A 262,622-nucleotide genomic window follows, 5' to 3' on the forward strand; every position below is an offset into this window, starting at 1 on the left:
CATCACCCTGAACACCGGCATACTACAGGGATGTGTGCTGAGCCCTCTCCTTCACTCCCTCTTCACCCACGACTGCACACCTGTTCATGGCTCTAACATCATTGTCAAGTTGGCAGACGATGGCCCCAGCTGTGGCGCAACTGGCTGGGGCACCTGCACCGTACGCCGGCGACCTGGGTTTGATTCCCGCCCCGTGGTCCTTTCCGGATCCCACCCCTGTTCTGTCTCCCATTCGCTTCCTGTCACTCTCCACTGTCCTATCATTAAAGGCATAAAGCCCAAAAAAATATGCTAAAAAAAAAAAAAAAAAAAAGTTTGCAGACGACACTACAGTGATTGGTCTCATCAGCAACAACGATGAGACAGCCTACAGGGAGGAGGTCCAGCACCTAACATCGTGGTGCACTGATAACAACCTGGCTCTCAACACCAAGAAGACCAAAGAGCTAATTGTGGACGCTGGCACACACACACCCATTCTCATCAACGGGTCTGAGGTGGAGCGTGTCACCAGCTTCAAGTTTCTGGGTGTCCACATCTCTGAGGACCTCTCTTTGACCCTCAACACCTCTACCCTGATCAAAAAGGCTCACCAGCGTCTCTTGTTTCTGAGGAGACAAAAGAAGGTCCATCTGTCTCCCCAGACCCTGGTGAACTTCTACCACTGCACCATCGAGAGCATCCTCACCAACTGTGTCACAGTTTGGTATGGCAACTGCTCTGCCCACTACTGGAAAGCACTGCAGAGGGTGGTGAAAACTGCCCAACGCATCACCGGTTCCTCACTCCCCTCCATCGAGGCCATCCAGGGCAAGGGATGCTTGCATAAGGCACGCAGCATCATCAAAGACTGTTCTCACCCCAACCACTGACTGTTCACCCCACTCCCCTCCGGGAGGCGTTACAGGTCTCTCTGCACCCGAACCAGCAAGTTCAGAGGAAACTATTTATCTTGCGGCTGTCACCCTACTGAACTCTAGCTCTGCATCCCGGTGACATCCAACGAACTAGCCCCCATCACCCCCGCCTGATGCCTCCTTGCCTGTGCCCATAGTGTCTATTATTTACAAATGTACATACTGTAATTACACTTATACATAGCCATATTCTACTGCTCTTCATCCTGCACATACACTTATTTTTAATACTATTATAATGTTACTGTTTCTGCACATAGCTGTACATACTGTACATATCTGTCTATATACTAAATATCCATATTTATTCAGTTTTTCTCTAACATATTCTGTTAATACACTGTATATACAATTACTACTGTAATAGTACTGCCTCTACATTGCACATATCTGTGCATGTTGTTCATACTTTGTTCATATTACATAACCATATTTATTCTGCTCTTATAGGGTAACTGCTAATACACTGCACATATTTATATTTAATTTATACTACTCTAAACCACATTCTGCAAAACAACTGTATACTGTCTACACTGCACTATATTTCTTGTCCTGTCTATGCACCACCTGTCTATACTTTGTATATCACATTGCACTTTTCTGCTTTTTGCACTTCTGGTTAGACGCAAACTGCCTTTTCGCTGTCTCTGTACTTGTACTCTGCACAATGACAATAAAGTTGAATCTAATCTATCTAATGACAGTCTTCAGCTGAGTGTACTACTCAATGGTCACCTGGCCGTTCTCCCTGCCAAAGCCTGTTTTTTTTGTTTTTTTTTTTGGGGGGGGGGGGGGGGGGGTAATAAACATGGTAAAAGAACATCTACTCCATCTTGTGTTACGTTCAGGCAGCCAATTGCCATCTTAGATCCACAGCTTTTGTTTTGTTCCTGACATCTTGTAGCCACTGAAGGGGACCTCCACTGGCCTGACGTAGTTAGTTGTTGATTAAGGATCCACTTTAAAACAATGACTTGGGGGTACTCAGTGACAGTGGGGGACCTGAGATTTGTTGGTAAGGCCAACTGCAGTCGAGTTTGTGCCGTGGTTCGAAGAGTTTGTGTCCAGGGTGGGAGGGGTCGGCCACACTCCTACCTGGCAGCATATCAGATGGTGATGGAGGAGGTGATGATGGACTCAAAGAGGGAGGTGTAGAAGAGCACCATCATTGGTTTTGTCAGGTTGAACGTCTTCAGCTGCCGCAGGAAGTACATCCTCTGCTGTTCAGGAAGCGGAAGGGACCCACGCAGGGTGATGGGGGCGAGTGGAGCTGGGTGCCTCCGGAAGTCCACAACCATCTCGACTGTCTTCAGAGCATTTAGCTTCAAGCTGTTTTGTCCACACCTGGACACCAGGACACCAGATGGCCAATCTCCAATCTGTAGGCGGACTCATCACCATCAGAGATGAGCCCAATGAAGGTGATGTCGTCCGTAAACTTCAGTAACTTGACTAACTGGTGACTGGAGGTGCAGCTGTTTGTGTACAGGGAGAAGAGTAGAGGGGAAAGGACGCAGCCTTGAGGGGAACCGGTGCAGATGGTCCGGAAGTTAGAGATGTGTTTCCCCAGCTTCACATAGGCTACTGCTTCCTGTCTTACAGGAAGTTAGTGATTCACCTGCAGTCAGGTACATGCAGGTCATAGGCCAGGGGTCGGCAATTACGTTTGGACCCGGGCCAATTTTTTTTCAGACAATGGCATCGCGGGCCATAGCTTTTGTAATGGGGGGGGGGGGGGGGGGGGTTATAGGCCTACTATTTAAATTATTAATTATTATATTATATTAAAATAAACATCATCTAACTTTTAAAATGCATTTAATTTAATTCCATTAAAAACGTTTATTTGCTTATGTGCGCTGTTTTTATGCCGCCTGCTGCATCTCCTGTCGTCTCTCATGAAACAGGCGACTTGCCTAGCAACTTGCCGTAACTAATGTGTAGGCTACAAATATTATTCTTTTGGATGACGTGTAAATGATTAGCTGAACATTGCTATATGCTAGTTATCGATGCAAAATGTCGTTGTCAAAAGCCTTGAAAAGAAAAATTGATTCAGAATGCAGGACCTACAAAGAAGAATGGAAGCAGAGGTATGTGTTGAGCCTGCCTGCATTTCTTAATGCCAAGCCTATTAATTTAACGAAACATAGGCTATTTTTGACCTTGCCCACTGGAAGAGGGAGACAGGACACTGTTGTTTTTTTTTTGCACAAGATTACGCGCACTCGCGTGCCAATACCGTTCCGACCTGTGCGTCATGGATAACTGCAAGGATGTTCCACCTGTTTTGTCACTTTAGTAGGACTATCATCTATACCTCAATAAATGTTTTGAAATTGATGGGATTGCTGTAGGCCTTTTTTTCTTTTTAAAAACATGGGGTTAAAAAAAAAATTCATTCAACAGCAAATTAACGTCATCTCGCGGGCCAGATAGAATCAATGGCGGGCCAAAATTGGCCCGCGGGCCACTATTTGCCGACCCCTGTCATAGGCCTATGTGTCAATACACTAATCACCAAACTATCAGCTAACAATACTGATGGTAATCTATAACTTTTGTGTGAAGTGTGAGTTAATTTAGAAAAAAAAAATGGTCCTATCTCCATTTATTGATAAAAAGCCGCCATTGCGTAGGCTAACAGAGTAAGCCGTTTTTGGGAACTTTTTTAAATTATCATACAGAGTGACTGTAGGCTAAAGGCCTTGGCCACCTCAGATGGCTTGAAGGCTGAAGACATCTGTTATTTCCTGGATCTCATTCTCTTTCTCCTGGATAGTCAGAGTGATTGCCAAGTGCTCTTACAAAAATAACTGCATTATTTCAAGTGTCAAAACTGCCCTGCGTTTTCTTCAGAGTTGTATGCACATCCCACCTCACTGAGGCCAGCAGGACCAAAAAAGCCTTATCAAAGAAAGAAGAGTAGTTGTCAGCACACTGCAATCATAAATCATATCAATAAATTAACAACATAATGCAACGTTTCGACGCACCAGGGTCTTCATCAGGCATCAAGCATCGGACGACTAGGGGAGAACCGGCACAATTGTAACACATTTTTATTTTTCCAATTCAAACTCGATTTACACAAAGACGATAGACTTGAGAGTTGTGAAATTTGACCAGAACAGAGTCGTACATGTCTACTCCATGAAAGTTGAAACAGAATTTTAAAAAGATGTTATAGTTTGTCAATAATTTAACTTAACAGCCATAAAAAAGTGCGGTACAGTTGTAACAGTAGCGTCATGAATGTAACAGTGCTAAAATCGTGAATCCTATAACATATTTTAACACAAAACACTGCTGGGTTAAACAAAGAGCATCTATTTTCATATAAAATCAAGAAAAAAAGTCCAAATGTATGACTGTTAAAGCTAATTTATTGCATTATTGATTAGCCATTGCAGACCATATTACGGTGTTATGCTAGCTCACAATAACCTTTAAATATGCTTATTTTGGCCATATCCACTTGATAAAACCAGTAAATATAGTTGATAAACTGCTTATTTCTTACATGTCTGAAGCATTTGGTCCAACAGTGATATTTCAAATTGCTGTGTTAACTTTAATTGGGTGATGGCGGCACAAAAATCTTAATCCATAACTCGCAATGAGAATGTTCGCACATGCGCGATAAAATCAGTTCATTTTGCCATAGAGACTGGTGTTACAACTGACCCGCACAGGTCTTGTTTTTATTTTCATTTAATTGCATGTGCTGTGACTACATAAATCAAATGGCACTCATGTTAACTTGAAACAGAGGGACTGAAGATATGAATGACATGTGATTGAAGTCCACACGCTCAAATTTCACAAAGCAAACTTAAACAAACAGTTGTGGTTAAAAATAAATAAAAAATCGCGATGCTTGAATTTTGCACCTTTTTGCTTAATATCTCTGGTCGTATTTATAGTAGACCATTCATATTTGGATGGCTGTAAGATTATACATAATTACATGATATGTGTCTGTTTACGTTTCCGTAGCTACACCATATCTTGAGAATAAAACACTGTTACATTTGTACCGCTGTTACAATTGTACCAGTTCTCCCCTACTCTTTACTTCAAAACTGCACTGTACCTCCAAAAAAACTGAGTAGGCCTATACTGTAATTATTTTTGTATAAGAACAGTAGCCTATCATGGACATAAAAAGAAAACAAGCAAACCAGTGAGCCAAGGCTAAGCTTAGTTAGTCCATGTCCACAACTCTCAGTGCCAAATTGTGCTCACATTGACTTTAAACACATAGACAGTAAAAGAGGCATAGCCTGCTGTTTAGGCTATTCTTCGTTTTGACTGGCTGGCTGAGTCATTGCGGAAGTGGAACACGTGTCATTTTGCCGCGTTTTTTCGTCCTGATAGAATATGACAATTTGACCACATCCTATTTGTGACAGCTGTCCTATCCGCGAGAATGTGGGCTGTTTGACTAGGCTACATGGCTACCTGGTGGAAATCCAAGGAGGGTCTCATTTACCTCACTGAGCAGAATACGGTGAGTAGCCTATGAAAGATAGCTTGGACTTGAGAAAGCTATTGGGTTATGCAGGAAAACCGGCACGGACTGAATTGCGCTATTTTAGAAATGGAAGGATGCGTGGTCTAAACGCGTAGGCGTGAGCGCTGTGGAAGCCTGTTAAGTTATTCGATTTTCTGTGTCCTTTTTCTGGAATGAAATCCACTAAATACTTTTTTTCTCATTAAGTTGTGTGTCTTACTGGCATAGTTGCATATATATATATAGACCTAGTAGTTGTGTTTGTGCTAAAATCATTGCAGATAGATCAATTAACCTACAGTAAAACAATAGATGTCCGATTTTGTAGGCCTACTGAAACCTGGAAAGAAGTGGCAGAACGACGTCTACGCACACCAAACGCACAACATTGTGGACTCTCTATGCTCCCAATGCCGTCACGCTATCCGGAGAAATATTCTTCATCGGTAATTTACCAATTTGCGGCCCATTGACTTTCATGAACACATGTTAACAAAACGTCAATTATGTGCTCAAACCAACGCCGACTTATGCCAGCAACCATTTCACTTTGATAACAAACTACATTTTCGTACAGCATATACAGCAAAAATAATTTGGACCAAGCAACGTGGAGAAATCTCGGGAGGAAGAAAATTGCCACTGCGTGACGGGGAGTTCATTGCATTTCCCCTTGTCCATGAGTCACATAACACAGTCAGTAGGCTATAATCGGTGGCCGTTATCCCTCACATGTGAGAGTAGCCTAATTGCATTCAAAAACGTAGCCTACATCACAGTTTATAAAGGAACTAAGTGTAAAAAGAAAAACAAAATATATCAGATGGATTACACGAATAGTTAATAAGAAAAAAACACGATTTCTACCATAATTTCCTAAATATTTCATGGCGCTATTGCGCTTTACGGCCACCAGATGACGCCATTTCACTGCTTACTTTTACATCCAAAAAAGGCCCGAAGTGTAGTGAAATGCCGTCATCTAGTGGCCTGAAATATGTAATGTAGCCCATTATATTTATTAGAAAAGAAGCAACCGTCGAATAATCTTGTACTTCCTTGACAATTATTCGTGTAATCCATTTGATATAATGTGTTTTTATTTTTAAACGTCGTTCCTTCATAAATTGTGGAGTATCATTAAGGTACGTTTTGGAGTGTTATTACCAAAGATTCTAGAACAGAGCTCTGTTCTAGAATCTTTGGTTATTACTCTGACATTCGACATTAAACGACCACAAATTTCGGCAATGGGCACAGTCTAAGGGGCTGACACTTTGCATAAAATGTATCCTCACAGCTTAAGCCAAATTCTGTTATTTCTGCTCTATATATGTTGTACCAAAATGTAGTTTATTATCGAAGTGAAATGGTTGCTGGTGTGGCAAGTGGTAGGTTAGCTCTCTAATAGTAATGTCGACTACGCCATCTGAGGCCCTGCCCCTCAGAATATTCAAATCAAATCAGTTGGACTATAACTTGGTATATGAAGCCCAACCAGGCAACACAGGTTCGTGGTCACAGAAAACCAGAGGCGTGGTTCCAAAAATAAACTGTCTTTATTACAAATATTAAAAACATATAGGGAGTGAGTTCTCTCCAGACAGTCAGACCTTTTGCCACTAAGGCACTGACACAAACGGCCTACAAGGCCTGGACACACACATACATACACCAGAGTGAGATCATTAGAGTACTGGCTGAGGAGGGATGGGAGGAGCCAGGAACAGGGCTGGAGCTTACCCAGGGCTGGAGAGTATATCAGAGGGAGGGTCTGCAGACACACCACACGTGAACATGTCAATAGTAAAGTTCCCGAATGCACCACAGCAAGAAAGGTGAAGGGACGCCACCCCCTCGAGATAACCAGCCACCCCAGTTGGCCTGCAGCTCCGGTCCGGCAAAAGAGGAAAATCAAAGGACGAGCCAATACTCCCAATACAAACACTGCACAGTATATGCACTCACAAAGGGTGTCGTGAACATCGTATTTTATACAATAGAGCTATGGCCTAATGCTGGACGAGAGCGTCCGGTATACAGTTATTCTCCCGTGTGTAAGTTAAAACGTATACAAACATACAATGAACAAAACATGTAAAATCGACCATCACAACTTAGGTAAAAACAAAACAGCAGCGTTCGGAAACCCGGACCAAAGTAGCCTTGATGTTGCCGCTCCTTGTGTTACCACCAAGCTCTGCTACATGAAAAGATACAATTAAAACCCACGCAAACTACATATTATTTTAAAGACAGTTAAATTTACGTACCGATCAGGTTGGTTATGTGGCCCATGTTCTGCGACCGACAGCGGTCCTAAAACCCCAAAGTTTGTATTAACTTTACTAGCCTACATCATACAGGGAAAGCTACAACGAATGCAATGCCACGATAACTTACCAGGAATGTCACTGGTAGCATGCACAGCAGGCAGGAGGCCAAAAGAGCACAAGGGATCCCGCGGTGAAGGCAGGAGTCAGGTGGACAAACAGTATGCAGCTATGACGTCAGCTTTCAAATTAAAAGCTGAAGTTAATAAAGCCATTACTATATGCGGATTGGCTCACCTACGAATGCCAAGAGCCACTTGCAATGGCACTCCTGACCTAGACAAGGGGCGTGGACCTTGTCCTGTTACACTGGCATAAGTCAGCGGCGTTAGTTTAACCAGTATGTGTTAGTATGTGTTAGTCTCAAATCAAATCTGCAGCAGCCACATCTGTCGAAGACTCTTCAATCGTGAAACGTCATCAACGCAGCCAGTTAACATAGGTGCCAGTTGCCATGTAGTCCTAACACCTGTTCCTGTAGGCTAAATGTGAACTGTCGGTATTTTTAATGGTGCTGAATTATGGAATCCCCCAAAAAGCAACAAGCAAGTTCACAGACCATCACTGGCCTTTTGGTCTTCTTTTTCTATTGATAGCCTAAATATATTTGTGCAACAACCCATAATCAAGCATACTTAAAACATGTAAGCGATTCTTATAACGAAAAACAATAATTCTGAATAAATAAAACATAATTTTGATGTTACAGACGTCAAACCTCGAGTGCAAGTGATTTAACCTCAACATTGTTTTCCCGTCGTTATTTGCCCATTTAGCCTTAACAAATCACTGAAGAATCGTTGGCGAATGGGCAAAACAGCCTACTTATCACAATTCTCTCATCATATATAGGTGGCAACTTCTCGGAATATTAGCCTCTTCTAATAATTGCATGCGCCTTCAATATGGCACACAAGGAGTTTCCTTACACCAGTATCTAGGAAAGGATATAGGCCTAGAACAGAGAGGAAAAGAAGAATAAGGACTAGGCCTAGGGCTTATTTAATAAATCATTCCTTAAGGACCTTAATGTTTAAAAAAGAGATGAATTCATTGTCAAATCCACAAACAGTGAGGCTCACCTTAATGTAGGCTATTTTGACCAGATCTAGGCTACTAACGGTGTCTTTACTTGCTGCTGACTGCTCTAAAAGATTAACCAAACAGTTATCTCTGTCATTGTCCATAAGAAGTGCCTATAAATAATGTTCTTTCGTCCGACTCCGAAATTCCCCAGATGAATTTTTTTTTGATAGGCCTAGCCAGTCCCAGTTTATGTTATTCCAGCCCACAAAGGGGACGTCTTTGCTTCCGTTGCATCAGTACGTTGCATGTTAGGCGGAGCGATCGGAGGCACCGGAGGCTCGGTGCGGCGGGGATTTCGTTTTTTAGCTACTGTGTAGGATTCCTGATGACCGAGGGAACACTTAACCAGACAACGTCAGTCAATATCACTGAGGGGATCTGACATAATTTGCTGATAGACATTCTCGAACACGACATTTCGAGAATAAACTTGCGTGAGTTCGGAGAAGTTCAACTTGCCTGGTTAACAACCACTCAGTTTGCCATGTCTCTTGCCGGTAAGTGCCTTTCTTATGGATTATCTCGATTTAAAAACCGTGTCTTCGTCTACTGTGTGTGTGAACTAGCCTACTGCATGTGTGTGTGTGTGTGTGTGTGTGAATAAAGTCACCAAGTTATGCTTCCGACGGCAAATGCAGCCCTGCTTGTTCTTTTATTAGCGATTTTGTTACAGAGCATTCGTTATAGGCAAATATATGGTTATATGTAGGTTATTGCATGATTTACCTGTGTGGGCCATATCTGAGTCGTGCCATATGAGTAGTCGTCTTAAGTTGACTAAAATGCGGGCGACGACACACAGGCAATGGGGAACCATTTTGTTCAGGGGATCCTTTTCGCGGTCCTGACAAATATGGGACGAAAGACTCCCGTTCTCAGCAACGATAGACTTGTATAGGTCCTTGGGTAAAGCTATGCCATTTTTCGGTTATATCTGTGTTTAATAAGTTAACTAGTTGTCTCGGAGCGCATGAAAGTGCGCGCGCCAGGCTCTCAATGGCACAATGGCTACATAGTGGAACTCTCAGAACGACCTATCTGATCAAAATCTGCTGTATTGATAGTGCACTCATCTAATTCATTGGTGTGATTTATGGCGGGGTTGAAACTGATCCCACATCTAAACCACTATTTTGATGAATTGCATAAGCCTATCCGCCTTAAATGCGTTTGATAACGGTGTGAGTTTTGGTTCAAAGTTATTCATAGTCTCTTGGGGTTGAAGGTTGAATTGCTTTAGTCCAGGGGTGTCAAACTCGGCAGTAGGACGGATTTGTTGGAATGAGACCTTATGGGGGCCCTCGTTGACATGGCCATTATAATTTCTCTGCTTAGGTATCAGAGTGTTGTTTGATTACTCCTTTGCTGTATTAAATCGTACTGCTGTCATATAGGCTAGGCCTACTGCTCTTTCTCCCATGCAATGTGTGTAAGCTGTCGTATAATAACATTTCAGGAATAACATTTCACTCTTAATATAACACCAACTTGATAGACAAAAAGAAGATTTTTTTTTAAACTTTATCCAATGTTTCTCGACCTGATTCCCCTCAGATTATACCGACCAGCCCTTCTGGCTCAAGGATAGGCCTAGGTTATAGGTTAATAGGCTCTCTGTTCTTATCACACAGATATCTCATGGATGGAAATTAATTTCATAAATCACATTTACATAATTTACATTCTTCATACAGGTCTGCGCCCATCTCCACATCCGACCATTCCTCTTGTGCTCTCAGTCTCGCAGCAGGCGCACAAAGCGAGGTGGCCAGTGCGCACAACAACATAAAAAAGACGCCGTCTTGTTTGTTCGCGCCCAGACTATCCTACCCTGATTTTCTGTTTGTTCTTGTGTGTGTTCTTGATCTTGTAGTATTGTCTTAACAATGCTTGACATACTACCAAAATAATAACCATTGATAAATTACACTTTCGAAATTATTTAGAGCGATTTCAGATTAACAACATTTTCAGTATGTCTAATGCTCGAACGAGGGATTTTTAAGAATATCTACAGGCCTAATGTAAATTGGTGGTGCCAGTATGCTACCGTTTTGAGGTTAATGCACTGTGATGGTGAGTCGCTTTGCATAAAAGCGTCAGCAAAATAAGTAAATAGTTAGGCTATGTAGGCCTAATATGTAAAAGCCATGACATTAATAGGCTGATAATATTTATCATGAGCAAATATTTAAGTCATGTATGCTATTCAATAGAAAATTGTGCTTAATTGTAAACAGTTTAGTTTTTAAATTGATACATTGATTTCTCACAAGTCGTCATGCCGTACATTTAGGCCTTTCCTAGGGTAGGCCTATGTGTAGGCTAATTGATGACATTTGTAGTCATTCGAATTTTGGGTTTGAAACCATGCGAATTTTAGTCTCCAAGTTTAATGATGCATAACCTATATTTTAATCATGTTTGGCCTAAATGGCAATAGGCTTATTTATCAGCTGCATGCCTGAAATTCAAAGTGTTATATTTGCAGTGAACTTCGTTTAGACATTTAATGAATGATCGTGGTGTTTCAGAGCATATAGAGCCTAAGCTACATTAGTTAGCTGGTCGGTGTTTCACCCAGATTCAACCCAACAATATTCTATTTCGTGTAGCCTACTTTGAAATGGCAAAAAAAAAGTTGAAAAATTGCAACTTGAGCTGGGTTTCCATTCAGCGTGTTAATGCATCTGTTTTATCATTCGAAGAATAAGAAATCACGAGGAGAAACACTTGAAATGCACATACAATCTATTAATGTGCATACAAATTCGATTCGCTTGAGAGGGGTGTAATAGGCTACCTGTCTATTCGCATAGGCCTATAATCCATTCAATTTGATGAAAACTGTTTTGTTGCATTTCATCCTAGGTCTACATGTTTCCATAAACGTTGCCCTGACGAACTACGTTTTGATCCCACAGCTGTTCAGAAGTCTTCTCTCGATTGCGAGATTGTCCATTTTTAATTCGTATTACACAGTGGATGGAAACCCACGCAGGCGCACCTTGCTGAACTTGCATCAGCACTAGTCTATATGTGCTAGCATCTTTTATACAACAATTAGGCTAATTCCTACCATTGGCACGAAGTTGTCAAAGTCACAACTTTATAAGATGGTTGCAAATAACTTGCTAATGAATATTTCCACTTTCCAGCGAGGATAGCCGCAGTTTTCCGGGCATTCTAGACCACCCTGAGACACCGCATCAGAGGGGTCCCTCATCATGATGCAGGTAAAATAGTCTGATTCAAGCAACATATTATTGCAGTGGTTCTCAAAGTGTGGCCCCACTAGTGGGGAACAGGAGGAAATGTGTTATTTTGTGCCTCTTTAATAATGCCTTTCTTTTTTTGACAAGGAAGTAAAATAGCCACACACAAACATACAGTACCCTCCAGAATTATTGGCACCTCTGCTAAAGTTGACTAAAACCGGTATAAAAAATAATCTGTTGGTGATTCATTGTAATCTCAAAAAATCCAACCTTGAAGGAAAGCAAATTTATTTTGAGAAAAAGGAAAATCCGTTTAAAAATATTTATTTCTTCATGAGATTTTCCTTTTTGTCAAAATAAATTTGCTTCCATTCAAGGTCGAATTTTTTCCTAATTTTTGTCATTGTGAGATTACAATAAATCACCAACAGATTCTTTTTTATACCGGTCTTTAGTCAACTTTACCAGAGGTGCCAATAATTCTGGAGGGTACTGTAAGTCATAAACAGACTGACATATGAATTAAAATAACATCTGATCCAGCGGACAGGAAATGTAGGCTAATGTGGAACCAAGATTTGAAAAAACATTTTGACGGGTTGACGGGGTCAGGTGGGGCTTGAAAATTCCCATCCTTCAAAGTGGGGAATGACAGAAAAAGTTTGAGAACCTTAACATAATTGTGATTTAGTGTTGCCAGTAGTTACCTTAACAAGGGTTAATTTATGCTTTCTTGCATTGATCACCTTTATCACACTTTAACTATATGGTTAACAGAATTCTTATTCTTACCACAGAGACATTGCCACTGTCTGTTGAAGAGACTGACCCTTTTCATGGAAGCTCAGTACAGCCTTTCGTGGATGTGTAACCTGTGTGGATCAGCCCTGCACACGCCCGGACTCGAACCTGCAAAAGAGCAGCACCTTGAATTGGGAGTCGAGCGTGCTGACAATCGAACTAAAAGCCCAGGCTGCTAGCTTTCATGCCAGCAGCACTTTTAAGGCATCGGAGAGTGAGGCTTACCAAGCTACCAAGCTAAGCTAGCTGGCATCCGTTACAGATGCAGAGGCTACAACAAGTGCCTTCCCACATCCTTATAACGGAGTTCCCTCTCATTTCCATTGAGAAAATTTCAAACCTCTTTACCAACAAGAACCTACACATGGGTGTACACAAAATTGGTCCAGATTTTGAGCTCAATTGTTGAAGGAGAAAGTAAAACATAAGCTATTCCTACTAGGTTGTGTGAAATTAAGTGGAAACTGTATCACATTGCAGAAAGTTGCACAACAGAACGTTTTTGTGGAAACTACTGGCTGCATGAGAGGGGATCCTGTATGACAATTTCCAGCAGCGGTGCTAGGCATGAGCCTCATGAGCTTCACAACTCAGCTGGCTGGGCTGAACCCATGAACTTTTACTCCAGCTATGTTCCTGAAGGGCATTTCCTGCCAAGCCTTAGTGAACACGGGGTTCCACCATCTCTTTTTCGTCCCGGAACACTGCCCTAGACTGAAGAACCTTCTATATAGGCCTACTATACCATGGAACCATATATAATAATTAATATATAAAATTATTTATACACCACTAAGACTAATGGATCTGGTCCACACATTCAAATCATTGCATCCTTAATGGTCCATTCCATTGAATCAAAATGAACATTAATTAAAGGTGCAGTCAGCAATTTTGCAGGAAGTCGTGTTTGTTTATTTAAATGTATTAGCAGACACTTTTGTCCAAAATAACATACATTATATTTTAACCAAGGACCAAACCAAACACGCCAGAGAGGTACAGTAGCTCACCCATACCTTCAGTATTCCCAGAGAAATGCCATGCAACGTTTCGTTTTTGTTAGGGGCACACTGTACAGGCTGCCCCCTTTGTTTGTTTCCAGTTTTCTGAGCTTGAGACAAGAGACAGGGACAAGGTTTTTTACAGTATACTCAAGGAATTGGCAGCTAGCTGTAGTGAGGAGATGATTGCTGAATGTGACAAAACATTTTATGTGCTTGAAATCGTGTAAAATTGCTGACTGCACCTTTAGCGTGATCTCATGACTTTACTTCTCCTGTTATAAATAGTTTTACCATGTTTTTTCTGTGTGGATTCAAAAAATAAACAGGTCAAATAATTTGTGAAACAAATTGTTTTTAATTCAGTTGTGGCAAAACATTTCGCATTTCGAAGTGCAAAGTGTCTGCATTTTTTCACATCCTACCAGTAGTAAATAAGAAATGGGATTACAAAGAATCTGTGCCCCGCTGATTACAGAGATGACATACTAAAGTGGTTTTCTTTACAAAATATAAAGAATGTAAACAATTTGCTTTACTGATTTATTGAACAATTGGTGTACATAAACAAATGCTTTTTTATAGATTTCAATTCCCAATTGTAGTCATTATGAGGCACTTAATTCAACCGGACCCCTAAAACATTCTGAATGTACACTACATCAAGGCCAGGGGAAAACTGAACTGGGCATAACTGGGCACATCAGGGGGGCAGCTGTAAAAATGGACCCAAAACAGGAAATGGAGGGACTTTCTCTATTGCATCAAGGTAGTCACAGTGTCAATGGAAGGGCAGGAGACGAGTCACAGTCGGTGCAGATGATTAGAAAAGGCTATCAACATCTCCCATCTCAACAACCACAGTCTTCAGCTGAGTGTAATACTCAATGGTAACTTGGCCGTTCTCCCGGCCAAAGCCTGTTAAAACAAAAATAAACATGGTAAAAGAAAGTCCACTCCATCTTGAATTATGTTCAGACAGCCAATTGCCATTTTAGATCCACAGCTTTTGTTTTGTACTGTACCTGACATCTTGTAGCCACCAAAGGGGACCTCCACTGGGCTGACGTTGTAGTTGTTGATAAAGCAGGTTCCCGCCTGCAGGTTTTCGGCCACGCGATGAGCACGGGCCACATCCCTACAAGTAAGAGGTGATGGAGCTGAGATTAAGGGTCCACTTTAAAACAATGACTTGGGGGTACTCTAATAGTTATCAATGAGAAGGCAAGTAAGAATGTATATGTGTCAATTGGCTTTGAATAAATATGGAGGAACAAGTACATGGTCTATCCCAGTTTTTCTTTTACTGGACACTGTTACGAACCACAGGCAAACATGAACCGGAGACGAACACCAATTTAATATATTAATATCAGAAAAAGAAACATCTAGGGCAGTGGTTCTCAACCTTTTTTCAGTGATGATGAAATATGTGAAATATTTTTTCAGCCAAGTACCCCCCTAACCAGCGCACAAGAATTACCGCTACGCTTCATTGTTAAAACTCCATTGTTTGAGTTTTGACAGGTGATGGTGGGTGGCATGTGACAGGTTGGGTCGAACCATCCTGGTATGGGGGGGACTTTGGGTTTTTAGGATAATGAAATTGAATAGCCTACTGAAGCCTACTAAAATTCATTTTATAAACTTATATTTTCCTGAAATATTTATTAAATAATTGTTTTTAAAGTATTTTTGCATGGATTCTACTTTTTAAATATATGTATATTTTAAAATCTTACGTACCCCCATTTGAGAACCACTGATCTAGGGTATGTGGGCTTCTGGTTGTGAATGGAATGAAAAAAATGGAATGGTCTGTACTGTGTGTGCGGCCATTTAATTTCCATTTTGAAATGGGAAAACAACTCGTTTCCCGTTTTGAAATTGGACTGCCGAAATGCCGGCAGGAATTGGAGTATGGAGAATGATTGTTATTTAGTGAAGGGAATGTAGGAGGGAAACGATGTGTGCGTTTGTTGTAGAGGAGAGAGCATGTGAGAGTTGGGATCTCAGTGTAGGGGGGGGCGTTGTTCTGGCTTTTGACGGCTGATTTCAATCAACCACTCTGACGTCTCGCACAAGCCAAGGCCTCTCTTCTGTTAGTGGTCATGGCCTCCTGGCTCTGCACTATTCCCCAGGCCATTGTTTTGTTGTTGATGTGTTCTCCATACAAGTGAGCTGTAAGGTGGTTGGAGGCAATCAGCCCAATAGGTGCACAGGTCACCTGTTAGAGGTAAAATCACTGCCGCTCCCCCCCTCTACAGAGCAGCAGACGCTTGTCGGTCATGTTGTGTGCCTATGTTGGAAGGCCCGTACACCCGACGCTTTTTGTTGTAGAACTGATTTGGACAATATTTTATTTAATAAACTGTAAACCTTTTGAACGTACTCTGTGTTTTCCCTGTCATTGTGTTGTGCTCACAATGTGTGCATAACAGTAGCACAGACTGCCAGAGACATAGCCGTGGGAAGTGGGGGTGCGGCAGCACCCCCTGCAGAAAAGCATGCGTATTTATATGTCATACCTCTCACGATCAGAAAAAAAAGAAGCTCTCCGTCCCCCTGTCTATTATTCTATTATGCACTAAAAAATGTTACATTAGACCTGGGAGATCTAAACAAAAACTAAACAAATTAACAAAACAAACCTGAGGGAGATATCCTTTAACTCTAGCGTTATGGTACGACAATATGCCATATTAAGTAGCTGAATATTACCGTGAGTTTCCCAAGGAGCTGAACACGGGCCGCCTCAATCTTCAGCTTAAAATGATGCAGAGTGTTATCGGGGAGTCTCGGTGCACCACGGTGAAAGGTGGCATGGATATTGAGTAAGCTCCATCCACAAACAAGAGCTCTCTTCAGCGAGGTAGATTAACTTATTCATCTGTGTCTTTGCGTGCCTGTTTCAGTGGCCTCCTCAGAGCGTTCTTTCTCTTCTTTTTGAAAGTGTAGGTTAAAGGCTACACTGTGCGTTTATGATGTCAGCATTTGTTGTAGGCTATATTTGTGATATGTGGATCAATTTAATGTAGGCTAGCCTATGAATATTGCGTTGTGTAGGCCTATGTTATGCATATGTTTTGAGTCAATGTGTTCTGTCTAATATGCTGTGCGATAGGGTCTTTAGACTGTTGACACCCATGTCAGAAGCGTCAATAATTATTACGTTTTATTAATGTTGGTGTTCAACAGTTTTATATTTCACGTGTTCACCGTCGATTTCGGTGCAAGGCTACAGCAACTTTGTTACCTTACTAGTGTAGCGTCAGATAGCAGACGGTTACTTTGTTTGCGTTAGTATCAATCTGTGGTTTGCGACATTTTGTCGCATTTTTTCTGTAGTGTAGCCATAATGTTCTTGACAGTGATGTATGCCTGTGCTGTGTGTCATGCAATGCCAGTATGCTGTTGTCCATTAACAGAGAAAGGCGATACTTACAATAACTTTTTTTAACCCCCCTGGCCCTGGCCAGAGATGCAGAGGGTTGTCACGGTCATGAACAAGATTCAAGTGTGAAAGCAGTACAAAAAGGCCCTTCATTAGTGATACACTGATCTGTGGTCTGTTTATTGAATTTGTATTCATTATTTAAGCATATACTATTGACATTAACTCATGTGTAACCCATGCCCAAAATATTTTCCCAAAATGTGTAGTATATTGTTGCAGTTTATATTGTAGTAGTGTGAATAGATTGTGGGTCATTTTTATCACTCTCAGGATTTCTGTTACTGACACAAAAGATATTTGATGATGAATCATCTACAAACTGAATCATCTTACTCCACTTCACTCATTACACTAACTAATCAATGGCTTCAGACGGTTGTTATGTGGGCATTGAGTGTTTATGTGGTTTTGACATTTGGTATTATGAAACCCAGATATACAACACTTACTCAGACACACAGCTCAGAGGAAAACCGTGCGACAAGGCCTGTAGATGCAGCTGCAGGAGCAATTTTATGGGAACCTACCTAGTGAAGACGCCGGAGGCCAACCCGTAGGTGGAGTTGTTGGCTCTCTGCAGCACCTCTTCCTCCGTGTCAAAGGGCAAGACGGACATGACGGGCCCAAAGATCTCCTCCTTTACACAGGTCATGTCGTCCCTGCAGTTGTCTATAAGCACAGGATTCATTAAACCCATCGTTGCAACAGACACATTTAGACAACACTGGAGAACAACATGTTTTCTTCTCTGAAAACATTTACCACCAACTGTGTTGGCAGTTGATGACAAAGCTGTGTGTGACAAAGTTGACTAAAAATATGGCATGTCTATGTCTTGTGTCTGTTTTGTCACCCTCCTCACCATCCTTGATTTCATATATACAATCCATCAGTCATTTATTATAAAATAAAGGACGAACAGGACCCATAAATAATGCAACGGATTCAATTCAATGGAACTTTCTGCCGCATTCTAAGGAGTAATATTCTCAAAGCATATCTTGTTGACTACTATTGTTGACTGAATACAGCCAACAAGACGACACAGTGAAAATGTTACTCACCCAGCACACATGGAGACATGAAGTAGCCCTCCTTCAGTTTTGGATCACTTGGCATAAACGGCTCTCCTCCACAAAGCACCTTGGCACCCTAATATCCAATAAAAATTAATGATATGCAGAATTGAAGTGACCAAACATAATTTCAGTTTCAAATAAAACATTGTTTTACACCCCCACTTCATCAATTAAAGACCACAAACATATTTCAGCCAACATCACAGCATTTGATTGCCAAAATCACAACTCTTTGCCAAAATCTGCAGTGGCTTGAGTAGTGTTTTCCCAAGATAGCAATGGATTTAAAAAATAAATAAATAAAATACATTTTTAAAAATCACCCCAAAAACTAGGCATTGTTAGCCTGGGTTTTCCCATGCTGCCTTACGCGCGCAATTTTATTCACGCTGCTGGGCAGCCTGGATTCTATGGACTTAATTTTCACCTCAACGAATGACCCAATTACAGAACGGAGGGAGGGCATCAAGACGATTTTTTTCCGCTTTGGAGAGAGTGATTATCTGTGTGGAACTGTACCTGTTTCTTAGCCCCGTCGACATAGGCCAGCACCTTGTCCAGCTGTGGCCTGCTGATCAGGGCCCCCATGCGGGTGCCCTCCAGTTGGGGGTCTCCCAGAGGAATGGCCTTGGTCCTCTTCACCACCTCCTCCAGGAACTGCGGCATGATGTCTCTCTGGACGTACACTCGGGTACCGTTACAGCACACCTGACAGCAGCAGATAATCTCTAGTCAAAATTCCCATGCCTACATTTCTGCATTTTCATTTGTTTGTTTGACTTTCAACTCAATTACCATACTTCAACTCAACAGCATCAAAATCACATGGCATTATTGTCCATTCACGAAATTACATAAAATACTTAAATTGCAATGAATATATAGTCATTCAAAACCTCGTCAATCATGAAAAAGGAAATGTCATTGTTCAGAACTTCTCCAGTATTTCTGTTAACTTGTCTGACTTCACGTACCTGTCCCTGGGTCAGGAAGTTAGCCATCAGTGCACCCTTCACAGCGTTCTCCAGCTCACAGTCCTTAAAGATGATCAGAGGAGACTTCCCTCCCAGTTCCAAGGTCACCTGCTTTACCCCTTTAGAGGACATCTCCATGACCTAAAATAGAATGGAAACACACAGCGAGGAGTTTCTTTTTGGTGCTACCGTTGGTCCTGAGTGATGTACCAAAACATACTCCAACATTAGGCTCTGTAGTGTTCAGACAGACATGAATACTTATGTATTTCAACCCATTGCAATACAACCCATTCAGTCTTTCCAAAAATCCCAGCAAATGAATATTTATGACTTAACAAATTCAACACTTTTAGGCTTGTAAAAAAGTTTTCGAAATAAATTTGACCAAGATGTCTTTCATATAAGTGGCTGCTTTACCATCTCCATCAGATCTAATAAAAGCTGAAGTGACAACATGTCATCACACGGACCTTGAAAACCGGTCCTACTGAACTCTGCGGTTTCTAACAGAGATGATAGTCAATAGCATAAGGACCCGTCACGGCTAGCCTACAGTACTCATGCCAGAGGAGGTACAACAGGATCAGAGTGGATCTACATTAGGGCAGACACACCTCTGACTTCCTCCTGCCACTGAATCATGAACAATTGTACATAGATACAGATAGATGTATTGATCCTTTCAGAAATTCATCTTGCACCATCCAGCTCATCAGATAGACAGACAACATACCACAGAACCACTAAACACTTCCACAACCCCACACAACAACAATACACAACACCAAGTATCTCTACATTACAAAATAGTAAAGTGCAGTATCATTAGTACCAGTAGGCTATCAATAGTAAGGTGCAATATCATCAGTGACATTTTAATATTATACCAAAGTGCAGTATTATCATACAGAAAGGATCAAGTTATTTCCCCTAACTTATTCAGCAGTGTAATGCTGGTAGGAATACATGATTTGTAAGCCATTGGCAGCTCTTCTCACAGAGTAGAAGAAACATGTTTGATTATTCGCTGTGAAATGTATCACTATAACTTAACCTTCATGTTCTTCCAGAGACCACATCCCAAACATTTTGATAGGGTGTCTTGGTGTTTATCTCAAAGTTGCACAAAGCAGAAAACACAAATCTACTGTCTTTAATATAAAAACTTGCCTTTTTGATACTGTTGATTGCACATTATTCATAGTAACAAATACAGAATAGATCATTAAGCCTACAAGGTGTTAGTTACTTTTAATGCAGTTCTACTGTAGTCGTGATGCCACTCTGTATATTATATAAAAATACTCACAATTTAAATGAAAATTTAGAAATCTAAATACAATTCCCAGCTTAACTTAAGTAAACTAACACCACCACTTCATTTATACCACCACAGCCCAATGAACTTGGAAAACCCCTTTCTGTCCAAAGTAGATCATTAAAAAAAGCTTCTAGCTCCCTCTTGTGTGTGGGAGCGGTGGTGAACCACTGGTCTGGATAACACATGCAAAATTCCTCTCATAAAAAAGGACTTTACCTTTTTTCCAGTTGCGACGCTGCCTGTAAAGGACACCTTAGCCACTGTTGGATGGTGGCACAACAGGGTCCCTGTCTCTGCCCCACCCTGGACCACGTTAAAGAGCCCCTCTGGTGCCCCAGCTTCCTTATAGATCTCTGCCAGTATGACTGCTGTGACTGGTGTCATTGGGGAGGGTTTGAACACCATGGCATTACCTGAAAGCCAGATACAGAGACATACAATAACAATTAAAATTGAGCTTGTGGTACTTGCAGGCTAACTGTACCTAAAATAAATCAAACCGTGCCTTTAAAACCGAGGTACATACCGAACAGTTACAGTACACCCCTATTTTTTAATAGAACAAGCAACATGAATCCCAATAATCACATACAGATGGGCACTTGAGATGAAGTGCAGTGCCTCATACATTTCTTAGAGGAGTTTAGAAATATTATATGAAACCAAACCAAACCAATTATTTTGCAACATTGTAACAAGCAGATCGAACTATAGGTTTGAAAATGCAGTTAATTTCTATCCCTTTAACTCATTGAGTGCCAAAAACATAATATTACGTTTTTCCTTGCCATGCGTTGAGTGCCAAAAACATAATATTACGTTTTTAGCTTTTTTTTCCAGCTCAAAACCAGGCCATTTTCGTGGGTCTATCACTAGGTGGCAGACTTGCCAGGTCACTTCCCGGAAACTTTACAGACAACACTTCATATTTCATGAAAGACGTTATATCTCCATTTCTAGAAAAAAAACAGCTATTTTGATGAAAACTAGCCACTGTTTAGCTTGGGATTTCTCAGGAACAGAGGCGTGTAGAAATACACGGTTTGCACCCACTGAGAGCTTAAAGTTTCACCTTTCAAACGAGCCACTGTATGTGTTCATAGCTATAACACAGAATATGCTGTGGCTGTACAAAAATCATCAACAATGGTCTAGATTGCTGGCACTCTAGGACAAAGCTTCCGAAAACAGCTTGGCATTCAATGAGTTAATCTAATACCAGCAGGAGACTATAGTGATCTTGTGTGAAAAAAAAATATTTGTTTTAATGTGCCTTAGCATGGTATATCAATCAGACTGAAAGTGACTGAACATACCACAAGCCAATGCAGGAGCAGACTTCCAGGCTGCGATCTGGAAGGGGTAGTTCCAGGCACCAATGCCGGCACACACACCCAGAGGCTCACGGCGGGTATAGGCAAAGGAGCCGCCTGGGAGCTGGATGTGCTGGCCTGGGAAATACAATGAGGACCAATGAGAAATACAGACACACCTTTTAACATGTTAAAAAATATTTTTGAATATTTAAAAAATTACAACATTAAAATAGAAAGAAAAAGGCATCAGTACACTCTAATTTGTGCAAATATCTATTAATGTGTATAGTTTAAAGGTGCTCTAAGTGATGTCATACGTTTTTTAGGCTAAAACATTTTTTGTTAAACATCACCTCACCATCTGCTAGTTGCCTGTGTCCTGAATACACTGTAAAAAAACGCGATCTCTGAGGACAACCCAGGCTCCAAAAACGGCAATTAAACGACTTAGGCAAACCTTGCCCATAAAAACATAACAAACTGAACAAATCACTGACAAGATGCATGTATAGGAGAGCTTCAATTGCATGGGAGGGAGGGGGAAGAAGTAGCGAGCAAGTTACCCAGCATCGCTTAGAACACCTTTAAATAGAAATGCATATTGTCGAGAACCAGGCTACAGAGGCCCGTGAGTTAAAGACAGACTCCATACAAGATAGTGTAAAGGCGTACTCAAACTGGGCACGGTTCACTTGTACTGTGCCCGAGTATGGTTCTCTCCCATTCTTGGTCCGCACTCTCTACACATAATCAAACTGTACCCAGGCATGGTTGAGCTGCTGTGCTCTAGAATTTTAGCATAGGCATGATCCATGCCTGGGTACGGTACGGAGCAATCACACTGGTCAAATGAATCAGATTTTGGGGTTCAAATGTACTCGGGTATGATACGGATGGCATAGTGTGAGGACGCCCTGACACAGAGATATACAGGTCCATGAGCTAGAGAAGTTTGGCTCTTTGAAAACCTACCTGCCAAAGTTGGGGCAATGCCAGCATAGTATTCTATGGTCTGCCATGATATGTCTATATCCACCTGGGCTTCAGTGATGGATTTTCCATTGTTGACCACTTCCACTCTGGCTATTTCATCTCTGCGCTCCTGTTGAGAGCAGTGGACAATCAAAAAAACGTTAAATTACACATAACAGACTGTGACCCCACCCTCCCACATTGCACACATCCCATAAACATAAAAATAAACACCATGGAGCCAGTGCACAATGACTACAACCTCAGGCAGCCTCATTTAAAAACATTTACCCTAATGATGCGAGCTGCTTCCAGCATAATGCGGGCTCTCTCCATGCCAGCCAGCTTGCTCCATTTTAGAAAGGCAGAGTGGGCGCTCTTGATGGCCTGGTCGACCTCCTCCTCTCCACAAGGCACCAGGTCACAGAGCACACGGCCTATAACAGAGAGTGACCAGCAGAATCAATAGGCCAGTCAAGATTGTCCACTCTTGAAATCTCATGATCTGAAAGCTAAGCCTTACAAAAGACAACAAACATGCACATGGCCTGGATTCGCAGCGCAGTGAGAAACACGAGGCATTAGCACTTTCAATGCAAAGCTTTCATGTGCCTTGGAATGATCTCATGAATCAAGCTTCTGTGATTTTTTCCATGGCCCTCAAAAGCAATCATAGATGTCAACATTGAGCTTTGAAAATAAGGGAGATTTTCCAGGTTTCTCACGCAGAATACGGGAAAATGTCAACATTCGTCCCCCAACGTTGGAAGGATTGCAGTATAGTCCGTTTCGCAATTGCAAGGTCGTGCATTGGTCAGCTAAACAATACAACAAAGTAACCTACTTTATTTACGCCTAACAACAGCCTATATTAATTTGGTCAAGTTTATACAGCCCTAACAAGGCTAAAGTTCTGTAATCGATGCCCCTGTGCGCTGTCATTCTCTCCCCTGCGCAAACAAAATGTGTGAGTTCCAAGTAGCCTATAGTGTGTAATTCTTCTTCATAAAGTTGAACAAATGCATTTGGTTATTTTAAAGAAAAATATAAATAGCCTGTCATGCAGTTTATGGGCTACAGTGCAGAGTTGGGAAGTTATGGTAGGCCAACTTGGAGTTAATATACAAACAGGGGGAATTCTTTCTCTAGCCTACTCGTAGCTGAGTAGCCTGGTAGGCCGATACACACAGTGCGTGCGGCCGTACACTCAGGCCCGTTGCTAGAAGGCAAGCAAACCAAGCAATTGCTTGGGGCCCCGAGCTGGCTAGGGGCCCAAAGACAACGACTGGGATTACCGGGATCCCCCTCAAGGGGGCCCCTCTCAGTAGTCGCTGACAGCAGCCAGCCAGCCAGGTTCGTGATCTCTGCTGCCACGAAAATATAAAGCCTCGGCAGTCATAATGAAGTGCAGTTATGCGTCCGGAAGCCAGAAAAGAAAGAAGAGAAAGGAAGAGGATGACAAGAAAAAACAAGATAGTGGTAACTGATAAATTACACTGGATAAAATAGCTCTACTTGTCTTGTACAAATGGTGTAATGTTATGTCGCAGCAGGAAGGCTAGCCTAGCAAAAAATGTTTATGTTAACTACCTGCCTGACACCCATGCTGCTTGAAACAAACTAGAACAGTTAGTGCAACTTTTTTTTCCGAACGGACGGAATATGGTTACATACTTTAAAGGGACACCAGGCAAGCCTGATGCTTTTTCTCTACGAAACTCCCCCTCGCTCGGTCTGAAGCTCTTTTCCTTTTCTTTGCGGCTTCCGTCAAGGGTTTTCCATTCCTTCTTCGCCGGCTCTGCCATTATACACACGTTTGCAACAATCTCTAGCGTTTCGTTAGCCTGCCTCTGTGCTGTAAACTGATCCTGCTTCGGTCGTCGGGTAGGATACACCGAACTTGCAAGTGGGATATTCTTCCTACAGGCAGTAGGGGCGGGCGAGAGAGCCTTTATTCGCCCCGTAATGGGTCATTTAACCATATACCGACTTACGAAGATGATTAACCCATTTACTCCTAAAATGCCTGCTAAAAACGCCTATACAATCCTATGGCATTCTAGACTAAATAACCTTATTTCCTGAGGGTTTTCTGAAAACATACTAAAAATTGTCAACGTCTACCAAAATTTAATATCTAAGCCTCTGTAGCACCTAGAAACATGAAATAAAAAGCATGCTGCGCTACGCAGCATCCAGCGGGAGGGTCAATGTTGCGCTACGCAGCATCCAGCGGGAGGGTCAATGTTGCGTCATGCAGCATCCAGCACGAATGGGTTAATTAACACGAAAACGTTGCCTGGTGTCCCTTTAAAATGTGTATTGACGGGATAAGGAAGACACAGATCTGTTCCAGAATCACTGTTTATCGTATTTAATGACATAACATTGCTATAGCTTTGTAATAGGTTTTGATGAAAGTGTCATAGCTTCTCTGTTATACTATTGGACTGGAACATTCATGTCTAGCAGTATTCATGCACGCCAGCTGTTTACTGTCTTTAAAGCACCAGGTGTGTCTGTCTAATTCTCAAACAGCAGAATGCTTAAATGCTATGTTAAGCTACAAGTAGGCCTAGGTCAATGTATAACATTAGCTTGGGATGTTTTTACAGTAAGCATTGGTAGTTGTGAAAGCAGCTGCATCCCATCTAAATATCAAAATATGGAAATGCTAACATATCTTTTCTTTCTCCCTCAAGGTGCTTTGCTTAAATTTCTCAGCCCTCAGGCTCTTCCTAAGGATACCTCCACTGATGAAGGTAGAGTGAATTTCTCTCACTGAGCTGAGCTGTTAATGACCTTTTCCAATATGCTAACAGTGAAATGGTCAAACGTACTTCACAGGTAATTTCAGATTTTTGTTTCAATTATTTTCCCAGGTACACCATCAACTTCATCCTCCATTCATGAGGAATAAGCTGACATTAGATTTTATGGTACGGTGGTGGTGTTTTTGCAAATGTTCAAAATGTTCAAAACTAATGCACAGTATATATATGGGTGGTTGACATGACATGGCCATGGTCCAATGTGTCAAAAGATAGGTAAATTATAAAAAAAATATATAAAAAACTATGGTGATATTGTTCAGTTCTGTTTTATATGAACATACAGAGCATTCATGGGATTAGAAATCAGAAAAAGCTCATATGGCGTGACTGTCCCAGTCACATTTCACAAATTTTGATTTTGAATAAAAACAAGAAAATTAATTCATTTTCTGTTTATTCAATCATATATTGATAACCCAGATGCCTACTTGTGAGTCTGCTTGACTAAAAGTTCAGGCATAATATTGTGAAGCCACTCTTAACTAAAACACTTTGTCCCAGAAATGGATATTATATGGTGTGACGCCATATTACTTTTTTTAAACGGGCAATTGTTTGGAGACCTTCGGGGAGTAGGGGTCCTCCTTCTTTCAGGAGGAAGAACAACACCTCAAAAGGACACTGAAAGTTACAAGGTGAGTTTTCTCTCTTCATGTTTTCAAAAAAATCAAGTATATCCGGCACTCCTGCTTCAGTTCCCTTTTGCATTGTCTTTTGGTGTGATGCATTTTACGCAAAAATGCCCAAATAAAATTACTTTTCAGTCAATATTACCTTTAAAACTATATTGTCATATTGCAGTTAGCATGTTTTTAGGATGTTAGCATAAAAGCACATTGCTTAATGTCATGCTAAGTACATGAAACCTCATATGGTGTGACCCCATATCATATAGTGTGACCGGGTTTTCTCGTCACACCATATGATTTATTTGTCACACTGTATGATAGAAACTGCATTTTGAACATACAAATGTTTAACTCATAATTAAGTGTAATATATATTTTGACATATTTAACATGATTTAACATTTATTATTTAAGATGTGCAACTATTGCATTTATTGCGAATCACACACATAAAACACAAAAATCACCCCCACACACACTCACTCACTCACTCTACAGCCTTGGATACAAAAGATACATATTTGACATTCTAAATATTAATAGTAGTCTGAGAAAATAAATTCTGGTGTTAAAGAAAACAGTACTATTAATGTTGTCTTTAGCACTATAAGTAATTGCAACAATTTAATCTGATTATAATGCAGGAAAACTTTTTAAATTATCTGAATAAATTGTTGAATTTGTCTTTTAACAGATATAAAGAGAATAAACTCAAAGGGGAACTACAAACATTCAGATTGAAGCCCACCATTGAGAAGAGAAAAACTCAGGGAACCCAAGAGCTATACAATATTTGGTGGCATTCTGTTTTGCATAGTTGTGATTTCTGAAAGTGAACCTTTACATGATATACCTGTCTTAAACTGTCTTTTGTTGCTTGTGAAATACATATAATACACATTTTGTATTAACAGATTGTTTCGTGGTGTTATTTATCATATGGCGTGACACCATATCATTTGGTGTGACATCAAGAAATTATGAAAATAAAAAGGCTTTTGGGTTCTAAATCATACAAATCTCAATGGAACAGATAGAAAATAGGGTCAGCAAAAGTCACAAGCATTTTCTTTCTTTTATATCAAGGTATGTTAAAATGAATATGACGTTTATTGGTGGTTCCTGTAGGCTTTGCGTGCGGGGGGCCTCCATGTCCATTTTGCTTGGGCCCCCCAAATTCCTTGAAACGGCCCTGCGTACACTATGCAGGTGCCACTGAATCGTGCTCTCACGACAACCACGCCGTCATCTTAAATAGTCTCACTGTCGCCTTCAAGCAAGCAAAACGATGCTTTGAAAAAATCTGTTTCGCCAAAAGGGCAAGGGCAACAGGACAACAGTACAGAAAGTTTACGGGAAAATATTAAAACGGAGACTGCGGGAAAAAAGTTAAAATACGTGAGAAACCCGGAAAAAACGGGAGGGTTGACAGCTATGAAAGCAATTCTGCCCTCAAGTCAAACTGACAGCTCAGCTCACCCAACCACGCCCACTAGTCAAAGTCCTTTTAGGCAAGTCGGTTGTGGCTAGATGGGATACAGCTAACAACGGAAGTCACGTAACAGATAGTGAAATCTCCAGTGAAATCTCCATAGAAATAAACAGTATCAGGACAGGAAGTAACCTAACCCTAATCCTAACCCTAACCCTTAGCTGTATCCCTTCTAGACACCACCAGGCAAGTCCCTCCATTTGGCGGCCATATTGCAACGCTTTTTGGGCACTCATCGGGCATCCTATTCGGCAGAAATGCGCGTGTGCAAGGCTTCACGACACCAATCTTGCTCCAGCAGCGAGTTCACAATGATTGGCACGATGTCTTCACAACACACCATATGATTGGCTCAATGTATTCACATCACACCACATGATTGGCTCAATGTATTCACATGTCGACGTTTTGCCGAGGAAGGGGTGGGATATGTGTAGACAACGGCCATATTGGCGTTACAAACTAGCCCCATGCATTTCTATGGAGGATTTTTTGAGTGCTGTGTCTCCTTATTAGAAAGTCTCTGCTCTAGTTCTATGAAACCGAGTTAATCAATAGGCTAAATCATTTCGCAAACTAGGTTATAAATTCCACATGGTGAAAACTCCATCTCCTAGATCACCATAAATCTAGATATGAAAAGTTAATGAATAACATACTGTTGTTCTTCAATCTTTTAAAACTCGTTCTCTATTACTTTTTGAAGACTATGTGGGTGGTGGTGTATATGTTAAGCAGATCTTAGGGACCGTTCGTTATTTATAAACGGGGTCACCGGAGGGATTTTGAGTGCTTCAATTAAAAGTTGCATGACCCTCACCAGCCTGCAAGAAATGTTTCAACGACCCTCCAGCAGTCTTTTTAAAAAAGACATGACCCTTCCCGGCCAATTGTGATATCTTCCGCCCATGCTGTAAAGCACTATGAAAAGACATCGACTCACCCTCTGCTTTCTGATCTTACACATCACACTTCACAAAGATAGTAGATTTACTCACTAACATTGTTGTGGAAACACAATAAGCATGGAAACTAAATGCACACTTCCTGCAAATGCATAGCCTACCTACTTGAAATAAGTTATTCCTCACATAAAATAAAACATTGAGACCATTCAACAAAGCACATTTTGCTGCTATGTTCATAGCTGCTCTGTTCATGTTGCTATGGACTCGTCTCGAAAGCTGCCGAAGCTGAACATTGTCCAAAACTCAATTTCTCAGACGAGCGTCAATTTGGGAGCTTGACTACACTTCCTTCTCAAATGACTTGAAAAGGCCGTTTGCACAATTTCACAAATAATCACAGGGACCGAAAAATACCTAACATGCCAACTTTTTCCGGGTTTAGGCCTATCGTTTTAAAGGGACACCAGGCAACGTTTTCGTGTTAATTAATCATCTTCGTAAGTCGGTATATGGTTAAATGACTCATTACGGCCGAATGAAGGCTCTCTCGCCCGCCCCTATCCTACTGCCTGTAGGAAGAATATCCTACTTGCAAGTTCGGTATCCTACCCGCCGACCGAAGCAGGATCAGTTTACAGCACAGAGGCAGGCTAACGAAATGCTAGAGATTGTTGCAAACGTGTGTATAATGGCAGAGCCAGCGAAGAAGCAGTGAAAACCCCTTGACAGAAGACGCAAAGAAAAGGAAAAGAGCTTCAGACCAAGCGAGGGGGAGTTTCGTAGAGAAAAAGCATTAGGCTTGCCTGGTGTCCCTTTAACTTTTCCCCGCTGTCTTGCCGTTTTAATATTTTCCCCTAGAATATCCCACTATGCTACTGTAATACTCTCATATCATAGATATATACACTAGATGTCGCCTTCTGCTTCTCAGCATGCGTCAACACCGCCGCCATCTTGGTACAGGGATCTGAAGCGCTAAACTAGTTCTCCTGTATTGTCAGCGTTACCTATTTAGCGACGTTTGGCCATCCCCAGCGATAGAAAACCTTTTTAGCGATTAGCGACAAATTTGGGAACTTCTCACAACGATGGCAGATCGGCTTCTTTGTTGTTGAAACGTAAGAAAATCACCTTTCTCATGGCTTTGTCATTTATGAATTCAGCTACATCTCGTTTGCCCATGGCACTGACCCATGATTATAAAAGTAACGACTGGCGTAGCCTATGTAGTAGCAGAGGTAAATGTTCTACAGATCTACAGCAACTTCTGGTGAGATTACAACTTACATGAGTAAACGAGACGAGGGGTATGTGGCCTCAACCAGAGCATGTCTACGAAGAGCCTGTTTACTTTCATTGTATCGAACCTGGTTGCAGTTTACTCATTGTTCCTCTAGGGGCCACCGCTAGCTAGTGCAGAATGAATGGGAGTCTATGGGGCTAGACGGGTAAAATGTATCTTTATTATCGTCTTAAGCTTAGTTTACTCTAGACTCAACCATAAATACATGCCTGTCAGTTGGAACAACCCAAAAAACTAGATGATTGCTTGAGATTTTGACGATTTATGGTGGTTTTATTTTCGCTAGATCTTTGCCCAGATTGAAACTAATGCATTATAGAGGAGTGGATCACTGAAGCAAAATGGCGTCTCGATTGACGCATTCGTTCCAATGAACAGCAGTAGTCAAGGCGACATCTAGTGTATATATCTATGCTCTCATATTAGTCCTGCATTCTGGCCTGTGTGTTGTCCTGTTGTTACCCCTTGCCCTTCCAGAGAAACAGATGTATTCAAGTTATCGTTTTGCTTGCTTGAATGCGAACTCACAGTGATGTTAACCTACAGTAGGCCTATTTAAGTTAACGACGTGGTTGTCGTGAGAGCACGATTCATTGGCGCTTGCAGTGTTTGGCTGTAGGCTATGTCTACGTGCGCACCTGCCAGGCTAAGAGCCAAAGTATATTCACTCCAAGTTGGCCTACCATAACTTACCAACTCTACACTGTAGACCATAAACTGGCTATTTATATGACCAATGTATTTGTTCAACTGTATGAAGCAGAATTACGCACTACTTGGAACGTAACACATTTTTGTTGGCAGGAGAGAGAATGACAGCGATTAACAAATTGCACTTGTTGCTGGTTAATAAATAGGGCCTACTATATATTTTTTTGCAAACAACAAAAACAGAAAGGATGGAGACAGCAAAACTAGAGATGGGCAGGAACAAGGTCAATTGGTATAATGCTTGTCAAAACGTTAGGAGCTGGATGTGTGGATGAATGAAGCACAAGTAGCCTATGCTTTATAAGCGTGCACACTGTTTAAAGTTAGGCTAGGCTACACGGTAAACTACAAGTAAACCAAAGTTAAATTTAGCTTTTTTAGGGCTGAATAAAGTTGACCAAATGGATATAGGCTGTTAGGCGTGAATAGTAGGTTAGGCTACTTTGTTGCTCCAACCCTTCCAACGTTAATGGGGACGGATGTTGACATTTTCCGTATTTTGCGTGAGAAACCCGGGAAATCTCCCTTATTTTCATTGTTCAATGTTGACAGAGGAACGAAAGAGAACGTTAGGCCTATATGGCGACAGAAATCAACAATCAAACAAGCCACTTTGATTTTTTGCTGTTTTCATTAATACAAAAGATGGGTGACCCCCCCCCTCCTAGACAAAAAAAAGTTAGGTGACCCTCCCCTCAACAAAGAATAAAAAGACATGACCCTCCCCTATTTTCCTCCGGTGGCCCCGTTTATAAATAACGAACGGTCCCTTACCAGTTGCAGGTTCGTACACAGGTTCAGCATTCTTCACGTCCTTTGGTTTTACCCTGCTACCATTCCAATAATTCAGCGGCTCCTTAACCACTAGTGTACCCGTGGAGACGTTGCAGAACTCGGGGAGCTGAAGAAGAGGTTTCTGTGCCATTTTCGGTTAGACTAGACACCTATAACAAAATGTGATTCAACAGGACTTGGGTGTAATAACAGTGTCATAATATCGAAACGCACTGTTTCCACAAGATTAGAATCGAGTGAACAATTCGAACATATGAAAGCAAGGCAATAGGCTACTACATTTCACCTTGACAAGTGAGTATTTGTTTTAACTGTTCAGCTGGGTTGGTTGTATCAGAGAATGTCTAATAAGGGCTCTGGTTGTATGAAAAAGAACTGCATAAAAAGGTAGGCATGGAGACCATCATTGTTTCAATTCATCGTAGGCTAAGTAAGGGATAATGGACGACACGGTGGTCTGTTCACAGAAGTTAATGCACGGTCGAGGTTGTAAAACGGCCCCGACGCGAAGCGGAGGAGTTTAAACCTTGTAGTGCATTAACTTCTGTGAACAGACCACCGTGGAGTCCATTATCCCGCTTATTCCACTGTTGCCACTTGCGTTGTGTTCATTTCCTGTTACAATTTAAACGTTTTAATCGCTAAAACTGTCTTGTTTGTAGAACTAATTTCTTCCGACACATATCAACTAATTTCTCAACTCACAGGACAAACTGCCGTTACTAGTTCTACATGGATGGTTGCTATGGCCAAAGGCCAGTCGTTAGTTCTATCTCTCCCGTTGTCAAGCGGGCGTATCCCAAGATTCTGATGAACTTTAGCTTTGAAACATCGCTATTTTACCTAGCCTGCTGTCATCTATCTAGCTAAAAGCCACCTCCGTCATATGCTACAATGTTGCAATGTTCTGAACGTCTGCATTTTACAGCTCGGATGCAACGTGACAGTTCATTTAAACTTTCACAACGAGTTCGGCGAATTAATATACAAGTGTGATACGGCCAAAAAATGGATCTACTTCATAGGTGTGCAGATAACATACGGTTAATGGTCGTTCTAAATTACGTAGGACAATGGGAAATTCAACCAAGCAGTGGAATAAGCTGCAACAATGTTAACATGCAGGCTATCTATCGCTAGCCCGAGTTTTTCAGGAAATAACGTGTAGCCTACTTTCTGAATTCACAAAATGAGTATTTCATACCTTTCCTCGTTCGGCGTGTGGTTGGTAAGACGGTCCCTGCCCAAGAACAAATGTGCAGGAATGTGCACTCCGTTGCAGTACGCTATGAAACGCTCACTTTAGGGTACAACGTTTGTTGGGGAGGATCCCAAGTCCCAACATAGGCTACTTGCATAATTCTGGGGCGGGAGCGAGAGTTCAAACCAGATGGAAAGCATGTGATGGACAGATGGAGTAACCAGTTGAAAATTAGGTTGCTTGATAATGCCCTATTTCTTAATACTGTCATATTGGTCGGGAATATAAAGTGCATACCGGTATGTTTGTATCTGGCAAAAATCCAGGTTGAGAGAGACATTTCCCTGACCGCAGTAAAATGTTGCTCAATCCTTGTACTTGCTTCTTTTCTGCATGGTCAGCACGTGCACCCAATACACGTTGCAAACTACCAAATACAAGTAGAATAGTCTTTTACTCGAGATAAAACCAAAACTATGCACCCATGTCAGAAGTTTCAGGCCGATTTTGCAACGTACGTATTTGAACGTATCCACTAGCCTTGCATAAATTCAGGAGACTTCTAGTGGGGCTGTTAAAATAGGGACATTCTGACAGAGATCTACACAGATTTGCCCAATCATTGGATCTTTTGCCAGTGATCTTCACTGCACGTAATGATATTGACCTCTTAGAGTGCTATAGTGCTATAGATAAGTTTCTCATGCCCAGAAACATGGTAAAACATATTTAGTTTATTTCTATCACATTTAGATCCTAAGATACACCCATTTCTAATTTCGGGCCTTGAAATTTCATATCGCAGTGGTACAGGTGAATTACAGGATAATAGAAGTAGATGTCCATAAACCCCTCAGTAATTCTTTTCCCATCTCATATGACAACAAAATGAAAAATGTGAATAATTTGCATATTGAAAAATGAATAATTTGCATATTTAAACATTAAAATATAAAAAACTTTCAATACATTTTTTCTTAGTTTGACATCAGTAATCAACTGAGAAAGTTTCATGGTGATATCTATTGTTTTTTTTTTTTTTACCCCATTCACCTGTAGCGTCACAACATATTACAGAGGTCAATGACCTCTATCTGACCTCAGAGGTCAAACTGAGAATGCCTCCAGATCTAAAATTAAAGCTTAGGTCATGAAGAACAAACCCTGAAAGTTTCATACTTCTTTCATAAAAAGCAAGATCGTTGAGCTTAACAGCCCCACTATTCTGCCTGCTTGAGAACTTGCCATCCCCTTTCCCTCTTGAAAGATCAGAGAAATTATGTAGCCTACATGATGGCTACCAGCTGCCACACGCACCTTCAGGAAGTGGACACCCGAAGTGGATGAGGCTCTGAGAGACTGCTTTGAGTGTACTGACTGGAGTGTGTTGCAGAATGGAGAGGACTTGGAGGAGGTCACACAGTGCACAACTGATTACCTGAACTTCTGCATGGACATTGTTGTTCCCACCAGAACTGTACGCTGCTTTCCCAACAACAAGCCTTGGATAACTGTCGTGACTTTTATTAGTTTTCACTTACTTGCTTTCTTCACTAATGCTCTGGAGTGCATTAAAGCCATCATCTGCAGTATACATCCACAGTGTGCGGACTTCTTTTGATGTTGTATTATTTAAGTTGGATTTGACACCACATAACCAGCAATGTCAAGACCCTTCTTAACAGGAAAAAGAGGGCGTTCAGAGAGGGGGACATGGCAGAGCTGAGGCGCGTGCAAGGGGAACTCAAATTCATGCTGAAGGAAGCTAAGGAGGATTACAGGAAGAAGGTGGAACAGAAGCTGCAGGAAAACAACCTGAAGGAGACATGGGACTGCATGAAGGTTATCATTGGCCTGAAGAAGAACAGCAGCTCTGTGGAGGGGGACCTGGACTGGGCGAACCAGTTGAACCACTTCTACAACAGGTTTGACTGCCCTGCTCCAGCTCCAATGGCGGTGGTCTGTCCACCTCCCCCCAGCCCCCACCCCCACCCTCACACCCCCTCAATACCAGTGCAACACTCACCTCCATCATCACAGGCTACCGTACCCCCATCACTGGATTTTGCACCCCTCCCCCACATGGCGATCACGAACAATGAGGTGACAACGACCTCAGTCAACAGCCATCAGACACACAAATCCCAGATGCACCCCTCCCCCTCCCCTCCCCTCCCCTTACACCCCTCACCATTACAACAGGTCAAGTGACAGTCCAACTTAGGAAATTGCGCAGCAATAAAGCAGCGGGGCCTGACAGACTGTGTCCAAGGCTACTCAAGGCCTGTGCTGCTGAACTGGGGGAGCCACTGAAGCACATCTTCAACTTGAGCCTACGCCTTGGACAAGTTCCAACACTGTGGAAGACATCATGTCTTACCCCTGTGCCTAAGAAGCCACACCCTAGCAGGGCTTTGAACCGGTTCAAGGAACGAAAACGAAAACCGGGAACTTTTTGTATTTTACAGGGAACAGAAACGAAACCGGAAACGTTATTATTTTTTATTTATTATGTTCTGGAACAGGAACACTTATTTAAAATAATGGTAACCGGTTAATACCGGTTTTATTTCGTTCCTCAAAGTTTTCGTTGCCTAATTAACTAAAAAAAAAAAGTAATTATTTTCCTGCGCACGTTACCATGACGGCTGAGGTTCACTTCCTGTGTGACATCACATCAGACATTCGCTGACTGAATGGAGAGAGAGCGATGGATTACAAAGTCTCCACTCCACATCTTAAATAAGAGGTGAATTATGATCCATCGTTAATTAAAACGCTCATTCCAAACACAATATCAATAGCTATATTTGTCGACTCCACGTTAATAATGGACTAGCGAACATTAGGCCCAGGCGCGCCTGCAGGTGTACGTCCGTACGCACTGTGCGTACCATCAAGCTAACGTTACTCAACAACAGAACATTTCCCTTGTGTGCGTGTATTCACACCAAATTGGCCTACCCTACCTTCCCAAATATGCACAGTATCCCTTTAGCTGCATGCCATTGGGCTATTTACCACCTATTACGTAAAGTTAGTGAACACGTTATCAAAATTAACGTGCACGCATTTTGTTTGAGCAGGAGAGAGAATACGCACGCAGACACGCAATAGGCTACTTGTTGATTTCTTTTACTCGGCTATCTATATATGGTTATCAGCACACAATGTTGAGCTAATTCACTAACTCATGGATATCACAAGTTTAAACAACGAAAACAGAAAGGATGGAGGCAGCAAAGCTAGGAGTTATTCCAGATGGGCAAGGTAGGCAATTGGTGTGCTTGTCAGAACGTTAGACTGCGCTAAAGCCAGACGTCACGTTACGCTAGAACAAAACTAAAGGTAACTTTAGCCTGTATAGGGCTGTATCAAGTTGTCCAAATGAATAGGTCATTGTAGACATTGTCGTTGTATTATTGCATGTGGATGTTGTTATGCTATGTAGGCTACTTTTTTGCTGACCAATGCACGGACCTAAAACGGACAAATATTGTTCACGAGTGATTTTTTTTTGCAGGGGGTGGTGGGGGGTGCGATGGGTGTGTGTACCATATCATTAATTCCTGCAGGCGCCCCTGATTAGGCCTACTGGATGGCCTTTCCCCCGACGACAGTTGCAATTTGTTGTTGCCCGAGTGACATAACCATGTGTCTTAATAATGTCGTTACGTTTGTGTGGAAATTTTGTCTTTTAACAATAAACTACACATTTGAAATAATTGTAGGCCTATTTAATTATTATTATTATTAATAATATAATTATTATTATGTAATAATGGTTGTAATATTATTACATTTGGTTTAAGCTGGATGAGAAAGATGTGACATAATTCTATAGCATTAAACAGCTGACAGGAACGAAATTAACCGTTCCGGGAACAGTATTTTTTTGTTCTAACCGGTTCGGGAACGTCAATTTATTGGTGGAACTCATAACCGGAAACGTTATAATTCCGTTTCTGTTCGGAACGAACCGATTGGGGAAAAAAATCGGTTCAAAGCCCTGCACCCTATAGTGAGCTTAATGACTACAGACCTGTCACTCTTACATCTCATGTGATGAAGACAATGGAGCGATTGGTCTTAGGCATGTTCAGACCCCAGGTACGCCATGCACTAGACCCGCTACAGTTGTGGGCGTGGACGATGCCATCACTTATCTTCTACACAGGACACATTCCCACCTGGACAAGGGGAAAAGTGCTGTGAGAATCATGTTCTTTGATTTCTCAAGTGCTTTTAACACCATCCAGCCCCTCAGATTGGGAGACAAGCTCTTGCAGATGGGTGTGGACGCTCACCTGGTAACCTGGATTACAGATTACCTGACCGAGCGACCACAGTTCGTCAGACTGAAGGACTGTCTCTCTGACACTGTGATCTGCAGCACCGGAGCGCCACAGGGAACTGTGCTCTCTCCAGTCCTGTTCACCCTGTACACATCTGACTTCTGCTACAACACCGAGTCATGCCACATGCAGAAGTTTTCTGATGATACTACAATTGTGGGGTGTATCAGGAACGGGCAGGAGGAGGAGTACAGGAGCCTGGTGGAGGACTTTGTGCAATGGTGCAAACTCAATCATCTTCAACTTAACACGTCAAAGACCAAGGAGATGGTGGTGGATTTCCGCAGGTCTAAGCCCACTCTGCTACCAGTCCACATTGATGGGGTCAATGTGGAGGTGGTTAGCACCTACAAATATCTGGGTCTCCACCTGGACAATAAACTGGACTGGTCAGCCAACACTGATGCACTCTACAAGAAAGGGCAGAGCAGGCTGTACTTCCTGAGGAGGCTGCGGTCCTTCAATGTGTGCAGTAAGCTCCTCAGGATGTTCTACCAGTCTGTTGTTGCCAGTGTCCTCTTCTATGCAGTGGTGTGTTGGGGAGGAAGCACAAGGAAGAAGGATGCGGGGCGAATTGACAGGCTGGTAAGGAAAGCTGGCTCTGTAGTGGGAGCTGAACTGGAGTGCATCACTTCACTATCTGACAAAAGGACCCTGAACAAACTGATCAACATCTTGGACAATGAGTGTCACCCACTCCACAGCACCATTGTTAAGCAGAAGAGCCTGATCAGCTGGAGACTTCGGTCACTGCCTTGCACAACGGACAGACTGAGAAAGTCATTTGTCCCCAGGGCCATTGAACTGTTTAAAGGGGTGGTTCAGGATTTTGGACATAAGACCTCATTTCCAAGTAAGCAAATGTGATATTTATCAGTGGAGACCGTTTTCAACACGTTTCATCCAGTCCTTCTAATTGCAGAGTTCGCAGGTGCTAGGCTAGCGCAAGTCAACGGTATGTGCTAGCCTGCCACTAAAGACAGTCTTACCCACTCTAAACTACACCTACAAGTGCAAGTTGATACAAGTTGATGCCATAAAATCTTGTGCAAATCTACACTATTCTCAGCACTTTGCTACATGCATGCACATCATTTAATTTCAACACATTTGTTTTAGAATGAAAAGGAAATTCAATGGAATTTGGTCACATTTTTAATATATTTGGTTTTACCAGTTCCTTCCCTGCAAATAACCACAAAGATATGCAAAATATGTGTTACTTTTAATAATATATATATATATATAAAAACTAGGGCTGTCAATCGATTAAAAAATTGTATCTAATTAATTACATACTCTGTGATTAATTAATCTAAATTAATCGCATATATGATTTTTGCTGTGAAAGTATTTTAAATATTTAAATTCAAATGAATCATTGAATAATCAGCATTAGTGACATTAAAGTTCAAAAACTCTTTTATTATTATTTTAATAATGGCCATAATAATCTATGATATGACCTAATATGCTGAGGAAATAAATTCAAAAGTGCTTCGGGAAGAAGTTTTTTTTTATCACATACATTGCAGAGGACTTTATTTTAATCAACACTTTATTTTTATCAACACCATCAAGCCGTTTTTGAAAAGTAAATGTTCCAATCAATGATGTAGGCAGCACATTTTCTTCTCTCCTTCATTTTAAAGTCTAATGGTTACTGACTACAACGGCTCAGTCAAAGGTTATACAGAATCGATTAATCTGCGTTCATTTTTTTAATCAGTTATTTTTTCTCAAATTAATTAATCAAAATTAATCAGTTATTTTGACAGCCCTAATAAAAACATAGGTAACAAGGCCGGCAGAGAGTAAAAGGGTGAACAGCATGTCAAAGGGTGGTCACTGGTCATCAAGTGCATTAATGAGTTAAGATGTCCCTCACTGTACCCTTCAAATATATTTTAAGAAAGTTAAAAGAAAACACTATAAAAGATATGCTTAAATATATTTTAAGCATATCTTGATTATATATATACCGGTATATATATATAGATAGATTAGATGATAAAAAAGGAAAATCTAGTAAACTGGTCATATAGTTTAGATTCATTTTACCAGTTAATTTCCTGCAACCACAAAGATAGCAAAATAGGGGTGGACAGCATGTGACAGCAATGTAAAGACAACAGGCCTACCACCCAGTGTTGACAGTAACGGGGTACAGTAACAGGGAGGACAAATTAGGATAACGTCGGCCATTAGTAATGAACAGGACATCACATGGTGACTACACAAGAAGAGTTTTCACATATTAACCATATAGAACGTACACTTTCTGAATTCATAAAAAGAGTAGCCTATGTCATACCTTTCCTGCTTCAGAATGTGGTTTGCAGTCCCTGCCCTAGAGTGAAAGGGCAGGCCACAAGGGGTTATCTGATGGAAAGGATCCCACATTGAACTCTTGCATAATTCTGAGGTGGGAGGGTGCAAGAGTTCAAAACAGATGAATATGTGATGGAAAGTTAGAGTAACCAGTTGAAAATTAGTTGACTTGATAACGCCCTATTTCTTAATAGCCTACTGTCCGATTGGTCGGAATATACAGTGCATATCTTTGTGTCTGAGATAAATCCAGGTTGAGAGAGACATTTCCCTGACCGCAGTAAAATGTTGCTCAATCCTTGAACTTGGCTTCTTTTCTGCATCGTCAGCATGACCATGCGTGCACCCAATACACGTTGCAAACCACCAAAAAGAAGTAGAATACTCCCCACCTTTCCTAATGAGATAAAACCAAAACTATTATCTATGCACCCATTTCAGAAGTTTCAGGCTGATTGTGCAACGGGCCTACTGGTTTGATTTGCTCGCCTTTCCTGAATTCCTAAACTTATATAGATATGCGATTAGGGTTGGGTATCGTTTGGGTTTTATCCGATACCGGTGCTAAATCAATACTTTTAAAACGGTGCCGGTGCCGAAACGGTGCCTGAACCGGTACTTTGTTTTTAAAATGTTTTAAATTAAAATGGTCTAAAGCATGAATTGCTTTTTTTTTTATTGATAAGACAAATTTGAACATGAAATTGAACTGTTATGTTCAATTTACTATCAATATCTCATTGCTCCTACGAATAATACATTTAAATGTTAAAACAGCTTGACATGCATGCACACACAATGGTGAGCTCTGCTTTCAAGTTTACCTAGTGTAGGCGGTTTGCCATAATGCATGTTAAAACCGCTTGCCATAAAACTGCCAGGTCATGGACAACGGCATTTGAAAGCAAGCTAATCTAACAGGGACTCTATTTTCCAGTTAATTCAGTGTGTTCCCAAATGCTTAAAGAAATGTCTTGTCTTAACCCATAACACGCAGTAGTTTTGAACATGTTAGGCTACATGTCGGTGTTTAAGTGTTTAGATTCCCAGTGCTAGCCTAGTATTTTAACAGCATGGCTATTCGCTAACACCAGTCAGCTGAGTTTAATTAGCGATAACGTACGGAGATGGTTTCGTAGCCTCTTTGACAGCTCAGTGACATCAGGTATGTAACCTACATATTTATGTTTTTGCCAGCTAACTTTTAACATTATCTTCATATTTATTGTGATGCTATATGGGCCTCATGCACATGAAAGATTAATATCAACCCATTATGTTGTTTAACACACCGTGAAATAAAGTTTACAACTTTGCTGATAACATTTCAAATAAATGTCAGTTAGCGCATTAGCAAGGATATTATGTAATGTATAGGCTAGCCTACTGTTGACGTTGTTTCATAGCCTTTTGCTTGTGTGTAGTTAGGCCCACTGCTAGATTTTGACAGGAGCTCGCATGTCGCTGTAAAGTAAGCTACTTGGGCTCACGCAAGCTGTCAAACACTGTCCACTCGCCTATGTGGTGCACCCTTTTACACATCCAGTGTTTATCATATGTTAGCTAACTGTATCTGGATGTGTTGCTATCAGAGCAAGACGTTAGAGATAGCGCATGACATGCAGTGATGCCTCGTATAATTTTTATTTTATTTTTTAAAAACGCTATTTAAGCACCGAAATGAGGCACCGAAATCCACGTTGTTATTCGATGCAGTTACTACCGTTTGTGTCGGCACCGGTGCCATATTAGAACCGTGTTTCGGTGCCCAACCCTACATGAGATACAGTATGTGGCCTTTTCATCCAGTAGCCTTAGACAAATTCAAGAGAACCTTCAATAGTGCAAGTCATCTTATCCCAATAGACATATTTTCCCTAAAATGAGGTGAACCTGCTTGAAAACTTGCCAACCCCTATCCCTCTTGAAAGATCAGAGAAATTATGTCTTCAATGACAATATACTGCACGTTGTCAAACTGTTTTACACTGTTTCCAATACTTTCTTTTTTGAGAGGAAGATGGATCAAATATAAATAACAAAAAAAAGTATTTACATACGTTACCAAACAGCTTGTGACATTGCATTTTTTTATTATTATTTCAATTGTGACAAAACAAATACAAGTGCACTTTGAAATATAACCTGGGAAATATTAACATACATTAAAGTGTCTAATTTAGACAAAGCAAATACTTTACACCAAGTGATAACTAAGATTAGAAAGTTATTTTTGGTTAAGGCAGCACAGCAACAATCCAAATAGGTGATCGATACGGTTACAAACCTTTAAAAAAAGTGAACAACCTGTCAGTATCATGAGTCATAGTTAATGCTCAAACATTGATGCCATAAAATCTCGTGCAAATCTACACTATTCTCAGCACTTTGCTACATGCATGCACATCATGGGATGTTAAGAAGGTATAAGTCATTGTTGACATAGATAGTTAAAAAAGGCTTTCTACATCTCCCATTTCAACCACCACAGTCTTCAGCTGAGTGTAATACTCAACGGTCACCTGGCCAAGCTCCCTACCAAAGCCTGCAGTCAGAGAAAACAAAGGGGAAAAAAATCAGGAGAGACAAGATGGTCTTTTACAAATGACATGGAATATACTGTAATTGCTGTTCTGAGTTCAGCTTCAGTTGGATAAACGTAGATGTACCTGACATCTTGTAGCCACCGAAGGGCATCTCCAGGGGGTTGGTGTTGTAGTTGTTTATAAAACAGGAGCCCGCCTGCATGACCTCAGCCACACGATGAGCACGAGACACATCCCTGCAGTGAAGAAAATAATATCAAACATTCAAGTCTCTCTTTACTCCCCAAATGTTGTGATCACATGATGTGCTCAAAATTAAATAAGAATTAATTAGAACTTGTAACGGCAGTTTGTCCTGTTAACTGAGAAATGAGTCGATGTGTGGCATGTGTGTGAGAGAAGTAGTTCTACAAACAAGCTAGTTTTAACGATCAGATGGTGGAAATTATAGCAACACAACGCAAGTGTGGCAACAGTGGTATACAGAAAAATAATGCACTTTGAGGTGTAACAGCCACTTTGCTTTGCATCGTGGCCGTATTACCACCTCGAACATGCATTATTTTTCTGATACCCAAACGCTGTGGAGTCCATTATCCCTTACATAAAACACTACTGATGGGCGAGTATCTTAATGTAAACCAGATAACTGAGGAGGTACCTAGTGAAGACGCCGGAGGCCAACCCGTAGGTGGAGTTGTTGGCTCTCTGCAGGACCTCTTCCTCCGTGTCAAAGGGCAAGACAGACATGACGGGCCCAAAGATCTCCTCCTTCACACAGGTCATGTCGTCCCTGCAGTTGTCTATAAGGACACGCAGATATTTCCATTCATATGCAATGAAATGTTATTGGGGGCCAAGCAGCGACACACAAATTAGGCACAGTCCCATGATTAATTTCACCAAGTTTCAAGTCGGCACCTTGAGCGCTCTAGCGGCACCAACAGGCCAAAGTTGGACGCGCGTTCACGCACGTAACTTTTGACCTGTTGACCCGATTGTCAAAAATGACGTATTGTTGGAATCCTTGGCCCATGCCGAGTTCAACGCACTCTATGACGTCATTTTCCGCCATGATGGATTTTCCGCTATTTTGGATTTTATCAAAAGTTAAACTAAAGTTTCACGCCTCACAAAGTTTGTCCGATTTTCACGAAACTTAGTATATATGATCTTCAGACCAAGCCGCACAAAAGTTATCCCTTTTCGTCTTCGGAACTAAAACCGCTCTCCCGTAACAGCCAATCGAAATTTGTGGCGAAGCCGCCAAACAGGAAGTGAGCTCATATCTCCGCAACCATTTCATGTATCATAACCAAACCAGAGCCCGTCTACGGAGAGCCTTGCCACTCCGTATTAAGTCCCATTGTACCGAATTTTGGTTGCAGTTCCACCATATTTCCACTGGGGGCGATCGCCATGAGTGCAGAATGAATGGGAGTCATTGGAGCTAGACGGCTAAATTTGTCTCTTTCTCCTGATTGTCGTTGACAAATCTCAGATTTGATTGTAGTTTGTATAACTTCAACATGGGTTATAGGTCAAAAGTTGAATGAACGAGTACTTATGTCCTTTTGATTTCTTACAGTTTGGGTCGTTGTTGCCCATAACACGCTAGCATTGTGCTAATGAGTGACGTCATTGACACGTTTGAAAGGCTTTTTAGAACAATTAAGTGACTTTAAAAAATATAATACTCCACCAAGTGTATTTTCTTTGCCTCCCCTTTCGAATACAATATTCAAATTACTTGAAAAAAAATTATATCCCGAGAAAAGTGGATTTTGAGGGGTACAGCTCCATAGACCTCCATGCATTCTGCACTCGTGGATGAGCGCCCTCATGTGGAACCACAGAAGGAACTGCAACCAGTTCAGAAACCGGAAGTGGCAGTTCTCCCCTTATTAGACATTCTCTGACCAAACTTAGTACATAGACTCATGACTCCATCAGGAGGATGTTCAAATACTTTAGTGACCTTTGACCTCTAGAGGGCGCTGCAATTAGGAACAATGTGTTTTGGCCTGTAGCTGCTGTTGTGTTTGGAATTAAAATTTACTAGTGGGGTCTGTTAATACAGTCGGAGGTCCTTAGGCTGACCCAAGCAAAACTGTGATGTCATCCTAATTGATTCGGCCGCCATATTGGATTTAATAAAAAAACACCTAAAAGTTTTCACAGGTCACAAAGTTTGTCCGATTGACACCAAACTAGGCACACATAATCTTCAGTCCAAGCCTCAAAAAAGTTATCCCTTTTTGACTTCAAACCTAAAATCGTTCGCCCGTAACAGCCAATCAAAATTGGCGGCGAAGCCACCAAACAGGAAGTGAAGGGATATCTCAGTAATGCTTTCACGTATCAAAACCAAAATTGTTACATGGGCCCAGAACCCAATTAGGAGGAGGCTCAAGAAATGTGGTACATTTTGACCACTGTGTGGCGCTATAATCACCGGAAGTAGGCTCATATCTCAGCAATGCTTACACATATTGAAACCAAACTTGGTACATGGGCTTGAGACCCCATTCTGAAGATTCAAAATAAATTTGGAGTCTTTTGACCACTACGGGGGCGCTATAATCACAGGAAGTAGGGTCATATCTCAGCAATGCTTTTCACATATCGAAACCAAACTTGGTATATGGATTTGGTAAGGAGAAGTTACCCTTCCTGGGGCGCAAGCTAAGGTAAGCTAACTGTTTAACCTTTAACTTAACGAAACAGGTTTTTGGCAGCATGGGGCGTAAGCTAACTGGCTAATTTGTTTTGTGTTTGGGATGGGGCCTAAGCTAACGGGCTAAGCTAACTGGCTAATTTGTTTTGTGTTTGTTGATGGTTGATGGTTGGTTGGCCAAGGTTTTTTATGGTTATGGTTTAGTCCACATCAACGGGACAGACCAACCTAGCCAACTTAGACCATGCCTAGGTTGGTTAAGGGTATTTGGATGTTTGTTGTGGTAATATGGTGGCAGCATGGGGCGTAAGCTAACTGGCTAATTTGCCTGGGCTGGTTAAGAGTATTTTGGGTATTGGATATTTCAATGTGGTAATATGGTGGCAGCATGGAGGGGAGTGTCTCCAGGACGCTGGTTTCACTGTTAAGCCTTCATGAGGTGTCGTGGGCCTAACTTAACGAAACATCGGTGAATGAGGGTGCCCACTTGATAACCCCAATGACATGCCGCATACTATATAGGCTACTGCTGTTGGATGGGCCATTTGTATTGTGCTTGTGACCATTTGTTGGCGGATTTGTGGGTAGTGTGCTTTTTAAAGTTAAACTTGAGCAGGGGCTTCTGAATGTGTTTTTACCTTGGATTTTGGCACAAGGGATTTTAACATCTAATCCTGTGTATTAATGTAATTGGGATCCCATCCTGAGGACACACAATACATTTGGTGACCTTCGACCACTAGGGGGGCTATAATTAGGAAGACTTTTATGTATCGACACCAAACTTGATACGTTGATTTGTAAACACATCCTAAGGACCCACAATAAATTTGGTGACATTTGACCACTAGGGGCTCTATAATTAGCAACACTTTCACCTATCACAACCAAACTTGGTATGTGGACTTTGGACCACATCCTGAGGATGCACAATTAATTTGGTGTGCTTTCACCACTAGGGGTGCTATAATTGTCAACACTTTCACGGATTAAAACCAAACTTGGTATGTGAACTTAGGAGTACATCTTGAGGACACACAATAAATTCGGTGACCTTCAAATCCAGTCCAGTCCAATCCAATCAAATCTAACACAACACAGTCAAGTCCAGTCCAATCCAATCCAATCCAATCCAATCTAATCCCAACTCCTGCTTAACTGCTTGGCCCCCTCATTGCTGCTTGCAGCTATATTTTCTATTTAATATCTGTCATACCCTTTTAGGGACTTAAGATGCATGCTCGTATAAGTAGGGCATAGGTTCAAAGTTTACACACAACATAGGTTCAAAGTTTACACACAACATCTCCATTCCTAGGAGTCTCTAGGCGATTATAAGGGGTTGTAAGTTGCTTTGGAAAGAAGCGTCTGCTAAATGAATAAATATAAAAATGTAAATGGTTAACTATGGGTAAAAGAACATACAAAATGTTTAAACCTCCTTTGACTCAACATTTTAACTTTCATTGTCTAACCACAATATCAGCCACCTTAAGCATGTCAAACATTACAGGAAGTTACCCACCAAGGACACACGGAGACATGAAGAAGCCCCCTTTCAGTTTAGGGTCGCTGGGAGCAAACAGCTCACCCCCACAAAGCACCTTGGCACCCTAAAAATCAGGGTCACACATTACAAAACATAGAGACAAAGAATACAGAGGCCCTGAACAAGTGGTTTAGGCCACATCTTAGTATCTGAACACTAGGGCTACAACTAACGATTCTTTTCATAGTCAATTAATCTGACGATTCTTTTGGACGATTAATCGATTAGTTGTTTGATCGATAAAATGCTAGAAAATGGTGAAAAAATCTCAATAAAGCCCAAGATTATGTCTTCAAATGCCTTGTTTTGTCCACACACCAAACATATTTAGTTCACCGTCATAGAGGAGTACTGTAAGTAAAGCTGAAAATATTCAAGTTTAAGAAGCTTCAATCAGATAATTTTGATGTATTTCCCTTAAAGAATGACACAAACCAATTAATCGATTATCGGAATAGTTTGGCGATTCATTTAATAGTCAACAACTTGCAGCCCTACTGAACACAATCAACAAATACAACCACTGAAGTGTTTCAATATTAGGCAAACAATGCATGGTTGAAAGTCATACCAGCGGTTCTGACCATTTTTATTATAGCGTGTCCATTTGTAAGGGCCACACTGCTATACCACAATATACTGCCATTGAAAAGGTTTTTTAGACTGTGACACATTACATAACTGAAACACCAAGCTCTGCAACAAAAATAGTCAAACCAAAAATAAAGGTCTTGAAATGACTCAGACATTGACTCTGTCAAAGTCTTTGATGAGGTCAGTTTTTGTTTGCACTATAACACTGCAAGTTTAATCAGTGTGTTCCAGTCCGTTTTCTTTGTTTTAATGACTCTTCATACTACAGACAAACCTTTATGCCATATAATTCCATTGTCTGTGTGGAACTGTACCTGTTTCTTAGCCGCGTCAACATAGGCCAGCACCTTGTCCAGCTGTGGCCTGCTGATCAGGGCCCCCATGCGGGTGCCCTCCAGTTGGGGGTCTCCCAGAGGGATGGCATTGGTCCTCTTCACCACCTCCTCCAGGAACTGCGGCATGATGTCTCTTTGGACGTACACTCGGGTACCGTTACAGCACACCTGACAGCAGCAGCACACAAGTCAAGCATTCAATATTATTCATTCTGCTAATGTATTTACCATGTGTACATCTCAGATATTGGTTTAAAAAATAAATAAAAGAAAAACATAAAAAAAAAGAAATCACAGACACTCAAAAGCGGTGCACAGTAGCAAAGAATAAGGTAGTCTACTGGAACCTTTAAGGGGGAATTCCGGGGATTTTTCCTCTAGATCTCCGTTTCTCAAGGTCACTGAGTACTGTCAGTACGAGAAAAAAAACCTGAAAACAATCGGTTTTACCTAGCTCGAGTTGCTGCAGCCAACAGCTAAAGTAGCAGCCGGAGTTCCCCTTTAACTATAACCTAACCATGAGAGACTTCAGACCTCTGTTGTTGTACTGATTCCAATACGCATAAATCAGATTATCAAATTTATCTACCTGTCCCTGGGTCAGGAAGTTAGCCATCAGTGCACCCTTCACAGCGTTCTCCAGCTCACAGTCCTTAAAGATGATCAGAGGAGACTTCCCTCCCAGTTCCATGGTCACCTGCTTTACCCCTTTAGAAGACATCTCCATGACCTTGAAGAAAATATTACTCAACTTACACAGCACATTGTCACATAACAGCACACAACATCCTGAAGCAGGTTATGGTTAAAAATTCAAACTATACTGAAAAGCTGTCAGGTTCTGAGGACTAGATGTGGCTGAGTGTTATTATCTCCATGACGTTCAACTAGCAACATTTTGTATCTAGCTGAAGTCAGACTTTCTATTACTGAATGAGTTAGGTTAGCACACCATTTTATATGACCATTATCTTTTCTAGAGCTGGGCAGTATCTAAGATTTTTACAGTAAGTGCATGTGATTTATGACCCAAGCTGTGTTATTGTGTTATCAAATAGTATCACCCTCTTGGTAAGATGCACAGAAATGCTATACATGCAAAAAGTTGTCATACAGTACAGCTGAAAACCCACTGTATTTTACCTTCTTTCCAGTCGGGACGCTGCCTGTAAAGGACACCTTAGCCACTGTTGGATGGTGGCACAATAGGGTCCCTGTCTCTGCCCCACCCTGGACCACGTTAAAGAGCCCCTCTGGTGCCCCAGCTTCCTTAAAGACCTCTGCCAGTATGACTGCTGTGATTGGAGTCATTGGGGAGGGTTTGAACACCATGGCATTACCTGAAAAGGGAAACAATGCAGGGTGATGAGAAATTAGAAAAACATACTGTATGTCTTAACAGGGGCAGTTTAGCAGGTTCAAAATACTTTCAAACAATCAGGAAAAATAATTTGTTGAAGGGGTGGGGAGGAGTTGAACTCCAAGCCTAAAATCTTCCGGAGTTGGATCAACTGCATAACATGACAAGATGGTTTCCGGTACATGAACTAAGCATAGTCCTGGACTTAAAAGAGAACTTGGAGATTTCTATTTAAAGTCTAGGACTAGGCTTACTCCATGTATGTGAAATGTGAACTATTGTACATGAAATTATGCATCAATGTCAGAATAATGTTAATGCCATTGCCGTCTGATGGTATCATTCTAGGTCAGTGTGAAAGTTAACCTTTGAAAATGAACTGAACTGAAGAGAAAGTTGACACCAACTGCATGAATGGTAAAAGGACAAACAGAACAGTGGGAACAGACATAACAGTCATACCACACGCTAGCGCTGGAGCTGCCTTCATCACAGCGATTTGGAAGGGGAAGTTCCAGGCTCCGATGCCCACGCAGACACCCAAGGGTTCCCGACGAGTGTAGGCAAAGGAACCACCTGGGAGCTGGATGTGTTGGCCTAGGGAGCAGAAACACAGTTTGTTTGTTTAATGAGACAGACAGAGAAATACAACAAACCCGAAACAGCATGTATACAAATCTAAAAAAACAAAAACAGTTGAAGATCATTGAATCAGAAAAGTCTTTACTTCTATACTGTATGTATATCATCAACATATTAAAATCTTAACGAGAGTGCCCATCAACCATATATATATATATACATACACATACATATATTTATTAAAGAAATGTACTGAAAGCAGGAAATGCAGCCAGGAAAGTGTGATGGTAAGAAGTGGTAAAAGTGTAACGTAAATTTTAGTTATATATTTTAAAGGAAAGAAAGCCAGAAGTGACACATGCTGGGAATGAGAGAGACCGCTGAACCCTAACCAGGTAGCCTGTTTTATAACACCAGCTACAGCAATCAGGTGACAAGCAGTATCTGTGCCTTAGCTCCGCCCAGCAAGACAGAGAGAGAGACAGGCAGGGCCATAACATCACCAACCTGCCAGAGTCGGGGCAATCCCAGCGTAGTATTCTATGCACCTTGCAGCTGTGTCAATGTTCACCTTAGCCTCTGTGATGGTCTTCCCATTGTTGGCCACTTCTACTCGGGCTATTTTATCTCTATGCTCCTGTTAAGATTAAGTAAATGGGGTGATTTTAACAACATGGAGACTGTCATCACCGAGCAAGCGAGGAAGTGAGAAAGAGGGAAACAATAGAGAAAATCACATCATAATCCTAGCCTGATCAAAACTCTGCAATGCTTCTCAAGTATGCAAACTAAAATCTAAAACACTATGGTCTTAAAAATGTCTGTGACCATTTATATACATGTTTTGTGTAAAAAAAAAAAAAAAAGATATTCATGTCTTACCCTGATGATGCGAGCTGCTTCCAACATAATGCGGGCTCTCTCCATGCCAGCCAGCTTGCTCCATTGTAGAAAGGCAGAGTGGGCGCTCTTGATGGCCTGGTCGACCTCCTCCTCTCCACAAGGCACCAGGTCACAGAGCACACGGCCTATGGCCAGCAGGAAGATGAATTTGCCAGACATCAAATAACACCTCTTACTAAATGAATTGTGCCAAGTCATTTTATGAAAGAAAATGTAATAGAAGACTTCTAGGCTACCTCTAACCATGGCATCTACAACATGATAGGTTGCATGCATACACAGAAAATCAATGGTAGGCCCAAAATACCAAGAGACTGTGGAATTGATGTGGTACTCAAATGAAGCTGACGTTTATCATAGACAATGTTGATAAGTAAGCCCATGTCCAGTGACGCAGATCAGTGGTGTGTACTACGAATCTCGATCAGTGGGTTAGCGAGGTATGTTGCGCTCAAAGCCAGGCTATGCTGTGACACGAAAGTGGATCTGTTTTAGTGTCGCTATATCACCATGGTATCTTATGCTGTCAACCAAACCTGGTCGGGAGGAGGTTATGTGCTAAATTATAGCTCAAATCGTGTAATCTACCGCACACTGACCAATCAATTGTCTTAAAAACGAAGTTATCTCACGTGTAGGATTCTGTCATATATCTTACAGGTGGAGCTCCGCCTCTACTAACATTTTGGATCTTGAATGCGCTTTAATAGTGCTGTGCGTGCAAATATCCCACTATGGACGTGCATACCATACAACAAGTGATGACAATTGATTTATTTGATGTTATAGGTTAGACACAAAAAAAGACCGCAGTGTACATTAAGCTATCGCTCATGAATGCGGAAGTAATTGTTTTTAAATAGAGGCGGTCTTGTGCGTCTCCACGTTACACGATTGGCCAAAGTCATCCCAACACCGAGAACGCGCACAGATCTGAGCTGAAAGCCTACTTTGACAAATATATCACATAACTGCAATCGTAGTATCACTTAACGTATACCCCTGAGTCAAGGCTTTGTCAAGCCTCGATATGTCTACATAGGCTAGATATGTCTAACGTGCTTCGTAGTATACCCCACAGCTGAATTGAGAAGACGGGTATTTGGGGGAATTCAGGAAAATCTACATAAACACACAACTCATGCCTGCATCTCTGTGTTGGTATTAACTTATCTGAGGATCCTTTTGATCATTAATCATTTCTCTTATTAATGGTAAATCCTTAACTAAGAATTCCTTGGTCTACCAAATTAGTCTGTGAGACAGGTTACTATTACAGCCACATTACTCTCAAAGGGAAATTACCTGCATCGATACTGCAATCCAAAACACGCACCTTGGCAAAAGGCTGCAGCGAGCAAATACATCTACCGAACAGGGTGGTAATGTTTACTCACCTGTTGCAGGTTCATACACGGGCTCAGCGCTTTTAGCGTCCTTGGGCCGCACCCTTGCGCCGTTCCAAAAATTCAGCGGCTCCTTCACCACCAGAGTGCCTGTGGAGACGTTGCTGAACTCGGGAAGCTGAATAAGTGGTCGCTGAGCCATTTGGACTGAAGAAATAGAAACGTGTATGCAGGTTAAATATAGTGTGGGTAGATAGTCTACTTTTTTGGCAGCAAACATGTAACGGTAACATTTACCCGTTCAAACAAAACAGTTGTTTGAGTCGGTAAAAAAGTGACCAGACCTCATAGCCTATTATTATTAACCACATTCTTAATGCAGTCAACTAAAACACTTTTATGTGACGGCAACAGTTTTTGTAATAAATAATAGTTCTCACCTACACTGAACGTATCCTTCTTTTCAATGGATCACAAAGTGTGCATGTAGCGTTCTGAGCAATGAAGCACGAAACGCATAGTAGGCCTACTGTCTGAAACGAAGTTACGTAATCTGAATGAATATGGGCGGGATCGGTCTATAGTTCACAAGGAGGGCATGTGGGGTTTTGATAGACATTGGCGTAGCCCATTGTGAATCCATCTGGGCCGTTTACCAGTGGTTTATTGGTTCTTGTCACAAACAATAAACTTCACTAAATCCTGACACCGCACTTCAATTAACCCGTTTAATCCCAAATTTTCACCAGACTTGAATATATCAAAATCATGTGTCTTGAGTAACCCTTTGAAGTAATCAATTACAATTTTTTTAAATTTTCCTGAAAAAGTGGGTGAAAAGGAGTGTTTTATGCTTGGTCACAATTGTGACCGTTGGGAAACAAGTGCGATTTTAGGGATTTTCACACATTTCATTGTGCAATCATCTACTTTTCAATAAATTACAGTCAGAGATGATAAGGGGACATTGTCCCAGGTCTGTTCTTTACTTTTAATTTTGTATCACAATACAATACTCAACATTGCCTCTGCAATTCTCTATTATATTATAAGTGTGCCATTTTTTACCAGTGGTGGAATGTAACGAAGTACAAATACTTCGTTACTGTACTTAAGTAAATTTTCCACGTATTTGTACTTTACTTAAGTAAAATGTATAGTGCATACTTTTGACTTTTACTTCGTTACGTTTTACAGCAATTATCTGTACTTTTACTCCGCTACATTTCTACAACACCATCGTTCCTTTTTACGATACATTTTATGATCAGTTTTTTTTTCTCTCTGACAAACACGTTTGTTTTACCAGGGGGCGGGGTTGCTACCAAAGATTCTGGAGCGCTACGTGCATTCTTAGAAACATAAGCTTTTAGTCTAGACCAGGCAAAGCGTGAGCTTGTAGCCATCTGCATTCGGTAGGCTATATTCACCAGACCCATGGCTACACTGTACATGCAACGGTGTTCTGTGCCTTTCTCTGTCTGTTATCTGCAGCGTTAGGGCCTCCTCTCCGATGAGATTGCTATCCGCGGATCAGCGAAGTTACAGGCTCTGCCCATGCTTCTGTCACACGTCTGATCATTTGCGGCACAAATGAATGGTAGCCTAGACTATTAATGAATCGGTGGCCGGAAACAACGTAACATTTTCCAGATTAGGAAATATTCCTTAATTGTGTGTTATCAAATAAAGATGCATAGCCTACAATTGGGGGGTAGTAATGTGAGCGCTCATTCAATGTCTATGCGTCTGCGCAAGTGAAACTGAACCTAATTATAAAGACACCTTTCTCAGCAACTTTTCTGTTCAATCAGCATAATTAGCATTACGATCCACCCGACGTTTCCATTGTCTACCCCGTTAAACTTCAGGCAAAGATCCTTGATTACTAGCTCCGCTTTAACCCTCTCTGCTTCAGGCTCTCGTGTTTTGCTGAATGATATTACTCAGCAGATCACCCTAGTAACCAGAATTACAGTCTTGTAGGTCAGAATGTAAACTGTGCCACAGATGGCAAGCACAATTGCATTAGCTTAAAACTATTTAGTCGAGTATAACCTAAAACTAGCTTAATTAAAATACCACAGCCCATACTGATTTTTCCTTTTAGAAGATATTAAGAGAATAAATCATTATGCAAATACTTTTACTTTTAATACTTAAAGTAGCCTACATTTAAAATCAGGTACTTTTTACTTTTACTTAAGTAGGGTTGTCATTGTGGTACTTTTACTTTTACTAAAGTAAATATTTCTCTGTGTATTTGTACTTTTACTTAAGTACTGAGTTTCAGTACTTCCTCCACCACTGTTTTTTACATAGAAAAGGCGTTATATCACACTATTATGACTATAGTGTAAACAACACCCTACAATACAACAGCAACCACAAATGTTACAAAAAGTGATGTTGTTTGTTTTTTTGTTTATTGTTGTATTATTTAATTTTATAATTCCTTATTTAATTAATTGATTAATTACACAACAGATTGTCCTGCAAGTCTACTGCCATACTTCCAATGCCATTAATTGCCTTTCCATTGGACCAGCAATTGGTCTCCTTTGCTCAGTGGTATTGTTAAGGTCACTAAATGAAGTGAACCTATGTTACCTGGTCCCTATGCTCCAAAGGCCTTATATTCATAAGGCCCTATGTTCCCAGTGTATTATGTATCCTGGAACCTATGCACATTTGGGTACCTATTATGTGCTTTATAAAGCTGGAGGACCCTGGAAACATACAATGCTTGACCTGGGGAACACAGGACACCTGTCCATGATCCCATCACATATAAACCTGAGGAGCATAGGAGCCTGCTCTGACCTCAGTTATTGGCCTAATCTAGTGTCAGAGGGGTGTGATGTCCACTATATTGCTAAATTTGATTAATTTTACCACTGGAAATGCATACAACAGCATTACCATATGAGCCTGTCTGGCATCAAACACACAAGTGGAGAGGTGTGTTTTGGTGAGTGCTGTTAAACATATTTTCATCACAGCATGCAACTAAGTAACTTGCCATCTTCATAAGGCCCTATATTCCCAGTGTCCTACAGTATGTATCCTGGGACCTATGCTCATTCGGGTACCTATTATGTGCTTTTTAAAGCTGGAGGACCCAGGAAACATACAATGCTTGACCTGAGGAACACAGGACCCCTGTCCATAATCCTATTACATATAAACCTGAGGAGCATAAGAGCCTGCTCTGACCTCAGTTATTGGCCTAATCTAGTTTCAGAGGGGTGTGATATCCACTATATTGCTAAATTTGATTAATTTTACCACTAAATTAAGTAAGGTTCTAAATGCATAATAGGAAACATTCTGTAATTTGGACATACAATAGTGTGAGAGCAGATTTTTGAGACACTTGATCTTTATTTTTGATCACATGAAGCTTTGCTTCTGGTTCGTCTGACTGGTCCCTGTGGCAGAGGCCCTTTACTGTACATAAGTGGAGGGGGTATTGTTGGGAAAAGGGGTGGGGAATACATTTTCTGTTAAGGTTGTTCATGTCTACTGCAAGTCTATGCATAGATTCAGCCAATATGCCTTCAACAGGCTGACTGGCAAGTTGATTATACCCCCACCACCTTGTTATGTGACATATGTAATATAATAGTCAATAAGTATAATGATTTACTGCTTTTGAGGTGTGATTGTAAAATCTGGGCAGTCAGTTAGATCTGATATGTGCAGAAGGTGACTGAAAGTGAAATTAAAATAAAGAACAGCATAGAAAAACAGCTATTACAATAGCTATGTAATAGTGTGGTATAATGGATTTTCTATGTAAAAATTGGCACACTTAGAATATAATAGAGAATTTCAGAGGCCATGTTGAGAAATGCCATGTGATACAAATTTAAAAGTAAAGAACAGACCTGGGACAATGTCCCCATATCATCTCTGAATGGAATTTAGTGGAAATTAGATGATTGTACAATGAAATGTGTGAAAATCCCTAAAATCGGACTATGTTGTTTCCCAAACGGTCACAATTGTGACCATCATCATGTTCACTCATGCTATGAGAACGCTGAACAAAGTTCATACATTTCAATTGCATCCCTCCATACTAGACACCTTAAAGATGATGTGTACCAAAAATATTTGTCCTATGTTTACATAAACATACTTTTCTAAGCTTTAGTTTGGGAGCTTTTGGGTGGACATTTTCTGGTCAGGGTGCAACCAAAACATAAGCAGCTCTGGCCATGTGACAAATTACACTACACATTTGGCACTGCACATATTTAACTGAGACCCTTTCAGGTTTCTATTATTGGGAGAAATGTATTGATAATTCATCCAGTAACAGTTTTAAAGGCACAAGAGCAAGATTTTTTTGTACGGTCACAATTGTGACCGTTGGGATTAAACGGGTTAAAGGATTCTGTGGCAAAGTTTTGTGCATAGTCATTAAGAGCTGCTCTTACACTTTGAACAGAATGCCTTTTATGTTTTTCAGTGAATGGCCATACACATAGAAGAAAAAAACAAGACTCCCAGACAGTTGCCCAGGGCCTAGATGTGTCACACATAATCTCAGTGCAGACAGAGAAAACAAGGTCTGGCAGCAATTAAATCTGTGGGGCCAGTCCTAATGGGTTGATGAAACCCAAAATAACATGCTGCACTGGCCCAGGTAAGGGTGGTGTTTCAAGTTGACCTACATTAGTGATAAACTAGGTAAGTTAACTAAAATTAAGAGGTAAATCTCCTTAATAAGAATAAACTTTTGGCATTTTTTGATAAATGAATACAATAGAAGTTCAATTGTATAGAGCAATATAGTAAAGTGTACCTCTTTCTCTGGGTTACCCTATCCAGGGTTGTCACTTGAAACACCCCCCTGGACATATACACGTATTCCTCAACAGTGATCACCATCAAGTTTGGACCAAAGGTCTATAAGGTCAAGAGATGCATACTGTTCTTATAAGCATATTTTCTTCATGGTACTTTGTAATAAAATGCAATGTAGACATAATCTCATAAACCTCTACTGCCACAAACAGTAAATACACACGAATATAAATGTAGAACACATGTGGACACTCGCAACACAAAAACAAGGACTGGAGAATTGCCTCACTCCCCCTGAGCAGTCACAAGACCTACTGTACAAGACAACTTTGCAGCCTGAGAAAGGAGCTCCAGGAGCATAACCAGTGGGTATGTATAAAAACACACCAAAGACTTGTCTTCAAAATGATGTAAGGTGGCCTTTATTCTACTTCTGCAAACAATCACATAGAAAACATTTCTCACAGTTGTGTTCTCTTAGTTGTACCAAAGACCTTGTGTCATTAGATGGAGTGCTACTCATGTTCTACGGACAGCGATGTCACTTTCTATTACACAGGCATTGCAGATCCCAAAGGAAATCAAAAGGCAACTACTTTAGAGAGGTACTTAGAATTAAAATCATAGGTTTTTGTATAAATATACACATAAATGTGTAAAGGTTAAATAAAATCAGATAAAGAAAGATGGGGGGGGGGGGGCTTCAAAAAAGTTGGATGTAGGTGAAAAATAGCTGCCCAATCTGAACACAACTATTCAACTAGTAACCCCCAAACTTCTCAGGAGACAGAGTCTGCAGTTTCTGAAGGTAAAGCAGATCGGCAGAGCTCCGTCCCAACCTCGGGGTCGGGTGGGTCAGCTGAACACGAGGCCTCGCTCCCCCTGGGAAGTCACAGGTGAACCTCAAGAGAACTTGGCGGCCTGAGGAGGAGGCCCCAGGAATCCTCCAGCTTGCTTTGTGGCAGCACGAGATGGAGCAAGGCCCAGCATCTTCTGGATGTTCTGCAAGATCATATACACAATGTGTTGAAGGAGGATTTTATAAATGCAAAAAATGTTTTAAGCCTTTATATAATAATAATAATAATAATAATAATAATAATAATATAATCTGATATACACAGGAGGGGTGTTAAATTCTTTGTACTATAGGTAGGGGATTTCCCACAGTGGCCAATCAACAACCAACCCTCTCTCACATTACACACTGGGGGCATGATTTTAAAGATGCCCCCAAAGTGAAGCACTGTAGCTGCCTGGCCACTTTAGCTGTTGACTGTAGCAACTCTAGCTAGGTAGTACTATCTTTGTACTGACAGTACTCTGTGACCTTGAGAAACAGAGAGATCTATGTGAAAATTGTACAATGTAATTTTAAACATGAATTTAAAAAAAATTGTACAATGTAATTTTAAACATGATTTTAAAGATGCCCCCAAAGTGAAGCACTGTAACTGCCTGGCCACTTTAGCTGTTGACTGTAGCAACTCTAGCTAGGTAGTACTATCTTTGTACTGACAGTACTCTGTGACCTTGAGAAACAGAGAGATCTATGTGAAAATTGTACAATGTAATTTTTGGTACAAAGATAATCTAGATATCCTTATGGGGTGGGTGCTTGTGTTTTTTTAGGAATCCTCTGTCTTGGTTTGTATAGAAATTAATATTAAGTAACACATACACACAAAAGGGCGGAAATAGGGCATGGGTGGTAATAGGTCACTTTCCGATAGCATCTTTCCTAAGAAAATATGCCCACAGAGACTGCTGAAACGGTGCTGCCGTACTGTCAGGGAGGATTACCTGTCGAATGGACATGGTGCACAGGATGTACAGGAAGATGAAAGAGCAGTCTGTGTAGTCTTCCCCCAGCAGATTACGGTGAGAAAGGCCTTGGATGTAGGACAATGGGACAAAGGGAAGTTTGGCCACAACTCGTCCATCAAAGCTGGAAGAATAAACAGGGTGGAACTTAATTGTGGTAACTAGCAACACTTGGCCAACAATTCATTTATAAAACTTAAAAGATTTTGTTCACAACAAAACTGGATTTCAAGCAAGTTAAATGGAAAGTTGAATTACAAAACATTATATCTATGTCTATGTATGACAAACAATCAAGAATTTATAGGTACTAAAAATGTAACTTTACTTACATAGAGTTGAACATTCCCATCAAAGCTGTGAAACAAAAACCAATAGCAAACATGGACTTCATCCGCACCTGTAACAGCACAAAGTTGCTCAGTGACAGACAGTGACTCAAAGTATAACTCTCACATCAAAGTTGATTGATAATATCGTGATTGTTGTTTTAACGATGTGCAAATTGACATTATCAAGTATTTAAATTACTTATGGGGAAAAACACTCGAAATCACGCATTGAAGACTCATAGGAGCTGTATGCGGGAGAAGCCCCTGGCTGCAGCAGAGCAAGTGTCACGTGATCACTAGTGGGTCACTTTACAGTCACAACGTTGTCCCACGCACGCCTAATGTTTATTTTGTGCAGCGAGAGCGAGAGTAGCCTACTTGGGATTTTATGCGGCTACTTCTGTTCAAGTAGCATTGATGAGACAGTCATGTTTTTTCCTACACGGTATTATATGGAGAGAAAACATTAGCCTTTGAGTCAGTTGTAAACAAAGAACTATTCTCATGTAACTCTTTTGTAAATGAACTGAAGTTCGCTCTAAATATCTACGTTTACCGATTATGCTAACCGTTAGCATCTCTATGGGATTTCTCATACATTAGCCATAAGCTAACGCATTAGTTTCTATTCTGTAACTTGGAATGCTAGCCTACATGATTGCTCTTAAACACAACATAGAAGGAAATAACTAAGATGTACTCTGTTGGTCTGCTTAGTTTTACAGTGAATCCTATGTAAAGGTTTGAAAGGAACTTCAGCTTCAGACTTTCTCTTGGGAAACTGTTAGGCCTATTCATCTTCTCTAATGTAGCTGAGACCATGTCATTGCCACACACACAAGTGGAGGCAGAATTGGAAATGTGTCAGAGTGACAATGCATTGGTTGATTTGGTTAAAAAGTCACAGGTTAGGTTATTGGTTATTATTGTAATGATGCTATTCATAAATAATGAGCTGTAAAGTAACTCAGACTTTAACAAAAACATTTTTTTTTAAAGGATATCGACTAATTATCGTTATCGTCAAAATCACAAAAAATAGAGATATTATTTTTTGTCCATATCGCCCACCCCTACATCAAAGTAAAGTAACAACAGTGGAAAATCTATTATTCCATCTGGGGCCGTATTCACAAAAAATGTTAAGGCTAAAAGTAGCTCCTAACTGGCGAATTTAGGTAACCTGACTCTCGCCAGATGAATTTCGTTCCGCCTAGCTCCACTCACATCCATCTGGGATCGCTTCCATTGGGAGTGATTTCGGCACCAGATTTTATGGTAGAGCCCATCAGGACGCAGGGCGGGAGTTTCATAGATGTGATGTAGCGTAGAAGCGACTGTGAGACAGTTTTGCCTTCAGCCCCAGCGATCCCAGATGGATGAGTGGAGCTAGGCAGAACGAAATTCATCTGGCGAGAGTCAGGTTAGAATTTAGGAGCACTCCTAACTTTAGGACTCCTAATATTTTTAACAAAAAGTAATTCACAAAGCATTTTAGACTTAAAAGTAGCACCTAAGTCTGGGACAGCTTAAAAGAAGCCGAGAGGACTCCTAACTTACTAAGACCTATTCACAAACCCTTTTTGTGGCATTTCACGTCGCAATGTTTTGAAATGCGTATGCGGCTACAGGAGCTTCCAATCGCGAGGGAACAATTTTGCATTGTAGGCATAAAAGGGATGCAATAACGCCACAAACAACAACCAAAACTACTCATTGTCAACATGTAAATTAAATGTAACGTTTCGTTGTGAATCAAATTAAAATGTTCTCCTCTTTGCAAACATAGGCATAGGCTATGGTTACAAGTTAATTTAATAATGTTGTAAAGGTACTGCATCAATCCGCATGTTTCATTAGGCTACTAGGCTATTTGTTTTGCCTTACTCTTGATTCATTTAGGCTAGGCCTTTTTATTCAGTTCAGTTTATTCATCATCTTCCGTCCTTCGCATTACTTGTGTAGGGCACGCATTCTCAGACCTGTCACCTGTCACTCATCATCGTAAGGGAGGTGTTTGGAATCATTCCCGCGTTACAATCATCAGCCAATCAAGGTGGTCACTTCAGTCAAGCTCGTGCATGAGTAATGACGTCATCCATAGCAACGAAGACTCACTCTTAGTTTAGGAGTTGTCATCTTTCCTTACTAAGAGTAGGTCTGAAAGGCTTTGTGAATAACTTTTAAGAGAAAACTCCTAGCTAAAATCTTTTAGTGCGATTTAGGAGTACTCCTAGTGGTAAGATAAAAGGCTTTGTGAATACGGCCCCAGACTTCTATTTTACAGAGGGCCAGAGCACATAGCAGATAAAGAACTTTGTTATCTTTATTCCACTTGCTAGCAATGGAATTCCTTTCCTAGATCAGGGAATATATATATATATATGCATGCATGTATACAAACATGTTGTTTTGTGTGAACAACATAAAACATTAACACGTAAATTCGCCATTTCCAGAACATTTTCTCAATTTCGGATATAGAGAAATAAAATTAAAAACAATCTTTACCATGGACAGATCTCTGTTGTTATTCTTCAGCTTCTCCTCTTGTCTTTCTATATAAATTATGGAAAACACATTTCAAGGCAAGATATAGAATGTCAAAATTGATTAGCAAAGTGATGCCGTCTGGGATCACTTGAAACAATGACTATTTGATATACTTTGTACAATTACATGGCGCCTACAGTCACAGTACAATTAAAGGAGAACTTGTCCGTTTTCAACATAGGGCCCTGTTGTTCGAGGTCACCAAGTACTGTCGGTAGGTAAAAAAAAAACGGTGCTACACAGCCAGGGTTCCCCTTTAACTGTACATCACCCACAGAGGCATTGCTATACCAATTTTTTTCTTCTGTTGGCGTCCAGCAGATTCTGTGATAGTTTCCTTCTTCTTTTCCACTGAAATTGGCACAATAAAAACAATCAGTCTACTGTACTTAAGTTGACGGTTGTAACATTAGACTACTCTTGTTTACCACACAACAAAACAGGTTGACCAGTCTCAGTTTCATAGATCTGCTTTGGATTGCAATCACGTTGCAAACACTATTTATATAAATATTATATAGCTACAATTGATCTACAACCCCAAATCATAAAAAGTTGGGAAACATGTTTTTTTGAAACATGCTGCCGGTATCAAATTCAAATGTAACATTTCCCATGAAAGTCAAATTTGTTATTTTCAACATTTGATATGTTGTCTGTGTCCTTTTTGTAACTAAATATGTGTGTAAGAGATTTGCAGATTATTACATTCTGTTTTTATTCACATTTTACACACCGTTCCAACCTTTTCTGATTTGGGGTTGTGTGGTTCTAAATCAGTAAACATTATCTACAGTCTTTGCTGAAGTTCAAGTGACATGCCAGATTTAACAAGATAGGCTAGTTTTGATGGAAATTGATGACACGTCTTTTCCAGAAAGACAACCATGAAGGCAAATTACATAATATTAAACTAAATTGACATGGTCTGTGGCTATCTACTGTTAATGACAACATAAGTCAACAATTTTCAGGTTTGGGATATAGCCTTGAACTTGCACTCAGAGCAAAGTAAGGACACATACAGTATGATTTAAAGAAAACAATAGCTTTCCTGAAGTTAACTTTTTTGGCCACCAGCCACTGTGGCAGGTGAATTTTGAAATCCACCTGCCACAGTGGTTTTTTACCAGCCAAAATTATTTTGTGCCCAAAATAAAGGTGAACGACTCAGAAAATGCATAAGAATGGTTCTTGAACTTGTACAGAATACACATTACAGTACACAAGTAAAAGTAAAAAAGTACTTTGTTAATAAATTACTCAAGTAGGCCCTAACAAGTTACTTTTTTGTAGGCCTATATTTTTATATTTTTGATGGACCTTTAAAGGGATACAAAAGTATCCTTTATGCCTATTTGCTTTTCTCCTCCTCTGTAGGTTATTCATATAGTCAAACATATTTTAAAAGCCCAATTCAAATATATTTTGAATATATACAGCTGATTCTTCTGCTTTGCATTGTTAGAAGTCTGGTTATAACTTCACCATACAGACAATGTAACCTAAAAACAATGGCTATATTATGGGTAGACCTATATTTAGGCTATAATAGCCTAGGCATATCCACTCGGGCAGAGCGACAGAGCAGGCTATCTGTTTTCTCAGCCGACCGTCTCATGTCATGTCCTGCAACATTGAGGCTACATAAATGAATGCTAGGCTTTTTCTAACTTGTATGCTCGATTTCCAGTGCATTTGCTTTGCTTGTAAATTAAGTTGTAGGCCTACTTTCCTTGTCCAATGTGATTGTTGAACGATGCTGGCCAGAAATGAATATATGTGGAAGTTTCCGTGTCATGTCATACCTCTAGTCTCGTTGGCACTCTGTCAGCCTCACCAGAAGATGCAGCAACTGGCAGGACGTCATTGCGTTAACTGAGTTGTTAGCTATATAGAACATCTACTTCTGTGTAGTAGGCTACATAGGCCAGCCATTACTTTTATAATCGCGGGGAAACGTAACTTTATGAAGCCCTGTTTCTTTTCTCCCACGCCGTTGTGTACCGGGGGAGAGGTGCTCTTTTCTCCCTTGAGATACTTTCTCCAATAATAAACTTGCTCTCGTAACAAAAGGCATTTGAAAATGTAGCGGAGTGAAGAGTACATTTCCTACGGCAATCCCGACAGTGCATCTCCTTGCTCAGTGTTGTGTTGTCTTATTGGCTACCCGCCAACGTGGCAGGTAGATTGACAGTTTCACCCGCCAATCACAAAAGTTACCCGCATTTGGCGTGTGGGCGGGTGCCAATTTCATGCCCTGGTCAAAAGCCAGGAAAGCACCAGGGGTTGAGGTAATAATTGTTCAGTGCCAATATTCTGCTTTTGTTGCATTGTCTCCATTAAATATGTACGACGGAGAATATAAAAAATGCGGCATTGGACCATTAAACCACACAATGATCCAAAACAAAAAGCCAAACAAGGCAAGACGTGGTTAACATATATCAGCATTTTATTTTAGAGTGTCAGAGCCAGAGTCCAGACCTCAATCCGTCAAAAAAGAGAGCACAAGGCCAGAGTGATGGCAAGTCATCGTTCCTGACTCAAAACCCGGATTGCTCTTTAAAAAGTACAGTTTAGAATCATTGTGGAGACATGAAGAGGCTTGGTAGGTATTATATGAACCATTTTAAAAGCTGTGAATGCAAATAAAGATGTTTCTATTGATTATTTAAAAAGAGTATGAATAATTTGACATGCTACTTTTCATAAAAATGTTTTTAAAAAATTTGATTCCATGTTTCTCCCACATTGTCTTGCAACCTTTTGGCATGTGACAGTTTTCAGTCAGAACAAACATATTGGTCAAGAGAAAATCAACATTAAATCAATATTTGCCAGGGGTATGAATAATTTTGTTCTTAACCGAATGTTAACTTTATTCTTGAAATTTCGAGTTAAAAGTCAACATATCAAGTTGAATCTCGTCATGGCAAAAATAAAATAAAATGTCTTCATGTGTGGCCCTATACTCCGTCGTATGTATGTGACTTGACTTTGGCATAACATTATCCATGGTTCTTTTCTATGGAATGACCGTGCATATGGAATGTAAATGTAAATGCCAATGTATATATGTTTTTTACATTTAATCTTTTATTTATTTATTTATTTATTTCACATTTTATTTATTTATTTAACTTTTTATTTATTTATTTAATCTTTTATTTATTTATTTCAACTTTTTATTATTTATTTCATATTTCATTTATTGATTTCATATTTCATTTATTTATTTAATTTTGTCACAAAAAACATTCCATACTTTTCCTTGTGCAGTCAATGGCTTAATAATGAATATGTAATGTTCTGGCGTTATATTAGTAAGGCGTCCGTTTGTTTAAAACTCTGTCCTAATGTTGAATAACTGAGAAGCATGGTCTACAATACTAATGTTGAGAACTGAGAAGCATGGTCTACCATACTAACAATAGGTACATCTGAAATGTTGCAGTAGGATTTTTGCTATACATGCAGGATCAGACATATAAATAGGTATACTGTAACTAAGGTACAATATTGTCAAACAAGGACTATTCTTTTGGCTGTCGTGCAGATAGGCGATTCAAGCAATTGGGGCAAATTAGGGGTTCCTATTCCCAGTAGGTCCAAGATCCATACCACTGGCATGCTCTGCCCAGTCAAGCTACATTTCGTCGAGTAGGCTACTCACATTTCTTGCTCTGCTTTTCAACTTCCGCCTTTAACCGCTTGTACTTGTCTGTTCGATACACCAACACCCATGTGATACCTGAAATTTGTATGGACATAGAAACAGGTCTTAACTCACAGTTAATATTTCAAACTTTTCGAACGTTAAGAGATTGCTAAACCTCATAAAACAGGTAGCCACAGCTAGATAACAGCACAGAGCTAACGTTAACCTAAAGGGCACATGAGCTTTATTTACATATTAACACTTACCCTCGGCTAACAGAGCCGTGCAAACCGAAATGAACACAATAAGAATTGTGTCTGCGAACATAGTACTCATTTTGAGATATGTTTGATGTGACTATATAGATATGAATAAATATTAAATCGTGGACGTGTAGAAATTTGGTTTGAAGCCGGAGTCAGCACTAAGCTTGGTGACGTATTTAACATGCGTCATAAAATCTTCTTTGGTAAATCACTCAGATGGATTTGAACCAAAAGTAAGTGTACTGCCACCTATAGAGCTGGAATGATCATGGAGTGGGAAAAAAGGACGTCAGCCATTGTTTCAAATAAAGGGTCCAGCCTCAGTTTTTTTTAACTGCCTACATATCTGGCAGATTATAGGCAACCAAGCCTCTCATGTCAACAAGATACAGCACGATACCATACTGAGCTGCATTATGCTATTGTTCTAGGTGCTCTTGGTGAAAATCCGCCTCTCTGATTGACAAATTAAAATAATCAGTACACCACTTACTGGAACTTTTTTTTTTAAAATCCGTTGGTGTTCCTCTGAAGGAGCTGCATATTTTACAACATAATTAACAGCCTTGATTTGATCCAAAATTCCAAATACACCTAGGATGAATCTGTCTCCTCGCAGAAGTGTGCAGTCAATCTATCAATAAGCACACAGAATCTTTAAAGTGTGTCAGGCTATTTTTGGCATTTTGTGAAATATGTATATGAAACGTCTGTGCTTCAGTCTGATAAATCAACAGCATGCTCAAACACTCTGTACTAAACTAGCGTATTGTTAGAGATCACAATGAACATCAGATGAAAATAGCCTAGCATCAGGCTAATGCGATAATCATCCAATTTATTATTGCAATTACCAGAGGTGCAATGGTATAATCTCAGTTAACACTGACCCATAAAGTAAGTGTCTTAATCTGAATTTCTATTTCATTTCAATACATACCTACCTAGATCTAGAGCAGCTGAGGACTGGGCTATATTTCAGAATGAAAAAGCTGGCTCACAGGGTGGGGGGTAGAATGTAGGAGGAGCGCACCAGCTGAACCAAACCAAAACCTGAGTGACTGTATGTATGTGTTGACAGCAAGCATGGCAGGCGACAGCGAAACCCGGCTGGACAATCAAGCCGAAAAAGAGCATGTAACCCGGCAGCCTTTCCTCATCGGGGTGGCTGGGGGAACTGCCAGCGGCAAGGTTGGCATTCACATTCTTAACCTCTTTGAATGGTCATGTTTTATCCGAGATGCAACTGATTGTCAGCAGCCTTGTATGGGCTCTTTGAACGCGGCGATAGCCGAAAGATGAGAATGCTCAGACCGCGTGGTTCATGTCATACCAAATCAACGTGAAACACTCGACACTATGAAAAGTGTAATTATGTTTACTTCCATGCTTTTTGCTGTGTTTATTTAGGTAACCAATCCGAGGTTTTAGATAGGCTCATATAATACCACAAATCTTAACATAAAATATCTTACGGTTTTAACGCCCTATTTGAGAATCTCAATATCATCCAACCTATGTCGTCTTTGTAATCAATCCATGCATTATTTCCCAGTAACATTAGGCCTACTAAAATACATGTAAAGACTATTCTATTCTAGACTAGAATATCAACATGCGGCTTGCTAACGCAACGAGTCTACTATTCCACGTAACCACATCTAAAAAGCAATTAATAATGGTTTCGACCAGTCATTTTATCCAAGTTAATCAAACGATCTCATAATTATGTTAACACTTTATGGACCATAGTCCTGCCAACATTGGTGGAATGTGTAGTTACTGCTTGGATCAAACAATGTCAGTGTAGTCATACATCTTTTGTTAGAAGTGCTAATGTGCGCAGCTAGCCACATTGTTTGTCAATCAGATTCCTGTAGACTCCACGTCCACAATTTGCCGTTAGATGAACCACAGCTAAATATTTATGAAAACCAAGGTCCATGTAACATGTTCGCTAGTTATTTAAGCATCACTGATGTTATTGTCAATGGTTAATAATGATGCCGGTGATGGGAGATGTCCCTTTTGAAGTGGCAATGTTAACGTTAGGGATATCTAACGGAAATCGCAATGTAAGTTAGCTAGCAAGGCTAACGGAAATTGCAATACAAGTTAGAGCTACATGCGTGGTTATGGGATTTTCGAAGCCATACACAAAGAACATTAGTGTTTTTTTTTTGGTTCTCGGTCAGATTAGTCCGGTACGTTGTCTTTGAAATGGACAAAGTTTTATTAGTTTTCATTCTCTTGTACCTGGGACACAATCTACAAAATCTTATGTCAACTCGAATGCTGATGTCAAGTCGCCATAACGCCTCCAGTCTAGATCTAGAATGGGGTCAGCAGCACAAGCGGGCGGCACAAGTGTGTCATTTCTTACCTCATGACGTAAGGCTTTGTATGGTCTGTGTGGCGTAGCCTAGTGCTCGAGTCTTCTATGTTTTACCCTCTGGCATAAACTGTTGAGCTTTGACAACTGTTTGTTATTACAATATTTTTACGTTTGGATGTGGTCAGTAAATGCAAATAAATAAATAAAATTATAATAATAATAATAATATTAAATAATGAATCAGAGAGGGTAAGCTATACTACTTTCCTTTAACAATTCTTTTACAAGGATACAAGGAAGTTTATTGTCACATGCATATAGTTACTGGAAGTAAGAAATGCAGTGAAATTCTGTCTGGTGTCAGCCTATTTGTGCATTTATGGGGGAGGGGGGGTAAAAAGTGCAGTAGAAGAGGGGTTTAGTAGATTAAGTGGCAAGGGCTGCATAAGAAAGGTGGGGGAGGATTAGGATTGGGGTGGGGGGAACCAAAAAGGAGCACCCAAGAGCAACAGGGGCAAGGAAAAACTCCCTTACCAAGGAAGAAACCTTGGGCAGATCCACGGCTCAAGGGGCTAACCCAACTGCCAGGGGTCTTGGTGTGTGTGTTGGGGGGATGACAGGGGAGATGGGATAGTGTGCTGTGTATGTGGGGAGAGGGCAGTGTGCAATATGTGTGTTGGAGAAGCTTCCTCATGAGACAATGTGCTGTGTATTGGGGAGAGGGGGGGGGGGGCAGTGTACTGCAAGTATTGTTTCTTGATCCCCCTCCCCCCCCATAATAACAAACAATAACATAAACTTATAATATGAATAATTGAGCTCACTATTTCCCCACATCAACACTAATCCAGGCCCACTGCTGCCTTTGTAAACCCCCTTTCTCTCAAAAAGTGAAGTAATTGGAGTTTAATATCATGTCGGTTGACTTTAAGCATTACAATAAAAGGGGGGAAAAGATACAATTTAATTTCCACCAATTTTACGCATCGGGAACAGCTGTTTCAATCAGCTGCTGTGCTGCTCGTGTTTTGCCAAAAAAGGGAGGACAACGCGATCAACCTGTGCGACATGTAGAGAGACGAGTGATAGGCCCTAATAACTTGAGGAATTCGATGTGGAAGTACTTCGGATTTTTAGTATATCAAACTACGGTGAAGAACAAAGCGGTAGGCTACGCAAACTGTGCAATCGAGTTCTACGTAGGCGAAATTTGTTTGACATTTCTAATCGTAAACACAGACACAGCTACGTCGGAGCCTGTTTACGGATTAGACATTCTCTGGCTACGTTGAAGCCTGCAGTCATGTCACTGCAGAGCCGGACAGTAACGGAGTACATTTACTTGAGTACAGTACTTGAGTACAATTTTGAGGGATCTACCTTACTCGAGTATCATTTTTGGGGAGTACTCATGACTTTACTCAAGTACATTTGAGAGGCAAATATTGTACTCTTTACTCCACTACATTTCTATCCATAACCGTGAGTACCCGTTACTTCTTCTAAAACAAAAAAAGGAAAAAAGAAAAATCTCGGAAACCCTCAATTTGTTGTTTCCCTCTCAAACGTGATTGGACTGTGCAGGCACCACTGATTGGGACAGCCTATCAGCAATCACCTTCAGCTTTCCGTCAAAGTCAACTCCATGGTCAGATTTAGATAAGAGACGACACCATGGACGAAACAATAGATGAAGATGCAGCAGGTCCATCCCGGGAATGTGCCAACTCGTGGCCCCACCTCGCCAGACTATTTAAATTTTCTAAACAAGTTAATGATAGTGTTCGCTTCAACTGTTTCAATTACAAAATAGTATTTTGTATTTGAAATACGTATTTTAAATACATGTATTAGAAATACTGCCCATTCCTGGCAACATGGTAAAAAGATGAAATGTACTCCATGTAGGACGTTTCTGTACATAAATGTTAGCACTGTGGCAGTAGTAATGCAATATTTAGAAAATGTTCTCTTGTACTCTTGATACTCAAGTACTTTTAAAAACAAGTACTTCAGTACTTTTACTTAAGTAGACATCTGACTGTTGTACTTTTACTTGCACTTGAGTAAAATTTAGCAAAGGGTATCTGTACTTTTACTCAAGTAATAAAGCTGTGTACTCTGTCCGCCTCTGTGTCGCTGATGTAATGGCAGTCCACTCGGCTTACTGGTTTTCGAGAATGTTGCACTTCTGTTTGTCATTGTGCACGAAACTTCACGCCAATAAATCATCAGAAATATTGCCGGCTTGCGTCTACAAGCGCCCTCTTTACGTTCGTCCTAATGCCTGTTAGTTGTTTGTGGATTGGCCTATATTTGGCGTTGAAAATGGAAACGTCTTTAGACAGAAAAAATAGATTTTACAATCGATTCAATGAACACTTATGTCTCAAAAATCGCCTAGTCATTAGTACGTTGAACACACAAATCTGAGATAAAATGGCTGGGATAATTATATGTTTCCTAAGTGTTTGAGTAGTTCATCCATATCAACAGATTACTTCACAAGTATAGGATTCCTGTAAGTAAAGAGTATTTTCAACATCTGCAAAAGCTCATGTGTCAATGTTAATCCTGTGGGTAGGATATATCACATGACCTGCCCAAAAACAGGTGCTCACCCTTTGTATTTCTTCTCAGAAAGAAGTTTAGTCTTAATGTTGTGATGTTTTCCTCCCAGACTGTATACTTTGACTGCTTTTGTCAAGGTAATGCCCGGCCCTGTAGATAGAAGGTTCACAACAGTTATCATTCTGGTAAATATGTTCCATGTGTTTCCTAAAGAGTCCTTGATATTTTTTTTAATTTAGGAAAGTTTTCATTGTGTTGCCTCAACACCAGGTGTGAAATGGTTGGCAGTGTCTCCTTGCCAGCAAGTGCAATAGCCTGGTTTCCCAAGGCTCCTTTTAAGAGGACATGTAACCCATTACAGCACTTTGAAGAACCTTATTAATGTTACTAAAATAAAATCGATGCCCAGAGCTCTAAATGAAGCAGCGCTGATGTAAAATCTCTGAACTGCAGTTTCGCTTTTTGGGGGGAACACAAAAGAACGTTGGACTGAGGCAGAAGAATGTTTAGTCAGCACTGGCAAGGGACTGACTTTTTTGTCTGTCCATGTAAGGTTAGTTTAGGGCCCTCTGTCCAGCACAGCGATGCTTATAGCCTGTGCTAACACATTTGGCTTTTACAGAAAAGACTAGAAACATAGCAGTCATTTCTCCACCCCTGTTCTGTTGGCCCTCGTCATTTGCTTAACAACTGAGGGAAACCACTGTAAAGCGGTTATTTTATTTAGTGAAATGCTCAGTGAGTAAGTATCATTACCGCAGTGTGGTTGAAGCAGAGAATTTGTCATCTGTGAGTGGAGTTGTCTTGGAGAAATCCAGGGACAGCTAGTGAAGCAGCTGGCTTGGAGGAGACTTTGAAGGGAATGCTCTGAGAATGGATTTAAGGAACATGTAGATGGAGTGCAAAGTACAATTCACAGTCTGGAGGAGGCCTGTTGTGTCTGTGAAAAATGTGGTAAACAGATCAGACTTGGCCTTCAAGTTTTTCTTGAAGTGGTCTTCGATTGTTATTCAGTAGATGTTTCCCTTGGATTAAGCATGATATCCAGTCTCTTGTCATTGCCTTCACTATAATGAGAATAAATTGACATTATGAGTGTGGTCACTGTGTAACATTAGGCAGTAATGTATAACAGTAAAACAGTAACACTACCGGTGCAATTTCTGTGGTGTTTAGGTGATGGGTTTCTAAGAATAGTGCTTCGCCATTGACCGTCTATCAGTCATGTGCCAGGGTGCCACAGGCATTAAACAGCCACACAGTACATAGTATGGTTTATATACAAGGATTAAAGTTCTCCGTCGTACGACGGATTTCCGTCAATTTGATTTTAGAAATGTCATATTTGAGATCGATGCAGATCCGATGAGGAAAAAAAATAGGAGGCAACTACAAATATTAGGTCCGATGAATTAATGTGTGTGATGGTAAATGTTTAAAGACCTAATAGTGTTCTTGAGAACTTTCTGTGTCTCAATCAGTGACTGCTCAAGAAGATAGCCTAGCCTACCTCAGCCATGAGTTTCGCTTTATGTTGTAGCTACACGCTTGTCTCATTGGCCTGGGGCGTTTGCTTAAAAAAAAGAACACATATGGAGGACTAATAACGGTCTAAAAGTTGGATTATAGTGACACAATCGAGACAGCTGACGAGGTTGGCAAATCCGTTTAACTTTTTTGGATATGATATTGTGAGCTCTTTGTGCGAATTCGGAGAAGAAGCGTAGGCTGTGTATTTTCCGTGCATCAATGTAGAAAATTTCTTACTACCGCGAACTCTTGTCAGGGGAGGTCATTCATTTTGGGTGTCACCTATGACTTGAACAGATAGCCTGCTATGCCACCCCATAGGCTACTATTATTGTTACAGTTTTTAATCAATGCAACTAACATTATGTGTAAAGCGACGCAATATAAACCGTATGCAATGTATTATCCCGTCTGTTATGACATGTACAACAATGTTTTTTACAATTTGCGACAGAAGGTTTTGACTGAGCGTGTTAACATAAAATAATAATAATATTGTCATCATCGCGAACTGTTTAGTAAGGGGGTCAGTCGTGTTTGTGACGCACAGACAGCCTTGTAGCCTATTTTGCTTTAGGCCTCACTTTTAACGACAGTAGGTTGTGAGTGTATGTTGACAAAAAATAACCATGCAATCAAAATAGTCAACTTAAAACTTTGCTATCAAATATTATTTATTTATAGCACAAAACCATAACCAGTATGCCTACCAGAACCTCGCATATTAGCGTCATTCGTGTGCGTCTATTTGGCAAGGCCAAAGCTGTCATGGATGCGTTGTTGCTAAAGGAAGGCAGGTGTCAAAAGTTAAAAAATAAATGGAGATGGGCGGCTGTTGGAAATGGGGGAGAACTAACAAGCCATGGTGTAAAGAAATTAAAGTGCCAGGGGCAGTGTTTGGCAAGTTACTTCAAAATCGTAATGTATTACTTATTACTGTCATTTCAAAGTAATTTGTTACATTATAATATTACTGTCTCTGAATTGTAAGGCATTACACTACTATTGTATTACTTTTAAGTTACTTTTACCAAAATATCTAGAAATATGGATTTGGAATTCTAAATGCAGTTTATTATGCTCAATGCAGCTCATCCTTCTAATGGAGGGCGATGGGGTATAACATAATGACTGAGCTAGGCTTAAGGCTAACAACAGTAGAATGCAATAGGCGCAGTGATGGCTCATGATGCAAAAGATGTAGGCTAATCTGCCTGTTCCCAGGGATGGGTAGTATTTCTGAAACATGTAATATGTATTTCAAATACAAAATAGTATTTTGTCATTTGTATTTTATTGGGTTGAAGGAAATGGCTCTGTATTTTGTATCAAAATACTTTATTGGTGTGTGTTTTTGTATTTTAGAAATACTGCAAAATACTATATGTGAAACACACTAAAAAAAGTAGATACTACACACAGGTGTAATGAATAATTGGTAATTAGGCAACAATGGTTTATTTTTATCGCAATCAGCTAATGTGAGAACAGCTGTGTTCAAAGACACTAACAGCTTTTCAGTGACGGCTATTGTTGAAGCATCAGCTCTGGTCTGAAGCACTGGTGTGAAGTCGTACGCAAGTAAAGATGAGCAAGTTTACCTGTGCAAGTTCACATAAGTAACAGGTAAGTTGATGAGTTGGAACATTAATGCTAATAAGATGTTAGAATGTGTCACGAATCATAGCCAAGTGAGCTGCGTTAGGCTGTCCTTGTTAGGTAGGCTCTGACATTGATGTGTGGGGCTGATCAAAAATAATCGGATGCCTGCGGGAACGCTGTTACAAGAATATTTCGATAAAATTCGGGTTAAATGCAAGCATATTAGGAACATATCTCCAGATGGCTCCAGGTAGGCTAATAGGGCCTAGCCTAGGCTACTTTATAAATACATAATTTGCTGACTGCGTGTGGTTCTTGCCATAGCTGGTCAGGCACAGGCAGGCTGCTTTGCCTGAATTCTTTGTTACATTGCTCCGGAACTCCGGAAAATAAATATCATGTAATTAAATAAAATTGATTCATATTTACAGTTCACCTGCGCACCCATTATACTCTCGTTTGAATTACTCGCGATCGCATAGATATGGCACGCATGTTAGGTGAAAGAGGAGACACAGAGCTATCATTTGATACCAAGTGCATCCGTCTGGGTTATAAAACAGACGAAATGACATCAAAATAATAACTTCATATAGCTCGACTTACCCCACGTTTTTGTGTGTTGTGGTGGCAAAGCATGTTCATAATCCAACGCGATCATGTGTTTCTCTATGGCAAAGCATGTTCATAATCCGGTTTTGAGATCCTAGCAAATTCCTGCATGGCATCCAATTCGAGACTCACATTGCATCCCAATTTATTCGACAAAGAAACACCTTTTTGCCTTCACTTTGTTCATGACAATGCAGTAAAAAGTTGTTTTAGAATCATCATGAGTGTACACAAAGAATATGCAAACTCGGGTTCAGTCAGGTCAGATCAGTTCGTGTCACAGATATGGAGCGCAGAAAGGGCATTTTTCATTACTGTGTCAATGGCACTTACAATGACCAGGATAACTGCTTATAACTAAAGGTAGTGAGAATGGCCAAAAATAGAGTAGCCATAGGGCTAAATAAATAAAAAATGGCATTTATTTCCATAAGGCACACACCACATATTTTTCACATTTGCTCAGCCCCAGAGAATCCCTCCACCATGGCAATGATATTGCCAGATTCAGAACAGTCTGCCCTATGCACACATGTGCCAGCTTGCAGTGGTGAGATACATGTCAAAATATAAGAATTTTTATAATACACTATTTGTATTTTTATTATTTAAAAATCTAAATGAAATCAATGCAAGTATTAATACATGAAATAGTGGCAGATCTGGGTAGCCTAGACTATAAAAAACAATATATAGCATGTGTGTATGGCACTTACATTGACCAGGATAAATGTTTCTAAGGTAGTGAAAAAGCCCTTAAAACAGTCTAGGGTTCTAAGGGTTAATTTCTTAATTCAGAACCATGTTACTTACAGCCAAGTACTTGGAGTGGATATCAGAACGAAATATAGTTTGGCCATCAGTATGAGATCAAATATATACATACAATATTTGTAGTATTTATTATTGTTCTTTGAGTTAACATCATTTGAATAAAACTGATTAAGTAAGGTGCATTATAATATTTTTTATTGGCATTGACCTATTTATGGAAAATATGTTGGAGTGGCCAACAAACTGACCTGTGTATCAGTGTTGGCTTTGCACAATTTATTGCCATTATTAAAATAGGCTATCCTAATCTTCAAAACTTTTTGAGTAGTTTTCAAATAGTAGTTTTGATTCCCAAGTGCCACCCCAATAAAAAGTCTGGACCCAGCTGGCCCCCCTATAAAATAATCCTGGCTATGCCCCTGCACAATTGACCAGACTTCGACCTTTTGTCTGCTTTTAACAAAATTCTGGTTATGATTGTTTCTTGTATTGCATCATGAGCCATCACTGCGCCTATTGCATTCTACTGTTGTTAGCCTTAAGCCTAGCTCAGTCATTATGTTATACCACATCGCCCTCCATTAGAAGTGCAATGAGCTGCATTGAGCATAATAAACTGCATTTAGAATTCCAAATCCATATTTCTAGATATTTTGGTAAAAGTAACTTAAAAGTAATACAATAGTAGTGTAATGCCTTACAATTCAGAGACAGTAATATTATAATGTAACAAATTACTTTGACGATTTTGAAGTAACTTGCCCAACACTGCCTGTAGGGTGGCATTAATTATATAGTAAGTGTACCCTGTAGCCTCGTTTTGGTTTAAACAATGGCCGCCGTGTGAATAAGGCGAATACTCACCTTTACTTTGCTGTTTGCATCTTTTTGTACATTAAAAACCAATAGGTCGCGACCGCAAAAGGGGTGCTATCTCTATAGGTAGATATGAAGAACGTATGACTTATGGCCTGAAAAAAGTTCAGTCAAACGATTTTTTTTTCACTTCCCTGTTTATATAAGACACTGGTGAAGTAGGCTACAAACAAGTGAGATTTGTGTTGAGTGGGTATTGTATGGTAGTAGAGGCCTAAAAGTTGTTGTTTTTTTCACTACCACAGGTTAGATGACACAACTAAACTTACTAAATGGTTACCAGTTAGGGGTTTTCCCTCTTCTAAAGACAATGGAAAGGAAGACATTTCATATGCCATTAGCAGTACAGTGACCACCATTTTGCATCTGCTGAGAGGCCTGTGTCATTCATTGATGTGAGTCCCCCCGTCTGTGGCTATATGAGGGGGCACTGGGCACTGCAGTATAGCGTAAACCTTGTTCTTGACAGACTCCAGACAGTTGCTCTAAAGCTGATGAGTCAGTTTCTGTTGTGAGGCGAGGGTGTCTGGTGGCACGATGCAGACAGTGATGGCCAGTGTTTAAGGACAGTGTGTAGGTTATGCACCAGAAAGTGAATGTGAATGTTAAGGTGCCTTTCTGTTGCCTATGAAGTGGTACAGATCCACATACATAACATCTAACATGTTATGTATGTTAGGCTACACCTCACAAGGCTCGATCAGCTCCTTTAAGGAACTCTCTCTAGCCTTGTGTAGCCTGCAGAGCAGACGCTGCTTCAGCAGGACTGCAGATTAGGAGAGAATGCAATGGGCCTGTGCTTGAGAGTGGATGAGGGGCAAGACAGACTTTCAGTGATGCAGTCAGGAGCTGTGGGAGTGTGGGGGTGGCTCAAAGTACAATGGTGCAATGAAGTCAGATTTGGTTTGCCAGTCTTTTAAACTCTTTGCCAAGGGAAAACAACATAGAAAAAAGACTAAATGTACCAAAGATGTAGTCTAGTGTTTTGACTTGTCTTGTAGGTTTGTTTTCCAAACCAACATAGACCTTTTTACAAAGAAAGAACAACCCTAATTTAAGGCCTGTAGACAAGCACGATTTTTGTCGTGCAACCATCATTCTTGAGTTTTGGATTTTAAATATACTCTTGTGCATGTGTCTTTGACTCCTTCTAGTCGTCCGTCTGTGGGAAGATCATGGAGTTGTTGGGGCAAAATAAGATCGACCACCACCAAAGGCAGGTGGCCATCCTCAGCCAGGATAGCTTCTACAAGGTCCTCACCCCCGAGCAGAAGGCCAAAGCCCTCAAGGGCCAGTTCAACTTTGACCATCCAGGTAGGCCGAGAGGAGGTTCACCCCCAGATCCCCTGCCTTGTCTGGCCCTGTCATGTCTGTTGGTTTGTTTATCCGTTTGTGTCTCTAGCAGAGACTGCATTGTGGTTGTGTGGGTGGCTATGCAAAAACGCATCGTTTTTCACATTCAATAGCAATGATTATTATGAAAATGCCAGCCTTGAAGTGTCCACAGCCACTACATACATTGTCTTCATGGTGTTACTTTGACAGGTATAATTTGCTAATTGAGTTGAAGGAGAATTTAGGTGATTTTTCACATAGACATGTTTCTTGAGGTCACCGAGTACTGTTGGTATGAAATAAAACAGCAGCCAGGCAACTACAGTGCTACATCCTGGAGGCATGATTTTAAAGATGAAATATAGAGATCAATGTGAAAAATCGCGTTTAATGCCATCATTTTGGCAGTCAAATAAACTCTCGTTCTAATCGTTCTAAACTCACGTTCCAAGCTTAGAGATGTCAACAAACTTGTTTTTTAGTCTACTTTTCTACCGATTTCAATTAAATATGTGCTATATAGTGCAGTCAGGTGTCAAACCGAATTAAGCTGTAGGTAAAGTAAGGCAATTGCTGTGTTAAACGATTCTGTGACCACCACTTTTGAGAACTGAAATAATGTCAATACAATGAATAGAAAGCCTATCAAACAACAATTTGATGGGAAAAGTTACGTAGCTTGGAATACTCAATAGAGGGAATTTTTCAGGTGTTAGGTTACTGTTAGTACTGCTTTTATAACTTCATAGTCTTCATAGTGCAGTGTTATAATAGCATTATGATCTCATACACTCAAATCCTGGTTCTTTCTCTTGGCTCTGCTGCAGTCAAAGATGTTGCTCTTTTTCGTTGCATGCATTTTGACAGCTATATAGAACCCCTTGTCCAGCTGGTCTAGTCTGTGGCAGGTGTACAGTCTGTGTGTATTGGCATCTGAAGGGGTTTGGGTGCTAGGTCTGACACAGCTGTCTACACAAACACACAGACACATGCACAGTTGTCTTGTCTGTCAGCATCTTTGCCTCAGATATAGTTTTGTCAGCTAATCCTCACAACTTCTCTTGGCTGGTGCTCTCCATCACCTCTCTTGTTATTTCCACTTAGATGCCTTTGACAATGAGCTCATAATGAAGACCATGTGGGACATTGTGGAAGGCAAAACCGTCCATATTCCAGTGTATGACTTTGTTACTCATTCCAGGTGAGGCATGGTCACCATTTTTCCTGTTGCATTTGCAGACATGCAGCAGCAATCAATCACTTTCTCCTCAGAAACGTTTCTGGTGTGTTTCGAACTTTATGTAGCATGTGTCAAATGTGTGATTTGTTTTTATGAGAGACTGCATTTGTCATTGCTTTACAGGAAGGAGGAGACCGTTACAGTTTACCCAGCAGATGTTGTGTTGTTTGAGGGCATCCTAATGTTCTACTCCCAGGAGATCAGGGACCTCTTTCAGATGAAGCTGTTTGTGGACACCGATGCTGACACTAGATTATCACGCCGGGGTGAGAAAGCCTTTAAATCACCAACAATAATTCTGAAATCAACTCCTTGGTTGTCATTTCATGCAGTGGTGGTATTTGCATGCTTGAAAGTGTTGACTGCCTTGCCTTACACTGGACAAAGTATCAAACTATCAAATTTCTCCTAATTTCAGTTAGTTTCAGCCAGTTAGACTCTGGAACATTGATAGCCAAGTCATTGTTGATCCAAGAACCACTACTGATGATCAAAGAACCACCCCCAAGAGACAGGAGAACTGCAACTATCTTCCAAAACAATCAGTCCATTATCATAACTGGCCCCAGAAAAACCCTGGAATTATTTTTAATAGATCAATGAGACATTGACAGTTCAACAGTTGAATAAGGACTCACTAATATGAATTATTACTATAATTCTCATAGTACTTTATACCCCCTTTGGCCACTTTATTAGGTATACCTTGCTAGTAGCAGGTTTTTTGCCCCCATTTAACTTCAGAACTGCCTTAAAGGGACCCCATGCAGTTTTATCAATTTCTTCGCTGTTTTCTCGCTTTTTGCTCAGTTTTCTCTGCAGAGCTCCCCCTACAGCTTCAGAGTATATATTTTACGACACTCCTTGCTTGGTCAGTCTGCCGTTTTCTCTGTCCCTGTTCCTCCGACAACGGTTTACTCGCTTTCTGCTTCTTTTCGCTGGCTCTGCCATGACAAATATCTGAGAAACGCCATCGCTACCTTGTTCTAGCAGGTGCCTGGCGTATATATGTGTAGTGCAGAAAAGCAATTTGTTACATCGCGAGACCGCAAGACTTTCTGACTCTGAGGCCTGCCGGCCCGCTGGCCCAAAGTTGCAAGGCTGGTTTTTCCGCTCACAGACGCTAGGGGGAACCGAGACAGCCACCATTCACCCCAGAAAAAGTAATATAACCATTCCAATGACTCTTAAGTTGTTAAGTTAAGGTAAATTAAGCTAAACAACTGCATAGTTCCCCTTTAATTCTTGGCATAGATTCAACAATGTGCTGGAAACATTTTGGTTCACAGATTTTGGTCCACATTGACATGATGGCATCACATAGTTGCTGCAAACATTTGTTGGTTGCACACATGATGCGAATCTCCCTTTACAACACATCCCGAAGGTGCTCTATTGGATTGAGATCCTGTGACTGGAAGTGAACTCATTGTCACTTTGAATTTGAGATGATTTGAGCTTTGTGTTATTCATCACGTTTTCATGAAACCAATAAACGGAATATGCTCGTCTTGTTCTTGTGTCTTGCGCACCTTATTCTGATTGCGATAAACCGAAAAAGGCCATATTCGGTTTACTAATAAACCGTTTGCACACCCTAGCATATGCCTGTTTTAAACAGAATATCGGGTCATGAAAACACATTAAGCGGAGATGACATATGCTCCCAGAAGGAAGAGTGTTGTAGGCCTGCGCATGCTCAATTCGCACAGAATGCCTATTTGTGGGCCTACAATCCAAATGTCGCTGCAGAAATGGAGACTCATCAGACCAGACAACTTTTTTTTTTCATGCCAATTGCAGCCTCAGTTTCCTGTTCTTAACTGACTGTTCAGAGATACTCCTCTGCATACCTTGGTTGTAAAGAGTAGTTATTTGATTTACTGTTGCCTTTCTACCAGCTCAACCAGTCTGGCCATTCTCCTATGACCTCTGGGATCAACAATGCATTTTTGCCCACAGAACTGCTGCTCACTAGATATCTTCTCCTTTTTGAGCCTTTCTCTGTAAACCCTAGAGATGCGTAAAAAAACTCAAAACAACTTAACCATGCCATGTATAAAGTCACTTAATCACCTTTCTTCCCCATTGTGATGCCTGGTTTGAACTTCAACCTCTTGACCATAACTACATGCCTAAATGCATTGAGTTATGCGTTTAGACCATGTACATGTCTATGAACTTGTAATGCCCTTACTTACTACTTTTGTTGCTTGTATGTTTGACAGTGCTGCGCGATATTAATGAGCGAGGAAGGGATCTGGAACAGGTGCTGTCGCAGTACATCACCTTTGTCAAACCAGCCTTCGAGGAGTTCTGCCTGCCGGTGAGTGCCACCGCTGTTTCCCCATGCTGCACAGTAACCTTATTTTTAACTGGTGTAGTGTGGATATGTAGGCTTCGACTCAGTGCTGAATCCAGTCAGATATTGACTCGCTGAATAACTTCGCTGAATAGCTTCCTGTGTCCATTTGATTGAATGTGTATTTTCAAAGCTTCTGTTGCGAAAGGCTGCATGTTTAACCATGTTTATTTTAAAGGACATGCATATTTTGTTGATATACAGTAGGTCTAAAGTTAATCATAGGACAAGGTCCATTGAAGCATAGCTTGTTTATATTTTTAACAAGCTGTTTATTGCACGTATTACAAAGATCTGTGACCTGTACCAAAGCACTTCAAGGGCCATTGTTTAAAAACACATCTCCATGGTTACTAATGCTCAGTTTCATCCAGGTTTCATCCTTCAATTAGCGCGATCTAATTTTAGATGCTACATGAGAAAATAAAGCCTGTGTGGCATGCTAAACCACAAATGTTCTATACAAAGCCTACTGTAGTTCCTTAAGTATGAATCCAGGTAAATTTGACACTGCTTTAGTCTCTTAAATGCAAATGTAAAGGTTTATCTTAAAAGGGGGGAAAAACATTTTGCTTCCTCCTCAGACCAAGAAGTACGCTGACGTAATTATTCCTCGAGGGGCTGACAATAGTGGTAAGTGGCTACTTTTTTTGTGTTAGCATTTCCTAGCAGGGTAGACCTGCTTTCTTCTCAGGATTGTGAGTGAGGAAGGAATGGTATTTCCTGGTTTGTGTTTTATATGTACACTGTGAGCGTCATCAGTCATCTACGTCGCTTCCTCTAGAGTCTAAGGCATCTCCGCACAGCAACCAAGCATTGCCTAGCTGCACACAAGTCTGAACAGTACTCACATTTAAACTTGTCAGTATTTTATTTAGTTTTGTTTTGTGTTGGGTATGTTGTAGAGATTGGAAGACGCCAAGATAAAGATATTTTGCAGTGAAACTATTTTATCGCGTCTGGTCTGCCACAGATTGTGGGAACATTTTGATAGTGACTGACACGTCCACCTCGTAGGCGATCTGTGTTTCTGCTGGGCTTAAATCTGACTCACTCTAACTTCAACAATTGTTATTATTATTATTGTAATATTTTTATTATGGTAAATTAAAACATGTACTTTAGGTTTTCAATTTTTGAAATCAAATAAGTGTGGGTATTGAAATAAAATAAGTGTCAGGTATTGAGGGAGATCTACGTGTGTGTGTGTGTGTGTGTGTGTGTGTGTGTGTGTTTCCTATTTATTTAATTACATGCAATTGCATAGCTCATGTGTCCACTGAGAAATCCAAGGGTAGTCATAAAGGACACAGTAAAATGCTGGTTTTACCCAGCAAAAACAAATATTGTTTTGTAGAAAATGTGGCTAAAACTCCATGTCGGGTTTCCAGTAATGGGCTGCATGTTTTTTCTTCAGCACTTAACCTTTCTGTGCTGTATTTGTGTCCATTTCTTTCTCCACCAGTTGCCATAAACCTGATCGTTCAGCACATCCAGGACATTGTGAACGGCGGCCTGACCAAGAGGCTGAATGGCTGTGTGAACGGCTACATCACACCCCGCAAACGCCAGCCTTCAGAGTCCAGCAGCCGACCCCACTGACCACACTGCCTCTCTTCACTTAAACACAGGACTAGGCAGAGAACGAGAGTGGTGGAGGAAGAGGGCGAGAAGGAAGGATGGATGAATGGGAGACCTGTACATATTGCATTACGAGTTAGCCAACACTATTTAAAGAAAAAAAACCCACACAAAAAACACAATCCAGAAGAAAAATCGCAAAAGCTGCAAAACTGCCTTCTTTGACTTTTTTTTCCTTCATTTTTTCTTTTGGATGATGATGACATGGAGTTCCTAGTTTGGAACTTTTAGTAGGTCAGATATGACCTTATTTTCTTATTGTATTTATTTTTGTTTTTTGTTTTATTATTATTTTTTCCAGTCCTTATTTGTGCTTGCAGGTGTGAGTTAAAGGAGGGAGGCAGTCTGTGCTAGGCCTTGTGAATTGGATTCTGTCCTTGAGCGCTGTGCTGTTAGAGGACTGCTTTTTCTTGCTGATTTTTTTTTTCCCTTTCTTGAACGTCATTCATTGTCAAAAACGTCTGATCAGAGTTGTTTCTACCACCATGCTTCATCATTGAGCATAGTGGGTAGGAGTGGATTGTGTCGGTGTCGGAAGGCTTGATTTTTATTATTATTATTATTATTATTATTATTATTATTTTGCTTACAGTACAAAGCTCAGATGTGCGGAAGAAAAGGCAAAAAAAAAATGCAAACTTGAGGTTCAGTGACCCATCTGAGATGCAGTGACTTTTACTCAGCTGGCTTTGTCTGAATAGGGCTGGATGTTTAAGCTGTTCAGTGTACTTCGGTGTACTGTATTTAACTGTCATTCTTACCATGTCTGACATCCCTGCCCCCTTTCCTCCACCCCCTCAAGCAACACAAGCATCAGGTTTGGGAATAACTGGAAATGTAGCCACTTTGGCAGAAATCCCCCCATTCCGCTCCAAATCCACTCCTGCGTATTCCATCCTGCCACTGCAGCACTCCCATAGCTGCTCTGGCTTCTGCAGCTCCTAGCTGCACACTTGGTGTTCACGTCTCCCAGTTTTCCGCAAGGGAGATGTCTGACTTGGTCGCCAAAAAAAATGACAATAATGATAATTTAAAAAAAAAAAAAAAAAACTCAGGCCACAGCCAGGTCTAAGCCTCTCAGGTGTAGTGCCTAGTGTGTTTGAGAACTCAAGGGCAAGAAAGACTGATAGATTGGAGACCATTTAGTGTATAAGACCTGAGACTGAGGTCCAGAGGGCTGTGTGTTTGCTCTGGGACCTGTTTGAGAAGAAAGGCTGGGCATTACTTGCATGACCGCCAGTGTTATTTCAGTTCCAGATTAACCCACTGTTACGTGTTTTTTGTCTTTGAAAAATTCCTCCTTGGTTGTTATGTCTGCTTTTTTCAAGCTCCAAAGAATGTTCATGGTTTTTTGCCTCTGTCAAGGCAGTCCTTCTGAGGCTCTGAATGTTTAAGATGAGGTTGTCCCTAGTGAAATTGGCCACGTTGCGCAATATCATTGGTCACAGGATGTCCACCATGATTTCTACAGCTGTGGATCTTAAGCTTAACCAAACACGAACCATGATACAATGGCAAAACAAATAAGTTGAATACACTTTCCCAGCAAAGCAACAGAAGATAGAAGTCACCAAAGTAGTCTCTCAGTATTGCCTATTATGTCTAGCAGGACACAGGGAAGACAACTCCTTATTTCCCTTACCTCTCTCAGGACCTCAACTGGATGCTTGTTTTCTTGTTCCTCAGTTATGTGTGCTAAAAGAACTTTCTATTGAAACGTCAATGCCTCTCTGTGACTTTCAATACAAAGACTTCAAACACTGTTGTTACTGACGTCCCTATGTCGAAAATGATGGCTATGAAACAGGGTAGTTAATTAAGTGTTTTCATTTCACCTGACTTCTCTGCACTTTCCTCAGAAAAGAGTTGATTATATTGATTCATGACTCATGAATAAAGGGTTCATAAGGAGATGGGCGCCTGAAGTCAGGGCCAGGTTTCCCAAAAGCTAAAAGCAATGGTAAATGATGAGTTTTATAATCGTGCATGCTCATTCCCTTGCAATGACATTGGTGCCTGCCTACCTATATTATTTGAGCCGTGCCCAGATAAATAAAACAACTGTATGAGATACATATGTTTGTATGACCTAATATCAAGTACTGTATGTATACCATTTTGGTATGAAATGGGTCACACCACTAGAAAGATCAATTGGACAATTTGTATGACGCCACTCTGAATTTTGTTCTTAAAAATGATTTGATCATATTACGTCATCAAAACTGCTATTATCAACATGAAGCCCTGCAGATGTTGCTTTTGTTCCAGAGGGTCATGTTGGCACAAACACACAAAAACACTGCTGTTTGGCTCAAGGTGTGCGGAGTCAAATGAAGGCTGATAACAAAACTGAAGCACTTAAAGCCAGTTCAGTTTGGCTTTTTCATAAACAGCACTAGTCATGGTCACTAACCGGGGCTGTGTAGCAATGATTCAAGCACCAGCTTTGGCACCAGATACAGTCTGCCTTATTAACACAGGCCCTCACTACTTCCAATACAAAAAGCTCAGCCAAATCAGAACACTTACATACACATAGACAAGCCTGCTTTGCTATTTAAGGTGTTTATACATTGGCTAATGACTACTGCATTTTTAATTACTCTTCAATGATAAATGTCAAGCCCTTCTAAAATTACATTATTATATGTTCTATTGGCTTGCTGACACTCTATGTACATAATTGTGAGTATGTATCCAATCAACGTCTGTGATTACGTGTGTATATTTTCTCTTGTTAGAGGGCAAAGTTGAACTTGAACCCTGTTTCAATTGTTCCCATATAAATCTTAATCATCAAAGTTGCTAAATGTTCCTTGCCTCAAGTACTGTATTGAACACTGAAAGAAAAACTGTTTGGAGGTGGTGCAGTGGCTAATGATACTAAAAAGTGTTGTTACAAGCTTAACTCTGTGTATTGCAATTCAAAGGGGCCTTTGATCTGGAGTTCGTTTGGACTATTTAAGAGGGAGAGAATTTATCATGTTATGACAACTTAGAGCTCTGTCCACTGTAGGGTACCATCTGTAGACAGTGAGAAGTTCTACCATATGGAAGACATTCAAAGATAGATAGTATTTGACCTCACTCTCAAGTTTCTGTCACTATAGCACTACGAAAGCAGTGCCTCCTCAAAAACCTTTTTTTTCTGCCCTCAGGATGGTACACACCCTTCCTTGTATCATTTTGTAAATGTGTACATGAATGCAACATGTGTAATCAAATCCACAAAAGCTACTGAAAATGCAATGAATCTAATAAATTTTTTATACTATGCATCCGTGCATTAATCTGTAACTTGATATGAATACTAATATGAAACTAATCACAAGCTTAAAGGCAATAATTTAGAATATAAGCATTTAACAAAAAATATGGTGGTCTAACCATATGATAAGCATTCCTGGTCTGAAAGACTGATTTTTACCACAGGCATGCTCTTCATACAATACTCTGACAAAAGCATTTACGATGTATCAAGAACATGTTGTAGGCTACAGAGACTGGTCTTCTACAGCTTTTAACACTCCACACCCATAGGGAGCAGTGTGCGTTGAAATCATGAAATCCTTGCTTGTTTGACGTCAAAATCAAGCGCCAGGACGCGCACGCGTGAAACACTACAGGAACAGAGCGGACGATTCATTGAGCAAAGCGCCGCCTAACAATTAGCAAGTAGACGGAAACTGCAAGTTTTGGATGCGCAGTTTTCAAAATGTCTACAAGTGACTTTTACTTGCGATATTATGTTGGACATAAAGGCAAATTCGGGCACGAATTTTTGGAATTTGAATTTCGGCCGGATGGTGAGTGAAAGCGCCAAGTATAAACGGCATTAGCAAATTAGCTAGTTAGCTAGCTCGCATGCTTTGGGCCTTTTGAGTTAAAGATGGCTAACGTTAGCTTTTAAGTTAGACAAAACAAACATGGTATTTTGATAGTACGTTGTTTGAATTGTTTATATATATATATATTTGAAGCTTTGGTTACGGGCACAGTAATAGTACATAATCATCCTACCCGTGAATTGCTTGCCGTGGGACTGACTGTGTAGCATGAGCAACCCGGTGGACATGCGTAAAGCTAAGTTGGCTAACGCAAGTTTTGCAGCATAGCAGTTGGTTCAGTCGGAGCCCACTTTCAATTATGTAGAAATCAACAACGTGCTAGTTGTAGCATTGTTATGTGTACACACATTGTATCTTAGCAGCAACTTGTAGTTTGGTCTTTCTTGCTGTGGATTTGTTGCCCTCTATCATGAGCTGTTTGGACCCAACCCCCGCCGCAAACATCACTTACAGCTAACTTAACGGAACTCTTGTGTTAAAAAAAAAAACCCGCTTTAAATACCTTCTCTTGCTGAACAGGAAAGCTGAGGTACGCGAACAACAGTAACTACAAAAATGATGTCATGATCAGGAAAGAGGTATGGTACATGTAATTGTAGACTCTTGATTAGGCAGAGTTTGATACTCTAATCAAAACAATCAGTCTCGCATTCACCTAAATTTTGGATTACCTTTTTTTCCTGAAAGGCATATGTTCACAAGAGCGTCATGGAGGAACTCAAAAGAATCATAGACGACAGCGAAATCACCAAAGAAGACGATGCGCTTTGGCCTCCGCCAGACCGAGTCGGCAGACAGGTAGGGTTAATGTTTCTGTAGTTTTTAGTAGGCATTGCCTACACCATGGTACTTCCTCGTTCCTTTATTTTGATTGAATGTAGCCCCATAACTAATACTATATTCTACTTTTCTCTCTGAAGGAGCTTGAGATTGTGATTGGTGATGAGCACATCTCGTTTACGACCTCTAAGATTGGTTCTTTGATTGATGTCAACCAGTCAAAGTAAGTAATCATATCTTGGTTACACAATGTCTATGCTTTGCTTACTATATTATTGAATGAGAGCTAACTTTGCCTGTTTTTGTCATTAGGGATCCAGAAGGGCTCAGAGTGTTCTACTACTTGGTTCAAGACCTGAAGTGTCTGGTTTTCAGTTTAATTGGCCTTCACTTCAAAATCAAGCCAATTTAAAGGAGTCATTTTTTTTCCTTTTTCATTTTACATCAATTACGTTGTTTTTACTTTAATTGAACATGCTGTTTTAGGTTTTGTCCTCAGAACATTTGTAAATTTGCTTCTTGTGCATATGTTTTTCTCTTTTTAATAAATGATTGGTTGTGGTGTCTTGAGTACCCTTGCCCTATGTCTCTTCTTCAGTAGGAGGACAAACAAGATGCTAGTTATTAAAGTTTTTTTTGAATATATTATAACTGTTTTTGTCAATATGTTAAGATTGGACTTGACTAAGGGATTATAGGTTATGTGAATTTTATTTATGAGCCCTGGCAGATGTACAAATTAGACATAATCAAAATGGAAATGGAGCCAATGTTAACCGTTATTATTTATTTTGAAGAATTGGAATATATACCAGCTACTATTTCAGATATTTCAAAGTAAGAAGGACAAACATCAGTGCATCACTCCACTAATCAGGCCTTTATGGTAGGGTGGACAGATTGAAGCCATTTTTTGCTGTGAGTTTCCCAAAAAGCACCTGAATGATTCGTAGACCATGAGATGTAAAATCATCTGGGCTGATGAAATGGAGACTGAATTATTTGGCCACATTTCTCAACAGTGTGTGTGAAAGAAACCAGGCGCTGAGCTGCACTGATGTTTGTCCTTCATACACTAAACTCTCTTTAAACACTGTACTCTCAAAGGAACTCTGGATGTCATTTATAGTGACCATTGGGTCCTTGGTTACCTGTCTGTCCAAGGCCCTTTGTCCCAGATTACTCAGTTTGGCTGAGCTGCCAGATCTAGGAAGACAGTTTGTTGTTCACTCTGACATCAACTGTGAGATCTTATATAAAGAGATGTGTACCTTTCCTAATAATGTCCAGTGAATTAATTTAGGCACAGGTGGACTCCAGTTAAAGCAACACCAAAGAACCTTTCCTCTGTCTCTCGTTCCATCAAACTACAGATCCGCTACCCGATCTGGCAAACTTACATAGTGCAGTTATAGCTGATAGAGGGCCGCGAAGCAAATGCAGAAGTGCCGTTCACCCTGTTACGAGTTGATGAACCACTGAAACAACTTTGGACAGATTATTTTAAAGTACAAAAAATTCTTTGGTGTTGCTTTAAATTGTAGAAGCATCTCAAGGACCATTGATAGAAGAAGGATGCACCAGAGTGCAATTGCAAGCACCATGACAAAGGGTCTGAATACTTGAAAATTTCATTCTTATTTTTTATACATTTACAAAACACTCCAAACACCTGCTTTTTTGTGGAGTGTTGGAGTATTGTGTGGAGATTGATGAGAAAAAAATAATTTAATCTATTTCAAGATGAGTCTGAAACAACAAAATGTTGAAAAAGTGAAGCGCTGTTAATACTTTCCCTATGCACTGTATGTCCTCCCAAATGTTGTTTTCCTTTTTTGGTCACTTCTCCACCCTCCAGCAGTGCACAGGTTTTGTGCCACAGTTTGTGCCATTAGGCCTGTTTTTGAGTCCATGGTTCCAACTCTTAGGTGTGGCCAACACTGATCTTAAAAGCCTTGAGCATGATTGTTTTGGCTTGTGATCAATTAGGCTCACACCACTCAGATTATTGCTGGTTAATGGGTGAGAACATTTAAACATATCATGTCTGCACCTATTTCTACAGAGGCATCCACATGGCGGGTGTATGCTGAGCCTGCCAAACCACTCCCAACAGAAGAAGTGCATAGAGAAAAACTGTATGCATGTTTTCGCTTTAGGAGAGATGACATTAAGTACATTGCAGATCTGGTCAGGCCAACACCAAACCCGAAGGAGTCATGCTTTATACATGGAGGAACAGTGCTTATTCGCTCTGCGCTTTTACGCATGTGGGACTTTCTACCAAGTAATTGGTGACAATATGGAAGTGAGAAAATCAACAGTGAGTAATGTGGTGAAGGCTGTGTCAGACTGGGCAGTCTGATCAATCAATTTGTTTCCTTTCCCAAGGATGACCAGACAGCTCAGACTAAGCACAAGTTTTTTCAAATGGGGAACATGCCTAGCACTAATGGTGCTATTGATTGTACTCATGTGCCTATCCAAGCACCTTTTGAAAGGGACTGGGAGTATGTCAATCGAAAGGGGAGGCACAGCACCAACATCCAACTTGTGGGCAACGCCGACCTTTTAATAACCAACTGTGTTGTGAAAAGGCCAGGGTCTGTTCATGATGCATGATGGGGAGACCGCGCGTAACCACTCCTACCATGGCTAATGACCCCTTTTCCAGTTGCAAACACACCTGAGCAGGCACGCTTTAACTCCCCACAGTGCAAAACATGCAAATGTGACATTGAACGCTTAAATGGAGTCCTGAAGAGATGGTTTGTGTGTCTTAACTACTTGCGAGTACAACCCAAGGTGGTATGCAACATAATCCTTGCCTGTATTGTTTTGCATAACATCGCCACCAGGCGCCATGTCCCTCTTGATGATAATTTTGATGGACCTGAGCCTGATGTAGAATCAGAACAGCCGCCAATGTTCCTACCTAATTAAGGACACACTGGACATGCAATTAGAGATGCAATTATGAGAAATTACTTTTAACTAGGCTACTGAATGACTATATTTGTTGTCATTGCCAATAATATACTGTGGAATTATAGAGTTGTGAGCAACAGTGACATTTATACTGATAGCTTTGAGATTTTTTTGTTTACCATATCTCATTGGATGTGATTTGTATTTGTACAAAATATGAATAAATGTTTATATCAGTAAACATTGATTTTGTGATCATTCGCAAAATTCATCAAAAACTCTTTTTGAAAAATCACAACTGAATCCACCCTTCTGATGGGATCAGGATAACCCTGTTTTTTTGATTAAATAGATTTCAAAGTTTTGAAAAACCCAGGCAGGTTTGATCCAGATCAAATGTAAGATCTAGGGCTGTCAATCGATTAAAAAAATTAATTGAATTAATTACATACTCTGTGATTAATTAATCTAAATTAATCGCATATATATTTTTTTTGCTGTGAAAGTACTTTAAATATTTAAATTCAAATGAAACTTTGAAATGGCCATAATAATCTATGATATGACCTAAAATGCTGAGGAAATCAATTCAAAAGTGGAAGAAGTTTTTTTTCACATACAAGGCATTTCAGGCCACAGATATACAGGTAACCTAGGGGACACAATGAAAATAAATTAACACTCCCCCGAATGTCAACATTATTTCTTTGCATTGATGTGCGACTTTAGAGTTGACGAACTCCGGTAATATGCAAATTCCTTGCTGCAGACATTGCAGAGGGCTTTATTTTAATCAACACTTTATTTTATCAACATCAGGCTGTTTTTTAAAAGTAAATGTTCCAATCAATGATCTAGGCAGCACATTTTCTTCTCTCTCCTTTATTTTACAGTCTAATGGTTACTGACTAGAATGGCTCGGGGTCAAAAGTCACACGGAATTGATTAATCTGCGTTATTTTTTTTAATCAGTTATTTTTTCTCAAATTAATTAATCGAAATGAATCAGTTATTTTGACAGCCCTAGTAAGATCGGATTACATGCTCTGATCTTAGTTCAGAATCCCTCTTTTGCTTTTGAAAAACCCATTTCCAAGATTTGATTCAATCTGTGACCCAAAGTCCCACTGGATTACTTTTGAAAAACTGGGGCCTGGTCATCAAACTATCCAGGTTGGAGTACAAATGTTTGCAGGAATAGTTTTCATAGGCTGATCTTATGAGCACTTTAGCTCCTCTCTTAACTGGTAAGTCCTTGTATGTATAATATATATACAATCCTGTTAGACATGTGTTTTAAGAGGGAAAATAGATACTATCTATTCTAAACAACACGCAAACATGAGTTTCTTACTTCAGTGAGTTCTCTGCTTAAACCAATGCCACACTTTGTTCATATGTAGGACATATGGACCAATGGCTCAATGCAGATTGCTTCAGGGCTTAGTTCACAGAACATTGGGTTCAAGTAGTTTGTGTAACTTTACCAAACTGAGGGAACACTTTCCTGAGCTACTGCAGCATGCTTTGAGACTTGGCCTTATAAATATATAAACTATGTTATATCGTTGCCTAAGATCATTTCCGGCTTTTTAATTGCGCAAACAATACTAACATACAGACTTGAGAAAGGAAGAGAGTTGAATACATTTCAACTGAATGCAGCTCAGTTAAAAAAGGCACCCATCATGTGAATCAAAGCACATTCATATTACGGCAATGTGACGTCAGCCTGAATTAACCATGAATCAAGTCAGTAGGAAAAGTTGCATTCTTTCAGTAAATCTTGTAAGTCCATTTAACACCTGGTCATTCATCTACCTGTGGTCTCCATTTCAGTGCTTTAACTGATAGGTTTGCCTTCAATGACTGTAAAAATGTCCTCTAATGACTTGTGGACACACTGCAGGAACTCATGCACGTTTCTGGCTGGGTAGCTGGAGACGTTGCACCCGATCCAGTCATCATGGACCCCGTAGCCCACCCCAAAGCCGTCTGGCACCACTGGGGCAAACCCCCCCAGGCTCACTGCAGGACTGGTGAGGGTGCTGGTGGACAGGATGTTGTGGTTGATGGTGGCGTAGGCAGGGTCGTGGTAGATGTCAGGCAATGCCATGCCCTTGGTGTTTGCCAGGTAACGCATTGCAAACAGATGCCGATCGAAACCTTGGCCTGCGAGGAGATGGACAACATCAGTTAACCCAAATACTCACATTCAAATACAATACACTGCAAAGAAATGTTTCATAGAATGTGATTGTTGCAAAGCACACAAACACTTGTGACACAATGTGAATCCATAATAATTTAGCAATAATTGACAATATATGTAACAGAGTATTTGATAACAATAAATGGTAAAGAAAATAAAGGATATGATGAAAGGTTACTGAGTGGAAGTAAGTCAGGGAAAATGTGATGTGCTTACCCATAGCTGCCTCTTTGGTGAGCTGTCCATGGTATTTGGAGCATTCATTCAGCAGGCCCAGTAGCTGATCCACGCTGTGTTTGCCCGGCTGCTGGACGAATGCCTCTACACAGCGTTTGGTGTGGACGGTGGCCGGCCGAATGGTCTCTGTGCGCCCGTGCTTGAAGGCAGCAGTGCTGCAGGACTCGTAGGTGGCCACAGTCTGCCCGTACTGCCGCAGGTAACCCATCTGAAAGGAGAGCTGGGCGATGGCGTCCGGGCTCAGCTTCTTCTTCTTCAGCTGGTTTTTGCCCCCTTTCATGAACTGCACAGCGTCGATCTTAAGCTTGGACACGGCCGCGGTGAAGTTCTCCTTGGCCTTGGCGATGCCGCTCTCCAGGGCGGCGTCCAGCTTGAACTCTAGCCGCCGCACGGCGGACGGCGAGTCCACTGCCGCGGGTTGGGAGCCAGGTCCCACGAGGGGCTTCTCAGTGCTGTCCTTGAACACCTCGTTCTGGAAGCGCAGCACGGCCACCCCGTCACCCCAGGAGTGCTCGAAATTGATGGCCGCCTGCCCGTCCTTGGCCAAGATGATGCTGAAGGACTTGTCGTACCAGCGGTTCAAGCCGTCCCCGTGCAGCATGTTGTGGGAGATGTGGATGTGGTCACGCATCACCTCCTCGTCCAGACAGAGGCAGAACAGGGCGCTGTCCACCAGACCCAAGGCCTCTGCATTTCCGGCAGCCACTAGCTTCTCCCGCAGTCCCGCCCAGACGTCCCTATTCTCGCTGGTCAGCACCCCCAGCGGGAACGCCGGGGCTGAAGCAGTGTCCGACAGGATGTACTTCATGTGGGCATGGATCTCAGCGGGCTTCACCAGATTGCCGTCTCTGTCCACTGCATCGAACACATACATGTTGCCCTTTCTCATCACCAGCAGGTGCCGCGCTTTGTCGTTCGTGTACAGCTCGTCGCGCTTTGGCTTGGGGATGCGTGTGGAGTTGAACAGACGGAAGTACTGCGACATGTCTAGCGGGTAGGCGTTCACCATGTAGGCCCCGAACCAGGAGATGGAGGACGGCACCCAGCGGATCAGCTTCTTGAAGCTGTCTGTGTCGCTCTTGGCTGGGTTGAGGTGGAAGACCTCTGGTTCCAGTAGACCGGCTCGCAAGGTCTTCATGAACCGCACTGCAGAGCACACCATGTTGGTGGCCCGGATGAGCTGGTCGTTGTACTCTGGCTTTGGGTCCGGGTTGAAGGACATGAACGGGTTAAAGTTCAAAACCACGGAATCTCGGGCTGAGAGGTACATGTCAAACCATGGCGCTGTGGGATGATACTGACATGTTAGTGGTGTGAGGACAGCAATACTTGGTATGAAATTATATACACTAATATGTACACCCTGTATATGGCATTGAAATCTCACCAGAGATGTAACTGGTATGCTTATTGTTCTTGTCTTGATTAACAAGCTCCTCGTGCAGTTGTTTTCCCACACCATTTTGAAAGCTCTGAGCCAGCTTTTCTGTGGTGCTATAAGGAGAACAGGTGAGTCTCTGCTCATCAATCAGAGCCAACACCAACAAAACAAAACAAAACAAAACAAAAAACACACAATGATTTTACACTGAAACTGTAAGATGTCTACATTACCTATACTGGTCTTCTTTTAGGAGGGGCTTCTGGGCTGCCAAGTACCTACGTATGGTATCCTCCAGTTTAGGGACAGGTAACCTAGAGAGATAACGTTAAGTACAAGTACATTAATGTTAAGTACATTTCATATCAGTGCAACTGATACAGTAAATTGTACAATTGACACAGGTGGTACAGTAAAACTGACAGAGTGAATGCCATAGCTGCCCCCAGTGGCCGGAGGTCATTAAACATGATGAACCTTTCACCTACATTCTTACCATGACTGCACAGACAGGGTGACCAAGTCATTCATGTTTTTGACTATTATCACAAACAATGACCCGAATCAAGATATTAATATATTTACGTTTAATCTCGTAAAGTCAAACGTGTTGAGTTCGAGTTGCTACTAACCTCGGTAAGCTCTTCTGATAGTGCATTGTAGGAACAATACTTTTATGCAAGTACTCTGTTCCATCGCCACTGCTGTATTCACGTAAAGCAGTCCTCAAGGCCGTTGAAGCTGTTGGATTTATGAAGTTTCCTTGCTTACTTAGTGTTATCCTTGTTTGGACTGACAGCAAGTGTGCCATATCAATGAGTAAGGTAGCTAGCAAGCTAATGTTATGTTAGCTTTCCAGAGAGTAACGTTACTCACTTTACAACAGCAAATAAATGTTTGAAAGCTGACGTTGGAAAGGTTTTACAAGCCTTTTGCAAGGAAGGACGTAGCACGCGCAAACTTAACTCACAGACAGCACTTGGACCTGTCAAGTTAAACTGGCCAAATAACCAGCCAGCTGCGATTCCTCTGAATCGGTTTGAATCCCTGAACCTTTCGTATTTCCTCAATGAGTTCCCCTTCAGTAATTTAGTAGACAGCGACCTCAGGCTGGGCAGTAAAAGAAGCCAAGCCTACCACCGGTAACCATGGACGTGAATGAATCTTGCAACAAATGTTCTATATCCGGTCTGTAAATTGTAGAGAAATGTCGCCATCTACTGGAACATATTAGATTATTGGAACAGGTTATGTACTGGACGAAATGATTTTGCAGCGACCATCGAAATGATCTCTTTTTACTTTATTTTTCATGGAAAATGTATTTCAGTCGAATACAAGACATATGAGATAGAAAAGTACTTTCTAGAAAAGTATAAAAAATAAAAACTGTTGATATACTCTAGGTCTAGGATGTCGACCCGAATTTTACTGAAGGCTATGAGAACAGTTCCAAAACTGATGCGACACACTATCAACAGCAATCAATCAAAACTGTCTACGTGTTGTTAAAACAAAACAAAAAAAGAGCCAGAACCAGAGCTGCCAGAACTTATGTTGTAATTGCGCAGGCGCAGAACGGGGGTTACGCGGAAAGGTTCGTGTGCGCGAAAGTGCCCACGTGGGTTTGTGTAGTTGTGTGGCTTACGGGCTACCACTCAACCCATTCTGCAAGGCTCTTCTACCAGGAGACGAAGAACTGTGCCAGGAGAATCGCAGAGGTATGACAATAGGAAGTTTACTTTTCTGTATTCATCTCTGATTTTGTTATGCTTAACTTTGACGTGCTAATTTGGCTATAGCTAACTTTTTATTAATCCATCAAGTTATTTTCCTCTTTCCAACATCTCTTCTCCTATACAATGTGAAGTTTTGCTTTGTAGCCTCAACGTGATGTTGAATATGTGTATGGTAACAGATTCGTTCGCTTTGCTCTTTTACATCTCTGCGAAGTGTTCTCTTGCTAGAATCATTCATTCATCCATCCATCCATGCAGGTCACAAACTTCAAAACTGAATGTCACAATCTCTTCCTGGCACGCAATATGTTGCACTTCAACAAGGGACTTCTTTGAAAAACAGCACGGTCATTTTTTTCGCCATCACTAACTGGCGAGCTAGCGCAATTAATTTAGGGAAGACAACTTGGTACGCGCGGCGGCGGCGGCATGTGCCTTGTGATGCAACAGGCAAATAATCAATTTGACCCTAGCCTTGAGTTTATCCTCGTGCACCTAGTAGCCTGCGAAGTTAAGGGACTGGTCAAGACTATGGTTTACATTTAGTTTTACAATCTGTTTGAATGTAGACTTTGAACAGATTGCTCTCTGTGTTTTCGTTAGGTTTTGGGAGGTGAGTGGTGGTCTTTTTTTTGGGAGGTGAGTGGTGGTCTTTTGATCTTTATCCTGATCCACCTCATTTCAGAGCCAGAGAGAGATGATATCGATGTCTAGCTCAATTGACTTGATAATGCTCTGGACTGGGCTCAATAGGCTGGCAGCTTTATACATGCTCTTCTATAAAAAAAAGACCTTCATCAAACTGATTGATTTTAGATTAGGTCATTTCGATACAGCATGTAGCCAAGGGACTCTGCACTCTGGCTTTTTAGCTGACCTTATCTGACATCTGTCTCTTCAGGGTCATGCCTGTGTTGAGGTTCTACAGGAGAGAATCAGAGGTCGGAAGGGCCCTTCAGAGGGTAGCAGTGTTGTACCCAGGGGTCTCCATAGAAACTGAACTCTGCTACAATGTGGAACTGAATGGTAAGTTAAGATGACAGAAGATGGTTTAGATGGAGTTGTTTGGCCCACCATTATCTCCAAATAACCTTGCTTTGTTTGGAGTACAGAGGTGTGGGAAAGAAGAAGATCCATATGTAAGTCAGATTTTGACATGGAACTGTAATTAGTTGGTCATATAACTGTGGCAGATTCCCATCTGTTTCTACAAGGAGCTGGATCTCTCAGTGCTGACCAGAAGGATGTGCTTCGTTGGCTGTTTAGTCCGCCCCAGAGTGGCGGTTTATCTGAGGAAGCATCCCTTAAGGCTGCAGATGGAGAGAGACTGGTGGAGATTGGACCCAGGTAACATTCATAGGAACTATCCTTTTATTGTAGCAAAAAGAGTGCTCAAAGTCTGAAGCTTGCGGTGCATGGTGAGATTATTCTGCTTTTTTCCATTTGTCAACCAGGAGTGTTTTACATTTCTATTGATTTCTTTGTTTTGTGAGTGTGGAATTTGTCATTTTTGTCGTAACTCCATGACAGACTGAACTTCTCCACGGCCTGGTCCACCAATGCTGTGTCAATTTGTCAGAGTGCAGGCCTCAGCCAAGTGTCTCGAGTTGAACTGTCTCGCAGACACCTCATCAAGGTTGGCAAAGCATTTTCTACCACTTACAACTTAGTGTGCTGGGGTTTTCTCCTCTAGGACTTGGGGAAACATGAATGGGTTTGAATATGGCCATGAATGATGGGGTAGGGGTTGTAGTAACTATTAGCTGTGATCCAGAATGGCCCCTGCAAGAAAACTATGAATTATGAATTTTTACCACTTTACCACTTAGAAATAATCTTCCTTTGTTTTCAGCCTAAGGACGGACAGAATGGCATGAAGGCAGACATGGAGAAACTGATTGGATGTCTGTACGACAGCATGACTGAATGTGTGTACCTGCATCCAATCAGCTCCTTCATCGTGGAGACCCGCCCACAGGAAGTGTTTGAGGTGGACATTCTGGGGAAAGGCCGTGCAGCCTTGGAGATGGCCAATAATGAGCTAGGTAGGAATGGCAAGGCTCTGGTAACAATGTTTCTTCTTCCCTATGTATGGAAGAATGAAGTCTTTCTTCCCCCTAGTGCTGTCCCTGCTGTTGTGACTCTTACCAGTCTCTGGGTTGGTTATCTGGACATAAAGCCTGGTCCTAGACTGTAAAAGCACCTCAAAAAAGACTTCCACTGAAAAAAAGCTTTTGGTCTAGATTAGGACTAAAGGGCCGTTCACACCAGGAATGATAACTATAAAGACCTATAACTTTAACGATAAAAGCATCTACACTGACCAACGATAAGGGAAGTCTCTCCTCATGTTGATGAATGTAATGGCCAAAATTGGATGGATTCTGATGGCTGTCAGCGTTTTATCATTCTCAAAATCGCTCTGAAAGTGATCCCCAACTTTTATATGTGGGAACAGCCCTTAAAGGTCTTTGTCTGAGGAACTGTCCCTCTGTGTTTAAGTGCTGTGGACCATTTTTCTTCCATTGCACTTATCTGGTCCATTGTGTGTCTGCACTCTCGGGAATGAGGGGCAGCTTATCACATGCATCTTTCTCTCTCACTCACTCATTTACTAACTCACCCCCCCCCCCCCTTCTCTCTCTCTCTCTCTCTCTCTCTCTTTCTTTCATTTTCTCTCTCTTATCATGTGTCTGTGGCCAATTTGATTAGACTGATTGTGGAGGTCACCTGACTCGGGGTGTTTTTAATTTCATCACAAGATCCTCTCCTTACTGTGTACAGGTCTATGTGTGTTAGTTGGTCAGTGGGTAATTGGAAGTTCACTGAATTTCTCTGAGTCTGTGAATTCTTGAGTTACAAGAGTTACAAAGGTTGAAAGGACAAGAGTATCACCAATAATCAGGCTCAATATTTAAAAATGACTATCATGGATTATAGCCATCAGTAAAGTCGGTGATGTTGGTACAGTTTGTAGATATATCATTCATAGACTCTCTTTATTCACCACAAAATTCATGATGTTGTTTCTGTGACAAAAGTTTTTAAAGTTGCATTTGTGTCCTTGGACTTGGACTTGGTTGACCCTCTTTCAATGTTTCTTGTTGATTATAATCAAAAAGATTTTTGTCATTATTATGCGGTTGCAAGTTAGTGCAGTGTAATGTGACTTGGAGATAGTACGTCTAGACTTAGTGAATGGCATTCCATGTGTAACCTGTATTGCTGTTATCTTCTCACCCAAATGGCTTTATGGCTGTCCGTCACAATAGAACCAGGCATATTGCTCTTATTATATATACATGGCATGTCCATGTTGGTATCCTTTACTGGTAGCTGAAACCCAGGCAATACAGTTGGGTCATTCCATGTCAAATTAGATGAGGTTGCTGTTTTCTCAGATTTTGTTCAAACCTTGTCTATATCATGAATGGGCCTCAAAACCAAGGCTTGTAAAATATTTCTGTTCAAATCTTATGTCTTCGTGTTATTTCCAGCCCATGATATTTCTTTAGTTTTACAGCCTGAAAAACAGATTATCTGGGAAGCAATGTTTGGACATTAATATTTTCAAATAAGTACAGTATTATTCATAGCTAGCAATAACTTATAAGACAAGTATGACTGAACCATTAAATGTTTGTATGGCATGCTCATTGATTTTCTATAAGGCCCTAGATTTGGAAAAGAGTGACATTGAGGGTATTATAAACTTTATTTGTACCCATTTGGTATCAAATACACTACTTTATTAGTGCTGTGCCAATATTTGAGTCCTCCACATACAATAAGCAAGAAGATAAAAGACAAGTGAAGGTTTAACGTTTTCAGTAATTTTCAAAGTACTAAAATGGTATGTGGGCTAGCTAGTAGGAACACAAATGTTATGTAGAAGTAACATTTGACCATTTAGTGTACAATGTGCCAATGTTGTATCATAGATAGATAAAGTTAACATCATTGTTTTACCCTAGGGACAATACTACCTCCTACTAGCTTCCCCACATACCATTTTAGTCCTGTGAAAATGACTGAAAATGTTATGCATGTACAATCACATGTTTTATCCTAATATTTTTTTTTTGTGTGTGTAGGCCTTGCATTTGACTCCTGGGATCTAGACTATTATACAGCGCTGTTTCAGAGGGTGAAGAGGAACCCCACCAGTGTGGAGTGTTTTGACTTGGCACAGTCCAACAGGTATGTGTGTGTGTCTTTCTCTCTCTCTCTCTCTGTCTCTGTATCTCTCTCTCTCTCTCTCTCTCTGTATATATCTCTTTGTACGCATAAGGCATGTTGTTTGACTGGTATATAGGTACAAATTAGCAGGTGAGCAAAATGAGTTCTCTATGTTGCTATGCAAAGTTTTGTCCATCGTGCACCATGCTTTCCTTTCGCATCCCTAGTGAACACAGTCGTCATTGGTTCTTCCGTGGCCGTATGGTTATTGATGGACAGGAGCAAAAGGACACCCTGTTCAGTCTTATTATGGGCACCCAACGCCATAGTAACCAGAACAATGTCATCCAATTCAGTGACAACAGCAGGTACTACACAGACTGATTTGTATGTATTGTATGCCAATCCTATTTTGTCTGATCTGTCTATTGGTCAGTTTCTGTCTATCAGTTTCTGTCCCTCTAGTTATGTCAGTAAAGTCCAACTCTCCAGTTACTTTAGTGTCATTTGTTGCCTTGTCTCTGAACTTGTCCTCTCTCTGTGTGTGTGTGTGTGTGTGTGTGTGTGTGTGTATCTGTGTCTGTGTCTGTGTGTGTGTGTATGTCTGTTTGTGTGTGTGTGTGGTACAGTGGTATTACAGGTATGGAGCTGGAGTTCATGTATCCTCAGGACCCTGCCCAGGCCAGCGTCTACGGTACGAGACGCTCCACCAGACATGTCATCTTCACGGCAGAGACGCACAACTTCCCCACCGGTAAAGCGCTATGCCATGGCACACAAATGCGATCATAATCAGGCCAGAATAAGCAATCTACATTTTGGAATTTGTAATCTTAACGTTAATGTAAAGTAATGCTTTCCTAATGTCAAACGAAAATGAAACAGTTTTCAAGATGTAGGCCCGTTTCTTCTAACGTTGTCTCAGGTGTGGCGCCTTTCAGTGGAGCGACCACAGGAACAGGGGGGCGAATCAGAGATGTGCAGAGTGCTGGAAAGGGAGGTCATGTGATCACCGGGACTGCTGGCTACTGTTTTGGTAACCTGCATATCCCAGGTAAGACATGCTGCCCGTTAGCGAAGATCATTCTTGTCGCACATTGACAAGCTCTAAATGAAATTCTCTGATATTTTCCACTTCAGGTTTTGCTCTCCCCTGGGAAGAGGAGGGGTGGGAGTACCCCTCTAGTTTTGCCCCTCCATTGCAGGTGGCTGTTGAGGCCAGCAATGGAGCCTCGGACTATGGCAACAAGTTTGGGGAACCGGTTCTTGCAGGTGAGACATCGTGACTACTGACCACTGAGTGATTAAAACGCAGATCTGTCCAACTATTTTGTATGTGGGCCACATTCTTTTTTCCACCTTCGTTGTCCATTATTAAAAATGTCCTACCTGTTCTTTTTCCTGTCTTTTTATGTTTTTGTTTTAAATGAATTTTAGGATTTGCCCGGTCCTTTGGCATGCGTCTGGCCAACGGGGAGAGACGAGAGTGGATTAAGCCAATTATGTTCAGTGGCGGGTTGGGCTCGATCGAAGACCAGCATGTAAAGAAGGAGGCGGCAGAGCCAGGTTGATAGTTAGAGTATTGTATTATATATTATATCTAATATGCCACATTATGATGTGTCAGACAGTCATAAAAGGATGCCCCCATGTTTTTGTTTGTCCCTACGCCATCAGGCATGGAGGTGGTGAAGATCGGTGGCCCTGTGTACAGGATCGGGGTTGGAGGAGGGGCCGCCTCCTCTGTGCAGGTATTCCACAGCACACAGCTTATGTTAGCATGGCTGGACGTGTGATATATAATGACACAATATAATGTAGTACATCTATGCACTGGGTGCATAGATATTGTTAGTTCTGTGCAGCTGCAGTAGCTCTGTAGGGGTTAATAGCCTAGAGAGAGGTTTGACATTCACAAGCATGTAACCCCTGAAAGTAAGTATCTGCTTTGACGTGTGTGTGTGTGTGTGTGTGTGTGTGTGTGTGTGTGTGTGTGTGTGTGTGTGTGTGTGTGTGTGTGTGTGTGTGTGTGTGTGTGTGTGTGTGTGTGTGTGTGTGTGTGTGTGTGTGTGTGTGTGTGTGTGTGTGTGTGTGTGTGTGTGTAGGTCCAGGGTGATAACTCGAGTGCGCGTGACCTGGACGCAGTGCAGAGAGGAGACGCAGAGATGGAGCAGAAGATGAACCGGGCGCTGAGGGCCTGTCTGGAGAGGGAGGCAGGAAACCCTATCTGCAGCATCCACGACCAGGGTGCCGGGGGCAACGGTACCACCACACCCCATAATATAAAACACCGGACAGATGCTCTGGACAGATTACATGCATACACTTGTATTAGCTATAATTTTATTTCACTTGTATTATACAAATAATATTTGCTTTTCTCACTTAACCATTTAATGTATTCTAGGGAATGTTTTGAAGGAACTAAGTGAGCCAGCGGGAGCTGTGATCTACACCAGCAAGTTTAAGGTGAAAATAATCATGCAAAAAACCTCTCGTTGTCTATGTTGGTCTCTTTTAGCCTTTTTAAACTCTTTTTTGCCTTTTGTGTAAAGTCTTCATCTCTATCATGGGACATGTGTTGAGGTTTTTGAAAAGTTCCCTTCCTCACCTCAGACAGGTGACCCAACCCTGAGTGTCCTGGAACTCTGGGGGGCTGAGTATCAGGAGAGCAATGCCCTCCTGCTCCAACCTGCTGATCGGAACTTTCTGGAAAAAGTGTGCCAACGTGAAAAGTGCCCAGTTGACTTTGTGGGCAAGATCACTGGTGATGGCAAGGTGTGACTGAACAACATCAGAGTTCCTTTGAGTTCTTTATGTACAGCAGACATTAGTTATAGGCATTCCTTGTCAATCCATACCTACAGTTACAGTCTGGTTTTGATCTGTTTCCTCATCATGCGCCTGTTGTCTCTCTTTAGATTGTTCTGGAGGATGACGTGCGTAATCGTGGCGACGCCTCAAATGGGCGTCACCCTGTGGATCTGGATCTGGAGTGGGTCCTGGGCAAGATGCCCCAGAAGGTGGGTGGGGCCACTCAAATCTCATTTACATATTGCATTACTCATTTAGCAGAAGCTTTTATCCAAAGTGAATTAAAAAAATGAGGAAATAACATTCAAACTACATTGCAAAGGAGACCTTAGATTGGCATGAATACCACACCAATCGATACATTTACTAAAAGTCGAGTGTGGGGAAGTAATAAGTACTAGTCAAAGTGTGGTAGAAGAATGAGGAGGTAGAGAAGGGAAGAATCTCCTCTGTCTGTTAGCTGGTGGTGCAGAAGCAAATGCAAACTCAGAACAAGACTCAACAGGCCAGTCTGAACCAAAATGACCTAAATGAGTCAGATACTTGTCTCTTAAAACTTGCAGAAGGGTGCCCCCTGCTGGAATGTATGTGCTAGGTTTTAGACTCCATACGAGAACAGAAATGAGAAGTTTCTAGCATGTGTGACAAAAACCTGTATTATGATAACAACCCTGTGAATGAGTTGTGTATCATGTGTTGATTTGTGACCACCCCAACACCCCCCCTCTCTCTCTTTCTCTCTGTCCCTCTCCCTCTTTCTCTCTGTCCCTCTCCCTCTTTCTCTCTGTCCCTCTCCCTCTCTCCTTTTAGGAGTTTGTGATGGAGCGTTTGTCTCCATCTCTTCAGCCCCTCTCTCTGCCCTCCCCTCTCTCTGTGCTCTCTGCCCTGGAGAGAGTCTTAAGACTGCCCTCTGTGGCCAGCAAGCGCTACCTCACCAACAAGGTCAGTCTGCGCCATAGAGTGCCATAGAACACCAGGTCACGTCCACACTGATTGCCTGTTGTAATTTCACATCATCTCAATCACTGATCACAATGGCTAAGATCTGTAACATGTTCATAATATTTGTCATTCAGTTTATGCTGGATATGTGTAATATATGGGTTTTGGTTTCAACTTTCAACACCACTCTGTTAAAGAAGAGACCCAGTAGGACCAGTGTAACACAAACAAACAGTATAAAAAGTATAGTAAATCAGTCAAAGCCCAACTTTAATGTTCTAATGATTATAATAGTTCTAATATTATTATTCTGAGATAGTGGATGGAATTGTGGGTGCATATTCTAAATTATTTTGACCTGTCACCCACAGGTGGATCGTTCTGTGACAGGCCTGGTTGCCCAGCAACAGTGTGTTGGACCCCTTCACACGCCGTTGGCTGACGTCGCCGTGGTTGCACTGTCGCCCTTCAGTCTTCAGGGCGCTGCCACGGCGATCGGAGAACAGCCAATCAAAGGGCTGCTCTCCCCGGCGGCAGGGGCACGCATGGCCGTGGGCGAGGCCCTCACTAACCTGGTCTTCGCCAGAGTCACGACTCTCAAGGTACACGCTACTAGAATGTTCTCTCCATCCATATAACCTTCTGGCAGTCTTTAGATTGCTGAAACTATTTGCCGTCATCACAATGCTTGATGATAATTGTTTTTGTTGGTTGGTTGGTTTTTGTTGGTTATACTGAATTTTATAGCACTGTATATTTGTACTGACTTACACACTCAAGACCTTGAAGCTTGATGCAGCATTTTTTAAAGATAAGGTCATGCACTACTTAGCTGTTATATCAAATCTCTACACAATCACAGCCTGACTACTGAGAGCGTGTTCATTTCCTATTAACCCCTATTGTAACGAATTTGATTGCAGTTCCACAAGAGTTCCACTAGGAGTGATCGCGGACGACTGCAAAATGAATGGAGGTCTATGGAGCTAGATGGCTAAATTTATCTCTTGATTGTCGTTGAACAATCACAGATTTGATTGTAGTTTCTGCAAGTTCAATATGGATTATACGTCGAAAGTTGAACGAACGAGCACTTATGTCCTTTTGATTTCTTACAGGTCGGTTCGTCATTGCCCATAACACACTAGCATTCTGCTAATGAATGATGTCATTGAAATTTTTAAAAGGCCTTTTAGAACAAATAAGCAACTTTAAAATATATAATACTCAGCAGTGTCAGTGTGTATTTTCTTTGCCTCCCCTTTTAAATGCAGCATTCAAATTACTGAACAAAAAATTATATCCTGAAAAAAGTGGATTTTGAGGGGTACAGCTCCATAAACCAATCACTCTGCACTCGCCCGCAAGCGCCCCCACATGGGAATCAGAGTAGAACTGCAACCAGTTCAGAAACCGGAAGTTTCCCAAGAGTGAAAGTTCTCCCTTTATTAGACATTCTCCGACACTAGTCTCTTCAATGCACCGTTTGATTTGATCTCCTACAAGAATGGGTGGGATGTAACAATACACTTTCACATCGATTCATAACAGATGTTAATCTATCCTGGTCTCTGCTTCTCGTGTCTGTGCCCTGCTCAGGATGTGAAATGCAGTGGAAACTGGATGTGGGCAGCCAAGCTGCCTGGGGAGGGGGCCAGTCTGTGGGAGGCATGCCAGGCCATGTGCCAGGTCATGGGTCAGCTGGGCGTGGCTGTCGATGGGGGCAAGGACTCCCTCAGCATGGCCGCACGTGTGAGCGGGGAGACTGTCAAAGCGCCAGGTATGCTTGGTTTGTCTGTCTGTCTGTCTGTCTGTCTGTCTGTGTGTGCTTTCACATGGCAATGCATCTTGAAAAGGATTATTATATACAGCTCTAGTTTTCTGTGTATGTCTGAGAAAAGTTGTCCCTTTTTCCTGTAAGAGCCTTACTCATTATTGTATGTATAATACAATAATGTCCTGACCCCTTCCAAGCCGTCGTACTCACTTGAATTATTATATCTTTCCCCATACAAAATAGTCCTGCTCCAGTGAAACAGGGTTTTTTTCCTGGATGGAAATTAAGCTGAGGTGGTAATGTGTTTCAAGAGCCTCAAAATCAGGGTTCTGCCGGACATTCTGCAGGGTTAAAAGAAGAAAGTACAACTCATTCACCCTCCTCTACTTTGGCAATTTCGGATGTCTTTGTCTGATGTACAGATTGCGATACAGCACCATTACATCGCCGTAGAGCCGCAATTGCAGTTAACCGTCAAATCATGAAATAATGTATAGAAAATATAGAAATAATGTTGTTGGGGGGTTTTTTGTGAAAAAAAGTACTAGAAATTTAGACGGCACAAAGTTTGAATGGGATGGTCACCTCACAATTCCCTATGCAGGAAAAATTGGTTTAATGTGTGTCTGTGTGTGTGTGTGTGTGTGTGTGTGTGTGTGTGTGTGTGTGTGTGTGTGTGTGTGTGTGTGGTTGATTTGCTTTGTGCTGCAGGTTCTCTGGTTATCTCTGTGTATGCTGTGTGTCCTGACATCACTGTCACTGTGACCCCTGACCTGGAGGATCCTGACGGCCAGGGTGAGTGTACTGGATACTCTGGAGGCTCTTTACCTCCACTGAGCCAATGGTCCTTAGATCTTGTCTCAGTCTTCTCTGTGAAGTCTGTTTACATGAAGCACTCTTCCAGTCTCTCACCTCTCCTCCATCCGCTGTTGCAGGAGTCCTGCTCTATGTGCCTGTTAGTCCTGGCAAGCACAGACTGGGGGGCTCTGCACTGGCTCAGTGCTTCAGCCAGCTGGGAGACTGCTGCCCTGACCTGGATCACCCGGACAAGCTGTCGGCCTGCTTTAACACCACCCAGGCACTCATACAAGGTTTCTACAACACCTCACAGTCACAGATAAACCATCTTTTAAAGGGTTCATAACACTGTTCAGACACTAATGAGGGGTTAGTAACACCAGCCCGGTACTCATGTAGTGAGTCACTTATAGAGTAACACTAGGCAGGTTTGTAACACTACACAATCACTCATAAAGAGCCCATACCGCCTAATACCTAAATTATAAAGTTACTTATAGTATCAGCACTACATCAACACAGTAGTAATGACACATGTTGTATATATTTCTATTTGTGTGTACATCAGTGACTCCTAGTAACGCAGTATCCACATGAGTTACAGTAGTGCTACACAGAACCTATTTAGGGTTGTCATCAATAATATCCAGTGAATTACTTGTCCATGTAAACTAGTGTATTGAAATTGAGTGGTTTTGCGCGGGGCAGATCGAGTGCTGAGTGCAGGACATGATGTCAGTGATGGAGGACTTATTTCCTGTTTACTGGAGATGGCCTTTGCTGGGAATCGTGGGATTGAAGTGAACTTGCCCCCTCAAGGCGCTGGAGGTTTGTTGGATTGATGTATTTCTTTAAACATCTCTGTTAACATTTGATACGCAGGGTATTTGAATATGTGAGTTTGCGAGAGAATGAATGAACACTCACTGATGCCTCTTTCTCTCTCTGTCTCTCTCTGTCTCTCTCTTTCTCTCTCTCTATCTCTCTCTCTGTCTCTTTCTCTTCTCTCTCTTCTGTCTCCATCTTGTCGCTCTCTTTCTCTTCTCTCTCTCTGTCTCTTTCTCTTCTCTTTTTTTCTCTTTCTCTGTCTTTCTCTTCTCTCTTTTCTCTCTTTTCTTTGTCTCTCTTTCTCTCTCTCTCTCTCTCTCTCTCTCTCTCTCTCTCTCTCTCACTCACTGTCTGTCTCTCTTTCTCTTCTCTCTCTCAGTGTTGGAGGTGCTGTTCTCTGAGGAGCTGGGCTTGGTTCTGGAGGTGTCTGAGCGTGATGTGACCCGTGTGTGCCAGAGCTACACAGACGCAGGCCTGCTCTGTCACCGCATAGGCAGAACCTGTGGCTTTGGGCCAGAGTCCACGGTCAGTCACAACCCATCCATTTCACATGTCACACACTCTTTAAGCCTTGAGACTAGCCAGTCAGCTACAGCGCTGCACTCTGGGGGCATGAACATGGGGGCATCATAAAGGAATGTGTGCCTCTTGTCCTGCTGTCTCTTAGGTGACAGTGAAGGTGGATGGTCAGGAGGTGCTGAACGAGTCACTGCCCAAACTCAGAGCACTGTGGGAAAGCACCAGCTTCCAGCTGGAGCGTCTGCAGGCCAACCCACTGTGCGTCCAGCAGGAGGAGGACGGGCTCGCCCGTCGCACCCAGCCCTACTTCAATCTGACCTTCGACCCTGCCACCACACCCAGGATTGAGGACCTGAGTGAGTTTGAGTTTAGTTTCTACGGAAAAAGTAACGTTTTATGTTTCAGTGGATTGTAATAGAATGATGATTGTTACAACAATATTGAGGAAGAAAATGAGAGGCAAATAATGAAATACAAACTGAATACAAAATCCATACATCATTCCTATACTTTGCTTAGAACAGTATCATACAGCAGTGTTTTCACAAGTGTGGCCTGCGAGAGGAAATTACTTAATTCAAATCAGTGCTGCCGCTCCCACGACACGCATCATGCACATGCACCAGGGGACAGAGGGGGCAACATTTGGACAATACATAGAAGTAGCTTTGCTGCAAACTACTTTCCACTCTTCCTTGAGAACGTTTACAATGTCAAAATGCACCAACACCATTTTACATCCAAGGATGACACTTTTTGGGTCCTCTTAATCTCCACCATGCAGCAGATCTAACTTGAACGTTACTTACTGTGCTTAATTGGGAGCGCATCTTGAGCACACACGAGTGAGATTAAGATAGAAAAAGAGTGGCAGGTTCTAGCTGGCTTGTCATTATTGATATCTATAGGTGGGTTGCAGAAGATTTTCAGAATTGAAATTGGGTCTCAGCAGTTTTTAAGTTTGGAACGTCTGTCATATACTGTTTCAGTGTTGGTGCTTTGACCATAAATTATGGATATTTGAGTTATTTCTAGTGGCTTAAGTTTGGACATGGAAATTATAAAGTGTTTAAAGACTGGTACATAGCATTAACATTAGAACATTTTATGAACAAAGTTGCATATTGTAAATATACCTCATTTAACAAGGTATAGAAAGATATTAATGAAGACAATTATGAGTTTTGGATCAATAATTTGTGTTAGATGCAGAAAGGAAATGCTGAGAAAGTATTTTTTTACCCTATTCATACTTCTCTGTTCTCTTGCTGTGATTTTGATTAAATATTTTATCACAGTCTGAACGACTGATGTGAGTTTTTTTTTAATTTATTATATTTTGTCATGCTTCAGGTACTGGTAAACCTCGAGTGGCTGTGGTTCGAGAAGAGGGCAGCAATGGAGACCGAGAGATGTCTGTATCTCTCCTAATGGCTGGGTTTGAGGTACGATTCAAAAATCTTCCATCTATTGCCAGAAGACGTTATCACGCAGTTCTCCACACTGGCCTTGACGTGTGGCCTTTCATTCATTCCCTCACTTTCTTCACAGCTGATGTGTTTTGAGCTTTCTGGCGCATAAGGGCTGCCATGCATCACCCACGGGGGTGCCACACGTTATTGATAGCTTTATTGGGGCTGTGAAGAGGTATAATGAGGTTGTGGATAAGTGAAATGAGCTGCCCTATCTGACCTATCATCCTACCTGTCCTTATCTGTAGGTATGGGATGTCACAATGCAGGACCTCTGCAGTGGCTCTGCCACACTGGATCCTTTCAAGGCCGTAGTGTTCGTGGGTGGCTTTAGTTACGCAGACGTGCTGGGTTCAGCCAAAGGTAAGAACCAAAGGTCACATACCTACAAACTCAAATGCATAAAAGTTGAAACATGTATACACTGAGTTGACCCAGTTTGTGAATTATGCAAGAGTGATTTTTTTTTATTTCTTAGGGGTCCAAGCACGAAAGCTGCTCAAAATTAAAATATGATTCTGATTCTTCTGATTTTTGCTTTGTTCTGTTTGAAAGATACACATTAATCAAATTTCATCCCCATGACCCATTATGGTCCTATTGCCTATGTGTTTTCTAGTTAAGGACCCATCTTGATATATCACCACAACAGTCTTTAAATGCACACTACAGCTACCCCAATAAAAAATAGAAATCGTCCCCTTAGAATTATAAGGTTCTATCTGACATTTTTGTCAAAATTGAGTTAAAGACATTCTTATTCTAAGAAGATGAGGTGAGGTGTTTCTTGTAGTTGTATGCATTTTTGGACATTATATCTAAAGAGGTTTGTTCTGCTTATCAGTATAACTCTATGGAATTCAAAGACTTAGCTCAATATCTCAGAACTGCTCAGAACGTAGATAGAACCCTATAATTCTAAGGGGGCGAAATGTAGTACACTTACAGTATACCTGGTCTCGTTTTATCACATTTCCTGAAGTGCCAATTGACTCACTGTGTGTCTTCATTATCAGGCTGGGCGGCCACCGTCACCTATAACCAGCGTGCACGGGACGAGTTTGAGCGTTTCCGGCGGCGCAATGACACGCTCAGCCTGGGCGTGTGTAATGGCTGCCAGCTGCTGGCACTGCTGGGCTGGGTGGGCACTGGAACCAGCACCGGTAAGGAGGAGTATCTGTATCTGAGGGGAAAATGGTGGTAGCGTAGTGGCTAAGGAGCTGGGCTAGCATACAGTAGACAGAAAAGTTGTGAGTTCAATGACAAAGTACCACCGTTGACATTTTTATCACATTAGCTCTTATCGAATAGTATTTTATATTGTGTGTGTGTGTAGTATTTACCTATTACTGTTTTATAGTAATGTATCTCAAAATAATATATTAGTACATAATGCTGCAGGGTTTGTAGTGTCTGACGGCACTTGTTGTGTTCTGTCTGTTCTTCCTTCCCCATCTCTCTCTAGAGTCTGATGTGACTCTGACCCATAATAAATCGGGCCGCTTTGAGTCTCGTTTTGTGAGTGTGAGCATCAAGCCATCTCCAGCCATTATGCTGAAAGGGATGGAGGGATCTGCACTGGGTGTATGGGTGGCTCATGGAGAAGGTAATGAACTTAATAAGTGGGAAAAATGAAAATATTATTATATAACAGAATTCTGGCCGATAATTTGCGGCGATATTTTTTAAAGTCCTAATTTAGGCCTACGTAAGGTCCGTCTGGCTACACTGAGCTACTTGAGCTTGGTTGGCTATACTTTTTCCTCAATATAATGTCAGTGGTGTGAATGTATTTCACCACTCTAACAAAATCTGTGGATATGCGTTCATTTGCGAATCTGTGCATCTCAAAATCCTCTCGTGAATGATCCGCCATTTAACCTTACCAGAGCGGAGCTCAGCCCTATCTAGGGTCGTCTTGTGCTGATGTGTTTGCACTTTACCGCGCTGGTCGGGGAAACAAATAAACAAACTCGTTAGTGGGACGAGTACATAAGTAGGCCTAGTTCTAAGTTGTGTTTTAGTATTATATTTGCATTACTTTAGCTTGGGTTTTGTATTATTACCTAGAAATATGCTAACCATTCCTGCTTCAGTTCTAGACAGGTCATCATAATAAGTTATTAAAACCTTCGGGGCTAACCCCTTTCATTTCTGCTGCAGCAGGTTGTGCGCAACAGAGTAGACGGACATAAGATATAGTCTGAGGAGTTGCAGCTTTATTACCCGCAGTTGAAACTAAACCTAAGTTTCCCTCACAAACTCTGATTTGGTCGCTATACTGTAGCTTATTCCCAGCTGAGCCGTTTATGAGTGTTTAGTCCTAAATTAAAACGATTCATACTCTCTAGCCACTCACTCGCAATTCACTGACGTCAGGTTCACTTAAAGGAGCCACACATACTGTAGGGCTAGGCTACTGTTATGTTGACTGCTGTACTGTATTGAGGACTATTATGAGTTCTGTCCATCATTTGGTGGTAGGTAAAATTACTGCAATACAATTATGCTTATTAAATGCTTTCCCCAAATCACTTTTCACAATTTATTTTCAAGAGTAATATTATCGGTTATCGTATCGGTATCGGCCACAACAAACCAATAAATATCGGTTACCGTTATCGACCCTAAAATTCCATATCGGTGCATCTCTACTTAATACCTTTTAAAGATGCTTTTTTGAGACTGTTTTTTAACACTATTAATAGGTTTACGGTGTTGATTGAGCTTCATGAAGATAAGACTGTTCTAGTGAAGCCTACAAATACAAATGCGCTAAACTTCGAGGGCTAATGCGAATGTATAGCCCTAACTACATTGCCAACGAAGTTACTGCTGAAGAATGATGGCCATAAATCAAATAATACTTATATTATACAGCTGAGCACTAGAGACTAGTAGAGGCAATCACATTAGCCACAGACATGGGCAATATTGGAGCAAGCCTAGAACTTTTTGGATATGTTCAGTACACCTATGCTGTGCATGTTGCCTACCAGCTGACCAAACTTAATGATGATAATGATAAACAGCACTTGGATGATCATGATGTGCATCAAGACTTTCCTGTATTTGCACCAGTGAGTATATGAGTGAGTATATGATTTGCACTTATGATTGGCAAGCTGGACAATACTTGGCATGGTAGCAGCACTAACGAGGTTTTTAAAGGCACAAAATGACATGAAGTTTCTGGCAGTGAATTAAAGTAAATTGAGACGTAAGCCCTGCCCAATCAAAGGGACAGATAGCGTTATATTGGTAATAAACTTTACACCCATATTTCTCTGACTTCTGACTTTTTGTGACCTCTACAACAATTTGAATGCCCTTATCTCAGTAGTATGCGGGTCAACATTTTATTTTTATTTTTTTATGGTTTTGACCCATGTAACTGGTTTTGACGTGGAGGGTCACATATTTGATATAGCTTTTAATTTCTTGTTGGTGTTGGAGAATGATCTGTGTAATCTGTAATGTACAGTAAAGTACAGTGTTCAACTGTACCTTTTCTGCTGTTTCTCATGGCGTGGTCTGTGTTTACGTTTTGTTCAGGGTTGATGCAGTTCCGCTCTGACGAGGCACGGAAGCAGGTGATCGATGGCTCCCTCGCGCCCCTGCGCTACGTGGACGACGCGGGCTGCCCCACCGAGGAGTACCCCCTTAACCCCAACGGCTCCCCCGAGGGCGTGGCTGGGGTCTGCTCGGCGGACGGGCGCCACCTGGCCATGATGCCCCACCCAGAGCGCGCCACGCTGGGCTGGCAGTGGGCCTGGGTACCCGGGCCCCTCCGTCCCAGCATGGCCCCGTCGCCCTGGCTGAGCATGTTCAAGAACGCTGCGGCCTGGTGTCAGACCTCACAGTGAGACGGCCCCCACGCCAGCCACCGTGTGCCTGATCAATCATGTTTGTCTCGCTGCACGATTTTGACTAACAGTGTATGTATACTGTTAAGCAATAGTTTAGAAATCAAGAATTCCTATTCTTAAACACATTCCACTGAAGGCAAGCCCTTCCTTCTCATTGTGGTGCTGACTTGACTAACCAGCCTTACATGCAACTCTAGAAGGTTCTTGATTTATGTGTCAACTGTAATAAATAATTTGCACTAATACTTTTTTCCATGAAACAATCACTACAGCTGTAACATGTTTTGTACTGTCTTTTGAATTAAATCAAGACTTGGATTTGAAGTAAGCATTGACTGTGTGTTGTGAATAGCAACAAAATAATGCATAATTAACAATAAATAAATTGTTTATTTATTACAACTATACATACAGATACAGTCAATATCCGCTTATTTACAATATCACAATACATTTAGTTATTAACATCAACCGTGCCATCTTAGGGATAGGATTACAGTATGATCCAACTCAAAATACTTGTAGATTAAAATAGGTACAACTGTACTACACTCAGTATATTATCAAAGTCAAAGGATTCCCATTTTAATGGTTTAGTCTAGTTTGTGGGCTGTGTTTTGACAATGGATTTGAACAGGTCCCTCAGTAGTCTGACTATATTCCAGGACCTCTCACTGAGGGAACCTCAGGCACAGTCTGTAAACTACAGGAGCAAAACTGAGTAATACCAAGAAGTTAGACCTTTAGTCCAGACACTTCTCCGTTCTTCAAGTTAATTTTCTCTGCGTTTAGCGTACTCATTCAAGTTATGCACTGGCAACACACTATTTCTTAAAACGTCCTACTCAATGATGTTATTATGAGTACATATTTCATAACAAACCCCTCAAATTACGTAAACATACACTCCTCAAGTCTACTCCGTGTCTTTAAGCCTCAAGTCCCATTGTGTTCTTAACACACGTAATGCACATTGTGCTATACTTGTGCTAAACACAGCCCTGTATATAGCTGTATGTAATATATAGAGCTGTCTCCAGCAATAACTTATAGGAAGTAAACAATCCTGTTTGACAGTCCTTGTCGTGGGCCATAAAGTGTCACAATAATGTGTCGGTCAGCACACCTTGTGTTGCTGAACGATTCCTGGCTGTTGCGTCTGGCGTCATTCGCTGGTTGATATTAATGACACAGATGAGGAGAAGGAAGACTACCACAAGGTCATCCAAGAGCCCCAGTGCTCCGCAGAAGGGTCCCGAGGCGCCCTCTAGAGGTGAGGCCAGGGACATGGCTGCCCCGAAACAGCAGACGGCCACCCTCAGCAGGAAGAGCCACACAAGGCCGCCCATGTTGCCCAGGCCACGCAGTGCCAGGTGCAGGAATAAGGGCATGTCGTACAGGTAGTCTGTCACCTGAGAAATCACCCAAGAAAAAAGGCACTGTTAGTATGACTGTATGGGTCAAACTGATATCCCTGCCCTATCTCCTCTATTCACTCACTTTGTCTTGTTTTTTCCCTCTTTTGGGAAATTGGGTCAAATGAAATGGAAAGATGGCAGCATTGTTAGTCTGTGTGTATGTGTATGAGCGCATTAATGTGTTCATTAACAGAGGGCACCTGTCTTCCATTTTCCAGTAACAATGACACATCTGTGTAATCAGGATATTACCCCCCTCTTACTGTGAAATTGCAAAGATGTAGAGTTTTATGAATGGTTCCCGTCAGTGATATTAAATTGTCTGCGAAAAACATGATCCTAGTCTTCTCAGGTCTTTGTACGTAGAGACCTGACATCTGAGATTCTCACAGACCGTGAGAACATCGGCAGCCAGCAACTAAAAAGGCGACATTGGTGTTGTGGTTTTAGTCAAGGCTGTGTGAGCGTAGTGTAGTTTAGCATGTCACTCACCCGGCGAGGGGCCCCAGAATAACGCTTGTTGTAGTCTTTGATGTGGCCCAGAACCTCCCGCTGTTGGCAGTCCGAACGCCTCTCGGGGAAGAGGTGACACAGGATACTCACCTGCGAGAGACACATGCAGAATTACAAAATGGCAAAGCAGTCTTAAGAGAAGTGTCTTCCCAGTCACATGTGATTGTACTTGGTACACTTCAGCATGTATCTGAATGTAATAATTTACTTTTTGTGAACACAACTTGCTATGGGTATTTAGTCAACACTGTACAAATTCAGTTCAGACAGTGGAAAATAGTGCATAGTAATAGTGTCAAATAGAATCTTAATAGCACCTTCTGTCGACAGAGAGGGCAGCTGATGGCGTTTAACCAGGAGCCATGCTTCCAGTAGGATATCAGACAGGGAGCTGCAGACATGCAAACAATCAGGAAGTGAGTTCATAAAGATCATAAAATATACCAGGAAAAACATAAAACTTCCTGATTGGCATTGTGTCTCATTCTTCAGACACTTTACAAGAGTGTGAGTAGGTAATGGAAGTCAAAACTACTCTGAAAATGCAGCAAATGTCTATCGGTGGCATAGTTGGCAATATTAATCTGATGTTAATCAGGTCTCTAGTATAGTATACTTGTGTATACAAGGAATTTGGTCTCTGCATTTATCTCATCCATGAATTAGTGAACACACAGTGAGGCGAAACACACACTAACCTGCCTTGCTACAGTGGCGCTCGGGGAGCAGTGAGAGTTTAGGTGCCTTGCTCAAGGGCACTTCAGCCGTTCCTACTAGTCAGGGATTGAACCGGCAATCCTTCGGTTCCAAGCCCGAAGCCCTAACCAGTAGGCCACGACTGCCCAGTAGGCCATAATTGTGTAGTATTGAAGAGCAAAGCTGTTCCCCACACATTTGTAATCATTCACTGGGAGTTGAATGAGTGAGAGAAAGTGGAATAGAGCGTTAGGTCCAATATTCCATTATGTGGTTTAATGTTCTGCAATATGTCCAATATTCCAATATGTGGTTTAATGTTCTGCATTTGTCATTATTAGAAGGTCACTTTGACACTAAAAGGGGCAGCCGTGGCCTACTGGTTAGCGATTCGGACTTGTAATCCAAGGGTTGCCGGTTTGAACCCCGACCAGTAGGAACGGCTGAAGTGCCCTTGAGCAAGGCACCTAACCCCTCACTGCTCCCCGAGCACCGCTGTAGCAGGCAGCTCACTGAGTCTGGATTAGTTTGTGCTTCACCTCACTGTGTGTTGAGTGTGATTCACGGATTGGGATAAATGCAGAGACCAAATTTCCCTTACAGGATCAAAATAGTTTATTTTCTTCATTTTCTTGTTGTTAGTTTTGCATCAAATGCCACTGGCATCATTGATTAGGGTAGCCTGGATGTCTCCTGACTTTACCACTGTTACTTATCTATGCTTTGCTGTTGTGTACTTAAACCCTGGATAATTCTGTGTCAAGTCAGAGACGCATATTCTGGAGTGAACAGTGCTTCATGTGTGCCTCTCTCCTGTATACAGCGAAATTAAACTCTGCATCTTGATTGTACTTCTCTCACGTCTCACTTTGGTATGCCATATTTAACAGAGAGCGCAGTAAAGAGCACTCTCTCTTTCATTATTCACGTTCTACTTTTTTCTGAAGCATGTGTTTGTGTGTGTGTGTGTGTGTGTGTGTGTATTTGTTTGTGTGTGTGTGTGTGTGTGTGTGTGTGTGTGTGTGTGTGTGTGTGTGTGCGTGTGTGTGTACGTGTGCAGGTGAAACTGAAGGCACCAAGTCATAATTATTATCTCATAATTATTATCAATCTAGTTGGCCAGCTGACCAGTATTAATCCTGTGCTTACGTCAAATCATAGACCAAACAAAGGAACCCCAACAACCTAGACCATGTAACTTTCACTGCCTTATATTTTCAATGGCCCATGGAAAACATGGTAGTCATCGACAAAACTATGATGGACAGCTGTCATCAGTTGTAGTAATGTAATGTAAAAGGGAAAAAATGCATTTACACAGAAATTCCATATTCCAGTGCTCACACAAAACAGCTTGTTGTAAAACAGTTCACCTACTCACACACAGACTTCACAAACCCTGATAATGCATTTATGATCCAGCACACCCTACCCAGTTACGGTAAATACATGTTTTATGTCATGTGGAAGTATTCCAGCCTGATTTGCATGGGTATCTCTGCTCCAAGGGGCACAGAGAAAGAAGGAAATTTACATGGAAAACTTCCTCTCGGACAGCATGTTGCTCATGTCCGTTTGATTACGTCAATATTTACGCAGAGGAATGAATGAATCTACTGTATATATATATTCTATTCTATTCTATCTCTTGTCTTCCCTCTCTCTGTCTCTGTCTCTCACTCTTTCTCTCTCTCTCTTTTTGGCCTGTCTGTCTCTACCCCTGTCTCTGCTTACTGAGAGTGAGAGTGTGCAATGCCCCTCGCTCTCAAACGTTGCCAGAGGTGATCGTACGTGACAGTGGTCAGATTTTGCGCCAGACCCTGTGATCTCTTCCAGATGAAGGCACCTCACCCGGTCTCCATAGCAACAGTTACACATTAAACAGTGAGTGATCACATGACTCATCGTCTCAACAGTGTGGTGTGGTCTCCCACCGTCTGTCCACCTGCTCCCTGTTTCACCACTACCCATGTGGCTGTGTGGCCATACCTTCTCTCAACATGCATGACTGTGTGTCCTGCTACAGCCAACTCGTCTAAATGCTTGCCTGTTATAAATGGGAGGAATCAACCATAAACTCCCTAGTGTCACCATAACCATAACCATAACCATAACATCACAGCTGCTGCACACATAGTTAAATCCTAAAGTCAGCCTCCCTACTCTTTAGAGTAGAGGTGCTCATCCATTTGAAAACAAAAACAATTTGCTGAGTCTTACCACAGAAGAGGTGTCCACAGTTGGTCTCCACAGGGAATGTGGCCATTTGCAGACACACAGGGCAATGCAAGTCTCTGACAGCACCCGAAACGCATAGGTCCTGTACGTGGAGAGAGGAGATAAAATGAGAATAGATTTAGATTTATCAACCGAGTTTTGTATAAGACTTACAATAGTATACATTTGTCTGTTCAAAGTCCTAGAATATGGATCAAATGCTCTTGAAATGAGGGAAGTGTAGCATGTGTGCATGTGTGTGTGTTTCTGTTTGTGTGTGTGTGTGTGTGTGTGTGTGTGTGTGTGTGTGTGTGTGTGTGTGTGTGTGTGTGTGTGTTTTCTGACCTCGCCACATCTCACGTGCTGGTGGCCTCCCAGGTCAAGGGTACTCTGACAAGAGTGGCCGGGCTGGGCCTGACCCCTTCTGGCCTCTCCTGTTTGGGACACCCTTTGGGAAGAAGGAGGAAAACATAACATGTCAGAGATTAAATCAACACAGCAAAGGAAAACACAAATGTGCTATATGACATGTATTCTGACAAAAACACGTTCATGAGGGGAAAAAACAGTTAGCCTGCCAGTGATAGTACTATTCCCACATGGTATCACACAGTATCTTGAGGGTAATAAAGTTGAGTGTATCTCAGGTGACGCTGTTCCCTGCCTGTACAATCATAATATATTGTTCATACAACAGGAAAGGTGAGCCTTGCCAATAATAGAGGACATCATGCACTGACAGTTTTAAAAAGTGTAGAACGCACTTTACAACTAAATAATTTAGCAATTGCTTTCAGCAGTTGTTCCATTTTCACAAATCATGATATATTTAAGTTCTGTAACTTAAAGGCCCTGTAAGCCAGCCAAGCTCAACGTGTATCAGAGATATAGGAAGCAGCGGGTTTATTTTCTGTCTGCACACATGAGTACCTCAAATAATCTCAACAGCTGGTTATTAATAGAGTGGCATAATCTACAAGCAATACCTTAGGATCTCACTCTAATCTGGTAGTTAAACTCCTTACCTGGACTGAGAGCTATGGCAGGTGAGCATGCTGTAGTCAGATGGCTGTAGTCAAGCTCTGTAGTCAAGATCAGGCTGCTTGAGTTGGTCAGACACAGACAGAGGTCTCTCACAGGTCCTCATAGAGAGTAGAGAGAGAGAAATGCTTTCTCGCAGCATCACTGTACACAATAAATCCAGTGGTCAGGTTAATGATCAACCCCACCTCGAAGGCTGCCAGTTTGCTTGATGCTTCTCATCTGAATAATTTAAACGCATAGTGACTGCTGTTAGTGTGAAAACAATAGCATGTGATGCTGATACGTAATGCATGGATTTGGTATACATTAATGGTCAAAACATACATTTACATTAAAAAATTCAGGATTTGCACAGGAATTCAGGAAGTCCCTCCTCTGCTCGCTTGCCGTGCTCTGTTTTGGTCATGTGACTGCCTGTGTACGGTCAAAGACTGATGAACTCCACCCACACGTCCTAAGTAGGTTAGGCCCAATAAATACAGACAAGCTAACCAATCATTTACCGTAAGTTTACACAATCTGGTGTGGTGGCCCACATAGAGTGTAAGTGTAAGTCATTCATTTCTATACAGTATTCAAGAGTGCTTGGCTGACCAAAGAGTGCTTGGCTGACCAAAATGGCTGACCAAAACATTTCCTCGAATGCAGTTTGTAGCCTTCCATACTAGGCCCTATTTTTCAGCCCTACCACAATGCCAAGAACATCGACAGCTACTAGCTCCACTATACTACCAGTTAGATTTTTACCAATTTCTATGAGAGTGAGTCATGAGAATTGGCGTAATAGCCAAATGCATTTCTTTGTCCAGTACCTTGCTCTAATCCCAGGAAACTCTTAAAATGACCATGGCATGCATTTATTTTAATTTTTTTCCAAAAGGATTGCAGCAAATATTTAACTTAATGTCTTGCCCAATCACAAAAGGTCATCCTAACTAAAAATAGTTACTATCGATCCATCAGACAAGGTGATATGGCAAGGTTAGATCTAGGCTGAACAAACAGCTGCCCATTTCCCTCTCTTTCATTGAAGAACGAAGAGTATTTTAGGTCCACTATCATGTCACCCATAGTCTACTCCATGGGTTTTATCAGACATAACTCAAGGACAGAGGTCAGGTTGTCCAGGTTAAACCTATGACACCTATTTTTAGCTCTTTCTTTTGAACTCTCTTGCCAGTATGGTCACACTGACACTCAATCTCCTCAAACTCCTGTGCAACTAAAACAAAGCAATGATAAGTTCTGTAATTATGATGCTGATACATGTGCAATACTCTTACGTAAAAGTAAAGTGCATTTTAAAATGAATTCAAATAACAATTAATTAATACATGTTGTATGTCATATTAATTAGAGCCAAAAATGTAGACTGTATGATAATAATACATAAACAACACAGAAAACCTGTTCAAAAATCTGTTCAGGTCAATAGTTCCTACTAATGTGTTTTCTACACAGGAAACTGCATACACTGCCAGTTACTACTAACAACATTCATGGTAACACTAGTTTAATTACAAGGCAAATATTCCCTTGAACAGTAAGTCACAAACAACTGACCAAGTGGCACACAGAGTTCTAGGACACTGACGACACCATTTGGTGCTTTTGTAGCCAAATTGAGGTAAAATATCTCCCACAACACTCAACAAATTAATAATGTTTGACTTGCTTCTTACATTTCCTGAGTGCATGATGTGCCTACAACAGCACCTGTTCTTTGATACAGTTGGAACTGTTGAAACCTAAATTCTGACTTGTTTTCAGATGTAATCAATTAGTATTTTGTAATCTCGTTCCATTTCCTAATTCAAAAGGGCCAAACCTCTCAGTCTCTGCACGTGAGTTCACAGTTATCTTATCTCTTCCTTATTTTTATGACTGAAAATATTTTGGACACACATTCATGATGTGAGTCTCACGTGGTGTCGTGGGCAAGCGCAGGGGCTACGTGCACTGTCTTTGTATGCACAGACACATGCTAGTTAACCAGCTCCTATATAGTATACAACAGCCTGGAATCAATATGTGTATAATAAGCATGTATGTATAAGCGACAGTTGGGCAGGGGTCAGCAACCTTTTCTCTTAGAAGGGATTTTTGACCAGAAATAAAAATATATCTGTGTGTGGCTGCAAAGATATCGGAACCATTTAAAAGAAATCACTTTGAACATCTCTATCTTTATTAGCCTCAAGCATGTGGCATATTCGCCATACTCTGCATATATGCTGTATTGTACAGTATAATATTTCCACTAACTGTTTATGTGTTGGGACAGCTTGAAGCTTAACGACTATATTAAATTGTTAGACATTTTTTATAACTTCCATTTTAGAGAAAAATATGGAGCCACTACAAATGTGCTAAAGGGCTGCATGTGGCCTTTGGGACGCAGGTTGCCTACCCCTGAGTTAGACAGATTATTAGAGCTTAGTCCTGAAGGTCATTTTCATTTAGCAATCAGTTTTCAGTGGCTACCTTCCTCTCAGTTGTACGATGGGGACAGCAGGAGCTACCTTGACTTTAGTTCTGCAATAATCTACAGTTTTCAGTTTCAAAATAATTGAGGAGAAATATGCCTATTTGAAGATGAGGGTGCACACCCATACACCATGCACATTTATGGCCTACATGTCACACTGAATGAAACTGCAAAACACACCCAGTAGTAGACATTAGCCTATTTCACAATGTAACAGCTCTCTTTTAGAATATTTGGAATATTTTTACGTGTTACTAATGCCATACAATGTGCCACTTCCAAACTGTCAATACAATGTGATTCCTTAAATCAGTAAAAGGTTGTGAAATATGTCAATCAGTTTAAGCCGATTGACAAATTTACAAAGGCATTGTGGATTTTTAAACTTAAATTGGAATAAACTTATACCAAAAATATAGTAAACAGTGTACAGTGCATACAGCCTTATTCAAGAAGGTTTTTTTTAATGTTTGCAAATGTATTAGAAATAAAGAACGAAAATATAATATGTACATAAGTATTCACAGCCTTTGCTCAATACTTTGTTGTGGCACCTTTGGAAGCAATTACAGTTTCAAGTCTTTTGGAATATGAAGCCGCAAGTTTGGCACACCTATCAGGTTGGATGGGGAGCGTCGGTGCACAGCCATTTTCAGAGCCACTCTAGGACATTCACAGAGTTGTCCTGAAGCCACTCCTTCGATATCTTGGCTGTGTGCTTAGGGTAGTTGTCCTGTTGAAAGATGAACCGTCACCCCAGTCTGAGGTCAAGAGCACTCTGGAGCAGGTTTTCTTCCAGGATGTCTCTGTACATTGCTGCATTCATCTTTCCCTTAATCCTGACTAGTCTCCCAGTTCCTGCCGCTAAAAAACATCCCCACAGCATAATGCTGCCACTACAATGCTTCACTGTAGGGATGGTATTGGCCAGGTGATGAGTAGTGCCTGGTGTCCTCCAAACATAACGCTTGGCATTCACGCCAAAGAGTTCGATCTTTGTCTCATCAGCCCAGAGAATTTTGTTTCTCATGGTCTGAGAGTCATACAGGTGCCTTTTGGCAAACTCCAGGCAGGCTGCCATGTGTCTTTTACTAAGGCTTCCGTCTGGCCACTCTATCATACAGCTCAATTTTCAGCTTGATTGCAAAGGCTGTGAATACTTATTTACAAGTGATTTCTTCATTTGTTATTTTTAATAAATTTGCAAAAATGTCAAAAAACTTTTTTTAAGTTGTCATTATGGGGTATTATGTGTAGAATTTTGAGGAAAAAATCAATTAAATCCATTTTAAATAAGGTTGTAACATAACAAAATGTGGAAAAAGTGAAGCGCGAATACTTTTCCTATGCACTGAATTATATATCAGTTATTTTCTGGTTTCCCTAGTGTGTAGCTGGTGAGTGGTGGGTGGCACTAATCCACTGTCTGTCCAAATTATTGGAAAAGCAAATGCATTCATACATTTGCTATAGAAAAAAACAGACGTCTGTTACTTCTGTTTGGCAAAAATAACTAAATTCTTGTCTTGTCTCCTTGTCCAAACAGTGTCACACATTTGTGTCAATAATTTGGTGAAAATATGCCCACATGCCTAACAGCTGGCATGAAAGCTGATTGTGGGCTGTTTCTCCACAGAAATTAAAGATTATCTCATATATGTAATAGCCTATAATGTAATGTAGGCTATAGGGAGGAACGACCTCTGATTTGTCCACCATGATTGGTCTCCTGGAGTTAACAGCGCTGTCAGTCTCAACCGATTTCAAATATGATTGGATATCGTGATTCGTAGGGCGCTAGGCACCATTGGTGTTTTATTCCTCGTTATTGCGCTCTTTATCCTGCCAGTCCCCCAATCACCGTCAAGTGTGTGCGCCGAGGAATGTACGTCCAGTTGCTTATTCATGAACCAACTACGGTCGTTTGACGACGCTAGTGCTCCTGTGGCCAGTTGTCTTACGCATCTGAAATAATGTACAGCCTCAGGTGAGGTCAAATGGTGTGGAAAAGCAAAACGCGTCGCTGACAGGTGGACGGAAATATCTGACTTTCCTACTCGGAAGGAAGAAAGATGGATGTGAACAAAACGGTGCTATGTGAGAGCCTGGTCGTATGGGTATGTTTATGCGCTCAAGTTTTAATGTATTAGACTGAGTATCATTACTCCTGTTTAGATCGAATGAGGTAGCGTTCACCTGTCTCAGGTAGCCTACACCAACGTGTTTTCTTCCCTACTCCTCCTTAAAACAATCGGGAAATGGTGGGCTGCCCGTCGTTAACTTGGCAGCCTAATATTTTCTGCCATTCTCTGAGCCTACGATGGATGGCTAGGCTATACCCGTTCGCAACATGTATGAAGGCGGTGTATTGACGGAGTAGCCTACTAGTGAATTATTTTATCCAGTCGTGTATTTCTATTTTGCTTAGCATTGCTGCTACTATACGCGTGACGCTGGTAGATCAGAAGGCCAGCTCAAGACATAAACAGCGACTGCAACAACACCAAACTTCATTTATCCTTATCCGATTAAGACATTTAATCTGGTTAGCGTGGGGATATTTGTGGAATTCCAACGTTCGATCTTTTTTGTTCCCATTACCCAAGCGTAGCCTATTACCAGGAAAGAATGAGTTATCTTTTGTGGCGGTGCCTGCATCTGAGCCTCCTATCAACCGATATTATTATTTTGCGTGATATGGTAGTCCCGGTGTCAGCCACGCACACCGCACGACAGCTTATATCTGACACTGTGCTTACGGAGGCTTGGAAAAAGTGCTAGGGAAATCCCCACAAATCATATATTTCCTCTATATTAGCATGTGTAGTGGTAAACCTTTTGCCATTACAGAATAGCCTAACCACTGGCCCTGTGATTCATTTCATTGTTTTATTGACCAAGGCAGCAACGAATGAAAGCTCACGCTGCTGCTTGTAGCCGTGGTTCATCTGCAGCATTGAGGAAGCCGCGGTGATCAGGGTAGCCTACACTACAAACTCAGTTTGTTATGAGGCTTTGCAGAGCACGAGCAAGCTGAAACATCGCACATTTAGTGCTCACGCTCCGGATTTTATCAATGTTCGCAGTGTGCGCTCTCGAATCTGTTTAGAAAGCGTAGCCTTTAACATGCAATTCAGAAGACGTCGTTAGTGAGACAAATATTCTTTTTGATTTTCATGCTTATCAGTCTGCCTTACCCGGACAACACTTTGGTTCAGTCTTGGTTACTATTTAATCTGTTATAAATGGAATGGAAGGCTTCTTGCAGCTGTGTTAAAGAACTGTGTTATTGCTGTATTTGTATAAATACAGTCCAAATCAGGCTAAATCAAATAACAACAAACCTTTTGGACAACTATAGTATTCTGGCATCATTACTATCAGTGTAAATAATGTTCCCCTCAATCAAGTCTGCTTTAGTTAGATTTAACATCATGGAGACCATCTCTGTGAATTCATTCAAGAAATGTAATTTGGTAATGAGATGAAAGATGCCTTTTTACTCTGCTCTCAGCTGCAGACCTTCAACACCCCGGCGCCATGCCAGACCGTGGAGGACCTAACCACAGGTGCAGCCATGTCTCAGGCTCTGCATCAAATGTAAGCCTACATCCACCACTATCACTTCTGTGGCTACTACTACTGCTGCTGCTGCTGGTGTTCCCCTTCCCCTCATAAATCACACTCACTCTGTCCGTCGGCTTCAGCAACATTATTCATTCACACAGGACCTGGCCCTGTCACTGCCTGAATATTTCATAACCCATGCCCGTTGCATTGTGGGAAGTCTGTGGTGTCTCATTACTGTGCTGTGTGTGTGTGTGTGTGTGTCTGTGTGTGTGTATGTGTCTACCAGCTGTTTACACACAGTGTTTGGGTTGATTTATACATATTGATATATGAGATTCTATAGATCTACATAGCCACTGTTTAATGGGTCGGGATGCTGTAACTGAAACATACCTACTGTATCCTGGAGACAGGAGAGATGGCATGACCTGCACTTCAAAGTGTGTGGTGAGTTATGGAGCTGAATTGATCTGATGTGACATCTGCTTTTGCAGAGACCCCTCATGGTTCAGCGAGGGCTGGCTGAGCCGCATCAAGGAGGACGTTGGGGAGAACTGGAGACTGAAGGTACACTGACTGACTGACTTTCCTTAGCCCTCATTACAATAGCACATCACAGTTACACGCAACATTAGTACAAGCCTCCTCACCTCATGTGATTCCCCACTTTTCTATGGATGAATGAGTTCAGGGAATTCATTTCCAGTGCACAGTTTGAATATTTTCAGTCCCAGGATTATGATTGATCAATGTGACTGAATTAACTAAAGTTGCACTGACTTGAATCAAACTGTATTTACATGTCTGACTTACAGTCGGAGAAGTGTTGCATCAGACCTATGGCAATCGTTTCACTTCGTATAGCCAGATGAGCTGTCGGGAGAACATCTGTAATAGGCGAGCATAGCACATCACAGTTACACGCAACATTAGTACAAGCCTCCTCACCTCATGTGATTCCCCACTGCTTGTTTTATCACCCTTCTTTCACTGCCAGAAAATATGAGCATAGGACTTTTCTATGGATGAATGAGTTCAGGGAATTCATTTCCAGTGCACAGTTTGAATATTTTCAGTCCCAGGATTATGATTGATCAATGTGACTGAATTAACTAAAGTTGCACTGACTTGAATCAAACTGTATTTACATGTCTGACTTACAGTCGGAGAAGTGTTGCATCAGACCTATGGCAATCGTTTCACTTCGTATAGCCAGATGAGCTGTCGGGAGAACATCTGTAATAGGCGAGCATTGAGAATAGCCGGATGGCTGAAACGTCTGCTCTTGCTCTATTAAAACTAGTTGCTCCTTTTTTGTAAGACTTTGTCTAGTCTTTTTTTCAGAGTGCGAACAACTTACAGCTTCATGAGAACATCTGTAATGAAAGCTATGTCATTTTTTTTTAAATAGATGAACAACCTGAAAAAGATCCTTCAGATGATTGTTGATTACTATAATGAGGTAAGTGGCAATGTACACAAGGTTTCTTCCTGATGTGTGGTGGAAGGGCATATGTAGTCTGTTGTGTGTAAGAGTTGCTGTGATAGCCATTTCCACCCCCCCTCTCTTTCTCTCTCTTTCTTTCTCTTTTTCTCTCTCTTTTTTTTCTTTCTCTTTTTCTTTCTCTTTCTCTCTCTTTTTCTTTCTCTTTCTCTCTCTCTCAGGTCCTGGTCCAGCAGATCTCGGACTTCCCACGCCCTGATCTGGTGCGGGTTGCTGAACACTCTGACCCGGTAGAACTGGGACGCCTGCTGCAGCTTATCCTGGGCTGCGCTGTGAATTGTGAACGCAAACAGGGTATGCTCCGCCAGTCTTGTATGATTATTTATATATAAACATATAGGGGAAATAAACACAATACTTGTAGCGATGCTAGTAACTAACTACAATTCCCAGTAGCTTGGCAGTAACGTCACTATTTCCTGAATCAAGTAACTTTTCAGTAGCTTAACTCTTTTATTGTTCAAGTAGTGTGGTAACGACCTCCGAAGCTATTTTTATATGGAATAACACAGTGGAGAAGCAGTTTGTAGTCTAGAAAATAAATTATGTCATCCACAACACAGGCACTCAAGATTGTTTGGAACGGGGGTACACACTATCTGCGCAGCCATCCAAAGCGTTTTTTTTACTGCCCTCGACTTCCACATGACTTTGAACCCCAATCGGACCATTGTGAGCATTGTTTTACATCTATCCGCATCTGCAGATGTCAGTAATGGGCTTAATCGTGCAGAGTCGTGAACTGAATGAAGAAAATGATCTCAAACTAAAACAGGTTAACAGCAGGTGGACTTAAGATCTTTGTGACTGTGAGAAAGTTAGCAGGAAGGAAATGGCAGACTAGAAGGAGGAGACGAGGAAGAATGTATTCAATCGCCCTGGCCATACCTTGATAAATATATGTCCTTGTGGTGGTTTGACCTCTGTAGTTTTGTTTGTTAAGCCTATTACTCCAGGCGTTATTATTTACTGGCTGGAAGGTTCTAATAAGGAAATGGAATCCTACCAATCTTTAGTCTTTGATTTAAGTCATTATAGTGACTCTGGCATGTATATTGATAACCCAATGGAATTGACTTTGCATGAATTTGGTAATTTAAACATTGTAGTAGTTTCTCATGTTGATTGCCATGTTAAGTTGGCACAGCTTCACATGTAGTGAGCTACTTTTGCGGTGTTTGTGTAACTTAGCTTGCTTCATTCATGGCAGAGTAACTGGTAGCTTAGCTCACTACATTTTCCAAGTAGCTTGCCCAACACTGGCTACATACAGTGTGATATATAGATATACATAAAGAAATACATATTTTTAACAAAAACACGGCGCTCACAATTACTGGCACCCCCTCTTGTAACACCTTAAGTCTCCCTTTGTCAATACAACAGCTTGTAATATTTTCTTGTGACACCCCATTAAGTTGGAGAATACAAAACAAGGGATTTATGACCATTCATCTTTACAAAATCTCCCCAGATCGTTGAGATTCCTTGGTCCACACTTGTACATTCTCCTCTTTGACTCACCCTCCAGTAAACCATATTTGTTTTGATCTGGACGTTTGTTTTGGTTCATTGACCTGATGAATGATCCAATCATGACCATTTTTTAGTGTCTTGGTAGAGATTGACAGATTTCCTTTGAAAATGTTCAAGTTTTTCTTGGTATTCATGATAACCATGCACCTTAATTAGGTTCCCAAGGCCTTTGGGAATAAAAACAGAACCCCAATAGCACAGGCTATGTTTTCGATGGTAACCCATCGTCAGTCAATAGTGAAAGTAATTAACTGTGTTTACTGACAACTGTTTTGTCGTTGACTATGACACCATGATGAAGTTTCACTTTGCCAATGAGTTCAAATAATAGATGAGTGCAGATGCGTGTATATTATACTCTGCTAGGCCTTAGTAAAGCATGGTTTAATGGAATACCTGTTTCATACGGTCTTGCGTGAAAGCAGATTCCTTCAACTGCGCTGCTGACAATCAAAATTCCGATGCAGTGTTTGAAGTTGTGCTGCTTGCTGTTGAGGTGCAGCCGTGGCCTACTGGTAAGCATTTCGGACTTGTAACCGGAGGGTTGCTGGTTTATACCCGGTTCGAAGTAAGAATGGCTGAAGTGCCCTTGAGCAAGGCACCTAACCCCTCACTGCTCCCCGAGCCCCACTGTAGCAGGCAGCTCACTGCGTCGGGATTAGTGTATGTTTCACCTCACTGTGTGTTCACTGTGTGCTGAGTGTGTTTCACTAATTCACAGATTGGGATAAATGCAGAGACCAAATTTCCCTCAGGATGTTACGCCAAAAACACCCCATGACTGATTAAGAAACATAAGACCAACCTTTTTGCGCCAGGCGCCGACGTTTGATAACAAAACCACCCCCAATGTGGACTGGACAAACCCCGGAATATGTTTAAGTGCTTTGCCAGTGACCATGCGTTTTATGCGTTAAATATAGCCCCTAAAGTGTTTCTAGCCAAAGAGCGCAATTTTTCTGTAACTCTCTGACAGTGATTCTTATGGAATTTTTTGCCTATTTTACCATCCTCCATACTGTGCATGGGGGCAAGATAACCATGGGTCTTTGTCCAAGCATGTTTGTCACATTTCCAGTTGATTGGAACCTTTTCATCGTTGTTTTAACTGTAAATATAGGCATTTTCAAGTCCAAGTACCTAGTTTTTATAGCCATTCCCTGACCTACAAATGTCAACACACTTTCTTTTTATTTAAATTTAGTGTATTCTCTTGTCTTTCCGATGTTGAAAAATGACTAGGGGATTTAGCCTCTGTGTCACTTTATTTTCATACCTTTCTAAAAGAAAGTCATGAACTACTTCTGAAAGTTCAGACACTCTGATTAACTTTAAATAGTTGAAATTAGATATGAAAATCCTTCTGTTACATTTTGTATATAAGATTTTTCTAGGGGTGCCAATAATTGTGAGCAATGTGTTTTTGTTAAAAATATTTATTTGTTTGACATTGCTTTTTCTTAGAATAAATTTGCTTTCCTTCAAGGGTGGATTGTTTTTATTGTGAGATTACAATAAATAGGCAAAAGATTATTTTTTATACCTGTTACTTTACCAAAGGTGCCAATAATTCTGGATGGTACTGTATGTTATTTTCTTATAGATTTCTCTCAAGAGTTAAATGTGGGTCCTCCTGAGGTCCTCCCTCTTGTTCTTTTCACATAGCCCTAGAATAATGGACATTTTCTAGTTAAACCCTGTGAGTGCCCTCAGATTAGACCCAAATACAATAGGTTAAGATTATATAATAATTCTGCAGGGACAACAAGAACAATAACAACATGCCCTCTTTACCTACTTTAGTCATGCTTTGAGTTGAATTTTGATAGACTTGGAAAGAGGTCTGTCTGTCTGTCTGTGTGTGTGTGTGTGTGTGTGTGTGTGTGTGTGTGTGTGTGTGTGTGTGTGTGTGTGTGTGTGTGTGTGTGTGTGTGTGTGTGTGTGTGTGTGTGTGTGTGTGTGTGTGTGTGTGTGTGTGTGTGTGTGTGTGTGTGTGTGTGTGTGTGTGTGTGTGCGCGCATGCATGCGTGAAAATCAACGACTGAGAAAATTAATTCTCTTGTTTATGACTGTCATTCTTCAGAGTACATCCAAGTCATCATGACCCTGGAGGAGTCTGTGCAGCATGTGGTGATGACGGCCATTCAGGAGGTTTGTGTCTGCCACCCCTGACAGCTCACACACTTATCACCCTGCACCCACGCTTTAGGGCTCGCTATACCAGCTATACCTTCTTTTAAACACACATTCCTGCATTGGGTGACAGACGTCTAATGAACATTGTGGAAATTTTTTTCAGCTCATGAGCAGAGAGACCATGACCCACTTTGGAGCTGAGCCACTTGGGGACTTTGAGCAGCAGGTTAGTACTCAGAAAGTATTTCATTAAATGTCTGAAGCTGGATAGAGAACCACAGTTTGTCGGCCGGTTCTAGCACAACGAGTGAGCTCATTGACGTGTTGAAATGGAGAGATGTACATGGTGGCTAAGTGATGAATTTGATATTTAAGTGGCATGGTTCATAGAATTCCCTAGTAATTTCTTTTTATTATTTACTCATTTACTCACTCTATTCCACACCAACACATTCCCTCCCCTTTTTTCTTTATTTATCTTACTCTTCTTCCCAAATTAATGTTCAAAAGTACTATCAGCATGGCAAGTAAACATCGGTTTTCCGACTGTCATAACATACAAGAACAAGAAATTGGAAAAGAACGCACACATTTACATTAGCAAATAAAACAAATCAGGACATAAGAACATACAGAAAATCAGAACATACATGAGCAGTATATAGCCTACCTCTCACTCTCCTATGTGAGTCTCTCTCTTTCTCTCTCTCTCTCTCTCTCTCTCTCTCTCTCTCTTTCTCTCTTTCTGTCAAATTCAAAAGGAACTTTATTAGCATGATCATAATGTTGTACAGTATTGCCAAAGCATTTGGGTCAAATACATCAAATGGGGAGGGGAGGAGGGGGTAACACACAAATAAAACAAATCTGTCTCTCTCTCTACCTCTCCTCTCTCTTTCTCTTTGGGGGCACTTTTATTCTGTCTCTATTTCTCTCTTTGGAAGGCATGTCTTATCATGTCAATACCGCATGTTTGTTTGTGTGTTTGGTATGTTTCTGTTTTCTTTTTTTTAGTGTGTGAAGCACTTTGTTCCTAAATGTCCTATATAAATTAAACTTACTTATTTACTTACTTACTTATTCCCCCTTCTCCCTCTCTTTCTCTCCCTCCATCTCTGTGTACCTGCATGTCTGGCCACTAGCTGAAGAAGACCATGGAGGACCTGGCAGAGGTGATTGCTGAGAAGGAGGAGCTTGCTCAGCGTTGCCAGGAGCTGGACATTCAGGTGAGTGCAGTTTACCTGTCCACCTCCCGTCTGCCACACTGCTGCAGATAGAAACACACTTTGCAGACTGCAGACGCTGCTACAAAGAGGATGAGGCCAGAGCTGGGCTCAAACTACAGGATTTTTAAATCTGCTCTGCTGTGATGAGGTGTGTTAAGGATGGGCAGGTATAGCTGACTTGACTGGATTCTTCTGTCTTCTGTCTTCTCGCGGCACCGTTGGCCACTGGTCATGCCATGGACGTGTGTCGCTGATTCTGGAACCTCTTGTTGATGTTTTCTCTCCTGGGGCACAGTGAGCCTTGTCCTGCCTCTATTCTAGTTAGCATGTCTATTGATGACATCAGTGTCTAGCACTTGCCTAAAGTGCTGTTCTAATAAGATATATTAGGCTACCTTACATAACTTCATTTTAAAAGCAAGGCTGTGTTTTTCTAGCTGTGCCTTTGAAGCGGTTTGTTTTCAAGTTCACCCTTTGATGCAAACTGTTTTATAAGCTTACGGTATATATTTTGAAGCGCCAAGGGTTATTTAAATGCATAATTCTGTGTGATTGGCTGAATATTGACACTTCACCAAAACTGACTTTTGACAGAGTTGTAAAGCACACAAACACCATGGTCCCATGGTCACTTTGAGGTGAGTCTATACGGCTGCACTGGTCTTGAACATTACTAAAAACAACTGTGTCTTTGGGGTGCTAACTACCCGGTCTATGCAGAGCGGGTCTCACTTTAATTCATGTCACTTTAATCCTGCATCTGCATTGGGGAAAAGCTCCCCACCCGTGTATGTCTAACACAACTCTAACTGTGGCGGGGGGTTTCAGATAAAACAACAGAGCTGTTTGTATCAGTTTTTTGTGTGTGTGTGTGTGTGTGTGTGTGTGTGTGTGTGTGTGTGTGTGTGTGTGTGTGTGTGTGTGTGTGTGTGTGTGTGTGTGTGTGTGTGTGTGTGTGTGTGTGTGTGTGTGTGTGTGTGTGTGTGTGTGTGTGTGTGTGTGTGTGTGTGTGTGTGTGTGTGTGTGTGTGTGTGTGTGTGTGTGTGTGTGTGTGTGTGTGTGTGGTGTGTGTGTATATTAATACCTAATTTATGCTTGATTCTTAATTTGTCTTAGTTTTACTTGCAATGGCTGGGGTTTTATCTATTAACTCACTTGTCCTCTTTGCCTTAATAAACATTAATGTTGTGTTATTTTTGCAAATGTCATTCTATATGTGTTTTACGATCTCCTTGACGTACCACATCTGAGAAGCCTATATTATACTCGACCCACACCATTCGGGATCTTGCCTTGTACAAGTTACTGGCTGTTTTCTCCTATTGCCAATACTTGCACTGTGGATGGATTTCCTTACCTTGAATGAAAAGCATCACAACAGACAAACAAACAATGTACAGTACATACCCCCCATAGTATGCACAATGTTTTTCACAGTGTTTCAGTGTTTACATTTTGCTGTTTGTTTTTGCTTTTGTTCAGAGCTATGAGATTGTGTTCAGTCAACATTTATTTGAATAGTGTCTTTGTGCAAAGCATGTAGTGGGGCAAATTCAAGCTGTTGGAAGGTGATCAGGTATTAGCACTGTGATCTGGGAAAAGTTTGTATGTATTCCCACAGTAAAGCAGAAAAGCACAACAGATCTAACACAACCCATGACAGTATGTCATACCAACTCTGAATATACTAAACCAAACAGTGGCTTGTTTACACTTAAAAAAGAGAGGGAGAGAATAACCATTTTACCTTTTGACCCGGGCTGTAAACAGGTCACAGTGCTGCAGGAGGAGAGGAACAGCCTCCTCGCAGAGAATGACGTCCTTACGGACCGAGCCAGTCAGCTCGACACGTTTGACAACCCCAGCACTCCGTCGGGCAAGAAGCACAGCCAGCTACAGTTTCAGCTGGAGCAGCTCCAGGAAGACAACTTCCGGTGGGATAGACTATATATAAAAAACATTTTTATTTTAATTATGATATTTAATAAATTATATAAATTCTTGGTATGTGCTTTCGTGTCTGTTTACGTGTGTGTGTGTGTGTGTGTGTATAGACTGGAGGCTGCTAAAGATGACTACCGGATCCACTGTGAGGAACTGGAGAAGCAGCTTATCGAGATCCAGCATCGCAACGATGAGCTGACCAGCTTGGCTGAAGAGTCTCGTGCACTCAAAGACGAACTGGACATTCTCAGGTAGACTCAGCCAGATGTACACCCTCTGTGGATCTCACTGTTTTGATTCACCTTGGCCTTGAGTTGATTAACCCTTGGTAAGACTGACTGCATCACACCTTACTGTTCCTAGTTTTTGATTGCTAATTTTGTGAACGTTTGTGTGTGTGTGTGTGTGTGTGTGTGTGTGTGTGTGTGTGTGTGTGTGTGTGTGTGTGTGTGTGTGTGTGTGTGTGTGTGTGTGTGTGTGTGTGTGTGTGTGTGTGTGTGTGTGTGTGTGTGTGTGTAGGAGCTGCTCTGACCGGGTGGTAAAGTTGGAGGCATCGGTGGAGACCTACCGTAAGAAGCTGGATGACCTGGGTGATTTGCGGCGCCAGATGAAGGCCCTGGAGGAGAAGAACATGACGTACATGGAGAACACAGTCAGCCTGGAGGAGGAGCTCCGCAAGGCCAACGCTGCCCGCACCCAGCTTGAGACCTACAAGAGACAGGTGCAGTACACACACACACACACACACACACACACTTGTGTACATGCTCACACATACACACAAACATACTACACACACACACACACACACAAACATTTTTGAATGCATTGTCACACACACACACATATATATTGGTGTAAATGCGCACACATTCACACCCCCATGTACTGTATAGCAGAAACGCTTGTGCCAGAGTTTGTAGCCTTTTTCTGTGTCCCTGTCAGGTCCAGGAGCTGCACAGGAAGTTGTCTGAGGAATCTCGGCGGGCAGATAATTTTGCCTATGAGATGAAGAAGCTGGAGGAGAAGCATGAGACCGTGCTGAAGGAGAGAGAGGTACACTGGGGTGGTGTGTGTGTTTGGGGTGGGGTGGGGGTACAGAAAACCTGGCCTTTGAGATGAAGAAACTCGAGTGATGTTGTCGATGATTATTAGCAATTTTCCAGATTAAATTCACATAGCAATAAATAAATGCAACTAGGCATTACATTGACCAAAACAAATGTTGACTGAAAAAGTGTAGGTTGAAGCTTTGGCTTAATATCCCTACCCTTTTCATATAGCACATTCTTATAGGTTACCCCTATGCAAACAAACAAAACAAAACAAAACAAAACATTTTGTCAGAAAGAGAGTGCACACACCTTTACTGAGCTTTCTGCGTTCCTATCAGCATGGAAAGAATGTTGGCCTGTCTAGCTGTCTAGTTGTCGTTTAACAGTCACTTCTTTTTGTGTGTATAGTTGCAGCCATAGGTAGTCCAGTTTGATGTTAACGAGTAATACCCCACCCCAGTCTTTTTTTTATGGAAGTGAATGCATGTTTGCAGTGGACAAAGGTTATTTGTTGACTTACTCACAGTCTTGTAATCATCTACACAGTTTCAAGTTTGTGAACATTTATTAATCCACAGAACATGTGAGCATGCCCATTGCGCCAAACAAAATTAAAATTAAGTTTACTTGCTTTGTGATCCTAACAGAGGATCATAATCGAGCGGGACTCTTTGAAAGAGACCAACGAGGAGCTTCGATGCACACAGGCCCAGCAAGACCAGCTCCTACAAGCAGGTGTGTGATTGGTAGCATCAAGAATGAAAGCATCATGAGTCAAATAGCATCAAGAATGTTAGTTCTATACCAGGGGTGGGCAAACTTTTTGGCTCAAGGGCCACATGGGTTTTGAAAATTGGCCGGCGGGCCGCACAACAACACCCCCCCACCACCCCCCCCACGACACACGCATAAAAAAAAAACATTTTTTATAGCCTATAATTTAGTATGAAAAGTATTTGTTTTAAAATTGCTTAAAAATACTGCTAATTTTATGCTGTTTAACAAATGTATAAATTGTGCACTGTCGCTTTAAGACAGTCGCTTTAATTCACGTTTATTTTTCAATGATCTTCTGCCTGCTCCGCTATGGCTAGTGCTGTACCTACGGCTGGGCCCTCTCACAGTTTTTAAATGGTCAGTAGTGGGAACTACTGTTGCCTTCATGATTTCCTTTTAAAACTTTCTTATAAGAAGAAGATATCAATTATCAACAATCACAAGCCAGCTGGAACCTGCGGCTCTCTCTCCCTCTCGTGAGTGCAGACGCGTTCCTAATTAAATGGATTGCATAATGTTCACGTTAGATCTCCTGCAAAGGAGATAACTAAAAGTTAACTTAGTTTAACATGATGTTATCTCTATTTAACATGATGTTTTGACATTGACATTGTAAACGTTATCTAATGAGAGTGAAAAGCAGTTTGCAGTAAAGCTAACCAACGTCGTCTCTATCGCAGGAAAAAAATAGCGAGCAGCCTGATAACTAAATGAAATGCTCGGCGGGCCGGATGAAAGTGCTTGGCGGGCCGGATCCGGCCCGCGGGCCGCAGTTTGCCCACCCCTGTTCTATACACTACTATAGTGGTGGCTTCTGTTTACATGTTTGTGTCGTGTCTATTTCAGAGAAGATCCAGACTGATAGTCCAAGCCATGACAACCTTGCAGCAGAGATGCTGCCTATCGAGTACAGGTGAAAGAGCACATACATATACACGCACACTTGCACGCACACACATACACACACTTCACAGTATTGGGACACCACAGGGTTCCCAGAATGCAACAGGAACACACACACACACACACACACACACACACACACACACACACACACACACAGGTGTTTGCTTGCTTACTTGCATGTATTGTATATATACAGTATACTCATATTAAATATGACATTTAAAGCAACACCAAAGAACTTTCCCTCTGTTGCACGCACACTATTTGTTTATCCAGCACCGGCTTTGCAAATAACGATGTCCACAGACAAGGTATAATATTTTGCATGACTTATAAAAGTACGATGTATTGCGACATCAGATGCAAGTCAAATTTGTAGTTTCTTATGTCTCATTCCATCGAACTACAGATCCGCTACCCAATCTGGCAAACTTACATAGTGCGGTTATAGCCGATAGAGGGCGGCGAAGCGAATGCAGAATTGCCGTTCACCCTGTTACGAGTTGATGAACCACTGAAACGATTTTGGAAACATTATTTTAAGGTACAAAAAACTCTTTGGTGTTGCTTTAATGGATGAACAGAGTATTTTACCTTTATCTCTGATGTTAAAGTGTAATTCTGGAGTAATTTGAACTCAGGTCTCATGGCCCTGTGTGCACTGTGCTTACTGGCGGAGTACGTACATTTTAACAGAATAGTGCCTCATATCGAATACCAAGTCCATGCACTTAACGGAAATGACGATTGCAACATTTAAATATAACTTTATGGGTGTCCTCTAGTCAACAGTGACATGGTCGTGCTGTGTCAAGACAGTTTATGTTATAAATTTCAAGTTTGAAAAGGCTCCCTCCCATTCCGCTATGTAGCCAAGATGGCGTCCGTTGAGGGCGAAAAGTGTTCTACACTCAGCTTTTTGACCGTTATGAGTGCACCATCCAGGGAGTGCAGCAGTGCACTTCATGTCGTTGGAATTTTCAGTGTGAACGCCCTCACACACTGAAGTTAGGTATTGTAAGCGCAGAAGTTTGCCATTTGAGACACAGTGAGGGTCTTTTCCACCATGACAATGTGTCTAACACCCTTAAGAGCTAGATTGCATTGAACGAAGGTGTATAAACTCCTGGTACTCTTACTAAGTTCTTGATGCTTTGTTTTATGTGTAGGGACTGTATTCATACTACTGCAAAAGTATGGTGCTATTTTGAGCATTATTAGTGGTTAAAAAATGTCGTTTTGAATACGTTTGGCGCACTGCCCTTAGTACTTGCACTGTTAGCCTTTTGGGCTGTAGGCGCTAAAGCCGGTCAAACCCAGTACTCCTATCAATGTAATCTAGCTCTCGAGGGGGTGTTCGACTCGTCATGGTGAAAAAGACCCTGGGTTTAAATTATTTTGGAATTACACTTTAACATGGAAGATATGTTTGGTCTGTCAGAGTTTGGTCTGTAAAGTTTAGTCTGACAAAAACATGCTCAGATTCTATTTCACAATCCTATTTACAACCCTATAATTAGGCTGGGGAATAAAATGGCCCATTTGAGCAGATATCTAGTGTCCACTTATGCTTATCTAGCACCCACATGAATAAACTAGATGTACCGCGTAGCGGTACAAAATATGACCGCCGCTCAGTCCTGCACATCCATTCCGCGAAAATAAATCATATTAATGAATTTGTCTCCATCTTCTACTCCATCCCCCACTCTTGAAACTTTTGTGTATGCTCCGCACACAAAGTAGCCTACTGGCGCTGCAAAGGTGAATAGATTTGTTTCTGGGCCAAAAAATCTGTAACATTGTTATAAAACCTTTAAAATCTCTAAACAATCACAAGTAGGGCAGTTCGTCACAGTCCATCCATTGCAACTGGACTGATGAAAGGTACACCTGTAGGCTACATTGTATTTGGGAAAAGCAGAAGGTAGCAGCATAATGTATTTATTTATTATTATTAAACAAAACAATCCCTGTCAGTTCCATGCAGTTTTCAACAGCTATCAAGAAGAGAGGTCATGTCATGGATTTTTGTGAATGTTTCTTCTTCTACATATGCATAAGTTTAGTCATCTAGTTCAAATGATATTCAGCTTTATTGTCAATGCACAAATTAAATACCAGTAGTCTAAAACAAAATGCCGTTTTACCCAGTGGTGCAAATAACTGACATGTCCAAAAGGGCCTTCATGAAATGCGTTGCGAGACTGTTCATACACATTTTAACGGGCAAAGTTGAAGAGCTACTGTCCGTTATTGTTTGTGCAAATAATATGCTGATTCATGTTCCCTTACATTTTGCAACCATGAGGTCCATGGTTAAGCTCAATCTTTTGACGCAATCTTTTATTTTCACCCAGCCTAGTCCATGGTAGGCGCCCGATATAAATATTGTTTAATTTTGCGATTGAGATATCCACGCACTGGCGCCCCCCCTGCGACGTGTTCGCCCCCCGGTTTTAGAGCTATTCTAAATGCAAAAATGCATAGAGGGAGTTATGACAAAACCGTGACTGTTAACAAACTATAAGCTATATAAGGTAGGCCCTATGCTAGGCCTATTACACAACAGAAATTGTCACTAGGCTATGCTGGCGACCCAAATCAAATCTCCGTTGGAACCAATGGCTTACACCTTACAGTATCAAGCTGCCACCTCTTGGCGAAAAGTTAATAGTTTTGCATATCAGTAGTAATACATTTCACGTAGCTGTGAATCACGGAAAGGGCGAATGAAGTGGACACTTCTAAATGGAACCCAACCCACTGGCTCAAGGTCTGTGGCTAAAGCAGCCATAATGAAAGCGTTATCATTGTTTGGATACTTCACACACACGTGTTTTTTAATCGCATAGACTACAACTACCAAGCTGAAATCAAAGCACATCGACTCCCCTCTCACACCCTAAACACGCACTTCGAACAAACAAAAAGCGCCTCAGTCTCACGGAATAGCCATAGGCAAAACTGTATCTGACCGGTGTAACGTTGGTACTAAATCATCCATCGCAAAGAATGATTTTTGTAGCACGTGCAACAAATATGTGTAGGTACAGCCCTACCCTGAATACATCTCAACGTGCGCTCTAAAACATCTGGTTTAAATGGAGATGTAGATCATCACGGGTGCATAAATCTACATTGCTGCGAGTTGACACAAATTATTCACTTTGACGAATTTATGTAGTTTCAGTTACTTTACTTTGAGCCATGCTCTTCCTTACTTGAATCACCTTTGAAAATAGAGGATTGAAGTAGCCTATATGGGTGTTTGGGAATGAACGTTGACTCAGATGCTTTTTGAGACCTTGAGCAGAAATGTCCCAGCCCGGTGTTTAGGGTGCATCATAGACAGGTTATCTTTCAGGTAGCCTATATATTTTCCATTAAAAAACCATCACGTAGCGAACGTGTTGTGGCTAACTCACTTAGCTCCTGTTAGTAGCCTAGGTTATGGTCATAAGCAAATGAGATGACAGTCGAAAGATACAATTAGTGCTGTTATCGATTTGCTTGGTAGCCTATAAACAGTGATGTAGTACTCGAGTCCGGTCTCGAGACCGATTTCTGCTTTCTCGGACTCGACTCGGACTTGTTCCTTCAAAGACTCGGTCTTGACTCGGTCTCGGACCACAGTGGGAGGAGAAGGACTCGTAATTTAACAAAATAATCTTAGCATCACAGCGCAAACTAATTCAGTTTTACACAGTGGAGAAAATGACAGCGCATGGCAAGACAGAAAGTGCGTCCAAATTAACACATTCTTCTCAGTTGAAATACTCGCAATCGCTAAGTCTACTCATCTCACAGGCACATGTATCACATCACATGAAATAACTTTTTCTCAGCTTTTAAACAATGTTAGCCGCTAATTGCTGTGGTGAACAGTTTGCGAGAAAAGTAAATAATATAATTACATTTAATCATAACGTCTACATAAGGTGCTACACCCATCTCCCTACCCATTCATCTCGGTGGAATACTTCACAAACCCTTCGTTCAACACATGACAAACCATATATCAGAATAAACAGCAGACCTTACTGAACACAAAGGTGTAAAGCAGTCCCCTGTACAGTAAGCCGTTCCAGAGTATTCCGGTTAAATTAAAAATGTAATCTGCAGCAAGGTACATTCATGTCTCCAACTTTGGTCTTTAGGTTTCAAAATGTGTTTAAATCGTTCTTCATGATTTCATAACAGGCCAAATACAAAATAAATGTTACAAATATTGCCTAGATATAGGTAAATATTAAAATCAGAGGATATACAGCTGAGTAAGAGTTTGTGAAAGGAGTCTTATTGATCAAAAAATGCTAAGCATGCATCAAGGTTGCATCAGTTTCTTAAAGCTGAGCTGTGCTTAAATTGTTCAATACATGATTCCATAACAGGCCAAATATAAAATAAATATAAATATTAAATATAGCCTAGACATCTAAATATTAGATGATCAGATGATTTTCTATGTAATATGTCACATTTCATGTTTTTGTAATGTTTCATACAGTGATTCAGGTCTACTGCTGTGAATAGGCTAAATACAACTTTGATTATTTTTATAGCCTACTACTGTATAGTTAACTTTGGCCTTGGTGCCCTGACATGTGGCCTTTGTGCCCCCCACCAAATATGCCCAACTGAAGGCCAAGTGGCCTTGCCCCTAAAATGGTGAAATTCCAAGCCTGGGCCTAACTGTTGATTATTAATTGGGGTGATATTAAATCATATGAAAACTGACATGTTTTTATGGTCTTGGTCTCGACTCGGTCTCGACTCCTAAAGGACTCGGTCTCGACTCGGACTTGCTTCCTCAAAGACTCGGTCTTGACTCGGACTCGACTGTATTTGAAAAACCAACGGACTCGGTCTCGACTCGGTCTCGTCCCTTCAAAGACTCGGTCTTGTCTCGGACTCGGCATAGGCGGTCTCGTCCCCATTACTACCTATAAACGCATTTATGGTTTTCTACAAATACATCAATAATCAAATTGGCCTCCATCACTCAACCATGCTAACGGTAACATTATTTTACCTACGTTCTGCTATTGATAGGATTAACGTAGCCTACCTGCAGTAAAAAACAAGCATGTCCGATAAACATTCTCAGATTTATTTCGGCTTCAAGAGGAAATGGGAATTACATGTCATGCAGAAATCATCCTACCCTTAGACGTTCTCTGCGGTAAACTACTGTAGCCTACAGTCTTGTCCTTGTAGGAAGCGTAGTGTCTTTCCAACCAACTTTAGATTAACTTCCAACAAAATTACGTCTCACTGCAACGATGCGCCATCTAGTGGACAAACGACTACTTATCGCCAATACTGGAAATGCAGCCATGATGATGATGATGAATATTTATTTTGGCTTTCTTTTAATCCTACTGAATTTGTAATTATGTATCGGCCGTTCTAATACCGATAGTATGTGGGTGTCTGTGTGTGTGTGTGCATGTGTATATGTGTGCACCACCATCTACAGGCCAATGAGTGTACAGTCACTAAATGTACACATAACTTAATTTTTTAGACCCCCCCATGGATGAAATTCTACAAAACTTGGCATACCCCCAGAGAATGTCAGGTTAATTATACACATAACATTTGGTGCAGTTCTGAACGTCTTTACTGAAGAGAGGGGCGATTAAAGCAGAATGATATTGCATTTTCATTTTTTACCGGGGGGTGCAAATCACAAATGAGTGATTATGGGCTAGGTTGATGTGGACCCTTAAGACCAACATACCATAAAAATTTCTTCATCCTCGGTGCCACGGTTCAGGTAGTTATTTAGGAAAAACTGCATTTTTTGGGTTTCGGGGGGCCCAGCGCGGAGGGGGAGTGGCCCCCGGGGACCAAACAAAATTTTTCCGTAAAAGTCTAGTGGGGCTACATACCCACCAAATTTCATGTGCCCCGGTGTTTCGGTGCCCCGGGTATCGTTGACCAAAATTTCAGGAAGTAGATGACGGGGGGGGAAAAAAACAAAAAAAAAACAAACTTTGACAATCCCTATATGACCGCTTCGCTAGCGGCGTTCATAATAAGGGAGTTTTATGCTAATTGGCTGCCTTGCAGAAAAAAGACTGCTCACAACAGGCTCCAGGAATTTCTAGCTGAATCTCCAACCGGAAGTGGTAACCAGTGTGTGTGTGTGTGGGAGGGGGGATGATCATAGGGATGGTTTGCGTCACAGTCTGTGTTTGGTGTCAAACCGAACAATTTTTTTTTTTTTTGGTGGTATTTTCTGTAAAAATCTGAAATTTGCACAACAAAGAGAAAACAGCCGTGTGTCCGGTTCACAGCAGCTTCGTGACCATGCCACACCGAACTCCCCTTTCTGTTTTTCCTCTCTCCTGTACTAATGTGCTCTTGTCTGTCCAGGGAGAAGTTCATTCGGCTGCAGCACGAGAACAAAATGCTGCGTCTGCAGCAGGAGGGCTCGGAGAACGAGCGCATCGCCGAACTGCAGCTGCAGCTGGAAGCTGTGCACCGTGAGCGCAGTGAGCAGGAGACTGAGACCAGGTACAGCGAATCACAGTGCAGCAGCAGATGACCATCCTACCCAATCCTAACCCCCAAGCACCCAAAGTCCCTCCCCTACATTCCTCAAAGAAACCTTGACAGTCTTTATACTGTATGTATCCAGAGCATCTCTGACTGAAAAGGAGGATGCATGAATACATTGACTTCCTTTGTGTTTTAGGCAGTGCTATTTAGGCGGAACTTTTGACTGTATCATCTGGCTCAAACTGAGAGAAGGCATTTTAAGACCCTTAAATAAATACTGTCAAGCAGTATGCCATGTGATACGCAGTGTGTACGCAGCATATGAACCAGCATGATCCCAGCTGCAGCATCAGGTTGTGTGAATTTTTATTATTTGTCCCCATCCCCTTGCACTTTCAGGTTAAACAGTGAGAGGATCAGTGAGCTGCAACAGCAGGTGGAGGACCTCCAGAAAGCCCTGCAGGGCCAGGAGACCAAGCCAGAGGATGTGAGCACGTTTTACACACTCTCGTCCTATTCCTACCCATTTCACATGATCTGTTTTGCTGTGCAGCTGAGGTTGCGCATCAGTTCTCAAACCTTGTGGTTTTTTATAGGCCCAGTGTTATTCTTGTGTTTTCTTCCCATTTGTTTTGATGTGGATTTTAAGGTTGTGAACAAGAAACACTGAAATAGATAAGTCGTAGCATCACAGCATTTTAGGAGTTTCTCTAAGAATATGGTAATATTTATCAGTTTCATCCAGATAAGCTTCTCATCCAAACTTTTAGTTTTATTCAGATTAGCTGCTATCCTTTAAATAACATATTGTGTTATGCCCTTGTCATATTGAAATAAAAATTGACCATACAAACATACATGTATTTTTCTATGTGGTAGCAGAAATCCTGTCAAATATGGTAAAACATTTGCTTGAGAGGTCTGCTACTGTAGTGATTGGCATGATGTTTCTCTACGGAAATGAAATGTGGTTTTCCACTCTGCTAACTGCCTCTTTCTCTGGCATCTCTTTGCAGTCTCACCTCAAGAGGAAACTGGATGCCCACATGTGAGTAACCTTGATGAATCCTAGGCTTATCACACAGAAAGACATAGCTGCTTACAGGTTTCTGACTTAGGATGCGAGTTTGACAGCATATTTTGCCAACAATGGATGTGCACTGTGGCCAGAGTGAGGTCAGACACATGAAGTGGGCAGAATCAGAGATCCATAGATAGATCAGAATTTAACACTGGTTGCATGTGATTGGTTTATTCAAATTCACTTCCCACTACCTCAGGGCCCATAGCTGCTTACAGACTTCTCACACAAAAAGACATACTGTACATAGCTGCTTACAGACTTTAAAAAAAAAAAAAAAAAACGTAAAAATATATAAGCCATGTGTACATGGACTTTTTTTTGTCAATCAGCTTGAAATGAATCTGATTTGAAGATCTCAATCGAACTGTTTACATGGACGCTAAATAAACAGATTGGCATTTAATCTGCGTTTACATGGAACAAGCATTTAATCATTTAGAAGCTCCTCGTTGTTTTCCATGGACACTCCTATGTTTATGTCACTGTGCATTATTACCACATAGGGAACACCTGCACAGAAAGAAGAAATGTACTCCATCGATCGGAGTACTTGTTTACATGGGTGCATTTTGATCAGATCAGATTATCAGAACGGAGTACACCACCTCTCGATCCAATTGGTAATTTAGTCAGATCTGTCTGAACCCGATTGGTTGTGGTGTTTGCATGAGGCATTTTTATTCTGATTGAGCCATTATTCTGTTTCTAATCAGATTAAAAGTGTCCATGTAAACAGGCAGAGATAGTGTCACTGGTTCGAAAACTGACCTCAAAGTGCTCTTGAGTCCTTTTTGGTTTGGTTAAAGGACTGACCTCTGCTAAATGTCACTCACTTTCCTTTGTATGGAGCCCCTGAAGGAGACGGGCAAAAAAAGTTTCTCAAGTTTGTAAACACAATACATAATTGTTTTTTCAGTGTCCCCATAACTTTGCTTTACTTTACTTTTTATTATTTCCTGGATTTCACACCTGATATCTGATGGAGGCTTTTTTTTTTTGGTTTTAGGGTGCAGCTGAATCAAGCCCAGGATGAAATAATGAAGAAGAAAGAGCTTCTCGAGGACCTCCAGCCAGATGCCACTCAGAATGGTAAGACCTGCATGGCTGGAGTCTGTAAGTCCACTGCAGTGCCACTGATGAGATAAAACATCAGTATTCGCCATGTTAGCTCTGGTCCCTGCCCTTATCTTCTAATGCAAGGACATAATGTGGCATCCCCTATGGCTGAAAACCATTTCCACAGAGGTTTATTCTAAACAATTATTGGGGTGTGAATAAAGTACAAATGGCCCAGTCTGCTTACTGTCCTCCATTATTCATGGTTGTGGTGAGTGAGAAGTGGGCCAGTGTATGTCTTAGAGCAAACTGCTTCATCTCTCCCTCCCTCTCTCTCTCTCTCTCTATTTATTTATTTTGCTCTCTCAGCTCTGAAACTGGAGGAACTCATGGCTGCACTTAAGAAGAAGGATGAGGACATGAAGGCAATGGAGGAGAGATACAAGATGTACCTGGAGAAGGCTCGCAACGTAAGGCCCTCATAGCCAATCACTATTGATTTCAGGAGACCTCACATAAATGCTGGGCTCCTAATTCATTTTCTGCTGTGCTTGTAAGTCTTCAGAAAATTTTAAGGAGCTGGAAAATTTTTTAGATGATTTATTACATGCTTGCTAGTACAATATGTTAATTCATGTTTTGATATAGTTGGTGAGGTCTTGCTGTGAGAGGTGTATTTTAGGTTTATCTGTCCTTCACTTGACCAAATACCATGAAAATTACTTTGAAGATAACAGACCTAGAAGCCTATAAAACATGCTTCAATTGAAGAATGTCTCTTTGAAACCAAAAGACAAAAAATTACACCTTCCTTCAAAGATTTGGTATGAGTCAATAACAGACATTTGTAGTTGTATGCAGTGTAGTCGTATGCATTTCTCATTTTCAGAGTAATTCTTATGCTTCTGACCTCCATCATTTAACTCCTCATTCCTCAGTGGTCTATATCAGTCCCTTTGCAAGCACCTCTCCTCTACTGGAGATTCACACACAGCAGGGTTCTATAATTCACTGACCTCCTTTCCATTTGAGTGGAGTAGAGGGGAGTAGAGTAGAGGCTAATTGTTTCTCTGTCTCCCCAGGTGATCCGCGCTCTGGACCCGAAGCTGAACCCAGCCTCTGCGGAGATCCATTCTCTCAAAAACCAGCTCTCTGAGAAGGAGAAGAGAATCGGCTCTCTAGAGGTGAGCTCATTAAAACCAGCCGGCACTCTTGGAGAGGCTTGGCCTTCCATGTTGCCTGCTGTGATCATGAGACCAGACGTGCATTCAAGTTCACAAACATAGGCAAACGTTTATTGACCGTTTGCTGTTTGTCTTTAGTGCACTAATGTTTGGGAACACTTGCAAACAGTCTTACACATAATCGTTCAAATTTAACAGTTCAAAGGAAACAAGTTCATCCTGAATATTCACCTTTTTCAAAGAGTTTGAATGCACCTCTTTTCAAGTGATTTCATGTTGTGTCTTTGTCTACATCAGAGAGAATGTGAGCAAGCCAAACTGAGGGAGTACGAGGAGAAGCTGATCGTAACTGCATGGTACAATAAGGTGAGCCTCAAATCATTATTCTCTGTTTCTGAATATCCAGAGAACTGACATTTTGTTTTTCTCTCTGGTCAGAGTTGTATACCTAATGTACATTGATTAAAGGACATGTAATCTATTTTAGAATTGATTTAGTATATAATCATCAAACCTATTTCTGTTCAGTGAGGCATGTAAACACTACCTCTCTCTCCCTCTTTCTCTCTCTCTCTCTCTCTCCCTCTCTCTCTCCCTCTCTCCCTCACTCACACACACACACACACACACACACACACACACACACACACAGAGCCTGAACTTCCAGAAGCTGGCAATCGAGTCCCGCCTGGGCGCTCGCTCCAACTCTTTGTGCCCCTCTGGCCAGTCCTTTCTGGCCCAGCAGCGGCAGGTGACCAATTCCCGGCGGACGGTCTCGGTCAACGCATCTGCTTCCTCCTCCAAGTGAAGGAATCTTCCACCCCTTTCTTCCTCTTCTCTGCCCTCCCTTTGTCTCTTTCTCGGCCTCTCTTTTCACACCCTCTCTGATGTGCACTTAAGTGACCTTAAGGAAACTGGTCGGTATCCCACAGCTGCCACTTCTACAGTACACACACACTAGCACTGATGTCAGACACCTACACACACACATGCACGCAAGTACACACACACACACACACACACACACACACACACACACACACACACACAAAACCACCACACTAACATCTCTTGACACACTAACATCAATTGAGTAAACATAGTCTTGCTCACACCAGCACACATAGTCCTGTATGTTCGTAGCAAAACACTCCTGCCCTGTGACGCCTATTGTACTATTCCAGGGCACACCTCTTCGCCTTTTAAAGACCGCTTTCATCATATCAATTTAATCATAATTACTACACCAGGACAATTTTAAGTGTGATGGCAGCCTCAATACAAACAGGGAAAGAGAAAGCATAATTACGTAATGTTGGATAACAGTAACTTCGGTATTTTTTTTTTTAAACAATGGCTAGCATGTCTGCTTTAAGCTCAAATGATTCTATAACCATAGACCATACTATGCAGTAAAGATATAAGGACAAGGGGTCATCTGTGCACAATTTCAACAGTGTCATTCTTAAGATACAGGAAGTACTTATCATACTGCTGCTTGGCACTCTTCACTCATAGGACACTCACTAGATCAGAGTTGCTGTAGTGGCATGGGTATAACCTAAATCTGGTGCTGGACACCAATAAAGCTTTTGTTGCTTTTTTTGCTCTTTCTGTATGAGGAACTACACATCTCAGTCTTAATAAATAATAATAATAATAATAATAATAAAAAAAGAACTTCCACTATTATTGGGATGTAATAAGAATCAGATTGTAGGTGCTGCAAAATCTGAAATCTTAATCACCTGGGATTTACTATTTATAGTATTTATTTTATATGATGCAATCAACTGTGACCAGATTCCAGCATGATCTTTTTTTTTTTTTGGGACACTCAGAGGCCTACTAGCCTTCCAGCATTGAATGTTTTATTTTATTTTTTCTTTCTTTCTTTCTTATCAAGAACTTTTTCCCCCTCAAACACCAGCTCCAGATCTCAGCTGTGTATCCAGCCACAAGGTCAAACTCCTCTGGGTACGTTTTGAATGTGTGCTACTCACCTCTGGCCTCATGCTGGTCAGGTGTCTGGTTTTGTCCCTCGAGTGACTTCTGACGCCTCAACCCAGAATTGTACCAGGGGAGAGAGTTCTGGGACTTTTGTAGTGTGTGTTGAACACTCTCACAGGAGGGCTGTAGGAATTGTTTGTGGTTTGATTCCTCTGTGTCAGATCGAAGCTGTGTTTCATAGCGGTGTTCAAATGCTGGGGCTAAAGTTGATGCTGTTTTGTTTTGGTTGTTTGTTTGTTATGTTTTATTCTCATGACTTGTTGTGATTGAAATCTTTATAGGACAATTTGTGGTTGTTTATGTTTGGATGGGCCTTTGCTAATTACTAATGGAATTATGTGAATCCGTAGTGTTGAAGAACACAATGCCTTTTTGTTTCATTGAAAAAAATAAACACTCTTTTTACAACAAATTCCAGTATTTCATTTTGTCCAATTGTCCAATTGTCAGTTTTAAGATTTTGTGCAAGTAGAGAACTGTATTTGAAATTGGCCACTAGGTGGTAGCACAATCATCTTTCTTTTTTCCACTTACAGTTACATTCTGTGAAGACCAATTGCAAATGCAAACAACTGAACAAAGAAAAAAGAAGAGAAACACATAAACATGAAAATGGAAAACAACTGAACAAAGAAAAAAGAGAAGAGAAACACATCAACACTGACTGCAATCTGCTGTCACCACCTCCACAATGCTGATGACATTCTAACAGTTTCTAGAATCAAGTAGGCTATGTATCAGTTGGCAATGATGTTCTCAATCCAATTTCTACAGCCTGTTCCTTGAGATGAGTTTTGTTTTGCAACATTACGTTAGGCTCCAGTTTATTTCTAACATGTATTTCTAAAGTGAATGGGATGCGTCTCCAGCAATGCAACGCATCCCATTCACTTTACGTGGGCTCACATCATCCGTTGCCGAACTGAATTGTGGGTCCGTTGCATCGCGTTTCTCCCGTAGCTCACGTTGAGAAGTTCAGCTGTTGCTGCACCGACAGGCGGCACCGGCCAATCAAGCCAATCTACGGACGGCACCAACCAATCACATTACGGTTTTACTTCAAGTCATTTGCATAGCTACCGCCGGGAACACCCACTGGAATACCAAATTTTGTATATGAACTGGGGACTCCAATGTGAGGGTGCTTAAGCTAAAAAAAAAAAGACATATTCCAAAAGTTTCCAGCATTTGGCATATCACCCACAGGTTTTTGGTAACTATCACCTCTCACCTTTGCACTTCTATCACAATGCCTTCAAAGTATGCACAATGTCTCTGGGCAGGCTTGCCCTATCATGAAATCTTTGCTCAGCCATGGGATAGTATGGACTTAAGGACTAAAATGGTAAGGAGAACATTAGCTATTTATTGCTGATGTAGTACATTTATTTGCACATTGACGGTATTCAAATAATTTTTTTCACTATTGTTAAATATCATGATGGGAGAGTATTATTAAAAATGTTACAAGTATGCAAATGAATATGTTTACAGGCATTTAGATTGTACTGTGTTGTTTTGTTGTAAAGACATGCAAGGCATTCTGGGCCATGTAAGTTAATGAACAGTGGTCGGCAGCACTCCATACTAATATGAATAGGTGTTTCTGTAAACCTACCTACCTAGGGACAATAAACAGCTATCTCTGTTACAAAAAAGAGCTGGTAATCGCTCATTGAAGAGGGAACTATGATAAAAAGATTGTTTTCCTAAAAGCATGGAGTTGACGAAAGAATAAGCAGGAAATGTCACGTTAATGTTAAATAGCCTAGCTGCTACATCTGAACGCTAGGTGGCAACGTTACTACATTTCACTAAATATGGTGTGAGCTTCACAAGTAAGGAAGGTGCAAATATTATGTAATTTATAATGTGAAATTATTGGAAATGTTATTTCTTGTTTATTCTAATTGCAAACCACACACATCCATTCGTAATCACACGTACACTTTTAATAACTTGAAAAGACGTTTATTTGATGTTGCCTAGCAACGCAGCCTTCAGAGACCTAGAACAGAGCTTCAGAGAGACACGTTTTGAGTTCGTGGCCAAGTACCTAAAATATCGGTTTCCATGTGTATATGTGCTGGATGGTGTCAGAGGCGATTCTAGAGTCTGTGGGGGCCCCAAGCAAAAATTCCAAGGGGGCCCTACCGACAAGTGTTATCACCATTATGTTATATCACCATTAGGTTATTATGTTAAATAATAAAAATACAAAAAGCGTATTATAAAAATTCTTATATTTTGACATGTATCTCTAAAATATTTTTTAAGTGCATGGTGTATGCACTCATAATGATTCTCTACAACATATTTTTACTGCATTGCCATGAACAAAGTAGAGGCAAAAAAGGGGTTTCTTTGTTGAACAAATTGGGATGCAATGTGAGCCTTGAATTGGATGCCATGCAGGAATTTGCTAGGATCTCAAAACCGGATTATGAACATGCTTTGCCATAGAGAAACACACGAAAGCGTTGTATTATAAACATGCTTTGCCACAAAAACAGACAAAAAATCGTAAACGTGGGGTAAGTCCAGCTATATGAAGTTATTATTTTGCTGTAACTTCGTCTGTTTTATAACCCAGAAGGATGTAGGCCTACTTGATATCAAATGATAGCTCTGTGTCTCCTCTTTCATCTGACGTGCGTGGCATATCTATCCGATCACGGGTCCGCGAGTTATTCAAACGAGAGTAGCCTAATGGGTGTGCAGCGTTGGTTTGTGTACATGACGTTATTATTTTGCAGTCACTTCGTCTGTTTTTATAAGCCAAAAGGATCGACACCAAGGATCGAGGATGGTACCAATGGATAGCCCTGTGTCTCCTCTTTCATCTGATATGCTTGCCATATCTATGCGATCACGGGTTTGCGAGTAATTCAAACGAGAGTAGGGTGAGCAGGTGAACGTAGAAGAGAAGTATAGACTGTAAATATGATGCTATTTGATTTAATTTCATGATTTTCTTTTCATACTTGGTCGTACAGACAAGTGCGTAGTCTTGTTGGAAAGCCCCACTTCTGCTCTGTCACGCAATGCACATTTATCTCGCTGCAATGAACAGTTCCGGAGCAATGTAACAAAGAAGAAAGGGTGTGTGTTTTTGACGCACTTTGTCAATCGGCTCCTTGCTTGACTAGTTGTAACTGCCGCTAGCTAGCTGAAGTGTAGGCCTACTGTCGTATAGATTTAGCAAACCATGTTCAATCTTTCTGCCAATTAACATTAGCCTACTATAACTTCATTGAGTAGGCTAAATGCCAAAATCCGATGATCCGTCATCACTGCACCCTCGATTGACGTTTACCACAGTTGCCTAAATATGTGCGGATTCTTTGAACTTTTTTGAACACAGATCCGCTGTTCATAAGGCCATAGCATAGGGCCTACATATGCACGTACTGTTTGTACAATAGGGTAGGAGCACGCAAAATCCATCATTCAATCACTATGGACGAAATTCTCGCTTGACCCACCGGCAAACGCACTGAGACCAGGTCGGGGGCCCCCTAGCGGCTCGGGGCTCCAAGCAGTTGCTTGGTTTGCCTATTGACAAGCTGCGCCTCTGGATGGTGTGCGTCCTTTATGAAAGCAAAGATCCTTAATATACTTATCAACTGTCTCTGATGAAAGTAAGTGTTTTATAGAGTTACAGACATAATGAGTCATGTAGTCGTCAACATAAATGTGCCCCTTTACTTCTGTTATTAGAATGCTAAGCGGAGAAGCATGCTAAGCAGAGATTTAGTATCATTCATTTCTTGTGTGGCTAGCTATAGGGAGGAGATGTATGTTGCTAATTGGGATGTATGTTGTTTAGCGTAATGCCATGGTCATTTGATATGAGATGCTTGCACTCGTAACTTCGTCACTTGTAACTTTAGGACTGCTATTTAGCACTTTAGCACTAAAAGTAGCACCTAAGTCTGTGACAGCTTAAAAGAAGTGGCGGGGACTCCTAACTCCTAACGCGATGTTGCATTGTAGGCATAAGGGATGCAATAACACCACCAACAACCAAAACTAGCCTACTCATTGTCAACATGTACATTAAATGTAACTTTTCATGTTAATCAATTTTCTTTGCAAACGTAGGCATAGACATATGGTGACAGATTAATTTAATAATGCTGCTGTGTGAATCACGGTAAGCGCGAATGAAGTGGCCACTTCTTAATGGGACCCACTGTATGGAAGTGGGCTAAGTAAAATAGAGATGTTTCAAATAAGATAGAGCTAAGGTTAATCAGAATTCTACGATATGCCCGCTTGACAACGGCAGAGATAGAACTGCCTTTGACCATAGCAACCATCCATTTAGAACGATTGGCCTTCATAACAACCAGCGGTCTGAGCTGTGTTGCAATGTGAGGCAAAGTATAGAAAGGTGATGAAATATACAGAAACAGGTCAAGAAATATAGTGCAATGCTGACAGTAGTATACAGTTGATTTACAGACGGTGGTTTAGAGTAATATGAAGTATTCCTTTATTCTGAGATCAGGGCGAGGTTAAGGTCATCTGGGGCCCGGGGCAGAGGCCTCCCCGACATGAAATTTACATTTATATTGTGGAACTGTTAACCAACATACAATTGTACCAACATACAAAAAACAAGTAGCCTACAAACATGGGGCAATGCACAAAAAAATCAACCATGAAATATTATATTATTACCATTAATGAATTACTTAAACTAAGGCTTGAAAAAAACTGCCAGTGGTACCCAGGTCAGCCTAAAACTCCTGAACTCTGAACTCATGAAACATTGTAGCCTAGGCGCATACGCACACAGCCACATCATGATACATTGTTAACACACAGCCCTAGCCAGCCACGACGTCAAATACATTAAAACACGCAGTCTAGCTCACACACACAGCCCAGCCACATCAAATACAAACAAGGGGGGTGTTGGAGCCGATAACGGTAACGTTGTCAGGGACAGGGGTGGACGTGGACTTATCACTATTTTGATCCTCGTTTTGAAAAAAGTGGACAAGGCGCCCATTTGAAATATCTCCTCTCGCTTTGCTGTCTCCATCCTTTCTGTTTTTGTTGTTTAAAAAAAGTGTTATATCCATGATGAGTCTCGAGTTAATGAATTAGCTTATAACATTGTGTGCTGATAACCAGCATAGATAGTAATAGAAAACAACAAGCTAGCCGACAACTTCTGTAGCATGCGTATGTAGGCTCTCCTGCTCAAACAAAAGGTGCGCGCGTGCATAGTTCTGCATTAAGTTGATTTTGATAACGTGTTTACAAACTTACTTTACAGAAAATTGTAAATAGCCTACTGTCATGCAGTTAATGGAATACTGTGCAGAGTTGGGAAGTTATGGTAGCCTAGGCCTATTTGGTGTGAACACACACACACACAGGGGCAATTCTCTCTCGAGTAGCCTGATGATACGCACAGTGCGTACTTGGGTACGGCCGTGGTTTTGGCGCGCCTTACTGAGAACGTCTGGCTGCCGCTCTCTCTTTTTTCGAGCTCCGCTTTCATATTTCCTAATTGTCTCATGCGAAGCCATTGTTGTCTGTGTAGCATGCATTGATAAAGGGAAAGACAGGTGACGATAAGACATTTGTTTTCTTTTTTAAATGTCCGGCGGGCCAGGCTCACAAAACAATCCCAAACAGACATAAGGTCTTTATAGAGCAAATCCATATAGATTATTTGTCAAATAAACCAGTAAAACATAATTTGTCGGGTGGAATATATAACATTCACACTCATAGCTCATATTTTTTTAAATAAATCAGTGAAAAAGTATCCTGACAAACAAGCAGCTTTTTAATGCCTTGGTCATATTTCATAATTTCAATTCCTCTGTAGGTTACCTGATAGCCCAGTTTGAGAGGCGCAAGACGAGTGACATTATTTATTTTTGCAGCCAATCACTGCTGTCATTTTATTTTATTGATTTGATCTCAGTCATAGAAGCTAAATTCGAAGGCAGGCCAAAGGTAAAATCCAACGAACCGCATTCAACCCGCAAGCCAATAGTTGAATAGCCCTCTCCTAGAGCTTTTGAGATATTGCCACTGCTCCAACACTGAAAGGCACTGTTACAATGCCTGGATCAAGCCATGTTCAGCATAGCGTATGCCACTGTCTGCTCACGTTGGTGACCGGACCAGGGCAAGCACACTTTCGCAGTTCCCGCCGGAAATGCAGTCTAGTTATATTAGCATTTTATTCCAGACAAATACATAAATATTGCCTAGTGCATTGCCAACATTCCATTTACTGCAGAATTAACCTAGTAACCGTAACTAGCCATTACATAACAAAGGTTCTGTTTATGTCATAAAAGTAACCAAACCACATCATGATGGAACATAGAACATACCTGAAGGTACATCTAAATTCTTCCTCACTCTTTGCTGAGACACTGCAGAGGATAGTTGGTTTGCTCAAATTCAAGTTCAGATTTATTTAAATAGCGTTTATATAGCTTGGAAAATAGTTACATCTATATATATTTTTATATAGCTGGACACCTTTTTGGTGAGTGAATGGGATTTTTACGCTTCCTTAACTGCTGCACTGCAGTCCCAGTGGATGGAGTTCATGGAGGGGTGGTGGAGAGCGGAGTGAGAAGCACCCAGGAGATTAGGAAGGAACTCAAGAAGTACAAACTTGAGGACTTGAAGAGAGAACTGGAGGCTTTGGGCATTCAGCCCGATGAGGACCGTAAGAATGAGAAGAAACTCAAGAGGGAGCTGAGAAAGGTTCTCCTGAGGGAACTGAAGAGAACGGAGCTGGAGAGAGCCGGGAACGGAGGCGAGGCGGGCAGCAAGGATGAGGCCACTGAGGCTCTGAATGGGGCCCCGGAGAGGGTGGACCCAGAGGCAGAGAAAGGAGCGGAGGAGCCTGCAGATGGAGGAAGGGCAGCTGGTCTGGACAACGCTGAGCAGCAGGATGGAGACTCCGCTGCAAATGGTCCAATGAAGGAGAAGGGTCAAAAGGAGAAAGTTGCCCTGCTTATCGACCTACTGGGTGACATGACTGACAGGGTGGACGAGGTCAATGGTATCCTGAGCGAGGCCGGATGTGTTCTGAGTGAGTACAGTGACACAGCACAGATCCTTCCAAATGCAAATCTAAACACTTGAGGGTGAAGTTGAGCTAACTTATCTGCAAATGACTTGCTGTAGGGCTAGTTAAAGCAGCTGGGGTGACCAATCCAGAGGAAAAGGACATTGACCAGGATGTAGTGGCTGTCCTGGATGACCTGTTGGACAAGGTTGACTCTACTATGAGTGAGTAGTCTATAACTTACCAAACATATTCTCCAGCTTTTGATCAAAGTGCTTGGTATTGATTTTAATGAACCTTTGTTCACTACTGTATAGATAGACGCCACCATTCCAGTTCTCCAGTTGCTGGGCTGGACTGATTTGACTTGTTTTTATTCCCTATTTCAGCTCTGACAGGAGAGCAGCAGGGAGAGAAGGACAGTGAAGTAGTGGCCGTCCATTCTGATATGGTAGCCAAGGTTGACTCCATCTCAAGTGAGTATAGTACAGAATGAAGATTCCAGCATTTATGTACACTACTCTCTAGTAATGAACTACTGTGCAGTTAACGAAGGTCTTGGCATTGATTGATTTTAATTGGTTTAATGAACTAGATCAAGCTACTACCAAGAACCACAGGAATGTGGAGGATGCCACTGAAGTCTCTGCCGTGTTAAATGACATTCCAGATGGGGTGGATAATGCTATGAGTAAGTTCAAGGAACTACAGAACTACTCAATACTTCCACAAGATTTCCAGCAATATTTGCAATAACCCATGTTTTATAATTTCCTTTTTCAGATCTGGAAGCTGAGCAGAAAGCAGAGAGGGACCGTGAGGTGGAGGCCGTCCTCTCTGATGTTTTAGCCAAAGTTCATTGTGTCTCAAGTGAGTGTAGTAGGGCTACTGATGAACTTTCCAGGATTGAGGTATATTGCCTAGTTCTGATAGTAATGGACTTCTGAGTGTTTTTTTTTTTTATTTTTGTATATTTGAAAACAGAGCAACAAAGAGCAAGAGAGGAGGGAACAGCTGAAGCGATTTCTGTTCTTAATGACCTCCTGGATGGCGTAGCCTCTGCTTTGAGTGAGTTAACTATTAACACGGAAATCCCTGGATGATTAATCCTCCAATACTTCTAATGATTAGGTAACTTTAATATGATTGCTTTGTATTTGACAACAGAGCTAAAAGAAGAAAAGCAGGACGTGATATCCGAAATAAAGACTGTCCTGAACAACATTCTTGAAGACGTGGACTCTAAACTGAGTGAGTAGCCTATACATTACATTACATTACATTTAGCAGACACTTCTTGACCAAAGTGACTCACATATGTCAGCTATATTACAAGGGATCACATTGTCCCTGGAGCAACTTGGGGTTAAGTGCCTTGCTCAAGGGCACAATGGTGGAAGCCGGGAATTGAACCGACAACTTTCAGGCTACTGCACACTAGCCCAGCTCCTTAACCACTACACTACCACCGCCCCCTGCTATACGACAAAGAGCAGACATCCCAGAATTTGGTTCAATTCTCCCAGGATTGGTACTGATGTATCTTGCTCACTGATGCTTTAGATTTGACCACAACACTGAAAGGAGAAGAGAAGGAGGGCACGTCTGTGGTGAAGGCTGTGCGTACTGATCTCTTGGACAACGTAGACTCTGCTCTGAGTAAGTCTGAGTGGAATAGCAAACAGATCAACATTTAAACACATGCTGTCTAACTTTGATTTTAATCAACGTTACATGCATTTTACTTCTTACTTCTGTCAGCAGAGCAGGACAAAGGTGCCACTGAGATGGCCCACATAGAGCCTAAGGGTATTCTGGATATGGTGGACACTGACCTGAGTAAGTATAAGGACAAAATGGATATCCCAGCTTTTCCTATAAGCGAATATCCCAACATTCCCTATAAGCTAATTCCCTAATGCCTTCCATGTCTGCATCAGATCTGATCAAAGAACTGGACGTGGTTAGAAAGGAGGAAAAGGAGAAAACTGAGGCTATGCACTTGGATGGAGGTGAAGCAGCACATAACATCAAGCTGGACATGGAACTTCTTGAGGGTGAAAAAAAGAGCTGATGTCACTGCCACTAGTGTGCTGATCTGGTTGCAAACTGAAAGGAGGATAGATACATGTCAGTTAAGATTCTTTACGCGTATTCATTTGCTTGTAGGTCTGCCACTGGCTCAAGCTGGGCACCTGAGTGTAGGAGAAGCTGCCGCCAAAGACAAGATGGAGGACAAAGAAGCACAGGAAGGTACACAGCAGTCTTAATAGCAGATAAGCAGTTTCCATGACATGCAAAACATTACTGTTTTCAACCCTGAATCTCCACTCCTTTCAATGTACATAATATATAGATGAGGAGAGTGTTTTACCAGCCGAACACAAACACAAACGCAAGACGAGGAGAGGAAAGCGAGGCAGGGGAGCCAAGAGAGGAGCGAAAGCTAAAGAGACCAGGGAGAGTGACCACCCAGGCGGTCAAGACGTAGACAACGAGAAAAGGAAGGAGCCCGAGAGGCAGGGCGACCGAGCAGGAAACAACGTGCTGGGGAAAGACCAATGGAGACCCGCTGCTGTGGACAGGCAGTGGAGGGGACAGAGGTTTGGGCCAAGTGGACACAGAAAACAATCCAGCCATCAGCCTGTCCGAGAGGACAAGAAGGGAGAGAGGGTGGAGAGGCAAAGAAAAGCATCAACTGAGAGAGGACAGAGGCAGGAGGTGACCAACCCAGCACAGAGGCACGGGAACAAACAGCCCCAGGACATGGGAAGGAACCGATTGAGAGAGAGAGATAACACAGATTGGAACGGAAGGATGGAGAGAGGAACCAGAGCTTGGTGGAACAGGGCCTGGGAGCAGGAGAGCCAGGCTGAGCATGGCTGGTATGGTAGAGATGGATACTGGTACTGGGTTGGCCCGAGGAGAAGACCTGCAGTGGACAGGAGAGACCGAGGAGGAGACCTGCAATAGAAGACCGCAAGCAGAGGAAGCACAGTCATGATTAGCCTGCCTGATAAGGCTGCTGCTGCTGCTGGAGTCTTGTAGACTTCTACTGTGCTACAAAATATCCCTTTTATCACATTAAATCTAAATCACAATCATTATCACTCTTTATTATTAATTATCACATTCAAAACCTTCAATAAAAATAATACAATCATATTTTGGTTGGATTTTCTGTATTCACTATAGGATATTTGCTTAAATTGGTCCGGATAAAAGATTAATACATGCAAATGGAAATGTGGGATATAACAGATAAAACAAAATAACAACAATGTGGACATCTCCATATACTGTAAGCTCAGTTGACATTTACACGTATTCATTTGGCGGATGCATTTTTCCAAAGCGACTTTTAGGCTATTATCATTTAAGCATTTTTAGATTTGAGATACACTACAGCAATAGAATAAAATTTAAGCTATTAACATTTAAGCATTTTAACATTTAAACTTTTAAGTTGAGATGAACATCTTGAATTTAAAGAGGAGCAAAGAAGCTAACTTATAGAGAATGATAATAACATGAACTTATACTGTAAGTGCTCATATCATAAGCATCATGGTTTCAGTTTTGGGACAAAGGCAGAAATTTCAATCATTAATCAATCATAGGCCTACTTCAAAATTCTGCTTCAATTCTACACCTATATCTAAGTTTAATATCAAATAAATGTAGTGCAGACATTAAACATACTGTAATGTTTTTAATTGTATTATCAAAGGATCATTAGGCTTTTAGTAATCCGACGATACTGTTGACAATCCACGATTATGGTGTTCTAGCTCTAAAATGTAACTTCAATTCAGCATTTATATAGACTTTCTTGGTTATCAAATTAAATATAAAATGTAGACATTAAAGCTGTGGTGGAACAGCAAGAGTGGTGCCACCTAGGAAAGTGTCCTCAGGTTTGATACCCAACGTTATGAGTCCCTGTCACTTTGGATGAAACCACTCACTCAATAAATTATAATAGGATCATTAGCTTTTTATAATCAATGTATTTCAATTACATTAATACACAGGATTAGATGTTAAAATCCCTTGTGCCAAAATCCAAGGTAAAAACACATTCAGAAGCCCCTGCTCAAGTTTAACTTTAAAAAGCACACTACCCACAAATCCGCCAACAAATGGTCACAAGCACAATGCAAATGGCCTATCCAACAGCAGTAGCCTATATAGTATGCGGCATGTCATTGGGGTTATCAAGTGGGCACCCTCATTCACCGATGTTTCGTTAAGTTAGGCCCACGACACCTCATGAAGGCTTAACAGTGAAACCAGCGTCCTGGAGACACTCCCCTCCATGCTGCCACCATATTACCACATTGAAATATCCAATACCCAAAATACTCTTAACCAGCCCAGGCATGGTCTAAGTTGGCTAGGTCGGTCCGTCCCGTTGATGTGGACTGAACCATAAACCATAAAGAACCTTAGCCAAGTACCATCACCCTAGGCACAGCCCATCACAAACACAAAACAAATTAGCCAGTTAGCTTAGCCCATTATCTTAGGCCCCATCCCCAAACACAAAACAAATTAGCCAGCAGTTAGCAGTTAGCTTACGCCCCATGCTGCCCCATATTACCACAACAAGCATCCAAATACCCTTAACCAACCTAGGCATGGTCTAAGTTGGCTAGGTCGGTCCGTCCCGTTGATGTGGACTGAACCATAAACCATAAAGAACCTTAGCCAAGTACCATCAACCTAGGCACAGTCCATCACAAACACAAAACAAATGAGCCAGTTAGCTTACCTTAGCTTGCGCCCCAGGAAGGGTAACTTCTCCTTACCCACCACCAAAACAAATGAGCCAGTTAGCTTACCTTAGCTTGCGCCCCAGGAAGGGTAACTTCTCCTTACCCACGGCCAAAACAAATGAGCCAGTTATCTCATATGTCATCTATAGTCCTGTTTAATTTCTTTTTAAAATTGTTACTTTTATATTGTGAAGAAAAAGTTTGGGGACCACAGAATCTTTGCATAGGCGCGATCATAAGCCCAACCGTACCATGCCCGAGTCCACCTCCTCAAGTGAACAGTGCCCAGTGTGAGTGCGCCCTTAGTCAGCTGTCAATGAAAATAGCAGCTTGGCAGAACTAACAGCCTTGGTGTCATTTGAGGACAAGTTAGTTACGTTAAGGGTGACCTTCAGACAGCAACTTTGCATCCCATCTTTATCGGCATCTGGTTTATTGACTTACTATGACACATCTGGCAAGTTTCAACCAATGAGTAATAAATGGGCTCTCTCTCCATCAGGACAGATAGAGATCTAGCCTAAGATCCTTCCCCTACCTCTAGATAACCAGTGAAAAACAGTTATGACTGTACTGTAGTAGCAAGACTATTTCTGGTACCTGACCAGGTTATTGCTGAAGATGGGGTGGGGTCTTTTTCATTTCAAATTCGCTGGGCAGATGGTCAGTATCAGGACCGGTGTTGACAGAGTTATGCCATAGCTTGACCCCAAGCAAAATTATATAGCGACAGCATCCCAGTATTGTGTCATGTCTGTAACTGGTGTTCCGATATTGTGTTGTGTGTGTTATGGTGACGGGTGGTCCTGTATCATGCTATCAGGCTTTGTCTGTGTCTAGGTAGCAGCATTGTGGAGATCGGCGCCAACTGGATCCACGGCCCGTCTCAGGAGAACCCCGTGTTCCGGCTGGCCTGCCAGTACAACCTGCTGGACCCGGAGTCCATGACTGAGGAGAGCCAGGCGATGGACATTGGTGGCAATTTTCCCATGGTGCCCAGCTTCCTGCGCAGCTCGCGGGGGACTGTGTCGATGGAGCGTCTGGTGCCTGCCTTGGAGCTTTTCTTCCAGGTGCTGGAACAAAGCCAGGGCTTCAGCCAGGGAGGCGAGCCTGTGGCCAGCGTGGGGGAGTACTTGAGGGCAGAGCTGCTGCGTCTGGGAGAGGAAGAGTGGCGTGGGGAGGAAGCGGGCACACGAGACCTGAGGATGGCGCTGGCCACCAACCTACTGAAGGCGGAGTGCTGTATGACTGGAGCACACAGCATGGACGAGCTGGGGCTGGCAGCATTTGGACTCTACCGGATACTGCCTGGACTCGACTGCACCTTCCCCAAGTGAGCACACACACACACACACACACACACACACACACACACACACACACACACACACACACACACACACCCACAGACATACACACACACACACACACACACACATTTTTTTATGTTGAAGAAGCACTATGCTACTCTCTTGATTATAATTATTATAATTATTTAATTAGTTATTCTTTCCCCTCTGTGTAGGTTACTTGAAGAAGCACCATGACACTCTGCTGAGGCCCCCGCTACCACTGCACAAGCTGGACTCAGTCCAGAGGATGGGCTTCGGCACCATCAACAAGATCTACTTGGAGTTCCAGGAGCCCTTCTGGGAGCCGGAGACCGAGGCCATCCACCTGCTGTGGGAGGACGAAGCGCACCTGGTGGACACGGTGCCCAGCGTACACACACACTGGGTCCGCAAGCTCTTCGGCTTCACCGTGCTCAAGCCTACCGAGAGGTGCGCGCGCACACACACACACGCGTCTACATACGGTGCCGCCCAACATACACACACATTTAGTCTGCAAGCTCTTTGGCTGTACCGTGCTCAAGCCAACAAAGAGGTACACACACACACACACACTGTGTCCAATGTATACACACATTGGGTTTGCAAGCTCTTTGGCTTTACCGTGCTCAAGCCTACGGAGAGGTACACACACACACGCGCGCACACACACTCACACACACACACACACACTGTCCAATGTACACAGACACAGTGGGTTTGCAAGCTCCCCTAAGCCTATGGAGAGGTACACATGCACAGACAACATTACCCCACTGTATGTGTCTGTATATGTGTGTGTGTTTTACAGGTATGGACATGTTCTGTGTGGCTGGATCGCTGGTCATGAATCTGAACATATGGAATCACTCTCTGAGACAGAAGTTCTGAACACGGTCACACAAGTTCTGCGCAGGTTTACAGGTAACACACACTCACACGTGCACACACTGACTGTTTAGTCTTCAGTGGGTACATTGGTATCTTTAATGCGCCCATTTGGCACCAAGCGGATACTCAGGGAATAGTTTGTCTAAAACCTACGAAACGTGTTCACCTGCATGTGTGTGTGTCTTCATCTGGAAATGCAGGTGCCCCTTTACCCCTGATTTTGCACATTATGGATGAATACTTCTGCTACTGTAGGACACTCCATTTAAGCTTAATTTGAATCTGGTCGTGATACTTATCCTACTTGTCAATCCAAATAAAGAATTCAAATGTGTGTATTAGGCATCCCTACGGTGAGTCCCAGTAGGATGGTGTGCTCTCAGTGGTTCCAAGACGAATTCACCTGTGGCTCCTACTCTTACCCGACTACCAGCTGCTCCGCTCGAGACTTTCAACACCTGGCAGAACCACTGCCTACAGAACACACACACTCCAGGGTAAGGACACATACACACACACACACACACACACACACACACACACACACACACACAGACACAGACACTTCACCTGTGACTCCTACTCTTACCTGGCTACCGGCTGAGACATACACCTGGCAGAACCACAGAACACACACACACTCCACGCTAAGGAGACACCGAAACCCAAACACACATACATTGGGTCCGTAACCTCTTTTTTACCTAACCTTTACAGTACTCAAGCCTTTTGCGAGACGCACACACACATACACCAGGGTAAGGAGACATACAGATCACACACATTCCAGGGTAAGGTGACACACAAACACACAAACACACACACACACTGGGTCCATAAGCTCGTTTTACCATACTCAAGCTCGTTTTACCACTGTTCTGTCAGTGTCTACCAAAGTCAATATTAAAACAATTTAACTAAAGAATCACAATTACATTCACAGACATGCTCACACCACATTCATATATATATTTTAAATTACTTTGCCAGTTCATTCATGCTCTTAATTGCCTGACTGATCGAAAGTGGCCAAGCTCAAGTTGGAGAGGTCCCACTTTCAACAAAACAGGAAATGAGCCCTGAATCAACAGAGAGCTACTTATTTGTGAACAGTGAACATTGCGTGTGGATGAGGTCCCAATTTAGTTACAGAGTGAGTTTCGGATGCTTCTGATGAAGGATTTTACTATGACCGTACGGATACCTTGTTTCGCGATTGGAACTCTGGATCATATTTGGAACTAGGACGTGGATCGGACGTGTATTGTCCAGGTACCGATAAGGAATAGTGCAAACATCTTGTCTGGCTAGCCTTGACTACCTCCAAACATTCCCAAAACCCTCCGCTTTCCTACCTGGTCTCAAACTCCTTCGCCTGCCCCTGTCATTTGCTCCCACGGCTGTGCTCCTCCTGGGTCACACACACATGTCCAGGTCTCTATACACACACACACACACACACTCACACACACATGCTCGCTCTCGCATACACACACGTTCTCTCTCATCCACACCAGCCTACCATAGGCGATCTCTTTTGTAAGTAAGCCTACTATTTGATGCAACATCGTATTGACTGAACAAACTGTGTTCTGATCTTTTCTGTTGCATCGAATAGGCTACCGTTTTGCTGAACTGCTCCTCTGGCGTTAGAACTTATACGTATTGCTCACGTTATGATCTGCTGTTGTTTGATGTGCGTGGCGCTCGTTATGAACTGCTGAATAACTTTGTATTTGTTTGTATATTTTGTTTGCTTGTTGTGAGAGATTTAATCATTCTAACTGAACTTCTCTAAAACACAAAAAAGTCCTCCACTGCCTAGCGCCCAACCTAAAAAATGATTTAAAATTTAAGTCAGAGATACAACACACACCAGGGTAAAGAGACACACAGAACACACACACTCCAGGGTAAGGAGATACACACACACACACCAGGGTAAGGAAACATCCACACAGATGCACACATGCTCACACACACACACACACAGACACTTCACCTGTAGCTTCCACTCTTACCTGACCTCTGGCTGCTCCGCTCGAGACATATAACACCTGGTAGACACCCTCTAGGGCAGAGGTTCTCAACCTTTCTGGGACAAAGGCACACCAAAGTTCAAATTAAAACACCAAGGCACCTACTTATGCTAGAGGAGGCATCTGAAAATGTTGCTTAATCTGGCAATTGCAACATATCTTACACTTTGGAACACTGGTTGAGAACCACTACTCTAGGGTAGAGAGGCACACGCAAACACCTCACTCACTCACTCTTCAATCAACATATTAATAATTTATGTTTGTGTGTGTGTGTGTGTGTGTGTGTGTGTGCAAGTAGCCCCTGCAGGTGTTGTTTGCTGGTGAGGCCACTCACAACTCTTTCTTCTCCACCGTCCATGGAGCTCTGCAGACTGGCTGGAGAGAGGCAGAGAGGCTCATCACACACTACTCACACTCCTCCTCTTCATCCCCCTCTACTCCCTCCTCTACACTCTAATCCCTCTTCCCTCTATCAAACTCCCAGTCTTCTCACCAGCTCTCTGCACTTCTTCAACCACTGTTTTCCTCTTCTCGCCACCTTTCGCAATCATCTCCCATCTCTTGTTCTCTCTCCTTTTCCTCTTTCATTCTCTCTATCACTCCCTTCTCTCAGTCTTTTTTCCTCCCTCTCTGTTTTCCAAGCTGCTTTTGCTGCCTCCAGCCAGTAGGTGGCAGACTCTCCCTCTGCTGTGCCTCCCTGCTCCTGAGCTCCAAGATCAGAACAGAGCCTTAGCCATGATGCTCGCTGACCCTGAAAGTTTGTTTGCCAAAATATGTAGTTTGTGTAGAATCTCCCGTTATGTTTCAGCTGTTGACCTAAAAGTCTGGAAGATTTATTTTAGTTATCATTGATACACCATGTCTAATGATCCTTTTCAAATAAATTGCACTAAAAGTGATTACATGTGTGATTTCTTAAGCATTAATTAAGGCATTAATGAATAAAAACAGGTTTTTGTTCACTTTGTGCTCTCTTCAGTCTTGCCTACAAAGTCTAAGACACTGGCCCCATACAGGGTGGGTTGCCTTGGAAGTTGGAATGGCAATATGTTTCTGTCCTTAAGAAACAGGTATTTTTGCTCAAGTTAACATGTTTGTGTTCTTAAGAAGCAGAGGGGTATACTACAAAACGAGATTATTGGCTTACCCTGGTCACTTTGGGAGTAACCGCTGAAAACGCGCACAAAATGTGTGTTTGTGCATGCGTGTGTGTGAGAGTGTGTGCTTACCTGTGTGTGTGTGTGTCTGTGCTTGTGTGTGTGTGCGTTTATGTGTGTTTATGTGTGTGTACCTGCATGTGTGTGCATGTATCTTTATGTGTGTGTTTGCGTGTGTTCATGAGTGCGTGTGTATGTGCATGCGTAGTGTAGTCACTACACATATATTAATTCATTGTATGGTCCCCCATTAATGGAATTCCATGAAACTTGGCATTCAGAGGTTGTCAGAATGATCCTACACCTACACCAATTTCGTGCACCTATTTTTTGCTTTTTAATTTTTAACTACACTGTAAAAAATAACATTACATCTTACTGCAGTAACACAAGTATACTTTACTTACTATAGGCTGACCTAGTGTTCTTACTAGAGTAACATTAGTAATGTGCCGAACTTGCATCAATGGGGTCTAAAACTTGAGATACACGAGTAAGCTTCACAACTCAGACCTGAGTAAACTGGACTCACGCAGTGCACACGCGCACAGTCAGCAGAGGAGCATTCTGGATTCCACAGCCAACGGTCGGCAGTGTTACGGTGTGGCTGACTTTTGGGATGGGAGTGTAACGCAGCTTCACCAGTGACTTGCTCTGTCCGGTAAGTTTACAGTATGTATTAATGTGTCAAATGTTTACAGTATAGGTTGAACTAACAGCATTTGTGCAAAATTTGTGTACATTCGGTTTCATTAACAGCTGGGGTAATGTTAAGTTCAACTTGCTAAGTGGCCGATATATGCGCTAGCAGCTAGCTGCTAACAGTTGCAGCTATGCGAGTTAACATTGCCTCAGACCATGCAGAGCAGAAAACAAATATTCTAGGTATTCAAGCCCTTTGATATTTTTTGTTATCGAAGTTATGAGGAAGTGGTGGCGCCTGGGGTCTAGAACTAGGCTGTATAAATTTGCCAATAGCAGTTGTCTTCATGAGCTCTTAATGAAGTTTAGTTCCAACGCTTGCTAGCATGCTAAGTTGATTCAAAACGTGTAAAGATTAAACTGTGTATGGTTTACGTCAATATTCCTACTGTATTGATAAAACAATTAGGACAATTGGACTCATAACCTTACTGACTGAGAAAGCCATGGTCTTTTATCTAAAATCTTTCGTTGTGATTTAGCAAGAGGACTTAGGTTGCAGTGTGTGGAATTTAAATGAATGTGCCGTTATTGAGGTGCAAAATGGCGTCATATAATTCCAACGTATGATTGGCATTTTTAAATTCTATTGTGATAAATGTACTAGGCCTGAAGCAATAGAGAAAATTCAGTTGCCAAATCATAATATTTTTAGCTTAACAGTATTAATTACATTTAAAAGAGAAATAATTTAAATTAACATTTAATGTGATAAACTTAATCAGCTGTTTTAGTTAAACATGGCCAATAGATGCATATTGATAATAATTTTGCCCTCTTTTTCTTTTTTGCAGTTGGAAAACTGAAAATGCAGAGCAATGAACTGGACATGTAAGTTGTGCTTGTTTGGATGTGAAGTCAGAGGTCAGTTGCTCAAACACTACAGATTGAAACATGGAGGTTACACCAGAATACGACCGAAAAAAACTGCAGAGGGTGGTGAAAACTGGCCAACGCATCACCGGTTCCTCACTCCCCTCCATCAAGGCCATCCAGGGCAAGTGATGCTTGCGTAAGGCGCGCAGCATCATCAAAGACTGTTCTCACCTCAACCACAGACTGTTCACCCCACTCCCCTCTGGGAGGCATTACAGGTCTCTCTGCACCCGAACCAGCAGGTTCAGAGGAAGCTTCTTCCCTGCGGCTGTCACCCTACTGAACTCTAGCTCTGCATCCCGGTGACAACCAACCAACTAAGCCCCCGCCCGATGCCTCCTTGCCTGTGCCTGTTGAGGTGTCCACCATGACCATGGAAACCTTGACGGGGGACACCCACCCCCGCGGACAATTGCACTACTCTATCCCACCCATAGTGTTCTATTTATTTACAAATGTACATACTGTAATTACACGTATACATGGCATTTTCTACTGCTCTTCATACTATTCATCCTGCACATACACATATTTTTACTACTGTTATAATGTTACTGTTTCTGCACTACAGTACTGTTACCACACTGCACATAGCTGTATACTGTACATATATGTCTATATGGTTCATACCGGATATCCATATTTATTCTGCTAATACACTGCACATATTTATACCTAATTTATATTACTCTAAACCACCTTCTGTAAACCAACTGTATACTACTGTTTACACCGCATATTTCTTATCCTGTCTATGCACCAGCTGTCTTTGTATATCACATTGCATTTTTCTGCTTTTTTTGCACTTCTAGTTAGACGCAAACTGCATTTTGTTGTCTTTGTACTTGTACTCTGCAAAATGACAATAAAGTTATCTAATCTAATAGTGCCAACTATTTGTGTACATTCTGCAAGTAAACTTTACTATCCAACATAAAGTACCCTTTACAACTCAAAGTAAGGGTAACTCATTTAACAGTAGTAAATACAACTTTGTTTTTAAGTAAGCTTTACTCGAGGGCATGAAGTAAACTTTACTAGTTGGAAGTAAGTAACCAGAACTTTAAAGTCTTAAGTAAGGATAACTTCTTCTAAGTAAGCATTACTTGTAGACATCAAGTAAACATAACTTGGAAGAGAAAAGTTTTGTTTACTTAACTTATTTAAGGCAACGAGTTTCCACCCTTTTTTCAAGTAACCATTACTTATTATTTTTTACAGTGTAGGTGGCGCTATAGATCAAATGAGTGGTTATTGGCTGGGTTGACATGGCCCCTTGAGACCAACATACTGGAAAAATGTGGTCCTCTTAGGCCCTACGGTTCTCGAGATATTCACACAAAACTGTGTCCGCCCTACCCTCCTTTCGGGGGTCCAGTCCGGGGGGGTTTGGGGTGGCAACGGATCAAAACCTAAAGCAATGCTTCTGTGTTTCTTGCCCCCAGGTCTTTCAGTGTCCCGGGAATCGTTGACACAAAATTACTGAAGAAAAAAAAAAAAGAATCCGGAAGAAAAAAAATTCTTGACTAAACCTATATGACCGCTGTGCTACAGTCATAATAAATATCAGCTCATTACATCTTTTTAAATCTTAAATAACATCTACAGTACAGTACCCTCCAGAATTATTGCCACCTCTGCTAAAGTTGACTAAAAACAGGTATAAAAAATAATCAACATTCATTGTAATCTCACAATGAAAACAATAAGGTAAAATCCAACCTTGAAGGGAAGCAAATTTATTTTGAGAAAAAGGAAAATCTCATAAAGAAATATATGTACCCCTGATTGTAATATCTTCTTAAGCCTCCCTTTTCCAATTGAATAGCTTGTAATATTCTCCTATGACACCCCATGAAGTTGGAGAATACAAAACAAAGGATTAAGACCATCGTCTTTACAAAATCTCCCCAGATTGTCCAGATTCCTAGGTCCACATTTCTGCATTCTCTCTGACTCACCCTACTATTTATGGAGTTTAGATCAGGGGCTGAGATGGCAATGGCCGAAGCTTGATTTTGTGTTCAGTAAACCATTTTTGTTTTCATCTGGATGTTTGTTTTGGTTCATTGACCTGATGAATGATCCAATCATGACCCACTTTTAGTGTCCTGGCAGAGATTGACAGGTTTCCTCTGAAAATGTTCAGGTTTTTTGGGGGGGTTCATGATCCCATGCACCTTAATAAGGTTCCCAAGGCCTTTGGGAATTAAACCAGCCCCCAATATCACAGGCCCCCCACCATAATTCTCATTAGGCATGGGGTTCTTTTCAGTGTCATTCATCTATGTACATGTATGCCAAATTGGCCAAAGAGCCCAATTTTCATTTAATCTGACAATAGACCACACTTCCAGACAAAGCCACTGTACCATTCAGTTACTCCTGCCATTTACATTTGTAATTAAATGACTGGAAAGGCTTTACCTGCTTTGCCCTCTGAATAATCTATTAGCAGTGAGGTCACTTTTGAAGTCCAGTTTCAATATATCCTTCTATCGTTCTATATGTAACGTTTATTGATTAAATAGTAATTTACTACTATTTAGTAATTGACTAAATAGTAATTTATAACACAAAAAAAACTTGTTGGAAAGTTATATGATTGGGCGTCCTCACATTACCTAAACTTAATTAAGCTTTTGCCTCATACTTTGCCTATATAGCTATGTAAAAGGGCTAAATGACAAAGTGCATGATAGGCAAAGGCTTGTTCCCCCAATGTTTTGACTGAGCAAGTCAGTTAAGTCAAAAGAAAATCTAAATGATAATTTCTTCTCAGTATAAATGAAGTCATAATCATACTTTGATTAGCCATGCACAGTACATTACAGTATAAGCCACAAATGGAAAAGCCTGAATCTCAAAGAATTGAGCATTAGGCTGTTTGACAGGCTTACAATAAGAAGGGACATTTCAATACATAAAATAATAGCAGTTTGTCTATTTCTTATTTTAAGGAAATGTTATTTATTTCAGTCAAACTCATTTCCAGTCCACTTTCTGTCTCATGGTTTGTTCACCTACATCAGTCGCGGACCCATTTTGCATTTTCTTGTAAATACAGTAATACTGCTAGCATGCCCACAAAGAAGCTCACATAATCAGGGAAAATATCACACAAGAAACACTTCACCTTTTTTGTATATAGCTGTCCTAACCTTTCACTGCAAGAATGTAAATTATGCTGGAAATTTATGATAACATTTATTGTCAATAAAATAAATACAAAATAATACACATTTTATTATTTCCAGAGTTTGTATTTTCTATTTTGATCATTTATTTTGGAAATGGAAAATTTCTAGTAAATAAAGGTTTCAAGGTAGGAAAACTACTTTACATACAATCCTTGCTCAAATATAGTCACTATTATGTATATTTGTTGGAGGGAAAGCCCTAAAATGAATGTTGAAATGTATGTTGTAGGGAATGGGGTGCGTGTGGCTCCCACATCTCCTTCCAGGCTTAACTCAACTCCTTCTTGAGTAGAAACTCTACATTTCTGAAACAGGCTCACAAAAAACAAAAACAGTTCCATCCTAGCCAGGTGTTCCCCAAAGCACCCGCTTTCCTGTGAGAAAACACAGACAAAAAACACCAGTGTGAGTTTTCTTCACTGATCTAAAGCTGTACTTTATCATTTGCAAACAAAACATACTTCAGATCTAAAGTTACTCTGTGTGAAATGTGGATTCTGGAATCTAATAAACAAATTTAATGATTATGAGTACACTACATGGCAAAACAATAGTTCATCATAACTATTTAAGAAAACAAATAACAATAGTTGGCAGTCACTGGTATGCCAGAACAATTACACAGATTACACAGTGCACTTGCATTGGACATTTAATCCTACATGCAGAGAAGGGCATGAATGCGTCTCGTCTCCTGAACTTGCCCTCGGAGTCCAGGAAGTGACCTGGGTTGAATTCCTCTGGTGTTTCCCATTCAGACTTATCATAAAGCACTGAGGTCAGATTGGTCATCAGTGATGTACCTTAAGAAGACCATCAATACCCATCACTTCACAATGAATAGTCTATTAATAGAATTAGTCTATAGTCAATTAAATATACAGTATTTATCTGCAGAGAAACAAAAAGAGAAAACTTTTTGGATTTATTACCTCAATACAATGTCACCAGGGGGATTAACTGAGGAATTTGACATAAAGCCTTTCCTCTAATGTACTTTTCATCTCCATGTAACATTGTGTGTGGGATTGCTCTGAGGTGACATACTACTTGACAAATTATGTCATTGTGGGATAATGTAATAATGTAATTTTATTACTTTGTGAGCCATGGTGTTGGTCTTTTTCTATTTTCTTTATTTTTTGTGGGTAAACTGTATATGTAACTGCATCACTAATTGTCTTATGTGGTGACACATGTGTGATGGATAAGGTGATACTTAGGCCTTGACAATTAGTGTGAATGGGCTCAGCTGATGAATGATCAGCTGAGCAGGTATATGCTCTACTTATACACCTGAGCTGCTAAATGACATTTGCCTGAGGAAGACCGAGCCGGGTCGAAACGTTGCAACACATTAAATATATGAGAGTTTTAGCAGAGTGCAGGCATTTCATTCCTTTGCAGTTCTAGTTCCATTTGCCCTGCACCTCACCGGTGGGGATGTGCACACCTCCACTACTACTCATTGGGAAAATGTCCAATTGCAATTTTCTGACAAATATTGCAATTGTGATTTGGTTTGCCATATAATTCTTGAAAGTCAAGCCCCAGTTCAATATACCAAATGTTGCTTTACGTTGGGCCACCTGATTGGTGAGCATGCCTAGTGCATGGGAAGACAGCACTCTGTTGGTCAGCTTCACCATGTCACACAAGGAGGATGACATGAATAAAAGAATCTTAGATCTGCCAAGATTAACAATTGGGGCAGAGTTGGAAGCTGTATGATCAATTGCAGCCATTTGCTAATAGCATTAATTAGTTCAAACTGTGGATTATGATCTTTTGGGCCCCCACCGTCGACTTCAAGGTAACGCTGCCTGGAAGGCGCTAGGGTTAGGCTAGGCAGCGATGCCTGGAAGTCGACGGTAGGCCCAGGTATGATTTGGCCCTGGGGGATAGTTTGCAGGTTTTCGATTCTTGAGGAAGTCGGCAATCACAAGGAATATGACGAGAAAAAGCAAAATGCTCTTCAAGTCGAGTGATTGCAGTAGCAGACTAAGCTGCATTTTTGGAACACAGTTGTTGTAGGCCTAATGTGAATGAACAGAGTTGGCTTTAGAACTGACTGTCTACTGTCATGCTCAGTAAAAAAGGCGTGTACGAACCAGGGCATGTTTATACCCGGAACTTGACAAAACAGTAGGAAGTAGGAACGATGATGATATATGTGTCCTGTCATCCTCTGTAATCAAAGACAGGTTAGACCTGGTATTCAGCCATGTAACCTCTGTTACTAGTGAAGCATGTGATATTCTTCTGGGTTTCACCCTTGCTCTCAATGCACTGTACAGTGTTTCACTCCTAACTGATATGATTTTGCACTGTTGACTGACTGATTGGTTGATTTTTTGGTTTGATATGCTTTTATGTCTGTTTATTATTTACAAATGATTTATTTTTCTATGCCATGGACCCTCTTGTGTCTGAAATGGAATTGTCAGAGTAAATTATCCACTGAGGGAAAACCATAGCCTGGCCCGGGCCATCCTATATCATTGAAATGTATAGTCTGGAATCGAACCATTCACCTCGCTTAATCCAAGGGGCGGGCAGAGAATTGTCTTTCAAACTGCCTAGGCATGCAATAGGCCAGCACTACGACCATATCCGTATCCGGTCGGCAAATACATCCTTCTTCGAAAGGAATGACTTAAGTGCATTGTGTTGCTCAACTTTCAAAGAAAAGCACAAGTCCAACTCCTCCAAAGTTGACGCCAACGCCGATTCAAACAACCGCTCTTCATTCGCCATAGCCACCTTCCTTGTTGTTCACCGTCGCAGGACTGTCGTTATCCTGTTAAGCCCGCCTTAAGACTCTCTAACAAAATAGAGCGCTGTGATTGGATGACGTCCACGGCGTCAGCCAATATAAATCCCTATGGTTTGATTCTAGACGTACAGACTGAGCAAATTAATTTGCCGCTGCTAGGGTGCGTCTAGATTTCTAGGCTAGGAAAACCAATGAAAGCTTCTCAGACACCATAGGCCTACTTCCACATTGGAATAAAACTTTTGATATGGTAGCCTACATTGATACAAAAGATACATTAAAAAAATGTAACCCGCAACTTGCAGCACCTCAGATTGGGAGTTGACCGTGCTAGCAAGTGAGCTAAAAACTCAGGCTACTAGCATCACCTATTAGCATTAGTCTCTTAAGGCATGGGACTCAGGAGGGAAGTTTACCTTTCCTACATACTGCAGCTACATACCAGCTGGCTACCGTTACACCACTAGATACATAGAAACTCTGGGGCACATTATCAGTAAATACAGTGTAATAGTTAATCTTCACAACATTACAATTAATCATATTTTAACCATTTAATCTGATTTTGTGTCAAAGCAAAGCCTCAAAAATAAATGTAGCCTATTAAAAAAGTGTAATTGCTAATAATTAACACATCATCAATAATTAACACATCATCACAAATTACACATCATTGCTCTGTCACCGTGTGTGTGCAAACATTTTGAATGGGTAGGATGTATGTGTGGCTCCCACATCTCCTTCCAGGCTAGCTTAACTCATTCTTGCGTGGAAAGCCTACATTTTTTAAATAAGCTCACAAAAAACAAAAACAGTTCCATCCTAGCTAGCTGTTCCCCAAGGTACACCCACTTTCTTGTGAGAAAACAGACACAGAACCACCAGTGTGAGCTTTCTTAACTTATCTAGAGCTATGCTATCTCATTATCCCCTTGTTTTAGTGTTACCATTTACTTTGAGAAGGTCACCAGGTCCCATTGTCTGAAAAACACCCAAAACTAATACATTTCTATAGTTATTCTCCATTGTGGGTATGGTGTTTTGGTGGTTGAAATTTTCACCCCATCCCTGATCATGGATCACTCTTCTACAAACATCCACAACTCATCTTAACCTTTATAAGGGCACACCTGGACAAATAATTTAGCTTCCGCTGGATTTTTTTTTTTTTGAGCCAGGGACATGGCCTGAGATTGGCATAAAAAAGGGGGAGACTCCGAGGCCTACTAACCTTCCAGACCAGCATTCGATGTTTTTTTCTTTCCCTCAAACACCAGCTGTGTATCCAGCCACAAGGTCAAACTCCTCTGGGTACGTTTTGAATGTGTACTACTCACCTCTGGCCTCATGCTGGTCATGTGTCTGGTTTTGTCCCTCAAGTGACTTCTGACGCCTCAACCCAGAATTGTACCAGGGGAGAGAGTTCTGGGACTTTTGTAGTGTATTTTGAACACGCTCACAGGAGGGCTGTAGGAATTGTTTGTGGTTTGGTTCCTCTGTGTCAGATCGAAGCTGTGTTTTATAGCTGTTTTCAAATGCTGGGGCTAAAGTTGATGCTGTTTTGTTTATTTGTTATGTTTTATTCTCATGACTTGTTGTGATAGAAATCTTTATAGGACAATTTGTGGTTGGTTGTTTATGTTTGGGTGGGCCTTTGCTAATTACTAATGGAATTATGTGAATCCGTAGTGTTGAAGAACACAAAGCCTTTTTGTCTTCATTAAAAAAAAATACTTTTTACAATACATTCCAGTATTTCATTTTGTCCAGGAGAACTGAATTGGAAATTGACCACTAGGTGGTAGCACAATCCACATTTTTTTTAGTCCATTCAATTTAAGGACCGTAAAGACTTGAGTCAGTTACATTCAGTGAAGAAGACCAAATGCAATTCCCCTAAAATCTGCTGCAATAAATATGGAAAACAACTGCTGAAAAATAAAAAAACAAAGAAAAAAGAGAAGAAAAACACATCAACACTGACTGCAATCTGCTGTCACCACCTCCACAATGCTGATGACATTCTAACCGTACAGTATCTAGTATCAAGTAGGCTATGAATCAGTTGGCAACCAAAACAAAGGATGTTCTCAATCCAGTTTCTACAGCCTGTTCCTTGAGATGAGCCTTTTTTTTAGCAACATAATACGTTAGGCTCCAGTTTATTTATGACATATATTTCTTTATAGTCCAGTTCATTTATTCTTCATCATCAGGTTGAAGTTCAGTGATTTTTTGTAGTGATCTAGTGGCTGTTCTCAAACATAAAAAGATGCTTTGAAAGTACAGTAAGACTTTACAGGGTAGTTCATGTGCCCTAAAAAAGCAGGAAAGCGTAGGCCGAGCCCAGTCTCTTTTGAATGTTGGGTGGGTCAATTGAGTTCAGACGGCTTGTGTTTATTGTATCAGGCACTGGTGGCAGCCCATGTGACTAATTCCAAAACAATGTGTTGCTATGGGAATAAATGTTGTGTTATGTAACGTTAAGTAGGCCTATGGTCAAAAGAGAAACTCTAGATTCTAAAGATAAGTTGATTTGAATCTTGTATATATTCATAGTGGGCTCTTGAGTTTTCCAGGATATTTTCAGTTGTTTAAGGCTTGGCTCACGTGTACTCTGTCTGTGGAGAGAGAGAGAGTGTGTGTGTGTGTGTGTGTGTGGGGGGGTCTTGCGTAATACAACATGTGGATCCTACTCTTTGTATTTTTCAGCTCGCAGGTCAGAAACACTAGCGGGAGGAGAGTGTGTGTGTTTTGGGTTCAAGTAAGGCCTAGCTGAAAGAGTTTGGTCATCAGTGTTGAAGAGGTTTCCCCATAGAAGAGAAGGTGAAGGCCCCTGCGGCTACAAAACATGTTACATGAACTGAACTGAACATGAACTGGAGGGAGGACACACACACACACACACACATACTTCATCATGCTCTAGAACTGTTTCATTCCTCAAGATGATATGATTATCTTCTTACTTTTTTCAAAGACTAGCTGGACTTTGCTTTCAACACTATAACCTCAAGGAAGTATATTCTCCTGAGTAGTTTTACCGTTGGTCTTAGTGGACTTGCCTGTGCATGTCTCATCACTCACATGACTTACATGATCTTTGTGCAGATTAGACAACCTTTTGAATAGGTTAAAGGTTAATCCGATAGCACCTAACCTATGTCCTGTGTCAACTACCCGTGTAACCACAAATATTTCCCCTTTATGCACTTTATGCTGAGTCATAGCAGACTGTAACATGGGGTTAACACAGTGCAAAGGTATTAATCGCCAATGCTAACACCATGACTCCACCATGGTTCTGTGCAGTGGCCTTTGTATAGACCCTACAGATCTGCAAATGAATAACTGATCTCTAAGTTACTCTATGAAGTTACTCTATGAACCCAGAGATGGGTGAAACACTAGCGTGTGGCGGACACTCTGGGATGGGAGTACGGCTGATGGGTGCGTGAAGTGCATGCACACTTCCTGAAGGGGAGGGCATTGTGATTGAGTGCTGTCACTACGTGTATGCCTTCTGACTGCCATACCAATGAGCCTGACTCTTTGGCATTGTGGACAAGCTGCCCCGGAGACCCAGGTTCGAGGCCAGGTGGTATGACTGCTCTCTCCCTTTGCTAGTTTAGTGAAACTGTCCAAATTTCTTAAGTATCCCAATTCACAAGTTGTGTCAGTCACAATATAGGGCTAGGCCTAGCTCAAAATTGTAAACTTTGGCAATCATGGTGTTTCACTTCCAGTCTTGGTTTTCGTCTGTTTGTCACAGAACTATAGAACTCTCTTCCCTTCTTCTCAAAGATTCTTGAGAAAGTGGTGTTAAAGCAAATTTCTGATTTCCTACCTCAGAACAGCCTACTACATCTAGCAGTCTGATTTCAAGTTCTAACAAAACTGCTCTTTTATCTGTGACTGAAGCATTAAAAGTAGCTAAAGCCTCTGCTCTGCTCAGTAAGTTTTAATTTTACTTATCTACAGCGTTCAACAGAGTGAACCATGCCATTCTCCTCTACATTTTCCTGGGCTAGGAATTTCTGGGTAGACTCTTAAAGCTGCAGTTGGCAAGATTGTTTTGATCATATTCACTGAAACAGACACTTTGCTCCGACAGAACAACATAAATCAGCCGGTTTTAGAAAAAAAAAAACCCACTTCTACCTCCACCTAGAGCCTGTTATTTGGTTTGCAAAAATCCACAACTCCCGGTTCTTCTGGTCCAATCAGAGCAGGGCTGTGTGAGAACTGACTGTCAATCACATTCTGGTGCAGTCTGGTGGGCACAGACGAGCACAAACTCGATGCGATGGTGCTTGGTGGTAGTTGTCCCCTCAATCCGTCAGATTTCTCAACTGCAGCTTTAATTGGGTTACATCTTACCTCAAATTACGTTCATTCAGTGTGTCTTGCCATGGTCAGGTATCAAAGTCTCTTATGACCTCACCACAGGTGTACCTGAGGGATCAGTACTTGGGCCACCACTCTCCATTTACACGATTTCCTTGGTGACAGCATTTGCCTATCACTGTTATGTGGATGATACTCAACTTTATCTGTCTTTCTCACTTTATACTCAACTTTATCTGTCTTTCTCACTTGATAACTGTATCATTTCATTGCTGCTTGGATTTCTGCATGGTTCAGGAATAATTCAGTCTTCTATTCCCAAACCGATCAACATCCAGCTTGGCTCATCTTGACCACTGATCCCTGCTAAAAAGGAAGACTAATTTGTTGACTTTGTTTCTATCTAATATATATATTTTTAAATATTATTTTTTTCTTACAAAGGCATGGTTTGCATATGTGTATGGTTATTGTTATTATTCTGTTAATTTTATTAATTTATTAATATATATACACTTATTGGACAATTATATGATTGGGCATCCACATAACCTAAAATTAATTAAGCTTTTGCCTCATATTTCTAATACAGCTTTGCACTTTTGCCTACAGAGCTAGTTGGTAAAAGCAGAGAGGGTTAAAGCGGAGCGAGAGGCACAAACGTTCAACAATTTCGGCGTTGGATTATTGCAAGGGGGAGGGGGGAAATCCCCCTTTATGCAGACCAGAGTAAACCCACGCTGCACTAATGTCAATGGAGACTTGTGGAATTTTACCAATAAATTGGTCATTATGTCTTTCTGGATTTGTTGAGGGTTTTTTGGAAAATTGTGTCATAATCTCTAAGTATTTGGGATCATTTCAAGCCTAAAAGTAATTTTTTAGTGTTCAGATTTGTAATAAAATAACTTAATATCAGACCATGCTGCTGCCAGTTACTGTCCGGTTGTTAGCATGCTAGCTAGCCTCTTAGCTAAGGTAACATTTTAAACGGAGAAGTGTAATTTCTTTGAAATGACAACTAGCTGAATAACATTACTGACATTAGTTAAAGTGGATAGTTTATACTCAAGCGAATTTGGAACAGTATATTAAGTTTAAGCGAAGTCCTTCAACTACTAGTCACTTGTTAGCGCATATTTGTATTTCCATAGCTACTCCCATCCACTTGTATGGCGTTTTAAGCTAGCGTTATATCATGTCCTAAAGAATAATTCATACATGATTATAGACAATGATACTGTGAACACAATTATGTTTATCTGTTCTTATTGCTTATTAAGAGAGAAAGTTTATTTAGTGATGTAAGGTGACACTCCCACTTATGCAGACCGGTGTTACATGGCAACTGGCACCCATGTTAACTGGCTGCGTTGATGACGTTTCACGAGTGATGACGTTTCTTTGACAGATGTGGCCGCTTGCAGATTTGTCACTTTCTGATGGAAACTGGAGACGAACAAATACAAATATGCATGACATATTTAAATGTCAAAATTGTCTGTAGTATGCTACATACACTGGACCATGAATATGCCACCAAAAAAATAAATACCCAAATAATAACTCCACGTGGGTATCGAACCTGCTTCCTAAATGAAACCTCCTACATGATAACCATTCATCTACATACTTGCGCCACGAACCAGCTGATAAATCATAGGGAAATTAACTTGACTTAGTCTATACAATTAGAAGAAGTCAGCTGATGATTGTAGCAAGTTAACACGGCTGATGGTGTTGTCTTGCTACAGCAGTTGCCCAAGCCAGTAGGTCTTAAAAGTATCATGGTTAAGTTTTCAAACATTTCACTGACTGCTGGTCAGGCTCTCTGTGGCCACCTAGTATCTGTAGCCTCAATTGAGGAAGCGTTGCTGGTCTAAAAATAAAAAAATAATAATAAAAAAAAAACGTGTGATGAGGAGGATTGAACCCATGTCGACTGCGTGAAAAAGCAATATAAAGGCATTAACCTGTTGCGCCACAGGAGAAGCACCAACTTGTGAATTGGGAAATAAAGTATCAAAAAAACATCAAACCCATGTTTACATGTCAGCAACATTAACGTTAATAGCCTATAAGCCTAAGAGTTTTGACTCTCCCTGTGCTCAAAGTTTGTGTAAAATATGGACACGTTATAGACTTCTCCTGCCCATTGCAATGTGCGTTTCAATGCCTGTGTTTCATGAACTGAATTCTTAAAAGAATAGGCTGGACAAAAGGATACACATTTTAATTTAATTTATTTGCTGACGTTCATGCGGCTCTACAGACACTTCAGGTAGGGGCGGCCACAGCCTAACCTCAGTGAAACGTTTGTAAAACTTAACCATGATACTTTGAAGGCCTACTAAATGGCTTGGGCAACGGTAGCATGATAACATGGTAGCCAGATAACATGAACAGCTATGTTAACTTGTTACAATTATAATAACGTTAGCTGACTTCTTTTAATCATACAACTGAAGTCAATTTCTGTGAGTACCGTCAGCTGGTTTGTGGCGCAAGTGGATAGACGCTATTACCAAGAAAACAGGTCAATTTATTCGTGGTTCGATACCCACGTGGAGTTAATATAGGTGTTTGTTTTTTGGGTGGCATATTCATGGTCCAATGCATGTAGTACTACATACAATTTTGACTTTTAAACATGTCATGCATATTTGTGTGCGTCTCTAGTATATCAGAAAGTGACAAATCTGCAAGCGGCCACATCTGTCAAAGACTCGTCTTCAATCATGAAACGTCATCAACGCAGCCAGTTAACATGGGAGCCAGTTGCCATGTAACACCGGAACTGTCCCGTTTTGCTCCCATAGTAACAAATTACGTTGCTCTATCTTGCTAGTAATCAAGGATCTTTGGTAAAAGGGCAAAATGACAAAGTGCCTGATAGGCAAAGGCTTATTCCCCCAATGTACTTATTCACTTATATACATCAGTCACGGACACATTTAGCATTTTCTTGGAAATGCAGTATAGTTTAGTTTAGTTTGTTGTTTTACTGCTCAGATAATCAGGGAAAATACCACACAAGAAACACTTCACCCTTTTCGTATATAGCTGTCCTAACCTTTCATTGCAATAATGTGTGTAATATACTATTTTTGAATCAAATAGCAGCTGTTTAATTCATATCCAAATAATATAAATTACACTGGAAATGTAAGATAACATTTATTGTCAATGAAATAATAATACAAAATAATACAAATTATATTAGTTCCAGAGTTTGAATTTTCTATTTTGATCATTTCTTTTGAAAATGGAATTTTTTTACTAAATAAAGGTCTTAAGGTATGAAAACTTATTCTGCCTTACATATAATCCTTGCTCAGACATAGTCACTATTAATATATATATATATACTGTATATATATACACACTTTGTCACAGGGAAAGCCCTAAAATGAGTGTTGAAATGTATGTTGCATTTATCCTATAAATGTTGCATAAGTTTAATATATTGAAAAGACCAATGCTCCGTCATCGTGAGTGAGCAAACATTTTGAAAGGGAATGGGGTGCGTGTGGCTCCCACATTTCCTTCCAGGCTTAACTCGACTCCTTCTTGAGTAGAAACCCTACATTTCTGAAACAGGCTCACGAAAAACAAAAACAGTTCCATCCTAGCCATCTGTTCCCCAAGGCACACCCGCTTTCCTGTGAGAAAACACAGACAAAGAACCACCAGTGTGAGTTTTCTTCACTTATCTAAAGCTGTACTTTCTCATTTGCAAGGTAGCCCATTCAAACAAAACATGGAAGGTATCAGGGACAAATATGAATTTAATTTACTCTGTGTGAAATGTGGATTCTGGAATCTAATAAATGAAATGTTTTGATCCTAAGATGTAAGAGTCTCTACAGAACAACAATGCGGAGGTTGAGGAGACCTTTTTTTTTAAAACATAATGGGTCCTATGAATTGCACAAATTTAATGATTATGAGTACACTACATGGCAAAACAATAGTTCATCATAACTATTTAAGAAAACAAATACCAACCAGTTGTCAGTACTGGTATGCCAGAATAATTCCACAGATTACACAGTGCACTTGCATTGGACATTTAATCCTACCTGCAGAGAAGGGCATGAATGCGTCTCGTCTCCTGAACTTGCCCTCGGAGTCCAGGAAGTGACCTGGGTTGAATTCCTCTGGTGTTTCCCATTCAGACTTATCAAAAAGCACTGAGGTCAGATTGGTCATCAATGCTGTACCCTAAGAAGACCACCAACACCCATCATTTCACAATGAATAGTCTATTAATAGAATTAGTCTATAGTCTACTGTATTAAATATACAGTATTTTTCTGCAGTTGAAATAAAACAAATTAAATCCAACGGGAATAAGAATCTTTGTCAGTTTGACTGAGAAAACCCAACCTTGGGTATTAAGTATCCTCCCAGTGTTGTGTCCTTTTCAGCCACCCGCAGGGCATTCAGTGGTACAATATTTCCTACTCTCTGAATCTCGTGGATCACAGCGTCAGTGTACGGCATATTGGCTCGGTCAGCCATGCTGGGTTGGCGTGTCTGCCCAACTACATGGTCAATTTCTGCTTGCACCTTCTCTGTAATTCAACAGAATGTCAAACATCTGAAACATCTAACTTGCACAGCTTATAATCAGTAATGCACTGCACTGTAACCCCTCATGACTGTTAAACCTATTCCTCACAACCTTATCTCAGTCTGTATTTTCACTCAATCCAACCATGTACCCTTGTTTTAATATGTACTGTACCCTTTTACTTATTCTTAAGGACCACCAAGTCTCTCACCCTGCACATCTGGGTTTTTGATCAGCAGTATCAGGCCCCACAGAAGGGTTGTGGAAGTGGTTTCTGTCCCAGCAATAAACAGGTCCAGTGAGTTTAGAACCAGATTGGTCTCAGTAAACCCATCAATGGGGTCACACGATCCCTAAAGAACAGAAAACATGATCATACCCAAGAACTGGTAGGTAGAGGCATTCACATTACATGTACACTGATTGTAGCTGCACAGTGTAAATAGTAATACAAGTAAATAAGAACACATACACAACTTGATAATGTAACTAATAAATAATACCTCGTAACATATTTTCAAATCTTAAATTGAAAAATGTGTCATGATAAAGCATGCATTACACACAAAACCGAAAAAGTAGTAATTTACTATTTATGTAAGAAGATATTTACACTATTCATCTCAGTGATGTAGGCATCAATGTAGTCTCTGGGGTCGTTTGGGTCAAAGTTGTCCTTGTGCCTCTCCACCTCTTTCCTTATAAATGCACCAATGTGTTCATAGTGGCTAAACAGGTCATTGTGTCGCCCGGGCAGGTACTTCATTATGGCAGGAAAGGCCTCATACAGCTGGTGAGAGAGGACAGGGCGGTCAGTAATTTGTACTCACAAACTGAACATCAGTAACTGAATGCATCTGAAAAACAACTGATCCTAATTATATTACAATGCAGGCATGTGTACAGGTAGACCACAGGTAATGCTCGAGCACCTTCCCCATGCTGTCCATCCTGATAAATGTTCCTTTTGTAGGACAAGTTTGTTACGGTAATTATTAATATTAACTCGAAACATTAAATTAATGCTTCATTATTAATTAATGAATTAATAATTGATGAAAAAGGAAGGAGTAAGGAGCTTTGGGAATGGAGGGTTGGGTTGCATGAGGCCAGTACTTCAAGGAGAGTTTCACTGATCAGCAGTGTAAGAAATAATGGTTAAAGATGCACTCCAGTAATTGACTAACCCCTAAAAATGAATCCTACATGTAGACCTATTATCTGAAAACATGTATGGATTGATTGTTTATATTATGCTCTTCCCCTCAGAATTAGGTGTTTTAATACCTGGAGCCATACTGTTCCCTCGAGATATATTAAGTCATTCAATGCGCGGAGAATCTTCTGGAAAGTATGATCAGTATAATCATAACGCCGTCCAAATACCATCTGACAAATTATATTGGAAACAGCATTGTTGAGTAGCGCTTTTGGATCAAATGGATCACCTAGAAGGATGGTGTAGAGAACAAAATACTGTACATGAGTTTGTGAATGCAATAACAAAACAAACACACTTAATCCTAGTGGGATGAGTTTTATCTATAATAATCCCTCTTGTGCAGCCAGTAAAGTAAGACACTGACACACAAACAATAATTACATTTTTTACAGTTATTTCCATATCCCATGGTTGATTTCTATGAGGGTATCAGAGAATGTTACACATTGCCACTAAAATCAGTAATCAGTCAGTTACTAGGCGACTTGCTGATCCTCTTCCTGTACCTTTTTGCCTCTCCATCTCCTCCTGAAGGTAGCGGCACTCCTCACAGATGGCATTCTCCATCGTCTTCTTCCCCAAGCCGAAGTTTCTGAGTGTGGTCAGCGTGTAACGACGATGCCTCCTCCATCTATGTCCATTACTGAAGAACAGACCGGCTGTTGTATGGAGATGAACAGGTGGTTTGAGCGTAATGAATATTCACTGCTTCAGGGGGGCCTAATTTAAATCGTGGGCAAAGTGCAAGTGCAAAGTCTATAAACAAAAGTAAAGTTCTCGCACCTGAACTAATGCGGTCATGTGGCATGTGGGAGCATTGAACTGACTCATCAGTGTTTGTGCTTAAGGTCTTGCCCATGGTGTTAAATTACCAATTGAGTTTGCATAGCTATTAAATTAGCATTAGTTAGACTTAAGACTTTGTGCTTTGCCCATCTTAGGGCCCAGGGTGTATGACAATGAGTGTATGTGAGAAGGCACATTGTCGCCATCAGTGAGTTTCCCAGGGGATCAGACTCATGACCTTGGTATTAACATATCCATCAGTTAAGGTAGAGATAGAGATGCAGCACAGGTAAATCAGTGGAACATGTCACAAACATAAACACACAGCATGACACTGATTAATAATAATAAAGAAACCCATCAATTTTCTCACCATTTCCTGGGTAAACTCTGTCAGCGAATGGGCTAAAGGGCCGGTCCACAAAGTTCTCAGCTTGGCCCACAAGGGCCTCTTTCACCAATTCATAGCCAGTGACAAACACCATTTCATCTCGGCCCAGACGTATAGCAAAAATCTTGCCATAAACCTCAGCCAACTAAAAACAAACAAAAAAATTATGAGTTACTATTCCTTTTCATTTGTTCTGAAAGAGATTGGCTACCCCATGGGTAGAGTGAGGGAATGGCTTCGGGGGTTCAAGCCCCAAGTCTTTTTTCAAAAGCCCTGTTTTTTTTGCTATACTGTAGATGCAAATTACCTCTAAAATTACAATTTCATTTTTCTCAGTTGAATTGCTCACAAAGTACTCATCACACAAATATCACAAGTATATGGCATGAACCGGCACAACTTGAGCTTTCCAATGGAATTATGCTTCTTATAAATGGTTTGCAGAAAAAAACACTTTAAAACTAGAATTGCGGTTCCGAGGAACTGCAAGAGTGTGTTTGATCAGGGGCATGGAACTCGGCCTCATCCAAAGATTCCAACGGTACCTCGTTTATGAAAATCGGACATACGGGTCAAAAGTTACATGCACACACCTTCATATACACAGACAGCCCAGCCCATTAGAGCTCTGCCAGATGGCTTAGAATTCTGCCAGGTTCAAGCTTAAGCCATTAGAGCTGTGATGTCATATTCGAAATTAGAATCCTTGAACATTCCGCCATTCATTTCAATGGGCCCAAAAAACGCCGAAAAACGGGAATAACGCGAAAACGACAAGGGCCAGCGACACGAAAGTAACAAGCAAGCTACACCGGTTTGGGCCTGAATTTTTGGAGTTGGAATCACGTCGATAGCTCAAAGGAGCAGTAGTTCGTACAAAAACTGCGATTTTGATTAAAAATTGACCTCCTTTGTGTTGCCTGTGTAATGACGTTCGTGTGTTTTGGTGCGTAACCAATAAAACCATTCTGAGACAACTTTGCAAGATTGTTACATTGGTGTCAGAAGTGGGATGACGACCCCTACTGGACGGGAGGAGAAAGCTGCAACTGATGCCCTGGCGATGATGAGTTTCCTGCCAAGACGGCTCTTCCACAGCGCGCTTGCCCATGGCCACCTGCTGGGCCCAGCAGACGGAGCCAGCCTGCAGCATGACCATGACGAAGAGACCCGCCCCCGGCAACAGGAGGAAACGAACCGGGCTGATGGCAGCATCCCGCCACTTGAACCCGCTCCACACGGGAGCAATGGAAACCGGCCGGTCCCCGGTGCGACGGCGGCGGTAGAAGGGCGCCCCAGCGTAAAGTTGCCCCACTACAATGGCGAAAGGCCGCTGGCGACATACCTGGTACAGGTCCGGCTGGCATCCGAGCTGAATGGCTGGTCGGCGGAGAGAACGGGAGTACAGGTGGCGTTGGCTCTGGAGGGGGAAGCACTACAAGTATTAGAAGACCTGCCACCGGCGGAGCAAGTAAGCTGGACCGCAATCGAAGCAGCTCTGCAACGACGATTCGGCCAGAGAATCTTCATCAGCGATGCCAGAGAACAACTCGCTTCCAGACGGCGACACAAGGACGAGAGACTGGGCAAGTTCGCGGCTGACCTGCAGCTGTATGCCCGGCGGGGCTACCCAACAGCCAGGGTCTACATGAAGAGATGGCACTGGAAGCGTTCGTGCGAGGCATCCACCCAGAGCGGCTAAAAGAACACCTTCGCCTGAGCGCCCCCAGCTCGCTGTCCGTGGCCCTCGCGGAAGCCGAACGGGTGGAAAACATCTTCCGCACAACAGAATCGAGGCATTGCGTACGCCAGACATCGATGGAGGAAGACGAGGAGGAACTGGAGGTGACGTGGCAGACCACGACACAGCCACCACAACGCCGCCCACGCGAGTGGAAGAGGCCGGCCAGCGGAGACGGATGCCACCGGTGTGGCGAGCCGGGACACATCGCGTGGTACCGCCCAGCCCCGGCACCCCTCACGCTCGCGCCCCAGTTACTAGAAGAAGGTGGCACGGCGGGAGGGGCTATGGATTGCATACGGCTAGGCCGGCTCGGCCAAACCAGAGGACTGTATGTGGACTGCACGCTAGACGGGACTCGGTGTCGCGCCTTGATCGATACTGGCTCCACCATCTCGCTTGTGCGCCCCGGTCTCTTACCCGGCACGCTGGTAGCCAGACCCAGAGGCTGGGTAAAGACAAAAACGCGCATCACAACAGTTATCGAGCGGAACTGTATGGACAAAAAGTGGTGTGCGTGTGCATCAACGGTGAGACGGCGAGCCGCCGGCTTTGGTTGGCTAGCATTCAGGATGATTGCATTCTCGGCCTGGACGTGCTAGAGAAATGGGGGGCTGTGGTTGACATTTCCCGGTTCGCACTACACTTGGGGACGAGCAGCATAGTGTTGCACACGGCGGGGAAAACAGAGCATGAAGTGCGGAGAGCTGGCGCGACGAAGAACTCTCCAACTCGCTCCACACAAGTCCGCAGGAAGCGAACTCGCAAAGAGTACTCGTCATCCCAGACTCCGCCCCTCCCCACACAAGCCCGCAAAACTAAAGCCCGCGAAAACAACAGGTCTCATCCAGGTCCGCTCGCTGAGGCCGCCACTGCTCAGCTCACGCCCACCAGGGAGGAGCCAAGAGAGCGGTTTGAGCAAACACCACTCTCCGCTCAGAGAGCGCGGCCCTCTGTAGAGACAAGGCAAGCCGTAAATGAACTCTTCACTCGTAGCTGTGAGGGGCTGAGTGAAGCACAGGGTAGCCAGGTGCGGAGACTACTAGCAGCGTACACCGACATCTTCGCCGCAAGATATGAGGACTGCACCCGAACGAGCCTGGTCCAACACGATATCGACACCGGAAATGCCCGGCCCATTCGACTTCAGCCTCATCGCTTACCGTTCGCCAAACGACAAGCAGCTGAAGAAAAGATCAAGGAAATGGCCACGGCAGGAGCCAAGCAGTAGTCCCTGGGCTGCGCCGGCTGTACTCGTCCGGAAGAAGGACGGCTTGTGGCGGTTCTGTGTTGACTACAGGCGCCTCAACCAGGTAACCCGGAAAGACTCTTACCCGCTCCCCTGCATTGACGATGCGCTGGACAGCATTGCCGGCTCCTGCTGGTTTAGCTCGCTGGACTTACACAGTGGCTACTGGCAGATTGAGCTAGCACCGGAAGCTCGGCCGAAGACAGCGTTTACCATCGGGCAAGGGCTGTGGCAGTTCCGGGTACTTCCATCCGGCCTATGCAACGGGCCAGCGAACTTTGAGCGGCTGATGGAGCGTGTCCTGGCGGGCATTCCACGAACATGCTGCGTGGTTTACCTGGACGACATCCTGTGTCATGCAACAGACTTCACCGGTGCCATAGGACATCTGGAAAAGGTGTTCGACGCCATCCGGGGTGCTGGGCTCAAACTGCACCCGAAAAAGTGCCACCTGTTCCAGAGACAAACCGGATTCCTGGGCCATGTCGTGGGGGCCGCCGGAGTGGCCACCGACCCAGCTAAGATGGAGACGGTGAGACGTTGGCCTGTTCCGCGCGATGGTGCTGAGCTGCGGAGCTTCCTGGGCCTGGCGTCATATTACCGGCGTTTCATCCGGGACTTTGCTACAGTCGCCAGCCCGCTGCATCGTTTGACGCACAAAGGCCAGCTCTTCCAGTGGACGCGAGAGTGTGACGCGGCATTCCGACGGCTGCGGAGGGCGCTATGTGAGGCCCCAGTGCTCGCTTTCCCTGACCCTCAACTGCCGTTCATCCTGGACACCGACGCCAGCGACGTGGGCGTCGGCGCCGTCCTCTCTCAAGCAGGCGAGCAGGGCGAGCAGGTGGTCGCATACTTCAGCCGCTCACTGGACCGAGCAGAGAAGAATTACTGCGTGACCCGCAGAGAACTGTTGGCTGTGGTGGTGGCAGTGTGCCATTTCCGAACCTACCTCTACGGCAAACGGTTCCTGCTGAGAACGGACCATGCATCGCTCACCTGGCTGCTGAACTTCAAAGAACCAGAGGGCCAGCTGGCTCGCTGGCTGGAGGCGCTCCAGGACTACGACATGGAGATTCGACACCGGGCGGGTCGCCTTCACAGCAACGCGGACGCCCTGTCCAGGCGTCCGTGTGCAGCAGACCAGTGCCAGCACTGCCACCGGAGGGAGGAGAGGAGCCTGGCCGCGGCTCAACCGGAGCCCGCTCGTCGGCTACAGGCTGCATCACCGCTGGCAGAGAGAGAGAGTCGCTGTTTTCAACGCTTGCCAGCGTCGCACCAATGAGAGGGTCAACGCTCGCCAACAGCACGCCAGTGAGGGGGCCAATGCTCGCCAGCAGCACGCCAGCGAGAGACTCAACGCTCGCCAGCGCCGTGCCATCAAGAGAGCCACCGCCCGCCAGCTTCATGCAAGCGAGAGAGTCAACGCTCGCCAGCAGCACCCCGAGGTCGTCTCGCCGCCTTCCGCTACCAGCTACAGTGATCGACAGACCGGAGACAGCGCACCGCAGCCCAACGCCACAACACAGCACTGCAGAGCGGCAGCTGGGGCCATGGACGCGCAGTCGCCGGTGGACGTGATGTCAAGGGAGGAGATCCGGAAGGCGCAATCGGGTCATGGATCGAAGCCGGTCAGCGACTGCCATGGACTGACGTATCAGCACTCAATCCAGAGACCAAAGCGATTTATTCACAGTGGCCGGGAATAGTAGCACGTCAAGGACTGTTGTATAGACACTGGCGAGCTCCCGATAGACAATCTGACATTTTCCAGTTGCTGGTTCCTGCTGGATTACGGGCCCGTGTACTGGAACAGGTACATGGGGCAGTGGGGGCGGCTCATTTCGGCATTGCAAAAACTCTTCGTCGGCTGAGAAGCCACTTCTATTGGCCGGGATGCAGGCTGGACGTTGAACTGCATGTTCACTGCTGTGCCGCCTGCACAGCGAAGAAGGGCCCCACGTGACGCTCACACGCTCCGCTGCAGCAATACGCAGTCGGGGCTCCCATGGAGCGGGTAGCCGTCGATATCATGGGCCCACTGCCAGTCACAGAGCGGGGAAATCGATATGTGCTCGTAGCAATGGACTATTTCACTAAGTGGCTGGAGGCGTATGCAGTGCCAGATCAGAGCGCCCAGACGACAGTGGACAGGGGCACCGGAAGAGCTCCACAGCGACCAAGGGTGGAATTTCGAGGCAGAGGTGTTTGCTGAGGTTTGCCAGCGCATCGGCATCCGGAAAACGAGAACGACACCTCTGCATCCACAAAGCGACGGGCTAGTGGATCGGTTTAATCGGACGCTAGCAGTGCAGCTGGCCATATTGGCCGACCGCCGACAAAAGGACTGGGACTTACACTTGCCCCTGGTGCTGTGGGCATATCGCACAGCGGTGCAAGAGTCAACGAAATGCACACCGGCAGCTCTGATGTTCGGGCGAGAGCTACGCACGCCAGTGGACTTGGTGTTCGGTTCGCCTCCGGAAGCGGAGATTGGAGGTAAGCCAGGGCTGGAATACTACAAGCAGCTACGCGAGAGACTGAAAGGAGTACACGAGTTGGCCAGGCAGGCTATGAGTGAAGCTGGAATACGTCAAAAGCGAGCTTACGATACGCGCTGTCACGGCCAGGAGTTCCAAACCGGCGATAAAGTTTGGGTGTACTGCCCGGAGAGAAAGAAAGGCATTTCCCCGAAACTCACTAGCCAGTGGGTCGGGCTGTGCGATGTCTTAGAGAAGCTGTCTGACGTGGTCTATCGTGTGAGACTGATTAAGCGTCGGAGAGTTGTGGCTCTCCACCGTGATCGACTGGCCCCGTATCGACCCCTGGCCTCAGCTGAGGGTCGTGGAGACTTGGACACTGATTCTGTGGACCTTGGTGACAATGGAGCTGTGGCTCTAACACCGGTCACCGTGCAGCCGTCCCCGGAAGTCACCGCCGCGACAGCGGGGCGCCCACAACGCCAGCGTCGCGTCCCAGCCAGGCTCATGGACTGACGTAAGGGAAGACTTGAGTCAAAGGGACATAGACTAAGTCTCGGGGGGGCTGTGTAGTGAACTGAGCCTAGCTGGTTCATGACTGAACTCCCATAATGCTGTGCAGTGTATGTGTGTGTGTGTAATGTTGATGTTGGTTTTAGTATGAGTAATTCCGTTTACCTTGTCATGTATGTGTTAGCTGGTATAGTCTTTCTTTATGTTGTGCCTCATGTGTTTACCCCGTGTATTGTATGTGACTATCGTTGTGTATCGTTTGTGTATTGTGTATTCCAAAAATAATTCTGTGGAAATGTATGGATTCCAGTTTCTTCCAGTAGCAGCAACTGGAATCCATGCATTTCCACAGAATTATTTTTGGAATCTGATCCCTTATCATACCTCATTCTTACTCGTCGCTGGACTTATCGTGACTAAATTCAAGATGGCTGCAAACGCTAAACTTTGTGAAGATACTGTCTGTATAAATCGTCTTGTAAGTAAACTATCAGTGCTTTTTCAAAGTTCTCAATGTCTCGTTTTAAATGTCAGGGCCCTCGGAAGTCTACCAATGAAGTGTGGAGATACATTGAGCCTTGTAACTGGTGTAAAACAGTGATTTATTTGCATGGCTAGCCCGATGCCGAAGCACCACCATTGAAAAAGCTGTTGGTAGCATCGTCTAACTAGCGCCAGATTTTGGAGTGCAGGGGACAAGCCGAGATGGGCTATGATGAGACATACGTTCACACTCGGTATCATGTTTCAACACACTTTAGGTCTATATCACACCGGAATTCTCCTTTAATTTACCTCCTTTGTGTTGCCTGTGTAATGATGTTCGTGTGTTTTGATGTGTAGAATAAAACCATTCTGAGACAACTTTGCAAGATTGTTACAATAATATGAAAACTTCTTTGTTAGGCTTAAAGAGGCTTTTGTCATTTTACGGTGAAAATATCACGTTAACGACTAATAATGACATAGGCCTAACATTATTAGGTTCTTATGATAATGAAAGACCACGTAATAGTTTCATGCTATATCATGTTATTGCATAGCCTACATTTGTCTTTTCCTGGCGCTGCAGCAATAGGCCCAAGTGTTTAGCATGCTCACAAAACATTGGGGCCCAAGGCTATTTACAGAATTAGACTAGGCCTAGCCTACTGTTAAGTTAGTCTTAAACATAGCAACTCAAACTGATGTGGACATAGCCTAGAGCCTATTTTGCCACAGAACTTTATCCTGGTTGTGTGTGTGTGTCTGTGTGTGTGTGTGTGTGTGTGTGTGTGTGTATCTCGCCCAATTAATGATTAACAGTTGCGAAAGAATGACATAAATAAATGAATGGATTATATGACTGTCAAATATATATCAAATGACTTAAAAAAGACATTAGCCTAAGCTACTGAATAGCAATGTATTAAATCACATGCAGTTTTCTCACCTTGGTGAAGTAAATATGTGGCTGTTTGGAATCGATGTTGAAGATGTTTCCCACGAAGGGTAATGCCAATGGCCCTGGGGGATAGTTGGCAGGTTTTCGATTCTTGAGGAAGTCGGCAATTACAAGGAATATGACGAGAAAAAGCAAAATGCTCTTCAAGTCGAGCGATTGCAGTAGCAGACTAATCTGCATTTTCGGAACACAGTTGTCGTAATGCGAACGAACCGAGTTGGCTTTAGCACTGGCTGTCTAGGTCCTGCTGTCAAGCTCCATAAAAAAGGCGTGAACGAACTAGGGCACGTTTATACCGAGAACCCGACAAAACAACAGCTGCTACCTGGACTGGGGGATGAGAAAAGGACACAAGACAAAACATGCTGTAATTAATTAATTAATTAGAACTGCAATAATAGTAGCCTACAGTAGCCCATGTGCAATAACAACAAAATGAAAACATTACTAGAGGCTGTTAAACAATATCATGTAAACATTATTGTATTGTAAAAGAGGAGCTGTGCAACAAACTTACAAAACAACATCATCATCAACAACAGCAACAAAACATGCATGTTCCATGGGCATTCTTTAGGGCTTACAGTATTTAGCTTATTGATAATATTCCCAAGTCCCATTCTACTGTGTCTGATGTGAAACAGGGACTTTTAATAGTTTTTGCAAACTTTATACAGCACAATATTTTCTGTTGGCAATTGCGCTATGGGAGTAGCCTATTTCAAAAGCAGTCCCTGAGGGACACCAAAACAGCATCAAAAGCACTGTCAATGACATTTACTGTACCCTCCAGAATTATTGCCACCCCTGGCAAATTTGCTTCCCTTCAAGGTAGGAATTTCCCTCACTGTTTTCATTGTGAGATTTTGATATATCTCCAAAAGATGATTTTTTTTAATACCTGTGTTTTTAGTCAACTTTACCAGCGGTTCCTGCTTGACAAAACCAAAAAGCCTTATTATAACATTTGTAGTGTAAAACTGCAATTTCTATTGAAAAACGATTTCTTTGAAAAACAGTCTGCTGTCTCCAGTACTTTTGTGCTAGACATGACATTGCAATATGCTTTTCCAACTTGTCTGACAAGGCTCACATAATATACCATCATATAGGCCTAGTCTGCATAGGTATATAAAGAGGTGGCATATAAAATCCAAGCCTATACAAGGGGCATATTGTCTGTAAATTACTTTGTGCTCGTTCTTTTCAGTATCTTGATTTTGCGATCAGTAGGAACGATGATGATATATGTGTCCTGTCATCCTCTATAATCCTTGTGTTTTCCAAAGACAGGTTGGACCTGGTATTCAGCTCTATAACCTCTGTTTCACCCTTGCTCTCAATGCACTTGCCTGTACATATATTTATTCCTAACTGATATGATTTGCACTGTTGACTGACTGATTGGTTGATTTATTGGTTTGATATGATTTTATGTCTGTTTATTATTTACGAATGATTTATTTTTCTATGCCGTGGATTCTCTTGTGTCTGAAATGGAATTGTCAGATTAAATTATCCACTGAGGGAAAAAACAATAAAAAACTACTCAGACACCATACTTCCACTTTGGAAGCTTTTGAAATGGTACATTGATACAACAAGATACATTTAAAAAGGAAACTCATTTTGCCTGACACAATGTCCTTTTTCAGATATAGGTACGCACATTGTATGATATGGGTATATAATTTAAGTATCATGGCAAAACCTGGCCCATGACTTCCTAACAACTGCCAGTGTAACCTGCTTTGTGTTGACTACAACACACTCGCCCGGACTCGAACCCGCAACTTTCAGCACCTCAGATTGGGAGTTGACCGTGCTAATAAGTGAGCTAAAAGCCCAGACTGCTAGAATCACGTAGCATTAGTCTCTTAAGGTGTCAAGAGGGAGGTTTACTTTACGTAGGCTACACACTGTACTGTACTTACACTACTAGATACAAACTCTGGGACACATTATCAGTAAATACAGCTATCTCATTCTCAGTTATCTAAAGCCATATTTTCTCAGTCCCTATAATATTCAAGCAAAACAGGGAAGGTGTCAGGGACAGAAATTAACATACTCTGTGGTGCTGAATGTGATCTTTGTCAAGTGTGTGATTTTGATCAAAGTAAATGGTAACACTAAAACAAAGGGTTAAATTCAGATTCTGGTGGAAAAGATCAGGCAGTGTGCTAAGAGACCTACCCCAATAGGTGACGTTGGACCATTAAACCACACAATGATCCAAAACATACAGCCAAACAAGGCAAGAAATGGTTAATAGAGAACAATATCAACATTTTACAGTGGCCCAGCCAGGCTCCAGACCTCAATTCACAAAAGTGAGCACAAGGGCAGAGTGATGGCAAAGAATCGTTCCTGCCTCAAAACCAGAATTGCTGCTAAAAAGGTGTGGCCTACAATCAATGTGGAGACATGGAGAAGCTTGGTAGGTATTATAAGAACCATTTTGAGCTGTGATGGCAAATAAAGATGTTTCCACTGATTATTTCAAAAGGGTATGAATAATTTTGGACATGCCATTTTTCATACTGTAAAATGTTAAAAAAGATGAAAATGCCTCTTTTCCTGATACCATGTTTCTACCACATCAACATTAAATCAATATTTGCCAGTGGTATGAATCATTTTGTTCTTATATAGTTATAAGCTTATACCTCAATTATAATTTGTCAACTTCAACGGCAACTGTTTTTTAATGTGATACTTCAAAATGCAAAGAAAAAGTGAAAAAGAAAAAGTTTGAGGAAGGGCCGTAAGGGCTTGAAAAGTTACCAATAAAAAGATACTTTACAACAACAACAACACATTACATTTATATAGCGCTTTTTTCTCGAGACTCAAAGCGCATCACATGGATGGGGGGATCTCACTAGTAACCACCACCAATATGCAGCACCCACCTGGGTGATGCACAGCAGCCATTATGCGCCAGAACACTCACCACACACCAGCTTGAGGTGGAGAGTGAGGGAGTGAATGAGCCAATTACAGTGGGGGATGATTAGGGGGCCAGATTGAATGAGCCAGGTTGGGAATTTAGCCAGGACACCGGGGAACCCCCTACTCTTTGCTATAAGTGCCATGGGATCTTTAATGACCACAGTGAGTCAGGACCTCGGTTTAATGAGAGCTCTCCAGTGTGCGGATCTTCACTTTTTCTTTGAACCGTATCTTTGATCCTGCACCTGTATTATTTGGATGTGCGTGATAAAACCCTGCTTTTTCATTCTTTAAAATGGAAACAAAAATAAGTTGATGGGAACATTACTACTGATGAGCTAAAGTAATTTATTATGTTGGGCAAGTGTATGACTTGGACATTTAATCCTACCAGCAGAGAAGGGCATGAATGCGTCTCGCCTCCTGAACTTGCCCTCAGAGTCCAGGAAGTGACCTGGGTTGAATTCCTCTGGTGTTTCCCATTCAGACTTATCAAACATCACTGATGTCAGATTGGTCATCAATGCTGTACCCAGCATGCAGCACCATTACCACTCATAACTGTACTATGAATAGTGTGTATCTATTAGTCATAGGGGTTGCCATCCACAGAGCATTCAGTGGTACAATATTTCCTACTCTCTGAATCTCGTGGATCACAGCGTCAGTGTACAGCATATATTAGACAATCCAACCAGAGTGATGCAACATGAATAGATTTATCCTTGTAAACCACTTGCCGGGGTGGTCTAAGATGCATATACAACCACATATCTTTTGTAATGTAAACAGTAATGCATTCAATGTGTCCCCTACAATTGGAGTTCTAATGAATGTGTGGAAATAGTGGAATCTAAACAGAAGTAATCTGAAACATCTCTGGCTGTACACCTTGGATACATTTGTAAACAGTGATGTGTCTCAGCGGACCACTCGGATCACCAAAGACGGAGACATTCTAAAAACAAATGTAAACAGGTCCATTTATATTTAATTCAACACACTGACATGCTCTTAAGCTCAATGGGGTCACACAATCCCTAAAGAATAGAAAATAAACACAATGTAGCTACTGTTGCTGTATCAGTTGAAAAGTAATCTTAATAATGTGCCATATTAAAGAATGCATTATCATCATATTGCTACAACAAGAAGATATTCTCTGTAGTCTCTGGGGTTGTTTGAGTCAAAGTTGTCCCTGTGTCTCTCCACTTCTTTCCTTAAATGCACAGATGTGTTCATACGGCAAAGTCCCCAGGGTTGATTTACTAAACATCAGAGAATGCGGATAATGCTTAATGCCACACCAAACACAGAAACCAGCCATCATAATGTTACTAGGCAACTTCCTGATCCTCTTCCTGGCCTGTACCTTTTCGCCTCTCCATCTCCTCCTGAAGATAGCGGCACTCCTCACAGATGGCATTCTCCATCGTCTTCTTCAGCCAGCTAAAAAGACAAAGTGTATACATTCACCTTCCATTTTTTTTCTGAAAAGAGAAAAAATGTTATACACATTCAAGAGCTAATCAATAACCTAACGTGTTGGCCTATGCATTAGCCTTAGACCTATTTCAGATGGTGTGGCTGATGATCAATCGCCTGACATGCAATATTAGACCGCGGTAACGTTATTTTGGACATTGGATATTCAACACATTAGAAAAAAACATTTAGCAGTGGCAAGAGGGACGAATCTGTATCGAACCAATTTAGATGTGCTTATATAAGACCTGCCCATATTACACAAAGCTTCCTAAAAAAGGGGGGGATTTTATATGGAATTAAAAATGTTAAAATGTCAAATAAATCTGTTTTGCAGCCTGACACTTTTTTTTTTGCAAAAATAAGCTACTGTATGTGTTTAGCTGTGTTCATCAGATCTGTTTTGACATGGATAGGTCGAAAGGTGAGGCAGCTAAATAGATTTATTGGATTTCTTTTGACAAAAAAGCTGTGTCATATGGGCAGGTCTTGTATAAACACAATGCATTTCCATGGGCAATTGAGAGATGTGGGAGAAAGTACTTTTTTCAGATGGAGATGCATCACTGCCAAAGACAAGCACCTCAGACATTGACGAAGAGCTTCAGAGGGAAGAGTTGAGGAACAGAACAACAAACAAAATCTGATGGTAATGGTTATGCACTACCTCTTTTCCAGCCATCCTTCATATCAGCAATGTGTGCAACCTCCATATACTCCACCAAAGCGCAGCCAAGACTCTGATCAAAGTAGCAAATAAATGTGCTATATAAATAAATTGACAGTGACATTGACATTGACATACTGACACAGAAACAACATCATCTGGGCATACCACTCCAGAAACAGGAATGATAACAAAGAGAACCAGGCAAAATAAAAAAGGCATATATGACCAAAAGAGTCCAGACATAGTCCTACTCAGTGATGCAAAAGGAGAATTACTAAATATGAACTGTCTGTTTCCAAAAAAGAATGAAGCTGCAATGAAGGATGAAAGACTTAACCCAACAACATGCTGGCTTGGGCTTGGCAGTGCATAATAATATAGGCAAATTACTGTAGGCTACTTCTGAACAGAGATGTGCGTACCCAAGAATTAGTTTGGTGAAATTAACTTCCACATCTTGTTACAGTAATTGACAATCAGGGGGGAGCAGTAAGGTGGTCTATTGTGCTTGTTCCTGGTACCTATTCCACCCAGGACTCCCACACTTCAAAAAATGTCACACCATCATCATCATCATCATCATCATCATCATCATCATCATAATCTGTATGCCAGGCCCAGTCAGATAAACTGCACATTGCAAAATCAAATAAGTCTAAGGCCAGCAATAGCCAGATGACACAGCAGACGACACATGAGCTGAGCATAGCCCTCCTTGATGGTAGACATAAGCCACCATTGTAGCTGCATTGTTTTTTTTCCACTAACTCTTCCACCAGCCACTTCAGAAAAGATAGAACTGCTTCAGGCTGAGAAAGACTGGACGTAGTTACAGCACATTGATGAGATTTTCTGACTCAATGGAGTCTCACAGGCTGCATGAAGAGATACTATGTTGAACCTCCGGGGGGCAGTGTACAGTAGGCCACAAACATTTTATCCTCCTTTCACATTCCCAACCCATGCAATAGCTTTGTTTTCCCTCACAAGCACAATAACATTACAAGGGTATATGCAAACTAATGCAGAAGCGGCTCAGAAAAATATCATAGCAATGACCCTTTGGGGGCACCATACATGAGTACCGTTACAGATTATTTGCTTAATTCACCCACTACAGGTTGTGGTAAACCATTTTAACCATTTTTTTAAAATCGTAGATATAAATATCATTTTCCACTATTGACCATGAAACATTTTGGTGTGCTTTTATAACAATAACAATAATAATGTCAATGCTTATGCCATATGGCAGCAAGAAACCCCAAACAAAGGTACCCCACTAACGCAAGATTCTATAATAGACTGTCCCCAGACAGCCCCCAGACATCTGCCTGAGGGTATATAAAAATATGATGGTACTGCAATGTCATGTCCAAGACAAAAGCCCTGCAGACTGATGTTCTGTGTGTGAGCATTACGTACTGTAACACATCCAACCAAAGGTCTCTTCCCATGAGACAGAGCAGGAAGAGAGCTGTTGCTCTGTTGAGTAATGTGTGTGTGTATGTGTGTGTGTGTGTGTGTGTGTGTGCGTGTGTGTGTGTGTGTGTGTGTGTGTGTGTGTGTGTGTGTGTGTGTGTGTGTGTGGGAAGGGGGTGGGCCACCAGAACTTGTTATGTAAGCTAGGTCACACAAGTGCACACATTCCAGTCCTGTACACATTTGAACACAATTAAAAAAGAGGCAGCAATTTGTCATCATCAGAGAAAATATTAAATTGTAAAGGGAAATCTGTCATTGTGTACAGTATAGAGTTTGAGTAGAGTTTGTTGTTCTGTAAGTACAGCCATTAAACCATTCTGTACTTTCTTTGTATCTGTCGGGGCACCACATCCTACATATTTACTTTATATAAGTGGAATTTAAGTTAAAAACTGACTCATTGTTCTGAGCTGTCTTTGTCGGGTTCTGGGAAATCAGGAAGTGTTTAGGTTGGGACAGGTGGAGTTATATTCACTCACACAAAAAGCATACAATTTTCAACAAATTAAAACAAAGTGCATTTCTAAGCAGCCATACGCATTTAATTGAAGCTACAATTACTAGGTTTTTCATAATTATGCACCTTCAGTAACTGTTCATGCAAAAACACAACTGATGTGCAAGTCAAAGTTAACACGGTGTCTTTTACATAATCCAGTATAGTTATTATAAACATTTTTATGATGTTATCCATTCCAGGATGTTTGTTTATCAGATATCCTGCAGCAGTAAACAGCACTGGCAGGAGTCAAGCAGGATCTGTGCATACACCCCAAACTTGGACTGGTTGGCTTTCAGCACTGTAACCCCTGTTGCCACTGAAGCATGTGACATTAGTGCATTTCACCCTTGTTCTCATTGCACTCTCCTGTGCATGTGTTTCATCACTCATACCTGATATGATTATTTTCTGCGTGTAGAGAAGACATCCTTTTGAATAGGCAAAAGGTGAACTTCATTGCAACTGCTTATGTTCTGTTACACAATATCCTGTCAGCCTAAGTACTACAAATATTTTCCCTCAATTACCCAGGGCGCAGTTATGGGACACGGGACAATTAGTTTTATAAACTACAGCAATATACCATTAAGTGCAAGGCAGTTCACTTACAGAATGACCGACAAATGTAAAAAACAGATTAAGGACTATAAAGGAAGATAAAGAGACAGTTAGTTAATCCATTAGTCATTACGTTAAGTATGGTAGCTAGGCCTGTATTAAAACGGCTTCACCTGACAATATTGGGATGAATGAGATGATGATATGTAATATGTTGCATGTTGACTAAATGCTTGATTGATTAAGACTAAGGCTATGTATAAGGCAGTATAAGTTGTCTTTATTTTGGTTATTCCTATTATTTCCTATCATTAATTATTTCCGCTTTCTTTGTTTGCCTTATCATCAAAGACATAATCTTACTCTCTTTGCCTTACTACGGTAAAACTGACACTAGCCCAGACTGGCCAGTGACTGGACAACCAACTTGCCCGACTTGCTCTTTCATTTGCCCCGGGCCAGCAGGCCGTTGCTTGAACCCTGTTCTAAGAAGACAGAAAGAGGAAATGGAGAGTTGATTAAAGACTGATAGATTTATTACGGATTGGACCTTCTCTGTAGGTGTCCTGTCCAGTAGTTAGTTGACCAGGTTGTGCTTCCAAGTTGTGATCCGAGGGCCTAGATATTATTTATTTTTAAAACGTTCTATGTCTGTAAAGAAACCTTTGCCCCCTGGGTAAATAGGCAAACCATTTAACATTCTCCCAAAGACTGTTTGGACTTGGACTGGATGACTTTCAGCACTGTAACCTCTGTTGCCACTTAAGCATGTGACATTTTACCGTATTGCACTCTCCTGTGTATGTGTTTCATCACTCATACCTGATATGATTCATTTCTGCGTGTAGAGAAAACATCCTTTTGAATAGGCAAAAGGTGAACTTGATTGCGACTGCTTATGTTCTGTTACACAATATCCTGTCAGTTTAAGAATTGTTTTTCCCAAATAGGCAAACCCTTTATGCTGAGTCACACACACTAAGCGGTAATGAAGGGTTCATAAGTGCAAACCCATTAATTTGTTGTTCTACTGCCAGGATGTTATAAAATGACATTATTTATATCAATCAATTTATTTATACATGTTTTCAACAAGCTGATACATTTGATAAATTTGATACGTTGATACATTTCTACAGATATAGATTTAAACGTAGCATTTTTCTGGCCTTTGATTGCCTAATAGATAACTTCCAGATAGTGTGGCAAACATAAAAAACTGTGTTACAATTAATCTTTTGTTATTAAAACAAGTGAACATAAACCATTACTATTAACCATTTTTGCATTTCCCTTATTCTTGTGAAGATGCTTGACTTTTTTTCTAAAAATAAGCATATAATACATCTGCGATGTATAATTTATGTTGCATAAGTTTAATGTCAATGCTCTGTCAGCGTGTATGTGCAAAAATTTTGAAAGGGAATGGGCTGCGTGTAATTCCCACATCTCCTTCCAGGCTTAGCTTGACTCCTTCTTGCGTGGAAAACCTAAATTTCTGAAACAGGCTCACGAAAAACAAAAACAGCTCCAGCCTAGCCATCTGTTCCCCAAGGCACACCCGCTTTCCTGTGAGAAAAAAACAGACACAGTTTCTTTAATCTTTAAGGTATTCAGACAAAACAGGAGAGGGGTCAATAAAAGGCTTCCTGCATTAAGTGCTGTGCTGAATGTGTTCTGTGTGATGTGTGCAAAAAAGACATTTTCTCAGGCAGTGTTTCCTCTACATTGATTTTGCCATGGTGGCCCCCCGCGGTAAAATGATTGCCCCCGCTCTATCTAGAATTAGGGCAGACGCACAATGTAGTTGAAGTTAATAGAACTTGTCAAAGGTTATTAGGGCCGGTCCCATTTCACTTTTGTTGTGTGTATTGTTGAGTTGATTTGGTGGGGCGGAGCTGGGAGTTTGCAGACTGGCCTGCCCCCAATGCTAAAAAAAAATCTAGAGGAAACACTGCATCAGGCAATGGAAAAAGAACAACAATCCCTTCACCTTTGAGGAGCAAGGTTGAGAAGCACTTATAAACGTCATGAATCCTGGGGTTTGCACAAAGTTAATGACTTTGAGTGCACTATAGGTCTAGATAAGAGCACTATATATCATAATTGTATGAAGAGAAATACAGTAAGGCAGTCACCGGTCAACTAGAGAAATTACCCATCTTATGCGAGTGAATCATTCTTGCCTTGGACATTTAATCCTACCTGCAGAGTTTCATTCAGACTTATCATAAAGCACTGATGTCAATATGGGCATCAGAGCTGTCCCCTACAGAAATAAAAACACAATCACAGATGTGAGACTGGTTATCAATAACATACAAATACAAATACATTAAAACCAACAGGAATGAGAATCATTGTCTGCTTGACTGAGAAAGAAAATCCAACCTTGGGTATAAAGTATCCTCCCAGTATTGTGTTCCTTGCAGCCTTTCGTGGACCATTCAGCGGTATAACATTTCCTACTCTCTGAATCTCGTGGATCACAGCGTCAGTGTACGCAATATTGGCTCGGTCAGCCATGCTGGGTTGGCGTGACTGCCCAACTACATGGTCAATTTCTGCTTGCATCTTCTCTGTAATTAAACAGGATGGTAAACATTCGACATTCAGTAAAGCGTTTGAAACCTTTCATAACAGTAAATCCTACTCTATACATACTTAACTTATTCCTTCAGTCATTCAAACTAGCGTGAATCACCATTACTGCATGTGCCCATGTATTCATTTTCTGCAGGATGAACTCCTCTGAGTCATTTGTAATCAATGATACACACTGAGTTGTCTTTAGGAGACAGCCTGACTCTCACCCTGTACATCTGGGTATTTGATCAGGAGCAGCAGGCCCCACTGCAGGGTGGTGGAGGTGGTTTCTGTCCCAGCAAGGAACAGATCCATTGAGATTTAGAATCAGACCGGTCTCATCAAAGCCATCAGTGGGGTCACATGAACCCTAAAGAATAGAAATAATAAACCCAGTGTAGCCTCATAATGCAGTCACACTGGTGCCAGATGATTATTACTAATTATCTTCAAGATCAGAACATTGAAATAATCCATCCCACATGTAAATTGTATGTATAAAATGGCAACAGTAAGCCTTATATGCATCTTAACTTCTAAAATTGAAACATTAACATGTTGGGCCCTAATTTCATTAATGGAATACAAGCAAAACAATGAGCAATGAGCATAGTAGGCCTACTGTGCGGTTTGTGGAACCGTTGAGCTGACCCACCCATACTATGGCATAGTTAGGGTCTTGCTCAAAGGATTTGCTTTGCTTGTTGCCAATTGTCAAATTAGGGCCCTTTATATTTGAGTAAAACAAGCAAATATTTACACTTTTCATCTCAGTAATGTAGGCATCAATGTAGTCTCTGGGGTTGTTTGGGTCAAAGTTGTCCTTGTGTCTGTCCACCTCTTTCCTTATAAATGCATGGATGTGTTCATAGTGGCTAAAAACGTCATTGTGTGACCCAGGTAGGTACTTCATTATGCCAGGAAAGGCCTCGTATAGCTAAAACAGGAAACTCATTAACTTGTACTCAGTTATTTGTAAATTACAAATATCAGTAGCAGATGCATCTGAGTACAAATAGTTTTATACTGATTACTTGCAACTAATTAATTAATCGTGTTAGCCGTAAGTGAGCAACACTGTTCCTTCTGACCAAATGGGCTTCTTCTGCCTGGAAGCTAGATGAGCACAAGACAATAGACAATGCTAGGGATACAAATGGACATATGAACTGCACATGCCAAGGTGGTACTATGTTAGGGCACTATATATCTCAAAGTGCATTATTTTTCAAACATTCATTATTCATTAGCCTACATCATGTGAGTCCTGAGGTGAGGCTTAAAACAGTTCAAATCCAAGATATGATATTAAAATTCCTAAATATACATATTAGCTTAAAACGGATGTCCGTAAGGTAATTCAAATGATGTATTCTCCTTTCAGAAAAAGGTGAGTACCTGAGCATAATTGAGCTCATGCTGATCCTACTAAGAACAATGTGTCACTCAATAACCACAGAATCCTCTTGAAAGTATTATCAGTATAATTAGTATAATCATACCACCGTCTGAATTTCATGTGAAAAATTGTGGTAGCGTAGTGGTTAAGGAGCTGGGCTAGCATGCAGTAGCCAGAAAAGTTGAGGGTTTAATTCCTTGCTTCCACCGTTGTGCCCTTGACCCAGGCACTTAACCCTAAGTTGTTCCAGGGATATTGTAACACTGCCTTTGTAATATAATTGACATATGTAAGTCGCTTTGGGAAAAGTGTCTGCTGCATGAAATAATGTAAATATTAAACTGTTGAGAAGAACTTTTGAATCAATTGGATCCAACTTCACAGTGTACTGTGGAGATATTGCGGGTTAAAATACAACTAACGTTGATGTTCCTCTCCCATCTTAAAATGTTCAAGTGTGCTGTGTAGAGTGTGGATTATAATATGCTATAATACCTGGGCCCATATTGTTACTTCTAGGGATATTGCGTCATTCATTAAATGAAGAATCTTCTTGAAAGTATCATCAGTATAGTCATACCGCTGTCCGAATACCAATTGACAAATTATATTGGAAGCAGCATTGATGAGAAGAACTTTCGGATCAAATGGATCACCTAGGAGGATGGAGAAGAGAGCAAAAACATCTATCAACATCCATTATACAAACTGCCCATAAAAAAGAGAGCAAAAATATTAAAGTTGTAGAAGGCAATAATATACGTGATATAAAACACTAACAAAAAAAGCAATCAAACAATTGTACAGCTTTCATGCACTTGTTTGAGCTAGTTCTCTAATGCATCCAATCAGTGTTCTAACTAAAAACAAATTTAGTTGTTATCTTTTCAGTGTGGGAACCAGGTGACCTGCAACACAGGCAGTCACATGACACACGCCACCACCTGAGGTTGCTCATGGTCACATGACTACTCAGGAAGTGATAAAAGGTTTGGTGATTGTAGGTAGATTCTCTTGCTGCTGTGCGATATGTTGCTTGAATTGGACTCCCTTTTCATGCAGGTAAGGGAAATGATTGTAGAGCATGCTGAATGTGTACAGTCTTTTAATGTTTAATTTATTTCACTTTTATCAGGGTGACCGTGTGTTCCTTTGTTCATGGAGGACACAGAGGCTACTGGCATTTTGACATTGTGTCCATTTATGAGCTGCTGGGCCATAGACGCTGATGCACTGGTAAATGCAACGATATTTATGTGTATTTTATTGATTGTTTTATATTAGTATTAGTGTTTACCGTATTGCTTTGTTTCTGTAGCTTTGGAATGCTCTCTCCCCCTTCCCTGTGTTCCGTGATGTGAGAACGTTGCACATTCCTACAAGTAGGCTTCTATTTGCTGGTCATAAGGTTGGATATGCTTTGCTGTTAAATGAAACTGCCAATTAATATGTTTTGTTTCTCTTTTAAAAGGGACCAGGCCAGCCACTGTTTTCTTGTTTCTGTTTTTGTTTGATTTAGCTCCTTGAACTGTAACAATTGGCCAGCTTATTAGCTGGGTTTTGTCAATGAGTCTGTCTCCACATCTCAGCAGTCAGACTTAGTGCTTAGTAGTGGTGATACTGGTGGCTACTGGTTATTTTCCTCTGTCTTTTGCACAGTTTTTCCTTGTACAAGGCCAGATCCGCTCTGCCATACTGCTCCTGTGAGGGGAACCACTTGGGTAAGGGACACTGTGTTGGTGTGTACTACCTGTAACCGCATCACAGTGTGATATTTTGTAGTGGCATTTACAGATCTTAAGTGTGTAGTGCTTGTAGTGTTGCATGCTTGTTTGGTGTTGGGTTTGCTGTCTCCTTCTTCTGTCTCTCGCCAGGGGTCTCCGGAGTTGGGAGCTTGTATGACCCGATCCGACCTTCTCAGATTGAGGAGAAACAGCCAGATACTCTACATAATTATCTGTTTTAATGTTTAAGACTGTGATTTTTTTTCTTTTCTTTGTGATTTTGTAATAAATTGATATATTTATCTGCATCCATGCCTGTCAATTGTCCCTTTGCGGGGAACGTATTGAACGAGCCACACTACGCACTGAGAAAGCTTAGGGTTCCTCCTGCCCTTTACGTGGTGTAGTCAGATTAGACATTAAGTATTCTGCATGCCCGGTACCACATCAGTATCCCAGTTGATTCTTAATACTATAAGCAAGGACTCAGCGGAATGTTACAGGGTCACTTCCTCTTCCTGGCCTGTACCTTTTTGCCTCTCCATCTCCTCCTGAAGATAGCGGCACTCCTCACAGATGGCATTCTCCATCGTCTTCTTCCCCAAGCCCAAGTTTTTGAGCGTGGTCAGTGTGAAACGACGATGCGTCCTCCATTTATGTCCACTACTGTTGAACAGACCCCCTAATAATCACAGATGAACAGCTGACTTGAGCATCATATTCGTGGCAGTGAAAGGAACACAATGCAGTTATTTTACCTTAAAATAATGGATTCAAACTCATTCTGATACTCTGACTTATATTATAGAGAAAGAAGTCTCTGACATTGGCAATGTGCACCCTGATGGCGCACCATGCAACGTTGTTGATTGAGTAGGATCATGAGCCTAGTGGTTTTTGACTACCTGGGTACCGTCTTAGCTCTAAATGACGTTTAATATTGACACAGAGCATATATATTGAGTTCACATGAAAACGCCTCTAAACACACATGTTGTGTTCTACTGTACATTCGCCAGTAGGTGGCGAGAACGTATTACGCGTTATTGATATGTACGTGTTCTGAATGATAAGAGAGAAGAAGAATACATGGAGAATGAATGAAACGTTACTGCTGTACTGCGTACTTATTTACTTACAAATTACTTACAGTTACTTTGCATACCTACTACCTTATTACTACTTAACAACCTAACAAATTGGCGACGAGTTTTTCTACCCACTACTTTCAATGATGGCTCTTTCACCTCCTTTTTCTACACCGTTTTTACAATGCCCTGGCGAACCTGCTCTGCCATTCCACACGTGGCTGAAAATGTTCCATAACTATTTGCAAGTGGTAGCTACGAATACAAATGGATGGCCAGATGCACGAAAACGTGCACTTCTTCTACACTGCCTGGGAACCGAAGGTCAGAGACTTTTCTACACACTGCCTGATCAAGGTGAGACCATGGAGGATGCTGTTAATACTTTAAAAGCTTACTTTACTCCACGTCGGAACATAGTGGCTGAGCGTCATGTATTCAGAAAACGTGCACAAGCTTCCCACGAATCAGTGCTACAGTATGTTGCAGCGTTGCGGGACTTAGCAAGTACGTGTGAGTTTGAGTCCAACTTAGATGAAATGCTACGTGATCAGTTGGTGGAAAACGTAAACAATCCTCGCATACGCGAACGACTGCTTATCGAACCTGACTTAACTTTTCAGAGAGCCATTACCCTTGCCACACAGATAGAAGCCGTTGGTGAGCAAGCTAAGCGAATTGCTGGCGATCGCTCAGCTCCTGTGCAAGCTGTGTCTGCAACCTCTACTGCACGCCGCCACCGCCGACCACCCTCACCTCCTCCAAAGCCATCTAGTGCGCCTTCTCGTTTTTCTGCCTCTGCTCCGTCTCTTCATGCATCCAGCCGAACCTGCTACCGCTGCGGATCGGACCGACATCTTGCAAATGACTCCTCCTGCCCTGCTGCATTAGTTAAGTGTAGAAATTGCAATAAGACTGGACACTTTGCCAGAGTGTGTCGTTCGTCACCAACACGCTCTGTGCATGAAATTTACTTGCCTGAAGTTCAAATACTGTACTTGCATGAACACACAGCATCTGCCAAGAAGATCCGATGCACAGTTAACATTCAGACTGCGACTGCTTCAGTGCCTGTTGAGCTAACTGTGGATTCAGGCTCCGCAGTGTCCATTCTGCCTAAATGCCTGTATGAGAGACACTTCCAGAGAGAACAGCTACTGTCTCCTACAGCTAAGTTAGTGACCTACTCCCGTGCTCCCATTCCAGTTATTGGCTGCTTACATGCTATTGTGTCCTGGAATAATGCTACATGTCAGACATCCTTCTTCATTGTGGAATCTGGTACTGCTCTGCTGGGCATGGATTTGATAAATGGCCTGAGCCTGTGCTTCAAAGGCTCTACTGTCCAGCCCGCCACTTCAATGACATCTGCTCCTGCTCTGCTCTGCTCCATTGCTCCGCTGTCTTCTCCTGTCTGCGCTCCTGTGATGACCACTGTTGCCTCTGATGACACTGCAATTGAACCTGAGTTTGTTGCCATGCTGTCTGCTGATCACCTGTCTGCTGGCTCTCCTGCTGAGTTTTCTGCTGCTTCTGCTCCAGGTGTGGATGACTTTGTGAACACACATATTAATAGCTGCTGCCTCTGCCAGTCTTCAGACAAGACCGCTGTTCCCTCTGCTGCACCCCTGCAACCTGTCCAGTTCCCATCAGAGCTCTGGGAGAAGCTGGGAATCGATGTGGTTGGTCCATTTGAAAGTGCTTCCCCGGACTGCCGCTATGCATTCACTGGTAGACTATCACAGTAAGTGGCCTGAGGTAGCTTTCACACCCTCCACTACAACAGCAAACATTATTGCTTTTCTCACTTCAGTATTCAGCAGATTAGGTAATCCACGAACCATTGTGTCAGACAATGGGCCTCAATTTGTTTCTACAGAATTTGCTGCATTCCTAAACGATCTTGACATAAAGCACATACGTACTGCAGTTTACCACCCTGCAGCTAACGGAGCGGTTGAACGCTTTCACCGCGTCCTGCGAGCATCAGTACAGTCTGCTATTCTGCAACAGAAGCCCTGGAAAGCCACCGTTACAGAATCCCTCCAGGTGTACAGAGCAACTCCACATGCCACTAGACTTTCCCCATTCGAGTTACTACATCGGAGGAAAATGCGAACACGTCTTCACGTCCTTACCCCACCACAAGCAAGCATTGACACTGAATCACTTCGTCAGAGAGTGTCCTCTAAGCAAGCGTACATGAAGTCATACGCTGACTCCAGCCGTGGCGCACGCATACAAGTTTTCAAAGAAGGGGACAGGGTGCGCGTCCGGAAGCCTACTCATGTTCCTAAGGCTCATCCACGCTATTCCCCGCCACTGACAGTAAGAAAGCAAGTGCGCCCGACCACTTATCTGCTGGCTGATGGAAAGAAATGGCACGTGTCACTAGGGCTGGGACAACGCGTCGACGTAATCGATGACGTCGACGCAAAAAATACGTCGACGCAAAATATGAGCGTCGATTAGTCAAGCTTATCACCCGGAGAGAAGAAATACTCTTTTCTGATTGGCTGGCGGGTGGCCTTTAATTCTGAATAACAGGACACCGTTCCATATCAATGCTTATGAATGGTAACTATAACAACCATAGTAGGACGATGGTTGCAGCGCTCTAGAATCTTTTGGTTGCAGGCTTCCCAACAATGGAATCAACTGTAAACAAGCTAACTGTCCATGCTAAAGTTGTACAACAAGCTGAACTAGTGAGCTTCTTTTTAAACAGAACCGCGTGTTTCCAGTGTTTACAGTGGCAACCGGGTGATAAGCGGGATAACGGCCTTCGAGGTGTGTCCAGTTATACGGAATTAATGGACTTGGGCGGAGGCAACTCCCCTCCGCTGCGCGTCGGGGAGTTTTTGCCCCTCGCCCTCGTCCATTAATTCCGTATAACAGGACACCTCGGCGGCCGTTATCCCTTACATAACATGTGCTGCTAAATATTTTTAATTTTACACCTTCAGTGTTTTCCATACGTTGACTAATCTGTGGCTGGGCACCACGAAATCAAAACCGGCCACCACACATTGATGTTCTATGTTGTAGGCCTGCTATTTAAATTAAAGATAAGATAACATAATTTCATTGAGCTGCACTTTTTACTCACACAGCCTTTTCTCGCCCCGCCCGCTCTTAACGAGCCCGCTGCTCCTCCTCTGCATGTGCATTTAACAAAATATTCACGATTGTTGAAGGATTGTTGTTGCCACATAGAAGCACTGCATAGAACACATTGGGCTAAATTGCTATTAAATCCGCTTAGCATCGTGACCATGCTGCGCAAATTTGTTCAAAACCGCTGCATTAAAGTTAAAGCTCTACTAAGGTCTTACCACAACATAGTACATTGAGGAGACTAAACGAAGTTAAGTTACAGTATGCAATCAAGCAGTAGCCCTATCTCAAAGCTAACGTTAGAATACTGTTTGGATGTCAAGTTTAGCATGCTTACTTTCAGCTGCTTGTATTACTCGTGTAGGGCTCATTTTATTGACTCTGTTTGCAAAATCCCGATGGAAATGGAAAAGTGTTTTCCAAGACTCAAAAGTGCTTGTCCAAAGGAGAAGTACGAACTGTTATTTGAACTAACTACGTTATGAATTGCATACACACATCAGCAGCCTTTTAACTGTTAATGTTAATTGCAAGGATTCCCACATGAACGTCTTAAAATGACAGGCCCTCAATTAGACATACACTAGCCTACTGAACTTTATTGAATGCTACCTCTGACTAAGAATGCATTACTTTGCACTTGTAGTTACTTGCACTTCAGTCTTTTATTTTGGAATCTTAAGAGCAATAAACATATATTGCAATGTTAAAGAATTCATGTTTTTTCATTCAGATATGTAAATAAACATGTAAGTTGCTATTAGTGAATTAATGGGGAGATAATCGATAATCGAATCGAATCCGAATCGAATCGGACTGAAAAAATGAATCGTTAGATTAATCGATGCATCGAAAAAATAATCGCTAGATTAATCGTTTAAAAAATAATCGTTTATCCCAGCCCTACGTGTCACGTTTGGCCAGATACCATGCACCTGCTTCACCTGCAACATCCGTGAGCTTGCCACAGGATCAACTAAGTGACATCCCAGTTCTTGAGCCTGACTGTTCTGACACCATGAACACTCAGACAACCCCTGCTCGTGTCAGACGGCCTCCAAGCTGGCTTCAGGAATATGTGACGTAATCACATTACACACAGGAATATACACAGGAATATGTCACTTAATCACATACACACACACACACGCTGAAACTTAATTCTACCATAAATTATATATAAAAAAAACTGAGTTAAGTTAGCCGGTTAAAATGTTTATTATTGCTTGGCTATTGAATATTAATCGTTTTACATATTTCTACTGATACTTACGATTGTTGAGTTTTTGCTTTGTTATTACTATCCTCATTTCTACTTATGAAACATCAGTGTTAAACATGATGCAATATTTCTATTACAAATAAGATTCTATAGTAGCCTACACATAGCTCTTGATATTTCCGGTACAGTACGGATTTCTACTTATATTTTAAGTGCTAAAGTAAGACATTTCTAATTACTGCTGTTCTGTCAAAATGCCTGTTCACTACATTTATATCTGTGGTATCATCCTTACGTAAAGGGGGAATGTTGTGTTCTACTGTACATTCGCCAGTAGGTGGCGAGAACGTATTACGCGTTATTGATATGTACGTGTTCTGAATGATAAGAGAGAAGAAGAATACATGGAGAATGAATGAAACGTTACTGCTGTACTGCGTACTTATTTACTTACAAATTACTTACAGTTACTTTGCATACCTACTACCTTATTACTACTTAACAACCTAACAACACCTCTATCAAAAATGAAATAACGATGGTGAGTGAATGCTCTCCTCGCATATTAGTAGGCTATGTTAATCAAATAATTTAGCTTCAAGACCCGCTAAATACCACTCTCTTCCAGAGGTGGACGAAGTACACATCCTTTACTTCAGTGAAAGTATAGATACACCTTGTAAAATATTATCAATACAAGTGAAAGTTGCTGTTGGATTTTTACTTAAGTTGAAGCAAAGTACTTGCTTTTAAAAATACTTAATTATTCAGAAGTTATGTTTTTTTCCTTTTTAATGTATTGCAATGTAATGTTTATTTGGCCATTAATAAGGTACTGTATGCATCCTTTGGTCGTTCATAGGACTAGAACAGACCTTTAGTTCCTTACATGCAGCAAAAATATTTCACCTATTTGTATAATTCTGCAACTGTTCAAATGGGAATTTGAAACATTATTACATTACATTTAGCAGACACTTCTTGACTTGACATATGTCAGCTATATTACAAGGGATCACATTGTCCCCGGAGCAACTGGGTTAAGTGCCTTGCTCAAGGGCACAACGGTGGAAGCTGGGAGTTGAACCAACAACTTTCAGGCTACTGCACGCTAGCCCAGCTCCTTAACCACTACACTACCACCGCCCCAAACGGATACAATAATATAATTTAAATAATTATTCATTCTCTGTTCACAAATTTGAAACATTCCACCTCTGAATAGAAAACCAGATAACTCAATTGAGTAGATTATTTATTGTTTAATTATGTAGCTATGTGGTGAATGTCAGGTGATTGTCTAATTTCATTCCAAATACACAATGATCATGGAGGATAGCCTGGTTAACTAACAAATAGGTTTGTCTGGTTTCTTCTAGGCTACATGGAGGATACTCTGATGAAGACTCTGTTGTCACCATCATTACCACAGTCAATTCATCCAAGCTCAAATTGAACTATTGAAAAAATGAACATCAAGATGCGGGGTCATTACAACAGCCAATTCATCCAAGTTCAAATGTAACTATTGAAAAGATGAACATCAAGATGTGGGGTCATTACCACAGCCAATTCATCCAAGTTCAAATTTAACTATTGAAAAAATGAACATCAAAATGGTCTATCGCATTATTGCATTTAAAGAATCAAATGTGGTTAAAATAACAAGTACTTCATGCTCATATTTCAAATGTAGTGGAGTCAAAAGTACAGTATTTGTTTTTCAAACATAATGGAGTAAAAGTCACAAGTTTCCAAAAACATTAATACTCAAGTAAAGTACAGATACTCAAAAATAATACTTAAGTACAGTAATCAAGTAAATGTAGTCACTGTCCGCCCCTACTCTCTTGATTATCTGAAATCTGGAGGCAAAGACGTAAAGGAGCCTAATAAAAAAAATGCTTATTTAAAGAAAAGTGGTCATATGGATTTAGACATTAACATATAGACATTAACATACGGTATGATCAATCAACAATAATATTGATATCAAAAGCTGTTTTTAAGTAACTACATTGTCCCTGCAGTGAGTTTCTTGAACAAAATCAATGACTGACTACTCAGTTCATATAGAGATACATAAATCATAAATCATAAATAACACCTATATGGCATGTACAGTAATGACACTGATTAATGGAAAAATCTAATTTCTCACCATCTCCTTGGCTGACTATCAGCCAATGGGCTAAAGGTCCGGTCCACAAAGTTCTCAGCTTGAACCACAAGAGCCTCTTTCACCATTTTATTGCCAGTGACAAACACAGTATGATCTCAGCCCAGACGCAAAGCAAAAATGTTGCCATAAACCTCAGCCATCTACAAAGACAAAATTGATATGTTAGCCTACCTTTGCCTTTAAAAAAAAAAAGCAGAAAGAAGAACCCTCTGAAATTTTAGATTTTAGAATTAAAGGTTGTATCAGCAGGGTAATGTAACTTCTGTTGACGTTCAAACAAAACAGAAATCTCGCTACTCCCTCCCTCTCCCTCCCGTGCAATTGAATTTCTCCTAAACGCGCATCTCGTCGGTGAATGGCCACTCTCTTTGGTTGGAACACTATTTATTTTGGTTTTGGGTGGTTGGTAGCACCAAAGATCCTTAATATACTTTATCAACCGTCTCTGGTAGCACTGTTGCGGTCTATTGTTTTTGTGTAGCCTATATGTCTCGGAGCCTAGGCTGCCTACAGAGACACGTTTTTGACGGTCTGCTTATGGGGCGGGCAGCCAGCGGATCGTGAGGAAAGTTACATGAATATGATCATTATGTTTGGGCCTACAGATACAACCTTTAAGGGCTATCCAGTATAGGCTTTTACATCTGTTTAGCTTTGCAATATTACCAAAATGTCATATCACAATATCATATCATATCCCCCAGATAGCTATACCACAATATAACACATTGTATGTTAATTTTATGGGGGGGAAATAATACAGTGCCATTGTTCATTGGTGATGAATAAAAAGAGGTTTAAAAATCATCTTTTGGCATTTAATTTTTCATTGAAAACAAAGAGGAAAAAACAGCCTTTCTGTGAAGAAAAGAATATCCCCATAATGAAATAAATATTGTTAACAAAAACACTTGTGCCATTGGCACCCCCTTGAAAATCTTTTCATTCATTTTTTCATTCAACTTCGAAAAGGTAAACAGAGTGCTTATACGTTCAAGCAGTGTACACTGTTTTATTTAGGTACAGTATAAAATTGAAGTTACAGAGATGTCAAACACCCTAGTCATTCTTTGACATGGTAAATACAAGATAACACACAATTAAAAAAATGAGAATGTTTAATTGTCCTCTATAAGTCAGGACATGAGTATAACAAAGTCTATACAATTAAAACAGTAATTCAGAATCAAATGGACAAACTTTCCTGGGAAAAGAACCAAGTCTATCTTACCCCTACACACAGTGAGAAGGGTGGGCTGAGAGGCAAAACATCCCTAACGGTCACTGTTGGAGAGATACAGAAAAAGTAGTTCCTTGGGATCACCATGGCCAAAAGTCAGAAGTGGCCATGCTAACAGCTTATTTAAAAGGCATGCCAGGGAAAAAGCTTTGACTGGAATTGTATTCTGTAGTCAGGTGAAAATAAAATGATTCTTTTTAAGGTGGTTCTGGCATACATGGAAGGTGTGTGATGTTCCTGGGCTGTTTCCAAAATCCCAACAGGAAGTTTCCTATTCTGAACTCCATAGAAAATTATCACTATATTTTTCTGAAAGCTATATCTCTGTCTCTATTACCTCTGGAGTAAAATTTCACCTGACAGCAAGCTGGATCTGGTAGCTTTGGGATATGAAGTGAATAGAGTATGGTGATTCACAATTGTAGATGACGACATGGACAAAGCCCTAGTTAATTATAAAACAGTAGGGCTGTTTACTTCTGGTGTGGGTGAGCTATCGATAAATTACTAGGCTACTGCTTTATTTTTTATATTCCTTTTCCATGAAATAAACACTGTGCAACAAAGAGCTAGGCCTAGGCCTATTTGTCAATTAACATACAAAGTTATTTCAGTCTAGTCATGAATATTTCATCATTGTTATCGTAACTGCAACTGAGTAAAATAGTAATTTTTCCATTTTCACCACAGTTACCTGTAGGCTAGAGCTTGAGGCTACTTTAACCGTCTTCTCTAGCAGAATGAACATGTTTGCAATAAACTATGTCAAATATACAGTATAAATGATCATTAAAGCTATTCAATGGCATTTGTTTTAATGATATGGGAAAAGAAGAAGTTGAGTTTTTTTCTCACCTTGGTTAGGTAAATATGTGGTTGTTTGGAGTCAATACTGAAGAGGTTTCCCACTGAAAGTAATTGTAGGTGAATAATTACTTAATATTGATCTTAGACTGGCGAACTTCAGGAAAAACTCAGGAATCAGGTTTATTATGTTACAAGCTGAGAGAGAGTACAAAAAAGGTCTATGGTCTATGTAGGCCTAGCCCAGGCCTGAGGCCTAGGTTGGCCTGTAGCCAACTTATCCTCTCTTCCGCTACATCCTTAGTCCAAGTCTAGAAAATCTGATCTGACAAACATTGCAGTTTAGTTACTTTTAAATGTTTTAAACAAAGAACAAAATGGCGCCAAAAAACAATCCCACTTGGTTGGCTCTTCACTTGGTATCAGACACACCTACTCACACCCACTTCACACCTATATGAATAGCATGAGGAGAGATATCTTATATATCAGAAATATCACTTATAGAATGTTCCAAACATTCTCACAATCACATCATTACAATCCTTGTAATGAGACTATCAAAATGATACCAGACATGAATACATTTACATTTCATGATACATGGATACATTATATCAAGGTAGCATCCTTTGTCTTGTGTAAGTGATAGGCCTTAAACCAGCACATTAGCATTCCATTGGGGGAGGGGATGGGGTCTTTGTTTAAAACCATGAAGGGTTACATGGCTAACTAAAAGTAGTCTTGAAGTTAAATTATTATCCATAAATTTTATTGCTATCACCACGAAGGGTAATGCCAATGGCCCCGGGGGATAGTTTGGAGGTTTTCGATTCGTCAGGTAGTTGAAAATTAGAAGGAATATGACGATAAAAAGCATTAAGCCCTTTAGGTCAAGCAAATTTAATATCATATTAGGCTGCATGTTTGAGAAAAGGTTATTGTACTGCAAAAGACCTAATCCTTCACTGACTGTTTACTCTACAGAGCAGCTAGATGTTGGTGCAAAGGCCAAATGTTGGTGCAAAGGTGCAATGTTGTTATTGCAGGGTAATAAATGTAGGGTAATAAACGGTCATTCTGTGTCAATCACACAGTATCAAGGAAAAGGGTTGCACAGTCTCAGATTTTGCTCAAAGCTTGTCTACTACATAATGTTGAACTAGATGTACCGCAGAGCGGTACAAAATATGACCGCCGCCCAGTCCAGCACATTTTTTCCACAAAAATAAATCACGCTGAAAGGCCTATATGATTCTAACTGTCTCACTAAATTGCATTAGCCACACTCAATTCTCACTGGTATCTGCTAGACAACAAGTACCAAAACATGATTAGTTCATAGATTTCACATGTAAAATTCATTTTATACAACCCCACCCCCATCTTGCCTGTTCATAATTCTGAGAAATTCTTGAATTGTGTGCATGTGTGCGTGTACACGTTTATGTTTATGTGTGTGGGTGTGTGTGTGTGTGCGTGCTTGTGTGTTTGCCTGCGTATGTGTGTTTTGCATGTGTATGCATGCATACATATGTTACATGCCCACCAAGTTTCGTGTACCCCGGTCTTTCAGTGTCCCGGGAATCCTTGTTGGTGTACGGTCACTAAATGTACACATAAATTATTTTATTGTAAGGCCCCCCATGAACGAAAGTTCACAAAACTTGGCATGCATTCGGAGGGTGTCATAATGATCCTACACTTTCAATTTCGTGCAGTTTTGACCATGTCAGCCAGAGATATTGTGATGAAAACACCAAATGTTTTGCTTTTTAATTTTTAACTAGGTGGCGCTATACATGAAATAAGTGGTAATGGGATGGGTTGATATGCCCCCTTAAGACCAACATACAAAAAAAAGGTGGACCTCCTAGGCCCTACGGTTCTCGAGATATTCACAGAAAACTGTCTCCGGCCACCTACAGGCCAGTTGGTGTATAGTAACATAAATTAATTTATTGTGTGGCCCCCCATGAACGGAATTCCACGAAACTTGCCGTGCATTCAGAGGGTGTCATAATGATCCTACACTTCCAATTTCGTGCAGTTTTGACTATGTTAGGTCACAGATACCTGCGATTACAACACCTCATTTTTACTTTTTTGTGTTTAACTAGGTGGCGCTATACATGAAATGAGTGGTTATGGAATGGGTTGACATGGCCCCTTGAGATCAACATACAAAAAATAAATGGTCCTCCTAAACCGTACGGTTCTCCAGATATTCACAGAAAACTGTGTCTGCCCTACCCTCCTTTCGGGGGGTGCAGTCCAGCGGGGGGGGGGGGCTACAGATCAAAACGAAAAACGATGGTTCCATGCTATCCATATGGGGTTACATGCCCACCAAGTTTCGTCTACCCCGGTCTTTCAGTGTCCCGGGAATCATTGACGGAAATTTGGACATGCGAAAAAGAAAAAAAAAATATATATATATATATATATGACTAAACCTATATGACCGCTTCGCTGCGCGGCGGTCATAATTAGGTGCCAAAATGAAGACCGAAGATTTTTGTTCAATTTCAATGTTTTCATATTTTCTTTGTCCTTGGATTTTAAATGTCTTATGTTGGGAGCCATGTTTGAACATTGATATTTTAAGTAAGGGACAACGGCTGCTGAGGTATCACTATATATAGCCTACAGAATTAATGGACTAGGCAGAGGCAAAGAACTCCATGACGCACAGGCAGCTACTAGCAGCTACAGCACTTGGGGGCATGTACATGGGATCTCACAGACATGCCCCCAGAGTGTAGTGCTGTAGCTGCCTGGCTGCGTTAGCTGCTGGCTGTAGCAACTCGAGATTGGGAAAAACCCCGAAAACAATCAGTTTTACCTTATAAGGACAGAACTCAGTGATCTTAAGAAACGGAGATCTATGTGAAAACTTCCCAGATTTTGCAGCCAATTAGAAAAGAGTATTGTATATCTCCAGGGGATAAAAAGTATTACTCCTGGTCTTCCCCAGGACTTGGTTTGGGACCCATTCTTAGTATAGACAAGGTCAACAACATCAGAAATGGTGGAGCAACACCCTTATCTGATATGACATGATTTAACATGAAATGCCCCTATGGGAACATTCTTTTAGTTCATGCAGGTGATTTGGAACCCAAAAGAATGTTTCTCTCTGACCAGACAAACTTAATATGGATTTTTTGTTCTTTGGTTTAAATCAGCTTCCTTATGATTTTTTCCCTCCTCTTTCTCTCTCAAATAGCAGGGTAATGATGCTTGTACGCTTATGGAAACATGTTTCCATGATTAGTGATTCATTTGTGCCTGTGTAGATCCTCATACCAAAAGAAATATACTCCCTATTGCAACTCTTTTCATTTTCATGCAAAACATTAGGCCTATAATGTGGGCAGTCGTGGCGGGCTTCGGGCTTCAGTGGCCTCATGCCCATTGAAATAAAGGGGGCACGTGCCCCCTCGGAATTTTCTTCCCTGATACTTTTTTTGATCATAACTTTGTTCCTATTATGCTCCATAATAAGCCAGAGTCTATAACGACTCAAATGCATTCTTCTGGATGTGTAATAAACCGTACCAAAACAGCGGAAGACGGGTCAACATTAGCCCTTTTCCTAAAATTGGTGTCTGTGTATGTTCCCGTAACAACTCACACGCGCATTGAGCTCGCAATGTTTTGCTTGTGTTGAACGGTTACAGTTAACGCTACAGTTTAAACAGTTGAACTGTTACAGTTACAGTTTAAACAGATGCTACAGTCAATGGTGTTGAAGTGGTAAGTAGTCTAGCTAAGCAATAAAAAGTAGTGGAATTATTTGTGGTTGACCAGGAACTTTTGACTTGGCGATCAAATAGTTAGAACTATGGATTTGATGTTGGCCGCGAATTCAGAGCATTACGTTAACGTTAGCCTATGGTGTCAGTGTAACGTAGCCTAGGCTTACACCTATTACAAATATTTGGCACAGTCTCCTGTTTCAATTGTTTCCAGTATCATTAACGAGGGTGTTAAATTTGCAGTGACTACAAAATCCAACATTAGGCCTACCAAGGCATTGCGTTGGATGTTTCTCAATCTCCACTTGTTCTCTTCACGTATGTGGCAGCTAATCCATGTAGTGAAAAGGGATACCCTTTTAAAAGGAGGCCTAAAGTTGTTTTATATAAATAGGATCGCTATGACCGTGATGTAGAGGGCAAGAAAGTATAATAGTCTCCCTCATGCGCTCATAACTTAGGTTATCAGGTCTCTTGCTTATGATTTGCAGGTAGCAACTTACAAATGAGGTAGGATAGCCTATTGCTTGCCATAATGGTAATGAAAAATATATTAGGCCCAGTGTTGGGAGTAATGCGTTACAAAAGTAATGTAATTACTGTAATGTATTGCTGTTTGCGGTAACGCGGTAATGTAAGGCATTACCAAAAAAAATTTGGGTAATATTTACTCGGTACAAACTTCAGTAACGCGCGTTACAATGCATTTTAACCCAAAATTAAGCGCTTGTTTTGTTTTGATACATATTCGCAAACACCACCGCGAGAACAACAGACGAGAAAAAATCCGCGCAAAATAGTAGAACGTATCTCCTGATACTGGTTGAAGATGACTATGGCTGCAGCAGACTCAAAGTCGGACTCTATTTGCGGGATGGACATAAGCCTACGCTCATTATTTTTAGCTTGTCAGAGACAAGGATATGAAGAACATAATAGTTAGTGCACTTTGTGTGCGAAACCAAAAGATCTCACTATGCCTCGCGAAATAGCACAAGTAATTTAATGAAACATCTAAAGTGGTGCCACGCTAATCTTTTTTATTCTTGATAAAACACAAACTATGTTCTTCTAGTGCATGACAGCTTTGAGCTGTGAACTTGAATTAAAGAGAATAAAGGGATAGAAATGCAGAAAAAGATTGTGTAGCCTGGCAGTGCCACCGCTCCCACCACGCGCATCAGGCACTTTGCGTAGGGCACCAAAGGACAGAGGGGGCACCCAAATGTAACCAATGAATAGTAGCTTTACTGCAAACTGCGTTTCACTCTTCATCAATAACGTTTACAATGTCAGAATGCACTAACACCATGGTACATACTTTTTGGGTTCTCTCAATCTCCACCACGTAGTACTAGTAGAATGGAATTGGTGGGTCTTCAATAATTCGTTTCCCAAGCATTTAGGCTACATGAAGCACATGATATGCCAAGTCGACAAAAAATCCATTCAGATAGCTAGGTGGATACCAGGCTCATAATTCACTTTTATTTGCAAAACGAAATGTGAAGCAACATGTCATTGCATACTTTCCAGAGCAAACTCAACAAACAAGGCTTGTAAACAAGAGCTGGCAAAAGGGCATTATGAGAACGTAAAGATCAATGCTCTTAAAGTGACCGTGCACCATTTATAAGAAAACAGCATTTCTTCAGAAATTAATGTTAAAAAACACACAGTAATGGTCTGTATAATAGGCCTTTTATTTTACTTTAGGTGTTTGAGTTACCATTTAAATGTCACTCACTCAAAGCCACTCACTTAGGGCACCGAAATGGCCAGTAGGCCACCATCTTGACATGTCTTTATTAAGCTTTGATTTACAATAGGCTCTCTATTGAGCAGGCCTAGGCCTTAAAGTTACAGTATTTATATCACAATTTACCAGACTTTGACCTTTTGTCGGTTTTTAACAAAATTCTGACTATGATTGTTCCTTGTTTTGCATCATGAGCACTGCGCCTATTGCATTCTTACTGTATGTTGTTAGCCTTAAGCCTAGCTCAGTCATTATGCTATACCACATCTCCCTCCATTGGAAGAGCAATGAGCTGCATTGAGCGTAATAAACTGCATTTAGAATGGCAAATCCATATTTCTAGATATTTTGGTCAAAGTAACTTAAAAGTAATGCAATAGTAGTGTAATGCCTTACAATTCAGAGACAGTAATATTATAATGTAACAAATTACTTTGAAATGACAGTAATAAGTAATGCATAGTACATTACGATTTTGAAGTAACTTGCCCAACACTGTTGGGTTCTCTCAATCTCCACCACGTAGTACTAGTAGAATGGAATTGGTGGGTCTTCAATAATTCGTTTCCCAAGCATTTAGGCTACATGAAGCACATGATATGCCAAGTCGACAAAAAATCCATTCAAATAGCTAGGTGGATACCAGGCTCATAATTCACTTTTATTTGCAAAACGAAATGTGAAGCAACATGTCATTGCATACTTTCCAGAGCAAACTCAACAAACAAGGCTTGTAAACAAGAGCTGGCAAAAGGGCATTATGAGAACGTAAAGATCAATGCTCTTAAAGTGACCGTGCACCATTTATAAATAAAACAGCATTTCTTCAGAAATTAATGTTAAAAAACACACAGTAATGGTCTGTATAATAGGCCTTTTATTTTACTTTAGGTGTTTGAGTTACCATTTAAATGTCACTCACTCAAAGCCACTCACTTAGGGCACCGAAATGGCCAGTAGGCCACCATCTTGACATGTCTTTATTAAGCTTTGATTTACAATAGGCTCTCTATTGAGCAGGCCTAGGCCTTAAAGTTACAGTATTTATATCACAATTTACCAGACTTTGACCTTTTGTCGGTTTTTAACAAAATTCTGACTATGATTGTTCCTTGTTTTGCATCATGAGCACTGCGCCTATTGCATTCTTACTGTATGTTGTTAGCCTTAAGCCTAGCTCAGTCATTATGCTATACCACATCTCCCTCCATTGGAAGAGCAATGAGCTGCATTGAGCGTAATAAACTGCATTTAGAATGGCAAATCCATATTTCTAGATATTTTGGTCAAAGTAACTTAAAAGTAATGCAATAGTAGTGTAATGCCTTACAATTCAGAGACAGTAATATTATAATGTAACAAATTACTTTGAAATGACAGTAATAAGTAATGCATAGTACATTACGATTTTGAAGTAACTTGCCCAACACTGATTAGGCCTAATAGTAAAATATTCAAATATTTAGTGTTAATCTTACTCAGCACTGAAACCTGTCAAACTTCACCCAAACTTTGTTCAAAGTCCTTCATCACATGAATTAAGATTAAACTAATTTAATTTCTGAGCGCCACAAAGTCAGACCTCAGCAACTTTTTTAATGTAAGATTGTTCTTAGGTCACATATCAATCAAATCATAACAACTGCAATGGTACTGTTTTTAAAATCATGTGTAGTACGCCTAAGTGTAATGTTTGTGTCTAAACATGATTTAATGAGCTTACACTTTAATGAGCTGAATTTGAGCTTACAGTTCTTTCACCAACCTATGTGTTTTACATTAACTTACAAAATAGATACTTTAGCTTAGTCCTCAGATAGATGAGGGTTGCTGTTTGCTCTGTTAAGGTATTTCTGTCCCTTCCAAACTGCATTGAAATGGTATGTTTAGCAGCCAGAATTTCAAAATTTCCAGGGGGAGAAATCTCCGGCCCCCCTCTAACATGACCCCCCCCCCCCCCCCAAAAAAAAAAAAAGCCTGATTGTGCCCCCTCTGAATTTTGGCCTGCATGACGCCCCTGTCGGGCTTGGTACCGAAAGGTTGCCGGTTCAATCCCCGATCTGTAGGAGCGGCTGAAGTGCCCTTGAGCAAGGCACCTAACCCCTCACTGCTCCCCGAGCGCCGTTGTAACAAGGCAGCTCACTGCTCTGGGTTAGTGTGTACTTCACCTCGCTGTGTGTTCACTAAGTCACGGATGGGATACATGCAGAGACCAAATTCCTTATATAGACAAGTATACTTAGCCTAGAAACCTGATTTACATTTACATTTAATGTTGCTTACTCAAGTTTACTTTGACCTATTCCAGGGCAACCCCTAGGATTTGAGATAACATGGATATTGAGATAACAAGGATTATTGTTCAGAGGCACAAAAGGCTTTGGCTTAGATGGCCAGAAGTTAGTCTTGTAGTATTACAATATAACTATCTTGCTGCTATTTCTACACATTGATGGTACATTCAAATGATGCAATACAATATTTTATTTTCAGACACACAGGCTCATGTTCAATATCAAGCACTTACCCTATGTGAAACTAACTACCCCTTTTTATTCCAGACATGAAGACCATTCCCCATTGTTAAACAGCTAAACAGGCATGTTTAAAATAATGTGCTTTCAAAACATAACATTATGTCAAATAACAGAAAGAAGCCCTTAACAAAGGCAAACCCACCCAGCACTCACACAATATACTCTAATAGACTATTTAAAGGTTTCACAGGCAGGCAGCAGCCTGTGAGATCACATACAAGCTCGGTCAGAGAGTTCGGAAAAACATGGTGGACCAACACAAAAGCCCTGCAGATTGTTGTGTGTGAGAGCATTAGCAAGCTTTGGGGTTGCTTCCTGTGAGAGCATAAAGAGAGCTGTCGCTCTGTTTAAAAAAGTGTGTGTGTGTGTGTGTGTGTGTGTGTGTGTGTATGTATGTGTGTGTGTGTGTGTGGAGGGGGTGCGTCAGCTGGACAGCCGGTTATGTAAACTGGATTCAGACAAGTTAGGGAATGTAAGGGAATGTACATTGCCAGACATGACAGAATTGTTGACTTACACATAATTCCATATGTTTCACCATGCAAAATCTACAAGAATGTATGTGTCTCACCTTGCATGTTCAAACTCTGTAATAGTGGAAATAATGTGTTTTCAAATGTTGCTGCAAAAAAGCCAGATGTTGTTGTTGTTGATGAGGACAGCAGAGAAGTAACCATTCTTGAAGTAGGCTGTGCATTTGACTACAGTCTAGAGGATGCCTACCTTACAAAGCTTTTAAAGTATCAGCCACTCAGAGACATTGTTGTACAGCTTGGGTACAAATGTAAGCTGTTGGTGTATATATTTGGAAGCCTAGGTAATGTCCACAGACTAGTAGTCAGGGGGTTGCAGATTGCTGGTCTCTCTAAGACAAGAGCAAAGGCTCTAGCAAAATTCTGCTCAATTTCTGTGATAATTGGCAGTCGCCACATCTGGAGAAGGCGCTGTTTTTTAACTGAGACCAGAGGCATAGGCTACTGGGTTTACAATGCTGGTATCTAAGATTGTTTGTGTTCAATGAAATCTACTGTAAAATGTGAACACAAATAAAGGTATTAAAATGTGTGTGTGTGTGTGTGTGTGTGTGTGTGTGTGTGTGTGTGGAGGGGGTGCGTCAGCTGGACAGCCGGTTATGTAAACTGGACTCAGTTTTTCTGGAAAACCTAAGGGTGAATAGAAGTCCACACATTCCTTTTCTGCACTTATAACCCTCCACTTGCAAAAGAGGCAAGCTATCACCACAGAAAATACAAAATACATACTAGTGAAGGGCACTGTGAATACACACTCACATTTTTTTTAAAGGCATCTTTACTTTTACTACTTTTATTTTACCTTTCCATTGAAAATACTTCTCATACAATACTTCTTCAACTGGAGCTTTTTGAGCTATTTTGAGCTAACCACAAAAACAGTTCCATGTGATGAGATTATCAATGACAATTAGCCTACTGGTGATTAAAGTACTCCTGAAACAAAATTGAGTCCAATGTCAATTGGAATATGCCCAAACAACAATACGCAACAATTACCCATAAACATGGGTAAAAAAGCCTACAAAAAGTAGCCTTTTGTATCATCAGCTTAAGAAAGAACTATTTCTATTTAAGACTTTTTTGACCACACAGTGATTTATATATTCTTGATATTAAGCAGGCTAATACATTTAAAAGGAGTGGTTTCTCACAACTATGACGACTAGGTTTTTCACAATCAGACATGCATGCTAGACATTAATCTAAATAAACATCTCGCCTTTACATGGTTCTGTGGTTCACATGATATGACATCCATTTCAGGATGTTAATGTTCAAAGTGATCCTATACCAGTATTATGTTGAGACTATCTTTGTTTGTTTCTTTGTGTGTTTCTGAAGGAAGAGGGCTTGGACATCACCGAGGCTTGGCACAGATCTTGTGGGGAGGAGGCGAGTAGGTGAAGCCTAGCACTCCCTCCAAGCTGAGCTCCACACCTGGGACTGCGGAGAAGGTGAACCTCTGCAGCAGCGAGGCAAACAGCAGGAAGAGTTCCATGCGAGACAGCTGCTCTCCTAGACAAACTCTCTTCCCTGGGGGGTATGAATACATGTGACAACATGAAGATACATACCGGACCTAAATGTACTCAGATAAAAAGCATTGTAAAAAAGAGTCAGTGACAACAACAACATTCTGTCTGTTGGTTGCATAGTCATTGACTACCACGGCAACAACAAACATGTCAGTTTGATAATGACGTAATAATAAGTAAGGGATAATGGACGACACGGTGGTCTGTTCACAGACGTTAATGCACGGTCGAGGCCAAGATTCTGATGAACTTTAGCTTTGAAACATCGCTATTTTACTTAGCCTGCTGTCATCCATCTAGCTAAAAGCCACCTCCGTCATATGCTACAATGTTGCAATGTTCTGAAAGTCTGTCTGCATTTTACAGCTCGGATGCAACGTGACAGTTCATTTAAACTTCACAACGAGTTCAGCGAATTAATATACTGTGTGATACGGCCAAAACAATGGATCTACTTCATAGGTGTGCAGATAACATACGGTTAATGGTCGTTCTAAATTACGTAGGACAATGGGAAATTCAACCAAGCAGTGGAATAATGTGATAATAACATGTACTGAAGTTTTATATAAATGTGTGATGACAGTTTTAAAAATAGATTTAGGGCTTGATATTTGGTCACCTGCTGAAAACGGAAAGAAAGCATCTCTCCTGCGGAAGTGTCCCTCGGAATCCAGGAAGTGTTCAGGGTTAAACACATCAGGTGTCTCCCACTCATTTTTATCATGGAGCACAGATGACAGGTTTGCGGTTATCGCTGTTCCCTGAAAAAACAACATCATACCATTTATTAATAAATTCCAAACAATTTAGGCTGTGTTCACAAAGGGCTTGAAGTTTAACAGCTTAAATGCTGTTCTTGTTTGTTTGTTTGGTTGGTTGGTTTTTTTCACACACACACACACACTTTTCCCCCTTGCTCTCCATACTTATGGGGGTTCACTGAGCTAGGAGGGTAAGCATGTGGTTTTGCTCAGATGATTGAAAGGTCAAAGATCATTCACCTTGGGTATAAAGTATCCAGCCAGGGTGGTGTCTTTGGATGCCATTTTTGGAAATCCTAGTGGCACAACATTTCCCAACCTCTGAGTTTCATGGATGACTGCTTCAGTGTAATGCAGTTTAGGTCTGTCAGTCATGTTCGGGAACCGTGACTGGCCGATCACATTGTCTATCTCAGCCTGGACCTTTTCTGCAATAGAGAAATAGATCTGCTGGCTTAGACATACGTAGACACTTAAAGCTGCTGATTATAGTGTGGTAACCTCTGATGTACTGTGAGCAGTACTAAATGTCATATCTCATTCATAATGTCATTGTTATACATTATGCACTGGTAGGCATAGCATTGTTGTTTGTAAAAAAATCATATACATAGATGAGCATTTTCATGGTCTCTAGTGACAACTGGAATGAATGTTGTATGTAAAATAATTATTAAAAAACCAGATTGATCACTTACGCTGTATCTCAGGATACTTCATCATGAAGTACAGGGCCCAGCGCATTGTAGTGGCAACAGTCTCTGTGCCAGCCTCAACCATGTCGAGGGTGCAGACAATCAGGTTCTCCAAATCAAATCCTGCCCTTTCATCAGTACTCTGAAAGGCAGAGAAAAGGAAGGGCAACAGCCCTTGCTACAGCATACTGGATGAACTTCCGATGTCAGTTTAGATTGTTAATGTTGCACAATGGTGTTCTATCACAAATCTAATGTCAATGTGATGTAATCTAATGTTATCTTTAAAAAAAGATAACATCACAAAAAAGCCATGGCTACCTGTCTGTTTTCTCACAGGAACAAACTGTCTTCTGTCTCACCTTCTCCATTTCACCCAGAAACACATCTACATAATCACGTGGGTCTGACGGATCCCTGTCCTCAACGTGTTTCAGAATCTGCTGTCGCAGGAAGTCTTTGAATACCCGATAGTTGGAGTGAACGGTCTGGTGGGGACCTGGCAGGTAGTGTAAGAGGCCTGGGAAGGCGTTGTACAGCTGGGAAGGAGTAGAACATCGACACAGATGAACATGGGAATGTGGATCAAAATTGATCATGGTGCATTGTGAACAGGAGTGTTTGTGGTAAAATAAGAGGTAAACTATGAATTCTGTTATCACGTTAAGGTGGACTGCGCCATGCGGTATCGGATTTTTAAAAAAGGCATTCAGAACATGTTTGATGATGGTGGAAGTTATTGCCCAATGTTTATAACAATACCAGTGGTATTAAATGGTTCATAGAGTGTTGATGAGTGTACAAAATATGATTGTGGATAATACAGTGTGATTTTTAAATGTTAAAAGTTGCAGTTGCCGAATAAACTCTTTTGAGAGGTAGATATGGCTGAAATTTCAGAGGTGGATAAACTGTGTTTTATCTCCACTACAGCCCTGATTGTGAAGAATCAGAATTGTGGATTTTGCAACGTGTGCATCACTGACCTGTGCCTGTGCAGTCCCTGCCAATATAACCGCCTCAGCATCTGCCCGGAGAACGTTCTGGAACTGCTCATCACTGTACTCAAACCGACGCCCAAAGACGACTGAATAGATGACATTTGCTGTTGCACTGCACAGCGTGTACTGCGGATCAAACGGCTCTTGTGGACAAAACAAAAAACAAAGACAGTCATTAAGCATGTCTGGCCTATTAAAAGCATGCTTCTGCTGATGACCTAGTGACTGTAACCCCCATAGATATATGTAAGGGATAATGTATAGAACGCCGGTCATTACTGGGAAAACTAGATGTACCGCAGAGCGGTACAAAATATGACCGCCGCCCAGTCCAGCAAATTTTTTCCACAAAAAGAAATCACGCTGAAAGGCCTATATGATTCTAACTGTCTCACTAAATTGCATTATCCACACTCAATTCTCACTGGTATCTGCTAGACAACAAGTACCAAAACATGATTAGTTCATAGATTTCACATGTAAAATGAATTTTATACAACCCCACCTCCATCTTGCCTGTTCATAATTCTGAGAAATTCTTGATTGTTTGTGTTATGTTTATGTTATGTGTGTGGGTGTGTGTGTGTGTGAGTGTGTGTGTGTGTGTGGGTGTGTGTGTGTGTGTGTGCGTGCTTGTGTGTGTGCCTGTGTATGTGCCCGTACAAATGTCTACTGTGTGAGTATGTGTCATACGTATGATTACTGTGAATGTATGTGTGTGTGTGTGTGTGTGTATCTGTTTGTGCAACCTTGGTAGTACGCTCCATCGTTCTTGGATTTGGTGTTTCTAGAAAGGGTAGTTCGAACTCTCAATCGCAAACAAGGACGCAAAGTTTGGTCGTTTGAACTACTGCCCCTAGGCAGTCGCACTTGTGTCGTTCCTTGGTAGTTCCTGTTGGTGTCCAGAGCGCCTAACCAAAAATCACAACCGCCTAAACAAAAATTGCGAAGTGGATGTTTATCTCGTGACTCAATGATTGATATATCCTGTTGCTTAATTTTGATTAAGACACTGACTCCCCTACTTAGCTCATTCTTTCTATTTATGTTAATTCGAGTATTGCCTTAGCTTTAGTATTATAATCTTCATAGACTTTTACAACAGCAGTGATAAATGGTGTAGTGGCTAGAGCAGAAGACTTGTTATCCCAACGTTGTAGGTTCGATTTTCTTATGATGTGAGATTGTCCTCTTGCTTCTCGCTACCTGCAGGTGAACTGTGTGACACATAGATTAAATTGTTTTTGACTGATGTCTTGTACCTATGGTCTCTCGATGTAGAGTAACTATATACATAAATATGTATGGTCAAATCCTATTGTTGTGTCTCGTAGGCCTACTCTTACTCAGAGATGAAAAGAAAAGAAGAAATAGGATGCGAACTCAGGCCGAGCGCGCAGTGCACCAACGCGCTGCCGTTAAGCCACGAGACAGTTGATAACCTATGGGATACCCAGATATTTGTCCAGGCTATATATTTTTTCCAACACATAGATATTTAACACAACTAATGACTCATATTGGTCTGCTTAAGTTAACTGTTTTATATGCTTGCAATAGGTTTAGGTTTTGGCTGATGGCAATGACAATACCAACATTAATCACTCGGTTTAGATTAGAAACATGTCGACATAGGCGATGACAGAACATTTCTAGGGGGTGGGGTATTACACGTTGCCACTGTTTCCACCAATGATATGTATCGCTGCATCATCAACAACGTTGTTGGAACTATGGTGTTCGAACGTCGGAGGTAGCGAATTGCTACACAGGTACGATGCTTTCTGGAAACAGGTGTAACAGTGTCGTTGTTTGGTCGCAAGTTGCGTCGTACCATGGTGGTTGAGCAACGTCGTTGCTAACTTTTCTAGAAACGACCCCCAGAGCGTTCTACTAGCATTGTGAAGAGCGGTGTAATAAATATACATAGATGCCCCCATAGATATAATACATCTATGGATGTCCCATTGTTCATTGAGTTCTACTGATATGTATGTTCTAGAGTCCAATGCAGTATCTATGGTAACATCTCTCTTACAGGGAGATTTTTCAGTGTGTTCAGCAGATTTCCCTCGTCGGAATAATATAAGACAATTTGGGAACTATTATTGCTCGTTGCAAATCCATGAAATTTTGTGTAATGGCATGCCTCCACAATGACAACAACAGCAGTGGGAATGAATCACTGACTATTGAGTGTTGACTGCCAAAGAGCGCTCCACTGACTTTGTCCCTTCCCCTATGAACCAAAGGTAATAAATGTCAAAATCAGAAATAGATTGACAGATCTACTTATGGAAGCTTTAGCGTTAAGTTCTGTCAGGAAGACTCAATGCACGCGTCACTCATTCATTCATTACTTCCGACCAATCACCAGTCTGCATCAGCCTTTATAATCACTTTACTTTGCACCTGCCTGTTGCTTTCAGGTGCCGATTTTCGATGTTCCCACCCTCCCTCCCTAACCACCACCAGTTTGGCCTTGTCCAGATGTCCGAGGGGTAGGCTCCGCCCCTGCCGTCTCATACCGGCAGGATCTGCAAGAGTCTGCACACTCGGTGACCTGGACCGAGGACGGGGCCTATGCCAAAGACTGTCTTATTGTTGCTTATGCCTTTTGTATATCCTTTGATGGATTAAAACGTGTGTTAACTTTCATTGTACCTCCCTGAGTCTTTCTGATAGAACTAGTAATCAATCACTCTTTGAAGCTAGACCTTAGGTCAATAGTCTTTCATCAATAATCAACAGCTTAACCAGCCATGTGTGGCCTCATTGATATTTACTGACACTGCTTTCGCTAACAGTTGTAGTGGCATATGTTTTGGAGTTACAATAAGCATGCATTAATATCTAAGCATGGAAATGATCTGTCTTTGACAGCTCAGTGTTGTTTCTATGTGACTCACACCTTGTTCCTCCTTGAATGCTTCACAAAGGTAGTGGCACTCTTGCTGAATGTGAAGCTCCAGGGTTTTCTTTCCTTCGCCAAAGTGTCTCAGATGGGCATTGGCAAATTTCTTCTGCACCTTCCACATATACCCATTACTCAAGGCAATACCTTCATTCAAAGACATACAACGCAAATGTTTTACATTCAGCATGGCCTTGCAGAACTGGCATGTCACAATGCCAATAATGCAGTTAAGCATCAGATTCTTTACTCACCAATCCCTTTAAAGACCTTGTGGAAAAGAGGAACGATTGGTCGGTCTGCAAAACTGTCCAACTGAGTAACCAGGGCCTCCTTCACCATTTTGTATCCTGATATAAACACTGTTTTTTCACTGCCCCACCTCAGGCTGTACACGTCTCCATACACCTCAGCCAGCTTTAAAAAGTAAACACAGTGTAACTTGTCAGGAGGTCAGAGACATTTCTACCTACTTACTTAGCAAATAGTTTTTTATGGTTGATAGCCTTCCAATTCTGTCCTGCTGAAGCAACACACTGATTGGCTTGAAAAGTGTATGGCTTAGTCCCAGCACCTTGGCTTATTTCCTACTGACACTGAAGTTCAGGACCATGCACAGATACATGCAGAGTTTTATTTTTGAGGGAACAGAGTGGATGGAAAGCTAGAGTTACATGAGGAGAATATGGCAGAAAATTCATAAGCAACGATTAATTATACTTATTACACGGCTCTTGAATGGGATTTCCCAAAATTCTAGTGGTCATTATTTCCTCCGCTGCGTGTCGGGGTTCGGTTCGCCCTGTCGGGACTTCTTTTCCCAATAATGACCGGCGCTCTATACATTATCCCTTACTTAAAATAGCAACCAAGCTGTGATGGATATTGGAAGTAATGTAAGGTCAAATAAATACAAGAAGCTATTTTTTACATTTACGGAAATAAATGTATGGGTCTGTATTTAGAATTCTGCTTGATAAAGCAAATGTCACAGTTATGAAGAAATTTACTGAAATAATACAGCAATCTAAGCTAAAAAATCTGGTGGTGATACTTGTTTGTGTGCAATGACAATGTGGAATATTATTTTCCTACCTTGTCCATAGTTTTGAAATCTACTCCAGTGAAGACATTCCCAACTACTGGGAGAGGCCATGGTCCAGGTGGATAATTGGGAGGATCTTTGTTTTTGACTATATCCACTACAATCAAGAGAACGCAAATAACCACTAACCATCCTTTTAAGTCAAGCAAATCTAGCAACAAGTTTAGTATCATGACTGGACATGTGCTCAAAAGAGTCTTACTATGTGAATGCCCCTCTGTTGGGAGAGGAGACTATATGCTGTGTTATGTAACCCATTGCAAATTCTTCCTGAGTGAGGGGATGGGATGGGTGGAACTTAGTTCCTTTGTTTATAAAATGTGAAAGTTTATGCTTGATAACACTGTGCAGTGGGAGTAAAGTTCGTCCAAAGTAAATTGCTTGAAAAGAAAAAAAAACCTTGGAGTTATGCCAAATGCAGTGCAGCTGGGAGCTTTGCAGTGGGGTTGCTGTGTTCCCTTTTTATATAATGTTCTCTTTTTTATATATATATATATATATATATAGTGTGTGTGTGTGTGTGTTTTCTGTTTGCGATTACAATCAGTATGTAGTAGAAATTCCCTATTGTGGTAATGGTAATACAATAAGATTTCTATAGTAGACCTACTATAAGATAGTATAGTGGTTATATAATACTTCTATGATGTATACCTCTACAGGGTAGGAATTTCACGGCGGCCACGGCGGCCATGGCCGTCGTAGCCCCTTGCGTTGGCCTTGACGCCCCTTTGAAAATCAGAGGTTTACAGGCCATGGTGGCCTTGGTGCCCCCTTCTTTAAATATTCTGCTTTGCGTCCTACTAATAGCGATATATATTTAGCCTATGGCCTGTCAAAATAATCTTAGCATTCACAGATTACGCAGTGGAGAAAGTGACAGCGCAAGAAAGAAAGTGCGTCCAAATTAACCCATTCTTCTCAGTTGAACTACTGGCGAAGTAGCCTACTCATCACACAGACATCACAAGTATCACATGAAAGAGCTTTTTCTCAGCTTTTAAACGATGTTAGCCGCTAATTTCTGTGGTGAACGGTTCGCGAGAAAAGTAAATAATATCATTCAATTTAATCATAAATTCTACTGAAGGTTTTGCTCCATCTCCCTACCCATTCATCTCGGTGGAATACTTCACGAACCCTTCGTTTAACTATGACAAACCATATATCAGAATAAACAGCAGACCTTACCGAACAGAAAGGTGTAAAGCAGTCCCCTGTACAGTTAGCCGTTCCAGACTAATCCCGTTTTGAATTTGCAGTAAATTTCAACATACATGGATGTCTCCATATTTGGGATTTAAGTTTTACACTGTGTTTAAATTGTTCCACATTATTTCATAACGGGCCAAATACAAAATAAATATTACAAATGTCGCCTAGAGATCAGAGGACAGCTGACTATAAGAGTTTGTGAAAGTAGCCTTAATGATCACAAAATGTTAAGCATGCATCTAGGCTATTTGAGTTTCTTAAAGCGAGCTGTGCTTAAATTGTTCAATACATGATTTCATAACAGGCCAAATATAAAATAAATGTTAAATATAGCCTAGATATCTGAAAATATTAGATGATCAGGGGGTCGTTTCTAGAAAGCGTCGTTTGCTAACTTGCGTCGCAACCTTGGTAGTACGCTCCATCGTTCTTGGATTTGGTGTTTCTAGAAAGGGTAGTTCGAACTCTCAATCGCAAACAAGGACGCAAAGTTTGGTCGTTTGAACTACTGCCCCTAGGCAGTCGCACTTGTGTCGTTCCTTGGTAGTTCCTGTTGGTGTCCAGAGCGCCTAACCAAAAATCACAACCGCCTAAACAAAAATTGCGAAGTGGATGTTTATCTCGTGACTCAATGATTGATATATCCTGTTGCTTAATTTTGATTAAGACACTGACTCCCCTACTTAGCTCATTCTTGCCATTTATGTTAATTCGAGTATTGCCTTGGCTTTAGTATTATAATCTTCATAGACTTTTAAAACAGCAGTGATAAATGGTGTAGTGGCTAGAGCAGAAGACTTGTTATCCCAACGTTGTAGGTTCGATTTTCTTATGATGTGAGATTGTCCTCTTGCTTCTCGCTACCTGCAGGTGAACTGTGTGACACATAGATTAAATTGTTTTTGACTGATGTCTTGTACCTATGGTCTCTCGATGTAGAGTAACTATATACATAAATATGTATGGTCAAATCCTATTGTTGTGTCTTGTAGGCCTACTCTTACTCAGAGATGAAAAGAAAAGAAGAGATAGGATGCGAACTCCGGCCGAGCGCACAGTGCACCAACGCGCTGCCGTTAAGCCACGAGACAGTTGATAACCTATGGGATACCCAGATATTTGTCCAGGCTATATATTTTTTCCAACACATAGATATTTAACACAACTAATGACTCATATTGGTCTGCTTAAGTTAACTGTTTTATATGCTTGCAATAGGTTTAGGTTTTGACTGATGGCAATGACAATACCAGCATTAATCACTCGGTTTAGATTAGAAACATGTCGACATAGGCGGTGACAGAACATTTCTAGGGGGTGGGGTATTACACGTTGCCACTGTTTCCACCAATGATATGTATCGCTGCATCATCAACAACATTGTTGGAACTATGGTGTTCGAACGTCGGAGGTAGCGAATTGCGACACAGGTACGATGCTTTCTGGAAACAGGTGTAACCATAGACTGTATATGTTCTATATACAGTCTATGGGTGTAACAGTGTCGTTGTTTGGTCGCAAGTTGCGTCGTACCATGGTGGTTGAGCAACGTCGTTGCTAACTTTTCTAGAAACGACCCCTGATGATTTACAGTTATATGTAATATGTCATGTTTTTTGTTTTTGTAATGTTTCATACAGTGATGCAGGTCTACTGCAGTGAATACAACTTTGATCATTTTTATAGCATACTACTGTATAGTTAACTTTGGCCTTGGTGCACTGACATGTGGCCTTTGTGCCCCCCACCAAATATGCCCAACTGAAGGCCAAGTGGCCTTGCCCCTAAAATGGTGAAATTCCAAGCCTGCTCTATAATATATTACTCTAGTGTTCCTAGGCTACAGTCTTAGTAATATTTTTACTACCATATTTATCTGGAGACTCAGTCAGGAAGGTCAATCAGGAAACAGGCTTTATTCTTTTCAACGATGTGCATCAAGGGAGATGCACCCACAGTATTCAGTATCTCTGTCTATACAAGATTAATCTTAAACTAAAGTAAGCCATGCATCAGGTAGACTGTGTGAACTGCAAGCAGCATGCTATTCAGTTAAACATAGCAAAGATCATTATGCCTATGTTCACCTCACCTCACTATTTCTTAATCCGTGCCTACAGCACTGCTATGTCCTCAGGAAAAGTAGCCTACCAGAGGAATGCTCTTGTAATATGAGTTTGACTTATTTTAAAGCATCTTATCAAGAAGCACTGGCAGCCAAATTTGCTTGTTTTTATTACAAATTTGGCTGGTTTTCAGAATGATGAGACGTCTTAAAACTAGATGTACCGCATAGCGGTACAAAATATGACCGCCGCTCAGTCCTGTACATCCGTTCCGCGAAAATAAATCACACTTCAATTTGTCTCCATATTTTACTCCATCCCCCACTCTTGAAACTTTTGTGTATGCTTGTTTGGCATGCCTGAGTGTGTGTGTGCGGCTGCACAGAAAGTAGCCTACTGGTGCTGAAAAGGTGAATAGATTGTAGAATAGCCAAAGAAGATGTAGCGTTGTTATAAAACCTTTAAAATCTCTAAACAATCACAAGTAGGGCAGTTCATCACAGTTCATCCATTGCAACTGGATTGATGAAAGGTCACTTACACCTGTAGGCTACATTGTATTTGGGGAAAAGCAAAAGGTATCAGCATAATGTTATTTATTTATTTATTTATTTATTTATAAACAAAAACATCTCTGTCAGTTCCATGCCGTTTTCAACAGCTATCAAAAACAGAGGTCATTTTTGGATGGATGGATTTTTTGTGAATGTTTCTTCTTCTACATAAGATTTTAGTCATCTTTAGTTCATGTAATGCTTTATTGTCAATGCACAAATTAAGTAACAGTAGTCTGAAATGTTATTGTTAATGCACAAATTAAGTAATAGTAGTCTGAAACGAAATGCTGTTTTACATCTAACCAGTGGTGCAAATAACTGACATGTCCAAATGGGCCTTGATGAAATGCGTCGCTAGACTGTTCATACACATTTTAACGGGCCAAAGTTGAAGAGCTGTTGTCCGTTATTGTTCGTGCAAATATAGGCTGATTCATGTTCCCTTGCATTGTGTAACTGAGGTCCATGGCTAGTCTGGCTTTCACCAGACTAAGCTCAATCTTTTAAGAAATCAAAAAATAAATAGCGGGCAGATCAGGCTGGGTTCACCCAGCCTAGTCCATAGGCACCCGATATTGTTTAATTTTCCGATTGAGATATCCACGCTCTGGCTATTCTAAATGCAAAAATGCATCAGGGAGTTATGACAAAACTGTAACTAACAAACTAGATCCTAATAGAAAGCTGTTAGCTTCCCTAAGCTACAGGTAGGGTTATAAGGTAGGCCTATTTACAACATAAATTGTCAATTTTATCCTCAGATTTATTTCGGCTTCAAGAAGAAATGGAAATTACATTTCATGTGAACATCATCCTAATATTAGACGTTCTCTGCAGTAAACTACACTCCTTGTATGAAGCGTCCATTGTTTTTTTACGGAAGCTTATTGCTGCCACACTAAAAGAAATAAAAAGGCTCAGTATTATGTAATTACATGAAAAGTTTCTTGTTATAACAATATCTTTTTCATGTTTTAACAAGATATTTATCACGTTATTACATGAAATTATCACGTTATTTCATAATACTGATATTTTCACGTTATAACGTGAAAATATTATGTTATTTCAAGATATGATATTTTTACGTTTTAACAAGATATTTATCACGTTATTACATGAAATTATCACGTTATTTCATGATACTGATATGATATTTTCACCCTTCCCCACAGCCTTATAAATGACAGCGATGACCTGACATGCAGGCTACCGAGCCAGAGTGGTCTATACATTCACCCACATTGCGTGAAGATTTGCATATTTATCAAAGCCCTTTCTCCCTCTTGCGTCAAGTTAGCGAAAGTTTTATTTATTGTGTTGATAAGAAGATAAAGCAGAACTATCAGGCTGTGTGAGCCATATATATACAGTCTATGGTGTGAGCAGGCTATCCTGCATAGAACCTCTCTATCGGCCTCCTTTTCAGCAGCTCTCTGCCGATACACACACATCCCTCTTCGCTGCTCCTCAGTCAGCTGGGAATTGACCACACACACAGCCTACACACTCATACACAAATGCACAAAAACAAACACTCATCAAGCAGCACTGTAATAGCAGTAAGGGTGCAAGTTCATAGACACTAGTTATCATTTATGCCAGCCATGAGCTCTCGTGGCCTTGTTTCGTTTAGTTTCGTTATTTTGAAATAACGTGATATTTTCATGTTATAACGTGAAAATATCATTATCATGAAATAACGTGATAATTTCATGTAATAACGTGATACATATCTTGTTAAAACGTGAAAAAGATATTGTTATAACAAGAAACTTTTCACGTAATTACATAATACTGAGCCTTTTTATTTCTTTTAGTGTGGCAGCAATAAGCTTCCGTATTTTTTCCAACCCACTTTTAACTTCCAACAAAATTACGTCTCACTGCAACGACGCGCCATCTAGTGGACAAACGACTTCTTATCGCCAATACTGGAAATGCAGCCATGATGATGATGATGAATATTTATTTTGGCTTTCTTTTAATCCTACTGAATTTGTAATTATGTATCGGCCGTTCTAATACCGAGAGTATGTGGGCGCCTGTGTGTGTGTGCATGTGTATATGTGTGCACTGCCGCCATCTACAGGCCAATGAGTGTACAGTCACTAAATGTACACATAACCTAATTTGGCATACCCCCAAAGAATGCCAGGTCAATCATACACATAAAATTTGGTGCAGTTCTGAACACCTTAACTGAAGATAGGGGCGATAAAAGCAGAATAATATTATTGCATTTTCATTTTTTACCGGGGGGGGGGGGGGGGTGCAAATCACAAATGAGTGATTATGGGCCAGGTTGATGTGGGCCCTTGAGACCAACATACCATAACAGATTCTTCATTCTCAGTGCCACGGTTCAGGTAGTTATTTAGGAAAAACTGCTTTTTTTGCGGTTCGGGGGGCCCAGCACGGGGGGGGAGTGGCCCCCGGGGACGAAACAAAAATTTTCCGTAAAAGTCTAGTGGGGCTACATACCCACCAAATTTCATGTGCCCCGGTGGTTCGGTGTCCCGGGTATCGTTGACCAAAAATTCAGGAAGTAGATGACGAAAAAAAATAAATAAAAAAAAACTTTGACAATCCCTATATGACCGCTTCGCTAGCGCCGGTCATAATAAGTCAATTAAGTAAAAATGGGAAAAAAATATGAGAAAGTGCTAGGAAAATCTCTTTATAAGCTACTAAAACAAGAACAACTAGGCCACCTAATATAAGTTGAATAGCACTTGGTTAGAAGCAGTTTTTTTGCAATGTGTGGCATTTGCATTTTGTGTCTGGAGGCTGTAGCCTAGTACACACATGCCTATTGTCCGTCCCAATCTGAACAGAACTAGGACATTTGCAGGCTTCAGAAGTAAAACAAAAACCCAGATGAAGTAAATGAAAAGTTGATCACTGTGATCTAAACTTATACAAATAGCTTGGACGACAAAAGATGAGGATGCCGCCGCTTTCTTTTTGTGCTTCTGAAGCAGCTCTGAAAGACTGAATGGTTTATGGCTGCTATCCTTGCCAGGATTATAGCCTATGATTTTGAATGCACGCAAAACTGGACAAAAAAAGTCTAGAGAAAAGGCTAGAGTGGGTGAAATACATTTATCAAACACAGACGTGACTATCAAAGGAATGACTTGTTTTGGTTGTTTTGACTTCGCTGCCAACTGGTTAACACCCAGTTTGTTTGTTTAAAAACTGAACGGAAGCAGTTTTTTTTTTAGAAGTGACCAGTTTAGAAGCCTAAAGTTCAGTCTGTTACCAAAATGACATCGATCTTATTTATTTTTTATTTGCTCGACATTAGGAGTGTTTTTGTGTTTCTCACCGTTTCCTTCTAATTTATGACTTCATCAAAAACAAACGTCCAAATAACTTTCCTCCTGGGCCGCGTCCATTGCCTTTTATAGGTGACCTTCATCGCCTTGACTTCAACAATATCCATCTACAGTTTTCCAAGGTAGGTCCCTTGGCTGGTTTTAAAGCAGGACATGATTAGCAAACCTGCATAGCCTAGCCTATCCCTTACACAAGTTATAGTTTTTTTCGAAGTACACTAGGCTACAGTGCAGTAGGCTACAATGATGTTTAATGATATGTCCAAAATATTGCATTTCTGCATTAAAGTACTATGCAATGCAATGCCGTTTTTTCATTGCATTTCCTGCATAAGAACTGTAAATAATTCCTCCAAAACTGCAGTTTAGATATTCAGAAAACTACCGTTTGGATACGTAGTATGTAGTACTACTACTATGTAGTAGTAGTAGTGTAGTTATTTTTTGTAAGGGATGTACAGTATAAGTAAATATACTCTTTTGTGTCATGTCTTCATGATTCTTGAATTCTGTTACTGTCACTAGTATTCTACAGTGTAGCATGTATCAGAATTTGTTGAGATACAGTGTAGCATGTATCAGAATGTGTTGCCAGTTACAGTATAACAAAATATTACACAGTTAAAGCCTAGTGTAGCCTATTTTTTCAACTAAGAATAGCTAAATGAAAGTCCTGGCTCTCATACTGACTTAGAAATTGTAACCCATGCTTTTGTTACATCTAGGCTGGACTATTGTAACTCTCTGTATTTAGGTCTGAACCAATCTACCCTTGCTAGACTTCAATTAGTCCAAAATGCAGCAGCTAGGCTTCTTATTGGAACTAAGAAACATATGCACATATGTGCTGGCCCAACTCCATTGGTTACCTGTCAAATACAGAATTAATTTTAAAGTTTTACTTTTTGTTTTCGAAGCCCTAAATAGATAGATAGATAGATAGATAGATAGATAGATAGATAGATACTTTATTGATCCCCAGGGGAAATTCAAGGTCTCATACAGACATAATTTGCCTGAGGAAGACCCAGTCGGGTCGAAACGTTGCAACACATTAAATATATGGGAGTTTTAGCAGAGTGCGGGCATTTCATTTCTTTGCAGCTCTAGTTCCATTTGCCCTGCACCTCACCGGTGGGGATGTGCACACCTCCACTACTACTCATACAGACATCACACACACACATTCACTAACAGCAGAAAAAGTAATTAAAAGTATATAATATAAAAAACACAACAAAGCAATAAGGACAGTAGAAGATTATATATATATATATATATATATATATATATATATATATATATATATATATATATATATAACTATATTAAGAAAAGGTATAAGTGTGGCCACAGTTCGGCTGTGGCATGGAGGGAGGGGTTATGCATATGTGCTAATATAGCATGCAAACAGTGAGGCAGAAAGACATGATGTCTTCCACGGTGTTGGAACTTGTCCGAGGCGTAGACTCAAATTGAACATGTGCTTCAGTGGCTCCCCCAGTTCAGCAGCACAGGCCTTGAGTAGCCTTGGACACAGTCTGTCAGGCCCCGCTGCCTTATTGGTGTGAAGTTTCTTTAGTTGAGCTCTTACTTGATCTGCTGTGATGATGGGGGGTGTGAGGGGAGGGGGAGGGGTGCATCTGGGATCTGTGTGTCTGATGGCTGTTGACTGAGGTCGTTGTCACCTCATTGTTCGTGATCGCCATGTGGGGGAGGGGTGCAATATCCAGTGATGGTGGGGGTACGATAGCCTGTGATGGTGGAGGTGAGTGTTGCACTGGTATTGAGGGGGTGTGGGGGTGGGGGCTGGGGGATGACCACCTCCTTGATGTCCCTCAAGGCGGCCAGAGTCGTGGACATCTCAACAGGCACAGGCAAGGAGGCGTCAGGCGGGGGCAGGGCGTGAGGTGATGGTGGCTTAGGTCGTTGGGTGTCACCGGGATGCAGAGCTGGAGGCTGGGAGGTGGGGGTAGGGCAGGCACGCAAACAAGAGTCAGCCGGGGGTGGTGGACAGACCACTGCCATTGGAGCTGGAGCAGGGCAGTCAAACCTGTTGTAGAAGTGGTTCAACTGGTTCGCCCTGTCCAGGTCCCCCTCCACAGAGCTGCTGCTCTTCTTCAGGCCAGTGATAGTCTTCATGCTGTCCCATGCTTCCTTCATGTTGTCCTGTTTGTCCTGTTTTTCCTTGTAGGGCAGTCAACAAACTGGTAGAAATTTGTGAGTGTGGAATCCAGTGTTATGTGATTGAAGTCACCAGACATCACAAAAAAGGCATCAGTGTGTTGTGTTTGAAGCCTTGTGATTGTGGAGTGGATGTGGATCACACACTGTATTCGGGAGAGCTCGAGGTGGAACGTGGAAAATGGAATGACACACAGTATATCTGTGACCTTTTAAGTCCCCACTCTCCTTCTAGGCCACTGAGGTCTTCCTCACAACATCTTCTCTCAGTCCCAAATGCAACCCTAAAAACTAAAGGTGATAGGGCTTTTTCTGTTGCTGTCCCTAGACTCTGGAATAATCTCCCAGGACCAGAAATTAAGTCCTGTCTAACCATCAGTAGTTTTAAATCAAATTTAAAGACCCATCTATTTTTTTTGGCCTATAATGTCCATTAATCTCCCCTTGTTTGTTTATTAGGGGTCCGAGCAGCGTAGCTGCAGGAACCCTATTGTTTCTGTACCGTTCATTTTTTGGCCAAAATTCTGTAAAAGTCATACTGCAGCCTAAACCGTAACTCCAAAACTCTTGAAATTTTCAGGTATGGTTACCAGTACCCCCCTCTACCCATAACCCAAATTTGGGGTACTGCATCCAAAGGTGGCGCTCTTGTCAAAAACGCTTATTTCTCCTTACCAGATTCACCTAGACTCAAAATTCTTTCATCATATTAATCTCTACATTCAGATACATCTTTTTCACCCTGGTCTTATGCTCTAAAATTTTTTACTTTTGCCACAATTTCAGAGAAAAGCCAAACATCATAAAAAGTTTCACAGGCTTCAAAAATTATCAAATCTTCACCAAAATTCTCACAGACAATGTTTATACAAAGCCTCACAAAAGTTATCAAAAGAATTTGGATACGTTGTTCCATTTCAGAGATATAGGCCAATAAAGTTCGACCACTCAGCCCATTTCTCCTATATCACCTATATTCCTATATGAGTAATTTTTTTTCCTTGGATAACAACCATACAACCATCATTAGGTGGATACCATTAACAGTGCACATTTTCAGATATGTACTCTTTTTTATAAAGCCCTTAAATCTATTGTCAAATGTATGCTAGGAATTTTCTTGATGTTGTGTGTTTGCCAACACACATTTTCACCATTTGAATGTGACTGTTCAATGTGTATGATTGTCAGTGGCTGAGTGGGATAATGCCTAGTGCTTGTGTTTGTTAGGTTGAAAGTTCGAATCCTGCTAGAGCTTTAGGCTCAAGATGCACATGCTATTGGTTATTGAAGATTCACACTATTGAACAGCACCTGAATGACATCAGACAATTAACATTCACACTCATTAGTTGCCAAGAATCAGAATGCCGACACACTCTGTGACATATAGGGGAACTTCTTTGTTTACTATTTTTCCTTCATCATTATCATATTTATATTTCATCCATTACTGTTCTTCTCTGTAAATGTCTAATTGCCCCAGAATATCCAAAAGTTTTCAGGTGTACTCTTTCAGGAAAGCCCTTCATTTTATTGTCAAATGTATACTTGGAGTTTTTCTTGTGTGTTTACCAACACACATTTTCACCATTTGAATGTGACTGCTGAATGTGTATGATTGTCAGTGGCAGAGTGGGATAATGCCTAGTGCTGGTGTTTGTTAGGTTGAGAGTTCGAATCCTGCTAGAGCTTTAGGCTCAAGATGCACATGCTATTGGTTATTGAAGATTCACACTATTGAACAGCACCTGAATGACATCAGACAATTAACATTCACACTCATTAGTTGCCAAGAATCAGAATGCCGACACACTCTATGACATATAGGGGAACTTCTTTGTTTACTATTTTTCCTTCATCATTAAGTCTATCATATTTATATTTCATCCATTACTGTTCTTCTCTATAAATGTCTAATTGCCCCAGAATATCCAAAAGTTTTCAGGTGTAGTCTTTTAGGAAAGCCCTTCATTTTATTGTCAAATGTATACTTGGAGTTTTTCTTGTGTGTTTACCAACACACATTTTCACCATGTGAATGTGTCTACCCAATATGTAGGATTGTCAGTGGCTCAGTGGGATCATGCCTAGTGCTGGTGTTTGTTAGGTTGAGGTTGAGGGTTCGAATCCCCGGTAGTGCTTTAGGCTCTAGCTCGAATACTATTGGTTATTGAAGATTCACACCATTGAACAGCACCTGAATGACATCAGGCAATCAACATTCACACTCATCAGTTGCCAAGAATCAGAATGCCGAGACACTCTATGACATTCAGGGGAACTTCTTTGTTTACTATTTTTCCTTCATCATTAAGTCTATCATATTTATATTTAATCTATTAGTGTTCATCTCTACAAATGTCTAATCGCCCCTCCATGCTTGGAGTTTTTCTTGTGTGTTTACCAATACACATTTTCACCATGTGAATGTGACTGGCCAACATGTAGGATTGACAATGGCTCAGTGGGATAATGCCTTGTACTGGTGATCGATCCTTAGGTTGAGAGTTCAAATCCCACTTGAAGCATTAGTGAGTTGTGGATGTTAGCATACTACAATAGAATGCTGTTGGGTTGTGGAGGATAACACACTATAACATTACAGCTACTTGTCAATATGGACTTGTAGTGCAAGGCAAGTATTACTGTATAATTGTAAGCTGTAGCCTATAATTATTTGTCATTTCTTATACATATTTAGTCGGCTCTTCCACTTGACAGAACAACTCTATATCGGTTAAGGATGTCACGCATGAAATAATGCTGCAGAAACATGAAAATACGACTTTGAGTTTAGTAGGCTATAATTTTCAGTTCCTGTTTATCTATTGCACAATGGGTAATAATTTAAAGGAATCATGTTGCAGTCTTGTAAATAGTGACCCTGCAAGATCCCTAGTCATTGCAAAATCATAGTCTGTGACTTAAAACTCTACTACTTGTCTTTAGATGTGAGAGGGTCTGAGACTGTAGTCTTTCAAAAATCTTTTCCAAATCTTTGCAAATCTTTCCAAAGTTTACCCGCTGGGAAACCCTGTAGCTCTGGAGCAGGGGCTCAGACCAGGATAAATTGTTTGCTCGCCCTCAGTTCGCTCTTTTGTTCATCTCAACCCAGCACTCCAGTGTGTCCTGCTCTGTGTGCGTCTTTGAGTTAACGTAAGTCATCACTTTAATCACTAGTGATGGCGAACTGAAGCTTTCTGAACCAGTGAAGCTTCCAATCCAATTGTATCGAAAAAAGGTTCAGTACTCGAAGCTTCAGAACTCTATGAGGACCTCTGCTGGTGAAAGTTAAGGATAGCATTGTGTCACAAAGTGTTTCAGACATTAGCCATGAATGTCTTTGAGTCGAAGATGAATAAATGTTGAGCATGAATTAATGGATAAATAAATAATGTAATAAATAGGCCTAACTAAGCCTATTTTGTACCCTGCATAAATACAAATGTAATTGCCTTCTCTACAAAAACAATAAAGGTAGTATTTTGGCTGTGAACATTTATTGTATTTGTAAACAAAATACATCAATTTAGAAGGGAGATGAATAAAGAATGGGCATGCACATTGCACACACATTTCTGTGATTACGTTGAGTACATAGACTATGATTGAGTACGTAGACCAATTGTAAACTGGGTTGTGTTGTAACTGTGCGATTCAGTCCTGCACACGCCTGGACTCGAACCCGCGAAACAGACGCACCTTAGAACGGGAGTCGAGCGTGCTGATAATTGAGCTAAAAGCCCAGCCTATAAGCTTTCGTGTTAGCAGCATTATTGACTCTGTTGGCTCTCCTTCTTCAACAACCCACAACGGCGCCCCCCGTGTCGCGCAACTTTAATGCTTTGAATTACATTTCGAAGCAGTCACGTGGGTGTGTGTGAAACGAAGCTTCGGACGTCACTGATCACGTGATTATCACAAAACGAATCAAGCTCCGATACAAAGCTTCACTCCAAATTGGTTCATATCTTCGATACACGCTTCGAAGCAGGGGGTTCACGGGTAACATCACTATTAATCACCCTCACTATGACTTTTGTGATGTTTATCAGTTTGTAGAGTAGCTCTGCCATCATGTGTAAAGTTAAGGTCTTTGTTTGTTGGTTTGGTGTGTTGGAGTCCCATGTGAGAGATGATTAGGTGATGTTGGTTGACTTGGGATGTCAAGTATTGTTTAGTTGTACCTTATATAGCCATATGATTTCAGTTTATTGTTCAAATGTCAATTGGTTTGTTTGTGAGTTGGGATCTGTACTGATTTACCCCATTTCACTGATTACTCCATTTTCTGTTTGTTTCCTCTTTGATGCAGCACACATACAAGTAAAGAACAAAAGAACAGATGAATTGAAACTCAAATAAAGTTAACTTGTGTTGCACCGAAACCTGCCATCTCCGTGTCATCACTCCATACCATTGAGCCTTCTGAGTCACACCATTGAACAGCACCTGAATGACATCAGGCAATTAACATTCACACTCATTACACACTGCTGGTGTTTGTTAGGTTGAGAGTTTGAATCCTGCTAGAGCTTGAAGCTCAAGATGCACATGCTATTGGTTATTGAAGATTGACACCATTGAACAGCACCTGAATGACATCAGGCAATTAACATTCACACTCATTAGTTGCCAAGAATCAGAATGCCGACACACTCTATGACATATAGGGGAACTTCTTTGTTTACTATTTTTCCTTCATCATTAAGTCTATCATATTTATATTTCATCCATTACTGTTCTTCTCTATAAATGTCTAATTGCCCCAGAATATCCAAAAGTTTTCAGGTGTACTCTTTCAGGAAAGCCCTTCATTTTATTGTCAAATGTATACTTGGAGTTTTTCTTGTGTGTTTACCAACACACATTTTCACCATGTGAATGTGACTGCCTAATATGTCGGATTGTTAGTGGCTCAGAGGGATAATGCCTAGTGCTGGTGTTTGTTAGGTTGAGAGTTTGAATCCTGCTAGAGCTTTAGGCTCAAGATGCACATGCTATTGGTTATTGAAGAGTCACACCATTGAACAGCACCTGAATGACATCAGGCAATCAACATTCACACTCATTAGTTGCCAAGAATCAGAATGCCGACACACTCGAAGACATATAGGGGAACTTCTTTGTTTACTATTTTTCCTTCATCATTAAGTCTATCATATTTATATTTCATCCATTACTGTTCTTCTCTACAAATGTCTAATTGTCCCAGAATTTCCAAACGTTTTAAGGTGTTCTCTTTCAGGAAAGCCCTTCATTTTATTGTCAAATGTATACTTGGGGCTGTATTTTGGGTCACCAGCGCATGGCGTAAAGTTCGTTATTCACCCGCGCAAAGTTGAATTCGGTATTTTGCACGTTTATTTTTTAAGCATTGCGCCCAGGGGTGTGGCAATTAACAACCTAGGGAGTGGACTAGCGCATTGTCTAAAAATTGCTATCATACACCACCTAAACCTGGTCAGAAGTCAATGGCGAGTTGTTCATATGCTATTTTAAGAGCGCATGTCAAGTCATATTGGTAGGTGCACGCACCATCCTTCTATCATTCAACGCACACCAGCGCACGTCCATGCAAAGCATTACAAATTGCACGATTACAATGGGAAACATAATTAGTCAAAGATATTACGAAATACTGTACATCTCATGATGAGTAGTTATTCACCATCATTTGCAAATTGGTAATGACGGTTAAAAGTGATTAGGGGAGAGGCGAGAGACACGTATGGAGCACAGCTGAAGACGCACTGTCACGAGATATAAGCAACTCCTCTGCAGGATAAATGTTGTTTTATTCAGTCATTTGAGCAATATTAGGGTAAGTGTTGCTTTTTCCAGCCTATGTTTTCGGTGGTAACCCATTGTCAGTCAATAGTGAAAGTAACTGCATATAACTGTCTTGTCGTTGACTGACTCCTTGGTGAAGTTAGTTTCACTTTGCCAATGAGTTCAAATAATAGACGAGTGCAAATGCGTGAAGGCTATGCTAGGTTTTAGTAAAGCATGGTTTAAGAATGACTATTCCATATGGTCTCGCAAGCAGCCTCCTTCAAATGCGCCGTTGACTGCCAAAATACCGATGCATTTATTTGACATATCGCGCGTTGCGCCGTTAAAGGGAATGACAGATGTCATTCTCATTGGTTTAAAATGATGTTACGCCCCAAACACACCCATATGACTGATTAAAAGACCTAGGAACACCTTGTTACGCCATGCGCTCCACTTTTGAGAACGAAACCCCTCCCAATGTGAACTGGACATCCTACTAAATTTGAATAGACTTTTGACGAGTGACGATGCACTTTAGAATGTCATGATAGGGCCCTTGGAGTTTTTCTTGTGTGTTTACCAATACACATTTTCACCATGTGAATGTGACTGGCAAAGATGTAGGATTGACAGTGGCTTAGTGGGATAATGCCTTGTACTGGTCATCCTTATGTTGAGTGTTCAAATCCCACCTGAAGCATTAGTGTTAAAATACTGTTGGGTTGTGGAGGTTAGCATACTAGAATAGAATGCTGTTGGGTTGTGGAGGTTAGCACACTATAACATTACAGCATTACAGCTACTTGTCAATATGGACTTGTAGTGCAAGGCAAGTATAACTGTATAATTATACGCTGTTTATCTTATTGACTCCGACACAGAACCCACCACCACAAATACAATTCAATTCTGTGGGAAACACTGCCTTCCATTATCAAACCCTTCATCTTATCCACAACAAATAAATAGTCCTGTAGAATCAAGTATTGTTAGAATACTGTTGGGTTGTGGAGGTTAGCACACTATAATGTTACAGCACAGGGTAATCCTAATTTTATGCATCAAATTTATTCCAATCCAACTCAAAAGTTTTGAACGACACAAAGTGAAGGTTTTATCCAGATCAAAACCAAGAATAGATTATGTGATCTAATCCAATTTCAGGATCCTTGTTTCCCTTTGAACAACCCATTTTCAAGATTTGATCCAATCCGGTAACTGAAATCCGAAAACCGAAATCCGATCACGTTTCTTTTGAACAATTGTGCCCAAACAATCAAAGCATATGTAAAACTAAAAAGCTATGCCATCATGTTCGTTTTGCTCGGACCCCGTAAATCACCGCTTGCGGTTATATTTTATCTTATTTCTATTTCTTTTCAGCATTATATTAACTGACATCTTTAACTTTACTGTACATCTTTCTCTAGGCCTATAGTAGTAGTAGTTTCAGTAACCATATGTTCTTTTATCTACAATCATAATCTGTTTATTATTAGGGGTCCGAGCAGCGTAGCTGCAGGAACCCTATTGTTTCTGTACCGTTCATTTTTTGGCCAAAATTCTGTAAAAATCATACTGCAGCCTAAACCGTAACTCCAAAACTCTTGAAATTTTCAGGTATGGTTACCAGTACCCCCCTCTACCCATAACCCAAAATTTGGGGTACTGCACCCAAAGGTGGCGCTATTGAAAAAAAAAGTTAATTATGCTTATTTCTCCTTACCAGATTCACCTAGACTCAAAATTCTTTCAGAATATTAATCTCTAAACTCAGATGCATCTTTTTGGCCCTGGTCTTATGGTCTACAAATGTTTACTTTTTCCACAATTTCATGGAAAAGCCAAACATTATAAAAAGTTTCACACTCTTCAAAAATAATCGAATCTTCACCAAAATTCTCACAGACAATGTTTAGACCAAGCCTCACAAAAGTTATCGCTCAGAATTTTGATATTTTGTTCCATTTCAGAGATATAGGCCAATAAAGTTAGACCACTTAGGCCTTTTTTCCTAGATCACCTATATTCCTATAAACCGTAAGTCCTAGAAACTTGACATTTTCAAGTATTGTTACCAGTACCCCCCACTACCCATAACCCAAATTTGGGGTACTGCACCCAAAGGTGGCGCTCTTGTCAAAAACGCTTATTTCTCCTTACCAGATTCACCTAGACTCAAAATTCTTTCATCATATTAATCTCTACATTCAGATGCATCTTTTTCACCCTGATCTTATGCTCTAAAAATGTTTACTTTTGCCACAATTTCAGAGAAAAGCCAAACATCATAAAAAGTTTCACAGGCTTCAAAAATTATCAAATCTTCACCAAAATTCTCACAGACAATGTTTAGACAAAGCCTCACAAAAGTTATCAAAAGAATTTGGATACGTTGTTCCATTTCAGAGATATAGGCCAATAAAGTTCGACCACTCAGCCCATTTCTCCTATATCACCTATATTCCTATATGAGTAATTTTTTTTTCTTGGATAACAACCATACAACCATCATTAGGTGGATACCATTAACAGTGCACATTTTCAGATATGTACTCTTTTTTATAAAGCCCTTAATTCTATTGTCAAATGTATGCTAGGAATTTTCTTGATGTTGTGTGTTTGCCAACACACATTTTCACCATTTGAATGTGACTGCTCAATGTGTATGATTGTCAGTGGCTGAGTGGGATAATGCCTAGTGCTGGTGTTTGTTAGGTTGAGAGTTCGAATCCTGCTAGAGCTTTAGGCTCAAGATGCACATGCTATTGGTTATTGAAGATTCACACTATTGAACAGCACCTGAATGACATCAGACAATTAACATTCACACTCATTAGTTGCCAAGAATCAGAATGCCGACACACTCTATGACATATAGGGGAACTTCTTTGTTTACTATTTTTCCTTCATCATTAAGTCTATCATATTTATATTTCATCCATTACTGTTCTTCTCTATAAATGTCTAATTGCCCCAGAATATCCAAAAGTTTTCAGGTGTACTCTTTCAGGAAAGCCCTTCATTTTATTGTCAAATGTGTACTTGGAGTTTTTCTTGTGTGTTTACCAACACACATTTTCACCATTTGAATGTGACTGCTGAATGTGTATGATTGTCAGTGGCAGAGTGGGATAATGCCTAGTGCTGGTGTTTGTTAGGTTGAGAGTTCGAATCCTGCAAGAGCTTTAGGCTCAAGATGCACATGCTATTGGTTATTGAAGATTCACACTATTGAACAGCACCTGAATGACATCAGACAATTAACATTCACACTCATTAGTTGCCAAGAATCAGAATGCCGACACACTCTATGACATATAGGGGAACTTCTTTGTTTACTATTTTTCCTTCATCATTAAGTCTATCATATTTATATTTCATCCATTACTGTTCTTCTCTATAAATGTCTAATTGCCCCAGAATATCCAAAAGTTTTCAGGTGTACTCTTTCAGGAAAGCCCTTCATTTTATTGTCAAATGTATAATTGGAGTTTTTCTTGTGTGTTTACCAACACACATTTTCACCATGTGAATGTGACTGCCTAATATGTCGGATTGTTAGTGGCTCAGAGGGATAATGCCTAGTGCTGGTGTTTGTTAGGTTGAGAGTTCGAATCCTGCTAGAGCTTTAGGCTCAAGATGCACATGCTATTGGTTATTGAAGAGTCACACCATTGAACAGCACCTGAATGACATCAGGCAATCAACATTCACACTCATTAGTTGCCAAGAATCAGAATGCCGACACACTCGAAGACATATAGTGGAACTTCTTTGTTTACTATTTTTCCTTCATCATTAAGTCTATCATATTTATATTTCATCCATTACTGTTCTTCTCTACAAATGTCTAATTGTCCCAGAATTTCCAAACGTTTTCAGGTGTTCTCTTTCAGGAAAGCCCTTCATTTTATTGTCAAATGTATACTTGGAGTTTTTCTTGTGTGTTTACCAATACACATTTTCAGCATGTGAATGTGACTGGCAAAGATGTAGGATTGACAGTGGCTTAGTGGGATAATGCCTTGTACTGGTCATCCTTATGTTGAGTGTTCAAATCCCACCTGAAGCATTATTGTTAAAATACTGTTGGGTTGTGGAGGTTAGCATACTAGAATAGAATGCTGTTGGGTTGTGGAGGTTAGCACACTATAACATTACAGCATTACAGCTACTTGTCAATATGGACTTGTAGTGCAAGGCAAGTATAACTGTATAATTATACGCTGTTTATCTTATTGACTCCGACACAGAACCCACCACCACAAATACAATTCAATTCTGTGGGAAACACTGCCTTCCATTATCAAACCCTTCATCTTATCCACAACAAATAAATAGTCCTGTAGAATCAAGTATTGTTAGAATACTGTTGGGTTGTGGAGGTTAGCACACTATAATGTTACAGCACAGGGTAATCCTAATTTTATGCATCAAATTTATTCCAATCCAACTCAAAAGTGTTGAACGACACAAAGTGAAGGTTTTATCCAGATCAAAACCAAGAATAGATTATGTGATCTAATCCAATTTCAGGATCCTTGTTTCCCTTTGAACAACCCATTTTCAAGATTTGATCCAATCCGATAGCTGAAATCCGGTAACTGAAATCCGATAACCGAAATCCGATCACGTTTCTTTTGAACAATTGGTGTTAGATTATTTGTAGTTATGCACCAGAGATTTAATTCTAGTTTTATTTCAGTTTGCTGAAAAATATGGAGATATTTTCAGTGTTCAGTTCATTGGACCATGGCTTGTTGTTCTCAATGGACACAAGTTAGTGAGAGAAGCATATGTTCTCCAAGGAGAAAACTTTGCTGATCGACCGTCCTTACCTGTGTTCGTGGACCTTGTAGGACACAAAGGTAGGCTACATGGCCTCAAGGCAAGATTTGTCACACCTCGGTCTGCCAGGAGATGCCGCCAGAAGGCTCAAGCCCCTGGAGATCACCCGGGGAGACCCTGTGACTGATCATGAGGCTCACCTGTGGCTCGTTTGGTGTGGCCTTCTTAAGTCCCTGTTGTATGCTATTCTATGCTCAGTCATGGTTTTCGCCCTCGTGGATGGTGGTTACTCTGCTCCTGTGGATTCTACGCCTGTGCTGCCTGCTACTGTGCTATCGACCCGGTCTGTAAGGATTACCTATTATTTGCCTTGGATTTGTGAACTACTGGCCCTCCTCCTGCATCTACTCTTGTGAATTGTACCGGGACTTCTGTTTCTTTGTTTATTCCTCTATTGGATGGATCTTCTGTGTGTTATGACTTTTTGACTGAAAGACTTCTCTGAAGTAAAGCCTGTGGGCTTCTGTTTAGTTTGTCAGACATTAAACTCTGTTGAAACCCGATCTCTGTGGTCTCTTGCAATTGTGCTCACCCAGTAGTATAACAGCATGACTGAGCCAAGAAAGAGCACAGCAGAGGCCCCAGAGGATTTGCGGACTATTGTAAGCAGAATGGGAGTAGCCATTAGTGATCAAGAAAGACGTGTTCAGAAGATTTGGGAGACTTTGGAACAGCTCAACACCTCCTTCCAGGGTCTCTCCCAGACGGTGGCTAGGATCACTACTGCACCCCCACCGGCTGCACCAGTCCCTGCAGCTCCTGTCCCTGCTGCCCCAGCTCCTGTTGCCCCAGTTCCTCGCTCTGATATCCATCTACCGTCGCCTCAGCGGTTTGATGGAAGCCCAGAGACCTGTAGGGGCTTTTTGACCCAGTGCTCCCTGAATTTCCAGCTGCAACCCCAGGGCTTCCCCACTGAGGAGTCCAGAGTAGCTTATATCACCACCTTACTGTCGGGGAAGGCCTTGGAGTGGGCCACAGCAGTCTGGGAGAGGGATCTACCCATCTGCCACCAATCCAAGGATTTCATGGATCAACTCCAGGTCGTTTTTGGGCGTCCTACCAACCAACGTGAGTCAGCAAAGCGCCTCCTCCAGCTTAAGCAGGGCCGACGATCCGTGGCAGAGTATGCCATTGAGTTCCGCACCTTAGCTACAGAGAGCGGCTGGGAGGGGGACTGTCTGCTGACCACCTTTTATCATGGCCTCCAAGAGCATTTGAAAGATGCGCTGGTCAACCAAGAGTGGGGACACAGCCTGGAGGGGCTGATCGCACTCACTACTGGCTTGGATCTGCGATCTCGAGAGCGCAGGTGGGAACGCGCTTCCAGTCTTCAGGCATACTCACCTCCTGTCAAGGTCCAGCCACCCAGGACTCAGCTACCCAGCCACCCCGCAAGTGATGTGGAGGAGCCCATGCAGCTAGGGCGGTCATGGATCTCGCCGGAGGAAAGGGAACGCCGGAGACGTGAGAACCGCTGTCTGTATTGTGGCGAGACTGGCCACTTCCGGGACAGGTGCCAAGAGCTCTCGGGAAAAGGCAGCGCTCACTAAGGCCGAGGGGACCACTAGTGAGCAGAGCAGCACGGTCCCCTCACCCCTCTTCACGATTGCAGCTGTCTGTCACACTGGAATGGGAGGGAGCTTCCAAGGGCAAGACCTCACTTCTGGCTTTGGTGGATTCGGGGGCAGAGGAGAACCTCATGGATCTCAGCTTGGTGAAGCGACTCAACATTCCCTACGAGGTGAGTCCAGCCCCTTACTCAGTTCAGGCCTTAGATGGGCGTCCTCTAGGTTCAGGGAGGATTGAATTTGTCACCAAGCCTTTGACCATGTGGGTGGGTGCTAAGCATGTGGAACACTGTAGATTCTTTTTAATTGATTCTCCCAAGGAGACTGTCGTTCTAGGGTATCCCTGGCTTAATGTCCACTCTCCCCGGTTTGACTGGAGGAGCGGCACTTTAGTTGAGTGGGGTCCAGGTTGTGAAGAGGCCTGTTCTACCAGCCAAGCCAAGGGACATGGTGTGCATAGAGCTCGAGTCCAAGAAGCCCAGAGGTCTTTCCGGGAGCCTCAGGAGGTGGACTTACCAGAAGTACCTCACCAATATCATGACTTGAGAGAAGTTTTCTGTAAGTCTAAAGCATGTACTCTCCCTCCCCACAGACCCTATGATTGTGCAATTGACCTCCTGCCTGGCATCCTACCTCCACGAGGTAGGCTGTACCCACTGTCTGTGCCCGAGACCCGAGCAATGGAGGAGTACATTCAGGAGGCTCTGAGTAATGGCCTGATCCAGCCATCCACGTCCCCAGTCTCAGCTGGTTTCTTCTTTGTACCGAAGAAGGATGGTGGCTTGCGCCCCTGCATAGATTATAGAGCCTTGAACAAGATTACTGTCAAGAATAAATACCCCCTCCCTTTGATGTCTACAGCATTTGACCTACTTAAAGGAGCTAAGGTGTTCTCCAAGCTGGACCTGCGAAATGCTTACCACCTAGTTCGTGTCAGAAGTGGTGATGAGTGGAAGACTGCTTTCAGCACTCCTAGTGGACACTATGAGTACAGAGTGATGCCTTTCGGGCTATCCAATTGTCCAGCTGTTTTCCAGGCCCTAGTTAATGATGTGTTGCGGGAGCTGATTAACCGTTGTGTCTTTGTCTTTTTGGACGACATTCTCGTCTTTTCTAAGGATCTCGGAGAGCATGTCCAGCAGGTCCGGCAGGTGCTCAAGCTTCTCCTGGAGAACAAACTTTATGTAAAGTTGGAGAAATGTCAATTTCACGTGTCTAACACATACTTTTTAGGATTCCAGATCTCCCCTACTGGTGTTGCCATGGATCCCAGCAAGGTGCAGGCTGTTGTCGAGTGGCCGGAGCCTACATCCCTTAAACAAGTGCAACGTTTCCTTGGGTTTGCCAATTTTTACAGACGGTTCATCCATAATTTTAGTTCTGTTGCAGCTCCTATTTCTGCTCTCACCCGAGGCCGTCCGTCCAGGATTAGATGGACAGCAGATGCCCAAGCTGCTTTCATCTCCCTGAAAGGGCGATTCACCTCTGCACCTGTTCTTCGGCACCCGGACCCTACCCTTCCTTTCATGGTGGAAGTGGATGCCTCCAACACTGGGGTAGGGGCAGTTCTCTCCCAAAGATCGTCTCTCGATGGTAAGGTCCATCCCTGTGCCTTTTATTCTCGTAAGTTGACTGCGACAGAACAACGTTATGATGCAGGGGACCGAGAATTGCTTGCCGTTAAACTTGCATTGGAGGAGTGGAGACATTGGCTGGAGGGGGCTACCCATCAATTCCAAGTACTTACGGATCACAAGAACTTGCAATACTTGAAGGAGGCCAAGAGACTTAACTCCCGCCAGGCCCGATGGGCCTTGTTCTTTAACCGTTTTGATTTCATCCTCACCTACAGGCCTGGCAGTAAGAACACGAAGGCAGATGCTCTTTCCCGCCAACACGATGCTTCTGAGCAAGACCCCTTTCCTGAGAGTATCATCCCTCCGTGCCGTGTGGTTGGGCAGGTGCGACTGGCCTTGGAAGACTCCATCCTTCAGGCTCAGCAGATGGAACCGGACCCAGGAGGTGGTCCCCCTGGCTGCTTGTTTGTTCCGACGGCAGCACGTCCAGGGGTACTTAGGTGGGGCCATGATGATCATCTGGTTGGGCACCCAGGATCACAGCGGACAGTGGAGTTCATCCGGCGGCGGTTTTGGTGGCCTTGCATGAGTAAGGATGTGTCTGCCTATGTCCAAGCTTGCACTGTGTGCGCCACTCAAAAGGCATCCCACCTTGCTCCTGCAGGGCTGCTTCACCCCCTGCCTATCCCCAGTCGTCCTTGGTCCCATCTCTCCATGGATTTTGTATCCGGGTTGCCTGTGTCGGAGGGAAATGCTGTGATACTTGTGATTGTAGATCGGTTCTCTAAGTCTGCCCATTTTGTTCCTCTTCCCAAGCTACCCACAGCCAAGCAGACTGCCGATGTCGTTTTGAGAGAGGTGGTCCGTTACCATGGAGTCCCGGCCGATGTGGTGTCTGATCGGGGCCCACAATTTGTATCGAGGTACTGGAAGGCTTTTTGGTCCCTTTTAAACACATCGGTCAGTCTCTCCTCAGGGTTCCATCCCCAGTCCAATGGGCAGACTGAGAGGATCAACCAGGAACTGGAGCAGTACCTGCGTTGCGTGGTCTCTGAGAACCCCAAGGCTTGGAGTCGAATGCTTGTCTGGGCAGAGATAGCTCACAACCAGCTGGTCAACTCCTCCACAGGTATGTGCCCTTTTGAGGTACAATTTGGGTATCCACCCCCATTTTTTCCTTCAGAGCAGCCCAAGGTTGATGTTCCCTCTGCTGAAGCCGCCGTAGCTAGATGTAGGAGGGCCTGGGAGCGGGCCCGGGCAGCCTTGGAGCGTGCCTCGGCACGCAGCCAGCGTCATGCGAACCGCAAGCGGAGGGCAACGCCGTCGTTTTGCTTGGGCCAGCGGGTGTGGTTATCCACACGGGATCTCCCTTTGCGTGTGGAGTCCAAAAAGTTCAAGCCGCGCTACATTGGGCCCTTCAAGATTGTGAGGCGTGTCAACCCGGTGGCTTACCAGCTCGCCTTGCCAAGATCTCTCAGGGTGAGCCCAGTTTTTCATGTTTCCTTATTGAAGCCTGTTTTGACCTCTCCTATGTCCCCTCCTCCCCCCCTGCCCCCGCCTTCTCGTTTTGTGGCAGGTGGTCCGGTTTTTACTGTCAAGCGTCTCCTTGACTCTCGCCGGGTGGGCCGTGGATGGCAGTACCTCGTTGATTGGGAGGGCTATGGTCCCGAGGAGCGCTGTTGGGTGCCTGCGCGTCACATCGTGGACAAGTCCCTCATCCTCGACTTCCAGAAGGGCCATCCTGGTGTCCCGGGACCGTCGGGGGACGGTCGTAGGAGGGGGGGTACTGTCACACCTCGGTCTGCCAGGAGATGCCGCCAGAAGGCTCAAGCCCCTGGAGATCACCCGGGGAGACCCTGTGACTGATCATGAGGCTCACCTGTGGCTCGTTTGGTGTGGCCTTCTTAAGTCCCTGTTGTATGCTATTCTATGCTCGGTCATGGTTTTCGCCCTCGTGGATGGTGGTTACTCTGCTCCTGTGGATTCTACGCCTGTGCTGCCTGCTACTGTGCTATCGACCCGGTCTGTAAGGATTACCTATTATTTGCCTTGGATTTGTGAACTACTGGCCCTCCTCCTGCATCTACTCTTGTGAATTGTACCGGGACTTCTGTTTCTTTGTTTATTCCTCTATTGGATGGATCTTCTGTGTGTTATGACTTTTTGACTGAAAGACTTCTCTGAAGTAAAGCCTGTGGGCTTCTGTTTAGTTTGTCAGACATTAAACTCTGTTGAAACCCGATCTCTGTGGTCTCTTGCAATTGTGCTCACCCAGTAGTATAACAAGATTAATGTAGACAAAATACTTTGTATTATGATAAAGTTTCATGATAAGGTGTTAAATCCTGACTGTCTAATGTTCTTTTCTTAGGGGTGGTGTCATCTAATGGCTATGCTTGGAAACAGCAGAGAAGGTTTGCTCTTCACACCCTGAGGAATTTTGGATTGGGCAAAAGAAGCCTTGAGCCCTCCATTCTTCAAGAATCCAGATATCTAAATGAAGCATTCGCTAATGAGCAAGGTAAGTAAGCCAGATGCATGTAGGCCTATCGTGATTTGTGACCTTTTTTATTTTGGTTTATGTTTTTTGTCACTATGCTAGTGCACAGAGCCTATATATTAGTAAAAGGTCAAGGTCACTGTGACCTTAGATTCTTGTGGAGAAGCACCTCAAGGAAATTTGTTTTATTCAGGGGAAATATTTTATTATTCACTAATTGCTGCTATTTTTGAGTAAAACCGCTGTAGACTGCTGTTTTAGGAATGAACAGTTACAAGTTAATTTATACTTGTGCATAAATAGTATTGAAAATATGAGGTGTTAGGGAGATAACAAAACAAGTGAAAACGTAATGGCACTAGCTACTCTGAAAGAAATCCATGGGCAGGGCAGGTGCCTACAGAAGTGTGAAGGGAAACTCACACTGCAAGTTGGATGTGACAATAACTGGACACAAATAAGCGTATAGCTTGTTCATGGACACAAAAGTGATCCGCTCTGTCTAATATGAATGTTTTTGCTTCTAGGCAAACCAGGTGATGTTCTCATCACATTGTAACTCTTCCAGAAACTACATTTAACTCTTATGGCCCTACTTTAAATGACGGACAGGCATAAACAAAAGTCGCTCCAATAAGCAATGAGTCTTGTGTATGAACTGAAGCTGTTGTGTTCGGTGTGGGGACATTGAGCTGATCCACCGATATTTCAGCTCTGGATCTTGGTCATTGAATTAGCAAATAGATTTTGTCTCGTTATTAAATTATCTTTAGACTCTGCTATTTGTCCACCTTTTGAATGAGGACCTATGATATGTGTATGGATTATAGAACATGACGTGGCACTAATATCACCTCAGAGATTACATTCAGCTGTACTTTGTGTGTACACAGCTGTATAATATGTTCCCATGGTTATTTCGGCGAGTGCCTGGCCCACACAGAAGGTTGTTTACTGTTTGGAATGAAGTCATTGACTTTGTAAGGAAAATAAATGGAAGCGTTAGCGTAAATTCTGTCAGAAAGACTCAATGCATGCGTCACTCATTCATTCATTACTTCCGACCAATCACCAGTCTGCATCAGCCTTTATAATCACTTTACTTTGCACCTGCCTGTTGCTTTCAGGTGCCGATTTTCGATGTTCCGTATCCATGCACGGGTAGCTAGTCATTCACTTCGCCACAACTTTAACATGTGATGCAGTCATAGTAGCTTAGCCTACCTTACGTTCGCTTCAACCGAGTTGGACGCATCTTACCAAAGTCTCGGGGGTTTCCATGTAGGATAGTAGCTCGTAAATGTCGGAGAGTAAGGTAGGCCAAATTGTTGCCACTGTTCGGGTTGTCCGCCCGGTCTTATCAACGGAAAGAGACAAGTTCCGCGGCTTGAAGGTTCTCTTTCACCCTAGTCTCGTGTTAGATCCTAGTAGCTTAATGAGGTTAACGTCGTATCGCTAACAATGGAAATATGGTTGCTAAACTTTTCTGACGAAAACCGCCAGACTTCGCTGTTAACATACATGTACGGAACCGTTTAAAAACTCCGTTACTCCAGTTATCGACACTCGCGATGGTTTCCTTGCCAAAGCTGCCATGATGCAGCTTTGCTAGGTCCACATCTAGGCAAATTGTCTCGCTGGTCAGGCTGTCGTGTATGGAAGGCCAACAGGGACAAAAGTACTCTTCCTAGTCCCTGTCCCTTTCTAGGCTACTGTCATTAACCATACTATTTCCGATGCACCTGAAGGCCATATTAATCTTATTTTCATTCTCCTGTCTGGCTGATCATTATTGTCTGTCATTGTCTGTTACTGTCATTGGTTATGTACATAATATGTAGGTCCATACATTGTGTTCGTTGATTTAACTAACGGCAACGTAAATGTATCATGGCTGTTTATTTGCCTGCCTGCTAGGTCCTTTTGAAAATGCTATGTCTCCTCTCTAACCACTCCATTCCTCCTCGCAGGTCTTCAGGCTGTAGGGACTAGAACAGGGGTGGGCAACTAATTTCCCCAAGGGGCCACATGACAAACTGGGACTGTTGAGGAGGGCCGGACTCAAAATACCGAACTCAAGTCTGAACTCAATTCTGTTCAATTCTATTCTGTTCTTGTATAACATTAAGTAAATCATATGGTTTTGTTTACTAGTCGTAAGAACAGATGAAAATGTGAGGGAGACAAAGGAAAAACAGCAATAGGCCTATTTAATCTATGTCCAGTATTTAATCCTCATTCCTCAAAATGATTTTTTGACATTGACATTTTTGACATTGACATAAGACTGATATAAAAAAGTACTACAATATCTATATAATTAGGCTAGGTCATGAAAATGTGAAGAAGTCAGTACAACCGATAGGCCGTGCCACCATTTCATCAACACTCAGCAATATTAAATCATTACCATCATTAAATTAACTCTATGCAGAATTAGACTACGAAAATGTGGAGCAGACAAGAGTAGGCTGTCATTAGTTAATCAACATGCACAAAGAAAACTATTTTAAAAATGTAGGCTATGTTTTTGCTTTAACTTTATGCACATAACTGTGATTGGTGAACTCGCTCTGTGTGTTGAGCCGGCTGCTTCAAGCAACCTGTGGGTAGTAGCATCATACTAGTTCGCTAACATAAGCTTTGCAAATAAACTCAGACATATTTTGGTTACAATTACGGGGTTATCCGATTGTAAACTGTCTATCTGCCAGTAACGTTTTGAAATGAACACTTCGTATCGCCAACGAGCAGCAGTAGGAGTTCGTTCTAACAACCTTTGCGGTGGTGAGCGACGCAGACATAAGAGACACAAAACTTTGAAAGGTTTACGCCGACGTAAAGGCAACTGCATTGTGTCGACGCAGAAGCATTTTTCTATTCACCAGCACATCAGTGAGGGTGTTTACGTCGCCGCATCCACGCACAAATGTATGGGCGTACAAATAGCAGTCGCTTTCAAAATAAAAACAACGATATTGATTTGCATGCATTATCCCTATGCTAGGCTCTTGACTATTGTTCTTTCACGGACCTTACGCGGGCCGGTCAGGGAAAGCCCACGGGCCGGATGTGGCCCGCGGGCCGTATGTTGCCCATGTATGGACTAGAACAAGATCGATCTTTCCTCAAACTCTTCTCTGCCAAAAGAGCAACACCTCTAGCAGGCACAAACTCTCCTTCAGGCCAATACTGCACTCACTCATATACTTTTCCAAGCACAATGCACTTTGCTTGTCGTCATTCGTAATCTCCCATTACGTCACGGCAGCCGCAAGCACAGGGATGGCATTCCTTCCCATTTCTTCATTACTTAATATCTTAATAATCTTTCCATTTCAGGAGCAGCTCCTCTTCATTTAATGTAAATGCCTCTCTCTCTAATTTAAGGGTATGCATCTGTCGGCAGTGGAGTACTGACCCTCACCGTAACTATCTACTTCATGCAGGGATGCGGGGCTGGTTCACGTAGGCCTATAGCCAAAACGTTTATCGAGGGACAGTGCTTCGGTTCATATTTAATCTTACTTCATCCAGGTCATGTGATGTCAACTTATTTACCTCCTCATCTAAGCTATACGCTAACCCTTCATGTCTTTATCCCGCCACAGTAGGAGCAGCAGAATAGTGAACTTGCATTGTTAAATCATTAGATTTTGCAATTCACTATCGAATATCCATATGTCCTCGAATCTCAATCACATAATTCTCAATCGTCATATAATCAAATCAACCAGCAATTATTAGGCTACATCACCAATTCACTCTAACTATTTAATTTACTAGGTCTGTGATGCTGGATCACATATTCTAAACACCCACTTACTCTTGGCTCTGGAGCAGTGCTTCGCTCACATTTAATCTTATTTCACCCAGTCAGCATGATGAGGATTACTCTTCCATCTTTTGTCTTTATTTTAGTTATGCTAAATCATCCACAGCGACCATCCATAAGTGCTAGTGTACTCCAGCTATGTATCTGTTGATTGTATTTTGTCTTGTCCTGTTGTGTCCTTAGGTCTGCTGCTGGTTAGTTAACCCTGGCTCTCTTTTCACTCCCTATCATTCACTCCTTGAAGCCGTGTTCCTCATGGCTTTCTATGGGTTCATGCGCTCCGGGGAATTTTGTTCTGACAGCCAGGTTCTTAACCCTTCTCAGGATCTGGCTTGCTCAGCCATCCTCTTCTCCCACTTCTATGTATTTCTGAAACATTCCAAAATGGACACCTCAGGTTATGTTGTCATTATCAGAGATTCTAAAGTAAATAACTCTTCTGTCCCTATAATTCTATGATCAACTATCTTAAACTTCACCCACACACTTCTCCTAATGCACCTCTTTCTTCTACCCACTGGGTTATCTATGTCTAAACAATGGTTCAGAATCCGCTTGTCGACAGCGGTTGGTAGCTGCGGGCTCTCAACCTCCCAATATACTGGCCATCCCTTTCGCATCGGCGCTGCGACATCAGCAGCCGCTCTAGGATTACCTGCATCCTCTATCAAGTTGCTCGGAAGATGGTCTTCGTCGGCTTACGAGTCCTATATAAGACCTCAGGATCAAGCCCTTCTAGATGAGCAAATAGCTCTTGCAAGTGTCAAATAAGGTAAGCTACCTTTCAAAGGTCTGGTGGTGGTTATTCGGCTCGGCTAAAGCATTATATTAATTACGATGGACCCGAGCCACTCTTCTCCAGTCACTACGCACAGCCGGCACTTTAGGCACAGAATAAAGTGTTAATACATTCTAGTCACTACGCACCGCCGCCCTTGGTCTAGCTTCTGCAAGCAACCTCGGGTAATCACGTCACAACAGTTAATTTCCTTTATCCTTCCATCACCCCACTTCACTCATCATATACATACGCAACTCGACTCGACAGTCGACTCGAATCGCATCATCAAATCGCAATCATCAATCGTTATCGAACCGAACGATCATTAAGCACTTACCACGGGGATTTGCACCACATTGCATTACATCTTGCCGTGCAAGAACCGAGCTTACGAAAGCTCTGAGCTCGTGCAGCTCCCCGCTGCAATCGCTGCAGACCATGCCGGTTATGTCTTCTGTACCCGCAAGAGAGTACACTTTTCCTATCATCTGTTCTTGGTTTCATTTCCTTTCATGAATCACTTTACTATTAACGAAGGATTTGTCTCATATTAATGTTCTCTTTGATTATGCTCTATTCCAGGAAGTGTCCCAGCCTCACGTCTACCCTCGGGTAGGCCTTTCCTATCTTTCTCTTTGGGGGTAGGCTTCGCCCCTGCCGTATTCACCCGGCAGGATCGGCGAGGGTCTCCACGCTTCGGGTCCTGGACTGAGAACGATCATTAAGCACTTTCCACAGGGATTTGCACCACATTGCATTACATCCTTGCCGTGCAAGAACCGAGCTTACGAAAGCTCTGAGCTTGTGCAAGCTCCTCGACTTCGCTGCAATCGCTGCAGACCATGCTGGTCATTTTCTTCTGGATGCGACTTGCTCATGGAAAGTCATCACATTTAGGGGTCGTACTTAAATCGTATATAATCAGTCATGGACACTACACCGTGCTGTTATTTTGGGTAAGTCAACATAATTAATTCATTAATCTAAACCTGGCTTGTTTACATTTCTATCCTAATAGTAGGCCTATACGTTGTGCTATTTAGCTTCTTTAACATGGCTTTACCTCTGCCGGATGGACAGTAGTCTGTTAATTTCATCTCCTGTACATCTTGTCCTTGCAGCTTCTGTTCACCATTGAACCGTAACAAATGGAGTTCACAAACTGTAATATTTTACATCAACTTGCTTATCAATTAAGAGCTAGCTACTCCATTTGCTAGTCACAAGACTCACAAGAATCTATGGACTGTATGGTTTCTGAGTTCTTAATTACTAAAGACTCACTCAGCAGTAATGAACATTTTGTAATCAATGTACTTCCTCTTGCAAATGTCTGGTGGTGGTTATCTAAATTTAATCATATTACTCATCTCTTCGTTCTGGTGCCTGTCTGGCTTGGTCGCATTTGTGCAGGTCATAATCTTCTTTAACTGCAAGCGCTATTTCTTCTGCGCTAACCTGAGCTTCTGCAACTGCAAGCTCATTGTCCCCCGAGCATTTGCAACTGCATGCTCTATCCCGCTGCACTAACCCTGAGCATCTGCAACTGCGAGCTCTATTCTGCTGCACTGACCCTGAGCATCTGCAACTGCAGGCTCTATCCTCTGCACTGACCCTGAGCATTGTAATTGCAGGCTCTATCCTCTGCACTGACCCTGAGCATTTGTAATTGCAAGCTCATCGCCCTGCACGTTGTTAGTCAACCCTTAAGCTAAGCTTCTGCAAGCACTAGTCACTCAAGCAGTCTCGTTCAATGGGTTGAACATCTGCAAGCGCAATTCCCTTCCATAACTTTAAATCAATCATAGAATTTGAGTCACAGGTGATTGAATCCATCATCATAATCATCCACATCAAATTATCAGTTTATTTTATTAATAGTATATTCTTCATCTGTCTCTGCTGTCTGTCTTGCTTTCTCTGATTCATCTCCCGAGCTCAACCGGATAATACAACATGCACTGTTTAATGTTGTTATGCTTTATTTCAGAGAGGATACCCACCAGAATGCTTAGATGGTTATCTTTTTCTTATTCTTTGGGGGTAGGCTCCGCCCCTGCCGTCTCATACCAGCAGGATCTGCAAGGGTCTGCACACTCTGTGACCTGGACCGAGGACGGGGCCTATGCCAAAGACTGTCTTATTGTTGCTTATGCCTTTTGTATATCCTTTGATGGATTAAAACGTGTGTTATCTTTCATTGTAC

General features: G+C 41.6%; 11 protein-coding genes, 1 long non-coding RNA gene and 2 pseudogenes across 15 annotated transcripts; 6 read left to right on the forward strand and 8 right to left on the reverse strand.

Annotated features, from left to right (window-relative positions):
• The first annotated feature begins 5,315 nt into the window (after positions 1–5,315).
• On the forward strand, positions 5,316–14,130 carry LOC143116815 (uncharacterized). Its single transcript, XR_012985928.1, has 3 exons — positions 5,316–5,433; positions 12,014–12,091; positions 12,871–14,130. It is a non-coding gene; the product is annotated as an uncharacterized LOC143116815 (long non-coding RNA).
• Positions 14,131–14,213: 83 nt separating this feature from the next.
• Positions 14,214–33,018, reverse strand: LOC143116813 (4-trimethylaminobutyraldehyde dehydrogenase A). The gene is made up of 12 exons (XM_076278133.1): positions 32,877–33,018; positions 31,652–31,821; positions 23,292–23,437; positions 23,001–23,130; positions 22,029–22,163; positions 20,929–21,125; positions 19,389–19,529; positions 18,934–19,122; positions 18,400–18,487; positions 17,863–18,004; positions 14,904–15,016; positions 14,214–14,796 (listed from the first exon to the last, which is right to left on the reverse strand). The coding sequence occupies exons 2-12, from the start codon at positions 31,800–31,802 to the stop codon at positions 14,702–14,704; spliced, it is 1,527 nt and encodes a 508-aa protein (XP_076134248.1). The 5' UTR covers positions 31,803–31,821; positions 32,877–33,018; the 3' UTR covers positions 14,214–14,701.
• An 8,614-nt stretch (positions 33,019–41,632) lies between these two features.
• On the reverse strand, positions 41,633–51,988 carry LOC143116814 (4-trimethylaminobutyraldehyde dehydrogenase A-like). 2 transcript variants are annotated; one of them, XM_076278135.1, is made up of 12 exons: positions 51,896–51,988; positions 51,503–51,658; positions 50,085–50,230; positions 49,710–49,839; positions 49,083–49,217; positions 48,404–48,600; positions 47,850–47,990; positions 47,240–47,428; positions 46,308–46,395; positions 42,767–42,908; positions 42,229–42,341; positions 41,633–42,104 (listed from the first exon to the last, which is right to left on the reverse strand). In XM_076278135.1, exons 2-12 carry the CDS (start codon positions 51,651–51,653, stop codon positions 42,010–42,012), a joined length of 1,527 nt encoding a protein of 508 aa, XP_076134250.1. In that variant the 5' UTR covers positions 51,654–51,658; positions 51,896–51,988; the 3' UTR covers positions 41,633–42,009. The 2 variants fall into 2 exon arrangements, with proteins under 2 accessions (XP_076134250.1, XP_076134249.1); XM_076278134.1 differs by having other exon boundaries at positions 51,892–51,988.
• A 4,684-nt stretch (positions 51,989–56,672) lies between these two features.
• Positions 56,673–65,086, reverse strand: tmco1 (transmembrane and coiled-coil domains 1). The gene is made up of 7 exons (XM_076278136.1): positions 64,903–65,086; positions 64,652–64,729; positions 61,267–61,326; positions 60,934–60,980; positions 58,423–58,490; positions 58,070–58,214; positions 56,673–57,268 (listed from the first exon to the last, which is right to left on the reverse strand). The coding sequence occupies exons 1-7, from the start codon at positions 64,970–64,972 to the stop codon at positions 57,170–57,172; spliced, it is 567 nt and encodes a 188-aa protein (XP_076134251.1). The 5' UTR covers positions 64,973–65,086; the 3' UTR covers positions 56,673–57,169.
• An 881-nt stretch (positions 65,087–65,967) lies between these two features.
• uck2a (uridine-cytidine kinase 2a) lies at positions 65,968–85,059 on the forward strand. Its single transcript, XM_076278137.1, has 7 exons — positions 65,968–66,093; positions 76,357–76,516; positions 77,642–77,738; positions 77,901–78,043; positions 80,006–80,103; positions 80,724–80,772; positions 81,605–85,059. The coding sequence occupies exons 1-7, from the start codon at positions 65,968–65,970 to the stop codon at positions 81,739–81,741; spliced, it is 810 nt and encodes a 269-aa protein (XP_076134252.1). The 3' UTR covers positions 81,742–85,059.
• Positions 85,060–85,401: 342 nt separating this feature from the next.
• magoh (mago homolog, exon junction complex subunit) lies at positions 85,402–86,982 on the forward strand. The gene is made up of 5 exons (XM_076278139.1): positions 85,402–85,589; positions 86,151–86,209; positions 86,319–86,429; positions 86,552–86,634; positions 86,724–86,982. The coding sequence occupies exons 1-5, from the start codon at positions 85,499–85,501 to the stop codon at positions 86,821–86,823; spliced, it is 444 nt and encodes a 147-aa protein (XP_076134254.1). The 5' UTR covers positions 85,402–85,498; the 3' UTR covers positions 86,824–86,982.
• Positions 86,983–90,912: 3,930 nt separating this feature from the next.
• Positions 90,913–94,308, reverse strand: cpt2 (carnitine palmitoyltransferase 2). Its single transcript, XM_076278138.1, has 5 exons — positions 93,802–94,308; positions 93,403–93,483; positions 93,176–93,282; positions 91,768–93,072; positions 90,913–91,511 (listed from the first exon to the last, which is right to left on the reverse strand). Exons 1-5 carry the CDS (start codon positions 93,978–93,980, stop codon positions 91,183–91,185), a joined length of 2,001 nt encoding a protein of 666 aa, XP_076134253.1. The 5' UTR covers positions 93,981–94,308; the 3' UTR covers positions 90,913–91,182.
• Positions 94,309–94,766: 458 nt separating this feature from the next.
• pfas (phosphoribosylformylglycinamidine synthase) lies at positions 94,767–112,434 on the forward strand. Of its 2 annotated transcripts, none has more exons than XM_076278140.1 (29): positions 94,767–94,890; positions 95,810–95,934; positions 96,102–96,255; positions 96,439–96,544; positions 96,761–96,953; positions 99,003–99,108; positions 99,315–99,455; positions 99,717–99,841; positions 100,013–100,141; positions 100,228–100,359; positions 100,525–100,653; positions 100,765–100,838; positions 101,193–101,349; positions 101,495–101,556; positions 101,704–101,865; positions 102,009–102,110; positions 102,712–102,843; positions 103,215–103,445; positions 104,443–104,623; positions 105,332–105,415; positions 105,556–105,711; positions 106,127–106,246; positions 106,626–106,771; positions 106,914–107,121; positions 108,119–108,210; positions 108,486–108,600; positions 109,254–109,400; positions 109,703–109,843; positions 111,793–112,434. In XM_076278140.1, the coding sequence occupies exons 2-29, from the start codon at positions 95,814–95,816 to the stop codon at positions 112,101–112,103; spliced, it is 3,957 nt and encodes a 1,318-aa protein (XP_076134255.1). In that variant the 5' UTR covers positions 94,767–94,890; positions 95,810–95,813; the 3' UTR covers positions 112,104–112,434. The 2 variants fall into 2 exon arrangements, with proteins under 2 accessions (XP_076134255.1, XP_076134256.1); XM_076278141.1 differs by having other exon boundaries at positions 96,123–96,255.
• Positions 112,435–113,206: 772 nt separating this feature from the next.
• Positions 113,207–121,563, reverse strand: LOC143117512 (uncharacterized). The gene is made up of 6 exons (XM_076279258.1): positions 121,238–121,563; positions 117,311–117,398; positions 116,954–117,053; positions 114,355–114,428; positions 114,017–114,127; positions 113,207–113,518 (listed from the first exon to the last, which is right to left on the reverse strand). The coding sequence occupies exons 1-6, from the start codon at positions 121,561–121,563 to the stop codon at positions 113,207–113,209; spliced, it is 1,011 nt and encodes a 336-aa protein (XP_076135373.1).
• A 907-nt stretch (positions 121,564–122,470) lies between these two features.
• On the forward strand, positions 122,471–147,383 carry hook1 (hook microtubule-tethering protein 1). Of its 2 annotated transcripts, XM_076278143.1 has the most exons (22): positions 122,471–122,599; positions 123,997–124,082; positions 124,547–124,619; positions 125,464–125,514; positions 125,718–125,850; positions 129,176–129,243; positions 129,392–129,454; positions 130,371–130,454; positions 132,225–132,388; positions 132,509–132,649; positions 132,918–133,119; positions 133,344–133,454; positions 134,101–134,188; positions 135,077–135,143; positions 141,521–141,661; positions 142,046–142,133; positions 142,663–142,694; positions 143,737–143,819; positions 144,156–144,256; positions 144,869–144,970; positions 145,268–145,336; positions 145,623–147,383. In XM_076278143.1, the coding sequence occupies exons 1-22, from the start codon at positions 122,555–122,557 to the stop codon at positions 145,776–145,778; spliced, it is 2,148 nt and encodes a 715-aa protein (XP_076134258.1). In that variant the 5' UTR covers positions 122,471–122,554; the 3' UTR covers positions 145,779–147,383. The 2 variants fall into 2 exon arrangements, with proteins under 2 accessions (XP_076134258.1, XP_076134257.1); XM_076278142.1 differs by having other exon boundaries at positions 132,225–132,649.
• Positions 147,384–159,067: 11,684 nt separating this feature from the next.
• Positions 159,068–163,536, forward strand: LOC143117513 (peroxisomal N(1)-acetyl-spermine/spermidine oxidase-like; annotated as a pseudogene).
• A 15,829-nt stretch (positions 163,537–179,365) lies between these two features.
• Positions 179,366–190,816, reverse strand: LOC143116824 (cytochrome P450 2J2-like). Its single transcript, XM_076278145.1, has 9 exons — positions 190,525–190,816; positions 183,095–183,257; positions 182,442–182,594; positions 182,001–182,161; positions 181,327–181,503; positions 180,925–181,066; positions 180,527–180,714; positions 180,220–180,361; positions 179,366–179,799 (listed from the first exon to the last, which is right to left on the reverse strand). The coding sequence occupies exons 1-9, from the start codon at positions 190,714–190,716 to the stop codon at positions 179,624–179,626; spliced, it is 1,494 nt and encodes a 497-aa protein (XP_076134260.1). The 5' UTR covers positions 190,717–190,816; the 3' UTR covers positions 179,366–179,623.
• An 8,830-nt stretch (positions 190,817–199,646) lies between these two features.
• On the reverse strand, positions 199,647–205,562 carry LOC143116826 (cytochrome P450 2J4-like; annotated as a pseudogene).
• A 15,975-nt stretch (positions 205,563–221,537) lies between these two features.
• Positions 221,538–230,379, reverse strand: LOC143116825 (cytochrome P450 2J2-like). Its single transcript, XM_076278146.1, has 9 exons — positions 230,151–230,379; positions 229,310–229,472; positions 229,053–229,202; positions 226,127–226,284; positions 225,503–225,679; positions 225,144–225,282; positions 224,686–224,873; positions 224,304–224,445; positions 221,538–223,679 (listed from the first exon to the last, which is right to left on the reverse strand). The coding sequence occupies exons 1-9, from the start codon at positions 230,331–230,333 to the stop codon at positions 223,504–223,506; spliced, it is 1,476 nt and encodes a 491-aa protein (XP_076134261.1). The 5' UTR covers positions 230,334–230,379; the 3' UTR covers positions 221,538–223,503.
• Between the last annotated feature and the right edge of the window lie 32,243 nt (positions 230,380–262,622).

This window comes from Alosa pseudoharengus, unplaced genomic scaffold (assembly GCF_046254945.1).
Source record: "Alosa pseudoharengus isolate Yale_2024_CS ecotype anadromous, Long Island Sound unplaced genomic scaffold, YU_APseudo_1.1 YU_APseudo_1.1_scf_11, whole genome shotgun sequence".
NCBI lineage: Eukaryota > Metazoa > Chordata > Actinopteri > Clupeiformes > Clupeidae > Alosa > Alosa pseudoharengus.

Excerpts from the sequence above, each read along its gene's own strand:
- cpt2 (XM_076278138.1), bottom strand. The coding sequence starts at position 93,980 with ATGGCACACTTGCTGTCAGTCCAAACAAGGATAACACTAAGTAAGCAA. Across the intron at positions 93,484-93,801 it reads TATCAGAAGAGCTTACCGAG|GTTACCTGTCCCTAAACTGG; the intron begins GTTAGTAGCAAC and ends TTATCTCTCTAG. Across the intron at positions 93,073-93,175 it reads GCATACCAGTTACATCTCTG|CGCCATGGTTTGACATGTAC; the intron begins GTGAGATTTCAA and ends ATCATCCCACAG.
- LOC143116825 (XM_076278146.1), bottom strand. The coding sequence starts at position 230,333 with ATGATACTAAACTTGTTGCTAGATTTGCTTGACTTAAAAGGATGGTTA. Across the intron at positions 225,680-226,126 it reads CAGGGACTGCACAGGCACAG|CTGTACAACGCCTTCCCAGG; the intron begins GTCAGTGATGCA and ends ACTCCTTCCCAG. Across the intron at positions 224,446-224,685 it reads CTGGATACTTTATACCCAAG|GGAACAGCGATAACCGCAAA; the intron begins GTGAATGATCTT and ends TTGTTTTTTCAG.
- tmco1 (XM_076278136.1), bottom strand. The coding sequence starts at position 64,972 with ATGAGTACTATGTTCGCAGACACAATTCTTATTGTGTTCATTTCGGTT. Across the intron at positions 61,327-64,651 it reads TGAAAAGCAGAGCAAGAAAT|TGGAAAAGAAGAAGGAAACT; the intron begins GTGAGTAGCCTA and ends TGCCAATTTCAG. Across the intron at positions 58,491-60,933 it reads ACAACAGAGATCTGTCCATG|GTGCGGATGAAGTCCATGTT; the intron begins GTAAAGATTGTT and ends GTGCTGTTACAG.
- LOC143116814 (XM_076278135.1), bottom strand. The coding sequence starts at position 51,653 with ATGGCTCAGCGACCACTTATTCAGCTTCCCGAGTTCAGCAACGTCTCC. Across the intron at positions 49,840-50,084 it reads AAGCAGCTCGCATCATCAGG|GAGCATAGAGATAAAATAGC; the intron begins GTAAGACATGAA and ends TAATCTTAACAG. Across the intron at positions 47,991-48,403 it reads GCGTCCCGACTGGAAAGAAG|GTCATGGAGATGTCTTCTAA; the intron begins GTAAAATACAGT and ends ATTTTCTTCAAG.
- LOC143117512 (XM_076279258.1), bottom strand. The coding sequence starts at position 121,563 with ATGGCAGCCTGCCTGGAGTTTGCCAAAAGGCACCTGTATGACTCTCAG. Across the intron at positions 117,399-121,237 it reads GCTCTTGACCTCAGACTGGG|GGTGTCCCAAACAGGAGAGG; the intron begins GTGACGGTTCAT and ends TTCTTCCCAAAG. Across the intron at positions 114,429-116,953 it reads CTGTGGACACCTCTTCTGTG|CTCCCTGTCTGATATCCTAC; the intron begins GTAAGACTCAGC and ends GCATGTCTGCAG.
- uck2a (XM_076278137.1), top strand. The coding sequence starts at position 65,968 with ATGTATGTGTTGACAGCAAGCATGGCAGGCGACAGCGAAACCCGGCTG. Across the intron at positions 66,094-76,356 it reads GGGGAACTGCCAGCGGCAAG|TCGTCCGTCTGTGGGAAGAT; the intron begins GTTGGCATTCAC and ends GACTCCTTCTAG. Across the intron at positions 76,517-77,641 it reads GTTCAACTTTGACCATCCAG|ATGCCTTTGACAATGAGCTC; the intron begins GTAGGCCGAGAG and ends ATTTCCACTTAG.
- pfas (XM_076278140.1), top strand. The coding sequence starts at position 95,814 with ATGCCTGTGTTGAGGTTCTACAGGAGAGAATCAGAGGTCGGAAGGGCC. Across the intron at positions 101,866-102,008 it reads AGATCACTGGTGATGGCAAG|ATTGTTCTGGAGGATGACGT; the intron begins GTGTGACTGAAC and ends GTCTCTCTTTAG. Across the intron at positions 102,844-103,214 it reads AGCGCTACCTCACCAACAAG|GTGGATCGTTCTGTGACAGG; the intron begins GTCAGTCTGCGC and ends TGTCACCCACAG.
- LOC143116824 (XM_076278145.1), bottom strand. The coding sequence starts at position 190,716 with ATGCAGATTAGTCTGCTACTGCAATCGCTCGACTTGAAGAGCATTTTG. Across the intron at positions 182,162-182,441 it reads GGAGATGGAGAGGCAAAAAG|GTGATCCATTTGATCCAAAA; the intron begins GTACAGGAAGAG and ends CCATCCTTCTAG. Across the intron at positions 179,800-180,219 it reads ATTCATGCCCTTCTCTGCAG|GAAAGCGGGTGTGCCTTGGG; the intron begins GTAGGATTAAAT and ends GTTTTCTCACAG.
- hook1 (XM_076278142.1), top strand. The coding sequence starts at position 122,555 with ATGGATGTGAACAAAACGGTGCTATGTGAGAGCCTGGTCGTATGG. Across the intron at positions 129,244-129,391 it reads TGATGACGGCCATTCAGGAG|CTCATGAGCAGAGAGACCAT; the intron begins GTTTGTGTCTGC and ends AATTTTTTTCAG. Across the intron at positions 145,337-145,622 it reads TAACTGCATGGTACAATAAG|AGCCTGAACTTCCAGAAGCT; the intron begins GTGAGCCTCAAA and ends ACACACACACAG.
- magoh (XM_076278139.1), top strand. The coding sequence starts at position 85,499 with ATGTCTACAAGTGACTTTTACTTGCGATATTATGTTGGACATAAAGGC. Across the intron at positions 85,590-86,150 it reads ATTTGAATTTCGGCCGGATG|GAAAGCTGAGGTACGCGAAC; the intron begins GTGAGTGAAAGC and ends CTTGCTGAACAG. Across the intron at positions 86,635-86,723 it reads ATTGATGTCAACCAGTCAAA|GGATCCAGAAGGGCTCAGAG; the intron begins GTAAGTAATCAT and ends TTTTGTCATTAG.
- LOC143116813 (XM_076278133.1), bottom strand. The coding sequence starts at position 31,802 with ATGGCACAGAAACCTCTTCTTCAGCTCCCCGAGTTCTGCAACGTCTCC. Across the intron at positions 19,530-20,928 it reads GCGTCGCAACTGGAAAAAAG|GTCATGGAGATGTCCTCTAA; the intron begins GTAAAGTCCTTT and ends ATTCTATTTTAG. Across the intron at positions 19,123-19,388 it reads ACTTCCTGACCCAGGGACAG|GTGTGCTGTAACGGTACCCG; the intron begins GTACGTGAAGTC and ends TGCTGCTGTCAG.